This window comes from Numenius arquata, chromosome Z (genome assembly GCF_964106895.1).
Source record: "Numenius arquata chromosome Z, bNumArq3.hap1.1, whole genome shotgun sequence".
Lineage (NCBI taxonomy): Eukaryota > Metazoa > Chordata > Aves > Charadriiformes > Scolopacidae > Numenius > Numenius arquata.
The window spans coordinates 4,104,520-4,381,606 of record NC_133616.1 but is presented as its reverse complement, the minus strand read 5'-3'; the positions used below and the strand labels follow the sequence as shown (position 1 = coordinate 4,381,606).

The window sequence follows — 277,087 nt, the reverse complement described above, 5'->3', positions numbered from 1 at the left end:
GGAGGAGGCCAGACTGCCCTATAAGGATCTAGGGGAACGACAAGCTCCTCCACAGGGGCTTGGGGGTAGAGGGGGCAGGCTCACCTATAAGGATGGGCAAGGAGGCCAGGCTTCTCCACAGGGGCCTGTGGGGAGATCAGGCTCCCCTATAAGGATCTATGGGGATGTCAGCCTCTTCCACCAGGGCGTGGGAGAAGGCCACGCTCCCCTGTGAGGACCGGTGGGCAGGTTAGACTCCTTAATAGGAGCTTGGGAGGAGGTCAGGCTGCCCTGTAAGGACCTGTGGGGAGGCCAGACTGCTGCTAGAGGGAATGTGGGGTGGGAAGCCAAGCCCCCACTATTCAGATGGAGAGTGTGGGGTTTCTTCTGCCTGCACTGTAGCAGGACTTGGAAGCACCATTGGAGCAGGGTAGCCTGTCCTCCTGCACCTGAGGGTCCTCCAGCCACAGTGGGGCTGCTGGCTCAGCCTGGGGGCCAGGCACCACTGTCCCTTCTGATCCTGTCCCTGGCACCCAACTGTCCCCAGGGAACCCTGGCTGGAGCCAAGTCCAAGCCCCACTGCAAGCAGAAGTGACTTCTCCCAGTCTCCAGATGGATGAACCCTCACAGAGCTCAGGCCCACCTTGCAGAAGACATCATAGTTGAGGAGTCAAGATCTTCAGTGATCTTGAACAGGCCACGACTGCTCTACCAGACCTTGTACTTGGGGCTTGAGAAGTATGGTACCCCACAGTACCGGCCCTTACTGCACCTGCCTGACCTTGCCAATATCTGCAAATGCAGCAAGACATTCTCATGTGAACATCCTTTAGGAACAGAGCTGTCTTCTTCTAAGTAACTTATATGTTACCTCAAAGGACCAAAAAGGGAGAGCTCCATTGGATTCTACCAGAAAGTGGGGTACCCAACATCTGAAGGGATGATGATTTACTTGCTCTCTATTCCTCTTCTTATTCTGTCTTATTATAGCAGTTGTCTTATTAAGGTGTTTATTATCTCTCTCTCCCTGTGGGGCACCCTGGGAAGGGACAGCAGGGGACATCTGCATCCAGAAAAGCCTAACATCATCTGTTGTGCTCAATCAGCTGAAAAATCCTAATAAATAAACTACGCAATGTATTGTTGCAAGAGAGACCCCATCTGGAGTACTGCATCCAGCTTTGGAGTCCTCAGCACAAGCAGGACATGGACCTGTTGGAGCGGGGCCAGAGAAGGCCACAGAGATGCTGTGAGGGCTGGAGCCCCTCTGCTGTGAGGACAGGCTGAGAGAGTTGGGGGGGTTCAGCCTGGAGAAGAGAAGGTTCCAGGGAGACCTCAGAGCCCCTTCCAGTCCCTAAAAGGGGTCTACAAGAAAGCTAGAGAGGGACTTTTTACAAGGGCATGTAGTGATAGGACAAGAGGGAACAGTTTTAAACTGAGAGAGGGGAGATTGAGATGAGATCTCAGGAAGAAATTCTTTGCTGTGAGGGTGGTGAGACCGTGGCCCAGGTTGCCCAGAGAAGCTGTGGCTGCCCCATCCCTGGAGGGGTTCAAGGCCAGGTTGGCTTTGAGGAACCTGATCTGGTGGGAGGTGTCCCTGCCCATGGCAGGGGGTTGGAACTGGAAGATCTTTAAGGTCCCTTCCAACCCAAACCATTCTGTGATTCTGTGATTCTATTCTATGGTTATAGAGTAGATACTCTTCCAGGGGAAACAGTCTTGTGTGGTCTGCAGGTCATGGCTAATCACAATTCTCATGCCAGCCTTTCTTGGTGTGATCTCTCCCACAGCTGTCATGATACTGAGTAAGTACTGAGGAAGGATAAACTCTTTTAGGCTTCCTTCCAGGAGAGGCAACTCACACCACCTGAACAACCTAGAGTGCTTTGAAGGTGTACCAGCCCCAGCCCCGATGGAAAGGGAATGTGACAACCTTTAAATAAAGAAAAACAACACACGTATCCAGCACAGGAGTCTCAAAACTTATTTTTAAAATATGTATTTAAAGAACTAAGACTACAGCAGGCTCCTTCAGAAGAATATTTGTATACTTGGTCTTTCAGAAAAGAAATAGGATAACTGATTCCTTGATGTGCAGTTTGCACAGTTCATTCTAATGCAGCAGGACAGGTGTTAAAGCTCACTGTGATCTGCTCTGCACAAGGAAAAACGGTGAAAGCCCTGGGGACCAGTGAGCTTAGGTGCACACTGAAGTCATGCAGATTCAATTTGAAGAGCATCATACAACTAGCAACTTCCATTGCTGAAAAAATTAGCCACCTGGCACCACCTTTAGACAGCAAAACTGCGTCCTCATCCCCAAGTGCTGCGTCCCTGTGCCCAGTGTCATGAGGCACCCAGGAGCTGTTAAGCAGTGCTGCACCCAGGGACTTCAGAGGAACCAGCAGCCCTGAGGCACGTGAGCTTCTGAATCAAAGCCGTAATCATACATACGGTAACAAGAAGGGCATGAACTCTGAGACCTGCTCAGGAAACAAGTTTCAGGGCTCCAGGCCAACGGTAGTAGCTAAGTTTGTTTCCAGTGGTGTGTAGCCAGAATGAATCCAAGTTCAGGGATTCCCAGAAGTTAATCAAATGGGGGTCTCCAGAGCCTACCAGGGAAAAGCTATACCATGAGCCTAAAAAGCCACGAGCCCCTCGTTGGAGAGGCAGTTAGAAGAGTCGACTGACTTCTTCAGATCCCCAACAATGCTATAAGGTGCAGGACTTCCCAGCAGCTTTGTGGCAGCGCAGCCTCTCGCGCGGTAGCTGTGCTGTGGACCACGCAAGAGGCAAATCAGCTTCCAGTGTCAGCGCTTAAGCCTGGAGCACATCTACAGCTAAGCCAGACGCACAGTGTAACGGTTGGAGCCCCTCTGAGTAAGCTCCCTGAGAGATGTGACTGAAATGAAATCTAAATTACAAGTTTAATCCCCATTAATGAAAGACTTTACAAACAGGCAGAAAGTGTAACCCGAGGTGTAAGTGGGATACGTACGCCCTGAGCACAAGCTAGTGTGCCCAAAACATCGTGCAGCGCTCCCCTCGGCACATATGACGGAGGCTCCAGCCTCTCCCAGATGACTGCACTTTAGAAGAACTTCAAGTCGAAAACTTCTTCCGACACAGAAGATGGCCCTGTGCCGGGGTCCATTGCTCATATTCCTTTCCTTCCCCTGGGTGTGAAGGTGGGGTATCCATCCAAGGAGTTTGCTGATCAAAGGCACAGATTTTTAGTAGGCACTTTCTGAATGTACAAATAATTATCAGAGTTTGCAAATATTTTCTTAAAACGGAGAAGCACTTCAGCTCTGTGTGGCTGGGAATAACTGGAAACACCAACTCTGTCACGTGGGCCAGACCAACAGTGTCTTCTGCCTGGAGAACCTACGGAACAGGATTGACAATGTCTAAACCACAGCTCCAGCTCAGACAAGCGATGGGAGGGCTGGCGTGATCCTCACTCCCAGTTGGTCACCTCAAAATGTTATCCCTTAGCTAGTGGCCTTTCCTTCTCCACCCTCTGTGTAGTTGCATCTCATGTTAAAGCCTTTCTTCACCAAATGGGAGTACTTACTGTGGCTATTAGTGATGTATCAAGCTGTAGCCATCAACTGTGGCGTAATCGGGCTCGCCTGAAACACAGAGCGCAAAAAAAATTAGGTCTGCTCATGAGAAGTGCTCATTACGAGATGTTACACAGGACAGAAACACCATGCACTGGCCACCCCTATTAAAGGGATGGGAGACAGGGGTGAATGAAGCCCGAAGAGATGACTCAACTTGCCCAAAAGCCAAAGCAGGACCTCATTTTACCAAGTCCAGCTGCAGTATTTCATCACTGCCTTGGCACTGGGAAAGATAACAGCTCGTGCTGCTGAAGCAGAGGAGGGCCTGAACTGCAGAGACTGGTGGGATCCAAAGCTTAGACACCCTTAAGCTTCAGAAATGCCAACACAGAGGGCTTTGACCAGAACTTCTCCTGGCTGAAACCTTGCCTCCAAAGTCAGCATGCAGCTTCCCAGCATCTTTCAGTGGGAACTGGACTTACAGCAGGAGCCTCACCTAAAGCAGTCCCTTTAAAGAGCTAAAGATCATGACCTGATGGAGAAGAGCAAGAGCAGAATGATCCTCTGTGGGGCCAGAAGCCCCACAAAGCAACTCACTCACCTGGCGCGCTGGTTGGGGTGGGTAGAGGTCCCCTCCTGCACAGAAGAAAACATAGACCTGAGGATCTGCATGGCCACAGGACTCCTGTGACTCTGCCTCTGTGCTCCCCAGCTGCCTCCCAGAGCTGGTGGGAGTGCAAGAGGTTTAGCTTTTTGAAGACCTGGTACCAAGGCATGTCATGGTGGGCTCACCACTGACACCCTGCTAGGCGAACATGGGAATGGAAGCTGATATGGTGAGCAAGAGGAAAAAGTAACCAAGGACCACCAAGTTGGGGACACATTCACAAGTGTGCCTGAGGGCATGCCTTTTTACATGCCTCTGCCCAGAGTGAGACATCAGGAAGCCATAATTGGGCATGACTCCTCTCCCAGTGTGACAGCCAAAGCGGCACACTCATCTTTAGCAGGAGTCTTTAGCCCTGAATCCTCACCTTCCCCCCGGCAGAAGCGTCCTTCACCCTGTCCTCCCAGCCCTCTCCCGGAGGAGTGAATTCGGCTCTGCTGTTCCTCACTCCACCCACCCACACTTTTAACTGATCCATCTCTCCTCAGGTAGACAGATGACATGGAGAACCACGCAGGGAAGCCCAGAAGGTTTCATCTGGGTATCAAAGGCTGCTCTAAAAGGGAGCTCAGATTTTTCCCAGAGAGAGCAAGACATGAAGTTCAGTATTCCTCCAGGCTGTCTTGCGTTTCTGCTGTCTGAGTACTGCAGCTCCTCACCTCGATGCACAGGACTTCTTGAAGACGCTCGGTAGAAATAAAAATGAGCATACCCCCACAAGCACTTTCAGAATAATATTCCCACCCGTGAGAAGGGAGAAATGACCCCAAAAGGGGGAAGAGAAACCTCTGACTGGGCTTGAGGGAGACCTTGGAGACCTTATAATAGGCAGCACATTGGCATAACTCCTGCTGTGGAGGGCGCTGGACTGCGTAGCTTGGGAAATATTTTCCTCTAATACTCCCAAGTCAAGCCTCTAACAGATTGAAAGCAACAAAAAATGGCTTTTTTTTTGGAGAGTGTCATTTGCAATAGCAATTGCAATTGTACATGTAATATGCCTTACCTTGATATAGCTGCAGGAACTGGGCTTCTCACAGGAGCTGCATTTCTCTGTGTGTTATAGTAGTTTTCATAAGCAACAGGAGCTAGGAAAAGTTAACAGTAGTAAAGTACAGACCTTTTACAAGCATAAATCACTTGCCAAGACCCCCATTCAGCTGCTGAGTCTTTCTTCTCTCTGGGGAAATGCCTGATCGGGACATTAAAAGTTCCAGAAAGGGGGGATTATCTTCAGGATCTGGTGATCAGTGGCAGAGACTAGTGCTGCCTGCCAGTGAATGAAAGGAGGGATGTTGCGAAATCAATGTTTTTTTGCATCCAAACTGATGCTGGTCAGAGCAGTGGCTCCAGGAGGAGCACAAGGAAATCAGTGCTACTTTCTGAGACAGTACCAAGCTCTTACCTGGGGCCGAACTTCCAGTTTTGCGTAAATTGACAAAAAAATCAATATCTTTCTCGATGCTGCACATTTCTAAACTCCTGCGGATTTCCTCATATTTCTGCAAAAGGGAAATGAAAAGTATTTCAAAACAAGGTCAAAAAACAAGAGGTTTTTTTCCAGTTTTTTATTTCACTTGGGGTGGAAGCCCAGCGCTCACCCAGGATGCAAGCTTCAATGGTAGGGGGATCACAGAACCATAGAATGGCTTGGGTTGGAAGGGACCTTTAAAGGCCATCTAGTCCAACCCCCCTGCCACAAGCAGGGACATCTTCAACTAGATCAGGTTGCTCAGAGCCCCATCCAACCTGACCTGGAATGTTTCCAGGGATGGGGCATCTACCACCTCTCTGGGCAACCTGGAACAGTGTCTCAGCACCCTCAAAAAACGTGGGAATCTCAGAGGAGACCTCATCTGCAAAGAGCTCTGGCCAAAACCTTCTGCCTGCATGTTCATGCTGGTGTCTGGTGGCCCATCAAAGGCCACAGCCCAACTCAGACATAACACAGCTCAGTGCAGAGGAAAGCGAATTGGTCTCTGCTTTCCGAACAGAAAAATGAAGATTTTCATTTGACGTACCTCGTCATTCCGGACACAGTCCTGGGAGAGCTGGTTGACATGAAGCCAGAGGGCGTTGCGGAAGTAGTTGATCCGCTCGCACTCCTGAGTCTCAAAGAACTGTAATGACACAGACAAAACAGCCCTAAAGTCTTTAAAATGAGAGCAAAGTTCTTTTATCCTGAATATTTCTCATGCCCAAGTGCCACTATGAAGACAACTGTCCTCAGGGAGGAGCAGGTGGTGGTGGTCTCCTGTAGGAAATATGGAAACTATGAGCCCTCCAGCTTGTCTGGAGGAGAAATCATCCACCTATGCAACCAGGTATTTCAAAGATGAAAGTTAAACTTGGGAAGGTCTGCAGGACTGATGTGGAAGGGGTCACCTGGCAAACCAGTCCCTCTGTGGAGACCAAGCCAGCTTCCTAAATGCAGTGCACATTCCCTAGGCATCTCAAGGTCCTGGGCTTCCAGCTCACTTCCCTCTCACAGGTACAGAGCGATAAAAAAGCGCTGAGGATGCATAAAAACTGAGGTGCATCGACTGGTCTTCTCCTTCTTTCCTGCCCAGCCCTTTTCCAGCAGGTTTAAACCCAAGTCTTTTGAAATCTGGTGTGTTGTTTACCTCAATTTCATGTGCCTTAACACATTTCCATGAAAGATAACCTTTTATCCCACGGGTACATATGCACTTGTTGTCGGTTATGGCCTCTGCAACACCACAAGGGGAAAACCTCCACGTGACCCGTCTGCAGAACTCAAACTACCGCTTCCCACACTCCACCATCAGAGAGGCTTTTGGAGACCCCAGACACCAAAAGCACACCAGCACCAAGACACCAACACGCTGCAAGAAACAGCAAATTCCATTTCCAAAGGAAAAAGCAAAAAAGAGGCCTGAGGAGAAATAGCTTGGGAAGGGATTGGCATGGCTGGGGATGGGGAGACCTTCTGTAAGGTTGCAGCAGACCTGGGATGAAACCTGGACCTCTGCAGTCCCTTGTCCATCCCTCAGTCACAGATCACAGGTCGCCGCAAGACAGAGGTCAGCTGCAGAGCCACTGCATGGTCCTCTCTCCACCAGCTCCGGACTTCCCCAGCACATGCAAAAATTCTTGCTAGACCCCTTGGCTATGAACCAGCCTGCTTTAGGCCGATACAACCACTCAGAGGGGTTCCCACACTAACGTGTGGTCCGTCAGATACAAGGGGAAGGGTACAAGTTCTTTACAATGAGGGTGGTGGAACACTGGAACAGGTTGCCCAGGGAGGTGGTTGAGGCCCCTTCCCTGGAGATATTCAAGGTGAGGCTCGACGAGGCCCTGGGCAACCTTGGCTATTTGGGGGTGTCCCTGCTGACTGGGGGGAGGTCGGACTAGATGACCTTTGGAGGTCCCTTCCGGCCTGGACCATTCTATGATTCCTGCTGCATGGGGATGGCTTCACCCAGCCCACATCCCCAGCCGGCCACCAGTCTCTGCTGCAAAGTCATTTGAAGTCTTCCAGAGTCTCAGAGTCTGCTGGCTGGTGTTGCAGCTACAGCACATATTACTCTCGAGTCACCAGGTATGCAGAGGTGACCATGACTGTGACTGTTCATGATGGCCACACCAAGCGTGCAGGCAGGTAATGGGCAGAAATGTCTCTACCTAGTGCATTGACTCTGCCAATTTTCAACGGTGGTGGAAGAAAAAAATAGAAATAAAAAAATAGTGGTGAGACCTTGAGTCCAGAAGCCAAGTGTGAGACACACATAAGGTGAGTTGCAACACATCCTGCTGCTTCACTGCCAGGGGAACACAGGGCAAATCTGCGCAATCTCTGACACAGCAAGGGATGGACATCCAGAGGACCACGTTGCCACCTACAGGTGTTTCAGGGCATTTACCTCGCAAGCTTTGATGTGCTCTTTCTGCCATTCTTCCCGGATCTTCTCCAGCGTGGTAACACTCTGCTGGTAACTCCTGTCTGTGAGACAAATCACATTGCCATCTGATTAACATTAATTAAAAAAAACCTCTTTGGTAGAAGGTGATGTGTGAAGTCCCGACGTGGACGTCAGGGAGAAAGCAGCAGTAATGTGTGAGCTTGACTGTGGGTGGGCATTGCAAGGGGATGCTGAGCCACGCAGCAAGGCGGAGGGTCGTGCCATGGGGAAGTGGTGGGAGTAGTTTGGTGAGGCCATGCAGGCTTCTCCAGAGTAGGTGCCCACCTCCAATATCTTGAGGGTACGATCATAGAATGATAGTATGGTTTGGGTGGGAAAGAACCCTAAAGATCATCCAGTTCCAATGCCCCTGCCCTGGGCAGGGACACCTCCCACCAGACCAGGTTGCTCAAAGCCCCATCCAACCTGGCCTTGAACCCCTCCAGGGATGGGGCAGCCACAGCTTCTCTGGGCAACCTGGGCCAGTTGTGTCACATGCCTGACCCAAGAGCTGGATCTTGCCCAAGAGCTTCACAAAGCTTGCCATGGCTTCACAAAACCCCGCCCCAGGAAACACCCCCCTCACCCTCCAAACGCTGCATTTCCACACTCACCAGAGTCCTCCAGAGCTGATTTTGTCTGAGCCAGCTTAAGGAACAGCTGCCAAAAATGGGAGAGAAAAGAAAGGTAGGGGAGAGCCCTGGTGCATCTCCGACAGCACCGCAGCCCAAGTGGGGAATATCACCAGCCCTTCCATCTCACCCCAAAACCCAGAACTGGGAAAAGAGCCATGGGGCAAGAAGAGACACCTCTTTCACCCCTGCACCACGGCCACCCGCCCCTCATACCTTCTCCTGCTGCTTCTGCGTCACCAGGTTTGCGTTGCGGTGCACAGCCTGTTCCGCCTCGTCCTTATCCCTGCAGCGCTGCTCGTAGAGCCGCTTGGCCTAGAGAGCCACCAAACGGGACAGGAGCATGTCAGAAAGCAATCAGATGCACATAGAGCTCACAAGGGAGGCTTTGGAGGAAAGCACAGCCTACGAGTGAAGAGGTGGGTACAGGCTGCCAGCAGAACAGGGGACAGCATGCAAGGTCCCAGATCAGAGGGCTGGAGCACGTCTGCTAGGAAGACAGGCTGAGAGAGTTGGGGGTGTTCAGCCTGGAGAAGAGAGGGATCTGGGGAGACCTTAGAGCCCCTTCCAGTCCCTAAGGGGGCTCCAAGAGAGATGGGGAGGGACTCTTGATCAGGGAGAGGGGCCACAGGACTAGGGGAACGGTTTTAAACTGAAAAGAGGGGAGATTGAGATGAGATCTCAGGAGGAAATTCTTTGCTGTGAGGGTGGTGAGACCCTGGCCCAGGTGGCCCAGAGAAGCTGTGGCTGCCCCATCCCTGGAGGGGTTCAAGGCCAGGTTGGAGGGGGCTTTGAGCAACCTGGTCTGGTGGGAGGTGTCCTTGCCCATGGCAGGGGGTTGGAACTGGATGATCTTTAAGGTCCTTTCCAACCCGAACCATTCTATGATTCTGTGAGATGTCCTACTGCTTGGGCAAAACCAACCTCACAAGAGAAGCTGCTCTTCTTTTGGGATGAAAAGTTCATGGCAATCGAGTCCATGACATCTAAATCACTCGTATCCAACCTTGCAGGGCTACCACCAGCCTGGCGTACTCTTCAGATTTTCTGAGCACACCCTGTGTATCCCTCATGCAGACACAAGGTTGAGAGTTGCAGCAGAGGAGGAAGACCCTCGTGTTTAACTCTGCCCCAGCACTGTGTGTGGGTGGGTGCATTAGCAGCACAAAACCATACGGTAAGAAACAGCAGCACGGTTGCTTTACCTCCATGGTCTTCTTGTACTGCAGATTCCTGTTTTTGTGAATCGCCTCCATTACCAGCTCTATCTGTGAAGACAACAGACCCGGAGTCAGCACATCACTGACCATCGAAGCCCCAGGATGGACTATGTGGAAAGGAAGAGGTGCAGACCAGATTGAGATTTAAGGGATTAAGGACCTTCGTCCACCCAAAGCATCTTCACAAAATCCATTTTATATGCTTCTATCTTTTATCTATAACTTATATGCTTCTTCTTCTATCTATGTATCTTATATGCCTCCGCTTGTGTATGAAAAGGAGCTCTACAAATTAATTCCTAGCAATATATAGTACTGTATCAAATCCATAGGATCTGGCAAAATGGGGAAGCCCACTCCCCTCTGCTAGGTCCACACCAGCCCCTGGTTCTAGCAGTTTTCCCTCATTTTCCAGACAGAGGAATCTCAAGCCATAAGTTAATAAGTTTTAGCAGACCCTATGGAGATCATACAGCACCATATATACACTTTAAAAACATCCCTGGTTGAGGCTGGCATCCCTGGAGCTGAGCCTCTGCTTTTGCTGGCCCCAAAATGCCCCCAGAGGAGAAGACACGGCAGCAAGAAGAAGGAAGCTGGAGGTTGCCGCACAGTTCACCAACAGGATTGCAACACGTAGGAAGGAGCTGGGGACTTCCCAGCAGCAGCAGGAGGCACCAGGGGCACGGAGGGGGCTGGAGCTTGGTGGGAGACACCACCCAGGAGCAGCCCATCACCAGGGCAGGATCAACACCCTGCAGGAAAGACGCGTGTTCCTACGGCACCTGACCTTTTTCCGATGCAATTTTTGCTTTTCCCTGAAGTCCTCCATTTTCTTTGCTTCCTCCCGCAGGGTTTGCGCCAGCTGGATGTGACTTTGCCCCACATTGTCTATCTCTGCCAAGACAAAACAGTTAATTATGTATATAGAGAATCACAGAATGGTTCAGGTTGGAAGAACCATTAAAGACCATCCAGTTCCAACCCCCTGCCATGGGCAGGGACACCTCCCACCAGACCAGGTTCCTCAAAGCCAACCTGGCCTTGAACCCCTCCAGGGATGGGGCAGCCACAGCTTCTCTGGGCAACCTGGGCCAGGGTCTCACCACCCTCACAGCAAAGAATCGCTTCCTGAGATCTCGTCTCTATCTCTCCTCTTTCAGTTTAAAACCCTTCCCCCTCATCCTGTGGCTCCCCTCCCTGATCAAGAGTCCCTCCCCAGCTTTCCTGGAGCCCCCTTAGGGACTGGAAGGGGCTCTGAGGTCTCCCTGGAGCCTTCTCTTCTCCAGGCTGAACCCCCCCAACTCTCTCAGCCTGTTCTCACAGCAGAGGGGCTCCAGCCCTCACAGCATCTCTATGGCCTCCTCTGGCCCCGCTCCAACAGGTCCATGTCCTTCCTCTGCTGAAGACTCCAGAGCTGGATGCAGTACTCCAGGTGGGGTCTCACCAGAGTGGAGCAGAGTGGTAGAATCATATATATATATTTTATATGTATTTTCTTAAAAAGACTCTGTGGCTTAAGTCAACTCTTGTAGCTGACACCAAACTGACTCCACATCACACATCCCTTTGCAGAAACATACAAAAGCATCAGCTCTTTTAAAGTGTAGAAAGAAGCAGCCTCCAAGCAGCGCTTCCCTATGTAAGGATCTATTCAGAACCAGTCCTGCCAGGGCCTGCCCTTCAGGTTAAGAAAAATCCCATCAAGAGGAGTTACTCAAACGAGCACGGTCACATCTACCCCCCGTCCAGATGAATTCAGGCACGTCCCACACGTCGCACCCTGCAGCAGCCGGCTGAAGGAAGCGTTGGCCCTGGCTAGCAGGCAACCAGCTCGGGGCGCAGAAAAAAATAACACCAAAAAAAACTCATTAAAAATACACTAAAAGTGCTCATCTTGGTGAAGGCGAGCGGCCGCACGGTGAAACACCACCCCAGCAAGCGCACCACGGGAGCTAAGCCAAACTGCAGCTCACAATTCAACCCCCAGAGCTTGTTTCACACCCGCAGCTATTAATAGTCAGCTGCTGCGAGGGCTCCGGCTCGTTAGGGAGGTCCAGCAAGGGACAGGGCTGCAGACAAACCTGGCTGGGGTGGAGGGTGGACTCGGCATGGGACAGCAGAGCACTGGCCCTCGAGGTAGGGCACTGCCTGCCTGTACCCCGGCGGGCTGTGAAACATGGCAATGAAGGGACAATGTAAAGTGGCCAGAGCATCGTCTTTTAGATGTTCCGATTAGAGTCATAGAATCATTTAGATTGGAAAAGACCTCTAAGACCATCAAGTCCAACCCAACACTGACAAAAACCACCACTAACCCATGTCCCTCAGCACCACGTCTGCACGGGTTTTAAATACCTCCAGGGATGGAGACTCCACCACTGCCCTGGGCAGCCTCTTCCAAGGCTTGACAACCCTCTTTGTGTAAAAATTTTTCCCAATATCCATCCTAAACCTCCCCTGGTGCAACTGGAGGCCGTTTCCTTTTGTCCTATCGCCTGTTCCCTGGGAGAAGAGACAGAACCCCCCTGGCTACCCCCTCCTTTCAGGGAGTTGTAGAGAGCGAGAAGGTCTCCCCTCAGCCTCCTTTTCTCCAGGCTGAACACCCCCAGCTCCCTCAGCCGCTCCTCACAAGACTTGTGCTCCAGACCCCTCACCAGCTCCGTTGCCCTTCTCTGGACCTGCTCCAGCACCTTAATGTCTTTCCTGTCGTGAGGGCCCCAAACCTGGACCCAGCACTAAAGGTGCAAATTGTATGTGTGTGAAGAGGGCAAGGCAAGACAGTCCAAGAAACTCCAGATGAGCTTCCCACACACAGCTTCTGACATACAACACAAGCACGACTTCTGAGCTGCACCCAGCCCCAAAAGCCCAAGAGATCCCTAAAGGGATGACCTGTGGGTCTCTTCTCCCACCTATCCCCTGGAGCACCCCATCCCAAACTCCATGTGCTGAACTGAGCCAGGCCAGGAGGACAGCCCGTGCCTGACAGAACCCCACTGTTTTGGAGGTTTCTCTGCTATCTTCTTCCCAAGCAGTTCCCTGCAGGCTTTGGTGCTGCCAAGTGTCCAAATATAAAGAAGAGGAGTTACTTACGTTGCTTGAAAACATCCAGGGATCTCTTCAGCGTGCTGAAAAACAGGTAGAGCATTAAAAAGAGTGGGAAAGCACGGCTCAGTCGGTGCAGGCATCAGCAGAGCACCTCTCCCAAACCACACAGCAAGGCCCTCACTCAATGTTGGCCAAAGCAGCTTGAAGCAGGTTTATTTACCCTCTTGACACCTCCAGCTTTTTCCCTGTAGGCCAGCATAACACAGCTCGCTTGGTTTGAGATCTACTTTACATCTTTCTGAACACTGGATGCTATTAAAAATTCTGAGTTTCAAGACAAATGTTTCAGGCAACCTCCTAAAAGTATCGTTTGGGACATATGAACACCTCCTGCATGGTGCATTGGCCAGCGGTTGGAAGTGTAAGGGACTTTTCTCCCTATTAATATCGCACAGTAAAGATTTCAGAAACATTTTATGTGACACCTCAATATAAAACTAAATAAATGATCAGAAAATATCAGACCCGGCGTGTATAAAGTATAGACACAAAGCATGTGCTAAGGGTCTCTGGGGAAATGGAGACCCACTCATGGAGCCAACTACAGCAGCCACAGCATCCCTGCAGGGTGTTAACAGGCTGGGCTTTCAAAATTTGCTTGGTTTGAGTCAAGAAAGTACCTGCACTTCCCTCTGGCCACAAAAACAGTCAGGAGAGACTCCAAGGTCTCATGATCCTCAGCCCTCTGCTGACCCACGAGCCCACATCTCCCCTGAGCATCTACGATACTTTGGTTAGTCTATAGCTCGGCTGGTAGGAACTTGGTGGAGTCTGACTTGATTCATAGAATCACAGAATCAGAATGGTTAGAGCTGGAAGGAACTTTAAAGATCATCCAGTTCCACCCCCCCTGCCACGGGCAGGGACATCTCCCACTAGAGCACATTGCTCAAAGCCCCATCCAGCCCCATCCTATTATTGGCAAATAACCAGTTGTGCATTGTTCATTCACAAGACTGATTTCAGATCGTCTTCTAGTAGCATCCCAATCACATTTCAACACTGTCTTGTCTCTCACACCCTCCTTTCTGCTCCTCCTCCTTTGATGCCCCAGGTAAGGACAACCCATAAAAGCAAAACACACGCAGGTCTGTGAACTTACTTCAGCTCCGTCTGCCCACAGGGCTTCTTCTTCGACAAGTTAATCAGCTCTTTACCATATTTTTCTTCTATAATTGCCCTGTTGAGGAAAGAGACAAATGAGAGGAAGTTCTCACTTCAGATACTTGTTTGCAGCAAAGGCCAAGGCCCGCTCTTAACACAGGCCCTATCTTCTGGCCTGCTGCAGACCAACTGTGGATGGTTGGCTGAAGGAAGACTGTTGGTTGCCATTGCCCTTCTAGTGAAAACAATTTGTTTTGCTGTGTCTGTGGTCCCAATGTGTTGCTCTCCCCATGGCCAATGGGTGCAAGGACCACCTCGACAGGAGATCACAGAATCATAGAAAGGTTTGGGTTGGAAGGGACCTTAAAGATCATTGAGTTCCAACCCCCTGCCATGGGCAGGGACACTTCCCACCAGACCAGGTTGCTCAAAGCCCCATCCAGCCTGGCCTTGAACACCTCCAGGGATGGGGCAGCCACAGCTTCTCTGGGCAACCTGGGCCAGGGTCTCACCACCCTCACAGCAAAGAATTTCTTCCTGAGATCTCATCTCAATCTCCCCTTTTTCAGTTTAAAACTGTTCCCCCTCATCCTATGGCTCCCCTCCCTGACCAAGAGTCCCTCCCCAGCTTTCCTGGAGCCCCTTTAGGGACTGGAAGGGACTCTAAGGTCTCCCCGGAGCCTTCTCTTCTCCAGGCTGAACACCCCCAACTCTCTCAGCCTGTCCTCACAGCAGAGGCGCTCCAGCCCTTGGAGCACCTTCATGGCCTCCTCTGGCCCCGCTCCAACAGGTCCATGTCCTTCCTGTGCTAAATGGAGATGGAGGACTAAGCAGCCAGTGCAGCTGGTAGCTAGATGCAGCCAGGTGAGTCACCTGGGTAGGCTTCCTATGGGAACAAGGCTTGTGAGATCACACATTTTCGGCATCTCGGCCATCAGTGTCTGTCAGTCCATCCGCACAAAGAACTTTTGAATCTGATTTGGCCGATTTAAACCAAATGTGACAGAAGCTCCCTTCTCAGCCACCAGACATGCACCCCAAGGCTAAACTGGGCCATTTCAGCTCTTCAGGACTTTTTAAAATGAGGCAATAGGAATTGTCTTCTGCCTGCCTCTAGTTCTTAGGGAGACCACCTGAAGAAGAGGCCACATCTTGTAAGGTGACATAAATAACGCTTTTGAGAGATCGTATTGTCCTCCCCTCTTGGAAGAAAGAGCGGGGATGGAAAGAAAGTCTTTCTGTTACAGTCTAAGAAGTCTGTACAGACAACCAGGGCTGGACTTGCTTGATCAAATATAGGTATCTCCATCCGGCCGAGCTGCCCCAGCTGTCTGCAGTCAGTGGAGAAACCAATACTGCTAGACTCGTGCATTAGAAGGTCTACTGGATAAAATAAATAGCTTCCTAAAATGCCTGGATCTCTAACGCAGATGCCTATGTTGTTGATTGCTAGAGTTTGGCAACGGGGTTCACCTAACTTAACTCCTTAAAAACTCCAAAAGTTTGTCAGGAAGTGGAAAAAATTAAACTTTTTTTTTCCCCTCTAACGACATTCCCATGAACTTCCTTTGGAGATAGAGGATCAAATCCAACAGGCATGTACTCCATGGCTGTACATGGAGAACCAGGCCATGTTCAGAGCAGGGTGCCAGTAGCAAGTCCAGGTCCAGACTCTAATCTCACCATGGATAGAAATGTCAGTGGGAACCTACACCTCCTTCAACAGCAAAGAGGAACAGAGCACAGGGTTTGGAGGAAGCTTTTTGCACTCTCTCAGTTGCCACGGGTGAGTGGGACATGGTTCTCAGAGTTCAGTAGATGGTTCCTTGGGCAGCTGGAAAGCCCAGGTTTTCCTGGACATGAGATTACAGCCTAGACAGATGTAGGTTCATTAGACACTTAACTACAGGTTTTCCTCCTCTTCATCCCCATTACATTTGTTTCAGGCTGTTTTGTACCAAGTCTTATATTCAGAGGTTTGTTTTCTCCAGTTCTCAATACCGAAATCACATTAATACAGGGTTGTTCTACAGCGGTCTTCATATTTAGCCACTGCTAACCAGGTGAACCATAAATGGCCAGACCATCTCACTTGTACCTTTTTAGCCACAGAACCTCCACTGAGGTCATTTCCTCTGATTAATAAACATGCTATCTAATGCTACTGTTTCGTTCTAACATAAAATCTGTGGTCTGCCCATAATGTACAAAGACAAATTCAGGACAAAGCTGTGCCCGTCCTTTGCCAAGGTCTTCACCTGATCTTCTGCAAGCTGAACTGCAAGGTGAACTTCACGGAAGAGCATGTGGCCTGGGCAGGCCACCAACAACTGCAAACACATCAGTAAAGATGTCTGGCAGCATGTAAGGCTGAATTATTAAACTGCTCTTTATTCCTCTTTCTTCTAAGCAGATGGTACAAAATGTGAGCATCAAGCCCTGGGCAGCATCACTGCCTCACAGCTGAGGACTCCTGGGCAGGGACTTGCATACTGCAGCACCAGCCGTGCAAGGAGAGGGCAGTGTCAGAAAACAAGCTCCTCATCAGTCAAAAATCAAAGGTGTTTTAATGCAGTGGACAGTTAAATGCGACAGAAACCAAACTGGGAATACAAGGAGTAGAAGTAGAGCCACCGCCTCACTTCCCAGGCTCAACCCAACCCGTTTTCAGAGGCAGCTCCCTACCTTTCCTTCAGAAAGTCTTCAAACTCTTTGCAGTTCTTCCTACCGTCATTCAGATGTTGAATGATGCTGTCATAGCCAACTGTGCTCGTCAGATCCGTACTCTGAAAACACAAGAACAAGAGTCACATCCCCATCAGTGAAGTCCACATCCACTGCCACCTCCAGCGGTGTTTGCACAAGCGATTGCTCAGCGAGTGTGCAAGTGCTTCTTTATGAACTATGATCTTTTTCTTTCAGGGGTGGGAGAGGCTCCGGAATGAGAACAGTGGTGGCAATTTGGGACTCGGCACTTCCACAAATTTCAGAAAAACAGAAGAGCTCAGTCCTACCACATCCTATTGCTCACCCCTGGCCTAAGTACAGCTGGCCCTATGGCACACAGCACGTCCTCCTAGGACTTACCTGTCAGCTCTAACTTAATGAAATCAAACACTAAAAGTGCTCCAAGTCTCTAGATATAGCCCATCTTACTACCGCTCCTCACAGTTTCTGCAGACATGGAGACAGATCTTGGTTAGCATTGACTTGAACTATTCTGGGCATCACTCATCATTCTGGGTCTGGCTGTAGGAGACAACATTTGGGCTGGAGGTGAATTTATCAGACCTTTCTGCACAGGATCAATGAGCTCTGGGCTTGTCTCACTGCTCCCACAGTAATGTATGGATGCACCCAATGACGGACCGCTGCTGCAACAGCCTCTTCTTTGGCCTTGCAAAAAGCAACACCGTCCCACATATCGATTCAGAACACCATGGCAGAGATCATTTCCCTAAGTAGGGGTCCTCCCCTAAGGTGGGGGTCCTCCCCCACCACTGCTCTATGCCCTCCAATACATCTCACAGGGCCATCTTCTTCACTCCCACCAAAACACCGCAGCCATGGAGAGGTCCGGCCTCCACCACCCACGGGTCCAAGTCCCATCTTCCAGCCCAGCCCCACAGTGCCACTCACACTTCCCACAGACTTCTGAAGGACCAATGCTTTCCTTCAGATTACTTCTTAAAAACAGATATTGTACCGATGCTTTCTAAAAAAAAAAAAAAAAACGAAACAAAAAAGAAAGAAAAGACACATGCAGCAATGATGTAGGTGGGCTAGGACAAAAATTGACTAACTCTACCCTATTCTTTCCTCGCACCTGTGCCTGCAAGCATCTTAGGACAAAAAAATGGATTTTTGCCCTATGACTATTGAGAATTTACCACCTTGGAGACCTGGGCCAAGAGCAAGGCACCTAAGAGCTATGACAATACAAAGAGAAGCTCTGACCATGAGCTCTCCTTCTCCAGAAGAAGCCTGAAGCAGATGCAGGGACCCAAGCAGAAGGTGCTACCTACTGTCTTCTGCAAAGAGGACCAGCTGGTGTTGCATGGAACAGCACACACGGCAGCAAAAAATTATAGGGAACGAGGCTGCAGAAAGGAAGCAATGGTGGGAGCAGATACGAAACTCGGAGCAAGGAAGCAAAAGCCACAAACAGTTATTAAGAAGCCTGAAGAAGAATAATGGCAGGATGGAGAGATTCAGGACATGGCTTAGTGCCAGGATGAGAGGAGGCAGAGAACTGGTGTGAAAGGGTGGGTGGCAGAGCGGGGGGTGGATTTCACAGGAATTCGTACCAGGCGCAAGAAATGAGGAAGAGCAGGGCTGGTATTTGTGATAAACGAAGGTATTAATCATGTGGCCTTCCCTGAGCAGCCAAGGACTTGAACGAGGGCTGGCCACAAAACAAAAAGCGAAGTGGAGATACGGTGGAGCGGGACCTGCAGGAAATCCCCGGGTGTCGCAGACCAGCTTTGCTCCAGCCGGGGCAATGCACGGGCAGGGAGGACTGTGAGAAGGACCCAAGCAGAAACCAAAAGCACAAATGTGCCTCCAAAATGAGTTTATTTCTGATAACCCCACGATACCAGTTCTCGGTTTGTGTCACATCATTGCTAATCGGGCCTGGGAGAAAGGAAACACGCTTGCCCTGAAAGCAGTCTCCACGGCAGTTGCAAAACACAGGAACATCCTACTCGGCTTTCTAGCCCCCGTTTCAAGAAAATAAAATGGATTCGGAGAACGACTCTCGGTGCCTGGAAGCCCGGGCAGGACAGAGAGGGGTCAGACCCACATCACCGCATGTCAGGGAGCACCCAAAGGCTCCTCCATCCCGCTCTGCTGCCTGGGACAATGGGGCTCACTGCGCCAGGCAGAAGTGCCAGGGAAAAACTGGGAGCATCCATCAAAAATGTGCACTAAGCTCTTGTCCTGGTTTGAGCAACACAGGACTAATTTATTTTATAATGCTTGGGAAAACTGCACTTTTACAAGACTCTAGTGTCTGAATTTGTGATAATACTTGCTTTATAGCCAGCTCTGGTGTGTGGGTTTCAAGGTCTCAGTGTTTTCGAGCCTTGCCAGGTGCAGGGATGAGGAGGGGTAAGACCCAGACACTTGACCCAAGCTGCCAGCAGGACTATTTCATACCATGAACGTCATGTTCAATATAAATTAGAAAGTTTGCTGTGTAGTGTTCTCTCTCTCCCTTGATGGTGGTGGTCCAGAGAACTCCCTGCCCCGGTGATGGACCCCTGAGCCCTAACCTTGCTCCCGAAGATGGCAAGGTCCCACATTTGCTGTCCCTGCCAGGAGTGAACAGTTTCTGCTGATGGAATGGGCTGGGTGTGGTCCTTCTGTATTTTATATTGGTATCCGGATCAATAATGGTTCTTTAGTGTTATTAAAGTTAATTATTTAGTCTTATTCTAATCAACCTATTTGTACTCCAACCCTTGTGTTTCTTTGCTTTTCCCCAATTCCCCTTCCCCGGTGGGGAGGGCTCGTTGGGTGATGGAATAATTGTCTAAACGAGAATAAATTGCTGTGTGTTCCTCAAACCATAACAGCTCTTTATTTCATCACTCTTCCTCCTCTGGTAGAAGGATTTAATTCCAGCATGCGTGTGTCTCCTACGGGCCCAAGGCTGGACCAGACCTCACAGTGCAAGGTCTTGTACGAAACATGGAGGGTAACAGAGACGGTGGAGGTTTCCAAAAGACCTGCCGCCAGGCAGGAGGAGCTCCTGGCCCAGAAGGAGCTGAGCAGGGTTGTATGCCATGAAACCAGCCTTCACAGCACCCTTCTGGGCAGATGTTGGCATGGAAAAAATAAAGAGGACCAGCGTGACTGCCCTGGGAACATCCCAAAGTCAGGGCTGGCCATGAAAGAGGAAAGGCAACGCGACCAGCAGAGAGCCATGGGCAGAGAGAACAAGATTTAAAGATACAATAAACTAAGCCAAAGAGAGGTGTGGAGGATGGGAACTGGCATCAAGCTTTCCCCAACCAGAGGAATGCAGGAGGATGAGCATCTCCCTTCCCACCCTGCAGCAGGTGGCTTTTCTGGTCCTCCCTGCTGGGCAGAGCTCTGAGCCTGCCTGCTATTTGAGGACAGCCCATGGAAACTACAAACGGATGATTTCAAGCTGACAAAACAGCAGCTGATGCTTCTGGAGGCCACAGGGCTCAGCAGCATGTGCCACCCTCCCCAAGTCACTGCCTGGGTTTGCGCCATTCTCCTGAGAGACATGCTGAGGAGAAGGAATTGCCGTGCTTCTGCAGATGCTTTGGGTTTTCTTTGCACTTTTAGCCAAAATAGGGGCTAAAATGCTCTAGTGGGGATCTGAGGTCGCGTTAGGACCTTGTGTGAGTCACAGCTGAAAGAAAAGCTGCTCAGCTTGACATTTACATCTCCTACACCGCTTTACATGGAAAAGTCCCTCCAGACACACACCCTACAAAGCCCATGACATGGGAGAATCATAGAATCACTTAGGTTGGAAAAGACCTTTAAGATCATCGAGTCCAACAGTGAACCTAGCAGTGCCAAGTCCAACACTAACCCATGTCCCTCAGCGCCACGTCTACATGTCTTTAAGTACCTCCAGAGATGGCGATTCCACCACTTCTCTGGGCAGCCTCTTCCAAGGCTTGACAACCCTGTCAGGGAAGAAATTTTTCCTAATATCCATCCTAAACCTCCCCTGGTGCAACTGGAGGCCGTTTCCTCTTGTCCCATCGCCTGTTCCTTGGGAGAAGAGACCGACTCCCCCCGGCTACACCCTCCTTTCAGGGAGTTGTGGAGGGCGAGAAGGTCTCCCCTCAGCCTCCTTTTCTCCAGGCTGAACACCTCCAGCTCCCTCAGCTGTTCCTCACAAGACTTGTGCTCCAGATCCCTCACCAGCTCCGTTGCCCTTCTCTGGACATGCTCCATCCCCTCAATGTCTTTCTTGTCATGAGGGGCCCAAAACTGGACCCAGCACTCGAGGTGGGGCCTCACCAGTGCCCAGTACAGGAGGTGGTCACCTCTCGAGTCCTACATACCACACTGATACAGGCCAGGATGCTGGTGGCCTTCTTGGCCACCTGGGCACACTGCTGGCTCATGTTAAGCTGACAGTCGACCAACACCCCCAGGTCCTTTTCAGCCAGGCAGCTCCAGCCACTCTGCACCAGGCCTGGAGCATCCATGGGGTTGTTGTGACCCAAGTGCACGACCCATCACTTGTCCTTATTGAACCTCAGACCATTGATTTCGGCCCATCCATCCAGCCTGTCCAGATCCCTCTGTAGAGACCTCCTACCCTACAGCCGTCTGTCTCCAGCCTTCCCAAAAATGAAAGCTTTGAGGCACTGCACTGCTCATGCACCGTAGCTTGAAAGATCTTTATTTATACAGAGCTCTTAGTGTCTCTCCTCAGCCTTATCTGCCTAGAGATACGCAGCAGAAGCTGGATGACTATTTCAGTAGTTGGAAACACCGTGCAACAATAAATAGCTATGCTATTCTTTCTCCCAGACAGCACCACCGCAGAATTGCTCAGGGTCCTGCAGAGGTTGCTGAGACCAAGAAAAGTGCCCTCGGTGATACCTGCAGGGAGCAGGGTGAGGAGAGCAGGAGATGCTGCAAGAGGCTGCAGTTCCTCCCCATCCCATAACTTGCTGGGTACAACAGGACAGATAAAACTCATTGCAGGGAGGAAGAGGACTCCCTGCAAATTCACCCGTATAAGAACAACAGCCTGCAAAAAAACAGCTTTTTTCTTAACAGTTTCCATTTGAAGTTTCCTTCCCCCTGTGCCAATGCCACCTACCCAGCTCATCCCACATACACAGAAAGGAATCATAGAATCACAGAATAGTTAGAGTTGGAAGGGACCTTAAAGATCATCCAGTCCCACACCCTGCCATGGGCAGGGACACCTCCCACCAGACCAGGTTCCTCAAAGCCAACCTGGCCTTGAACCCCTCCAGGGATGGGGCAGCCACAGCTTCTCTGGGCAACCTGGGCCAGGGTCTCACCACCCTCACAGCAAAGAATTTCTTCCTGAGATCTCATCTCAATCTCCCCTCTTTCAGTGTCAAACCCTTCCCCCTCCTCCTATGGCTCCCCTCCCTGCTCAAGAGTCCCTCCCCATCTCTCCTGGAGCCCCTTTAGGGACTGGAAGGGGCTCTAAGGTCTCCCTGGAGCCTTCTCTTCTCCAGGCTGAACCCCCCCAACTCTCTCAGCCTGTCCTCACAGCAGAGGGGCTTCAGCCCTTGGAGCATCTCCATGGCCTCCATTGGACCCGCTCCAACAGGTCCATGTTCTTCTTATGCTGGGGGCCCCAGCAATGGACCATCCCGCCTCCATGCAACTCCTTCTGCCCAAAAACTGCGCCTCGTTGCTTTCAAACAACAACCTGAGGATTTCGTAACGCTGACGATAAACTCCATTTCGAGAAGGACAATCCGAAGTAAGGGGAAGTGAAACAGCCCGCCCAGCGTCACATCGCCAGTCAGCAGCCAAGGAAAGAACCCCAGAGCCCGGGGCTGGCGATTTCCCCTTCCCTCAACAGTGGGGACAGAGGAAAAATGGGAGTTTATCCTCAACCAGCCACAGGAGGACTGAAAAAAAAAAAAAATAAATAAAAATTAAAAAAAAAAAAATCACGGCGATGAAGAAGAAATACATCCCTTGGGAAACGCCACGGCAGCGGGTCCCTTTGCAGGCAGCGGTGCTCCCTTCCCCTGCGGAGAGAGGGGCAAAGCATTTCTCTTCCCCCACGCTTCCTTGGGGCCACTGCAAAAAGAGCTGCAATAGCTCTTTCCTATGTGTCGGGGGCGGGGTGGGGTGGAATAAGCGTTTTCAGACACTTTGCCTTCTCCTGTCTCAGAAAATTAAACACGCCAGCGCAGCTTTTCCTGCAGAGGAACGGCTGGAGCCATGGGTTGTTTCAGCAGCACCACTTTTTTTTTTTTTTTTTTTTTTTTTTTTTTTTTTAGTGTGAAAAATAAACATTGGGGAGGGCCTAAAAGATTTAGATACTTGCCTAAAAGATTTAGACACTTAAAAGTCTTAGTTTCAAAAATTGCTTGGCCGCACCAACCTTGCTGAGAGCCAGCAGGTCTCGGTCCTCAGCGTTATTCGGTTATTATTTTTTTTAATGTTTCAACAAACGCTGCCTTTTAATGCAGTCCGGGACGCGCTGCAGAGAACAGAGCATTGCTTTTGTCTCACGAAAAGCAAAATGCCCAAGAATCCACCCCCCGGGTTTGCCAGCTGTCAGCCCAGAGATCAGATTTAAGGAGTCTTCCGGCATTATCATCATTTCTGGTTTTTCCCCACATAGTATTACGGGACCAAAGTGCCCTGATGAGACCCAAAGCTTTGCTGCTGGGTTACCCCCAAATACTCTGCAAAAACAGGCCTGGGGAGAACCAGGCACGCACCAAGAAAATTATTAAAGTGAAAGGAGAGACCTCCTGTAGTGAAAGGAGAAGAGCAGGTTGCAAAAGCCAATGAAAATAAAAGCCCACACTTGCTCAACTCTCAGCAATCGCCACAGGCCACGCAAGAGGAAACAAACATGATCTTTGGTGTATTTTCATTTGTGCAGGCAGCACAGGCTGCGGGAGGGAGCGTCACACCAGTGGGGGCATTCGGGGCAACGGCTCTGCAGCTTCGGGCATCTCCAGCCTTTGACCCCTGGGGGAGAAGGAGCTGTGGTAGGATGCAAAAGAGCAACCCCTTTTATGTAAGGAAATGCAAAGAACCATGGGATGGTGGTTGGAAGGGACCTTAAAGATCATTGAGTTCCAACCCCCTGCCATGGGCAGGGACACCTCCCACCAGACCAGGTTGCTCAAAGCACCGTCCAGCCTGGCCTTGAACACCTCCAGGGATGGGGCAGCCACAGCTTCTCTGGGCAACCTGGGCCAGGGTCTCACCACCCTCACAGCAAACAATTTCTTCCTGAGATCTCATCTCAATCTCCCCTCTTTCAGTGTCAAACCCTTCCCCCTCGTCCTATGGCTCCCCTCCCTGATCCAGAGCCCCTCCCCATCTCTCCTGGAGCCCCTTTAGGGACTGGAAGGGGCTCTAAGGTCTCCCCGGAGCCTTCTCTTCTCCAGGCTGAACCCCCTCAACTCTCTCAGCCTGTCCTCACAGCAGAGGGGCTCCAGCCCTCCCAGCATCTCCATAGCCTCCTCTGGCACCGCTCCAACAGGTCCATGTCCTTCTGCTGTTGGTGGCCCCAGAGCTGGAGGCAGCCCTGCAGGGGGGTCTCCCCAGAGCAGAGCAGAGGGGCAGAATCCCCTCCACCTCGCCCTGCTGGCCACGCTGCTGGGGATGCAGCCCAGGATGCTGGGGGCTTTCTGGGCTGCCAGCGCGCATTCCCATCTCACGTTGAGCTCCTCATCCACCAACACCCCCAAGTCCTCCTCCTCAGGGCTGCTCTCCAGCCATTCATCTCAATCCATTATCTTGTTCTGAGACCTGAGAGCATGAGTAAACTCGAATGCAGAAAGCAGAGTTGCGGTGTGCTTTCCCGACACCGTGAGCATCACACCATGAGCTTCAGCAAGGACCAGGTTCCAGCGCAGGAAAAGACACCAGAGAAACCAGAACTGCCAGGGTTTAAAGCTAAATCATTGCCCAGATGAGGCTGCAGCTTATTCCCACAAAGAAATTTGGCAGTCGCCATTCATGACCAGCCGCGTTTCAAAGCTGGAAGATGCAATTCCAAAACCCACTCAGCTTTTGGGGGGAGGTTGGTTATTTTTTTTTTTTTTCACTTTGTCCCATCAATGGGAGCATCCTTCCCCTGGAACCCTCCGTAAATTCCCCCTGTCTCATCGGGCTGGCCTGACCACTACGAAATGACTTGCTTTGGCAAAGCGGAGTTCTCCTTCCCTTTTTGGCTAAAGCTAAGTAATTTAAGGGGAAAATTGCAGGAGGAAGTTTGCGCTTTCTCACACCGCTTAACAGCAAACGAGCAGCTCTCCGCACTTCATCTAAATTTGGGTTTTTTCTGCCCATCTCGCATCTCCCCCCCCCTGCCCTGGCTCCCCATCCTCCCCAGCCCTCGCAGCTGATGCACAGTCACCAGTACGTGGCGTGGTGACTTCCTGGGGTGGTACCTGCCTTTTCCACGGCCCGAACGACTGCAGCGGGGCCACCATCTCTCCACTGAGTCACGTCCATCACGCTCCCATCCAACCTCCACCCCAGCCGCCTGCCCTCGGCCGGGGCTGCGGGGGAAGAGTTGAAGGACACTGGCTTCGGAAAGGAGAAAGCCAAGCAAAATCCCTGGCAGCGCCGACATTTTTGGGCTCGGCAAGAACCGGGGATTTATTCAGTAAATAACCATGTTTGTGATGCAGGGGGTCGAGCAGGAGTGAGCGCCCCACGCAACGCCCCATCTCCTCCTCGCCATGGGGGCTTGGGGCTGCTCCTGCCCCCTGTATTTTCTCCCACGCAGCCCCCTCCTCCTTCAAAAAGCACCACGCTGCAGCGGGAGAGGAACAAACCGGGCAGCGCCAGCCCCACGGCCAGGTCACAGACTCAATCACATGGGTTGGAAGGGACCTCTGGAGATCATCTAGCCCAACCTCTTCTTCAATCCAACTTGCCACTGAAGCAGGACAAGCCGCTTCTACTCATCTCTCCCGGCATCACCGCTATTCCCCATCCCTCAGCCCCCGGGGGGGATGCTGCCACTGCCCTCCCAATCCCTCCCCTCCGGCACATTTATAAAGCGAAAAGGGAGGGCGGTGGGAATTTCTTGGTGGCAGATAGCTGGGAAACGGCCACCAGCTGCAAAACTGGCTTTATTTTTATCAAGCCAGGTTCGATTTCGAGGTGGGGATTTACATATTTAATGGCGCTGCACCAGAGACCACCCTAAGGACGCCGGGGGGAGCCCGGTGCTCGGCGTTTATCCTTCTCGTTCCACGACAAACGGGACCCCCCCCACGCACCCCACGCCTGTTCCTCCCGGGGGACCCACACACTTTCCCCCCCACCCTCCCATCCCACCCACTCCCCCCCCTGCCGCTTCCCCGCCACCAGCGGGGAGACCCCGTCCGCCATTCACAGGCGGGGATTTTCAACCCCCAAAAAGACAAAATTCTGCCATTTCTTTCCTGGCTGCCGGTACCTGGGACAAAGAGCCCGGCACGCCGAGAGGAACCCCGCAGCCGCAGCGCCCGTGCTGGGCAGCAGATAAGGGGCTGCTCAGCGCTTCTCCATTCCTAAAAGCACAGCTCGGGTTCAAAAGAATAAATTGCGGCTTTCCCCCCACCCCAAACCGCGGCTTTTTTTTCCTCCGCAGCTTGGCAGCGGCACCCCGAGGGGTCCGGCTCCTGCTCCGGGAGTAGCTCGACATCAAAGGAGCTTTTTTTGGCCGTGCTGGCTCCAAGTAAGTTCACCGGTGGTCCATTAATATTATGGAACCCTCGGCTCGACGCCGACTTCCTCGCTGCTGCCAGGGGGGTGTTTCGGCTGCACGGGGCACATCACAAAGCCCCCGCTCCCAGGACACGCGTGGACGGGCCAAGGGGATGCTCAGACCCTTCAGCGAAGGCACCCCAGGACCACCAAGGTGGCTTCCAAGCCAACTGTGGTCGGGGTGACCACCTCCACCCGCCTCCAGCTGTGAACTCCCCACCTCCAGCTGTGACCACCACCCCGAGGGTCCTACCTCGATCCTCCCCCGGTCCCCCCACCACCACCCCGGTGTCCCAGCTCACCCAGAAGTGGTCCCTGAACCTCGCCTCCCGCATGCTGCCACCGCGCCGGGCCACCGCTGGCTGCCGGTGTCACCGCTCCCGGTGCCGTCCCGTCCCGCCCCGGCCGGCCGGTCCCACCCCGCCCCGCGATGTCCCCACCCAGACCCTCCCCCAAAGAGCACGGTGACATCCAGCCCACAGGCCACCGAGCTCTCGCCGCGGGTTGGAGGGAGAAGGGGAGGTGGGTGCAGGTGGGTGGGAGAGCGGTGGGGACGCCAGCCACAGGGACAAACCCACTGGTGAGGGCCAAACCTGGGTGACCCACAGGGGTTCACGAAGGAAGCACGGGGTGAGGGTGATCAGCGTGGCCATGGGGCACCATCCCCAGAGGGCTTGAGGTTGCCGAGCATTTTGGGAAGGTTTCACCGTAAGCATTGTGTTCTGATCCTTACTGATGACGGGACACTGCCCGAGATGAGACACTGGGTGAGCGACCTCCGAGCAGTTCTTAAAAGAGGTGAAAGCAGATGACAGCCACCAAAAATGATCCAAGGGCCGGAGCCCCTCTGCTGTGAGGACAGGCTGAGAGAGTTGAGGGGGTTCAGCCTGGAGAAGAGAGGGATCTGGGGAGACCTTAGAGCCCCTTCCAGTCCCTAAGGGGGCTCCAGGAGAGATAGGGAGGGACTCTTGATCAGGGAGGGGAGCCATAGGATGAGGGGGAACAGTTTCAAGTGAAAGAAGGAATATTAGGAAGCAATTCTTTGCTGTGAGGGTGGTGAGACCCTGGCCCAGGTTGCCCAGAGAAGCTGTGGCTGCCCCATCCCTGGAGGGGTTCAAGGCCAGGCTGGATGGGGCTTTGAGCAACCTGGTCTAGTGGGAGGTGTCCCTGCCCATGGCAAGGGGTTTGGAACTGGATGGTCCTTAAGGTCCCTTCCAACTCTAACCATTCTATGGTTCCATGAGATGGGACACTGCCTGCTGGAAAGACTGAATCACACCCGTTGCCCTGAACTGCTGCCTCTGCTTTAGCACAGGGGCAGCTAAAGCAGCCCCATAATGTAAAAAAAAAGCATTTTCCACTTAATTAATGAAGTGACCTGAGGCCACTTGGCAAACACCTCCGAGGTTTATACTGAAGAAACCAGCTTCACATGGATTTTTCTTTCAGAGTCGGTGGCTGCCCCAGCAGCAGAGGCCGTGTCACAACTCTGCTTCCGATCCAAAAGGTTTCAGTCAAAGCTTTTAAGAGGTTTTTAGTGACTTCATCTGAACATCTGTCAGCTGAGATACCACCTGCCCAACAGCAAGCACAAAAAAAACTCTCAAAATGTGAATTCTGGAATAAACGTCCACGTTTTCTCCATTGGATCCGGCTGCGATGGAAGGGCCTGCTCCAGGGCAGGAAGATAAGCCCAGGTGGGGATGAGACCCACAGCAAGGAGAGAGCAGTGTGGGCAACCGTCACCAGCAGCCCAGCTGCCACAGCCTCACGTCAGCTTGGGTGTCACCTGCACAAGAGCGGGTGGTGTCACGGCGCTGGCAGCCACGTGTCACAGGACACCGCGCTAAAAACTGTGCGTTTCTGGGATTTTCTGAATCAGCTTTTCAGCTGACTTAGTGGGATGAACTGGTGGACACTCCCAGCAGAAGAGGGCACAAACGCTCACCAGGAACCCAGCACGACCCACTGGCTATTTCTCAGCTTTCCAGCACCACCCCATGGCCAGGACAGCCCATGGCATCTGTGAGGTCTTGAGACTCATCCTTCCAAACCAGCCCCACCATCCTTTTATTTGACCGGACTTACTTACCAGACTGTGCTTTCGTGAGGAAACCACCTCCTGAAGCCACAGCAGCAACAGGGCAGAAATCAGAACTTCGGAATCGTAGAATGGTTCGGGTTGGAAGGGACCTTAAGGATCATCCAGTTCCAAACCCCTGCCCTGGGCAGCGACACCTCCCACCAGACCAGGTTGCTCAAAACCCTGTCCAACCCGGCCTTGGCATGGGGCATCCACAACTTAACATACATATTTATGTTACCAGAATCAAATATGTGGCTTGATGGATGGGCCAAGGCCAACGATGTGAGGTTCACCAAGGTGAAGTGCTGGGTCTTGGGTCACAACAAGCCCATGAACACTCCAGGCCGGAGGAAGAGTGGCTGGAGCTGCTCGGCAGAAAAGAACCTGGGGGCGTTGGTCAACAGTGGCTGAGTATGAGCCAGCAGCGTGCCCAGGTGGCCAAGAAGGCCACCAGCATCCTGAACTCTATCAAGAACAGTGTGGCCAGCAGTGGGGGGCAGTGACCGTCCCCCTGTACTGGGCATTGGTGAGGCCCCACCTCGAGGGCTGGGTCCAGTTTTGGGCCCCTCACGACAAGAAGGACATTGAGGTGCTGGAGCGTGTCCAGAGAAGGGCAATGGAGCTGGTGAGGGGTCTGGGGTCTGGAGGGGTCTTGTGAGGAGCGGCTGAGGGAGCTGGGGGTGTTCAGCCTGGAGAAAAGGAGGCTGAGGGGAGACCTTCTTGCTCTCTCCAACTCCCTGAAAGCAGGGTGTAGCCAGCAGGGGGTCAGTCTCTTCTCCCAAGTCACAGGCAATGGGACAAGAGGAAACAGCTTAAAGTTGCACCAGGGGAGGTTTAGGATGGATATTAGGAAACATTTCTTCCCTGAAAGGGTTGTCAAGCCTTGGAAGAGGCTGCCCAGGGAAGTGGGGGGGGGGCAACATCCCTGGAGGTATTTAGAAGCCAGGCAGACATGGTGCTGAGGGACATGGGTTAGCCATGGTTTTTGTCAGTGTTGGGTTGATGGTTGGACTCGATGATCTGAAAGGCCCCTTCCCACCTAGAAGATTCTGTGACTCTCTAACCCTCAGCTCTTGTCAGGATGGGAATTGTCTTCTCCACAGAATCCAGCTGCCACCCCAACTTACATGTTGAGTGGATCAAACTCCCCTTACAAGCATGCCACCCATTTTTCAGAGTTCCTCTAGTGAGCGTGTGCCCAGGGGAGTTTATCTCTGTGGTTCTAAGGACAGGTGTTGCTCAAGTCATCAGCCAGAAAGGCAATCATTTACTACAGAAAATACAACTTTTTTTTTTTTTTTTACATGGAAACTTTAATTCTCACTGAGATCTGTACATTCAAGTCGCACATACTTTTGTAAGTCCTTGATGGAGCTGGAGCACGGGATCACGACAAACAGCCTGGTCTGTTGGAGCCGTTTTTAAGTTTATGCCTCGAAAGTAGCCAGGAAACTCGTGACTATTTCCTTCAACTTGGCTTCTGTCTGGTCAGAGATCTTCCCTTCGGTCCTGTTGGAAGAGCTCAGTTAAACTTCTGAGGCAGGAACAGACACACGGTCAATCCCCGACTAAGGCAAACAACTTTACAACGAACCTTCCCATTTCTAACGAATTTAGCAGAGGAATTAACACATTTCTGTTTGATGCGTGGAGCTACACCACCGAAATGAACGTTAACATCCCTTCTCCTAAAAAATTAGTCCGGTTGAAGAACTAAGGTTTTGTCAATACATACTTTCAAAGCAGCTGTACATAGTTCAACAAGGTTCCACCTTGTTCCATCATCATCACTGACCAGACGGAAGTGATTTCAAGTACCAGATTAGAGGAGAGGTGTGGAAATAGGTTGATTTTAAGCATGGGCTGGATTTTCAGAGTCAAAACCCCTGGGTTGCAGTCAAATCACAGTACCTGATCGTGGAGAGGAGGGCCTGGTGCTGGCTCAGCACGTGAGCGAGGAAAGCACTCTCGAATTTGGTGATTTTGCTGGGCTCCAGCTTGTCCAAGTGACCTCTTACACCCGCGTAGATGACGGCAACCTGCTCCTCAATGGCCATGGGAACTGCGGGAGAGACAGCGTTCACAGCATTGGTAACTCTTATGCCAGGACACATCAGACCACACAAAGACCTCCTCTGGAGATGAACCGCGCATCGACAATGTGGTTTACCTCAGTCCGCGTTTACCGCATCCGCAGGACAGACACAGTAAACGCTGCCACAAAGACTGACCTCGTTAGTAGAAGCAACTAATGGGAAAGGCAGACCTCCCGCGCCCAGGACACTCACCGTACTGTCCCTGTTTGAGGAGCTCTGTCAGGCGCACCCCACGGTTCAGCAGCTGCTGTGTGGCTGCATCCAGATCAGACCCGAACTGAGCGAAGGCAGCCACCTCACGATACTGAGCCAATTCCAGCTTCATGGTACCTGCCACCTACAACACAAGGCACGGCTCAGACCTTCTCCATCTGTCTAGTAGTCTGTAGGTGACCTTCAGTTGTCACAGATATCTTGGCCTCGCATATCAGTCAAGTGAATCTCAAGTTTCTGACAAATGATTATATAAAAATTCCATTGTCTGCTTGGCCTTTTAACATAAGATGCTATTCCTTCCCGAAACGGCGACAGTTGGTATTAAACCTCACCGATCCCATATCTGGACTAAAATCAGGGGTTAAGAGAGCATTCTCCATCTCCAGTCAGATCAATACCCAGTTCTGCATACTACACTTAAGAAGTCATATTATCTTTACGCAGACATGATTTTCCTTTCTCCCTCCCCCCTCACCCCCCGCCTCAGCAGGCAATGGAAATATCACAGAATGGGTTGAGTTGGAAGGGACTTTAAAGCTCATCTCGTTCCAACCCCCCTGCCACGGGCAGGGACACCTCCCACCAGACCAGGTTGACCAAAGCCCCCTCCAACCTGGCCTTGAACCCCTCCAGGGATGGGGCAGCCACAGTTTCTCTAAGCAACCTGGGCCAGGGTCTCACCACCCTCACAGCAAAAGATTTCTTCCCCAGATCTCACCTAAACCTCCCCTCTTTCAGTTTGAAGCCATTACCCCTCATCCTGTGGCTCCTCTCCCTGATAAAGAGTCCCTCCTCAAATATCAAAGAGATCTCCAAAACTTTTTCTTTTATAATTTCATAACGCTAAGGAATGCAAGACTTTATTCCCAACTCTTTAGGGTGAAATGGGTTGGAAAGCCTACACACTACTCATCTCCAGTAAGATGAGGAGCAGCAGTTTCATGCTTACCTGCTTCATAGCCCTGGTCTGAGCAGCAGAACCTACACGGGACACAGACAGACCAACATTGATGGCTGGACGGATACCTTTGTAGAACAACTCAGTTTCCAAGAAAATCTGCAGGAGAAAATAGTTCTTATTATCTTGGTCAGAACCCCGGAGGCCTCCTCAGAGACCTGCCAGTAAGTCACACAGGAGTACTGGCACGTGGAGAAGAAGTCCTACCTGTCCATCAGTGATGGAGATGACATTGGTTGGAATGTAAGCGGACACGTCACCAGCCTGAGTTTCAATGACAGGCAAGGCGGTGAGAGAGCCACCTCCAAAGGAATCGTTCATTTTGGCCGCTCTCTCCAGCAAGCGAGAGTGCAGGTAGAACACGTCACCTGGGTAGGCCTCACGACCGGGTGGACGACGCAGCAGCAGAGACATCTGACGATAGGCAACAGCCTGTGTGGTGTAAAGAGAGCTCTCAGACTTCAGTTGCTCCTTTAAAATGCTGAATTTCTAAACCTGAGGTGATGTTAGAGCTACAAACACCAATGCTAGACGATGAGGTCGATAAAAAAATGCTTCCTGACCTGTTTGGATAAGTCATCATAGATGATTAGTGCGTGTTTTCCATTGTCTCTGAAGTACTCCCCCATGGAGCAGCCGGAATAGGGAGCCAGGTACTGAAGGGGTGCTGCATCAGATGCTGTGGCAGACACCACAATGGTGTACTTCATGGCATCTGGAAAGAATTGGAGACACACACAGTAAGCGTGAGCACATTACCTCATCACAACTGTAATGAGCAAGTACAACACGCATGTGAAGCGCTAATTGCTGAAGCAAGCCCAGGCAGCATCACTATGTTGTTACAGGAAAGAACACTGTACTGGATTAACACATCCGTTACCTCAATTAAATTCAGAAGTTTCAAGAGCGAGTTCATGACAGCTACTGTCTAACACTTGCAGGCTTCTTTCCCATTTAAAATTAATTTTAAGCTTTCACTAAGAAACACTTTAGTTGTAGAAGTAACTCAGCCTGAAAGTCTGTGATATCCTGGCTTCTGCAAGGAGATACTACCCCTTTGTTTCATAGTCCCAAACAAATTACTGTCATTAAAATGTGTGTGGGGTGCGTCACGCTAGGTATGTCTCTGCTTTATCACCAGGCAAGAGGTAAGGTCCCTGATCTCTTGCAACCCCTGTTACCGATGCAGCCTTGGTCAAGGAGATCACTGTTTCTGAAAAGAGAGTAAAACCCATGTTTGGGCAGTAAAGTCTCCCCACTAAACCCGCAACTGCCATTTACACTGACTTGCAGACGTATGAAACAAACGCCAGGTCCATAAACATTTGTAGGACATGGCTTGTAATCAGGCTTGCCTCACTGCCGAGAGGAATATCTCTGAACTCTGCTAAAAAAAGTCATGGAAGGTGACTTTTCCATAAGCAACTGAGCAGTTTTGAGTCTTCTAGTCTTCTAATGCAATGCAGCAAGAGGTTTGTTTTTTTTTTCCCCAGATACCTAGAAAGATTTCTTGTCCAGAAAAGAAAGCAGTTCACTCATCTAGTAAGAAAATAATTCTGTCCATACTCGCATCTAGGTGAGGCCATCAGTGTTACAATAAGAACAGGATGTCACTAGGTGTCAGGCTCAGCCACCTTCAAAAATCCCTACCTGCATCAGTGAGCCTCTTCACCAGCTGAGCCACGGTAGATCTCTTCTGCCCAATTGCAACATAGATGCAGTACAGCTTCTTCTTCTCATCTGTTCCATCATTAAATCTTTTCTGGTTGATTATTGTGTCAATTGCAATCGAAGTTTTCCTGTGTAACACAGAGGCTGGTAAGTTAAGCTGCCTACGGTTCTCCCAACCTTCACGCAGTTCTGTCTTCAGCTTTGTACATTGGTGCAGGCTGTACTCAAGTCTCTGTTTTAAGGACCCATTTTTAGCTTGGTTATTGAACTTACCCTGTCTGTCTGTCACCGATGATCAGCTCACGCTGGCCACGACCAATGGGCACCAAGCTGTCCACAGCCTTAATGCCCGTCTGCATGGGTTCCCGCACAGAGATCCTGGGAATGATCCCAGGGGCCTTCAAGCCAACTCTTCTGCGTGTCTTAGACGTAACAGGACCCTTAAAAGAGAGAAAAAAAACTGTTGCAATCTGTGTCACACAGATACAAGCAGAGGTAGCCAACACCTAGTTACACTCACCTTCCCGTCGATGGGATTGCCCAGGGCATCTACAACGCGGCCCAGCAGCTCCTCCCCAACCGGAACGTCCACGATGGCACCCGTCCTCTTCACAACATCCCCTTCCTTGATCAGTCTGTCGTTACCAAACACGACAACACCAACGTTGTCGGGCTCCAAATTCAAGGACATACCCTAGGACAAAGATCACAAGATCCTGAGAAAACCCGTGGCAATGTCTGCAAAATTTTGAGAGTTTAATACCAATATTGTTCTACAGTGTAGAACATCCAACATAGTCTTATCTCAGTCTTACTTGTAGCAATAATCAACGTTCTGCTTTTATGTACACTGCCTGCACATTCTTCCATACTGGTGCGAGAACCTGCCTAAGCCTTCAGCTTACCACTTAATTAATTGTACTTGCAGCAGCCTAGGATTAGGTCACTTCTCTCTCTAGAAAGAGTAGGAAGGATTAGCAGGGCTCAAATACAACCCTTCTCTCTTGCCTAGGAATTGGACATGTGAAAAGCACCAGCTTCTTCTCTGCCTAAGGCAAGTGAGATCACTAAAAATACTGGGAGAGAAGCTGCAGTACTCTCAGAATGTCAGACAGCTTTTTAACTCTAGTCCACTCTCAGGACTATAAGAAGTCAGCAAACTGCACACTGTACTGGGGCAGCGAGGCTATTATTCAACAGTAAACATAAAAGCCACCTGAAACCAAATAAAACAAAACCCAATGATAGGAGTAGTTCTTAATAGTTCTTAGATGAAGACAAATAAAGCTCAAATATTGGCCAAGAATCAGATACTGAAAGCTTCAAAGAATATTTGCTTTTTGTAGTATTATTTCAAGTAGTTACTGTACTTTAAAGTTGCAATAAAGTCTGTATACCGGTAATTCCAAGCATAGTCTCAGATTCTCCTTTAAAAAGTCCTTTCTTCTTAAAAAAATCTTTGTATTTCTAGGCTAAACAAACCGCTTCAGTGAAAGCTTACCTTCAGTCCAGAAGAGAATTCAACCATTTCTTCTGCCTGGACATTTCTCAGCCCGTACACACGGGCAATACCATCACCAATCGAGAGCACTCGGCCAGTCTCCTCGAGTTCAGCAGAGGTGTCAGCTCCCAAAATACGTTCCTCAAGAATAGAGGATACCTCAGCAGTGCCTGGAAAGAGACGTTTCAAACCAGACTTAGCACATTAAGCCACAGTGTGAATTCAGAAGCCAAGGTAACCTTTCTCAGGTATGCCATGAGGTCTAGTGAGCAATGGTATTCCTTACATATGATGCATAAAACAAATAACAGCTTCAGTATTCACAGCCCATAAAAGCAGCTTCAACTCATCATTATGAGCCAGCTTCAAAACACTGATAGCTGTTATCACTCAGTAGGTCCTACATTATTAGCAAGCTCTGCCCCTAGAAAGCAATTAAATAGATTAGACTCAGCTCAGAAAGAATAGACATGCTAGCTACACTTGCAGATCATTTACTTAGACTGGAGGCGTCAAAACATGCTGTGTCAATTGATTTGCAATCCAAGATCCAAATATATTTAACTCAATACATCTAAGGAGCAAGTTGTTCAATATAAGCCATAAAAATGCATTCTCCATCTTCCTCCAATTTGTTTGGCAGTATACCTCCAACAACTTTTTATTTCCTCAGTGAGGGAAGAGTAAATAACACTGTGAAACTGTTGTTTCCTAACAATACCTTTAGTCACCCTAAACCACTTCAAAAATCATACAGAAACCACTATCAAAAACACGGCTATGCAGCACCACTGCCTTCTCTAAACACCAAGATGCTGACAGCAAAAGTTATACTCAAGGACACAAGGTCAAACGCAGGCAGGCCCTGGGAAAGTCATGCGTTCCTTCATACGGTTACCAACAGGAAACTGGAATTTGAGGCATTTTTTCAAATAATTCTGCAGGAGTTGAATACCGAATAGAATCCTCATGAAGTAGGTAAGCTGCATAAGCCAACGGTCATGTGACGACTCCTTTGGTTTTGGCATAATCTGAATAATTATTAAAGTGATGTCTCCTGGATTTAACTGTGTACCAAACAGTTCACTGTTAAATACTGTCACTATATAAATGTCCTTAAGGGTTTTGGCAACTGATACACACCCCCCTTACACTCCATATTCAAATTCCTTTTTGTCTGACAGAGCAAGCTTTTAAACTGCACTCTTATAATAGAAGACCTTTCTCAGACTCACCGGTTTTCTGAAAGCATGTTTTGGAGGCATGGATGTTTCTTGTAGCAACAAACGCTGCACCCAGGGTGTTTCTGGAAACCTAAAATAAGTCATGTTTCAGGAACAGTGAGATTCCCTGGATCATTCAAAAAAACGTGAAGAGATAACACACTGAAATTTCTGATCATGATCTTATGTATTTAATGTGTCTCAGCTTTGAATTGAGCTTCACAGCACTCCGTAACTGTAGTTACAGAACCAAGTCCAGCATTGCTAAGCAAGGACAGGCAGTAACGGAGACTGCTGTAAATTACTGGCTGCATTTTTCTGCATTGCACTGATGTCACCATCACGGCACTGCAGCAGCTCCCAAAGCAACACCTCCTCTCATTTGCGACCGTTGCTCTGAGCATCAAAAGCTTGGGGCATAAAAAAAATAGGTGCACTCCTCGTGGCTCTGCACAAGGGAGAAATAACACTTCATCTTCTGAAGGTTGGCCTTTCCAAGAAAAATCTAACTGCAGAATTTCTGAAGCACAGCTAAAACTTAACTGATAATGGAAACAAAAAAAAAAAAAAAACAACAAAAAAACCAACAAAACACAAAACCTGCTGTGATAACGAGTGCATCAAAACAATATAATCCTACATCCCAAACAAAGCTCCCACTGCAGTCCCATGCAATGTTAATTCTACTTCTCTGGAAGCCTGGGTAGGCCTCTCCTCCGTTCACCTTCACAAGGGACATGACCCGGGAACGGGTCCTGACAGACCTTCACACCCTCACTCTTCCCACAGACACGGGGGAAAAAAATGCCACTTGGTAAAGCCTCACAAGTCCAATCCCTAACCCTGACTGGAATCCAGCAGCCTTCAGGATATTAACCTGACCCCACCAGTGCCAACCCGCATCCCCGGGGAAGGACACGCCGCCCCCCCGGCCCTCTCCACCCCTCACCCGAAGGCACCCCCCTCCTCAGCAGGGGCTCGGACCCCGCTGCCCCCCAGCGCTGAGGTGAGCCCCCACACACGCATCCCGCCCCACACTCCCGAGGCTGAGAGGCCGCGGCCCCTCAATGTCACCGTAGCCCCCAAGATGGCGGCGGCGGCGCCCGTGTGTCCCATCCTCCCTCCTCCCTTTTCACTTCAGGAAGGAGACAGCGCGCTCACCAGGCCGGCCTGCCGCGGCAGGGAGCGGGCGAGGGCGGCAGCCACACGGGCGGAGAGCATGGCGGCGGCGGGCGGCTCCTGCGGGGAAAGCTGAAGCAGACGGCTGGCTGCTGCCGGCCCCGCGCTCCGTTCCACAAAATGGCGGCGGCGCCCTCCGCTCCTTTTGCCTGAGCCAGGCCACGCCCACGGCGCGGGGCGGGGCGAGACCCGGAAGTTCTTCCCCCGCCGCTAGAGGGTCCCTCAGGCCTCGGGGCGCCGCCCCCCCCCCCCCCCCCCCCCCCCCGCGCCCCTGGGTCGTGAGGGAATATATGTATATATTTAAAAAAAATAATTTAAAAACCCTCCAAACGGGGCTTTTAGAAAAATACCCCGCTGCGGTAGGTGTCCTTGAAGTGCCCCTCAGCGGGCGGAAGGGGCGGAGCGGGACGGGGCGGGCAGGGCCCGGTGTGGGGGGCGGGAGGGCGGCCTGTCAGGGCGGAGGGGCGGCCGGGGACACGGGCCGCGCTGGTTTTCTTACCGGAGCTTAAATTGGTTTTTTTGTTTTTTTTTTTCAGCCGGTCCGCTGATAATACGTGACACTTGAAAAGCTGAGCGGGGGGGTGCCGTCAGAGGTGGCGGTGACAGGGCAGCAGCCCCGCAGGCTGAGGAGAGGCTCCCTGCGAGAGGCGGTGGTGCTTGTGGCACGGCTTGATCCGTCTGTGTCCTGGTGTGAGAAGCACAGGAGCAACTGCTCCTCTAACGCTTGGGGAAAGGGCACTTTTAGAAGACTTTAGTGTCTGAATTTGTGAAAAGATTTACTTTATAGCTGGCGTCGGGATGTGGGTTTCAAGGTCTCAGTGTTTTCAAGCCTTGCCAGGTGCGGGGATGAGGAGGAGCGAGACCCAGGCACTTGACCCAAGCTGCCAGCAGGACTATTTCATACCATGAACGTCACGTTCATATAAATTACAAAGTTTGCTGCGTAGTGCTCTTTCTCCCTTGATGGCTGCCATCCTGAGAACTTCTCACCCCAGTGCCAGAGCCCTGAGCCCTTCCCTTCCTCCTCCTGCCTCCCTGCCCCCCGCTCCTGCTGCAGCGCTCGCAGGGTCCCACATTGGCTGCCCCTGCTGGGAGTGCACGGCTTCCTGCTGAGAGAATGGGCTGAGTATAGTCCTTGTGTATTTTACATTGGTATCGGGGTCAATAATGATTCCTTAGTATTATCAGTGTTAATTATTTAGTGTTTTCCTATTAAATGTAGTTATATTTCAGCCCTTCTTGTTTCCTCGTTTGCCCCGATTCCCCTTCTCAAGTGAGGAGGGCTCATCAGGTGAGAGACTAATCATTTAAAAGACAATAAATTGCTGTGGGTTTCTCGAACCATGCAATTCTGCCAGGACCTCGCCCCTGCAACAAATTCCATGTGTGAGAGATGCAGGATTTACTCTGCGGAAGCTAGAGCAGGGACAGCGCAACAGTGTCCCCCAGGTGACCCAGAGAGGTCACGGAGCAAAGCACGGAGCCCAGCGGATGTTCTGGGAGTTGGAAAGGTTCAGTGAAAAGTCTTTGGGCGTTTTGGCATGCCTTGTGTCCAACACAACGCTCCAGCAGCGCTTCTCCCGCTGGTTATTTCAGTAATCTCTTCAGGTTCTGTAAAACTGTGAAAAAAAAAACCAGACAAAAAACCACCAAACCCCAACATTGATTTAAATTATCCATTTTAGCCTCGTGCGTTTGTAGTTTTTCACTGAATTTCACTGAATTTTTTTAGAGTTGGAAGGGACCGTATAGATCATCTAGTCCAACTCCCCTGCTGAAGCAGGATTGCTTAGAGAATGCTACTCAGGACTGCATCCAGGCGGGTCTTGAAAATCTCCAAAGAAGGGGACTCCACAACCTCCCTGGGCAGCCTGTTCCAGGGCTCTGTCACCCTCACCGTGAAGAAAATCTTTCTCATATTCGAGTGGAACCTCCTATGTTCCAACTTGTGCCCGTTGCCCCTCGTCCTGTCACTGGGAACCACTGAAAAGAGTCTGGCTCCCTCCTCCTTCAACCCACCCTTCAGATATTTATAGGCATTAATAAGGTCTCCCCTCAGCCTTCTCTTCACCAAACTAAAGAGTCCCAGCTCTCTCAGCCTTTCCTCATCAAGGAGATGCTCCAATCCTTGAATCATCTTTGTTGCCCATCGCTGGACTCTTTCCAGTAGTTCCCTATCCCTCTTGAATTGGGGAGCCCAGAACTGGATGCAATACTCCAGTTGTGGCCTCACCAGTGCAGAGTAGAGGGGGAGAATGACTTCCCTCCACCTACTAGCCACACTCTTCCCTGCGCAGCCCAGTTTTGTTACTGTGCTATGAAAGAGAGGCCATTCCTTGGTGATTGTTTTAAGAGCGTGACTCAGCAGATGTGGTTTCGCAGTGCGTTTTCCAGCCAGGAGTACCTTTTTAATGCAAGTTTATATATATGCAGCGGTATGCAAGCCATTCAGTTTTCAATTTTTACCCCTAAACTTAAAACACGGTTAAGGGATTTATATGTCTTTATTTTTAATTAGCCTTATGATAGACACGCAACACACAATTCCATCAAACATCAAATCATTTTACAGATTCAAGGCTATTTTCTTGAAAATACTGGGCGTAGGGGGAAAGCAAATTCTTTCAAAACGTTTAGAGTATTCCGACCCACTTTGGTTAAAGCGCTCGCCGCAGCTAGTGGATGGAACTGATGGTTTTTGATTATTTTCTGTGTGTTTCAAGAATTTAAAACGAGAAGCCGGGCGGGGAGGCTTGCGCCGCTCTCCCCCCCCCCCCCCGAACTACAATTCCCATCAAGCCCCGCGGCGCGGCGGGTGCGCGCAGGGGGCGTCGGGAGGAAGGCGGGCGGTTCAAGGCGGCGGGGGCCGACATGGAGGAGAAGCTCAAGCGGGTAACGGCGGGGAGAGGTGGAGGTGGAGGTGGAGGTGGAGGTGGAGGTGGAGGTGGAGGTGGAGGTGGAGGTGGAGGTGGAGGTGGAGGTGGAGGTGGAGGTGGAGGTGGAGGTGGAGGTGGAGGTGGAGGTGGAGGTGGAGGTGGAGGTGGAGGTGGAGGTGTCCCCAGTGCGTTATTGGAGCCCTCATCCCTCTCTCCTGAGGGTGTCTCTTTCTGTCTTTGTGGGCGAGGCACCCGGGTGGTTGCCCTGGAGGTTTTGCTGGGCCATGGCCAGTTGTCGCTCTGCTTGGCTGGTGCTGGGACCTCTGTGGTTCAAGAACTGAAACGAGCCCCTGTCGTTTTCTTGCCCATTGGGGCTTTGGGGGCCAGGCAAGACGTGGCTGCTGGGTGGGTTTTGCAGCAGCACGGTCTGTGTTCACCTCTGCTGTCCATGAGCTCACTGACTTATAAACTCAGAGCTTGTTTAAAAATCTAGGTAATGAAGATCTTGTGTGCCTGAAGTTTTTGTGTTTCAAATCATTGCCCCTACAGAAATTGGCAGAAAGATTCAATTTATCTTTCGATCGTGAACTTGCCTTTTTTCTGCACATAATCACGTTGGCTTCATCTACACATAATTAGTGCCCTTTGCCTCTAAGGCCTTGATGGGGTTTCACCCCAGTGTAGTTCAGGCTGATGTTTGCTGTGTGCAGTGTGTGTAGTGGAGATGCTGAAATGGTAGAAGCATAAAGAAGGACGTGCTAGAAGGAAATGTCTTTTTAAGTTATAAGGCTGTGTCCTTTTCCATCAGGTTGCTTAGGCAGCCTTAGACAAGGATTTGTGTTACTCAGTGTTAAACTTCCATGTGTTCAATTATTACCAGTCATAATCTAATCTTTCAGCGTTGAGAGCACTGCGTTGAGCTCTCTCCCATTTCTGACCTTTTCAGGGGCAGAAATTGTGCTCTGTGGGGCTCATGCCTGCACGCCATTACTAACTCTTTCTACCCCACAAGCCCATAGAGACTGTTCCATGTGATTATGGTTTGGGCGGTTTTTTATCCCACGGTGCTTTAATGGAGTTTTCATTAATAAATACCCACTTAACATCTCCTGGACCATTAGCGTGTCTGTAGCAAACAGGTCATGTGAATAAAAAAAAAAAAAAAAAATTATCGCCTGAAGATAAGCAGGTGTCCAGAGAAATGAGGGAGATTAAAAGGGAAATTGTTTTCTAAACTGCAGAGGGTGTTTGGAAAAAGAGACAAAGGAGGCTCTCTCCCTTTTTGCACTGATGCCTTTACTGGTGTAGCAGGAGTCATTCTTCAGGAATGTAGAAGTTGCAGCACGTTTACGTTTCTCACACCTATCAGCTATTTTCTGTTGTTTCACTTGACCTCTTAATATTTTTTTTTATTATTATTATTTTTTTCCCCTTCTCTGGCAGGCTGTCGTGTGGCTAAAGAAAGTATATGGCAGTGAGCCTATCCCAGAGTTTGAAGTGAATGAAAGGACAGTTGATTTCCTGTATAACCTTGCAGAATGCCATGAAGCCAGAGAGAGTGACGCTGCTTTGCAGATAGAGAACATGAAGCAGAAGGCAGCAGAATATGAAGCAAAAGGTGAGTTCAAAAGCTCCACCTCCCAGTTCCAGCAAGGTTTTTCTTAGTGGCCCTGAAGATTGTCTTTGTTAAAATCTTTGCAAACAAACATCTTTATCAGTGACCTGGACAAGGGGATCGAGTGCACCCTCAGTAAGTTGGCAGATGATGCCAAGTTGGGTGGGAGTGTTGACCTGCTTGAGGGTAGGAGGACTCTACAGAGGGATCTGGACAGGTTGGATCAATGGGCCAAGGCCAGTGGTGTGAGGTTCAACAAGTGACGGGTCCTGCACTTGGGACACAACAGCCCCATGGATGCTTCAGGTCTGGTGCAGAATGGCTGGAGCTGCCTGGCTGAAAAGGACCTGGGGGTGTTGGTCGACTGTCAGCTTAACATGAGCCAGCAGTGTGCCCAGGTGGCCAAGAAGGCCAACAGCATCCTGGCCTGTATCAGGAACAGCATGGCGAGTAGGACTCGGGAGGTGATTGTCCCCCTGTACCGGGCACTGGTGAGGCCCCACCTCGAGGGCTGGGTCCAGTTTTGGGCCCCTTACCACAAAAAAGGCATTGAGGGGCTGGAGCATGTCCAGAGAAGGGCAACGGAGCTGGTGAGGGGTCTGGAGCACAAGTGTTGTGACGAGCAGCTGAGGGAGCTGGGGGTGTTCAGCCTGGAGAAAAGGAGGCTGAGGGGAGACCTTCTCGCTCTCTACAACTCCCTGAAAGGAGGGTGTAGCCGGGGGGAGTCGGTCTCTTCTCCCAAGGAACAGGCAATAGGACAAGAGGAAATGGCCTCAAATTGCAGCAGGGGAGGTTCAGATTTGAAAAAATTTTTACACAGAAAGGGTTATTAAGCATTGGAATGGGCTGCCCAGGGAAGTGGTTGAGGCACCATCCCTGGAGATAGTCAAAAGACGGGTAGACCTAGTGCTGAGGGACATGGTTTAGTGATGAGTTTTTTTATTAGAGTTAGGTTGATGGTTGGACTTGATGATCTTAAAGGTCCCTTCCAACCTGGACAATTCTATGATATAAATAATTATATATAAAATTGGAAAAAACTCAGCTTCTGTTCTGGTACAGTTTTTACTACAATGCATGTCAATCCTCCCTTTCAGCAAAATTTACGATGACATAAGGTTGATCAAGAGCAATTTTTTAAGCTGTCTTGAGCAGGCTGTAAATACAGAGAAGCAGATTAATTGCCAAAACCTCCTAGTCCGCTGGGCTGAGTAGCAGAGCATTGAAATACTGGCTGGATCAGCACGGAAGCAACCCTACCGCTGATTTAAGAGTCTGAGCTGGTGCTAATCCACTGTTAAGGAAAGCGCTTGAGGAATCTGAAACAACAGCGAGGTGATTAAGTTATGCTCGAGCTGCCTGGAGTGAATGTTTGATAATGTGGGCTTTTTTTTGGAGCAAGGGAGTGATTCAGGGGACCATAATACATTTTTAACACGTGTGTTGAAAGAGACAATCGCACCTTAGGCCTTAAAAGATCAGTAATATAAAAAAAAAATAAAATGCTCCTTTGGGTTGTATTTTTTTTTCAGCTAAGTACCTACAGAGCCTTCTCAGAGAAATCCTGGCTCTTTCCCCATATAGTCTGTCCAGCAAAGGCACCAGCTACCTCAATGTCCTGGTGAAGAGCGCAATGGCACTTGAAACAAAGGACACTTCTCTTGTCAGGTAATTTTTCCCACTGTACATCAGGGCTGGTGGTCTGTGCTCTTTTCCCTCTGTTTTATCCATTCAACACTTTCAAACTTGACTTTCACACCAGGAAACCTTATTTGTCGAGATTATTTTGCACCCCTTGGGCACCTTTGGAGTTCACAGGAGCTGAGCACAAAGATCTAGCTCTTGACTGTCCCAGCAAAGAAAGTCTCCAAAGCCTGAGAAGTGCCTCAGCTGGCGTTAAATCCCTCTTTTTTTGCCCCATGCTCTTGTGGTCAGTGGCCACAGAGAAATGGCAGCTGTTGGCCTGCTCTTCCTGGGCCCCTCTCCCCAGCCTGGCTTTGACCTGTAACACAGCAGGTATGTGATGAGCACTGACAATAAGAAAGGGCCAAATTCTGCTGTGGAATCCAATTTTTGTGTGACGTTCAGGAGCTTGGCTCTTACGTCTCTTCTCCCAAGAAGGAGGGGTGAGCAGCTTTGAACCATTTGGGACTGAAATACTGCTGGATATTGCCTCAGGGACATGTGTTTTCAGGGACTGAATGCAGTTTCTCTCAAAGGCAATTTGGCAATCCAGGAGAGGAGCATACGATGATTTCAAACCCAGGGGTTATATTCACCAGACTGTCAGGTCTTGTTTGCTTCCTCCTACTAAGATTGCCATGCCATTTCCCCTTCCAGATGAAATCTTCCTTAGTTAAGGGAAGCAAATACCCTTAGTGTCTGATTTTCATTTCCTCCTATCATAATGTGAGAAAAAAAACACAAGTAATTTATGTAAAGTGTGGAGAAAATAATAATAATTCTGAGTTTCAGAAGAGCTGACTCCTGAGCATTCCCACTGTATCTCTCTCTCTTCACCAGCTTCTTCTGTGCCATCAACGATATGACTTCGGAGCTGTACGCCACACAATCAAAAAACAAGGAAACGGTACTGGAATTGATGAGCATGAGGGAAAAAATAACTTCAGCGCTGTTGTTGGAACAGCAGCTAAAGGAGTGAGTAATGGATGAGAAAAGGGAAAGGTGTAAGCAGCACTGCTGATCTCCGCAATGCGGAGCGCCGGTTGTGATAACTAACGAGGACAACTGAATTGTCAGGATTTTGACGCGACTCTGACTCAAATATTTGGAAGTATCTATCAGAAACCATGTGCAATGGACACATCCAGTAATCAAAAGAGATTTGGGGTACCATCATAAAATCTGTTATTTTAAAACAAAAATGGACTACAAGCACTTATCAGACAAGGGCTGACATCTTCCACCAGTTGCCTTCAGCTGAGGTTGAAGGGAAACCTGATTTTCTTAACACATCTGGCGTGGGCTCTGTAGTCAGAGTCAAACAAAAACCATTCCCAGGTTAAGAATTCCCTTTAACCAAGATGTGGGAGACTTAAAACAGACAAACAAACAAAAAAGCGGTATCAAGTCCATTCTCTAGAGGATATAATCTGAGGTGCTTCGCCAAGCATAGCACCATCAGCCCCTGCCTTGAGTGGGGATTGGCCTAGATGATCTTCACAGCCCCGTTCCAGTCTTAATTATTTTTTGGGGTTTTTTTTGTTTGTTTTTTAAAGTAGGAATTGTGTTGCTGCTTGTAGCAGACATACCAGACCTGTGTGCTTTGTGCAGGTTTGCCGTGGCCCCTCTCAGTGAAGTTTAGCGTGGCTAACAGGTCTCTAATGGAATTAGAGAATTATGCAGAAGACTGACTGTGCTTTTATGCAGATGGTTTTCCCCTTGGCCTTATTGAGTTTTTTTCCCCTTTTCCCTAACCTTTGGGAGTCTGGATGTAACAGCTGTGGATGTTTCCACTGGGAAATCTCATAGGGAAACGCAAGTTTTTCTCCACACTCTCCCTTCTGGTGTTGGTTATATTACAGGATTTAGCTTAAGCATAGGTAATTAAGCGGTATTTGTATACTGGTATCTCTTTGAATGTAAAAGTATGCTTCTTTTTGTATTATTTTTTTTTTTAAGGGAACTTAAAAAAATGGAGGAATATTTGGAAGCAGAAAAGTTCAAAGCTCACATGCGATCCCAGAAAATGGAGTTCCTGAAAAATAAATCTAAGGATTTAGCCATCCGGATCAAGGCTGCTGAGGTAGATGGAAGGAATTTTCTAAAAAGTCATCGTAATGGGATGGCAGAGTCTTGGTTGGTCGGGCCCAAAGTTGTAGTTGCAGAGACATCCCAGGAGATTCCTAAAGTCCAGGACTGAGGACTCTTGGGCTAAACAGGACAACATGCTACTCCACTTCAGTTGTTCCTGCTATGTGCGTGGTCTCTCCTGGGGGCATCCTATGATAAATGAAAGGACATTTGGTCTTCTTTCACTGAGATCTGTATTAGTTCGGACTACCTCATGCTTGTTGTGAGGGGCTGTCGTATCGAGCATACAGACAGCTTCCAGGAAACTCACTGAGGTCAATTGTGCGTTGATTCTGCATATAGCCATTTCTTGAAACTAATGAATGATTAAACACAAGGCAGAAGTTGTACTGTCTTCTCCTTCACCTTTTCTACATGATGAAGGACACGTGAATGCTTTATTGGACAGCGTTCACGTATTAAATACCTTGGGGGAGGGGGGAGAAATGAGATGGTAAGTGTGGTATTAAAGTTGAAGACGCTTTACTGAGAAGCCTCTTCCCAGCCTTGCCATGTACTCTTCCCCTGCTAATTTTCTGTAAAGACTTGTTATTCTTGATACAAAATCAGTTGCTACTAAAATTTATATACACAGCTATAGCTGTGGTTCAAGTAGCACACACTTCTGTTGTTGACAAACTGCATTCTTGTTTGCCTCTTTAGACCAAAACCCAAGGAAATGGCAAAATCTTTCTCTTCCCTGTTATGTTTTGTGTTGGGTTATGAATGAGCTCTTCCCTGTCTGTAGGAGCAGCTTGCTGCCACAGGCTTGGACCAGTCACTGACACACGAGTCACTCATGAACCTGTCTGAGGTAGGTCTTTTGATCCAAGATGGATGCTTCTACAGTGGTGCAGACCAGGCTTGTTTGCTGGGTGCTTTCAGGAAATGTAGTTTGCTGTTTCGTTACCCGAACAAATACTAATGGTAAAAAGAAGCACAAATGAAAATCCCATAGACAGATACATCTGAGCTGGGGTATGTTGGATGGGTTTGGCTCTCCTAGAAACTGAGAAGCATCTATGGGTGCTGAAGTGGTACCTTCTCTTCAGGGTTAGATGTGGGCTTATTTTGGACTTGGGAAGAAGCTTTCCTTCTGGACTGATTGAGGGGAACAGTTGGAATCTTTATTTTTGTTGCCTGTTGGTTTTTTCCTCTCTTCTGTTTGTGCCTCTCTCTGTAACTGGGAATATAGCCTACTAGAGAATTTCCGTGGGATAAATTTCCTGATGCTGAGAGGCAGCCTGTGATCCTCTCTCCGTGATCTGTGCCATAAACAGAGTGGATATTCTGTGGGCTGCATCCTGTTACGTGGCTACCTGTGTATTGAAATTACTTCATAGAATGACCCAGGTGATTCTTTCTAGTTTGTGTGAAATAAACTTGTTTTCAAGCACTTCAGAGTAAGGGAAGGAGGTCAAGTGAAACCCAAAATCTGAACTTTTTTCTGATTTTTTTTTTCCTTGTATTTTTAAATATAACATTTTTCAGCTGTACTATAAGCCCAGTGGGAAAATTTGTTAAAGGAAAAAGCATATTTCTTGAGTTACTAGCTATAGATTCTCCAGCATATGTGTATTTGTGGTGTTCTGTCTGCACTCATCACACTTCAATATTATTTGCCATTACTGAAATGAGAACTTAGTCTTTCTCCCCATTTCTTTTGCTAGCTTTTCCTGTGTGTTTAGTTAAGTTGGAACAATGAAAGTAGGTTTCCTTATTCTTAGGTTGTTGTTCATGTGAGCCAGCGCTGGGTGGCAATGTTTACATGGCACAGTGTTTCAGAAGCGTTCAGTTCAGAGAACCCAAAATAATTTGTTGGCATTTCACATACAAAAAGTCATAGGTGATTTTCTAGACTTGTCATCTTCTAGAACCAACCAGAGCGTAAGGATAGGTTTGACTCCCTGACATTTCTATATCTGCTTTGCCAAGAGCTCAGTGAATTGGGCAGCACAAATTACTTTTATCTTCAGAGCGTGTTCGTTTTGTTTTTTTTTTTTTTAACTTTAAGATGATTATTTGAAAAGAGCTGAGGGCTGTGGAAGGCGCTCAGCCCCAAAGAGAAATTATTTCCCCTCATTAACAGAACGAGCAAAGCAGTGTAAGGGGAGTCTTTTTACTGCCCCCTGTGCAAAACTGTTTTCACACAGAAGCTATAGGCATGAGAACATGTCCCCTTCCTTGGGGCTCAGCTCTCTCTCTGGCCTAGAGTGAGGCTGAGAGCAAAAGTCCTCTGTCTGGGAATTGCAAATCCCCTCACCTTTCAGGGAGGTGGTATCAGTAAGCAAAGATGTCTGAAGATGCCTTCGGAGTGAAGAAAAATTAATTAATACCTCTGTAAAATTTGAACTGGTTTTGACTGTTTGATAACTGAATGAACAGCAGATCTTTTGTCTTCCATGGGTTTTAAGAAGGATCATGAAAGCTCTTGCCAACATCTGTGAATTCTGAAATGCTGTAGGTAACTGTCGATCTATGTCACTGATTTACATCACTTCTATGAGTAAGACTATAGAATATAATCTTCCTTGCTCTCTTCACAGGAATTGGCTAAACGGCGGGAAGAAATTGTGCCTTTGAAGAAGAAACTGGCGGCCTACCTAGATTTACCTTTTGTAATTATTTTTTTTTTTCCCACTGTTCTATTGTATTTGCCATCAGATTAATTTTAATGGACTTCAGAATGTAAAGGATATTGTTGTGGTGGTTTCAGTGGGCAAGCAGATGTCCTACGGGTCTACTGGTGGTGTAAACAGAAGGCTTTATTTAAACAGAAGGCTATCTATTTATTAATCTAGCCAAATCAAATCGAGAAATAAAGTATGCTTACCAGGCAGACTTTGTTCTAAAGAAATACACAGATTTGCTGGGTGAATTAGCTAGAAATTAGATGAAGAAATGAGGAAGAAAATGTAATTACTTAGTATATTATTTTTTTTTTGAGATTTACCAATGTATTAGCTATACATGTCATCAAGCTGTCAATATGGTGGACACAGCGCATTGCACTGAGGTTGGAGCTCTGAGCAAGATTTTAGGAATTATGAAGAAATAGCCAAATGTAGGCATTGTCCTCTAAACAAATAGTTTAGCTTGTGAGTATTGGCTGCTCCATCACTTTCTCTGAATTTTCTTGAGGGTGCTGGGTACTCAGCTCTCTGAAATCACAGGGTTCTCATTTAAGTGACTAAATTGCTGTTTTGAAAGCCCTTGTCTGTGTTCTGTTTTTCATTTTATATTTTCACTATTGTTCCCTGTGCTAGGAGTTACTATCAGACTGCCATGTGAAGGGTGTTTCATAAAAAAGATTTTCTCAAATTGGAACTCCTGTTACAAAAGGCTGTTTCAGTTAAGGGTAATTTTATGAACAACTTTATAGTGACTTAAGGAAGTCATGGGTGAATAGGACTTTAGTCCATCAAACAGAAACCCTTGGCTTTGTGTGACGTCAGTACATCACCACCTGTGGTATTCGGGACCACTAAACCCAAGTATTTCCAGTCTCCTTTGGAAGTTAACCATTGCTTTTATAGATGAGTATTAAGGACTTTTCAGGGGAGAAGTTGCAAAAACTGGAGTATGCGTAGTTGAATGGGGTTTGGGTTTGTTAAATACAATTGTAACTGTCTAGTTTTGCAGGTTTATATTTAAATTACCTGATAAGGGCCCCTGTTACCTCCTCTGAGCACCCCACAGCCTTTAATAGAGCTAACCACAGACCTTTCCATGTAAGAGGTGAAAAATATTTATTCCAGTTCTTATAAATGGGGCACAAAGGTCCAGAGAAACAGAGTTATCCAAAAATCACCTAGGAACTCTGCGATTAATTGCAACTATGAACTGGGGACTGGTCTGCTGGGCCACGCTTGTCTCTTCACCTCCTTAGCCCCTCCATCAAGTCCCTACCTCTCAACACATCTCCCTCCTCGAAGAAAAGGATGAAGGGAGAGGGTGGGACTGCTTCTCTTTTAAATCCATCTTACTCCAAGAGGCAGCTGCCTCCTTTCCTCAAGCAAAATGCATCGTTCAAATCAGATTAGGCTCTCCAGCTCCCCCCTCCTTCCCACCTTGGCGTCAAAGGAGACAGGGAGAGCCCCGATGCCTCGCTTCTGGTGCAGGCAGAAGGAGGGAGGAAGGTTTATCCTTGAAATCTTACAGTTCTTTGGAAAATTCATACACGGATATGTTCAAAATCCAGTTCCTTGATTAGTAGGTTTGGAAAATTGCTTAAAATGGGGTTGTTGGTTTTTTTTTTTTTTTTTTAGACTTTAGGCTGTACCAGACTTTTGAAAAATACATGATTGCCCAAACCAAACTGGTACCAGGCTTTTAATGTCAGTAGCTTTTGCATGTGAAGGGTGCACATAAAACTGATTTCATTATCCCTGATTTCCCCTGCAACACACCATTAGAGTCTCACAATGATGCAGGCGCTCTGTGTTTCCAGCTGAAATGCTGATTTTTCTCTCCTTAGAGTATTCCCCTTGCAAAAGTGAAGGTTGAAGAAGTAAAACGAGAACTGGTAAGAGTTTTTTATTTTTCACAGAGATCTAAATGAGTACTGTAGTTCCAAAATAAGTGCGCTCTATATATATATTAATTGGCTGTGGATTTATCTACCTCAGATTGTGGTCTTACTGATCCCTAGAGGGAAACTTTGCTCCGGTAAGGCAGAAGCCGTGTGTATTGGTAGGAGGAACTGGTGGAGGAATGATCTCTGAGCTACAAAGGCAGCTGGGGCATAATGGTATCAGCGGGGATTAGGTATCTACATCCCTCTGGATTTTGTCTGCTTCACCTGTCAGAATGTTTATTTGCTCAGCTTTTGTTGCAGCTTATTGCTCACAACCTTCCTTGCTGCTCCTGAGCTCCGAGAGGGCTCAAGGGCCCATATTTTATTTAACAGCTGCCTTGTAGGCTGCAGTGGGGACCTTCTCCTATAAAACATAATGCCCATTTCGTCCATGATTGTGTGATCTGCAGGAGTGGTTGTTGGAAAACATTCATACAAAGCTGTTTGGGAAGTCCATAGGTAGCTTTCCTGAGTGAGGTGGGCCACGTTTGAATATAAAACCCGTCTTTATTTTTCTTTGGGCTACTGTCTGCTTGCTCGTGGATAAAGCACGAGGTATTCAGTCATAAGCCTTAAAGCTGTGGTCAAAAATCACAGCTACTTGAGAGCCTTTTGTACGCTTTCAGATGGGACTGCTCAGGTTGGTAAGCCACTTAAGTTTTGATTCAGAAATACAAGCTCACCTAAACAGCCTGAGGTTTTTATCAGGTCAGAATACTCACCTCTGGAGTGTTACCCCTTCAGCTTGAGGTGTCTAATATCACAATTGGGTCACAGTGTGAAGGGCACGGAGCTTCTTTAGCCCTTCGTTTGGAGACCTGCTGCTTGCAGTAGGGACACCTTCCGGTTCAGTACTTGGGTTAATCAGTGCTAACAATATCCCAAGGCCTGATCATTGTAGGTAATGTCTGTCCAACCAGAATGTAGGAAAACCATTTCATGGTTGCCAATTCCTCTTGGTTTTCTCTCCCGCTAGAACGCCGTGGAGGAAGAGCTCTCAAAGGAGATTGAAAAGCTGACTCTTGAGATGCTACCGCCCAGAAAATACTAGTTCACCTGAAGCGGACTGCATGGAAGATGATTTCCCTTCTATTGTCTGTCTATTTGCAAAAACATTTTGGACTTCCTACTGTCCTTCTGCCACTTTCTGCCTTACTCTTCTTGCTGTTGGATGGCACAGTTGTAACCTTCCAGAAAGCATGCTCACTTTTAGGGCTTCATGTAGCTTTGCATTTGTAAAAATCACCTATTTTTCATAAAGTAACCCTCAAGTTTACTGTTTCTGTAGCAGTTCTTTTTCCATATGTGATACACAGCTGTAACTGGCCTCCGGATGACATCTTCACCAGGAGATGTCCATGTCAGGATCTGGTTGACCATTACCACTTAGAATTGAACTGATCAGGGAGGCTGGTTTTCCTCTTTTCCCTTTCTGGGCATTGGATTATGCTTTTTTCCTGCTGGATTGTGCAGCATCTTAGCGCACAAAGAGGGTTTTGTTTTGTGTAGGATTGGCTGTCTACTGTCATGGAAACAGGCTGAGCCCTGACTTGTTTTACATGGGTCACCGTACCGGCTTCACTGGCAAACTACTGCTTACAGGTAAGAGCCAAGACGAGACGTAGCAGCAACAACCTCCTCAAGTTCTGTAGTGTCCTTGTCACTGGAGAAAATGGAAGCCTGTGGCGCTAAAATGCAAGGTTTGCCCACGTTGCCGTGTTTGTCCACCATCAGCAAGTCTGCGGACGACACCAAGTTGTGTGGTCTTGTCGATACACCAGAGGGACGGGATGTCATCCAGAGGGACCTGGACAGGCTGGAGAGGTGGGCTCAAGTAAACCTCATGAGGTTCAACAAGAGCAAGTGCAGAGTTATGCACCTGGGCCGGAACAATCCTCGCTATCAATACAGACTGGGGGGTGAGGTATTAGAAAGCTGCCCTGAGGAAAGGGACTTGGGGGTGCTGATGGACGAGAAGCTGGACATGAGCAGGCAATGTGCTCTCGCAGCCCAGAAGGCCAATCACATCCTGGGCTGCACCAAGAGATGTGTTGCCAGCAGATCCAGAGAGGCGATTCTGCCACTTTACTCTGCTCTGGTGAGACCTCACCTGGAGTACTGTGTGCAGGTCTGGAGCCCTCAACATAAGAAAGACATGGACCTGATGGAGCGGGTCCAGAGGAGGGCCACCAAAACGATCAGGGGGCTGGAGCACCTCTCCTATGAGGACAGACTGAGGGAGCTGGGGTTGTTCAGCCTGGAGAAGAGGAGGCTCCGGGAAGACCTAATAGCGGCCTTCCAGTACCTGAGGGGGGCTACAGGAAGGCTGGGGAGGGTCTGTTTCCAAAGGCCGGCAATGACAGAACAAGGGGTAATGGCTTTAAACTGGAAAAAAGCAGATTTAGATTAGACATTAGGAATAAGTTCTTTACCATGAGGGTGGTGGAACACTGGAACAGGTTGCCCAGGGAGGTGGTTGAGGCCCCTTCCCTTGAGATATTCAAGACGAGGCCCTGGGCAACCTGGTCTAGTTGGGGGGTGTCCCCGCTGACTGCGGGGGGGAGTCGGACTAGATGACCTTTGGAGGTCCCTTCCGGCCCAGAGGATTCTATGATTCTATGTTCAGGGCCTTGAGAGATACCAATCTACTGTTGACTGCTTGTTGTTTCTCCATAGAGCTAAGCAAATTAAAGTAGATAAATAGCTTTATGGATACTGAAGTGATAGTTTTAAAAACAAAAGGGCTTTGTAGTAAGACCTTTCTAGGTCTGAAAATACATGGATATTTTTCAGAACCACTGTAGGATGTGACTGTTTTGAAGCTGATTGTCCTTTCTGGTTCTACCTCAAATGCCATCTTCCAAAAGGATCCCCAGAGCCCTCCTCTTATTTCCATGGCACTACCACCACACCAGCCTTAAACATCCTGGCTTTTAAAAGTTGTTTTTGTACTACAGCCGAAAATCTGAAAATCTCCTGTGGACAGGGGAAAAAAAATCAAAATCTAGGAAGAGTGGCAGCACCCGAGGACATCAAGAATGGACCAGGGTCCGTTTGTACTGGGTGGCGTCCACATGAAGAGCAGTGGTGCTCTCGGTAACAATTTGTAGTTACATCTGTCTGCAATTAGAGTTGCAGAAGATTGTGTTAATGATTTAGCATGGTGTGCCTGTTCCCAGGAGCTGTTACTTCACTGCAGAAATTGATTTTGCTGATCTGCAGGAAGAGAGAGATTCTTTGTGTTGCTTCATGTCCTCCCTTGAAGCAATAGGATCATGAGATCTCTATCTGATTATGTTTAAGGTGTAATTAAGCTCAGAATGACACTAGTGTCGGTAAAGTGCCACAGCCTCCTCACCCCGGGACCTTCTGCACCTCGTTTCTTTCGCCTTGATGGGGAAGAATGGAAGGATGTGAAGAGCACAGGAGGATCTTTGGCTTCGTCTTGCACACGCCAGAGGGAGTTGCTGTTTCGTCTCAGGCTTTTAAGTCCAGACGTTGGGAAAGGGTTAGTTCCTTTAGTTCCGTGGCTATTTATCTCCAGCTCCTTCCGGGCTAGAAATCGAGGTGGTAAAAGCGAGTGGACAAGCCATCTTCTGTACATGTGGGCTAAACTGGCTGAGGGGAAATTTGCCTCCGAGGTAACTGATGTGAAATCTCGAGCAGGCACGGTAGTGCGGGGGTGACAACAGGTACAGCTGCTGCTTACTGAAAGAAAAAACCACTGGAGGAAGGCAAGGGAGCAGCGTCTGCTTCTGCAAAGAGCAAGAAAAAATAACCTCATCTTTCCTGTTGTGGAAGGGGGAAGAAGTCCTCGCCCTGAAAGGCATCAGAACATAGCTGGGTAGATGGCAGATTTAATGATTTAACAAGAAAGCCATTGTAAGGCACTGGAGGTCATGGCCTGACAAATTAAGGAATCTTAATCACTGGAGGCTTTTAAGAGCAGCTGAGAAATGCTTTGCTTAAGTGTCTGTAATGCGAGGGAGTGCTGATCGTCCTTTGGGATAGGAAGATGGATTAGAGGAGGGCTTGAGGATGCTTTTCAATGAGAGCCTCGGGACTTACTCAGCTAAAGTTAGATGAAGGCTTTTTGTCACACGCGCGTAACCATGACTCAAGGCTTGGGAGGATTTCACGGGAGTTTGGGGCTCCCTTAGCACCACTTGTGAAACCTGGAGGGGGGGGGGGGATGTGTTCTCCCCACTGCGCCCCCAGGGCAGCTGCTTCACACCATGTGCTGTGCCCAACTCACTGTCAAAGAGCCCCGATACAGAGAGCGGAGGGGCCAGGCTCGGACTCAAAAGCTGCCCAAAGACAGCCATGTGTTGCTTCCGAAGTGTTGCAGGAGTGAGGAGAGGGAAGGAAAAAAAAAAAAAACAAACAAAAAAACCCCAAAAACAAAAAAAAAGAAACCACAACCACCCAGCAGCTGCCTCCGAGCTGTGTGCCACAGCTGAGCCATCTGCAGCACACGCGCCATCCATCAGCGGCCAGTTGTCGGGTCAGACAGCTCAGCTTTCGATGGAAACAGAGGGAAAAAAAAAAAAAAAAGTCAAATAAATGAGATTTATGCAGCCAGTTAAGGCTTCTCGCCTCTTCGGTTACGCATATGAACGGGCGTAGTGCCTTGCAGGGCAAGCAGAGACAGAGTCCTTCCTCCCTGATGGTGTTGTGGGGCATCCCAGCTTTTCCAGGGCAGGGATGGGATGGGATGCCGGTTCAGGAACTACCTGGCAGAGCTCCTGCCGAGCCAGCAACACACCGGACTGAGCCCTCGGCTGGGAAAATGTTTGATTTTTAGGCTTCACCCTCTGCTTTGGCAGCTGTTGTGTGTTTCCAGGGAGGCGACAGCGGGTGGGGAGGAGCTGCAGCCTCCCGGGCTGTTGTATATTATGAAATAATCACCCAACTGAGAATGACGGGAAGGCCTGGAGAGGCCTCCGCCGCTTCAGCCGCACTTCAGGTTACATCAGCTGCTCCCCTCTGAACTCCCAGCCTGGTTTTTGGAGACACCAGTCCATTAACACCTGCAGGCTGAGAGCAGTTGTGTGGGGCTCCGGGGCAGCTGCCTGCAGCGTGGGACGCTGTGGGGCTGGGGCTGGAGCCAGGTTGAGCTGCAGATCCCTTGGTTTTACAGAAAAAGCACAAAAGATGCGTGTGCTTTATCGCTGTCCACTCAATTCCTCCTTCGGGAAAATGTGAGGATCCAAATTCCACCTGAAAAAAAAAAAAAAAAAGAAAAAAGAAAAAAAGGAATTAAAATTATACACTAGACGTGAAAACCAGTGGTTAACCTCAATCTTGTGTACATTTTACCACGAAGTGACATATTATTTTGCGTATTGGGCTAGTAAGACCAGTAATTGTTTTTGAAAAATAATTTAAAATTCAACCCCAAACTAGCTCAGTGATAGGGATTTATTTAAAAGAAAACATTTAGGTACTAAAACCAGAATAATAAAAATGAAATGCCAGAGAAATGCAAAATACATCAGGTGAATTTAAGGCTACCGAGCTGAAATATGCATACCTGGACTTATGCAAAGCATTTGACACTGTCCCGCATGACATCCTGGTCTCAAAATCCTGGTCTCTCCCTTATGAGGAAAGGCTGAGAGAGCTGGGACTCTTTAGCCTGGAGAAGAGAAGGCTGAGGGGAGACCTTATTAATGCCTATAAGTATCTCAAGGGTGGGTTGAAGGATGATGGAGCCGGACTCTTTTCAGTGGTTGCCAGTGAGAGGACGAGGGGCAACGGGCACAAGCTGGAACATAGGAGGTTCCACTCAAATATGAGAAGAAACTTCTTCATGGTGAGGGTGCCAGAGCCTGGAACAGGCTGCCCAGGGAGGTTGTGGAGTCCCCTTCTCTGGAGATTTTCAAGACCTGCCTGGATGCAGTCCTGAGTAACATGCTCTGACATGCTCTGGGCAATCCTGCTTCAGCAGGGGAGTTGGACTAGATGATCTTTATGGTCCCTTCAAACTCTAAAAAAAATTCAGTGAAATTCAGTAAAAATTGGAAAGTCATGGGTTCAATGGATGGACCACTCGGTGGATAAGGAACTGGCTGAATGGCCGCACTCAAAGGGTTGTGGTCAATGGTTCAATGTCCAATTGGTGGCCAGTGACGAGTGGAGTTCCTCAGGGGTCGGTACTGGGACCAGTGCTGTTCAACATCTTTGTTGGAGACATGGACAGTGGGATAGAGTGCACCCTCATCAAGTTTGCTGACGACACCAAGCTCGGTGGCGCGGTCGACACGCTGGAGGGAAGGGATGCCATCCAGAGGGATCTGGACAGGCTTGAGAGATGGGCTCGTGCAAATCACATGAAGTTCAACCAGGCCAAGTGCAGGGTCCTGCACCTGGGACGTGGCAATGCCAGGCACAAATACAGGTTGGGTGGAGAATGGCTGGAGAGCAGCCCTGAGGAGAAGGACTTGGGGGTGTTGGTGGATGAGAAGCTCAACATGAGCCAGCAATGTGCGCTGGCAGCCCAGAAAGCCACCCGCATCCTGGGCTGCATCAAGAGAAGTGTGGCCAGCAGGTTGCGGGAGGTGATTCTACCCCTCTACTCTGCGCTCGTGAGACCCCACCTGGAGCACTGTGTCCAGCTTTGGAGTCCTCAACACAGGAAGGACATGGACCTGTTGGAACGGGTCCAGCGGAGGGCCACGAAGGTGATCAGAGGGCTGGAGCACCTCCCCTATGAAGACAGGCTGAGAGAGCTGGGGTTGTTCAGCCTGGAAAAGAGAAGGCTCCGGGGAGACCTCATAGCAGCCTTCCAATATCTGAAGGGAGCCTACAGGAGAGCCGGAGAGGGACTCTTTGTCAGGAAATTAATTGATTTAAACGTGCCCCATAATAGGGGGGAAGCATATTAGGTTCCAGGCATATTAGGAGGAAATTCTTTCCTGTGAGGGTAGTGAAGCACTGGAACAGGTTGCCCAGGGAAGTTGTGGATGCCCCATCCCTGAAGAGGTTCAAGGCCAGGCTGGATGGGGCTTTGAGCAACCTGGTCTGGTGGGAGGTGTCCCTGCCCATGGCAGGGGGGTTGGAACTCAATGATCTTTAAGGTCCCTTCCAACTCAAACCATTCTATGATTCTATGAAATGTAGTGACAGGACAAGGGGTGATGGTTTTAAATTGGAAGAGGGGAGATTTAGATTAGATATTAGGAAGCAATTCTTTGCTGTGAGGGTGGTGAGACCCTGGCCCAGGTTGCCCAGAGAAGCTGTGGCTGCCCCATCCCTGGAGGGGTTCAAGGCCAGGTTGGACGGGGCTTCGAGCAACCTGGTCTGGTGGGAGGTGTCCCTGCCCAGGGCAGGGGGGTTGGAACTCCATGATCTTTCAGGTCCCTTCCAACTCTAACCACCCTATGATTCTATGCACCCGTTTACTCAAAATGCACTGAATGAATCAATGTGGATGGAATCTCTTTTGGCTACTACTGTAGAAATACTCATATTCGTTGCAAACGTTGCATTGTGGTTGCTTTTCAATCTTTCTTTGAAAGTATTGAAAATTTTTTTTCACCTTGATCCTTTAAAAGGTATAGAATATTGATATGGGACTTTGCGCTTAAATACAATTTTAAAAATATTAAAATAGTTTCAGGATTTATTTATAAAGTAAGTTGGTTGCATTTTGTACCATCTCCAGTAAAACATCCAAAATATTCTTAATTCTGTTTTGGGTACTTATAAGCAAAAAAATGTGATGCGTCTAATCGTAAGTGTACTTAACACTTTTTTTTTTTTTTTTTTTTAAATTATATCTAGTACTGAATAGGTCTTACAGGTCTGGGAAAGATTTTTTTATTTCTGAACTATTCTTTGAATTTTTAAATTACAGGGTGATCGGTGAAACAATAGCAATCCTGGTCGGTGTGGCATTGCAGGCTGCAGGAAATCCTTCGCTCTGTCTCTGGGTTTGCAGCTGCTCTTAGTAACTTCAGGTGGCTTTAGAAACATTTTTTGTTTCCTTATACGCTCACTTCATTTAAAAAAAAAAAAAAAAAATCAGCACCAGGCTGGAAGTATTTCTGCTTCTCCAAATCAGAAATATTTCTTCTGGAAAAAAAAAACAACAACCAAAAAACAACCCCAAAACAAAACCCATGAGTGAGTAAGCAGTGGTTTTACCAATACGTGTGTGTTTAAAGTGAAACTTGCAGTTCCTTCTCTCCTCGCTGGGTACCACCTCCGTGGGAGGATGCAGCGCTGCCTCCCTCGCCTGGAAGCCGTTTCAGCGTTACACCGTCCTTCCTGAGCCATCTAATCTCCGCCGAAGAAATAAACAACAACCAACAACTCCAAAACTACCGCCTGAGCTAATAAACGCTTCCTCCAGCCCCTTGCTAAAGATGCCTTTAATGCTAATTAAATTTAATACAGCACGGCTGCTTAATTAGCCAGTATTGTCTGGTAAAAAGCCCAGCAGCAAGGAAAGGTTTTATCTCCGCTCCTTTCCCAGCAGAGGTGGGCTGTAGCTCGGGGTGGGCGCACCCCTCGTTGTCCCGCGGTCCCCATTCGGAGCCTGGGTGACTCGGGGGAAGGAGCGGGAGCGCAGCCAGAGGAGGGCTTGGCTGGGTTTCAGCAGCCACGCGTTGGTGATTTCAGAGGCTTGGCAGCCCCCCAGCCCAGCCTGGAACACGGGCGTTCTTTAAATGTCACTCGGAAGGTGAAGTTTCTATATATTCCTTCTGCAGAGGATGCTTAGTAACGTGCCTACGGGCGCCGCCGTGGGGCATGTGGGGACGGTCTCTTGATGCAAAAGTCATTCTTTTCCAGCCTGGAAACCCTCTGGAGCTTTCACAACCAGCTTTTACTTTGACAAGGAGAGTGTGGCTCGGGGTCGCTCCTGCCCCTCTGCTCCAGCGCTGAGCTAATTTCCTCCCATTGTCTTTGGGGAAGCGCAAGTGCCGCAGAGGGGAGGTGGTGGTGGCGGGGACGGTGTCCCTGGAAGAGCCTCCACCGCTGCTTTCCCCGGTGGTCCTTCCTAGAGATGTCCCACCGAGGGTCCCATCTCTCAACCGTGTATCCTGCTGGCGGAGGAGTTCTTACTGCTTCCGTGTGGAGGTAACTAACGCTGAAATCATTTCACTCTTGGCAGAGGCAGTCAAAGAGTGATAAAATGGAGCCAAAGGAGCCCAGAATAAGCGCTGGGCTGTCCTCCCTAAATTCCTGGAGCCAGCACCACCTCTTGCCTTTCCTCCTCCCTTCCTAATTTTTCAGCCTATCTCTCCGAAAATTCAGAATGAGTCCCCTGGTTATTTCTCCTAATCCCGCATTTAAAATCTCAGGCGATAAAGCTTTCACCACTATCCCTTAGGGAGACAATTTTCCAGCCCACAGTTCTCCATTCAGGAGCTTTCCACCCTGATTCCCGGCTTAAACACGCCCTTCCTTAATTTCACCCCATTAAAATCATTAATGTATCACCAGTCTCCTCCCTTCACGCCACTTAACTTCGTCCAAATATTTACAGATCGCTAACGTCTCCCTGCTTAGTTTAGTAATTCCATTGTACCTATGATAGTCAGAATTTCTTGGCTGTTTTTTTTTGTTGTGTTTTTTTTTTTTTTTTAATTTATTTATTTATTATTTATTTATTCCTTTTGCAATGCCTCCAGGCTGCCGATTCCTTCAGTCGTGGCTCTTGGGAGCTCCTCTCCGTTTACTGCTCTTCTTGCAAACGCCAGGCAGATGCTCGCCGCCCTCGCCTGTGTCGTTACGCTTCTCTGCATGCCGCCCAACACCGCGTTGCCTCTTCCTCGCCGCCGTGCCCTACCGTCCGTGCAGCGGCGTGCCCTCCTCCAGCTCTCCTTCAGGAGTCCTGCCTCCGAGGCACATCCTTCCCCGTAGATACAGATTTGGCATCCTCTCCCCAGAAGCATGGAAGGGTTGTGGAGGTTGATTTTAGCTGGTGGGAGGGCATGGCCCGAGCCACACGGGAAATCGGAGCTGATTCTGGGATTAAAGCCCCCCAGCAGCCCCGTGCAGGGCAGGTTTCACCTTCTCCGAGTATGGATTTCATTAGCGCCCTGCTCGTTCCCTCTTCTGCTGGCACTGCCAGTATGGGACGCACCGAGGAGGCTGGTGCTCTTGCAAAGGAGGCTTTTTACAGGTTTGATAAGAAACACCTTGCTAAGTGCTGTTTTTAAAAGAGAAATCGTGAATTCCTGAAGACGCGACTCTGCTTCTACCTGAAGCTTTCTCTTTATTCTTATTTCTCCCCAACGTGATAAATTCTTCTGAGGCAGTATGCGATGTCTGCCTTTGTTTCCCAAGCCCGTGTATGTGATATGAGGCGGGGAGAGAGAGGGAGAAAGGTGCATACGCATGTTACGTTTCTATACGATCGACCCCTATAACGAGCAGCGGCTGTGGAGGAGCGGGACCCTCCCAGGGTGCCTCTGCTGTACGATCCGTGTTTAAACACTGGATTTTCCCAGGCGTTTGCAGGCCCTGATCAATATTTAGGGACTCTACTGTAAGGATTGCTGCCCCGTGTCGTCAAATTGCAGAGCGCTACCCACACCGTGCTGTGCAGTTGCGCAGCATATGTACCCTGGGGCTGCGAAGCTCCTAAACACTCTGATTAAGAAAGATCAGAACGATGTTTAATGTGTGCATTATAATACCGCCCTAATTGCACGCCACGCCGCCCCCACCCAGCCCCTGGGTCTCTGATCCCGGAGAGCGCAGAGGCAGGATCACCGGGATTGGCGCTGGAGGGAGAATGAGCGTTGGCCAAGAGACTGGCGGGAGGCATTTGCAGTGCTGGGTTCCCACCACCTTCACCTGTGTCTCTCCCGAGCTCAGCCCCTGCACCAGGAGAAGACATTCATATAGAATCATAGAATCATTCAGGTTGGAAAAGACCCTTGGGATCATCGAGTCCAACCATCTCCCCTACTCTACAATCATAGAATACCCAGTTGGAAGGACCTCAGGGATCACCTGGTCCATCCTTTCTTGGCAAAAGCCTGGTCTAGAGAAAATGACCCAGCTCCCTGTCCAGCCAATTCTTGGACGTGCCCAATGATGAGGAATCCACCCCTTTCCTGGCGAGATTATTCCAACGGCTGATCATTTTCATTGTGAAAATTTTTCCTATTGCGTCCAATCGGAATCTCCCCAGGAGTAACTTGTACCCATTACCCCTCATCTTTTCCATGTGACTCCTTGTAAAAAGGGAGTCTCCACCTTCTTTGTAGCCACCCTTTATATACCGGAAGATGGTGAGAAGGTTTCCGCTAAGCCTTTTTTTCTCAAGGCTGAAGAAACCCAGTTCTCTCAGCCTTTCCTCATCTGGCAGGCTTCCCAGTCCTTTGATCATCCCGGTGGCCCTTCTCTGGACCCTCTCCAGCCTGTCCACAGCTTTTGTATGGTGGGGCCCAAAACTGAGCACAGCATTCCAGTTTTGGCCTGACAAGTGCTGAGTAGAGTGGGATAATGGCTTCCTTATCGCTGCTGGTGATGCCCTTGATGTAACCCAGCATCCCGTCAGCTTTCTTTGCCCCAGCAGCTCACTGCTCACTCATATCAAGCCTGTTGTCCGCCAGGACCCCCAGGCCCCTTTTCCACGGAGCTTCTCCCCAGCTGGCTAGGCCCCAGCTTGTGCTGCTTCTTTCTTCTTGTTTCCTGGTCTCCTTCCACATCCTCCTTTGCTCTTTTCCTCTGGTGAGGTGCCCCCAACCGCCATGCTGGGTTTGCACACTTCTGAGAAAGCCAAGAAATCGACGTGGTGTTCACCCGCAGACAGCTCTCCCTCCTGGCCCACTTACCAGCCACCGGCTGCCTCAGCTTGCCAGGGTGGTGGGCAACCTTACCGGCGTGACCAGCCCGGGAGGTGGCTGCTGCTGCCCAGCCCCTCAGGCGGCGTCGGGCCTCTCACACCTGCCCAGCCGCCATGGCCGCCGGCGCCTCAGCAGGCCGTGCTCCGGCGGAGGCCGGGTGCCTCCCCTCAGGCGACGGGGCCCGGCGGCGCCTCCCGCGGGTGTCGGGTTCTGTGTGCGTGTGTGTCGCGGGTGGGCAAGGTGTCGCGATATGCGTGCCGCGTGTGTCGGCCCGCCCGCCGCTCCCCTCAGCGCCGAGGAGCGGGAGGCGGCGCCGCCCTGCGCCGCTGGGTGGCGCTGTCGGGCGCGGCGGGCGCTCTGGGCGGCGCTCGGCTGCTCCGGTCGGCGGCGGCGGCGGGAGGAAGTGACGCCGCGCAGCGGAGCCCCGCGGCCTCCGGTGACATTTTCTCTGGCGTCGGGGGCTGTAGGCGGGAGGAGGGGGGGCGGCGGCGGCCACCGAGACCCAGCTCCTCCCGGCCGCCCATGCCCCAGCTGCTGCCCCCCAGGAGGGGCCCTGCGTGTCCTCCAGGTGAGCGGGGCCGGGGCTACGCCGCCGGTGGGGCCGGGCCGCCTCGCCGCAGCCGGGCGGGCGGCGGAACCGTCGCCGTTAGACCCGCTGTGGGCGGGCGAGGCGGGTATCGGGGTGCCGGCCTCATCTTCCTCCCCCCGCCATCCTTCCTCCGGGGCCGGTGGGAGCGGGCAGGCCCCCGCCGCCCCGGGTGGGCCTGGTGCTGCCGGGCATCCTCCGGTGGGTGGGGGGGGCGCGTCGGGCAAAGGTGGGTGAGCGCCTCGGTGAGGGGTGACCTCTATCCGGGTGCCCGGAGACCAGCCTGGCTGCCGCTTTATTATAATATTTTATTGTCCTAAGCTTGCCCGGGCCCGGCGGATGGAAGCCTTGCCCCGGCTCCTGGGAGCAACTTCTGGCGGCTTTGTGTCTCCCAGGACTTCTCTAATGTCCTGTGGGATGGTAGGAGCTGTGGGGAGAAGACCCCTTAGAAAACCGAGGCGTGTAACAGTGTAAAAGCTCTACTTTTATGCTTCTCTAATTTTTTTTTTTTTTTTTTTTTTTTTACTTTTTTCTTTACTTTAAGTGAAGTGGGAATATATATTGTGTGTGTGTGTGTGTGTTCAAGTTGTTCGTTGCTTATCTAGCCTGAGTTCCCCTTCAGCTCCTAACAACATCTAATGGGTTGCAGATGTGGTGGTGTGTGGCGCAGCCATCCGAGGAGAATATAAAGTTTAACTGTGCTACTTGTTCCTTTTAAAAAGGAAAAGAGGCAGCCTGAGCAGACTTGTAATGTTTTAACTATTTCCCCCTATTCCCATATTGTAACTTTCTTTGCACTGAGGTTACCAATTACTGAAAAGGGCACTTTTTGAACGACTTGGTAATTTTTTTTTTTTTAGGTTTACATTGTGTACTAGGTAGTAAGAGATTCCCCCTTTGTTAAGTAGCACCTAATTTTATTTATGTCTTGGTTTATTAGTGGTGGAACAAGGCTACTTGTATTAAAGTTTGTAGGTCCCTTTATGAATCCCTAACTGCAATAACTTAGCTAAGCAAGATCTTGGTTGTAACTAAGGTCACACTTTAAACCAGCATAAAGTACCTAACAGTATTTCGAAGCCTGAAAAGACTTGCATATAGCAATGCTACAACATATGTCAATCCTGTTTGGTATTGGGTTTTTTTCGCTGACAAGTAATTCTAGCTTTTTGAAATGAATGGGTAGTAAAACTTCAAACCCTTGAGCATCTCTTTAAGAATGTAAAATTTCTCTTAATTGCCCCCTCAATAGATTTTTTTTTTTTGGTTTCAGGTCTTCTCTGTTACTGGTCAAGCATAAGACCAAATAATAATTTCACTTGTAGGCAAGTTTATGAGTTTCTAGTTTTCCAGCTGAAATTTTAAGTACAAATAGTAATAGCTCTCTCCTTAGAACAGCAAACAAACATTACACGTGAAGTGTTTCTCTTAAAATGTCTTACGTTGCTTAAAAAACTTAATGTTTGACCTTGAGGTGGAAACGTGATGCTGCTCTTTTGAGGTGTTCATCTGGTGGTTCTCCTGTCCTAGTTAACACCTGTAATTGCTGTTTCTGTGACATAAGAGCTGGAAGTCAGGCAGTCACAACAGTACAGCTTCCCCTGTTGCCCTGGAGGAAGGAAACGTTGCCTCTGCGGAGCGAATAGGTTTGTAACAAGCTCTAGGGAGAACAGTAAGTTGCCTGTCATGTGCTTGCTAAACCCAGACATCCTCCCCTTGTGTACGTGTACGATACAAAAGCAGTGAGTTAAAGAATGGAGAACTAAGCTCTCCAACAGCAATTATTTTTAAGCATAATTTTCTGAGTCTTTCTTGTAGCTAGTGATCTAGAGCAGTCTGGTGCTGGCAAAAGAAGCTCCAAAGGGGGTGGTTTTGTGGCTACTAAAAGATAATAAAATACTGCTCTCTGTGGTTCTGGTACACCAGTAACACTGGTGTTTTGTCTAGGGGATTAGGAGGAAGGACAGTGGGAGTGATGGGAGGTAGTACGTGAGTTTGGGCAGCTGGTATTTATGCTCAAGTATGAGGATAACAGTTCTGACTCATTTTTAAACACTTGAATTTTTAATTATAATGTGTCGACTATTTCTGTTTGCTCTTCAGCCTAATTGCTAGTTGGCATCGTGAAGAGGTGCGATGAGAAATTCTTGAGAAATCAGGAAGAGGAGAGAACTGTGGTCTTACACGTCCAAGCGTGTGGTGTGTGTGTTGCAGTACATCCTAGCCATCTACGCTGGCGCTCCGATAAGCACACGAAAGGCTGCCTGCTTGGTAGAAATTAAAGTGCAGAAACAAGTTGGGAAAGGAGTGGGTAGATTAAACGGGGTGCTGGCGGCTGGAGGGGAAAAGGGAAGGAACCTGAATCCAACCACAAGGCAGTTGAGAGTGGTTGGTGCGGAGCGGTCATGACACACACAAGCCAAGGACTGCTCTAGCTGATAAAAGAGAGGTAGGAAGGATGCCTGTGTGCCTCTGACAAACGGGCAGATCGCGCTGGCAGCTGGCAGTGTGGAGGAGGTGGGGATTAATGAGGTGAGATAAGATTGGATGAACAAAGAGTAAATATAGAGATTCATGAGGGGCTTTGAACCCTAAGCATTAGGGACATAAGTTGGTGTAATTTGATAGGAGCAATGAGAAATAATTGCCTTGGTTGTCCTGACCCACCCCCACGCTCGTCTCCTTGCTGTGTATTTATCTTTAAAATGCAGCCTTTTTGCCTTGCATTGATTTTGTCCACTTTCTTCGCTATCTCTTGTATATTACCACATGAGCTCCCTGCTTTGCCAAGAATGTAGGCGCCATCTATGACCCACCTGTATATCAACATCTCACTTAAACATCTGCTAATGAGGCAGGAGTCTCTATGTACGACGCTGTGAGAGCGGCTGCAGTCTGACCATCCACAGCTATCCGATTGTCCTCTGACCGAAGGGTCACCACGAGGCGCATGAAAGCTTTGGAAACTTTGCAAATGAGTAAATTGTTTTGAGCAATCTGTATCTCATTTTCTGTAACATCTCAAAGTTAGTATGTTGATGGCATTTTTTGGCAGAATCGGGTCTATGGTCAATCTCAGCTTCTGTGTTTTATTCTGCAGTTAACTAAATGACTTACAAAACTGTAAACATTGACAGAAAGCGAGCAACAGATTTAATAACACATTTACGAGATCGGAGTGAAAGATTTAAATACCGTAGTTTCACGCGTATAACTCGCGCTTTGGAACAAGCACTCTGAAAAAGAAGTACCAGAACTTGAAAATCTTTGCTGGCTTGAGCATTATTGGTAGCGATGGGGAACCGAAAGTGAAGCAGCAGTGGGAGAGAGGAACCGGTGTAGGGCTGGGAAAGGGCTCTGGGATGAAGTTGTGTGGTGCTGTGCAGTTACAGCTCCGAGACTACCTGAGGCTTAAGTGGCAAGGAAACCAATTTTCTCTGTTTTCCAGTGAATCGAAGTTCAGCAGAGAACCAACGCTCTTGCCTTTTGACTTCAGCACGGTAACTCAGGAGCAGCTGAGGTGTCATACAGCGGGGTCTCTGGCAGCAGTTATTATTGAGGAAACTTAGTATTGATTTGCTGGTGATCTGTGTTGTCTTTCTGTCGCATCTTTGTCCCAGGTTTTTAATACGTAACGCAGCTCTGAGTCTGCGACTCGAGCTCTAGAGTGCAACGTCTGCAAATGTGCGATTCTCAGCAGAAAGAAAACCGGATGAAAGAGACCCTAAATGAAAATATGCATGCAGTGTAAATATTATCCTCTGTGGCTGGTTTATCGTAACAGAGTGTATCTCTGAGCTAGACTGGAGTGACTGATAACCTTGTCGCTTACTGGGCGTTACTGCTAAGAATGGTTCAAATTTAAATTGGTGGTTGCCCGTTCCCGCTTGTTCGTGTTCCCTCTTCGCATGTCTGATCAGCATGAATGGAGCCTGCAGAGAGCAGCCATTTCTTCGCGGAGGTGACTTGTTTTCTGCCGTTTTGGGCACACATTGATTACTCATTCAGGACTGAAAACGAGATGCGGCTCAGGCGCTGAGGTGTTGCCGTTACACCGTTTGCAGATGTATTACTGAATGCACAGGGAGGTCAAGTAACGCGCCCGTGGTCGTGTGGTGAGTCAGCTTTAGACTGAGAACGATGCAACCTAACATTCTTTTTTATTTTAAAAGGTACTTAGGGTTTTATACCCATTGGACCATGTAGTTTGTCTCTTGAATGCTCAGGAATTGATAGAAGTAGCAGTATAGGGTACAGGTTTCAGCCGTATCGCGCCTTGTGATATTTGGTCTGCAAGAAGATAGTTTAAAAGCTGTTAGGACTCGGTTTGACAGCTTTTTAATCATAATCGGAACAGGTGGTCGCTTTTTAATTAAATGCAAGTATTTAAGACTCTTTCAAGCTAGTATTTTTGTTTCAATATATATGGATTGTGGATTTGACTTTATAGTGAGACTCCTGCAGAACAGAGCTCTTCTGCTTCCATGCTTCAGAATTTCCTAGAAATGAGCAGGCAGAGCCAGACCATGATTGGATAAGTGTTCTTTGTGCTGCGTTTCTGCTGTAATGTCTTGTTTCACGGTGCTTGGTCATTAGCCTTGCAAGACTTATTTTAGAGAAGGCAGATTTCACTTCCATTCATCCAAAATGGGTACAGACCAAGTGACTCACAGTAGCAGAGCTGGGAATAACTAAGAGACAGGCTTTATAATGCCGGTTGTCTGTGTGATGATGCAGTTATTACCATTTCAGTAATTTGTTTTTCGTTGGGAATAACATGTTTCTGTGATACGAGTTTGAGGATGGTGCTGTATGCTCCAGTCGTATTGTCAAACTTTCTGGAGCAAAACCAACTCAACTTAAAATGATAGCCAGGTAAGGTTAAGATAGAACTGTTCTCTTGTGCTGTGGCTTTCTCATCAGCTGGTAATCTCCTGACTCCTCAGATCACTTTCCCAGTTCTTGCTCTCTGGGAATGTCAGCTCTTGCTAGAGAGACAGTTCGAAGTAATCTGGCAAAAGGAAAAAAATTGGGGAAAAAGGTTGGTAAAGAGTAGGTCAGGAAGCTGCGTACAAATTCCATGTGCTTGTGGTTGGAAATACAATGGAAGATAAGCGGGGTTTAGAGGCTGTCTCCTAATGAAGTAAGTTGGATGAAATGCCAGTAGCCTGAGGCCTCGTTGTGTTTAATAAGATGTCATTTGGAAATGAAGTTGTCATTGTGGGAAAGAATGGGCTTGTGGGCACCGGTGCCCATGAGCTGAATTACTGATAAATACAATATCAGTAATAAAACTGATAAATTCAGTATCATCAATATTAGTACAATAGCTATGGTTCCTCCAGAGCTGGTAATACCTTTTGATCAGCGCTATGCAGAATCTGTGAGGAATTATAAAAATAAATTTAAAAAAAAACCCAAACAAAACAACAAAACATTTCTTTGAGCATTGTTTTTAAAAAGCCTTTAAGGTGGAGTTTTATTTTCCATGGTTCCAGTTGCTGATGTTAATAAGTCATCTTAAAAGTAATTCACAGGCTTTAGATCTGCTCACTGTAATAAAGAAAATCCAGAAGTTATTGAACACCATAAAACTAAGCTAGGAAAATTTAGTATCTTGCCAGAGTTAGCTAATTATTGAGGGCTTATGAAGTTACAGACCTCATCCCAATTTAAAGTTGGTTTGATAACAGATACTTGATTTCCCATTTTCGTTTTACGAGATCAGAATGGTTTTTTTGCTTCTTACCACCTGCAGTGGATTTCAGTGTTTGTCTTGTATGGAACTGATTAAGTTCAACAATAACAAGACTGTTGAATGAACAGAACGGGGTTGAACTAATACTCCAGACTTGATGCTCTTTTTTCTTCTATCTCCCATTTTGCTGAGGAAGCTGTATATATTGTTTATGTCTCCTGTGCCAGCTGAGCCGCTTTTTCCTAAATCAAGAACAATAATGCAACAAATCATTTTTTGTGTAACTAGTGCTTTTATTTAAGGCTAAGTAAGTTTTTGGGGGAGGTTTTGTGTGGTGGGTTTTTTTTCCTCCTATCGGTACTTGCGCTTGCATGGTACTGACGAAAACGACCTTTTAATTTTCTTTTTGCTCCCTTTCCAGCTGGTAACTTGGTGTCCTCTTACATGCTGTTATTTAGTTTCTGTAGTCAAATATATGCAAAGTCCTCTGCACGTTGTGGGAAAGAAATGTCTATTTCCTGGTCCTCCTGTTATCCTCTCGGAGTAGAGGTCAAATTTCTTCACCTTTGCCAACTGGGAGTAAATACTGTAGGAAGTATTTGATAGTAAAAGCTGTGTTAGAGCCACTATTCATAGCGTACGTCTAGCTGACTTTTGACCCAGTCGGTTCTGGTTTTTTAAATACCCAAAGTAGTTTTTGTTCATTTGGAGGACCAACCTGTGTTTACTTCATGCTATTTTTAGATCTGTTGTTTGTCAAAAGCTTATGCTATATTAACCCTTTCCTGCACTGGCCTTTTTCTTCACCAGGCTTTGTCCTCCTTCTGTAGCAGATCGTGCCACGGTCACTCTAATTCTGCCAGTGTCCACAGATGTTTGTCTGTGGCTGTGATGTCCTACAGGAATTTAACTTTCTGGTTGCTTAAGTTTCTTACGAAAGCTCAACTAAGAAGGAAAGTGTTAGGATTTGTAAAGATTTAGACTCAAAGATTAGCTGTCTTGAGTTTGCCCTGCTGTTGAGTATGGTTCAGGGGCCTGGGTGAGATTTCTTGGTGAGAAGGTAGTGAGTTGTTTCTGGTGAAATTATACCTGTTGCTTTCCGAGTCCCAATTAGGTTATGACAGACCAGTGTCATGAGTGTTTTCTTCTTTAGGAGCTCTTTGGACATGCGAAAACAACGGTATCAATTGTTAGCAACCTGGTGGACACTGCAGTCAATTGTCAGGTCTTATTACTGGTTAGAAAAGGGTCAAGGGTTTGGTGTCAAGAACAGCCCAACAGCGGTTGTTGTCTTACTGTTACTAAAATATTCACAATCTGAATGCAACGTGACTTTGCTTTTAGTGTATTGATACTATTTATTTTTCAGTAATATATCTCCTGCAAATTCATGTTGCAATGTTTAGATTTTATACTATCTTAATAATTAAAGCAACAAATGAATGATCTTATTGGCTTGTGGATGAGAAAATGACTGGAGGTCAGGGTTTGGCTTACAGTTCTTTTCCAGCCTTTCTGTAGAATTTGGGCATGTTGCTTGATGTTTCTTCTTCAGCTGGCCAGACCATAAAATGGGGATGTTACAGCCGTGTGGCAGGAAGGTACTGGCTGAAGGCAAAGAGACAGCACTGGTATTGAAGCTTTAAAATACCTGAGGGTTGGTTTTGTTTGTTTCCTGTGGCAAAGACAGGTAAAAAGAAATTTTTTACTGAGAGGGTGGTGAGACCCTGGCCCAGGTTGCCCAGAGAAGCTGTGGCTGCCCCATCCCTGGAGGGGTTCAAGGCCAGGTTGGAGGGGGCTTTGAGCAACCTGGTCTGGTGGGAGGTGTCCCTGCCCATGGCAGGGGGGTTGGAACTGGATGGTCTTTTAAGGTCCCTTCCAACTCTAACCATTCTATGATTCTAAAAAGGTCTGATCATGAAATACTTATAAACTGTTGAGTTACTTAATATCGCTTACGTCATCTTTGTTAAACAGCTGTCATAAATCCACGCCGCTTCTCGTTCAGTTCGAGCTTGTAGATAGCTGTAAGAGATGAGGAGATGCCGGCGAGTCCCTACACGAGCTACGGAAGTACCCGCAAGACATCGCGGGTGGCGGTAGCAGCATGGGTTAGGTAGGCAGCGCTGCTGGTGGAAAGGAACGTTACCCAGAACTTGACAAAAGCAGCCCTCTTATCTACCGAGAGCATCTGTCCTCCTGATGTCAAGGGTTGTGCAATTTTGGTGCGGGGGTTTTGCAAGATGGGGTGAATCGTCCAATGCTCTCCCTTGCTCCAAGGACTGTTCCTGCTGTCTGTTGTGCAAGATGCTCACCTTGCTCTCCTTCTGCATCCTGGCTCTGATCTCATTCGGCCAACTAGCCCTATGGTAAGATGCAGAGCTTTCCTCTGGGAAGCTGGATTACAGGAGGAGACTTGATGGGTACTGACTGGCCCAGCAGGTAGGCAGTTCTACCTCTTTGCAGTGGCAGTGGACTGCGGGATGGACTTAAGGGCTTCTGGAACTGCAGCCTGTGTCCCACAGCTCTCACTTCTGCTTCGAGATTTCCAAATAACAGCAGTTGCGAGGTACAGAGTGTTCATGTGTGCCTGCCCGTGCTGGACTGGCCTTGATTTTCGCTGGAGACAGCACAAGCCCTTCTGGAGTGAACGCTGCACTGCTGAGATGACTTCACTGCTTCAGAGTTACACTGAAGTTGTCCTGAGCTGCCAATTGGAGCCAGTAGCGGATAATGCAATGTATGATTACTTTAAGGATATTTCATGTAAATGTTCTTAATAGAAAGAAAATCCGTACTCTGAAGATCAGGATTGATTTGTTACTGTTATTCCCAAACAATTTAAAAATGTAGGTTTTCTGTGAACATTACTTCATTGAGCACGGTAGAACAATAAGCCAACACTTCCTCAGAAGAGAAGGTCTGTTTATATAGAATGGCATGAACCAGCAGAGACAGCACAGAATACGTTTCCTTTGAGAAATAAAAATGGATAGGTAAAGGAGGAAAACTTGTTAAACTCAAAGTCTTAGAAGAAGATGGTACATCCGTATGACGAGCCTCAGTAGCGTAATCTTCTCCAAGCTAGTATATGGAAGACAGAAATAAGGAATTAGGCATGGCTATCCCGGCATTGATTTCTGCTACTAGTTCTGTTGAAAGAATAATGAAAAATCTAGAGCGAGTCACTTAAATTTTTAGGAAGAGGTAGTAATAAAAATGTGCCCCCTCTAATTTTTAGAGCAGAGGGCATTGTAGGCTTTAAATTGCTGCACACTTTAGAAAAATGATTTCACTATGAGAACAAGATGAGATTTTTAGAAGGCTAAGTGCAGCCAACCCTGTGTGCCTTTATCTCTATGCTAATGAATTTTATTTTTACAAGGAGGACTATGATCTTTTTGGGTTTTTTTGTGGGTTTCCAGTGCAGCTGGTGAATATTTCTGGAAACCTGTGTGCGGGCTTGAGAACTAACCCAAAGCTGGTAGTTACCTTTCATTTAAAAGAGGCAGAATATATGCATTAAACATTATAGTGAAAAAGCCTGTATTTAAATGTAACGTCTTGCTTCTTATTTACGATGAAAAATGTCGCTTTTCAGGGTTGCAAAGGATGCTCCGCAAACCTTTGTTTTAACACATACACTTGCCATTTTTATTCAGTCTTGGGTAATTTGTATATGCAGCCTGTTGAGCCCTCAGTGGGAGCGGCCTATTTTTACACCTTCATTTGTTTACGCAAAACCAGTTGAAACACAGCATTAGTTTTAATCTTTTCTTCTTTTGTTTCGCACCGCAGTTCTCTTACCAGGCTGCTATTCTTTCGGGTTGCTACCAGGCCTGATTTATGAATCATCTGATAAAGAGCCAGCTCCACTCCCAGAAATGTGCCTTAGGTAGAATTGTGTGCCAGTGAGTCAGCTCTAGGGCAGCATTTTCAAAGGAACACTATATAAATTACACGGTATCCGTGTGGGGGTGGCTTAGTGTTATAAAAAATCTGCTCTCGAGCATCGTGCGCACACATCCCCACAGAGCTGAGTCAACTTTCTTGAGTTAAATTGAGTGCTGGTCACGCTCCTGTTGTTTTAAGTGCATGGGTATGTGCGACACTTAAAATAAAAAAGAATAGACGGTATCTTGGGGAGGAGGTGAACAAGCCCAAAAGGCAGCGGTTGGGAAGCACAGAAATCATTGGTACTTCTGTGTTTGTCTGGATGCAGATAAGTTTTTTTTCTGATAGAGATCTAATTATTTGGATTGATTAGTTTTTAGTTACTTAAACATTTTGTTGTTGGGCATGCCTGTATGTGTTATTCGTGCAAGAATGTCACTGGTGAGTTCGCTGAATTAAGCACATTGGCTTTTAATGGAAAGGAAGGCGATTAGAGTAGAAAAAATAGCGTGACCGACACACAGATACACCTACAGAGCTTTTTGGTGAAGCTTCAGAAGTGGCCGGAGTCATTAGCACTTCTCATCTTCGGAGTCATGTGGCTCTTTTGGCAGAAAAGGACATTGGTCTTAGACAAAAGTTACTCCTGTGTTACAGAATCACAGAATCTTAGTGGTTGGAAGGGACCCTTGAGATCATCGAGTCCAACCACATTAAAAAAAAAAAAACAAAACACAAACAAACAAAAAAAACACAACACACAAAACCAAACAAACAACAACCCCCCCCCCCCCCAAAAAAAAAAAAAAAAAAGCAAAGCACCCACCAACTAAACCCCACACCCACAACCTCACACACAACACCCCACCACAAACCACAATCCCGGGCACTAGAGCATGCCCTGAAGAGCCATGTCTACACGTTTCTTAAATACCTCCAGGGATGGTGACTCCACCACCTCCCTGGGCAGGCTGTTCCAGTGCTTGACCACTCTCTCAGTAAAGTAATTCTCCCTAATATCTAATCTAAACCTCCCTTGCCGCAGCTTCATACCATTTCCTCTGGTCCTGTCGTTATTCCCTTGGGAGAAGAGGCCAACACCCACCTCTCTACAGTTTCGTTTCAGGTAGTTGTAGAGGGCAATGAGGTCTCCCCTCAGCCTCCTCTTCTCCAAACTAAACATGCCCAGTTCCCTCAGCCTCTCCTCATATGACTTGTTCTCCAGACCCCTCACCAGCTTGGTGGCTCTCCTCTGGACATGCTCCAGCAGCTCAATGTCCTTCCTGTAGTGAGGGGCCCAGAACTGAACACAGTACTCCAGGTGAGGCCTCACCAGTGCCCAGTACAGAGGCACCATCACTGCCCTGCTCCTGCTGGCCACGCTGTTCCTGATACAGGCCAGGATGCCGTTGGCCTTCTTGGCCACCTAGGCACACTGCTGGCTCATGTTCAGCCGGCTGTCCGCTAACACTCCCAGGTCCTTTTCTGCTGGGCAGCTTTCCAGCCACTCTTCCCCAAGCCTGTAGCGTTGCCTGGGGTTGTTGTGACCGAAATGCAGGACCCGGCACTTGGCCTTATTAAACCTCATCCCATTGGCCTTGGCCCATTGATCCAACCTGTCCAGGTCGCTCTGTAGAGCCTTCCGACCCTCAAGCAGATCAACACTCCCACCTAACTTGGTGTCATCCGCAAACACGAAGTGGACTTGTGCGTGGCGGTCAACTCTTGGGTACCCAGGTCGTGTGCTGCTTCTGTCCTTCCCCATCCCACCACCCTTAGACACATAGTCTGTCAAATGTTTGATTTGGAGTTCTTGATGGGCTTCTCTGAGTGTTCACATTTAAAAAATTTAGAAAAAGTCAACTTATACATAATTTTGTTAGCCTTGGTTGTATACTCTCTCACATCTCTGATTTATTGCATCTATGCTCAGTTACAGTGGGTAAATGTAATTCACTGGTGATGCAAATAATTGTTTATGTGTAAGTATGAGCCAGTATAGTCTTTAGTTCTGTATATATACAAAACCATATCCAGATTTAGATGAAAGTTCTGACTTCCATGATGCTGGAGCTGTGAGGTAGTACGTGCTGTGGAAGGTTGTCTGTAGTTAGCTGTGTATTCTAAACAAGTAACTCCTGTGCAGCGCTGCAGTTTAACTTTTAATTTATGTAGTCACAAAAGCTTAAAGAACATACTTGATGTTATTTTCTGCAAAAACATAGGTAAGGTTTCTCTTTTTTTTTTTTTTTTCAAATTACAGCTTGCAAATGAATGGCTATGGTGCGCGGAGGTAGCTTGTTCACACTGTTTTCTTTCAGTGCTGAAATGGCACTAAAAGACAATGTTCTGCTGTATAATTTTTTTCACTTAAATAATTGCTAGAACCGGCATAAGAAGGTGTTACCATTTTAAGGAGGGAAAAGTAGTGGTCTGTTGGACTCAGAATAGAAGGATATGGGTCAGTAATAAACTAAAGTGACTTCTAACAGCAAGCTGCTATGTAAAACACAGTACTTTTAAAGTAAGAATCTGTCATATCCAGACCTGCTGACAAAAAGAGTTGGTTTACTTTATATAAGCCAGGTATTCTTTATCGTGAATCAGTTCAATAACTCCTAAAATGATACCCTAACCTTAATTGTACGCTATCGTGGTGTTTATTAAGTATTTCTGGCTTTATCGTTTGTTTGGGTGAAACTCATTTCCTTCTGACATTTCAGGATATACAATTATAAAGAGCGTTTACTGAGAGCAAACTGAACAGAAATATTATGAAGGATTTATGAGTGGCCGGTTATTGATTGATAAAGGGCATGCATGCCATCTTCAATATAACTCTTTGTGCAGAAGCATATGTTACTTAATAGCATATATTCCATGATAGTTGTTCTTTAGGAAACTACTAACACATCTGTTTGAATTTGATTTAATTTTCTTTCTTTTTAATCATTTTTTATCTTCAAAAATCTTTTCTCAGAGCAAACAGTGCTGTGAAAGAAACACTGAGTACCCTCTCTTGTGTCTAGGGGGAACCTGTGAGTTTAAGGTGTGATGAGACCAAACAGCAGGTAGTTTTTCATCAGCTTTGTGTTTTTTTCCTAAAGGGATGTTTTGTTGCTAGCCCTCCTTTCCCTCCTTCCTGCCAGCTCTGGCTGAAAATTTCACTTATTTTCTGGTTTTGTTTCCTGTGTCTTAATAAAGTGGATCTATCCAAGAAAGGATGAGCCAGTTCTGCTGTGAAGAAGAGAGTCGGGCGTAAAACCCATCCCCATTAGTGGCAGCAGGCTGCTAGACTGGCTGGGCTGTCTCTGCTAATCGGACCTTCAAATCCTTCCGGATTTCTTCACTGAAGTGCACTTTTCATAGTGTGCAAATGATGTGCCTTTTCAAATGACCACATAATTTGAAAATGATTTCCCAGGTAAAGGTACAGTTAGATGTTTAATGGCTTCTGCATATTGTTGCGTTCAATGTGTGGCTGGAAAATAAAATAATTTCCGTTGGAAAAATCTAGCACAGAAGTTTTTACAGAACTGCCTTTTAAAATCATCAGTATCTGTGCATCAGAAAAAGGAGAATGACATTTCTGAGCAATGTCTAATTAAGTATCCATCTGTGTCTGTAAGCATCAGAGCTTATTTTTCAGCGCTATGTGGTTCTCATTTAATAAGTAAGAAACAGGTCTTTTTCTAGCATCACCTTGAGATTACCTTTTCTAGGACTGTAACTAGAAAAGTGAGTGGCAAGAAAGGAAGGGGAGTTTTTCACTATAGTCTCTTCCTCTATGATCTATTCATTTCTCAAGTAGAACTAAATTGGTGCATTTTTTTTCTTTGAGACAAGCCTTTCCTTGGCATAGATATTTTCCCCTGAACTGTCTGTATTCTTCCCTGCAGCAAAGTCTGTTTGAGTCACGACAGGCTTTTTTTTTTTTTTTCCACTGAGATAAATATCAAGTTCTTTTTTATATACGTACTAATACTTGAATTGTTGACTTTTTAAATAGCTAGTTCAAGAGACCTGGAGAGCACAGACCTCATCAGAGCAAATACTTTTTCCACACACACACAGAAACATGAATGATTGTCGACAAGATATACTTCTGTGAAGTTACCAGTCCCTGTGCTACCTTATTACTGAAAATATAATTCACTGATCCCTCTGCGAGGGATCAAACCAGCAGGGTTTGAGTAGTTAAAGTAAGATCCTGCTTAGTAATTAACAAAAATCTTCTTAAGTCATTGAATCAGACTGTTAGCAAGGTGGCAACATGTAGACGAAACATAATTTTTTACTGGCTGACGGGCCAGGGAGGTGGAAAGGCAAGTAGGGGTGTTTTTAGAGTCCCTTTGGGAGCTGTGAGGTAGATGATGTTCCCAAGTCGGGCGTTAGTGAAAAAAAGAGTCGCTGGTTCACTTTGGCTGCCCTTTAGCTCTGCGTCGAGCTCTGTTATTTGTGCTCCCCAGGCTAAAAGGATGAGTAGTGCAGAAGCTGTTCTGCAGTTATTAGCATGAATATTTAAATACATTTCTTTTGGCTAGGCTAATATTCTTCTGGTATGCGTTTGAGCAACCAAATTTTGTCCTTGCATATACATTTCAAAACTCTTAGAAAAGATATTTTTCTTTTCAAAGTTCATGGCCAGAGCAAAGCTGGGAATTGGACTAGCAGCTGCAATACATATCCCACCCTGTATAACTCTTGGCCAGTGATTTAATCATCAAAACTGTGTTTTACTTACATATACAATAGGAGACTTATTTGATAATGTAGATTTGCAGATGAAATATGTAGAAATACTGATTTTATTACAGTATAGGGATGTGTGTATGTCTCATCATGTGTATTCATCATTTGGATTTGTTGATGCTGTGCTGTGGCCTTAGAAATAAACTGGTCCCTATGCAATATTTATTGGCTACATTAAATTACCATCTCCGGAAATTCTTCTTTTAAGTTGCTTTCAAGAGAGTTTTACTCAGTGCAAGCATTGGCAAACATTTTTCTTTGTATATATGTTCCTATATTTTACAATATGTATTTTATTCCTTTTTTTTAAAGAAGTAAAATGCTGGTTTTACTTGTTTCTTTTTCCCTTTCATATTTAGCAGACCTAGGCTTGTCATCTCCATCTTTCTTGTGTTGCCTGATATTAACTATTCTTTCTTTCCTTAACTGGTGTTTCTCTCCCATAAATATTTTCATAATTCCCTTGCACCATCCAGCATTTCATTCATTAGCCCGAAGGAAGCATGAACTCTATTTTAGTGTTCTTTAAAAATTAAGTTTCAAAGTGGGTTAGGGCAGACAGGACAACATTGAGCTTTTCACAGCACCTTTTAGGAGCAGGGAAATAGCCTTATTTTGTGCCGCAGAGGGAGAGGGGGAAGCAGCATATAATTCACACATGGAATTACAGGCAGGAAACTGGAGAAGGATTGTCGAGGTACAGAAAAATCTCTCTGAACCATCCATGCTTTCTCTGGCTGCTCAAGTACTAATTGCCCTTGTCTGCAGAAATGCGTTTTTAAAAAAAGAGCTGATTAAATCTTAACACTGCTTTTCCTTACCTATACTTTTTTTGAAGTGCCATAAATTTATCGTTTACTATACTTCTGAACCCATAAATGATTTGTTCCGTGCCATTCATTTGGCAATTGAATGATCTTAATGTTGAATTCCAAGTGAAAATTTAGGTGAATAACAGAGGGTGAATAATGAAGATAATATGGTAAATACTGATCTCTAAAAGAAAATTTCCCTGCAGGTGCTTCGGGTACTTTTGGGTTGATAGCGCGCAAGTTATTAGTCTGATAAATCGCTTGGGTTTTTTGTGTTTGCACTGAAGTAGTGCCATTTATTAAATTATAACATGAAGTAAAACGTAGGATACTGGTTGTGGGTGGATACCGTTTCTTGCTTGCAGCCCATACTACGTGATGCTTTTTTCCTGGCAGATTTGAGAGAAACTAGGTCAGCCTGTAGGTTCTCACACAACCAGGACTTATATGGGAGACACTCAAGGAGCATTTGAATGGTATTAGATACTTCTAAGAAGTCTTTACGTGACTCACCAGCATGGTGGCTCTCCGCTGAGAGCAAATCTGTCTTACGCATAGCTCATGCTTCTAAAAACCTTGCCTGTAGATGTCGTGAACCTCGTGTCCTTGGCAATTCAGTAGCACTTCATGGCGCTTCTTGTAAATACATTGCTGTTACGTGAGATCTACTGGCAGAGCGGTTCCGCTGGAAAAAGGAGATGTCTGTAGTCATGCTCTGTACTGTTTCTGCTCAAAGTGGCTAGATTTCTCCTCTGTCATGTTGGTACTGTAAGTCTGCAAATTACCATAAAACCATTGTAGTTTTATAAGTTTGAGGTCCTGTTCGACTGAAAGCAGATTTCTCATAGATACAGAAGCTGAACTGTTTGCTGGTCTGACCAGGTAGATGACTACCAAGTCTGGGAATTTTCAGGCTGGCATGGTTCATAAGGGCTAAAATTCTCCGTTAAAATATGTTTCAAGTTCTAGGTAAAGAAGTTTAGCATATGCTGCTTATAATACATTGATTTAAATTTTATAAAGTAAGAGTTTAGAAATATTTTTATTATTTTCGGATCTGTTTTGATATTCTCCTGAGGTGAATCGCATTTAATGTGGTTTCAATACCATCTTCCATGGGTGTGTATAAGGAAGAATAGTTTGATGTAACAGGATGAGTTCACTAGGAAAAAAGTAAACAAAGAAAAGCAAGACCCTACTGAACCACACTGTCTGCAACGGAAAGCAATGAGTTGTTTAGGTAATACTGTGCAGAGCAGGATTGAGTGAGTTATTTGGGTAAAATTGTTCTTACTGTTCTGTTCTCGTGCAGGCTGCTGTCTTGCTGAAGTCCATATCTAGTCCACCCAGTCTCCCAGACTGCGTGCTCCATGCTTTGAGACCAGGAGGACCTCGGTGTTCTGAAATGAAGATGGAGGCGGTGGGAAAAGCAGAAGAACTTGTTGATTCAGAAGTTCCACCAAAGACTTCTGAAAAGCAAGAGACTGCTCCCGACGAAGATGGACCTATAGAACTCGAGACGCCAACTCCGAAGGACAACGTGGCCCCTGCAGCAGACTCTGCGGTGCTCTCTTCCATGCCTTGCTTACTGATGGAACTGAGGAGAGACTCCTCGGAGTCTCAGCTGGCATCTACAGAGAGCGACAAGCCAGCGGGCGGCCGAGTTTACGAGAGTGACTCTTCTAATCACTGCATGCTTTCCCCTTCTTCCAGCGGGCACTTGGCTGACTCAGACACGTTGTCTTCCACAGAAGAGAATGAGCCCTGTCAAGCTGAGGCTGCTGTAGAGGGAGACCCTTCTGCGGTGTCCGGGGCTGCGGTTGGGAGGAAATCCAGGCGATCCAGGTCCGAAAGTGAAACTTCCACAATGGCTGCCAAGAAAAACCGACAGTCTAGCGATAAGCAGAACGGCCGAGTTACCAAGGTAAAAGGTCACCGGAGCCAAAAGCACAAAGAAAGGATTCGGCTGTTGAGGCAGAAGCGGGAGGCGGCTGCTCGTAAGAAGTACAACCTGCTGCAGGACAGCAGTACCAGTGATAGTGACCTGACGTGTGACTCGAGCACGAGCTCATCCGATGATGACGAAGAGGTTTCAGGGAGCAGCAAGACAATCACTGCAGAGATACCAGGTAGAGGATGTTTTTTAAACTGAACTGTAAACGCGTCTGACATCGTTTCTCAGCTGTCATGCTAAATTTGATGAGTGACACTTGAGAAAAACCAGGAGAACTGCAGCTCTGTGTAAATTTGAAGACTGCAGTGTATTAACAAGACATGGGCAAATTTTAAAATCTGGTCTGAGGTTTCAGTGCACTTCTGCACACCAGCAAAGCGTAGAAATGGGCAATTGGAGGAAGGACTATCTTTGAATTCTGGAATTTTCAGATCTTTTCCTTTGTCAGCCTACATGAACTCCTAGCAGTGCTTTCAGATCCCGTTAGATGGTTATAATCTAATCAGTACATTCTTAAGATAAGTGGCCAGCTTTGCTTTAATACATTAAGACCACAGCTCGGCAGCTGTGTTAGAAATAAGGTCTCATACCTCTTGCCCGTGTTACAGAAAGACCCTCTTCACTATTGCACTTACGCTGTGCTTTCAGCTCTACGTTTCGGTGCATGACAAACCTACTTAGCCTTATTGTGAATTCTTGCAAATTGCAGCTGGTCACCTATTTTAGGACATAAATATGAGTTTGTTAACGCAGGCGCCCAAGCTATATCCACACCTAAATTTTTAAACATTTTAGACAAAGCTGTCACCCTTTTCCTGTGTTATAAGGATCTATAATTTCTATACTTCTAATTTTCTGACAAATCCGTGTTAAGATAGGAGGCAGCAAATTACAGGGGCCTTCTTATGATTTTCTTAGCAAAACAAAGAGGAATTCTTCAGGTTTGTCTGCTGAGTCTTTGCTATTTTATTAGCCCAAGTGCTGTGGACAGGATTTTGTGTGAATTATTCTAGCAGCGTATTATACCATAGAACCATCATCATATGGCAATCTTCATATGGCAATCAAAAATAAAATCACATAAAAATAAACTTTTTGGCTTGCCAATTTTTACTGGGTTACATGCCTTTTTGCCTCTTGTGCTGGAAGGTTTTTTTCTTTTTAGAGATAAATACCAGCTTATGCAGGGCAAGAACATTTAAAGGAAAACTGCAATAATTAGTCTTAAGTTGCTGAAATAATGTTTGCTAGATTAATTGTTTAAAATATTTGCAGCAGATTTTACAAATAACTGTGTTTTAACTGACTTGATTATGGTGAATGATTCTGTCACCATGAGACCTGGCGTTTTTCCCACATATTGCTAGCAAGTAGGTTGCACAAGGAAGTTAATATTTATTATTAGAAAGTCTCAGAAAGGCATAGTCCTCCTATAATTACTGTGTAGTAAACTTTTAATAGAGACCTAAAATTATTTTTACCAATTTAGTAGTTAGTTAGACTTCTAGCTTTCATAGTTTTGTGTCTTTATTTACTATATTTACACTTTGCTGGGGAATTAAAGCCTGATTTGAAGCCTGTTGAAGAAGACTATTTCATTGAGTTTTGGGACAGGTTCCTCCCCACTCTTAAAAAAACAAACAAACAAACAACAAACAGCCACACCATAAATCCCCCCAGGTTATATTCTTTTTTAAGTCATAAAAGTATACCTTGTGACCCAGAAAAGCACCACATGGTATTTTCAGATCTGCCTAGATTTCTGACTTCCATTGCAGAGACCTGAAACCACTCTGTGCTGCTTTTTCTGTGTCACCAGGCACTTCTGCATTTGAGCTCTCGGTCTTAACCGCAAGATGCTTTGCAGTGAAAAGGTCCCATTGCAGTGTACGAAATAATTTGATTATTTAGTGATGTTTACACCAAGGCCCGATTTTTACCTGCAATGCAAGATGTGGGAGTGCAAAAACCGTCCTGAGGAACAATGATGTTTATTCTTATTTCATAGCACGTATCATGTGCTCGATACTAAATTCCGTTTAAGACATTAAAACTTCTGGAATTAGGCGCAATGCATACCTGCCGCATTGTGGTTTTCCTTTAAATGGAAACGACTTTGGTTTGTGGGAAACAGTCACTAAGTACAAGAGAAATATATTGTCTTTAGAGATAAGGGCGAGGTTGGCGAAAAAATGCATCCTGTGCTACTTGTGGGTTAATGAAACGTTGTGGTCTGAACAGATGGGGTGAGCTGTGAGAGTCTGAGCAGGACTCCCAACTCTCCCTCGCAGTGGTAGGTTCACATGCCATCTGTGGTCCCTCTTCTTGGAACTGGCAAAGTGCTTAACTTAAATTTTTTCTCTCTCTCTTTTTTTTTTTTTTTTACTAGAAAGCCATTTTAGTGCACTTAGGGTTACACTGTGAATATCCTCAAAATTTAGGGATTGAACACGTAGTTAGAAAATAATACAGGGTATTAAAAAAAAAAAAAAAAGCATTAGTGGAAATTCAGGCCATGAGTGTCCTCTGCACCCAGTCAAAAGCTAAGAGAAAGCTTCAGGTTTAACTTGGTACTCAAACCTGAGTGTCGATAAACTAGAGTGCACCTGTCAGAAGGACATAAGCACGAAAAAACTTTTGCCTTCGCTTCTGAAAAAATCTGCACGCATCGATGCAGAAGAGTTTTACAGGTAGCCCGTGTTCCCCTTAGTCTGACTGTATCGGGACTCTTCAGCTGTAACCTTGGTTTGTGTAATGTCTAAACGTGGCTTATTATTGGGACTGATTTTCAAATACCTACGGGCTGAAAAATAGCTTTGCCAACAGAGATGCTCTAAAATTGTTAGTGACAGTTAATTTAAGGTGGCCGTTGTGTACAAAGGCTGTACATACTCGGCCTCTTAACCTCCTATTGATATAGGTAGCGTTCCAGAAGACAGTTCACTTGTATGTGGTCTGAAAATTAAAGGGCCACATTCGAGAACACAGTCGTCTTTCATGTTGTGTAACTAAACCTCTTCCATTTTAATAGGGCAGTTAACGTTTTTCCAAACCATCCACGTGACTGGTTCTGAAAAAAGCTTGGCTAAATTAGTAAGGTGAGGGGAGATGTTCACTGAAATACAAAATAATGCCATGAACGTGTGCGGTGTTACTAGCTTCGTTTTGTGTGCGCACCCAGTCGTGCGATAGAGAGCCAGTTCTGTCTGCTGAACGCAGAAGTAATGTGGGTTAAAATACTGGCAGGCTTGTTTTTCTCCTCAAGAGAGACTGAAGAGTAAAGAGTTGAGATCTGACTGCTGACGCTTCGGTACAAATATTTTTGAGCTCGGCAGGAGTGAAGCAGAGTAGGTGTTGTGTCATTCTGAATGCACTGCGTGGTGTTAATTTACACCTGAAAATACAGGTTCAGTCTAAGCTTCATTATGACATCAGGGAATGCCATGATTTTTGAATTATTGCAGATGAGGAGCAATTTCTTACCTTTTAATGATTGAGCCTCTCTGTTGGATGTAGGATTTTACTGTTTTTAAACGCCAGGTAGCACCCGTGGCAGAAGAGGATGGTCTTTGAGTCCTGAAATAGGTTCTGCGAGACCTGTTGCTGTTAAAAGTTTTTCCTTTAAAACAATTTCAAATTTGACCACGCAAATCATCTCTGAATGAAATTGGCATGAGAGCAAGTCTGAGAATCAGTGTTCATTTCTTTGCAAACACTTCCTTTGGGAGAAGGAAAGGGATTTTGAAAATTCAAATATAATATGGAAATACTGGCATTTCACCACCATTGTGCTTTCTACAACTCAGGAAAATATGAATTATGAATTGAAACAGGAGTGACTCATGTTTTAGGCTTCCAAAAAATCTGTTAAAAAGTTTGAGTATTGATGTTAAAAAAGGTGTTGCAGCTCACATTTTAAAAAAGAAAAGGGTTTTTAATACGTAGAAACCCAAAGAGAGGGGAACAACGTGTGTTGAGGGACTCTCAGCCAGGTTACTTCCTCCTCAGAATTGTGCTTAGACCTTGGATGAACCATCTTGTAAGGCATGGATTTGGTTGAAGTAACTCAGAATGAGAATTATAGGAGAACAGGGTAAAAAAAAAAAATCTGTTGAGTGATTTGCAGTAAGATAACCATTTGGAAATGTCGAGTAGCATAACGACACAGGGGAATCCACCATTGCTAATTACAATGAAGATGTAAATTCTTACATTGTCAGACTTCCTAAATGAAATTACTTTGGATTTGGTTGTTCTTTAGATAGTACTTAATAGATCCCATAAAGATCTAGAGACAGCATGGGGGCATTTCTTAGGTGCTGTTTTGCAGGAGGTATTGTCTTGAAAATAAGATAGGAGTCTTGGCTTCTGACCCCTTTGTAATTGCAAATCTCTTCACCTTTTAACTTAGTGTAACTTCAAAAACTATAGAGCTGTAAGTTTATAGACAGCAAAGGAACCAGTTAGATAATATAATACAATAAATATGCATTTAGTATAATAATAAAAATGGCATTTTTTGGCTTGATTTTCTTTTTAACCCTGAAGGCCACCAGGAAATAAAGGATTGAATAAGGCTTGTTATAAGAACTGCAAAGGAAGCATCTGAAGCATTGATTTCCTGCTACTGTAAATTGTAGATATACTGTGAATGATGCCTTGTGAAAATAGTATTGCAGGGTAATATATATTTCAATATCTAGTCTCTTCAGGGTACAGAACAGTTTTGTCAACTTTGACCGTGCTAGTTCATTCTTAACTTTAAAAGCCTAGCTAGATTGTCTTGCATGTCGCCATCAATAGCTTTTATTTAAATGCAATTAAAACTTCCTCAACATTACTTAAAGGTGTCTGACCATAAGCCTTTGGAAGTCAGAAAGGCTGCCATTTAGTTACTTGGTCTTAGGATAAGATCCCTGCCTAAAGACGCATAAACAGAATCATATTGGATGTTCATATGAACATAAATATTTTTTTCAGGGAGGAAAAAGACACTGAATATACAAAAGGAACCACAGTTTAGGAAAATGGTACCTTTTCACTGAATTAATTTTAGTTAGAATGTAGTCGGAGGGATGTAGATTAGTTGCTGTAAAGTAATTTATTTTTGAGCAGAGGACCTGAATGCTGAATTTCCAGCCTGTCTGACAGGTAAACGGATGGGAGAGAAGACTTAAAAAGTAGGGCTTTTAATAGAAGGGTTTTGGCCCCCGATGGGTAGCATTGCGACTGCTCAGAAATAAGAGAATAAGTCTAGGCTTCATTTAGCTGTTACTGAAGGACTTACGTATACCTCATTTAGATAGCTCCTAAAAAGAATGTGTTGTTTAAATAATACTGTAATTTAATGTACACAGTGAAATCCCAATAAGGATTTAGTGCCTTACGTTTTTATTAGTAACTATTTGCTTAGGGTTGTGCAATGATTTCTCTCGCTCTTTGGCTATTTTCTGTTATTCTTAAGCTAGAAGATCCCACAGGTTTCATGGTTACATATTAAATGGTCAGGTTCCGTAGCTGCTTTGTGTAGTTCAATGTGACGCTTGTCTTGTTTTGGAATTACTGTAGGTCATGTTTGTGTGTTGGGAGAGCATGCACACGTTGTTCGTTATTCCTCAAACAGGTACAGAGCCTCGCCGTCTTGGGGTTTTATTGCTTCCTAGAGGATTCCTGAGCGAACTCGAAAATATAGATACCACTGCCTTTTCTTATCGATTGAGTAAGATAATGAGGATGGCCTTCTCTTCTGCGAAAGTTCTTCCTGAAAATGCCAAAGCCAGTCATTTTGACCATCTTTTTGATGGATAGGAGGAAGGAGAACAATTTCCTTCTGACTTTGCCCTGTCTGTTTTTTCCCCTTGGCTAGAATTAACACTAGAAGTGCTGCCCGGCCGGTGGCTCCTGCGATGGTAATTAACGCTAGGCTGATCAACTCCCCGGTGATGTAGCTGTGTCCCTCAGACCTAAGGGAGGGCGCTTCCACCTGGTGTAGTAGCACAAGCATTCACTTACCTCCTCGTGTTTGTGTCTTCGTCTTGTGTCTTCCCTTCATTGGTATTTAGTCTGTTCCCCAAAATTAGACCACGAGCTTTGGGCTTGGCTCCTTCAGATGCTGCAAATCACTGTATCAGCCTTTACCTCTGTTACCTTGTGCGCAGTTTTGTCTGTGTTCAACAATCCATTATAAAAGGGTTCGAGTATGTAAGTAAAATACACGTAATTATTCAGGTTTATCCGTTAAACAGTAGTATTTTGGATCACAGCTTCACAGAACTGAACATGTTACTGTGTAATGTTTTTGACACCTTCAGTTGAATTCAAAATAGGAATTGCAAGGGAATTGGACTAATTCGGTTAATTTATTTTAAAGAAAAGACCTTCGTGACAGAATTATCTGAGAATTCTAGAATAAAAATTATGTTGAAGCCAAAATTCCTATTATAACCTCAGTGAGTGTAAAATGTTATTTTTGACGGTAATACTGTTGGTTAATATTTGCCAGTTCCTCCCCCGTTGCCATATCCGAGGGGTGCAATTAGAAAAGTTGTTTTTTTTTTTATTTTTTGTTGTTGCTTTCCTGAGTTTAACATGCCTTAATAAACAATACTGTGTTCTTGCTTAACGATGTCTCATCAAATGGCCTCAATGTCTTTAAAGCTGGCTTCAGTCGTGCTGGGGGATCTGGAGGAGCGACCAGGGAAATTCCAGGATTGCTTGACAGGGGCACCGTGTGGGATAGGAACTGCATAGGCAATGTCCTGGAAGAGGCCATGAACTGCTTTGCCGAGATGCAGAGGCAGACAGAGGAGAAATTTCGCATGTGGATAGAAAAGCTAACCCGTCTTGACACGGATGAAGAAAGCAAGCAACATCTGGAGCCCAGGGAACCTAAAATTCAACTAGTTGGCCAAAGAATCCCCCCTACCACCCAGTCAGGGGCTTTCATACAGATGCCTGATAGCCAAGTACTTCCACAGCAGTCGTTTAATTCTTACGTGGGCTATCAAAATGTCGATGCTACGCTAGAGTTTCCAGCGACTTTTAATAACAATTTTCCACCTATGTTTCCAGAGAACGGGAATATTGCAGAGCCTGATCTGAATCAATCATAAACTTAAAAAAAAAAAATAAAATAAATAAAAGTCCACTCTTTGCAATCTTGATGTTACTTTGGATTAATGCTAAAAACAAGGTTTGCTTTTCTCTTCCTATGTGTGTGTTTTGTTTTTTTCTCTTTTGGGTTTTATTACCATGGTATCATTTTTTTTAATTTATAGAGAATGTATATGTCGTTTAAAAAAACCCCACAGCATTCCCATGTGCATGTGCCAGCACACACATACAAACACCTGTAAAGGTGTGGGGGGGGAACCACCCTAAGCTTTCATCACTGAACTTGGGAAAATATAACTTAGAATCCTTTATTAGATGCCCCAAAATCGGTAGAGCTATGTTTGTTACAATAGGAGCATTCAGAGTATTCATCCAGATGCTCTTTTTGCATGTTAAAACATTTATATAAGGAAGTAAGTTTTATATTTAAAGATGTAAAGTACCCTAGAGAACCAGACTAGATATACGGACCCATAACATTTCCTTAACTATCGGTTTACTCCCAAGTTTTGCAGCTTGAACGTGTCACACACTAGTTTGTTTTTGGTTTTGTTTTTTTTTTTCTTCTTCCTCTTTAGGCAGAAGTAATAAATAAGCTTACCCTAAAGATTTAGCTATATATAACAAATGTACGCGACTGATTTTGTATTTTTTTTTTTTTTCTGTCTCCCATTTAGTAGTTCATTTTCTGTCCAGAGTTTTTATTAATGTCACTGCTGTGTTGCACATGGCATATTTATGGAAGCAGCTGTCTCACACTGTGTGCACAAATACGCACATGTATACATAAATATATATATATATGTGTGTGTGTGTTTGGTTTGGGTGGAAGTCATCTCCTGTAATTTTAGGTGTCTAGGGGAAGAGATAAGCACCCACAGAGGGTACCTCTTGGCAGCGCCTTTCTCTTCCATTAGCAGTCAAAACCTCCCTTGTAAACAGTTCACTTTTTTGGCTAAAGTCAGGTGGGATGAATCACACCCGTGCAGAGAAAAGCGCTGCTGCTCCCTCCTCTACGTAGGATCAAACCCCCGTCCTTCAGGCTGGAATAAAAATAGTGGTGTCAGCCCGGAGGTGAGCGGCCGCCGGCGGGTGGGTTGAGCCCCCGCAGAGGGATTGAGAGGAAGGTTTGAGGGTCGGAGGAGCAAACACCCTGGTGGTCTGAAGGTGTGGGTCCCTGGGTCAGCCAGCAAGAGCTGCTCCTCAACCATGCTCAAACGCCGCTGGCATCGTTGTTTACTTGTGACGGGGAATGCCAGAACATCAGTTTCATTTTAAATAATACAATAACCTGCTATTGTGTGGATTTTTTTTTATACTGATAGTTATCCTGAATAGGCAGGCTTGAAACTGTGATGTTTAAAGTAGGATTAATTTAAAGTATATATTAGAAATCTCTATTTAATTCTTACTATTACCGTTACAGGGATTTTTTTGGCTCTATTAAGTCCGTTCTTCATGTGAAGTAACTTCTCTGTAGCTACCAAAAATGTATATTTATCATTGGTTAGAACTTTCTAAAAGTTTCTAATTCAAATTAAAGTTCTAGTACTGGAAATTGAAAGTCTTTGCATAGGTATAGTTTAAGTAAAGAGAACACTATAGGTCTCCTTTAGCTTTGTTATTTTGCATTACAAACCAGCCACCTTTTTTTTTTTTTCCCCCTAATTATTTTAGTGTAATTCCTTTTCTTCCTGTTGGAAATAGTCACTGTCTTCTGTTGGTCTGGCTTTTTTTCATTCCTGAAGTCAGTGGGAGTTTTTTCTATCACTTTATATGGAGGTTTGGATCAAACCTGTAACAGGAACTCAAGAAATGCTTTTTGTTATCAGTATAACGCTTAACACTGGTGTTTTAACATTATACCTGGCTCAGACTTACTTTTTTTTTAAAGAATGTGATGCCTTCATTAAAAAAAAAAAAAAAGGGGTGGTGGTGGTTAGAGAGCTGTGTTATTTTCAGAGTAATTGTTTGAAAGACTATGCAGGAGATAATTTTTAACTACTGGAATAAATTATTTACAGATCACCTTCATGCATAATTTTGATACAAAGATTTTGATATGAACTTGTAAGAAAACTTGCTCGTCTGACATTGTATGCATTTTTAATTTAACTATAAGTAAAAGTTAAATGAGTTATGTTTAATTGCAATTTAATAAACTTGTCTTCGTCTGTTTAAAATTTAGGATCCTTCAGGGAAGATTATTTGCTGATATAAAAAGAAAAAATCAGATCCTTCTGGTGTTCATAGATTTGAGAGATATATATATTAATATACCTTTACGATGATAAGAGCAGCATATTTTAAAAGCATGACAAGTCTTCCCATGCATGCAGAAACAGCTTTTTGCAGTTACTTTTCTTTTAATGTGTACAAGTCACTTAACTCAGTATGTCTGTAAGCATGCCCTTAACTTTTTTTATAAAACAGTATATATATACATATATATATGAAGCAATTAGGTATTTTGAAACAAATTGTGTAAGGAGGTCAGTTGAACTTACTTATCTCTCAGACTGAAACAGACTTTTACGTACTGATCTCATAAATGGATGAAAACTTCGTTAGGGATGTAGCCAGTGAAATCTTCGCCAGCTTTCAATGTCTTCGTTAGGTAATCTCTTAAAAAATGAAATTATTCTCTGTATTAATAGATTAAAAAAATGGATCTGGTTGCTATAGGCAAAACTGAAAAACTGTCAAACATGTTTATCCATTTATGTTAACTGTGGGTTTTTTTTCAATGCAAGTAGCTGTGAATGTGAAAGAACAAGCAGAGGACTATAGCAGTTGAGCATACAGATGTTAAAGCTGTACTCTTTCCAGGATAAAATTATTCTGAGGCACCCAGAAGGCTGAGAGAATAGTTCATATTAGATACAATTTTAACTTACTTTCCCTACCAAAGCCACCTAGTGATTAGAACACCTGTGCAAGACCAATGGTTGTAAATGATTTCGTAAATGGGAAATAATAAATTTTGTTGGGTCGCTCTTTTCACTCAGGTCAAAACCGGAGCCAGATCTTCAGCCGTCGTAAATCAGCTCCTTTGAAATGAATTGATTTACACAGTTGAATACCTGGTCCATGAGCTTGCTTTTCCTTCTGGGAGCTGAGAGGGGAACCCTACCTTTCTGTTGTTCAGGTGTAGTCTGTGTACCCTTCCCGATGAAGGGCAGTTAAACAGGAGCATCTCTCTTCTTGCTTTGTATTGTGAATTTGTACGATGCAGAGCACCGAAGAAACCAACCCTCAGATACCAATACTAGTGCTGAGTCCGTATTTTAAATGTGTGCGCCACAGCCTCTGGCATCTCTTTGAGAAAACAGATTCCTAAGACAGAATTTCAGATTTTTTTATTATTTTTTTTTTTCTCCTGGAAATACTTTTGCTGTATTACATGGCTGCCGTGAAGTTTGTCATGATTTCCGTTGTAAGCTCTTATTTTTCAAAGGGCTTTGACTAGAAACTTTCAGGGAGTTAAAATTTCTTCAGCTGAAATTTTAACATAGATTTTAATCTCTTCCATTCTGTATTTCATTTGGCCTTGTTTAAGATTATTTTAAGGTTATCAGAAGGAAACTCTTCTACTTTCCAACCCAGAGTTACATTTTGAATGTTTTTTTTTTTGCTCACATCTCCACAAATTACTTCAAACCCACCAAATTCAACGGGTAGAGGAGGAACCAGTAGGAGTTTTGCACAGACGTGGAGAATAAGAGATGATAAAATTTTAGAGTCACTGCCCTAGGTTTTATACTTCAGAGTGGAGTAAGGAAACATTTTGGTTTCTTTAAAGAATTTTACTTACCTTATGGTTTGAAAGAATAAGTGCATTGAGTCAGATCAGCTGGAGTAAAACTGGTCTAATTCCAGGGAAGATGGTGCCGGTTTAAACCCAGCTGGCTTATTCAAGTTCCTATATTGCCATTTTTAATATCAAATTATATGTTTTCAGTGTGGCAGCTGCTTGGGTAATTGAACACCCGTGGGACTGCAGAGCCGGGATTTAGTAGCAGGTGAAACACAGCTATTTATTTGTTAGCGTTTTTTGCCCAAGTGCAAAAGAAATAAGTCTTTATATAAAAGCTCAATTTAAATGTCACTAAATGTCAAACTGACAATTCAATAAATTAAAAATTAAAGGATACGCTCCTAGAATTGGACCCTCTGTGGGAGTCCCTGGAAGTCCAGGGGCTTTATTTAGTGTGCAGTGTTTAGTTTTGCAGTCTTGGCTGCAGGTTCTTCCCCAGGCGTTTGTGCTGCTTCCCTCCCTCAAGTGGGGTTTGTTAAGGAAAGTCTATAGGAAATTCCACCCTTCACACGTCCCTTTTTCTGAGGGTTTGGGGTTTTCCTTTACATGCTTCTAAAAAAAAACCAATCTGAATTGTCAGGCTTTATCTAGGGAAAGAAAATTTTTAAATAATTAAAAATTATTTTTAAAAAAATATTTACAACATAAATTCAAGTAAAGGCAGTGAAACTTTATTCAGTGTTTCTTTTCCAAAAAGTAACTGAGCAGAGGGGGTCAAAAAAGAGCAAAATCATAAACCTTTCAGATATACTGCTCTTCAGTGTTATTTTTAACAATATTAGGACAAAATAATTCAGGCAGAAGTATACATCTCTATTTTTTTAAGTTCACATTGTCTTTTAGTGTTTTTGCAGGACTGTTAGGTTATTTTATCTGAGCTGCTAGAGTTAAGACTGAAGGACCAATCTTAACTTCAATGAAATGGGATTATATTTGGCAGTTATTTTACAAATCGAAACGTATTTATTATCACTGATTTCTCTTGTTAATATATTTTGTCTCTTCCTGTATCCACATACTGTAAATCTCTCTTTTTTTAAAAGTAATGTTTCAAGGGCATTAAAAAATTAAATCCTAGCCCTATTAAAACCAGTAAAAAATGGCTAGTGATTTCAATGGGGCTAGCGTTTCGCCTCCTTAGAAATTGAACTTATTCTGCAGTTTTTTGGTCAGCGAATCCTTCCGCTGACTTTAAGGGGAGTCCTTGCCTGACAAGCGTGTGTAAATCAGGCCAGTTGAGTAGATGTTTTTTAAAATAATCGAGCTGTTTTTTAAAACCATCGGGGTCTGCACTGTGACCACGGCAGTTCCATTCGGAAGCATTAGAACAAATCCGCTGTGTAATTTGTGCTGCAGAAGCTGAAATGTTCAGGCTGATTGATGGAGATGGACAGTACCTTGCAAAGCAGTGCAAGCTGAAAAACGGGTCTTTCTCACCAGTTTTATTAGTCTCATCGTGTTAGATCAGCAGAATGAAGGCGCATGGAAAAAAGGCTTATTAAGTTAGAAGCAATTTCGGGATCTCGCAGAGTGATGGAGCAGGGGTTTAGTCTGGGCCAGCAAAAGTTTCATGTCAAGGCTGTACCAGTCCTTCCATGGGAAAACGCGTTTTTTACTTGCAAAAATGTGATATTTTCTGCAGCGGTGCTTATGGGGTGTGTGTTTGCCTGCCTTTTCCTAATGTACGTTGTATTTACATAGGGATTTTTTGCTGGGTTTTTTTTGTTGTTGTTTTTAAACTGTCATATGTTAAGAGTGGGGTGTGATGGTTTCCAAAACCCTCCTGATCCGCTTTTGCAAGTAAAACTGGGGAAGAGATCTGGCTAATATATCTGCTTCCATAATTAATAAATCATGAGTTGACGTCAGGGAAAATAAATCCTATCATGAGATATAAAGTGCACGCCACTTCCTGGTGTCTTCAATACACAGCCATGTCCCATGTGCCTTTGCTTAACGCACAATGAAAAAAGACTTTATTATATATTTATATACAATTTGGTAAAACAAATCCAAGGTATTTTCCATCTAGTCATCAAAAAGCCTGAAAGAATGAATGTTGATCAGCAAGACTTGAATTTTTGAGATCTCTTTTGATGTGTGTGATAGATTAAAAATTATCCAGTCTGAGAACACGTACTCATTTGGTCATGTTGTTTTGATTTTATTATTTTATTATTATGGTTTTAAAAAAAAACAAAACAAAAGCTTTACTGTGTGAAATGAAGGAAAATGTGAGGAAAGTGGATTCATCAATAACTTTTTGTTCACTTTATGATTTTAGAGAGAATGTTGTTACACTACTATTGTTTTTTATTGTATTTACAATGTATTCTTTGCCTAACCCTGTAAATTTTGAAATGTAACTACTGTAATCTGGAATAAATAAATAAATATAAATAGTAATGAAGTGTTCCATGTCGATAAACAACATAAAAAAGCACAGATCTCCTGCCCCCCTTCGGGAATTTTTTTAGGGTTTCAGCTAGTTTTTGCCATTTGAACTGCACACGCTTTACGAAACTGCAGCTCCGAATCAGGTTTTAAATAATACCAGGTTTAGCATTATTGATCTAAAACCAAGTGTCTGTGGCTTCTGCCCCTAGTCTTGTGTATGAAGCCTTTCTGCTTGGATCAAAGTTACTGATGTAAAACTATTTTGGCAAGTCACTTAGGTTGAATCCTCTAGTTTTTGGCGCACAAAATATGATTACTTTGATTAGTGTACTGATCATCTGATCTTAATATAGGTATTAAAGTCCATTCTAAGTTTTGCTTAATCTTGAAGTAAATGGAGTTCTCTCTTAAGTTCGTGTCAAGTGTAAACGAGGGCAGTCTTAGAACTTTTATTATTTTAAAATGTCTCAGCATTCTCTTTTGTTACGTAAAAATAAACACGCTTTAGCTTAGAGTGCTGAGGTGGAGACAAGGCGGTGCCTGTATTCACAGTGAGGGGCAGCGGTGGGGCTGGACGAAGACCCGTCTCCTTGGGCTTGGACCTTCCTGCGCCACCTCTGTGTTGCCTTTTTAGCTTCTGCGGGTTTCACGAAAGCATTCCCAAACACTATTTTTGAACTCCTCAATAATTTACCAGTTAAAAATAGCTCAGTAATTTGAGGGGAGGGTTGTTTTCAGCGAAGCGGGGCTCCTCTGCTCGTTAGCCTTCAGCAAATCTCCGCTTGCCTCAGTTTCCCCAGTAGGCGTAAGGAGGTTAATAACCACCTCAGAGCTCTTCAACATCCATTAATGGAAAGCTTTGTGTAAGAATTAAGTGCTGTAATTATTATTGCTATTATTATTGTACCTGCTTGGTATGTTTTAAAGCTTAGGGTGGTGTTTGCACCTAAATAAGGCTCCACGTCTCCTCGTCACAAAGATGCTGATAACTCCAGAGGGCGATTCAGCCCACCAAAATTAGGCTTTTAATTCGGAAGTTATTTCAATCGGGATAGTCCTCTGGAGATTTCAGTCTTTTTCCACTAACTTGTAGAAGGAAAAAAAAAAAACAGCAAAGCTTAAACCCCCTCCATCCTTAAGGCTGGAGTTCATTTTGGTGATTTTCAGCAGGGTAAAAGTTAGGTGCCTTCTCTACGGGGGTTGTCTCAGCTCTTGTCTGTTGGCTGGGGAAGAAGGGGAGATGGTGATGCTCCAGGCTGCAATTTCCAGGCTGAGATTACTCGACCCTGAGGTTCCTCTCTCTGGCTACAGTGGGGAGTGAGTTTAGGTGATAATCTTGGCCCTGCACGCCCAAATTTAAGAAAGCTAAAGAGAAATAATGACTTAAAGGACTAAACTCCCCATCCGGGTTCTGCTAGCTAATATCTTTTGTTTCCTACGATGAAGCCCTGCTGTGCAGTGATACCCAGCTGCTGCAGCGCAAAGGTATGGTGCTTCTTACAGGATCCCTGCTTCTGACCTCCCGCCGAAACTTTAAGGTTGATTTCTCCCTTTTTGCTCGTGCTGCCATTATAATGAATTAAGGGATAAGAGGAGCGTGGATCTTACTGTTTAGATAGCTGAATGTTGAGATGTGGCCCTGTGAAAAGCATGGGAGTGGCTAGCAGATAAGAAATTATTGAATTTTCTCTGTTGCAAGCTTAAAATGAAAGTTGATGTGTGTAGACCTGGATTTCTGTGCATCTGGCTTCCAGTTCGGTTGTCCTGAACGGAATTAGTTTTGATGAGCTGTGTAAATTAAGGGAGAATTGAACACTTGGAAATGCTGTCCCCGTGATGACCTCTGCCTCTGAATTCTTTAAAAAAAAAAAAAAATAAATGCAGTCTTTCCCTCCCCCTGTTAACATTAAATGTCAACAGCTGTATTTTGCTGCTGGTACTTATTAACTTTCAGCCTTGTCTTTTTTCAAGCATTTATTGCTTTAGAAATGAATTAAAGCTTATCACCAGGGAAATGTAAGTCTTCCAGTTACCTTGGCTTCTCAAAAGATGTGATTTTTTTCATAAATAGATTGTTTAAATTACTGGCCAGGGAACCTCCTAATTGCGCTACATTAAATTTTGACTCTGGCATGGTTCATTTTGGTGTCTGTTTTTTCTGTCTGTTGAAATCCTGTTACAGTCGGTAATTCCGAGGAGTGGCTCTGTTGTAAAGACGATAAGTTACAGCTATGGTTGTGGTTGATCCTTTTACCTTTTCAACCTGAAAGCATTTTTTCAGTCCTTATTTTGTAGCTGAAGCCAGTTGTCCTTATTTCTTGGTACCACGCATTCACTTTGCATCACATCATCGCATGATCACGTAGTTGGCCGGGGAAGTATTATTTATTTCCACATTTAACCCCTCCTGTCCCATCCTTGTAGCGCTGAAAAGGAAACAGGCTTTAGGGAATGGAGAATTTTTTAGAGGATTTTTTTTATATGCCTTCACTGCAACTTTGATCTAGTTGTAGGTGTCTACAGCTTTATGTATAGGGGGGTTGTGTTGGTTTTGTTGTTTTTATTTAAACACACATAGGCATTTATTACTTATTTCTCCTTTGGTACATGCTGGGAATCCTGGGATTTGTTGCAGCATCTTGGCCATTCTCTTGGCCTTGGTGGTCATTTACTGGTGATAGGCACAGAGAACCCCGCTGTTGGGGGCTTTTCATTTCCAAATCTGATCCTGACAGGCAAGGCTGAGAAAAGAAAAATAAATCTCTGCTGTGATTGCTTTGTAAATAGGCAGCTTGTTTTTTCCAGATTGTTAAAGTGGTGGCTGTTGCACTGACAAATGTAATTACGGTGTGTGAATTATTTTGAAAATATTTTTGTCTGTTTGATGTATACTAAATTTAAGCTAAGTTATAAGGTGTGCTGTTTGGAAGTGTGGAAGATACAAGAGTGGAGCTACAGATAACAAGTTTATGCTTGTATTTCCTACTGATGAAGACTTTCACACAAGTTATTTCTATGGGTAGGTGATGAGAATATCACTCTGCATGTATATACATTTATTATACATTTTTGCATGATTATACATGTAGGAGTGGTACAATTTTGACTTGAGACTATTGGTGCCTTTTGTCCAAATATAATTTTACTTGTGTAGACACGTCTATCTAAAATCAAATTTCGCTTCTCCTTTTGGAGGCCTTAGTAAGAAGTGAGAGAAACAAAAACCTGAAGGAACAGTGCATAGCTCCTGAAATTTTAGATAACCTACTGAAAAAAAGGTCAAATAGTCAATATTGTACTTGACCCTCGTATCTTCTGCACTCAACTGTTTATTTTTACAGTTCACATTATATATGTTCACGCTGAACTCTGATGATAAGACTGAAGGAAAACATGCCTCTCGTGATTCAGTCCAATTGTAACTTCTGCATGTAATTTAATCATCGGCTTTCACAAATAATTAACTGAGCATCAGCTAGCTTAATTTTGAGCTTGGTATGCCATTATTTTCGTAATTGCCTTTTAAAAAGACAAAGTCTGCCTTTCAGTTAATTTTCAGGACTTCTTTTCCAGTCATAATCATCAGCGTTTCATGTTGCGAACAGTTTGGTCTTTAATACATTGGCATTTAACTACCCATTTTTTTTTTTGTCGGGTCTGTTTTAAGTTTGTAATATAACATTGTTTTATGAAATTGTTGTTTTGGAGGCAGGTCTGATCAGAAATATATTGTGAATTTCTTCATACCTTGTTGCAAAACTGATCTTTAGTACGACAAGCAATATGGTCACTCTTTAATGAAGTGGTTGCTAATCACAAAATAGGTGTTTCTTTAAATAGTGGGTTGAATTATATTTCAGGGACCAAGTTACAAACAAAAAAAAAAAAAAACCACCCCAAAACAAAAAGCACCACCTTAAAAACCTCAGTAGAAACAGGTTTTCAGAGAACTAGATTTGAAACTTTTAGTTCATCATGTTCTTTATGTCTTCAACAGCCAATTAACACTCCTAAAAGAAGCCAGTCTTTCCTGAAAAGTCTTTTCATTTTGTTCTTTGTGACTTCTAAAGATTTCTTTAGTCATTTGGTAATTCTGAAGGTCTTATCTTCCTAAACACATTATTAGTTTATGATTATTTTATATTATCCCAGAGAAAGGATAACCTCTCTGTACCATACCCGTGACAAAAAAGGTCCTGCAGACACTCAGCTGCCAGAACTTCCTTGGAGTTAAACAACCACAGCTGAGCTTTAGTCCCACCTGTTTTTCCATTTCATACTCGTTTTTATGGATGAAGCCTTGGCCCAAAGTAAGTTTTGGTTCTGCCATTTGGGAGCTCCAGCCGCTTTCATCCGCCCCGAGTCGATAAGCTACAGCCGAGACGAGGCATTTGAGTTAAAAGGCGCATCCTTTCAGGATTACAATATTTATCCGTGCTCTCTTTGTTTCTGCATTAATCCTTGCCTTGAATATGACTTTTTTTTTCCTGAACCTCTTCTGTTTGTAGCGTGCATTCCAATTATAAATTATTTTTCATTCCTCACAAAGAAAATAGTCTGTCCTAACAAAATAGACCACAAATAGCGCTTTGTTATTCCTCAAGGATAGATTTCAGAATCACATAATCAATTTTCTCTCTTTCTTTCCCCCCCTCACTTTGGTGGCCGAAAATGCATATGGCAATCATAGTGAATTAAAAGCATGTTTATCAGTGCACATGATAGTTTTCTTTCTTGTTATTCTTGATTTTAAAAAAACAACAGCAAAAAACATTGCCATTTTGAAACATTCCCCTGTCCTTGATGAGTAAATGTTATGTAAGGAAAGTTGCCTAATGTTAGATTTATTGTCATTGGATCAGTTACATCAGAAAGTTAGTTTTTTTCAATCAACTCTAAAGTAATGTAAGCTGTCACTTGAGTTTTGTGAAATTCTCTAGTTAAATGTCTTGCCAAATTTAATGTCCTGTAACTTGCTATTTTTTATATTAAACTGAAGGTTTTATCCTTTTACCATTGTAAAAGTAACGCTGTCAGATACGGAGATGTTTGTGTGTTAATGTAAAAGATAATACACAAGTAACTGATACATCGATAAACGTGCTTTTCTTACATTTGTGTTTTCTGTGTATGCAAAGGCTAAAATGTCTCTGTAATCTCAGCCAATGTTCATTAACTCAAGTGTAATAATTCATATAATTCATAGTCCTTCAAGAGCTTTGTGTAGGAGATTGCGTTAATCCTTAAACAAGTTATTTGTGCTTCTGAAGGTGTCTTTGACCGTGTGCCGTCTTCTAACCACGCGTTGCTTTTCTCTCCTCCTGCAGATGGACCCCCAGTTGTAGCTCATTACGATATATCGGACACAAACTCAGACCCAGAAGTGGTAAATGTGGACAATCTGTTGGCGGCCGCAGTAGTTCAAGAGCACAATAATTCTTTAGGAAATCAAGACTCGGCGTCTGCCTGGAGAACCAGGGGGCTACTAAATGAGCTGAGCGCTGAGACAGGTTTGTTTAAATTCACTTCCCCTGATATTCGCTCCAGCCCATCCCAGTTGGTGTCTCTCCCTTTCTTGCTTTTGGTGGTTTTGTAGTTCATACAGCTTTAAAAGCTCCCTGTGTGGATTTTGCACTAAAACAGTACAGATGCTTATTAAAAAGGTCTGACGTTTATTCCAAAATACAACTGATAAAAATTGACAAAGATTCCTGCAGTGTATTTTTGACACTAATTTTCTTAATTATTTTTTCTCCTTCTTTTCCCTCTAATTACTTCTTGGAACTTAGGTCTGGGGTTTTGTTGTTGGTTTTGTTTTTTTTAAAGTGAGAGTGAGCTAAGCCTGTTACCGAATGGTTGATTACGACAACCTATGCCACCAGCTAGTAAACTGGTCATAATCTCATTTTAAGTATTGTCATTTTCTGTGTATCCGTGTATCTGTGTATTTTTTTGTTTATCTCTCTATTTCTTTAAAATACAAGCATTAACTCACCTGGATTTCTAACATGCCTTATAACACTGGGCAGAGCAGCCGCAGATAGAGATGAAGGGTGAAAAGGTGCTGGTGAGTGGGCTTGGCGTCAGGAGACGGCAAAGACATTTCCCTCAAGAAAGCAAGAGCAGGAACACTGTGGAAGAATTCAGAGAAGTTCGTGTAGCTCATAAAAAAATTGCTCAGCTTCACCAAACGCTTGCAACTCTTGTTTAACAAAAGAGTTAAACAACGTGAAATGCGACCGTTTTGGATGTAGAGAGATGAACGGGGAATATCTCTTACCGACTTCATCCCGTAGCCTTGTATGCCAACATATTGCCTTCCTTTCTGTCATTTTTTTTTTTAATACTCAGTACTAAAAATCTTAATTTTTAGCTGCATAAGACACGGAATCTTGCCTGCAGCGGTGAGGCACAGCAGGTTTTTTGTTTCATGCTGTATTTTTCCAAACGTAAGCCTGCCGCCACTTCTCAATGTCTAGAAGGCTTAAAGAAATACAAGGATGTGGCAGATTTTGGAAGAAATGTTCCACTAGAATAGTGGAGTGTATTATATAGTGGACAAGTTGAATATGAGACTATCTATCATCTGTTGCGTTCTTTTCACTGTGGTCTGTGGCTGGATGTTGTTCCAGCCTCTTTGAAGCTCGGCGGTGTTTTCCAAGCTCACAGGATAGCGGCTGACTGGTATTAGCTATTTGACCCCTGACAAGCACGCTCCTTTATAAAGTCATTTATTAGACGATTGGAAGAGCTGAAATTAACCTTATTGTATGGCACTAATGGGTTGGTACTTCAAAGGAGACTAAGGAAATAAAAAGTAGTGTTTCTTACCAAGCTTTCTTCCGCTTTCCGCTTAGGAGTACACAGCTGTGGTGCAGGTAGAAATCTCTCGTCCTTCTTCTGCCTGTATCCAAGGGAAATTGCAAGGAAGGGGTTACCAGGTAAAAGAAACCTAGAAAACTTCAAGAAGCTTCCTCCCTGACCCTGTGGGAACGTGTCCAGACAAATTTGCTTCTGGTTCTTCGGCCGTTTCAGCGTCCGAAGGGCTGAATCTCCTTCTCTTCCCGCGCACGCCTTGCCCCACAGCCCTGTAGGCTCCGTGCGCCTCTGACTGCATGTTTGTGGGTACTGGCCTTTTCTAACCGTGCCTGGGGTCACATGTTTGGAAAAGCAGAGCGTTCAAATCTCTACATCTTGGGCCCAAATTTAATCTTCGGCCAGTATCTAGTTTAACAGGCCATTAAATGATGTGTTCCCATGGGAAAATAACACCATCAGCTTTTATCTGGGAGAAAAATCTTATTAGGACACCCTATCACATCTTTGTGCCTGGGGAAATATTTGGGGCTGTTTTCCAAGCCCTGATGTTGTAGGGCAAACAAAACATCTCCTTTGGGCGTCATCCTAATGCTCGTGCAAAGAAATTAACAGCGTAGGCATGTGATTAGGCATGAAATTTGTATGGCCAGAGGCTGTAAATCTCTCCATCTGCTATGATCCTGATTTATACTCAATTACTGTTGCAATATTTACACTGCTAATCATGGTTTCTCTGCAGCTAATTACCTCTTTGTTGTCTGAACTTAAAGCTATGGTAATGTAGCTTTTGGAGCTCTCACTTATGCACCTGGGAATTCATTTTGGGGCTGAGGGGAGACCTTGTCACTCTCCACAACTCCCTGAAAGGAGGGTGTAGCCGGGGGGGGTCGGTCTCTTCTCCCAAGGAACAGGCGATGGGACAAGAGGAAACGGCCTCAAGTTGCACCAGGGGAGGTTTAGGATGGATATCAGGAAAAATGTCTTCACTGAAAGGGTTGTCAAACATTGGAACAGGCTGCCCAGAGAAGTGGGGCAGGGAAGTGGGGCAGGGAAGTGGGGCACCATCCCCGGAGGTATTTAGAAGCCGTGCAGACGTGGTGCTGAGGGACACGGGTTAGTGGTGGTTTTGTCCGTGTTGGGTTGATGGTTGGACTCGATGATCTGAAAGGTCCCTTCCGATGAAAACAGTTCTATGAACCAAGGGGGAAGACTGATGCTGAGAAATACAAGGTAAAGTACAAGTAAAAATACCTATATACATACAAATATATATATATGTGTATATATTTGTAAACTACATAATTAATACAACATATTAAGGCGCGTTGATATCCATACCAGTTCGTGTCCATCAGTGACCAAGCGTGTGCTGTAGCAGCGGTGAGGTTCAAGAGTGGGGCGATGCCAATCACTGGGGTGGTGGTCACCTAAAGGCTCCCTTTTGGCATGGCCAGCGCATGGACCAAAGCCTTGGAGATCTTCCATTTCATGTTTCACAGCATGCCTGGATGCTTCTATTAAAGAAATATCCATGACCTATTCAGGGACTTCCTGGCAGTCAGTGATATTTGCCAAGAAACGTTCGGCTGAACCGTAGTGTCAGGAAAAGTCTGCCTGGGCTATTGATTTAAGTCCAGCTGACAAATCTTCTTTGCCTTTTGAGGTGGAAACTCCTCCTTCAGATACGTGGCAGCACGCGGGTTTCCTTCCTGTGATAACCCTCACCAGATGTCGCACCAAGGGTCTTCGTTTTCCAAAATCTGAGCATCCAGTATGGTCTCTGCCCCTCTATTTGCTTGCACCTTTTCTGAGTACTTTATTGGTCTTTAGAAGGTTTCCCTGGCACTTGTTTTAATTTCTTCCTCTCTGTCCTCCTGATCTACCTGGGGGTATAATCAGTTCTGCATGTTCGCACGCCTTTGAAATGCGGTGGATTGTTACTGCGTCCTCCTCCTCTTGTCTTTGAAGAGGTGTCCAGTCAAACTAGATATATACATAATATATTCATCTGATCTCATATTCCCTGCTCGACAAGTGATTCTTCCTCTCTGTAATGCAGCTGAGTGAGTGGTTTCTGAGAAGCAGGTAGTCTCATCTGCTTCAGGGCTGCCCAGCATCCACCAGGTTACTGCTAGAGACAGTAAAAGTAATCTTCTTTTTTTTTTTTTAGGTAGGGGAAAAAAAAACAAATGTAGAAGTTACCCTTTCTTATTGATTTTTTTTTAAATTGCATTTTTTATATTTTTTTTTCTGTGAAAAAAATCATAATCTTGGCTGTTTTGTATTTTCTGTGCAAACATTATTTAATACGTCACAGCACAGCTTCACTAATTGTGGTGAAGGACCTTCTTGGCAAAACCTGCCACCCTTGGTGTGACTATTTAGAGAGGACTTGTTTGACAGACCAATGAACTGAGGAACTGTAACAAAAAAACAACACCGCTGTACACAGAACTTATGAAAAACAGATATTTTTTTTCCAAGTGTTTGTAATAATGTTAGAACAGATGTGTGAAGCAGTGTGACCAGAAACTGACGAGCGTGTTGGGTTTTTTCACTGACCTGCTTCTGCTATTTAAAAAAAAATAAAAAAAAATAAAATAAATTAGTTTTCTTTGGTGTGTGTAATATTTCTGTCAAGCCCGTAGGCTTTGTTTGCCACAGTATCACTGAGTTTGATTTACTGACAATAGCTTGTCTTGTTTCTTTTTTTTTAGAGAGGTTTAGGCACAGTCTAGCTCTTAGCGTTGTCATAAAATAACAGCTGGAAAGCCTATTTACATCAAGGGTTCCCCATGCAATAGTCAGGCTTTGTTCACGTTTGTGTGATAACACCTTCACTAGAGCTGCTGAGACTGGATAAATCCAGTGATTTCATCCCGTATCGGGTGATGAACTGAAAGTTGGATGACTTGGTTGAATAAGATTTTCCAATCTCAGTGTTTCAGTCCCTTTGTGTTAGCTTGGGAAGTGCCTTTTCCAGCTGATTTCCGAGTTGTGTAAGCTGTTAATCATTGCCTGCGTCTGCATTTTCTCCACCTGTAGGTCATTTGGATCCAGGCTTCCTTGCAAGCGGCAAAACCTCTCCTGGCAATGCGCAGATCAATGAAGAAATTAATATCGCCTCTTCCGATAGCGAAGTAGAGATTGTTGGAGTTCAGGAACATGCCAGGTAGGAATGCCTTTTTCTTGCTCTAATATTTCTTTCACCTTACCAGAATATCTGTGTTGCCAAAATTAGCAAAGCAAAAAAACCTGCTGACTTCCACTTCTGTAGTTACCCATCCACAGCTGGCAGCAAACGTCGCACTTGTTTTTTCTAGTCTGCTGGTCACAATGATGCCAGAATGTGTTTTTCTTTAGAACATCATCAACTTGATAATTGCTCAGATTAAGCTTGTGATTCCATATCAAACATTAACAGGCTAAATGTATGTGGTATTAAAATACCAAATATTGAGATACCAAATTTATATACGACGGGAACCATTGTTAAGAATTCGGATTTTAGGGCATAGTGTGAATATGCAAATACGTAAACAAAAATACTTACGTGGGTTCCTGTTTCCTTTCAAAATATTCACTTACTTTAAGCATTTAATCAGCTTCCAGTTTATTTAATTAATCAGCAGTTGTAAAAATACTATCAGTTTTTCAGTGGCTGATGTCATAAGATAACCCCCTTAGATTAAACATCAGATCCTTGTGAATCTTGCTTTTATTTCAAGACAGAAGAGAGTTCAGCCCCCCAGAGAGGATGAGGGTGAGGAAGCTGGAGGTTTCTCTCGAGCTCAGGGAGAAAGCTCTTGTGCTTCCGCTGTTATTCTTGACAGGCATTTTTTGATGTTACTTTTCATGTTTAGTCTATGATCTCTCCATGGCTTAAGGTACTACAAAGCAGTTGAACAGGACTGGCGTTTTCATCTAGTGTACAGGGCTAATTTGTTGGGATAAAACCAAGTTAAAACAAGTACACAGACAAGCTCTTTTTTAAGACTTGTCTGCAGCCTGGAGGATGCTTGCAGGCAGAAGAGGGGCATCAGGGACAAGGAACAAGAGCTGTTGCTTGTTGTCCCTTCACTGCATGCTTGTTTTCCCAAAGCGGGGTCGTTTCCCCATGTTGCAGATGCCAATATACACGCAGAGCAGAGGAATCATCTATTTATTTCATTTCTGCAGGGATGTGTGCTGGGTGGTGATCCACAGTGCCAGCCCTTCAGCCTAAAAACTTTTAGGAATATTTATACAGTTCGAAGCTGTACAGAAATACGCACACTTAATTATATAATTATTGGTTAATACCTTATCTTAACAATTTCTATTGGTTAGTACAGTCTCCTGCTTTCATTTAACGTTACAAGGTCCTTTAATTGATGTGCGCATGTTCCAGGAGAGTGGAGGGGGGTGTCAGTCCGATTCGCTCTCCGGCTGAGTTGGTGGTCACCATCTCCCAATGCCAGCTTTACCTTTCCCCCAGCTGCCGCAAGTTTTTGTTGACTTCATGCCTTATCCAGCAGCTGTCTGGTTTTCAGGCAGTTTCGGTGCCTCCTGTGGTGGGGTGTTCCTTGTTATCAGCCTTCTGCTCTTATCCAAGGATATATTCCTCAGCGAGGCATGTATTGTTTATACCAAGTGTCTGGTTTCACAGGGCTTTGTGACCTTTTTTACGGCTCTTTATTCTTACCTGGTGCGAGATTCTACCTTCTAAGACATATTTTACCCTTTTAAAAGTACTACTCTACATTCTTAAAGTACATCATTAATTAATGGAGTAATTAATGGAGCAGGGTCAAGTCGGAGGCCTGTAACCAGCAGTGTCCCCCAGGGGTCAATACTCGGCCCAGTCCCGTTCAACGTATTCATCAATGACCTGGACAAGGGGACAGAGTGTATCCTCAGCAAGTTCACTGATGATACCAAACTGGGAGGGCTGGCCGACACTCCAGAGGGCTGTGCTGCCATCCAGCGTGACCTGAACAGGCTGGAGAGCTGGGTAGAGAAGAACCTAATGAGGTTCAACAAGGGCAAGTGCAGGGTCCTGCACCTGGGGAAGAAGAACCCCCCAGGCACCAATATAGGTTAGGGGTGGATCTTCTGGAAAGCGCTACTAGGAGAAGGATCTGGGAGTCCGGGTGGACAGCAAACTTTCCATGAGCCAGCAATGTGCCCTTGTTGCCAAGAGGGCCAATGGGATCCTGGGCTGCGTAGGGAAGAGTGTGGCCAGTAGGTCAAAGGATGTCATTCTCCCCCTCTACTCTGCACTGGTGAGGCCACAACTGGAATACTGCATCCAGTTCTGGGCTCCCCAGTTCAAGAGAGACAGGGAACTGCTGGAGAGAGTCCAGCGTAGGGCAACTAAGGTGATTAAGGGACTGGAGCATCTCCCTTATGAGGAAAGGCTGAGAGAGCTGGGGCTCTATAGCTTGGAGAAGAGAAGGCTGAGGGGAGACCTTATCTATGTTTACCGGTACCTAAAGGGTGGGTTGAAGGATGATGGAGGCGGACTCTTTTCAGTGGTTTCCAGCAGTAGGACAAGGGGCAACGGGCACAAGCTGGAACATAGGAAGTTTAAATATGAGGAGAAACTTCTTTCCGGTGAGGGTGACAGAGCCTGGAACAGGCTGCCCAGGGAGGTCGTGGAGTCCCCTTCTCTGGAGATTTTCAAGACCCGCTTTGGTGCAGTCCTGAGTGATGTGCTCTGGGCAACCCTGCTTCAGCAGGGGAGTTGGACTAGATGATCTCTAGAGGTCCCTTCCAACTCTGACAATTCCGTGATTCTGTGATTCTGTGATCATCTTCCTTGAGGAAGAGGAAGGCTATGTGGGCCCCAATTTCCCATGAAAGGAACCTGTGTAGATAGTGTGGGCGCAGTCCAGTGCGGTTGGATGGGAAAGAAGGAAATTTTGGAAGAGAGATTTGATCTTCACTTTTAGAACAGTGAAAGTCCTTGCGTGGCTCATTCCTGAGGCAGTATCTCTCCTGGCCGTTCACTCAGCAGAGCCAGGGCTTGGAGGATCTTTGTCCCAGTAATAAGCAGCCTGGACTTGTCCTCCAGTACTAGTTGGTGTAAATCTGCCCATCGCTATCTACACACAGCCCTGCTGCTCAAGGTCCCCTCTTCGCAGGCTTTCGGTGCTGCTTGACTCGATGGAAATGTTCAGTAAAGGCAGAGCTGCTGTTTAATATCAGTTTTAGTAGATAAGGACCAAAATAGTTTCAGCAAAGACGGACAGAAAGCACATTTTTATGCTTTCCTGGTTCCTTTTGGCTCCGTTGAACACTCGCACATTTCAGTTGTTCGAATCCTACAGAGAATTCTATTTCTCCTGCAGGTCTGGGCTTGCAGTTACAAAGTATTGATGGGCTTCTGTCAGGGTTTGGAAAAGGTTTAGGTTTTTTATGGATATTTTTTTGCATGCTTAGTTAGCGTGGTGGTTGGATTCAGTTCTTTTGCTCCCTCTGTTTTTTATCCTGCTGTGTATCCCATGTCGTTGTCTGCCTGGCGTGAGTCATGAAACCCTAGGGTTTGTCCATTGTCTGGAGTTTTCCAGATGGCTGGTGAATTCCTGGTGCTGCTCATCAATGGAATATTACTTGGCATCTACTTAGGACACCAAGTCACTTTTTCCAGTTTGTTTAATTTTTGTCCAATAGATTTTATATTTTTTTGTATCATGCATGTGCATAAAACAGTCTTCCTCTGTTTTTTCCTAGAGTTCTGTTGTGTTTCTTTTTTTTCCTCCCTCCTTTTTTTGGTTGCCTTTACTTGGTATCTTCCCTTAGCTGCGGATTGGAAAGCGTGTTCCCCAAGTTGACGTTGGATGGAACATTTTGCCATTGGCTGCTTGTGTGACTTGTTTGAGGATAAACACTTTTATTTTTGCAAGGTATCATTTCTATGAGGTAATTTACAGCTTTTGGTCATCCTTAGGGAGAAAGGGGAGTATCAGCTTTGCCCGAGCATTGAGGACTGTTCCGTATCAGAGCGATGGAGCGTAAGCCCTGAGACCGAACATCGTATTTAGTTTGCTTTGGCTACGATCTGTTCTTGTCAGCTCTGCTTAAAAATATTTCTTCTTTAAAGAAAGGCTTCTTTAAAAAAAAAATCCTCTATTTTTGTTAGAGTTCCAGTCTCTTATTATTTGTAGATACGTACTTTAAGTATGTGTTTTTAAGACCGAAGAAGTAATAAAAAAGTCATTCTGAACATCACATCCAAAACCAAGTAGCTTACCAGGGAGGGAAATGAGATGCTTATATTCAGAGGAGGCAAAGATCGGAGGGTGAGATTTTTCATTCTATTTCATGAAACCCTGTCTCTGGCCAGAGCCAAGAGAGATGAGCAATAACCGAAGTAGTTCTGGGGGAAACAAATTGCACTACCTTGAATTAAAACTATAAATACTGTGTAAATGTCGGGGATACTTGACCAGCTCCCGAAACGCGGTACACGTGGCTTCACAAGGAAACGGGGAAAGGTTATTTCAGCAGCCAAACGTCAGCACCCCTGCTTCCCAGAGCAAAACAGCTTCTGGAGCACGAGGTGTAAAGTTTTACCGTCACTCGTTTTAAGATTTACAGCTGGGAATGGAGCTATCACCTGAAAGACTCCAGTAAGTTCCTGTCCTCACTTCATGGTTTAACAGAATTAATCTTTCTTTTTGTGGTGTGGTGTTGTTTGTTTGGTTTTTTTTTTTCCTAGTTATTATTAGCTTGTACTTCAATTGTCATGTATCTGTTACAAATATAACAGGTTAAAAAACTCTGCAAATAAGCAGACACGAACCTCGCTTCAGCAGGGCAGGTGAGCGAGTGCTCCTTTCTACATACGTGACGTCGTCTCAGCGAGTGTCATCACCGAAAGCTCCAGCGTTTTGCTGAAGTGGGGCTGTGTTGCTGTCGGCGAGTATTTCCCAGCGTTAAGATGGGAAAGTTCCATCTCAGTTCCATCTCAGTTAAGATGACCAAAGGAAAACCCAAGTGTATCGGCTGCGGTAGTGCAGTTACAAGCCGCCTCCTGTAATTATTGTAATGGAAGTATCATTATGTCCCTATTTTAACATGGTTTTGGTTTCAGATAGAAAGATAGCTTTTCTGGGTGTCCCATCAAGCCTCACTTAATTTTTCTTCTCTTTTTGAAAGCTCAGTGGGTAAGAACCACGTAGCAGGAAGCTGTGGTCCCGAAATCACGCGTGGTACCACACACGTGGTGGGGCAGACTCCTGGGATCCTGGGATCTGCGGGATCCGCGCGCCTATTTTCTGAGGAACCTCACTTTTCACCCACTGACAGAATTCAGTTCTTAAAAGTTTAAATTTAATTTTAGTCTCAGCTTTGTTTACTGGGTGTTTAAGATGTCGTGGGCTCCACAAACGGAAAATCCAGGAGGATGTTCTGGAGAAGGAGGTGCTAACGCAACGCCTAAGTGATAAACCCACCGCAGCCGGGAACCTCGTGCCCGAATTCAAGTAGCTTTAATCCTTTTTGGTTGTTGTTTTTTTTTTTCGCCTCGCTTACAGGTGCGTGCATCCCAGGGGAGGTGTGATTCAGAGCGTGTCCTCCTGGAAGCACGGCTCAGGCTCGCAGTACGTCAGCCCTCAGCCGCCGCCGTCATGGACAGCTGTCACCCCCCAGCAGAACTGGTCCTCGCCCCCAGAAGTAGTGGACCTCACTTTGGATGAGGACACCAGGCGCAAATATCTACTGTAACGCAGTGTCACTGTGTTTTCTGTCCCCCACCCCACTTCCTCCCCCGCCTTTTGTGGCACAGGAGTTCGTTGTTAAAAAGCTTCAGCTTCAGGAGCCCCGTTCCTGGCATTACGGAATTCAGACTCACCACCTTCCTCAATTCCATGAGAATGTAGTATCGTTTCAATATCATTTAAAAATGGTTTTGCCTTCTCAAAGGAGGATTCCTCCCAGAATTAAAAGCCAATAGCTCCAAATCTTTTAAAACACATCTGCGGTTACTAACTTGTGCGTGCGTCCATCTGAAGAAATAACAACTTGTGTGCAAACCCATGTCCTCCCGCCCTTTCCCACCTCCCACCTCAGACCGTTTTTAATTTATCGGCATATTGAGTTTGTTCGTAGGAGTTAGCCTTTTGCTGTGTGAGCATCAGTGATTTTGAGAAATGCTGTGTCCTCATTGATTTCAGTGGAAGCTGGGGGTTATTCAACACTTCCAAAAACCGGGCCGGGCGTTAATTTACCCCCCGGAGTTGACGTGGTTGCGTTGCCGGCAGGAGGGACTGTCCTGAATACAAACGGCCCGTGACATATGCACTGAACGGCTTTTAATTAAAGGATTTTTATTTTCAACGTAATTTAATAGTTTACACTCTCTTCAGTGCTGAGTCTTCTGTCTACTTGACTACTGTCTTTCACTGAGCGTTTCCCACAGCTTGTTGCGGTTTAAAGTAGTAGTAGTAGTAGTCGTAGTAGTAGTGGCTTACTCGCAGCTGATTATTGCAAAAGCACAAGGAAAAGTAATAAAGAGGCCCGACATCCCTCTCCTTTTTAAATATAGCTGAACTTTTTTTTTTTTTTTTTTTTTTTTACTCATATCCGAGTCTTGCCTGGAGTAGGAGAAGGAGAGAGAGGAAACGTTTGGCTCCTAGTCCTCATTTCTGCTGTTGCTTAATTTGCTTCATTGACCATTTCGAAAAATAAAAAATAAATAAAAAAAAAAAAAACAAAAACCCACCTTGCCAAGCCCCAACCCGGCAAAGCACTTTAGCAGCTGTGCAGCGTTGGCTGAAACTCGTGGGGCCATTCGAGTGCTTAAAACTCTGTCCTAAAAAGACGTTGCAGGATCAGGACTTAAGGCTGTGATTTTATTTTTATTTTTTAATTTTTAAATTATTTTTTTCTTAAACTAGATCTCTGCACCATTTTCCTGGCTTGAGGTCATGTCTCGTCCTTGTTTTGCAATTGTTCTTAGGGTATTATGATCCAGGAAATGCTTTCTACCAGAATATTTACCCAAATCGGTGGAACCACTTACTTGAGCAGGCTGTAGTTCCTGTAGTGGATATGGAAATTCCTGCCCCTCATCTGTCATTTTGAACCTTTCTCAAGGCAAAAACCAAAGATTAGACTTTAACGAGATGATATTCACTTTAAATGTCTATTGTGCAATTAAAATGTTCCTTTGTATTCAAAGTATTTCTAGTGGGAATTTTGTACAGATCTCTCATCAGATTTTTTTTTTTTTTTTTTTTTTTTTTTGCCATTTAAGGCTGAGCAGGGGGTTGTCAGGACACGGGAAGTTCTGTTTCGTTTTTTGTGTTGGCCGGTTTCTAAATTTATTTGGCTTCCACTCATATTATCTGTGGGGGGAAAAAAAAAAAAAAAAAAAAAAAAATTTACCTACGTTGTCACATAACTCAAAGGAAAAAAAACAACCAACCTACCACCCAGCAGCGGTGGTATAGCTAGTAACAAACAGCTTTTTATTTAATTAGCAGAAGGGTTACGGCTGGACTTTACAGAACAAATAGGCCGAGGGATTGATAGTCCAATTTCCAGCTTTTTGAAACATTGAAAATCAGGTGTCTCGCACGGCCAGAAAAACGCGTGCGGTGCTTCTAGTGAGCGATCTCCTTCTCCGGGGGCAGGCGGGCGGGAGCGTGGCAGCAGGGGGAAGCCCCCGTCCTCCTCCCTCTCTCCGTGGCGGCTGTGGATCTTTATCTCCTGGTATTTTAGATGACGCAGCTCAGTCGCGGTTCCAGTGGGCTGGCAACGCGGGCTGCAAAGGTAACTTCGGGACAAGCGATCTAGCGTGGCTGCTTTTCTTTTAAAAGATCGGTTTTGAAGAAAGCTGCAGGGACCCATTTTGTAGTCCTTCCATGAAAAATGCAAACTAACTCTCTTGTTTTTCAGTTTGTATATGATGTGACTTCCATGTATGTATATATAAAAACGACTGCGTCCTCACCAAACTTCCTCCAATTGTGCACTGTGTTTGTTTAAACGATTCATGTTATTGTAGTCTGATGCAGGTTTTCTTTTCTTTTATTTAAAACACTACATATTTTCTCTTATTCTTAACAAATTTGAAAGGGTAGTGATCTGAAAACTGCAATCACTGGATAGCTAAGAGATGTTTTTGTTTTGTCTTTTTTTTTTTTCCTGTTTTTTTTTTTTGTTAGGTTTTTATTTTTTTCCTTTTTTTTTTTTTTTTAAAGAGAGCAAAAGGTGCCTGGATGGTTTTGCTCTCTTCTCAGCAGGAAAGAGAAACATTAGCCATTGTATGGCTAAGAACGAACCCATGCACTTGGGGCCCGATCCAGAACCCGCTGGAGTTTGACGGGGGTGGCTTTTCCATCGACTTCAGTGCGCGTTGGCTCGAGCCCTTTCCACGGTTTAGCAGTTCCCGAATTGCTGGAGTGTGAACTTGGAATCTTCTGTAGTGAAGACAAATCATTGCTTTAGGATATAAATGTCTAAAAACGTGCGACTCGAGTTAAAAAAAAAAAACAAACAACAAAAAAACCCAACAAACTTTGATTCTTCTCAACACTCATTATTTAGTTCTCATTTTCCATCTAGTATTTAATGGTCTTTGGAGAAAAAAATAATAATAAAACAGAGTGTTATATATATATAAAAATATATATATTTTTGGTGCAAGATGAGACCTTCTGTTTTTTGAAACAAGTCTGTAGCATAAAGGTTAAACTATTTTAAGACAAAATAAAATAGAGTGTATTATTTAAACAATATCAGCTTGTTTGGGATTTATTTCCCCACACGCTTTCATTCATGTAGCTTTTGTTTGTCATGTAAATAAAGCCTTAAACTCTGGGAATGCGTTACAGCTGCCCAAATTCAGCGCCGTTCCCTGCGATTAATTTTGAATGTAAATGGGATGGAAATGTGATTTCCTGACCCCAAAAGCTTGCTTTTATCTCCCAGAGCAGGGCAGGAACAGTGCCTTCTCCCTGCAGCGCTGCTGGGGGACGGGCAGGTGGCAGCAACGAGTGTTCCAGGGACGCGGTTTCTGCATGGCCTCCATCTCCTGGACATCCCAGTCCTTCAGGTCCCCGAGCAACCTCCGTGCTGGTGTTTCTCCAAGTGTGTCCCCTGTGTCCCATCCTCACAGCTGTCTTCTGCTGGTCAGGAAGAGCACTGGAGTAGGAGACCACTGTTACACTTGGATTTTCTCACCTGGCCAGGTAGTGCCGAGAAGCTCAGACCTTCTGTGGAGCTCCGGGCAGGTCCTTGCCGACAATGAGAGGTGGTGGACATCATTCGGAGAACCACTAAATGACAGCAGGGACTTTACAGCTACAAGTAAAGGGAAGGACCGTAAGTATAACTGCATTGTGATAAACGGGGTCCCGCATAGCCAATATAGAAATAGTAGTAGTATTAGTAATAATAATAATAATAATGATAATCAACATCATCATCCATTACACTTCCAGTGAAAAAAGGGGAATTTTCTTTAGTTCTGATGTTCTCACCACATGAGAAGGCTCTTGGTGCTGCGAATACGGAGAGGCCATTTATTTTAAACGTCAAGATGGATAAACGAGAGTTGGAGGGAGTTGGCTTTTCAGCCCCACGGAGTTCTTGGCTTTTTGGTGAAGCTCGAAAATACAAACTCTGGGACGGATGGTGGCTGTGGAGGTGGACGTCAGGCTGGGATTTTATGTCATGTGTGTCACCAGCTGAGGGAGAAGAGTGGACTTTGGCACAGATGTGGGAAGCTGACCTATCTCCTGAATCTTTTCTTTTCTCAATCACCAAGAGATACCCAGAGTCTTTAGACTTCAGGATACACCAAGTGGAATGCTTTAAATTCTTCTTGCGGCGCTCAGCGCGTCCCTCGTGGCTCAGGCTGCTTTATTTTTATGTAGGAGCCACTTGGCTTTGTGGGAGTTGTCATTTCTGGGGCGATTCAAGAACGGGCCAGAACTGCCCAGACAGGTTAGATATTTGTGTTGCTTTCCCGGCGAATTTGTTGCGATGCAGGTTAATTCGGTGGCTGAAAATTTAGTTGGTCTGCCCTGAAATGCCGACTGAAAGGCGTTTACTAATTGGATTAGTTCCCCGGTTCCCTGGAGAATCTGTAAATGTGTCCTTCGCTGAGTCCATAGCGCTTCCATTTACTGAAATACTACTTTTTTTTTTTTTTTTTTTTCTCCCCTCTCCTTTTCAGGGTCATCGTCTGCGGCTTTCTCTCCAGAGCATCCCAGGGATGCAGTTTCCTCTCTGGCTGCAGAGGAAAGGAGCAGCACGCCTGCAAAACGCAAACTTGCGGTGGACAAACCCTGCGTTTACCTTCCCCTTCAGTGTAAATAAGGTGAACGCTTTCCTTTTATTGAAACCAAACAGAGACTGAGGATCCAGCCCACCCCCCAATTCATAAATGCCCCTTGGAAGTTTTCTCTTGGAGCTGGTGAGTCATCTGGGTTGGTAATTTAGTTTAAAATTAGAATTGAGTGCCAGCTGCTGGGAAGGAAGGATCTTTCAGACGGTAAATCTCAGGGCAAAGCTGGAGTGGGCAAGGAAAACTGTCTGACAGTTTAATTTCAGATAATTTTCTACGTTTATTAGCTGCACAGGCAGCTTTAGGTGAATCCAGGAAAACCACATCAGAGCTGGGAAAAGAAAGGAGTCCCCTGTCAAATTCATTTCTCATTACTGGAGGTGATGCAGATCAAATGCAGCAGAACTGCTGGAGTCTTGACCAGACCGGAGCCTTTACCAGGGCCTTTCCCATGGGTGGCTCTGACAAAACGCCACCTCGTACGGCCGAGGGTTCCGTTCGCTTTGCCGTGGCCTCACAGCTCTGACAGCTTCTGGCTGACCCATGGCAGAACAGAATCACAGAATCCCCTAGGTGGGAAGGGGCCTTTCAGATCATCAAGTCCAACCATCAACCCAACACTGCCAAGGCCACCACTAACCCATGTCCCTCAGCACCACGTCTGCACAGGTTTTAAATACCTCCAGGGATGGAGACTCCACCACTGCCCTGGGCAGCCTCTTCCAAGGCTTGACAACCCTTTCAGTGAAGACATTTTTCCTAATATCCATCCTAAACCTCCCTTGGTGCAACTTGAGGCCATTTCCTCTTGTCCCATCGCCTGTTCCTTGGGAGAAGAGACCGACCCCCCCTGGCTACCCCCTCCTTTCAGGGAGTTGTGGAGAGCGAGAAGGTCTCCCCTCAGCCTCCTTTTCTCCAGGCTGAACACCCCCAGCTCCCTCAGCTGCTCCTCACAAGACTTGTGCTCCAGACCCCTCACCAGCTCCGTTGCCCTTCTCTGGACATGCGCCAGCACCTCAATGTCTTTCTTGTCGTGAGGGCCCAAAACTGGACCCAGCACTCAAGGTGGGGCCTCTCCAGTGCCCGGTACAGGGGGACGGTCACTGCCCCAGCCCTGCTGGCCACACTGTTCCTGATACAGGCCAGGATGCTGGTGGCCTGATTGCTACCTGGGCACACTGCTGGCTCATGTTCAGCCGCTGTCGACCAACACCCCCAGGTCCTTTTCCACTGGGAAGCTCCAGTCACTCTGCCCCAGGCCTGGAGCGTTCATGGGGTTGTTGTGACCCAAGTGCAGGATCCATCACTTGGTCTTGTTGACCCTCATCCCACTGGCCTTGGCCCATCGATGCAGCCTGTCCAGATCCCTCTGCAGAGCCTTTCTACCATCCAGCAGACCAAGGGCACCCGAATCTTTACGTTTCTTTTGTATCAGGTGCTTCTGTGTCTACCTTAAACTTGATGTGATCAAACTCCTGCATCACATCCGTCACTCCACCTCATCCAACTTCATCCACGTCATCTGGTATTGACAGTGCTGCTGCACAACTCTCTGTGATCAGCAGTTTTTAGTAGAAATCCCCAACTTTATATACCAAAGTCACTGATAAAAATAGCAACTTCCCATCGCTTCCCTGGAAGTGCACCTCTCCTGATGTTACCACCCACAATCATAGAATCAATCAGGTCAGGAAAGACCTTTAAGATCATCAAGCCCAACCAATCTAATTATCTGCATCCTAAAATACACTTAATTTCCCCCCGTTGTTACAACTGTAGTCCTCTGGATGCCCCAGCGTTCAGCAGCACTGACGTCCAGGGGAGGCTGCTGCTTGGAAGCAGGACACATTCAGATGCCTCTTCTGGGGTTGTAGGTAGGTAGGAGAAGTTTGTCCATGGTGTTACGAGCCAGCAGTGGTCCTCTAAACCCAAAGAGGAGCTTTCAAGGCGGAGGTGGTTGAGCTGGAGTGACACTTACAAGATCCTAATGGGAAACGTGTCACTTGTGTTATGTGTTGTCACTCAAGGCCCGTCTTACCTGGCACGGGATACGACAGAGATCCATGAAAGGGTGATGTTATTGCTTTTCCGCATGATTACACTTCCCACTTGGGTCCATTTATTCACACTCTTCCTGGGCCACCTGTGACAAAGCCACCAGATGAAAATACCCCTCGCAGGAGCTCTGACAGTTACAAATCGCCCGCTGAGGGCCTCGGATCTGTTTTCCGACATCTCACTCGCACTTCCCTTCTCCCAACGTTTTACAGCTCCCATGGGATCCGTCGTCTGCACCAAGAGCCACAGTGAAGCTCTCTGCGATGCAGCAATGGGCTAGAAACAACCTTGGCTGGGCTTTCCTTCTTCTCTGGGTCAGCAGCACATCCCTGAGAGGAGGATGCCCCCACCTTGTCTTGCAGCAAGAGGGAAGGGCACCCCAAGAAACCCACTTTTTTCACTTAAATAAGTGGCGATATGGGTTAATGAATAGATTTGGGCAAAGCAGTGGTTCTTCTGAGCATTCAGGGTCGGTTCTTGAAGGTGAGGGACTGCACTTGCTCAGCTTCACATATCATTGCATGGGAGTGGGGAAGGATGGAGGCATCTTCACAGTGTGGGGTACAAGTGGGGACAGTGGGACCCACGGGAGTGGGATGTCATGGAGGGCAGCTGGTGGGTGACTCCTTAACTGTTCCTCCAGCTTTGCTTCTGGAGGAGATTCCCAGCCCCTGGCAGAAGGAACATCTCAGCCAAAACCTTGGCTTGTAAACACATCCCTGGTGGGGATGGTCTCCGATTAGGATCTCTTCCTCAGCGAAAGTGGGAGACAGGCCCTGCCCATCTTTGAGATGCATCCTAAGGAGGGAAAAACTGCAGGTTTGGATATTTTGGCAAACCATTTCCATTTCTGATGGTTATTTACATGTGCTGGGTCTTTTCTTCGACTGTTGGTGTCACTTTTCCAATCCCATGCTGAACATAAGGCTGGACAGGCAGTGACAGGAGGTCACCCTTGGTCTGTGGAAGGACCAAAGCTCTTCAGAGAACCGTTTTCAGCTCCAGACAGGTAAGAAATGGAGATTATTTGGACAAAATCCTGGCGGACAATCAGACATGGGATGACCAGCTTGTACAAATACTGACCAGTTTTGACCAACCTCCCAAATACCTCTCATTAAAAAAAGTCCCTGAAACGATGAAAATCCCATCATTGGGAGTCACTAGGTGTCCACAAGCCATGTCTGGCCCGGGAAACGCCAGACGTGGGAGCCAGGAGCGTGGAGGGGAAGCAGTGTATGTACGGTACAACCTTCCCAGGTGCTCGGGGCTGGGTGGAGGTTTGCTTCACCCAGGAGGTACTAAACCACCAGACACTCAACCCACCCCTGGACACCTGACACAACCTGGTGGCTTTTTGGTGTCTGATGGCTCCTGGAGAGGTGTGGAGCTGCTCGAATGATCACACGTTACTTGGGCTGGAGCAAGTAAGCAGATGCCTTCCCTTGAATAATTGGACGGTGCATTTACCTGTGCTGATGCCCTCACTTGCCGTGGGCGTGGTGTAGATGTAGTCTTGATGACAAGCATCAGACAGCCCCAGTACAGCCCTTGACGCTCCTCTTACGCAGGCAAGCCCGTGCCACCACCTCAGGCCCTGTTGCAGGAGATACAAAACTGTTCTCAATGATAGAATCATGGAACGGTTCAGGTTGGAAGGAACCTTAAAGACCATCCAGTTCCAACCCCCTGGCCACGGGCAGGGACACCTCCCACCAGACCAGGTTGCTCAAAGCCCCCTCCAACCTGGCCTTGAACCCCTCCAGGGATGGGGCAGCCACAGCTTCTCTGGGCAACCTGGGCCAGGGTCTCACCACCCTCACAGCAAAGAAGTTCTTCCCCACATCTCATCTCAATCTCCCCTCTTTCAGTTTAAAACCCTTCCCCCTTGTCCTATGGCTCCCCTCCCTGATCAAGAGTCCCTCCCCAGCTTTCCTGGAGCCCCTTTAGGGACTGGAAGGGGCTCTAAGGTCTCCCCGGAGCCTTCTCTTCTCCAGGCTGAACCCCCCCAACTCTCTCAGCCTGTCCTCACAGCAGAGGGGCTCCAGCCCTTTGTGCATCTTTGTGGCCTGCTCTGGCCCACTCCAATAGGTCCATGTCCTTCCTCTGCTGAGGACTCCAGAGCTGGATGCAGTACTCCAGGTGGGATCTCACCAGAGCGAAGCAGAGGGATAAAATTGTTCAGTCAATATTGTTCTTCATTCATTTGGGTTTGTTTTTTCCATTTTACTTCCATCAGTCCGGACAGATTCCCCCATGGGTTCCCCCTAGGTTTGACAACCACTGTACCCCCGCAGAGGTGGGGAGATGGGTGCAGGTCACCTCTGGGGTCACCCAGGGCAGACTCAAGCCATTAGGAGACAATGGTGGGAAGGTGAGGAGCAGGCTGCAGGTTGAAGACACCCAGAGCAGAAGACAAAACATGGTGAGTACATGCCAATGAAGAGAGGAATTATTTCAAAAGGCAGCTCATAGCGTGTCTGGGACAAGACCTGGCGAGTTGAACACACTCTTTGGTTTATCTCCTCCACTGCAAACAGAGGATGAACTTCTGGTGCACACCAGACCATCCTCCACACCTCCTGAGGACCTTTCCTGCAGCCAAGCTGCTGCTTAAAATCCCCATCCCACTTGGAGCTGCGGAACCACTTGCACAATCTCTCCTGCCTCCAGCTGCTCGTTAAGAGGAAGAACTGGGGCGATTTTTAAAGCAGTCCCACAAGGGACTGGCACAAGGCAAGGAACGTGCCTTCCAGGAGGTGCCAAGCTCCCTGCCAGCTCAAAAAAAGTGTTATTATAATGTTTTATACCCTGATAAGGAGCAGCACCGCATGCTACAGCCAGGTTTTTGGAGGGGTGATGCTGAGCTTTCCCCCGTCCTTCAGTGGCCAGTGTGAGGTCTTGTCCTGGACCAGCACTCCCAGCTTGCGCGAGGATACAGCAAAACTCAAAAATGCTCAGAAAAGTTCTCAAAAACGCTTCAAAAACAGCTTTACGCCTGCATCCTCCCCTTCCCTAGTCCCCAGGGGGGAATCCCCCTAGTTTCTGGTCCTCCAGGTTCAGCCCAACTGGCTCCCACCCCACGGAAGGGGGTTGAGGTGAGGGGTCTCAGCAGCACCAGGTCTGCGAAGGAGGTCATTTGGCATGAAATATTCATGATTTTTAACGCAATTTGGCCACTGACATTTTTAGCTCAGAAAGCCCAGGCTGGGAACAACCCGTGGGAAGGCACTAGATGGCACCAAAGCCGGAGGATACGGGCTCTGGGCTGCCATCGCACCCTCTATCCCTCAGAATGGGGGAAAATGCCCCCCAAACCAGGAAAAGACCTAATTTTTTTTTTTCCTTACCATGGTGGACTCCGTCGCCTTGGCTGGACCCTGCCCGGGCACCCAGCATCCATCCCGCAGTGGGGAAACGGAGATGCAAAAGAAATCAAATCATCCATATGTAAAGCCAAAATTAAATCACCCAGCTGTGATTTTGAGGTGATTAATCACCGACAGGGTCTGATGGAGGGTCGCTTCTCCAGATTTCCAGCCTGGGATCTGGGAATGCGGACAGCAGTGGTTGACTTTGCCTTATATTTTGCTTAGCACAAAGCCACCTTGAAAGCCAGGGGAGGATTTCAAGGATAAAATACCACAAATTCTCCTCAATTACTGGCAGAAATGGCAGGGAGAGGGTTTTCCTTTTGCCCCAACTCTCGCAATGGCTGCGGTTGCCTCCCGAAGCCACTGATGGGATGCTGGGATGGGGAGAGCATTGGCAGTGGGACAGCCAGCAAGGAAAACACACCAAAACCTCGTCTCCCCAAAAATACGGGCAGGATGGAGGGGAAAGGATGAGTTCTGGGTCATTCTTCTCAAAAAACGGCAATGTGAAATATCCTGAAGCTCAATCCGTGCCCGATCCATAAGGAGGCACAGAGTCGCCACCCAGGGTGTCCGGTTAAAAGTGTAATTCGAAGGAAGCGCTTAATCAGTCCCCACATCCCGCTCCCAACTCGATGCAGTGAAACATTCTGCTCCCGTTTTCCAACAATTACCGCGTGTCGGAAAGATGACTTTATACTGTAGGCTGCCGTACCCGCGCAAACGGAGAATTAAGCTCCTCGGAGCAAAATAATACCGTTTTAGCAAAATGATGAGGCATAAATGGGGGCATCGCAGCCAACTCTCCCCCTCTGCTGCAATAAATTGTGATTCCTCCTAAACCAAAATCCCCGCGCTTGGGGAAAGAGGGAAAAACCACCTCCCGCTTTCCTCCAGAGAAAGTCCCGGGCTGCATATTTGGAATCTGCTCTGGCAAAACGTGGACACAGTGGTTTCCTTCTCATCTCCCAAGTGGTTGCTCTTCGGATGTGAGGTTTTCGCCCATTTTATTGTTTTCTCCCCATAAAGCTGGAAAATTGCCGTGCTGAGGTATTTCATTTTAAGAGAATGCGTAATGATTTTCTCCACCTCGCCTATTTTTTTTTTTTTGGAGAAAAGAAGAAAAAAAGTGGGGTAAAAGGCAGAAGAGAAAAAAATTACAGGGAGGCAGGGAAAAAAAAAGGATCCAAATAAGCATTAAACTTTGGTGTAAATAAATCTCAAATAAAGCCCTGTCGTGAACATGGAGTGCCCCCACCTTCTGGCTCCCCACCTGGGTTTGGGTGGCTGTTGCTCCCAGGCTCGGTATGATGCCGGAGACATTTCTCCTCCCTCTTCACCCCTTCTCTATACATTCTTCATTTTGCCTTTAATTTTTCCACCCTGGCTTTTCCCTGAAGGTTCTCCGCTTCAGTGCTGGTCTTCCCAAGCCCAAGAGGCTTTTTGTCTCCCCCCATCTAAGACCTGAGACCTTCAAACCCCCAGACCTGTTCTTCTGAATGAGGTTTGTAAGGCCCACCGCTCTTTGCCCTAGAAGCACCATCAAAGATCCAGCCGTGGCCATACTGTGGTTGTGTCACCATTGACATCAAGACGTGCACCCAAGGAAATCGCTATCTAAAATGTAGCTGAAGATCAGAAAATAATCAAAGATTCAGACCATCATCTAGCAAAGGGATCATGCCATCCATATGCTTCATCCCCACCAGCAGCGAGGCATCGGATCTTTTCATGCCCATCCTGCCTTAAAACAGCGTCTGGGGGTATGAGATGTGATAGAATCACAGAATGGTTTGGGTTGGAAGGAACCTTAAAGACTATCCAGTTCCAACCCCCTGCCACGGACAGGGACACCTCCCACCAGACCAGGTTGCTCAAAGCACCGTCCAGCCTGGCCTTGAACCCCTCCAGGGATGGGGCAGCCACAGCTTCTCTGGGCAACCTGGGCCAGGGTCTCACCACCCTCACAGCAAAGAATTTCTTCCCCAGATCTCATCTCAATCTCCCCTCTTCCAGTGTAAAACCCTTCCCCCTCATCCTATGGCTCCCCTCCCTAATCCAGAGTCCCTCCCCAGCTTTCCTGGAGCCCCTTCAGGGACTGGAAGTGGCTCTAAGGTCTCCCTGGAGCCTTCTCTTCTCCAGGCTGAACACCCCTAACTCTCTCAGCCTGTCCTCACAGCAGAGGGGCTCCAGCCCTCACAGCATCTCTGTGGCCTTCTCTGGCCCCGCTCCAACAGGTCCATGTCCTTCTGCTGTTGGTGGCCCCAGAGGTGGAGGCAGCCCTGCAGGGGGGGTCTCCCCGGAGCAGAGCAGAGGGGCAGAATCCCCTCCCTCACCCTGCTGGCCACGCTGCTGGGGATGCAGCCCAGGATGCAAGGGGTTTCTGGGCTGCCAGCGTGCATTCTGGGCTGCAAGCGCACATGCCCATCTTGAGCAAACCATGGCTTTGACACTTCCAGAAAAAGTCCTTCTCTGGGGTTTCTCTGCTGTCCTGCCAGAGGTCCACCACTTAAAAACCCTAAGTTTTTAGGATGCTGGCTCACCAGTTTTTGTGCCAGCTGATCCCATCCTGATTTCCCAAAGGATTTCAGCCAGCCTGGTTTTGCAGAGAAGGTGATAAATCCTGTATCGCATCGAAATTACCGAGGGCTTTGAGGTGGGCGGAGGGTGAGCGCCAGGTCTGGAAATGAGCTGAGAGTTATGGTTACGCCTAGACCAGCCCGAGGATGGTGGCTGACGTCCCATACGTGCCCCAAAACTTCTCACCTGCTCTATATCACATTTATGTTTGCTGAATATCCTCCGTGCATGCCTGGCGAAGGGGAGAAACCCTCCCTGTGGGACCGAGGGGTGAGACATCCCCAGCACCCTGATGCCTGCAGCATCTTCCAGACATCTACTCCATAGGTACACTGGTGGCACGTGACATCCATGAGGCTGGAGACCACCACACTGAAGAAGAATTCAATGGCATTAATTTTTAAAGAGAACTTGGGCCAAAAATGGGAGGATGCCCCAAACTGGGGGTGCTGGGACCCCAAAAGCTGCATTGGGGGACACCAACGGGCACCAGCCATGTGGGTGGGAGGAAGCCAAGGGCTAATTTTAACGTCAACCTGTGCCAGTGGCATCTGCGTGACATACAGGGCCCCAGAGATGGATCAGGTGTCCCAGGGAGGGGGGGCGGAATGTGAGTGGATGAAAAGCCACAGCGGTGGGGGCTGAGCCCTGTGAAATACCGGAGACAACTGCCATGGTGGGGACGGGGGCTGTGGGAGCAGCTGCCTGAGGCAACTGGAGCCGGCAGCTGGGCTGCAGGCCCCGGCCCGGAGCCAGCGGTGGCCTTAGAGGACCATTGAAGGGACATGCACCTCCTGGAATCCCCCATCTTGCAGCCATGGCGGGGATGGGTGAGCGGAGCCATGGTGGAAACATCTCCTTGGTTGATTCACATGTGGGTTTGGCTACGTTGTCCCCTCTGGGCTTTTTAAAGCTTAAAGATGTGTCTCATCGTAGGGTGTGTTTAATACAGATCAAGCAGATAGCACCTTGGTGCTGGAAACGAATGCTTGCCACTGGAATAAATGGGTGGAAAGTGGTATTTTCCATGCTGCACCGCAGATGGGAAGCATTATGTTAAGGGATAAGAATAGGCAGAAAAAAAAAACCACCCAAGTTTGCTCCTTCATAGAATCATAGAATGGTTTGGATTGGAAGAGACCTTAAAGACCATCCAGTTCCAACCCCCGTGCCATGGGCAGGGACACCTCCCACCAGACCAGGTTGCTCAAAGCACCGTCCAGCCTGGCCTTGAACCCGTCCAGGGATGGGGCAGCCACAGCTTCTCTGGGCAACCTGGGCCAGGGTCTCACCACCCTCACAGCAAAGAAGTTCTTCCCCAGATCTCATCTCAATCTCCCCTCTTTCAGTGTCAAACCCTTCCCCCTCATCCTATGGCTCCCCTCCCTGATCAAGAGTCCCTCCCCAGCTTTCCTGGAGCCCCTTGAGGGACTGGAAGGGGCTCTAAGGTCTCCCCAGAGCCTTCTCTTCTCCAGGCTGAACCCCCCCAACTCTCTCAGCCTGTCCTCACAGCAGAGGGGCTCTAGCCCTCGCAGCATCTCCGTGGTCTCCTCTGGCCCATTCCAACAGGTCCATGTCCTTCTGCTGTTGGTGGCCCCAGAGCTGGAGGCAGCCCTGCAGGGGGGTCTCCCCAAAGCAGAACAGAGGGGCAGAATCCCCCCCCCACCCTGCGCTGGCCACGCTGCTGGGGATGCAGCCCAGGATGCGGGGGGCTTTCTGGGCTGGAAGAACCCTTATTTAGAGACAACAGCAAAAACTTACCCAAAAAAGGGCCCTTTTGGGTGGAGGTCACAGCTCTGAAGAAGGCCACAAGGGTGCCCACATCAGGTCAGTCCTTCCCACCCTACCGGCCTGTGGGGCTGGGAGGGAAAGGGTTAAACAGCACTTCTTTTAATTCGCTCAGAAGAAAAATAAGTTAAAAAAAAAAAACCACTCCAACAAAATAAACCCAAAGCCAATAATCCCAACGAACAAACCCACGGCAGATATAGGTTAGGAGGCTGCCGAGCTCTCCAGCCTGCCAGACACAGGGGGGGATGAAGCTGAGCGGGGATTAAGGGGCTCGCCGGGGCCGGGGGAGGGGGGGGCGGCAAAACCGTCCCCCGGCATGGCCGGCGGGGAACAGCCACCCAAAAATCCCTTTGCAGCCGGGTAGAACGCTCCCCCGGGGCCCTATGCCGTGGGAGAACCCGGGGCCCGGCACCGTGACAGGGCTTGGGACAGTGACAGAGCCCGGGACCGTGACAAGAGCCCGGGTCCCCTCAGGACGCGGCGCCATGACAGAACGCGGGGCCCTGACAGGGACACCGGGCCCCCCCCGCCCTGACAGAACTCCCCCGCTCCCGCACACCGCCCCCTCCCCGCTTCATTAAAACACATTTAAATAAACGGGGGGCGAGCTTCCGGATGGGTATTTCTGGGGGGAGAAGGGGGGTATTGTCCTTCTTTAAGGTCTCCGCCCCAAGAGGGGGCGGCGCTGAGGCCGGCGCGGTCCCCAGAGGCTCCAAGAGCCATCTTGGGGCAAGGGTGCTCCGGCGGGGGGGGGGGAGGTGTGTGGGGGTGGGTGGGGGGTGGGGGGGGGGGGCGTGTGGGGGGGGTGTGGGGTGGGGTGCGGGGGGGGTGTGTGTGGGGGTGTGTGTGGGGGTGTGTGTGGGTGTAGGTGTGGGTGTGGGGGGGTGTGGGGGGGTGTGTCTGTCGAGGGGGGGACACACACGGGGTGCGTGCACACGTGTGTACATGCGTGTCCGAGCACACCTGTCAGCGCACATGTATGTACACGCATGCACATGGTGTGCACCCGTATGTACACGCATGCACACGCGTGTCCACACATCCACACATCCACACATCCAAGTCCACACACTTGGATGCTATGTGCGCAAACAACTGTACACACGTCCGCGTGTGTATGCTGTGTGCGCACACGTATGTACATGCATGCACACGTGTACTTGTTTGCGCACATGTGTGTACAAGCATGCGCACGTGCACACTATATGCATACATGTATCTCGGCGCACGTGTACCTCTACGCGCAAACTTTTGTGCACACATGTGCACGTGTGTCCTGTGTGTGCAGATGAATGTACACACATGCATATGTATGTACACGTGCGCACACATGTATGTGCATGCGCACACACATATGTACATACATGCACGTGCAGACCTGTGTGTGCACATACATGTACACACACACGCACTTATGTTCATGCATGCACACATATGTACATGCACACATTTGCACATGCACATACACATGTATGCATGTACATGTATGTACATGTATGCACACACATATGCACACTCATGCACACAAATGTACATGAATGCACATGTGTGCATATGTCTGCACACATTTGCACATGCACACACAGGTATGCACACATATGCACATGCACACACACCCACAGACACATGGACACAACACGTGTGCATATGCATGGACATGCATTTTCATGCACACAAAAGTATGCATATGCACATATGTATGCACATGCACACGTATGCACGCACACATATGTACATGCACACATTTGCATACACACGTATGCATGCACATGCACAAACACACACACGTGTACATGTATGGACATGCATGCACTCGCATGCTCATGCACATATATACTTGCATGCACATGTATGTATGCACACACACATATGTACATGTATATATACACATGCACATGCACACACATGCTCACGCATGCACATGTATGCATGCTCATGCACATATATACTCGCATGCACATGTACATATGCACACGCACACAGGTATGCACACTTACGCACACATATGTATGCACAAGCATGCACACGTATGCACATGCATATACTCACATGCAATCGTATGTATAGACATGCACGCACATGTATGTACACACATGCACACGTATGTATATGCATGCACACACGTATGCACATGCACGCACACACTTGTGTACATTTATGTACCACACACACGTATGCATATGCACACATGTATGCACATGTATGCACACACATATGTACACACATGCACACGTATGTACATGTATGTCCACACAGACATGCACATATGGACACACACATTTGCACGCAGGTTTATGTACATATACGTACCACACGCACACACGTATGAACACGCACGCACATGTATGTACCCATATGTACACACTTGCACACCTGTATGCACACACACATGCACACGTATGTACATGTACACATTTGCACACACCTATGCACATGCATACACGAATGCACACACATACACAGATGCATATGCACATACACATGTATGCAGACGCATGTATGTACATGTATGCACATGCACACATGTATGCACACACATGCACATGTATGCACATGCTCACATACATGTATGCACACACGCATATGTACATGTATGTCCACGTTTGCACACATGTACGCACACGCACACACGCATGTACACGCTCGCACCCATGTATGCACACATATATGCACACACGCACATGTATGTATGTCCACGTTTGCACACACGTATGCACACGCACACACATGTATGTACACGCACGCGCACGCACGCGCCTGTGCCGCTCCGCAGGCTGCGCGCGCCCCCGCCGCCGTCCCGCGGCCGCCCCGCCCCCTGGCCCTCCCCTCGCCTCTCCCATTGGCCGGGGGGCGTGTCCCTCCGCGGGCGGCGCCCCGCCATTGGCGGCCGCCGCCTTTGTGTGCCGGCGGAGCGGGCGGCCGCCACTCGCCGCCGCGTCGGAGGGGCCGGCGGGACCGGGCCGGGCCGCGCCGCCGCTCCGCGCCACAAAGGCCGCAGCATGGTCCTGGTGCACGTCGGCTACCTGGTGCTGCCCGTCTTCGGCTCCGTGCGCAACAGAGGTACCGCGCGGGGCCGCGGGTTCGCGTCCCGGGTGGGGAGAGTCCGTGTGTGGGATGTGGCGGGGTGGGAGGGATGGCGGCCGCCCGGCGGGCTCGGCCCGGGCTTCCCTCAGGTCGGCGGTTGGGGCGAGCCCGCCTCGCTGCCCCTCAGCCCCCTCCCCAGCACTGTCCGTTCGGCGGGAGGGTGTGTTTCCCGACCACCCTCCCCCAGCCCCCCCGGGGCCGCCCCGCCGCTTGCCCCTTTCCCGCCTCCAGCCTGTGCTTCGGTAGATCCATTTTCTTCTCTTTATTTATTTTGATTTTTAAATTATTCTTTTTGGTTTTATATTTTATTTTTTTTAATTTACAAATCCCCGTGTCCCCCCCCCCCGTCCCCGTCCCCCTCCCCTTTCCCGTCTCGCCGTGTAGCCTAGCCAGCAGGCCCATCTCAGCCTAGCCGTAGACGATAACAGCCATTTTTGTACCTTCATCCTGTTTAGCTGAGTACATTGCACTGTAAATTCCTGTTAAGTGGATTCATTTTGCTGTGGTCGTGGGGCCCAGAGTCTCTCTTTGGGAGGGGGGGGGGGGGGGGGGAAGGGGGCGGAGGAGGGGGGGGGGGGAAGAACTCCCTAAATTGCGGCCAAACCCCACCCTCACCCCACCCCCCCAAAAAAAAAAAAAACCAAAAAAACCCCAAAAAAACCCACAACCCAAAAAACAAACCCAATAAAATTAAGGGAGGGGAAATCCAACAAGGAATTGGCCTTAATGCCGAATAATAAAATCGGGAAGGAGTGATAACAAGGATGGGGTTTAAATAGCCCCACCACCCACACGCGGCCAGCAGAAGGGTGCAGCCTCCTCCCGGGTCGCCCCTTCACCCCACCCCCCCCACCCCCCCTCGCCAACCCCCCCATCCGCTCGCCACGGTGGTGGCCCCCAGGCTCCATCACCCTCCGCCACCACCGGTGTCCCCGTCCCGATCCCAAACCTCCGGCGTGGCCAACATCTTCCACCCCCCTATCCCACCCTCCAATAAAACAAACCTCATTTAAAAACGAAACAAAACAAAAAAAAAAAAAAAAACAAAAACAACAACGCAACAACCAAAAATACGTGATTGCGAAAAGAGACGACTGGCAAAATGGGTTTCCATTAAACAGGGATAACATTTTTTTCTGCTGTGCTAAATTACTTCCTGTTCTTATTTTGTGGGTAATTTTCTGTATCGGATATCCTTTGGTTGTGTATCTCCACCTTTTTTCTTGTACTAAAACTAAAGCATGGTCTGTATTTTTTTACATTACCTAGTTCCTGATGTAAATCTCTTCTGTAGAGAACATACCCTGCTGAAATGTAATGTGCTGTAGCCTATACATCTGCTCAGTGTACGCTGCTTTTGTTCTGTTGCCCTTCCATGGCATGGTGGGCCTTGCCTTTTTTTGTATTGTGTGCATGATGACATTGTTACACACGATTCCACTAATACTAATATACGATCTCTCAATAAAGAAACTAGTTTTCCTATATTAACCTAGTGTGCTTTTTCTATTGCTGTTTTCCCATTTATTGTCGTATCCTGCTGTTTTAGATTTTTTTCCCTTGCTTCCCACCCACCCCCCTACCTCCCCACCTCCCCCCCCCCCATCGTGAGGTTTGAGTGAGTGGATTTTCCTCCCCCCACACGCCCCGTAGTGCAGATATGGGGGCTTTTTTAATACATATTTTTGTTTTATTATTATTTCTCCTCTCCCATATCTACCCTCAGCATTAGTCTGTGTGTACATACTCCCTTAGACGCGCAGTCTCTATTACCGTTGTGCCGATGCAGAGTTCTGTTTTACCGCAGAATAGCCAAAAAAAAAAAAAAAAAAAAAAAAAAGTGAATAAACCCAAGCCCTCGTTATGAATCAACAAAAGAGAAAATTATTTGATAAAGGGTCTGCCGCTTACTTCATTCCAGTTTGCAACATTTTACACATTCCTTACCAGACTGGTACCAAAACGAGAGGGACGACCTCCAGATGGATGGGGGGGGGAATTATTATTTTATGTCTTTTTTTTTTTTTTTTTTTTTTTAAAGCTGATTAAAAAGAGATAAATGAACCTGGGGAGGGGAAAAAAAAAAAATCCCTTTAATCTACTAGCTGGATATTTAAATCTCTACATATATATGCGAGTGCCCTGCCCACCATCTGCTCGGGGAGAAGTTGCTGTGCCTGGGTCCCGCGGCAACTGGCTAGCTATAAGTATCTTCGCTAGCCCTCTGTGCAAGCCAGGGCTCCTAAAACCCTCCCCGCTGCTAATGTTTATAACTACATTTTTTTTTTTTAATATTTTTTTTTTTTTTAAGCCTCCAGGCCCACCATCTTCCGAATAACCCCATTTGGTTAAAAGAGCAAACTCCGGGGTTTGGGAGAAAGTCACAGGGAACCTTAAAAAAATTAAAATATATATATATATATTGGAAGCAGGGAAGGGTTGGACAACCTAATTGCGGGTGATTTTTTTTTTTTTTTTTTTTTCTGCAGCTGCAGAGCGATAATAATCCCCCGTCCCCTCTCCTTGTTCCTGCGCCAGACCTCCTCTCCCAGGTCTGTAAAATGGTCCTGTAAACCCACCCCACCGCCCCTCACCTCCCCCTACTCCCCCAAATTTTTTTTTGGCTGGGAAACTGCCGTGGGGAAAGTCAGGGCTCCCAAAAGCAGGAGATGGGGCTGGGGTTGGGGGAGATGGAGGAGGAGAAGGTGGTGATGGGGGGGGTGGAGAGCATCTTGTCTTAATTGCATTTCCACAGAAGGTGGGGAGACACAGGACTGGCGATTTGTCTTTAATGAGAGGAAGACAAATTCAGCAGGTTCCCCCTCTCCAGACCCCAACTTTTCCCGACTTAAAATTTCACCAGGAGCCTCTCGCCACCAAAACCAAAAAGCCAGTGGCTCCAGCAGCCCCCCCAAACCCCACACCCCTCCGAGAGACGCATCATTTTGCAAGGCCGTGCCTTTCCGCCTCCCCTCCTCGCTTCACCCACACTTTGATTGGTTTTTTTATTATTTTTTTTTTCAAACACTTTTTTTTTTTTTTTTTTTAATTTCCTCCATAGTTCCTTTTCTGTTTTTTTCCGTCTATCTCGATGACTGTTTGGCCATCCTCTCTCCCCACCTTCTCAGCCACCACCACCACCACCCCCCCTGGATGTAAGTGTATGCTGTGGCCCTTTGTTCTCGCTCCATCCTTGTGTCCCCCCCTTCCCGGGGGGGCCAGTGCTGAGCTCCGATGCCTGACACATGTTCCCCCCCCTCCTCCGAACGCCGTGTCCCCAGGAGGGAGGCTGTGCTTCTCGCTTGCATGAAGGGAGACGTGCATGCCTGGTGGGGCTGATCATTTTCCAATGTGGGGTTTTTTTTATTATTTTTTTCTTCTCCCTTTTATTTTAATTTTTTATTTTATTTTGGTTTTGGGTTTTTGTTGTTTTTTTTTTTTTTTTAACTCAACCCCCCCCCACAATGAGATTTTTTGACTTACGGTGTGGAAAAAAAAAAATAATTAAAAAATAAATAAAAAAATTAATCCCTACCCCACCCTGAAACCCCCCGACAGGGATAAACCCTTCCGAATTGTGCAGCTGCCCCTTTGTTAGGAGCGGCGGATTCACCGCAGCCAGTGCAATAACCTCCCCCCACCCCTTTCAATCCCCCCCACCAGATCTGCAAATTAACTCTAGTACACAGCAAAAACCGTTTGGTCAATACACTCTTGAGGATGGCTCTGTAATCTAATAAAATAATAATAATGCAGAAAAACTGCTGGGTTAACGGCAACTCGTGCTAAGCGATTTATCGTCCCCATCGTATTCTGACCTGTCTTGTTAGAAACACCTTCTTACCAGAGGAAACATTTCTTCTCCCCCTTCAGCACCCCCCCCCCCCAAGCCCTTTCACCTCCCAGCCTTATTAGTTAGTAGCCACCAGGCTTCCATAGCTTGTAGTCCATCAAACGCATCCACAAAGTTAATGACTTCATTCCTTTTGACGCTCTCCCGAGTCTTGAAAAGCCACGTGGCACAAAGAAAATAATCTTTTTATCTTTTTTTTTTTTCTTTTTTTTTGATTTTTAGCATCCGGGGCGGGGGTGGGGGGGGAGCTGAGGAGAAACCCCAAAGGGGCGTCACGTGCTGGGGGTGTGGAGGCACAGGCAGTGATTTCTGCAAAGCACCCCCATCTCTCCAGCACCCACCCCGCCGGTGTTCCCCAGGATTCTCTCCATCACGGGAGGGGGGACACACGGATAATCCCAAATTACGGCCCAAACGGGCTCCGGGATCCGTTTATCTCGGGGTCGCGTGAAGTTTTTTACGCACACCCGCGTGTGTTTAAAGGATGCCTTAAGGGGAGCTGGACCCATCTCTCTCTCTCTCTCACACGCGGTTTGGGGGGGGTGACACGATTTCCATCGGGTTTTGGTGTTTTGTTTTTTTTTTCTTAAAAAGATAAGACAAGTAGCGGTCACATTTTGCTCATACTGGGAATAATCAGCAAAGTCTCATGAAAGCTGGTCTGGATTATTTTACCTTGCTGCGTGCGGATCCCTGGAAATGGGTTATTTAAGAACCCAGCGAGTTTTGGTGCCCGAGAGATGCGAGAAAGCTGCGAAATAAACACGAAAAAGATGCGAAACGCAGCTGCGGAGCTCGGGGGGGGGGAAGGAATCGGGGAGGGTGTTCTCCACAAAACCCAGGAGCTGCTCTGGCTGGGAGGGGGGACACGGTGGGGGGACACTCTGGATTCACTCGGGGTGTCCCGGACAGAGTGTGGGGTCCCAAACCAGGGGTGGGACAAGAGCCGTAGGCGCCAGGACACTGCCATAACCACCCCGGTCCTCGCCGAGTCCTCCTCCGTGAACCTCCTGGAAGGACTGTAAGTCTGAGCTTCCTTTTTTTGATGATGTTCCAGACCCTGATGGTAATTTGGGGAGCACCTCGTTAGCTGGAAGGGGAGGATGGAGCCCCATGCTCCCAAACCTGTCCCCTGTGCCACGGGGACATCCAAGACCGACTCATCCTGCTCCACCCACCAGGCGGAGGATGGTCGCAACCGCTGGAGGTGGAGGGGTGGAAGGAGAAGGGAGGACGGCTCTTTTGGGGTGCTCTGTGGGGCACGGGCACCCCCTCCAGCCTGTTTACCTGCTTGTTTGAACCCAGACCGTGCTCTGGGGCTGCCTCGCGTCAAAACTGGAAGGTCCTTATCTCTAGAGGTGTTCAAAAGGTGACACGAGCTGCAGCAGAGAAAAGCCTTTTCCCGTCCCTTAACCTGGGAACGCTTGTTGGGAAATGTTAAATAACTGTGCCAGAAATGCCAGGGGGGACCTTTGCAAAAGGTCTTCTCCTACATCTAGATCATCTTCCATATCCGTAACCTCCAAGACCAGAGCTGGTTTGGCGGATGGGAGAGAGGTGGCACCGCCAAATGTCCTGTGACACTGGGGCACCTCACGGTGTCTGGACCCACAGCTCCTGCAGTGGGTCTGTAACGCAAGGCTTTTCCACTAAAGGGCAGCGCATAAAGTAGAGCTTCAAATTGCTGCTTATGGCAAATTTGATGCTCAAAACTCAGAATTCGGCTGTAGCGCTCTGGAGGTTGGTGGTTTGGGAAGGAGAAGGGTGGTATGTGGCTGCGGTGGGGCCAGGGCAGGGACCTGTGGGTGGGCAGCGAGAGTGGGGCTATGCCCCAGCGGGGAAAATGATAATTTTCTCCCTTTTTGGGGTTCAATTTGGGGAGACGGAGCGGGTCGCTCTGCACTCAGGGTCGGCAGAGGGGTTGCGCTTTCCCGAGTGGCCCCACACCGGACCCCATGGGGACACTCCCCAATTTAATCCTTGCAAGGTCTTGTCTTACTCCTGAACCTTCCTAAGGAGAAACTCAGGTCTTTGGGGAGGGGCTAAGTTCTCCCTCTAAAATAAAATAAAAAACAGACCACTTTTCAGCCAGAGCAGGAGGTCCTGGTGGTGGCAGGGACCAGGCTCCTCTGCTGGAGAACTGAAGGTGGGCAGCAGCCAGGAGGAAGGGAAAGCAAACCCACATCTTCTCCATGGCCCCCCGCCCGCCACCTTTGCTTAACCCTTCCTGCTCCTCCTTCTGCTCGGTTTTGCAGTCTCCCAGGACCTTTTCTCACCCATTTTCCTGCCTGCTGGTCCTTTACATTGCCCAGCCCCAGCTGGGTTGGGCTGGTTGGCACGTGCTATGGTGGATCCCTCTTGGTAAGTCTCCTTAACCTTAACCACTCTTGTTTTCTCTCCCTCCCTCCAAAGGCGGTAAAATGTGCCTGCAGGAGAAGTTGCACGTGTATGGTTTGTAGATCTTTAATGAAGAGTCAGGAGCAAAGCAGGTACTGGAAGCAGTGAAGATGCAGGTTATGGGGAGAGGCAATAAGGGGCAGCTTGGTACCCGTGGGCTGTCCTCATGTCAATGTGAGGACATACCTGCGGGGAAATGTTTGGATGAGGATTTTGGTGTCTTGGAGAAGGACCTGGCTGTCTCCATCTCTCACACCACATCCCTGTGCTCCTGGCCGCTCACAGTGGCTGTCCTGCCTGGAGGTGACACCTGGGGGTGTGGGTGACCATCAGCTTAGCTGGAGCCACTGGCCATCACTGTTTTACCCTGGGTGGCTCAAGTGATGTTGTGGAGCTGTTACCCTGTGTTGCTCCTCCACCTCCTTCCCCAAATGATACAAGGAGCAGCTGTTTCCCTAAACGAGGAGAAAGCTGTGCCATGGGTACCTTCTGGGACTTCTCTGAAGGGACCTTGAGCAGGACTCTGATGGATCTGGACACCCCATATGTCCAGGCACATGACGTTGGGGCTGAGTTAGGAGCTGCCCTGAAAACCTGCTCTTGTCTTTTTCTCCAGGCTTGAGAAGGTCTCTAAAAGACATTCAGAAACACAGTCCTTTGGGCATCTGTCGTGCTGCAGCTGCTCCCCGCGTTGGGCTCCTCCAGTGGAGGGTGGGATTGGGAAACCTCCCCATAGCAAATGTGTCCTCCCCAGTGGTGTTTTGTGTTGTGTCTCCGGGTTTTCTTGTTTTCCTGGTGGCATCTGGCTCTTCCTTCAGCCACTCTGCTAGCTCAAGGTACTAATGTAACCAAAGGGATCTTGGGTTTTTTGGAAGTTGAGGGTGCGTGAGGACGCACCACTCATGAGCACTTGCCCAACCAACCTGTTTCCATGATACGTCTCCTTAAAAACTGGGCATCTACAGACAAAAGGAAGCTTTCTCCTCTCTTTTTTTGGTAGCAAAAGAGGTGCCCATTCTCCTGCAGCATTGGGTAGGACCTCATTTGTGCTTCGTGGGGCAGTGGAGAATGTTTGTCTGGTCCATTCAGGGCTGGTCATCATCAGCTGGTGGGAGCTGAGAATTAAATAGACTCTTCTGTGAGCCCCAAAGTTCAGTGAGGAGCAGCTGGAGGCAGAAATGAGCTGTGGGTTCATGGTGAAGCTGCCTGGACGTGGGATCGGACATCAAGCTGGAGAGGTCTCAGCTTGTTTATACATGTATACATCCAAAATAAGTCCTCAGATTTTAAGAATTGCATGGCTTTTATACTAGGATGAGTAAGGTGGGAATGTGGTTTGATCTGGTTTGTTTGTCGTGGTGTTTTTTGAAAAAAAAAAACAACACAAAAAACCCCCCAAAACCAACAAAACCCCACCATAATTAGCAGGGAATTGACCATAGTCTACAGGTATGTCGTTTGCGTGAGGGTTTGGTGATGCAATTATCTTCGCGAGACCGTCAGCGTGTTTCCCGCCCCAAGGTGGCATTTGCTGGCAAACTCGAGCAGCAGCTTTTTAAATCCGAAGGTAAACGGGGGTGCTGATGCTTCGGGAGAGAGGTGTCTGCCAAGCCTGGCGCTTTCCACACCCTCCGGGTGGAAAATAATACCACGTGTCTCCAATCCGCCCGGCGGGGAACGGAGCCGTAAGTCTCGTGCAGATTGCCGCGCCTGTTGTTGTGGCTCGCTAAAATCCACGCCTCTCTGTCTTGTAGCCTGGCCTTTAATATTAATATCTTCAATTTCATTTATAAATTCACTTATCAGCTTTCATTAGTCACCCCGTTAATGATCCCAGGCAAGAAATTTGTCATTTGACGTCAAAAGGCGGATTAAGGGACTTCCAGAGCCTTGGGCTTCGTGCCGCACCGGAATTACAGCGCCTGGCGTATGAGGCTGATGCTATGTATAATTTGCATCTGCTGCTCAGGGGATGAGCGATTATTTTATATATTTAGCAGAAAACAAGAGCGTTTCTTGATCGTGAGTGGTGTTAACGTTGCCTGCAGACTCTGCAGTGTTATGAATCACGGGGCTATAGACATCTCGTCTGCCGGCGTGCCTGGTCTCGCATCACCACGGTGGTAGACTCTGGAGGGTGGGATCCTCCTCCTCGGGGAGGTGGGGGGGCTTAACGCACGAGCGGTTAATTGAAATTAAGAAGTTCCCTCAAGGCTGGGAGCTGGAAGGGACCGGGAGTGGATTAAGCTTTGCTTGGCCAAGGTTGAGCGTCTCTGGTCTCCTTGGTGGGAGGTGGGGTTGGAGATGGGCGTCTAAGGCATGGAAATGGGGAAAAAAATCTCAAAATATTTGCTCAAAACATCTGGAAAAGAGCAGGATTGGAGTGAAAACAGATGAGATGTAGCATCCCCAGGCACAGGTCCATCACGATGAGGCTTTATAGATGTTAAGAGCAGCCAGCATGTTGGAAGAAGCCTTATCTTGTCCGGCCGTTATTTGTGATATCCCACAAATCTCCGGGGGCTGAGATAAGGAAGGAGGAGGCGTTCTGCACAGAGATAGCGTGACATGTGCGGGCTTGGGGTTACAAGGCTTTTTTTTTTTTTTTTTTTTTTTTTTTTAATAGTGAATGTCTCAGTTGCATCCAACCCTATGAAAAAGAGGTCCCCTCCAGCGCTGGCCACCTCCAAAGCCTGTCAGCAGCCTCAAATTCCCTCCTCTCTGCAGGGCTTCCTTTGAGATGGATGGGCTGCAGGCAGGTCTCCATGAGGCTGAATGGAGAAAATTTTACCCATCGTGTACCAAAAGCACTTACTGAGCTGGTTTTGCTCAGTCCTCGTTGGCCTGAGTGGGAAACGTCTGTATGAACCTGAGATAATGGTTGTATCGTGTGTCAAGTGCAGCTCTGGGAGGGTCTGGAGGTAAGCAACAAACCTGGCCAGGGGCTGCAGACTGACCTACGCTGTCTGGAATTTTGATTATGGGTGTGTGAATCTGGCCTGGGTGGGAAATAATGGCACGGGTGAATCTAGGTGGGCCCCTCAAGACAAGAAAGATATTGAGGTTCTGGAGTGTGTCCAGAGAAGGGCAACGGAGCTGGTGAGGGGTCTGGAGCACAAGTCTTGTGAGGAGCAGCTGAGGGAGCTGGGGGTGTTCAGCCTGGAGAAAAGGAGGCTGAGGGGAGACCTTCTCGCTCTCTACAACTCCCTGAAAGGAGGGTGTAGCCAGGGGGTGTTGGTCTCTTCTCCCAAGGAACAGGCGATGGGACAAGAGGAAATGGCCTCCAGTTGCGCCAGGGGAGGTTTAGGATGGATATTAGGAAAAACTTCTTCACGGAAAGGGTTATCAAGCCTTGGAAGAGGCTGCCTAGGGCAGTGGTGGAGTCTCCATCCCTGGAGGTATTTAAAACAAGCGTGTAGATGTGATGCTTGGGGACGTGGTTTAGTGGCGGCTTTTGTCAGTGTTAGGTTGATGGTTGGACTCCATGATTTTAAAGACCCCTTCCAACCTGGACAAGTCTATTCTAGAAGGCTGCCAAAGGTTGTGGGGATGTGGGGAGATGGAGCCCCTTAACCTCCCGTCTGCAAGGATGAAAGGTGACAGAGAGTGAAATACCTTCCTGCTCTTACCAAAGCAGCAGCAAAACCTACCATCCATCCTTAATTTGTTGCTGGACTCTCTGCCTGACTCCTTCGTGCCTTAAATTAACCAACGTTAGCCAGACTCTTGTCTCTGAGGTTTCTCTTTGAAGATATGAGCTGAGAAAGCGGCAATTTGACTGCAATGTGGAGAATATTGCACAGGAACTGGGCCCCAGAGCAAGGGTCTAGTGGCAGTGGGGGAAAGCATGGGTGAGCGGTGGGTGGTGGACCAGATCAGTTGATGGCACTTCTATTGACCTGAGTTGCTGGGGACTAGAGCTACATGAAAACAGAGATATCTGCTTTTGATTATGATGGTTATTTTTCCGGTTCACTGGCTGAAAACTTATTTTCTTGGTTTTATACTGTCTTTGAGATTTTTCAGCAAAGCTGGGGGAGGGAAGGCTTTTAAATGGCTTATTTGAAGTGAGATGAAATAGGCCACAACCCCAGAAGTGAAATGCTATCTTATGGCAGAAAATGAAACAGAGTCAACTGGATGCAGGGAATAAAACCAATTCATCATAATCTTTCAGTTGGGTTTTTTTGTACAGAAACATTTCACTTAGGCATAATTTTTTTATTTTCCTATCCAAGAGAGAGATTTAGTGCTTTTTACTGGCTTTGAAAGAATGCAAGAGTCAGGAATAGACTGCCTCGGTCCTCCGTGTTGAAACCACGTTGTGACTTAAGTGTGTACAGGAATTGGGTTTATTTAATCAACTTAAAGTGCTTTAATGCCTGAGATGAGCCTTGGAGAAGTGAAGGCTGTGTCTCCAGTGCGGGAGATGGCAAAATGTTAGCCCCTGCCTTTCCTTCCTTCTTGCCTCTCTTGGCAACGAGGACGGGTTCCCAGGCTTGCAAGGACCAGACATGCTTTCCAAAATTAAAATGAGAGCTGAGGTGTCGTATGGGATGTGCAACCACTGCTTTGCTCCTCACCGGGCTCATCTACCCGAGTTACTTCAGCCTGTAGAGACAATTAGCAACTTCTCCATGGACATGCCTGGTTCGAGGAGCAAAATCTGTCTCGCACGCATGATTACAAACTTTCCAGTGGAAATCCTGGGTGTTTTGCCAAAGGAGACCAAGTACCGTGGAGATAAGGACATATCATCCTGCCCTGGGTCATCTGCAAGGAGAGTCCTGTATTGCCAGATCCAGATGGGACATGATGCCATCCAGGTGCTGCTTCTGTAGGATGCAGGGGTGTCCTGAGGAAGGAAAATATTACCAGGAGGTAGTTACAAGCCTAGAAAAATAGGACGTGGACCAAGGGGAAGGGAGGCAGGGTAAATCCTTCATCCCTCAGACAGAAAGCAGCTCCTCCTGAAGGGAGTTGGGGTGCTGCTGGGGAAGCCAGAGGATGTTTGTTAGGTGTCCGGTGTGACTCTGTTCTTCCTGTTACAAGCAATTTTGAACCCTATTAACACAATCAAGGGGCAGACCTCAACAACATCCAGGAAGCTTATAGAAGTTTGGGGGATACGTTACACTGGCTCATGCGTTCATCCAGACTGCGTGGGACCAGCTGTGCTGAACCCTGTCCTTGTCTTAGGATCCCTTATCCACAGCCCAGCATCTCTCATTGCTCAGTTTCCTATAGAAAAAGGTCCAAAGTTTCCTGCAGGAAAAGGACCTCAATGCTGGCAGACCCAGGCTTAGACCCATCCTCTGGCTCTCTGCAGAGACACAACATTCGCTGCTCTTCAGCAAATGCATTACAAGGCTGGTTTTAATGCCGCTTGAGAAGTCCTCCTGGCCAGCACTGCTGATGGCATTACCTTCACTTGATTCCTTCACCTCTACGTCTCTCTTTGCCATGTTTTTCCCCATGGACGTGACGGGTTTGTCTGAGTTGCTCCATCTTCACATTCATTCTCCAGGCACCAAAATCTTCTTCTGGTACTGTCTCTGGGGCTCAAACCTGCTGGAAACACTTGAGATGCTCAAGTACGCTGGTCTGCTGTATGTTGGTGGAGGGGAGGGTAAGGCACTGCTGCCCATGGGATAGAGTGTCCAGAGGATGGAGGACCTCCTTGGGACCTCTGTGGGCTGAAGGGATGAGGAGGCTGAAGAACAAGTGCTGTCCTTGGCTGCTGCGTCAGGAGATGGCTGTGACTGATGCTGTAATAACTGGTGTTGGGAACGTAGTGATGGGGAGGTCTATCTCCTAACCAGAGTGCTAGTTTCAAAGCATGGTTGCATCGGTCACATGCCCGGTGGAAAGGAGCGTCAACAGTGCGGTGCTGAGTGGGCTTTAGGTACACATCCCTCATCCAGCTTCACTTCTAGAAAACATTGCTTTTAGAGAGGGGGTGGTTTTGATGGATGCTTTGCAGAAAATACCTGTGCAAAATACCTGCTGCCCTTTCTCGACCTTGAACAGGGAGCACTGATGCCTCTCCTCTCCCTCCACCTCCTGGGTTTGGTGCTCCAGCAAAACTGGTCGCAGCTTTCTGGCTTTCCCACGCTGAGAATTGGTCCCTTACCAATTACCCTGCAATTCAAATGGGAAACAAGGGGATGGACATGCTTTGCAGAAACCCAACTCACTGGCAGCAACCCTTGGTGGAAGGTGACATCCAGGCCAGCGCGAGAGCCAAAGGGCATCTAAGAGGTGCTGGGACCCTCCTGCAAGCCAGGGCTGGGCAGGCAGATGGTGGCAGGGGAGGAGGGATGGACCAGGGCACCCAACATCTAACCCCGCTTGGAGATGCCGCCTCTGCAGAGGACTTTGAGGAGTCCTCTTTGAAAGCGGCCTATTGGAGGTAAGTTTGACGGAGCGAGTGGGTGTGCGGAGTTGGCACCCTGACCCAAAACGCTCCTCTCCAGCCCATGAACAGACCCAGCTCCTGGTCGCTTTTCTTTTTTTTTTTTTCAGCATAAAAAACAAGTCCGTTTCTAGTGGTGCCGTGACACATGCACTTTCGCATCACGCCAGGGAGCTGCAGCCATGAGAAAGCCAACAAATATAATATGAGACTTTGTGATTTAAAAAAATGAAAAAATAGAAAAGAAAAAAAAGGGATAAAAGCCCAGAACACAACAGTAACATGAAAATGCAAAGCGTTGGCCAAGGTTCAGACACCAAAAAGCTAATGAAAAGGTGCTTTTGTTCTTACCGATGCCTGCCATGAGGGGTCTGTGCCCCGCATCTCCTGGGGTTTTGGGGTTGGCTGTGGCGCGGTCCTTAAGCTGTAGGAGTTTCTTTCTCTGGTGTCCACGTGCACACCGCCTTCCACGGTGAGAAAGGTGGCTTTCACCTCTGGTGTCCGGCTCTCTCCAAAGAGCAGGGCTTAGAATTCCTGGTAAATTTGCCTCTGTGGGAGAGGTTTTAACTGAGTTCTGCTGTGGAAGTGCTCGGTGACGGTGGAGGAGGGAGGGCAAGACACAGCGGGAGGCTCTCAGGACAGCAGGTGGTGGACCAGAAAGTCAAGGAAAAACAGCAACGTAGAGAGATAAATCCCACACCATGGGCTGGGGATGCTTGTTGGTGCGGCTTGGTAATGGCCAGGAGAACTGTGTGGTTTTTTTCCAAGCTGGGCAGGGGTTGGGGGTGGCCGTTGCCTGGTTTCCACCGTATTTAGAGAAAAAGAGACCTTTGTCAAGCAAGCTGAGCTGCTCTGAAGGGCTGGGTGCTTTGGCTGAATGAGCCACCACTTGTCAGAGAGAAAATAGGGCATTCAGGAGGGTGACAACTCTGCCCAAGCTACACCTGTAATACCAGGGCATCTCTGCCCTTAAAACTACAAACAGGATCGTGCTTGTGGGGCTTCACACTGCTGTGCTGCTACCCCGAAACACCGAGAAAAGAAATCCATATACTCCATTAGAGCAGAAAAGCGAATGACCTGAACCTAGGGGTCCCAGGAGGACACTTGCCATCCATACCGGTTTTGATGTTCTTCTAAAAAAATAAGAAAGATTCCACTGTAAAATCTCAGAAATCAAGATTTCCCCATCCAGCTTTCTGTGTGAGGGCAGTCAGGGTTTGGGGACTGCCTGTGGATGTCTCTTTGGGGCTAGATGTTAGCAGATCTGCCAAATCTTGGACTGCTTCTGAGCCAGCCAGCACCTCCTAAAGGGGCTCGGTTTGAACTGCTTGGTCAAAATGCTCTGTCTGAACGGAGGAACAGGATTAGATGTTTTGCAGTTTCTGTTTCTCAAAAACATGGGAGAAATTTTAGAAAAGCAGTGTGCGGCTCGTCTGGTGTTCTGGAGGCGCCAGGCTCTAATTAACATCACTGAGAAGTTCAGCTCCCAACTTTAATTCCTTTTTGTTTGTAACTGGGAGCTCTGAAGAGTCAACAGATTTTGTGGCTTGAACAGATGATTATTTCTTCCCCCCTCTCCCCCCGAGCTGGGTTGAGTCTGAAATACACCTTTGTAACTACAGCTTTTCTCTCTTCTACTTGATACCTGCCAGAACCACCACCCAACGGACTTTACATGGGTTAGTGCTATTCACGTGGTATTATTTCAACTCGGGCAGAAGTCTTCTCCTGGATTCAGCAGTTAGCGCTGTGAAAAATCTTGTAATCTTTTTTTTTTTTTTTTTTCTGCTCTCTCTAAAGGTTCAGTTACGCTGTGAACTGACAATATAGATGGAAAATGCACATCGAGGGTTATTTTCATTCCAGTCTTTGTGCGAAGCCTGCACTCCTCGTGATGCAGAAGTGCTGTGCGCATCCCTTGCCAGGACAGAGGAGAGTTTTACGTGCCGTTGGCACTTTCAGAGTTGTAACGTGGAGGCACGTACCCTGCTGCACCAGGAGATGTTCTGTTTTTCAAAGAGCATCTTCCACTGGTTGATAGAGTTTCAGAATAATTCAGCTGGGAAGGGAGCTCTGAAGGTCTCCAGCCAAGCCTCCTGCTCAGGTAATAGAATCATAGAATGGTTTGGTTTGGAAGGGACCTTAGAGATCATCCAGTTCCATCCGTGGGCAGGGACACCTCCCACTAGACCAGGTTGCTCAGGTCAGGGATGTCTTCACAGTTATTGAGTATCTCAGGGTCTTGACCATTCAAGGGTGGAGATGACAGCACCTCAGTGGTGCCTGCTTTCTGGTCAGCAGTCCCTGGGGGCTCTCCCACTCTGGATGGGCAGTCAGATGGCATGGGCACGGGTGTAGATGTACTCTCCCCTGCCATAAAATTCATCATTGGGTGCTTCCCTTCCATTCTGCACTGGAGTCATCCCCTCCAATCATTGGGACTTTCTATGGGCAGGGGAATCCACTTCCATGGCTGCATCTGCATGGGGAAGATCCCAAACCAGCATAGGGTCTGGTCCAAGGCTGAGCAGCTGGGCTGTGTCCAACACCCGGAGCAGAAACAGGCTCTCCTGAAAGTGCTGGACATGCTCCTGCTTACCTAAATGGCACATGTGGTTCCAGGTAGGCAGCAGGCATGACATGCTGACCCCCAGCTCCATAGATTCCCTCTTGGACCTTCTGGTCTTCCCCAAGGTTGAGTACATGCTTTTGGTCTCCCGCCTTCGTTTCTTCATCCACACAGTGCACCAGTGCCCATCTCACAGGCCACTGGGTGTAAAATTCAGGAAACAAGGAAAATGTGGATGATTCTTCCCCTCTGTAGGTACAATTCCTGGGGAAAATGTAAATGTGGCTGGGGAAAAGTGGGTTTCTGGTTTTCATCCTCCTTCCTGTGGTCACTATTGAGAAAGTGATGTCTGAAGAGTTGTACTTAGCCACAAAAACTTGGCCAGATGTCTCTGCTTTCTTCAAGAAATAGATTTAGAAATTAAACAGAAAGCTGACAAAGCTGAGACTTTTGGATTAAAAAAACAAACAAGCCAACCTCAATTCCTTCTTAGTGTCATATATGTATATATTTAAGAACGGGTTTAACATTATTTTGTTTTAATCCCGGGCAGGGGGAGGGGGGCATTTTCCCAAGGTAGTAGTAGGAAGAGAAGTGACTCAGGCCCCATCTCCTCTATGAAGTCTGCTTAAAAATAAAGATCTGGGGGAAAAAAACTGGTGCTGACACTAGCTGTGTGACTTCCTTGTCTAGCTGCTCTGATCAATAGGTTTGCTTTCCCCCTGTAGCTGATAGATCTTGACTTTTCGAGTCCGACAGTTGCTTTTTGCAGTGCCAGCTGCTTCGAGGCTGTGGAGACTTGTGGCCACTTCTCAATAGCAGGGGATTTGTCGAAGTAAATCAGATCTGGAGTCGCTGAGAGGGAATTAGTGTGAAACGCCGTGATGTTAGTTTTACAGTCGCTTTGATAGGCATAACCACACTATTAAACTGATCTGCCTGTATTTAACTCTTATTTGTGCTCGAGTGGAATAAATGTTTTTCTTTAGGAAGGATGAATTTTACAAAGTAAAAGAGCCATTATAAAACTCCCAAATGCCTCAGCAATAACAACATTACAACCTACAGCCTGAAACCCAGACTCCTTATAGTGCCTTCAAGTCCTATTTCATCCCCTTCCCCACCTCCTCTTCTCCCTCACCCCAATTACACTTCCAAAATATCTCTGAAATGATGGTGTTGTGGACACAGCTGGTGAGACCTTGCCTGGTCACACACAGCTAAATTTGTCATCTGGCTTCAGCAGAGCAGCTCCTGACTTCAGTCTGAGCCAGCTGCTTCTCCATGTTGTGTTACGCGGTGGAGAACATCCTCACCTTGATACCCGGATGGGACTCTGATAAATTAAGGCTTTCTAAGAAGTTGCAGCTTGTACCGGGCTGGTATAGACATGAGCTGGTTGCACCCTCAGATTTGGGTTAATAGTACTCAAGTAGGAAAAAGTGAAGTGTGTTGGGTTTTTTTAGTGATAGGTCCTCCTTTGGCCATGAGTGACACCAGCTATAGCAGCTTGTTGTAGAAGCAGGGAGAGAAACTGGAGTGAGGTGGGCCACCAGCCATGGGGCCATGCCAGGAGGGTATGGGCAGGTAACGGGTGGACACCTGCGTTGCTGACCTCCCTGCTGTGTTGACCACCAGCTCCTCAAAGCTGCTTCCCAGCTGGGCACAGAGACCAAGCAGAGGGACCAGCGATGGTGGCTGTTGGGCTGTGAAAAGCAGACGGAGGGACAGACCCAACAGACGGGGTTGAGCTTATCCAGATCCAATATCCCTGAGTCCAGTAACATCTCTAAATCCTCCGTACCATCGTTGTGGCAGGCAGTGGGGTGAAAAACCTGTAATCTTGCTCATAAAGCAAGGGGTAGAAATTCATGGCTGGGAGTGAGGGCTGGAAACTGAGACAGAATCCTGTTGAAACGTGTTACTTGCTTTTAGCAAATTTTTGTGTAGATTTTTTTTCTTTCCTTTTTTCTGCCCCTCCCTCTCCCCCCTTCCCCCCCTCCCCATTGCCTCTACCTTTCAAGGCAAGCTCGTGCAGATTTGTCACAGGTCAGAAAAACTTAAAGCCATGATTTGTAGAAGATGAACGGACTTTTAAAATCAATTTTGTGGTCCCGGGTGTCAGCGGGGTGCCAATCACCCTGTGCTGGTGCTGCCTGGTTCCTCTGCCGGTATCATTAGGAGGCGCGGGCAGCATTCATTACAGGGAGGCTGAGTCTCGCCGCCTGTTAATGGAATTGAGCTGGCTGACCTTAATGTGGGGCTGATACTTAATTTGGAGTTTCTCTGGACACCAGCAGGCTGTAACGGAAGCAATACAGGCCCAGCAACACAAAGCCTTAGCCCCCGAGAAGAGAGCAAAATAAATTAAATTTACTAATTAGTAAAAAACCTTGAGGCCTTGAGGTCACACGTGGAGTGAGAAAAAGGGTATTATTTTTCCGCTTTGCAACTGTACGGGTCCCTGGTAGTGTCTCGTGTGCTGTGGGGAGAAGCATGGCACAGACTATCTGCCCTGGACTGGTGGGAAATTTTGGTGCACCCACTCCGATGTGTGTATCTCCAGCCCCATAGCCATCTCCATCACCCTCCTCGTCTCCTTTGGTCTCCTGGTCTCCTTTGCTTCACTGAGATGCACAGGAGAGAGACCCTATACCCCTGAGACCCTCCATGGGGGTCTCTCCTGATGCACCACCCATGGCCCCATGGGGTCCTTCCTTGCTGGTGTGTTACCTGCAGCAATTGGTCTCCATGCTGTCTCCACCTGGGCTCAGGGATGGTCACCTGCTAAAAATCTGTGGGTAACCAGAGTGGAGGTGGTCATCCCCCATCCCTGGTGCTCAGTTGCAGTCCTTGCTATGGTGGGAAGTGCAGGCAGCAGGTTGATTTGATATAATGTACCAGGGGACTGGGGAGCTTGCAGTGATTTTTGGATGCTCCCTTGGTGAGGTTGTGCACTGCTGAGAACATCTGTGCATCTGGGTCAGAAGCTGAGCTAGTGGGGGCTGTTTTCCTCCCTTCCCATGAGATTTTCAAGACTGTGGGAAGAAGTACAAACCTCTGCCTGTGGCTCAGGGCTTTGGGCTCTGCCTGGGACGCAGCACTGGCCAGTTCCTGCCCTGCGAGTGCCAAAGATAAAAGGTGTGAGTAAATGTACAGGAACGGACCATCAGCAAGGTTTATTGGCCATGCCCCTCTCCTCATGAGCCCCACTTGCCCCTTGGTGCAGTAGATACAGGAAGGGGGTTCCCAGCATGGGATTCTTGCAGGAAAAAGTAAAATTGGAGAATGAGCCCACCATCCCAGCTGTTTGGCAGGGAAAAGCATGGTCCCTCCACAGTCTGGAGCTGATGAAGATGTCTCTCTGGAGCCAGGAGGAAGCTCTGGGCCAGCGTGGTGCCAGGAAAAAGATTGAATTATATAATTTCCTAAATGCCTCCTGAACATCTAGGGCCATGATGTTGTAAAAGGTGCTCTGTCATCCTCACGGAAGGAAAGGTCTCCACTCCCTAAGATGCAGGAGTGATATAAGCAGACAAAGCTGACCGATTCTATGGTCTGTAAATCTGCTGCCCACCTCCCTGGGGATGACCTAGTGCCCTCTGATGTGAGTCTTCCTGCTCCTGGTCATGTGTGTCCATGATTTGCAGGTCAGAAAGCACACAAAAACCTGCTGTTGGGAAAAACGGTTCATGTAAGGCAAAAAAGGGGTATCTAGGCTGCTACTGGTAGAAACTCAGCCCTGTTGGTCTTCCTTGGTTCACCTTGCTAGCAATGGTAACATGCTAATGGGTGTGGGAGCCCTGGGGGGTGGTATCTGTAAATGCCCTGCAAGCATGGGGTGATGTGGGAGAACTTGGCTGGTGGTAGGGGAAATGGCTTCAGTCCCTGGAGCATCGCCAAGAGGTAGTGGGGAAGGGAACGGCGCATCAGTGACCTGCGGTTGTACAAATGCCTTTTCATGGGAGATATGCAGAGGAGAAGGTCTGGTCTGGGGTCCACCATCCACCACTTCTCCTGCCCAGGACAGCGTTGTCCTCTGCCCAGCTCCCATCTCCTCCTCTATAAAACAGGGTGCATTGACCAGCCTGGTTCTCACTGCACTGGGTAAGTGTCCCTCCATGCCACTTAAGGACAGAAACAACTAATGTGGGTGTGCCGTGATTCACCAAGGCACAAAAAGTCTACTTGAAGGGCCCTGCAGAGGAATCGAAATCAAACAGATTTCGGATGGCCTCACAAACGAAGCTGAAAGGTCATAACAATATCAAGCAGGAGGTCGTGTGCGGCACCACAAGCCTCTGCTAAATATCAGCCAAAGATTAGTCCATCCTCTCCGAAAGGCCAAGAGCTATAAAGGCTCCGAGTTCCTTCTGCTGCACGTTCAAACTCAGGGCGTCTAAAAATGGCACAAGCCCCCCGTGAAAGAGAGCTGCAACTTCAGGAACAGCAAATTCAAGGGAAAATGTCAGGCTGGTGAGGTATGATAGAATGAATTTGAAAAATTCTTAGATATTTTATTTTTTAAAGCCAAGAGGGACATGTAGATCATGTGGCTAGTGCTAATTAATTTGGCGTTTTGCCAAGCATCGTCATCCCGGTTTAATCAGCAGCTGTGAAACAGAGCATTGTCCATCTGCCAGCCTCCTGTCCTGGCTTCTGGGGGTGGCCTCAATGGGTGGACAACCATTTTGAAAGATGAGTTTCTGGGGGTGGAGGAAAGCTTGAGCCAGTCTGAGATTGATTATCTGCTTGTTTAGGCCCCCCAACGAGATGGGAACAGCCAGTCCTGTCAGGCTATGGTCTGCTGTGTGGTTGCATCTGCTTGGCCGTGTCTGGATGTCCATTAGGTACATAACCACATGCTGTATTTGTTTGAAAATCTGGTCTTTTAAAGGCTTCATCTGACATAAAAGTTGTCTGTGCAGGGCCAGTACTGGAGATTAATTTGATCTGGGAAAAACAGAGTCAAAGCATCAGTTTAATCAGGGGATAGACTCGTGGAAAGAGCTCAACAAGGCTGCAGGCTGGTCCACAAGGCCACCAACATTCTCCTAATAGTATTGTGCTAATTAGCTGCCAAATTCCTCGCCTCTTGTGCTGACACGGATGGCTGGTCTAAGTGGGTTCAGTAATTCTCCCTAGACCGATGTCTGGTGTCTGACACTGGGTCTCCCACCGCCTCCAGAGGTCCAAGAGCAGGAGTTTGGAGGAGCCCGGCTGAACCTCACACCCATTAAAACCACTAAAAGCCCACAGGAGACACCCTGCAAACATGAAATAACCCATCAGCTTGCGAGAAATCTCACCTCATACATGGCGGGCAGTGACTGATCCTGAAAACCCGTGGGTGGATGCATCAGTTAAGTTAAAAAGTGCCTGGTGTGCAGAAAGCCCTGGGGATGGGCGCTTTCCCTACCACAGCATCCCTCCTTCCTCCCACTCCGGGTGACACCTCACCTAACTCCAGTCGTTGCCTGATATTTGTGTTTATGGGGCACTTGACCAGCCCTATAAACAACAATTTACAGGCGATTCTGCAACCTGTAACCAAAAACCTCTTTATTTTGTTGTCTCTGTTATGAGCAGCCCCGGGAGCCAGTTTTGTTTCTCAACAGCCAGGCTGGCTTTGGAAAGCAAGGTGATGGTGGCAACCTGGTGCCGCTAATGGGCTTCTCCAAGGGGGTTTGCTGGTCCAGCAGGGCTGAGGGCTGCCCGTACCTGCTGTGCTTGCTGGCTACGCTGAACGGCAGCGTGTGGGTTTCCAAGGTGGACGTAATGAAAACAACATCCACGTGAGAGGGGAGAAATGTTTCTGTCTGAGCGAGCTCGGCAAAGCCACTGTCAGGAATGGTAAAAATCATAACGGGAGGTCAGCTCGGGTCCCAGCCCAGCGGTTTGCTCCTGCGCGCGGTGGGAGGAGGCAATTCTTTGAAAGAAAACGGGTGAAGGGAGATAAACTCAACTGCCTCAGTAACCCCCCTCCTCTTTGGGTGTCTTAAGGCCCTTGTCCTCTGCTGAGAAGCACTTTCTTCTCCCAGCAAGTCCCTTGGGTCCCTGATGCTCTCCATCCCATGAGGTGCCCACCAAGGGGTCGATGTGTCGTGAGGACTCTGGACCCAGCCCTGTTTCCCACCCTGCAATGCCCAGTTTAGCTCTGCCCGAACTGGTTTGATGGGGAGCAGACTGCTGGGGGCTGTGTTTTGCTTGAAGGACAGAGCAGACTTTGCTGCTGGGGTCCCTCTCCTCCTCCCCTGCATCCTTCTCCCCTGCTTGAGCCCCCCATTGCTCCCACGGCATCTGGAGAAGACATGAAACCATAGGTTGCAGGTTTACATATGGGCGTCCCTCATCATCTGGCTTGGCTCCTTCTGGATTTGTTGGTAGTTTCTGGGTCTTTAATATTTGCATGGATTAACCTTTTGGCTCTGCAACAGCTTTCCTGTTTTAGTTGGGTTTCCTCACGGAAGTTTTAGTTGGGTTTCCTCCCGGAAGCAGGAGGATGCTTCTTCCTTGGGTGCAGTTGCTATTTCATGTCAGAGTAGTTTCACATGAGTGACTTCTTGCTGTGACATCTCCTGTGTGCTTTGTAATGTGGCTTGTGTTGTTCAAGGACAGGTGGCCCAAAGTGTACCTGTATATTTGGGAGTTTTCCTTCTGATTCACCACCCCCTCATTCAGTAAGTCACCTGGATCCTGTGCAAATCCATAGCATATGTGGGCTGTCCCACCTGTCCTGGAGACTACACGTACACAAGGGCTGGTGGCAGGCTGGGACCTTCTGGGACACAGGGTGGGCTCTGCCACCTGCCTTGCTTCCAGCCAGCAAATTCCCCATACTTCTCTTGCAAGTAATTCTCTTGGGTCTGTTCTGATATGGGGAGGCTGAGACATGGGACAAGTGCATGGGGAGGCTCTGTGCATGCTGTTGGGTTGCCAACCAGGTGTTGAGATGGAGAACGTGGTGGGAGGCTGTTTTGGGGAAAAAATTGCAACCCTGTAGGGTTGCCTTCAATCATCCCTCCCAGAAAATGCGGATGTGGCTCAGAGGGGACAATGTGTGGATCCCTACCCCAGGGAAAGAACAGGGGCCCAGAGCACCTCTCCTATGAAGACAGGCTGAAAGAATTGGGGTTGTTCAGCCTGGAGAAGAGAAGGCTCCAGGGAGACCTTAGAGCCCCTTCCAGTCCCTAAAGGGGCTCCAGAAAAGCTGGGGAGGGACTCTTGATCAGGGAGGGGAGCCATAGGAGGAGGGGGAAGGGTTTGACACTGAGAGAGGGGAGACTTAGATGAGATCCGGGGAAGAAATTCTTTGCTGTGAGGGTGGTGAGACCCTGGCTCAGGTTGCCCAGAGAAGCTGTGGCTGCCCCATCCCTGGAGTTGTTCAAGACCAGGTTGGACAGGGCTTTGATCAACCTGGTCTGGTGGGAGGTGTCCCTGCCCATGGCAGGGGGGTCATCTCTGGATGGTCCCTTCCAACTTGAACCATTCTATGATTCTCTGACATTTTCCTGAAGTAACATCTGCAGAGTCCTCCTTGGACCACATTGCACGACCCTGACCCAACATCAGACCAGTTCCCCATATCAGTGCAACGTTCCCATGCCTGGCAGCTTCCTGATGCCTCCTGCAAAAAATCCCAGCCCTGGTGATAACAAAGCATTTGGATACTGGCACCAGCTGGACAATAGCCCAGCGTCCCACTGGGGACCCTCCGGTGTCTGGAACTGAACATATGAGCAAAATCACTGCTATTTCTCTCTGCTCCAGCTGAGGTGGACTTTTGAAGGGCAGCCAAGCCCTTGGGCTGGGGGCTTGGGGTGTTTCCTTGGCTTTTGACCACTGGAAAGTAGCTGGCCTCGGCAGAGCAAAGTCTGAATTTGGGGTCAATCTGAAAGTGCTAAAATCCTGGCGGATAGCTGAAGAAAACCAATATTCACCCAGGGGCTCCTTAGATAGTGCTGGGCTGCAATAACTGCCTGAACTCTAGACAAGTGGGATGTCACAGGGGCGCAATTAAAATAGCAATCCATCCTCAAAACATTACCGACATTGATTAAAGGGCTTGGGGAATTTTGCCATCTTTTAACTCTTCCCGGACATCAAGCTTAATGTGCCAAAGATCGAATAATCCGGGGTAGCGAGTTCACCCCCGGAAATCTCGGGCTGCACTGCTGGCATTGTGCTGGGCGAAGGACGTTGATCCTGTTAAAGAGCGGATATTAAAAAGGCAAGATGTTTGAGAAATGGCATTGTAGACCGTGTGTGTCTGAAAAAAACCCTGTCGTTATTCAGCATAAGTTTCTGTTCCAAAATTATCAGAAGGTAGGAAAAAAAAAATCCCACATATTTCTCTTTTCCCATTTTACGTTTAACCCAAAAAACCCCAAAACAAAACAAAACAAAAAACTCTTATGAGATTTAAGCTATTTATTACCAAATAAAACTACATCTGGGCCGCGTGCTTCTGTGCCAAGTTTTGGCCTCCTGAGAGCCCAAACATCGAGAGATATGAGCCCCTCGAAAATGAGGCTGATGACGGAAACATTGACTTAGTCTTAACTCTCTTGGGGATGCCAGATGCTCGTCAGGATATTTCAGAAGCTGGTTGCAGGGAAATGAGATGCTGCCTGTGACGGGGAGCCGTACCTGCAGCATCCCACCTGGTTGCTGGCAGGCTACCTGCAGCCCTGCAGGATATTCTTGATGGAATAGGCAGGAACCTGATTTCCTATTCCCATCGTGATGGAAAAGCGAGTCCCTTGCAATCAGCCTCCTTTGACTTCAGCAGGAGGGGAAAATACCCTCAAAACGGGTGGATTTTCATGCCGGAAGGGACAGCTGTTGTCACCTTCTCCATCTCACATGCCAAAATTCTTGCCCAAGTGAGGGGATGTCCTTTAGGAAACCCGCCAGCCTGGGCTTTATCTTTCTGATGTGGAGACACGGGTCTCCTTCAGTGCCTCTCTCCAGGGTGTGTGCATGGTTCCCTTGGGCTCCTGTCTAAGCCTCCTTCCTGGCTTTGGCATCAGTATAAGGGGTTGTATATTGCTTCCAAGCAAGTATATTGCTTCCAAGGGACTCCACCTCCTGCTTCTTATATAGCAAATACTTGTGCCTTCAGACGCTGCTGGGGCTCTGGGAGCTCATGGTTTGCTGATCACCAAAAATCACTTGCCCTCAGATAGCCTGCCACCTGCAAATAGGACCTGCATGGTTTTTCTTAGATGGATGACTTTACATTTAGCCCTATAAAATACATATTTCTTTCTGTCTGGGTAGAGTTTTCCTTTATATGTTATTACAGCAGGGCTTAGCAGCACTAACTCATGCCAGGACCTCATGCAGAAATTTAAAGTAAGAGCTATTTCCGCATCAAGAAACTGATGTTTTACTTTTATTTTAAACGCAGCTCACTCTCTCCTGGAGTGACACATACCTATAAAGTTCAGGATATTAAGTTTAATAGGGAACAGGCTTCCAGTATCTTTGATTTTTTTTTATTTTTTTTTTTAAGTTACAGACTTCTTATTCATGGAGCATAAAAGGAGAATTGCCAGGACGTGGTGCGGCAGGGCTTGCAGTAGCTGGGGTTTTCCCAAACCTGAGTTAAAGTCAGTTTAGCATAAAGAGCCACTGAGCTGCCCTGACCCATGCCAGTATCTCATGCAGCTTCTCTTCAGCCTTGGTCCTTGGGATGGACCATGGTCCCAGCTGCTGCTGCAGTGCTCGAAGTGCAAACAGGTCCCTGCATGGCACCTCCAACCAGTGCACAGTGATGGTCTAACCTCCAAAGTCCTTTTAAGTTAATTAAATGAAGAGGTCCTGTGGGGATTGGGAACTTGCAGGAGCTCCACAGGTGCATACCTCCATGCTGAGGGCTGCTCTTGGACCAGCCGTGGTGAGCATGTGGGCTCAGGATAGGACCTTATGGTGTTGTACAGGGGATTTGCTAACCTTGTTGCATTCACTGTGTCCCATGGACCCATCTGCCAGGACTGTTTCTTCTCTCAAGAGATAATCTTTATTTTTGGTACCCTGGCATTTGTGAGATGTTACTCTATTCTGTATATTGTCACTTGGCAGAAGTGCCAGAAGCTGAATAGTTCTTGCCCTCTGCCTTGCAGGGTTAGAAGGGGCATTTTTTTGGTGTGTTTTTTGGGTCATGTCTAAAAAAATTGAGGGGGACCATACAGTATATTGGCTTCCCTGGGCAGCAGGTACTACAGATGTTGCAGTGTTGCCCTCCTGGCCCTGCTGAGTGTCTTCTGCAGCCTGGTAAATGCTGTGCACCCCACCTGCTATGTCTCTGCAAGGTTTAAGATGAAATCCAGAAGGTGACCTTCAACATGAGATCAACCAATCCATTTTCAAGCAGATATCCCGTGTCCTGCCTCTCATGGCTTCAAACTCTATTGGACCTCAGCATTAACAGCAGCACTAATGACATACCCAGTACTTGCCACCTCCTTTTTTTTGATAGCCAGCCTGACTTCTTGCTGTTCCCCAGGGCTGCACTCCCTCCATGAAGTCAGAGAGGTGGTTTTGTTGGCACATTTCTGCAGAGGCTAGGAGAAACAAAACTTGGAGCTGCTCTCCGCTGTCAAATAGTTCTGGCTTTGGGGCTGATTTGCCAGAGAGCCAGCAAAGAAGAAAGGCTAGACTGCAAAACCTCCCCTATCCAGCCTGACGGACTATTCCCAGAAATGGTGAAACAATCCACCGATTTCCCAAACCCACCCCTGAAATCACTGCCACTCACTCTGGAGCTGTGCGGATGTATTGGGTGGCATTTCCCACCTCTGGGCTTAAGCTGCAGATAAATAAATCCAGCAGGAAAACCCAGCTGGTTATTGCAGTCCCATTTAAAACATGGGGTGGGGGGAAAAAATCAAGGCATGCAAAATGGAGATGGAAGGGACTGATGCAAGTAAATGCTCCCCCCCCAAAAAAACCCCAAACAACCAAAACCAGCCTCCACTATGTCTCTAAGACAGGTTTCAAAAGCTGCTCTGATGTCTCCTTAGCAGGAAGGTTTAAAGCAGGTCAGGCAAACTGTGCCCCAAAAAGTGCCTCCCCCCTCTTTGATGATAAGGGGAGAGCGGGATGCAAATCTTTGCTGGAAATCCCTACGGAGGAGGGAGGCAAGGTATGTGGAGAGGAGAGGGCTGGTACCAACATCGCTGGTCCTCACCCAAAAGCTGCTGAGGAGGGAGGGGATGCTGGGACACAGGATTGGGGTGCTGCCACAGCGTCCCCACAGCACTGTGGGGCAAACCAGTCCCATCCCCTGGGCTGCGTCAGGACTGGGGATAAGCCCTGCTGCCCAAGGGGTACTGAAGGACTTTGTTCCTCTCTGACATGGGTTGATACTGAACAGATGCAAGTTTGAGATCAGGTGGGATCACGAAGCCTTTTGCTTAAGCAGGGACAAGAGACAGCTGAGAGCGTCAGCTCTTCCCATTTAATGCCTTTCTGGAGAAGGGTTAAAGTTGCATTTGGATTTTAGACCCACTAAGTCTGGCAGCATTTGGGTGGAGGGTTTTGGCTTGGGCTGTCACAGAATTAAGAAGCTCTGTGAGCGATGCAGCACAACACTTGAGATCCTTCCAGCTCCTTGCAATATCTAGCTGGGGTTTTTCCCCCATGGTTTTGGCTTTTTGCCTGTTTCTGGATGTTCTGCATATCGTTACTGGTAGGAGGGAGCTGCTGCAAGCCCCTCCGGGCCAGTCGTTAGGAGCAGTTAAGAGTGTTTTGAGGCAGGTGTTGAGCACTTCCAAATGTCTGGGGAGGGCTTTGGAGGCTGTGAAAGCAAGGAAACATTGGAAACCCAAGTATTGAATTTCCCTTTCCAAACAACTGGCTGCAGCATATCGCTGCCTGTCAAAGTCCAAGGCTCCTGCGCGCACAAGTCAGCACGTTTTTACATTCCCAAGGGCAGGAATAGGGCTGGCTCCAAGTGCTTCCCCGTTGCTCTCTGCAGGCAGAGCCAAGTAATAGACCGCTGTCTCGTCAGGATCTTTTATTTTTTCATTTCTTTTTAAATTGAGGATGAATTCCTTCCCCTGGTTAATTTTCTCATTTCCAAGTTGGGAACTAATTCATGTGTACATAAAACCCAGCTAGTAATGTATAACCACAAAATGGTGAGCTTTCTTACCTCCTTTGACCAAAGGGGCCCCTGGCCCTGTGCAACTCCTTTTTCAACTCTTTTTTTTTTTTTTGAACTGGGCTGACAGTCCAAACCCTGGTGAAGAGCCCAGACCCAGGTTTATTTTCCCAATAAACTGGGAAAAGCTCCTGTGCTGTTTGCCCTACTCGCTCTACGGCACATAAAATGGGCTGGGGTTACACATAGGAGCTGACTGGGATGATGGTGGGAGAGAAGGGATGGGTGAGCATGTTGGGATGCATGGCTGATGGGCAAAGCCCCAGTAATTGCCTAGAAGTTCAGGTACTGACCAAACCCTCTCAGCAGCGCTGGGGTTTTGCTCGGGCACAAGCCCTGCAAATGGCCAAGCAGCCCAAAAATCTTGGTGAGCCCTGAGATGTGACCCCTGCTTTTAGTGTGGGATTTGAGGGTAGGCAATTCCTGTTGACCGTTCATTCTCCATCCTTTCGAATGCCTTCAGACAAAATAGAGATAAAAAAAAAATTGCGGGGTGGGGCGGGGGGGGGTTGCAACATCTCCAAAGCTGGGTTTCCTCCAGTGCCCTTTCCTGGCATGCACGCAGAGCTGGGCCTAAAACCATGAGAAATGGGACAGTTTGGGGAGGAAGAGCTGGGTTGGGTGGGAAACATCTTGCCAGCCTGCTGGGGCCACCCATCCCTCCAGGCATGCGAGAGCCTGCGAGAGGAGGAGTGAAACCGGGACCATTAAATCTCAGAAAACATTTTATGTCAGCATGATTTTGTGTGTGTGTGTGTGTGTGATATCCAAAAATCATAAATACACCCTCGAATGTCGTACATGAGAATAAAGCTATAATTAAAACAGAGTGCAAAGTATAAAACCAAAAAGACAGATTTAAGTGTAGCAACGCTGCCGAAGTGTTTCTCCTTCTTCTTCGGAAAATATTGCTGAATTCAACACATTCCTGTGAAACATCATCTTCAACAAAACTTCTTTTTTTTCCCCTGAGAAAAAGGGTTGCAGGAAAAAAAAACCCTCAGCCAGTGCTGTATAAACAGCCATCTCTCTCCTGTGATGGGTCCAGTCTGACTGGCCATATCTCATCACTCGCTCTTGCTGCTCCTCATCCCCACCGCTCAGCATCCCTTCAACCCTGATGTAAATATGCTGATAAACCCTGGGTATTTCCAGTTGTAAGTGGTCTTTTTTGTTGCTGAATGCTGAGTCTAGGCTCTGGAAGGAGTCCCACCTCAGCTTTTTTAGGGTGCATCAGGGCTGCACATGGTTTCACCCCCACGGTGTGCAGAAGAGGAGATGCTCCCCTCAGTGTTAGGGACCACGGGTGTGTGTATGAGCCTGTGCTCCAGCCCCAATAGCTCATGTCATGCAGCAATTAATAAGAGGCTTCATTAGGGTGAGAGGATGTTGAATGAGCAATGTACAAGCAGGTAGGGGCAACCTGCAGTCTCTGAGATCTGTGTTTATGTGTTTTTCAGGATGAGCTGAGCTGTGTTTTGCTGACTGTAGAGGCAGTGTGCAATAGGGGCTTTTGGGTGGCAGTGACCATTTAATAGTGATGAGGGAGCCCACCTCAGCCCCGTTCCCCTGGTTTAGGGGAGCCCTTTGCAGACCTTTTCCATCAAATGGACAAGATTCTGAGCAGGAGACTGAAAAACCTCCAAAACCTCATGTTTCCACCTAGGACCCAACCATGCCCCACCAACCACCATGGACCAGCCCTTTCCCCATCGCCAGGACTCCATCCTGACTCAGTCCCTGGAGCTACAAAGCTTGGCCAAGCAAATAAGGCAAATGAAAGTGCTCTTTATTCATCACTAACATGTGCTGGGACTGCTCATTGCCCATCCACGGGCTGCTGCTGGGGTCTGCTACCCATTGCAGGGCACTAGAAGTGTGGGACAGCAGGCTGCACCCTGGGCTGGATTAGAGCTGGCTGCCTATTATTTTTCATAGAATCATAGGATCGCTAGAGTTGGAAGGGACCTTAAAGATCATCGAGTTCCAACCCCCCTGCCATGGCATTTTTGGCACAGTTCTTCCCATTTGCTAAATGAAATGAGAAAGCTGTTGGCGAAGGTGCTGAAAGTGAGGCAGATTCCTTCCCGTCTGACAAATTTTTCTCAAATACTTTCCTCCTCCTCTTCTGTCCTCCCTGCCCCGATCTCCTCACCCTGCAGTTTGCCATCCTATGATGGGAGCGAGGCAGCACGATATCTCCCTCTGTGCAAGACTGCTGTGGCTTTATGCAGCTGAATATGCCATGGGTTTGGTCTGGGGATTTATTTGTTCAATTTTTTTTTTTTATTTTTCCAGGTGCGTTGTCACCCCTCATTTCCTATTAGCAAGCCAATTTAACTCATTTAGTAAGGGTATATTCATAAATAATTCACAAAGGGTTAGGACGGGGCTGACAGAGCCAGGCAATTAGTAGCTCGTTTGTAACCAGAGTGTGCCACGGGAAGCCGGAGCTGCTCCCACAATTTTAGCCTTTCCTCGCTGTATACTGTTGGGATGGATGCTAACTTCCCATCGTGTTCCTGTCCCCAAAGGGGAATTTTAATGCACGTCCAGGGAAACAAAGTGCAGGCGCCTGGGCTATTAAAAGCCTGGCGGCGGGCTCTGGTTTAGGGGGTTTATCTGCCATCCCAGGGCAGGAGGAGGGGTTGTGGGGGCTCTAATCAGGGAAGAAACGGCCTGAGGCGACGCGGCTGCAGCCCCCGGCTCGACCGATTGCAAGGGGCGCATCTTCCAGGGGCAGATCTTCCGTGGCTACAAAACCTGTCAGGGAGCGAAGCCAGGGCTCTCCCGGGAGCTGCCATCTCCCCATCCGCCACGATAGGACCGAGATGTATAAATAAATAGCCCCCCGCCTCCCTTCTCTCCCCCCTCGGCTCGCACGCCGACCGTGAATGCCTCGGCAAGCTGGCCAGGTTGCCTTACCCAGGGGAAAAATTCACATGCGTCGCGGGCAGCTTAACAGCGTCAGACAGATTTTGTTTGCTTTTCGGAGGCGGCTGCGCTCCCTGTCTGCTGGAGATACCCATCCCCAGCGCTGGGCCTGATATTCTGTCCCTTCCCAGTAGCCCAATCGCTTCAAAAATATTGCTGCCTCGAGGAAAGGAGGTGGAAACGAATTGTTCTGCTTTCTGGGTTTTTCTTTTCATAAAGCCCATAGCATCCCCTGCCCCTCTGCAGGGTTTACCCGGGGGCTTTGCATCTCCGATATGGGTCAGTATTTAATGAGCAGATGGATCCCCTGAGCCTTTCTGGGTGAAATAGTGGTGGATGGATAAATTTGCATGTGCATATGCATAGCCAAATCCTGACTGATGCTGCAGGAGAATCCCCAGTGACAGAAATACTCAGTACGTTTCTGTGATTCGGTCACATACCAACCTGCAAAAATGTATGAGCTTGTCATTGACGGGGTTCACCTGGAGGCGCGAAGGAATTGGGAGCATTTCTTTTAATGAAAAAAAGTCCAGGTCTCTTGTGATAATGTATAGAAACAATAAATATAACTGCAGGACTGAAAAAAAAAAAAAAACCAACAAAAAAAAAATAACCAAAAAAAGAAAACGCCATGGAAGTGAGAAAGCAGAGGCGAGGAGGACGTGACGAGTTTCCCCGCGGGTTTCCACCGCTTTGGGAGCCTGCGTGAGCGAAGGGTGGAAACGGCACAGCGGTGTTGAGCAGCCAAACAGGTTCAGCTATCCAAGTGCCTGCATCATCTGTGGGCTTTCTAAAAATGAATTTATACCTCCTGGGTTTGAGACTGCAGCCCATAACGCCACCTTCCAGTGAAGTGGCTTGGGTGCTTCATAAATGGCTGTTAAGTGATCTTGCCCATGGACTTTTTAGCTGAAGATCATCTTCATGGTGCAGGTAGGGAGATGGGACCATGGCATCGTAAAGGTGTGTAGCTGTGGGGAATAGAGCAGACCTAGCTCCATGGGGTGGGTGTCCTCAGCATCACGGTGTGAAGCTGCAACATCTTTCGTGGCAGCAGAGGTGAGACAGACCAGTTGGGGCTGCTGCTGATATCAAACCATCATATGAGGCAGGGAGGTGTTATTGGTGCTCAGCCGAAGGCACAAGGCACATGGGGCATCCGTGACCCATGGTCCTATACTACCATGCCATGTCACAGCCTCTTTTGGGCCAGGCTTGGCCCCACATATGGCAGAGGACCACGTAACTCCTCTTTCCCACCTTATCATAGAATCACAGAATCATACAATGATTCAGGTTGGAAGGGACCTCTAAGATCATCCAGTTCCAACCCCCTGCCATGGGCAGGGACACCTCCCACCAGACCAGCTTGCTCAAAGCCCCATCCAGCCTGGCCTTGAACCCCTCCAGGGATGAGGCAGCCACAGCTTCTCTGGGCAACCTGGGCCAGGCTCTCACCACCCTCACAGCAAAGATCTCATCTTCCCCAGATCTCATCTCAATCTCCCCTCTTTCAGTGTCAAGCCCTTCCCCCTCGTCCTATGGCTCCCCTCCCTGATCAAGAGTCCCTCCCCAGCTTTCCTGGAGCCCCTTTAGGGACTCGAAGGGGCTCTAAGGTCTCCCTGGAGCCTTCTCTTCTCCAGGCTGAACAACCCCAACCCTCTCAGCCTGTCCTTGCAGCAGAGGGGCTCCAGCCCTCGGAGCATCTTTGTGGCCTCCTCTGGACTCATTCCAACAGGTCCATGTCCTTAGCCCAAACAGCTTGCCCAAGACCTGTTTCACATCTCCACCGGATTCCACCTTTGCATCTACATGTTGGGCATTTTTTAGAGCTGTAATAGCCAGGCTCAGGCATTAGCTGCTTTTGTGGCTTAGCAGAGGCCAGCAGGGGGGTGGAGGGTGAGGCAACAAGGGTTGTCCAAGCTGGGAGCATGGGTGTGTGACAGGCTGAGAAAGACAGGAGACCTTGCAAGTGCGTATGGTCAACAGAAAAGCACGGAGAGGGAGAGGGAAGGCAAAGAGGGGGTGGAAATACTTCCCTGTTCTGCCAAGAAATAACTCAGTTTAGGTGCTTGCATTGAGGTAGAAGTCTGTGATCAAAATGCAATTTGTCCTCAACCAGTTAATGGGAGACTACACAAAACTGAAGCAAGTTGTCTGCTTTGCTGACACAGAAGTGACACATTGCTCATCTCAGAGCTGCTGATCTGATGTTGCTCTGAGCTGTCATCATCTGCCACAGCAACAGCATTTAAATGAAAGGAAGAAGCAACAGGACCAGGAAAGAAGGATTTCTGGCTGGTGGGCAGCCTGACAGTGAGCCCAGAGAAATCAGCCTTCCACAGCTCCAGAGAAGAGAAACTGGAATTACTGATGTTGCCAGGAGGAGCACATCAATGAGCCCCAGGCAGTGGGATGGACCCTGTGCTCCTGACCATCAGGCTGGACATGGGGACATGTGTTTTCAGGTTGGCCTGAGGTCAGTAACCTCTCAGGGATGTTGAGGACTGCATTGCCTCTGCAGCAAGGACACTGGGCTTCCCTCTCCCTCTTTAGCTGGAGGAGACAAGTGTTTGCTGCAAAGGTCACTGAAGCTGATGAACCTGTTAGGTGCCTTTTGGGTAGGTCATTAAAAAAACATCCAAGATCTGGCTGACTTCTTCCTACAAAATTGCAGTATCCCAATGGAGAAGGATAATCCTGCTGTAGGATGAGGACGAAAACTCTGGAGGCCATTGAGTGGGGAGAGTGTCTCTGCCTTGCCAGAGCATCATTGTCTTCCTGCAGCCACCACTGGGGCAGGCAGTGGGGAACATGGCTCATGAAGGATGCAATTAGTGTCTCTGGAGCTTGATAAACACAGTTTCTAATCTCATCATCTTTGCTGCAGAAATTTTCTCAAAGCTTAGCTAATGAAAGTGTCAGCCCTGCCCTTGTAAAAACAAAAGCTGGAGTGGGGTATCTGGACTGGCTCTTAGTCATGGATAGCTCTCTGCTGTGGCAGACATTGCTGCCTGGGCAAAAAGCAGATTAAATCCATGAATCAAATTTTCCTGAAGCATTTTATGGGCAGCACTTGTCGGTTCCAAAGCAAATGTGATCTAGGACCCAGAAAGAGAAGGAAGAAGTGCTAGTGGAGTAATCATTGATAGACACTGCCGACGTGAGATCCTGTGTTATGCTCACCTGAGCCCAATTCTGGTCTTGCTCATGGTGAGTGGATCTACCTGGTGTACACAAAGTCAACAAGTGGACTTGAAAAGCAGTTCCACCAAGGCTAGATACAATGAACAGAAGAGGGTAAACCTGAAAATGGATAACTCAGAGATGAAATGTTGTGTTGTGCTCCGTTGTTTGTTTGCCAGGGCTTTCTGGGGTCCACCAGTACCGTGCTTGGCAAGGACTGGCTCTTTGTCACGCCAGCTGGTTTGGTATGCCAGCTGTACGGTTTGATGCCTGCTAATAAGCATAGATTTGCTCAAGTAGATTTGCCAAAGTCTTTGCTTTGCTGTCAAAATCCTCACAAGCAATTGGATTAGTTGTAAGGAACAAACAGTTACAAGACAGGATAGTGAATTATGTTAAGACAAATTGATGGTGTTTGTTTAATATCATATGGTCCCGGTCACATCTTGATAGTATTCTTCCTATGGAGGGAAACACATCATTGCACCAGTGGGTACCGAGAAGAGTACTAAAAAATGCTTGTTTTAATTGACTAGTGCCTAAAATAAGGCCAAATAACTCTCTGTCCTAAACCAAAATGTGTTGGGCTTTTACTTTAGGTTATGTTGGCTCTGCTCAGGCCCTTCATGCCTTCCTGCCCAGACATCTGAGACAACGTTTGCACTTTCTGGACCACAGGGAAGTGTATGACCAAGTTCCTTGCAAGGACTCTCTTGGTGTGGGAGGAAAAATGCAAGTCAAAAGCTCTGAAAAGACTATATCTGCTCACCCTGTGCTCTCTAGTTCATCATGGCTCTGATATCAATGGTCCTGCAAATGTTTTGCTAGGTCAGACTAAGGCCTCCCAAAATACAGAAAAAGGCTGGAAATCCTTGGCTAAGGTTGCGCCAGGCATCAAGAGATGAGAGAGACGCAGAGGATGGGAGGCTGGCTTTTTCTGCTTTACTTATGTGCTACAAAATTTGTCCCAGTAAATATGGGGGAATGTCACTAAGCTTCATTGTTCTGTGTCCTCCTAAGCCGGTTTTGTCTGAAATGCGACCCAACTGCTGCCTGGTGGCACAGGCTGGTGTGTTTGGGTGTGCAGAAGGACTAGCACTTTAACCTGCTCTAGAACCTTGTCTTCAGGTGCTGTGAGGACCTGGAGGTGTAAAATAGCTCATCTGTGACTTGCCACAGCTGTTTTCCATTGCCATTAAGGGTTGAGCAATTCACCATGAGTTGCCCAGCAAACACCGCAGTCAGGAGGCATCTCCCCATGATTGTGGGAGATCAGCTTGAGCAACGGGCCAGGGCAGCACAGGGTCCCCATTTCATTACTCAGCCCTTACCTCTCGGTGGGGTACGGTGAACTGGGACCAAGCCAACGGCAGCAAATATAACTTGCAGTACTGGGGACGCGGTAGACGGATGGCTCATGGGTCTGGGTTTGCAGCTCCATTGTTAGGGAACAGTGGGTCTGAGCCCACCTCCTCCTGGTTTTAATTAATAGGGTAGCAAAATAATGCTGTTATCTGGCAAGCATGAGAAATTAGCACCTTAAGTTCTGCTCCTGGTGGTGTTTGTTACCCACTGCCTCTCTCAGAGGGGCTCTACAGAGGATTAGATTGTATTTAAGAGATGTTGTGTGTAACTATTTATGCACAGTTCTGCAAGCCATTCCTTTCTGTTAGGTCTTCTCCTGTTGTTTCTCTTGCTGGCATCTAGCTTGCTTTATGCATCTCCCATTACCATATGGACGTGAACAGAAAGCGGTCGGGGCTCCTTTGAGCTGCTGTGATGGACCGGCCCTACCTGCTGGCAGAACAGAGATGTGAGCAGAAGGGGTCTGGGTGAAGAAGGCATCATGGACATGTCTGGCTTGTGTCTTGGGATGACACCCAGGGTCTCTTGATGTTCCTGGATAAAAAGAAAAAAGGGTTTTTTTTTAGGGAGATGAGATGCTCAAAAGACTCCGTAAAAGGGTAGGTGTCCCATCCTGGGGCTTATCCTCAACAAAGAGGATATCTCTGATAGCCTCACTCAAGTCTCATCCTTCACATCTGAGCTGCCTCTCTCGCTAGCTTAAGAGCCAAAAGTTTTGCCGTGATGCCTGTAAATGCTCCTGGAATGTGGGAATTAATGTGCCGGATTGGGCCAAGGGACCATCCAAGCAAGGATCTTGAAGGAGGTGCAAGCCAGTCCCAGATGTTTTGCAAAAATCCTCCCCCACAGATACCTTTCACACCTCATTTCTTCCTCCTTCCCACCAGTTCCATGGCTGGTCTCATAGCAGCCTGTGCTGTGTTTCCCGCAGCCGCTCTCTCCCTGCATGCAGCTCACCAGGACAGGCTATTGAAGGGTCTCAGCAAAGACCCACAGTCTTAATCCCAGCTCTCAGAGGTGGAAGGTGTCTCATCCACATCCTGCAGTCAGCAAGAGACACTTTCTTAGAGATTATTTCCTTGCCTATGGGACATTTTTTAGACAGGCAAAGAAATAAGTTGAATTACACAGAAAGTTAGCAAGCTTTGAAAACTTTGGTGAGCTCATTAAAACATGTTTTAGAAAACATATTTTTTTTTTCCTTTTTTAAAATGTCAAGGGTTTTTCATTGAATTGCAGAATGGTTTAGGTTGGAAGGGACCTTTCCCACCCCCCTGCCGTGAACAGGGATGTCTTCGACTAGATCAGGTTGCTTAAAGCCCCATCCAACCTGACCTTGAATGTTTCCAGGGATGGGGCATCTACCACCTCTCTGGGCAACCTGGGCCAGTGTCTCGCCACCCTTATCATAAGACATTTCTTCCTTCTATCTAGTCTGAATTTTTGTTTAGAACCAATACCCCTTGTCCTGTCGCAACAGGCCCTACTAAAATTATTGTCCTTTTTCTCTTTAAGACAGGCAAACCCAAAACAAGCTGAAGCAGTTTGCATCACTATACATTTCATTTTGGAGCCAAAAAGCCACCAGTGTTTTTTGGAGGAGAAAAACTATTAATCAAAATCATCATTTTTTCATGTAATTCACGTTAACTGACCTTTCTCTTTTTTTTGGCAGAGGAGAGAAAGCTGTTTGCCCAATTCTTGCCCTGGATGGGAAGTCACCAGGCTGGGTGCCCTGGCCACCTCTGGCCCCCATGACGGCCGTGCTCTTCTCTTCCAGGTGCTCCTTTTCAAAGGTCTCAGCATCCCCATGCTACCTCCTGCCGGCACTTCCACCTGGGTCCCCAGCCTCAGCTCTCCGCCGACTTCACCCTGCCTCACGCGGTGCAGCCCCAGCCGGGGCTGACCCCCCACATGGCCCCCGCACACCAGCACAGTGGTCCCCTGCACCAGCCCCTGGCACCGGTGCCAGCCCTGCCCTTCCAGGACGTGGCCGGACCCTCCTTCCTACCTCAGGCGCTTCACCAGCAATACCTCCTCCAGCAGCAGCTCCTCGAGGCACAGCACCGCCGGCTCATGCCCCATCCCAGGTAAGGGGGTCTTACTCTTCCTGTAGGACACTGAGAAGCTACATCAACCTCGCTTCAGTAAAGTGGTTTCTGCAAAGCCCCGGCAGTAGGTGCTGGTAATGTTGGGTTTTCTTCACAAGTTCCTCTGTGTACCCCTAAGATGCATCGACCAGAAGGTGGTGCAGGGCAGGTTGCACCTGCAGGTGTACCTTTCCCATGGGTATCCATACCGTTCTCATCTAGTATGTCCCAAGATCACCTTTTATGAGTAGGGTTAGGGCAGTGACTGTCCCCCTGTACTGGGCACTGCTGAAGTCCCACCTCAAGGGCTGTGTCCAGTTTTGGGCCCTTCACAACAGGAAAGACATTGAGGGGCTGGAGCATGTCCAGAGAAGGACAATGAAGCTGGTGAGGGGTCTGGAGCACAAGTCTTATGAGGAGCAGCTGAGGGAGCTGGGGGTGTTCAGCCTGGAGAAAAGGAGGCTGAGGGGAGACCTTCTCACTCTCTACAACTCCCTGAAAGGAGGGTGTAGCCAGGGGGGGTCGGTCTCTTCTCCCAAGGAACAGGCAATAGGACAAGGGGAAATGTCCTCAAGTTGTACCAGGGGAGGTTTAGGATGGATATTAGGAAAAACTGCTTCATGGAAAGGATTATCAAACATTGGAAGAGGCTGCCCAGGGCAGTGGTGGAGTCACCATCCCTGGAGGTATTTAAAACAAGTGTGTAGGTGTGATGCTTGGGGATGTGGTTTAGTGGTGTTTTTTTTCAGTGTTAGGTTGATGGTTGGACTCCATGATCTGAAAGGTCCCTTCCAACCTGGACAATTCTATGATTCTATTATTGTAGGAGAATCATGGTAGTAACACCTTGATGTTGAAGTGAAGCTGTCCTGCACAGCAGAGAGAGCAATAGACTACAGGCGCAAGCTACCTCCTTGTAGCTGCTGTTTTAAAACCGTGTAAGAGACGGGATCCACCTGTCCCACAAGGCTTTGTGCATGAAGAACTTGCTCCTCTGGGTCTAGGTAGGCTTCCCAGACCTATGAGGGAATGATGCCGTTGACCTGCAGCGCATTCAGTCTTGGAAAGCAGCCTAAATTCAGACTGGGCTGATGACTGCAGAGAGAATTACTGTAATTCAGCAGAGGTGGAAATGGATGCCTGGCCTTGTCCTGATCGTGTTTTTTGAGAGAGGGGTTTAGATATCACGTAGGAGAGGAGAGCTTTATTTGGAAACGCATGGAAGCTATTTGTGGGTTGTACCCATGGATCAAGAATCAGAGGATGGGTCTTTGTGATAATGCTTCAGTTGGAAAGAATGCTGCAGACGGAAAACACTTTCTTTCCATACCCTTTCTGTCTGAAAATTGTGTGTTCTCATCCTTGTTTTGTTTTGCATAAGCTGGATTTTAGGTGGATTTAATGATTAGTTAATAATTGGGTAGCAAATATGTGCGAGGCTGAGGCACTGATGGTACAAGTGTTTATCTCTTAGTCATAAGCTGAATTTAAATAAAAGCAGGGAGCACGATTCCACGCAGAAGCTGCTTTGGTAAATGCTGTCAGCGTTCCATTTGCAGGTGGGTTGTGGTGTGGAAATGGGCAGGCACACCTTGCTTGGTCTCTGAAGGCACAGCTGCATCGGAGGAGGGTATCAGAGACCTTACAGGTGTGGGGCACAAGGTCACAGTAATGAGATTCTGGGTCATGCCTTTAAAGGTGAAGCCTCTGAGCTGTGGCGGCATGAAAAATTCTTTATCTAGCAGTTCCCTGCTCTGCTCACTCTAGTGTTTTCCCTCAGATTTACTTTGCCGTGGTTCCACTGGTACAGAGGGACTCGGCAGGGAGCAAGGGGTATGAGCCTGTTCGTGATGTAAACTCTGCTTGGGCATCCACCTCATCTCTCTCCAGATGTGAACTCCGATCAAGCAGCCCAGGGTCTTCCCCCCAGTAGTGCAAATGGGCAATAATAACGAGAAAAAGCTCAAATCCCTAGAAAAACCTTGCTATAATTTCTACTGCTTTCCTTTCCCTGCCTGCAAAGGCAGCAGAGCTGGGGGAGAAGGAGCTGGATCCCAGCCTGGCCTGTCCATCATCCAGAGAAATGTTGGCAAAGGCCAGCAAGAGTAAATTCTGCTTTCAGTTACTCCTGAGTAATCCTGTTATGAATGAGGTTCCCCAGGAGTTTATGAACTGCACGGGGAGGTGAGACAACCTGCAGCTTCTTTATGATGATGGATAACGGTTGAACGTATGAGGGACACGTTTTATCTCATGTGTTGTTTATGGGGCCGACAGCGGAGAAAAAGCAAATAGTGCAAATGGCACAAAGCTGCTAAGGAAGAAGTGGTTTGGTTTCCTCTTTTTCTCTCTGTGCTGCCACCAGAGAGCATCTCCTGTAACTTGTGGGTGCTGCAAGGGGTGAGTGGAAGCCTGTCTTATGTCCATGGTGACCACGACTAAATGACACAGCTCTGGGTTCCTCTTCCCCTTGTTCCTGACACCTTTCTGGACTCTTCTCTCTTGGATACATACTCACAAGCCCAACCATTAGGGTTTTCCCCTGGTGTATTGACACAGGCTCGGAGCAGGAGCCATAGGTATCAGTGCCCCCTCCATGGCTAACTCTCCCACTGGTCTTCTCCTCCCTGCAGGCGGGCTCAAGAGCGCATGTCTGTTCAGCCTCACCGGCTACACCCCAGCTTTGACTTCAGCCACCAACTGCAAACTCCACAACCCATGGGGCCCCAGCCCAGGTACTTAGCCGAAGGCACAGACTGGTAAGTCTCCCACGTTTCCCTTGTGCATTGAATGAGGTGGTTAGAAAGTCCTGGGGGAGCTGCAAGGGTTGGTGAACGTCATCACAGGTCAATGCTTTCATGAAAGCTAGTGGTGCAGCTCAACAGATACAACGTGGGAAGTGTGCAATAGGAAGACTCATCTCTGGGTGGGCCATGGGTGTTTCTAAAGCCTGACAGGCTGAATTGGGATTGTTCAGCCTGGAAAAGAGAAGGCTCCAGGGAGACCTTAGAGCCCCTTCCAGTACCTACAGGAGAGATGGAGAGGGACTCTTGATCAGGGAGGGGAGCCATAGGATGAGGGGGAAGGGTTTTAAGCTGAAGGTGGGGAGATTTAGATTAGATATTAGGAATAAATTCTTTACTATGAGGGTGGTGAGACCCTGGCCGAGGTTGCCCAGAGAAGCTGCGGCTGCCCCATCCCTGGAGGTGTTCAAGGCCAAGTTGGAGGGGGCTTTGAGCAACCTGGTCTGGTGGGAGGTGTCCCTGTCTGTGGCAGGGGGTTGGAACTGGGTGGTCTTTAAGGTCCCTTCCAACCCAAACCATTCTATGATTCTATGATTCTTTATGCATGTATATGATAACATTGAGGCATCGATATTGCCCATAACTCTCCATCCATGGATGTAGAGTGCTGACATTAATCTTCCTCCAGGGACTTTCCCTGCTGCAGGGCACAGACAGGGTCTTTTTCCTGTAGACCAACATCTCTGCCTGAACTAGATCTTCTGCTGTCCACCAGGCATTCAAAAAAAAGTAGCCACAACTTTTTCTGTGGTCTAAATTTGGGAGCACGGTGCAGCCCTGCCCTGCAGGGTGTCATGAATGAATTGATAGTGGTTAATCATTCTCCCACTGTAGAGTTCGATACCTTGGAAAAGCTGAGCAGAGAATTGATCGTTTCATTTTCGGAGCCAGTTTTGAGCTCTTGGCGTAGAAAACAAGGTACTGGGCCCTACTCGGAAGAATAAGAAAATAAAAGCATACTTCAGAGTAGCTGCCTTTTAGCTGAGCAAAGTCCATTCTGTGCACTGAATGGAAAAAATAGCATGTGAACATGTAATTAGAGACAATCACAATGTGTATGCACAAGGGGACCGAAATAAAATGTCACAGGAAATCTTAATTATGGCATTTCCTAACATCTGAGCGCTCCGCTCTGCAAATGGAGAGCCCTTTTAACACAGGGGGAATGTGTTCCCCCTCCGGGGTAATAACATGCAACCTAAGACATGGCCAGATCCTTCTTCCATTTTCTTCTCAGGTGTTCCCATTACTGGCACCACCGTGAGCTGAATTTGGCCAGGATGACATTGTTCAGATTGGTTTGCGAAGCGGTTCACGTACCATCTGGAAAGAGCCATTCTTTCTGCCTCTCTTTCAGTGCAGAGTGTTTAATTATAATAATTAGAAGGATCTAATAAAACATCGCTTTGTGTTCCCCTCCTCCTTCCTCCTTTCCCCCCCCAGTGTTGCTCCATCACCTTATAAAAACCGAAGGAGTGAGGATGACAGAAATCATATACTGTGTGTATATATTTGGGTGACTCACTTCCCCTTGGGGCAGACGTACAGTTTTGCCCAGTGACAGATATAAAAACTTTCCTCTAATGTGTTACTACCCCATGAGAAGCAGTGGTGCTGGCTCGGAGGTGGGTAGGTGGTGGGCACTGTCGTGGGAAACAGGGGTGGAAGGAAGTTCTGAAGGTGCTCAGTCATCACGGACAACCCAACCTCAAGTAAAATCTTCTGGTGAAGAAGGAATAAACTCCCCTTTGGCTCCTTAAATCATCTTCTGCACATGCGCTTAGTGACCATCATCCAACCTGTTATCTGGGTCCTTACTTGTCACTTTTTGGTTGCTGGTGGCCCATGTACGATAGGCCTCATAGCTCTTGAACCTCACATCTGAGCATCAAGGTGCTGTACAGTTGTCCATGTAGCACAGGCTGGAAGGTGATGGTTGGTTTTGGTTTTCTGCAGCTAATGTGCTCTGCTTATTCACCCCTAAACCCTGAGTAAACACTGTTCCGTGCAGTGTTCTGCTTTGTGTCCTTCTGTAGGCCCACAGCATTGCCTCAGGAGCCTCAATATCTGATTTTCAGGCTCTAGATGCACTGGTGCACAAACAGTTCTGCAGTGTTGTTATTGCAATTACTCATGCAAGTTAGCAATGGCCTTTCGTCTTTGCGAGATCTCTTTGGTCCTTGATCTCAAAGCACTTTATGGATCATTACCTCTGTTTCGTAGACAGGGAATAAGGGAAGGCAGGGATGAAACGGTCAAGGTCATGCATCAGACCAGTGGCAGGGCTGGGAATGGACCCAAAGCCTCCTGATTTCCTGTCGAGCCTTCCATCCACCTGGGATCAGTCTGCAGCAATTGGATAAATATGCAAAACTGTGACATGGGACCTGGAAAATGCCCAGTCCTGTGGATTCTCACCCTGGTTGTGTTCCTGCCAGTTGCCTGCTGGGTTTTATCCTCTGCCAGGTTTTGTCCGTCTAGCACATGGCTAGCACTGGACCAGCAAAGACAGTCCCTCCCTTTGCTTCAACAGGGTGTCCTATAAGGGGGTTCTAGAGCACTGGAGCTGCTGCCTGGGTCACCGGCTGTTCTGGGTAAAGGATTCCTGCATTTATTGTCCCCTCACGTCCGTTCTCTGCTGTTGGGACAAAGCAGTTTCACAGCTGCTGGAGGACACGTCTGGGTTGCTCCCAACCAGCCGTGGCGCTGGCTGCTGCTGTCCCCCGCACAGGGGAAGAAGGGAACTTCAAGGCTGGAATGGGAAGCCACCCCTTGTGCTCTAATTAGCTTAGCTTTGGCAAATGTGAAGACAAGGGTTATTAGAGCGCCAGCTTTTGTAATTATGATAAAGTGAGCGACGTTCAAAGCACTTGTTTGCTGAGAGACTCTTTGGCTGGAGAGACGAGGGATCAGCTAAATGGATTATAGATGGAGATGCTGCCTCAGGTCTCCTCTGGTCCCCTCCACACGGCGTGGGAATGGGGTTGCAGTTTGTCTCTGAGTGCTGGATTGGGCAGGGCTGTGGCGTTTGCCAGGATCGTGGTGACGCCAAGTCCTGGGATTGAGCTGGATTGTTTTTCTGGAGGGACAAAGTGCCCAAACGCACCAGCTCTGTTCACCTGGGTCAGGTTGCCTGTGGGCAAGTGGGACCAGCAGGGACGTCCTGCTTCATTGACATTGGCCCGCTGGCCATGTGACACCATTTCCTACAGCAGTCCCATCCAGAAATGTCTTAAAACCTTTACGTTTTCTGCACAAATGGCAGTTCTGGAGTTACCTAAGGCTGGGTTCAAGCGAAGTGCAGTCTCCCTTGTCACCCCAAGTCCTACCATGACCTGGGCTGGGAGACCTCCAGGGAGAGCACAAGCATTTCAAGAACCCCCAGATGGTGCCTAGCTGGCTCCTAGCAACTACCCAGAGTCGTTTGTCAGTGTGTCCCCTGAGTAATTTGTTGTATTCCTGCAAAATATTCAAGGCCAAATGTAATTGTTTTGTGCAGTGATGGCAGCACAGGGAGGACCTGGTCTGGCTGGGTGGAGTTATCAAGCCTGGGGATCAATTGGAGCCACCCAAATCCTCTTGCTCTGAAGTCTGCAGGTTGTGTCTCTGCAGCTTTTGACCCTGGCTCACACAAATGCTAACTGGCATAGAAACAACCCTTCTGTCCTTCGTGCTGGCTGGGTGGGAGATTGTCCACATTGGAGAAAACTCCCTTCCAAGAAGCAGCATCACCCCAGGTTGAGGGATGGGGGCTGAGGGACCCACATCAGCCTGGAGCCCACCAGTGGAAGTTGCCCTGTGAGCATGATCTGACTTACTGTAAGCCATGCAATAAAAACCCTGCAGTCAACACCATACATATCTTCATCCTCATGCCCGCAGGGACCTCAGTGTGGATGCGGGACTGACTCATGCCCAGTTCCAGGTCCGGCCGGTCCCTCAGCCCTATCAGCATTACTTAGCTACACCTCGGATGCACCATTTCCCCAGAAGCACATCCTCGACACAGATGGTAAGTGAAACACTTTTACCGAGAAATGTTTTATGCATTGTCTGCCAGAAGGCAGTCAAAATAAAGGCTGCTATCTTTCTATCACCTGTCTTCTGCGAATCCCACTTATCTCCGGCCGTGGGAGGGAGTGTCTGAAAGGATAATGTTGCATCATTGCACTCTGGATTAGAGAAAGGAAAAGAAAAGCTCAGCTGCTCTGGAAGGATTCGGTCCACCGCTTGCAGCACCACACTCACAAGCTTGTCTGCAAAACCTGGACAGAATGTGAGAGACTCAGCAGTCATTGCTAATAATATTATTAATACCTGAACAAATTGTGGGGTCCCTGCGTGAAGAAGTGTTGGCAGGAAGTGACTCAGCCCTGAGGACCATCCCTCATCACATCATTGTGCTCTACATCAGCCTTGATGCCATCCGTAAAGGTTTTTCATGACCTTTTGCAGAGGTGGAGATGGGGTTTGAGGAGAAGACAGGCTGACTGGGGTCATTCACCAGCCCTTCCCCAAGCAGGGCACTGTGTTTGGAGCACAGCCATGCAGAGCACTGCTAATGCCTAAAGCATCCTCAGAAACCTCACCAGGGCGTTTTTGTCTTGTGCCCATAGCCAGACCCTGACACCAGCGTACTACAGTGAGGCTTAAAGCAATCAAAGCTTGGATGAAGAGAAATCCACCCACTTAAAAATAAATAAAATCTCTTTTTAAGCCAATCCATGTTGGGATTTTGGAACTGTGATGTTATAGCAACAGGAATTATTATAACAGATAGTTTATTCAGAAGAAGTGCGTGTTTTTAGTTATCATTTATAGAAGATCTATTTAATAAAATCTTTTTGTTGTTGTTGTTGTTATTATTAGAAGTCTTCCATGGGGGAAGGTGTGAGTGTGCTCTTTCATTTTGTATTTTTAAAGCACTAAATTTAAATAGGGGTACACGAGGGATTTCTATATGCAAGTACGTGTGGCTTTATTTCTCTCCCTCACTTCTTGCAGGTTGTTCACGAAATCAGAAATTACCCTTATCCTCAGCTTCAGCTACTTGCTCTTCAGGGACTGAACCCAAGCAGGCACACGTCCGCCGTGCGGGAGAGCTATGAAGTACGTCTCTCGGGGACGGGAATTATTATTAAATTTTTAAGTGCTGGGAATCTGTGAAAGCTCTAGCATAAACTTTTAAGACTGTTGGGTGGCATGGCAGTTGCACTGAGTCTTTCAGAAATTTTAATAATAACTGGGAGGCGAAGGGATTGAGGGGGTTTGGTAAAGGATGGTTTGCTCCAGGGTGCCTGCGTCTGGATCGGGTTGACTCTGGCTCCCTTCGTGTCTGTGAACAAAGTGCTCCAGTTCTACGGGGTTTTGTTTCCTGGCCTGTCAAACGGAGCTCAAATTTCACTCTGATTTCTGAACTATTGGATATACAGCTCTCTGCTCTCTGCTTTGAACCCTTAGTTATTGGTCCAAGAGCCCGGGCTTAGGTCCATCATCAAAGCATGACTGATTTGATGATGTGATGAGGCACTGGCCCAGGTTGACCAGAGAAGCTGTGGCTGCCCCATCCCTGGAGGTGTTCAAGGCCAGGTTGGAGGGGGCTTTGAGCAACCTGGTCTGGTGGGAGGTGTCCCTGCCCATGGCAGGGGGGTTGGAACTGGATGGTCTTTAAGGTCCCTTCCAACCCAAACCTTCCTATGATTTATGACTTGGTTTTGATGAACATTTCCACTGAGGAAAGAGCAGGAGGGAGCCTTAGTCCCCAGCAGGTAGGGTGGGCTGGTCAGACGTTGTGCCCCAGGAACAGTGTTGATGGTGCTTTGCCATAGGAGCTGCTGCAGCTGGAAGACAGGCTGGGCAGCGTGAGCCGGGGTGCCGTCCAGAACACCATCGAGAGGTTCACCTTCCCCCACAAGTACAAGAAGGTGAGCACTGCAAAACTGCGGCATGGCTGTCAGCCCATCTCAGTTGGCCAAGGGTTGTGGGCACAGAGCGGACAGAAGGAAGGAGTTTGGTGGGTCGTAATCCTCAGGGCTGTCAAACCAGCACCATCAATATTCCCCAAAAGAGGGGAGGAATGTAAAATCCAGAATTGGTGCTGTAATATCTTGTGGGGCTCCTGGGATGAAGCGGTGGTGTAGCTCAGCTGGCTGTTTCTCACTTCTAGGCTAGGAAGCTGCGGGCCAAATTTTCAAAAGGGTCTCAGCCTTCTCCCACCCAGCGGGTGCAATTTCCCCCCTGTCCGCACCTGGTAAGAAAGTGCACACAACAAGGGGGCTTCGTGCATGCAAACCCACCCCATTCTGCATGGAAGCGGTGCTGCCCGCGTGCCCTGCCGTGAGGGCACTGGCTCCGTGGCTTGGGGGAGCTTGTCCTCCCCTCGTTTTGCAAGAGGTGTCTGCTCTGTTGGAGTTCATCTCCTGCCTGTAAGAAAATGGGTGCCACTTTTTGGGGTCTTGCTAAATAGAAAATGGGAAAAGTGCTTGTTTGCACTGTAATTTCACACGTTGGTTGTTCCCAGCTGGGCAGTAACAAGCAGGGACATGGGGCATTGCCCAAGTTGGAAGTGAGTCAACTCCTGCTGTGCATCTCCTTTGACCGCATCTGCAGTGGACCCAGAAAAATGATATCAACAGGAACAGATGTGAGAGGAGGAGAGAAAATAGGAGAGCTGACAGACTAAGCACTGCCCCATGGAGCAGTGTGGGTCTGGGCCAGTAGCCAAGATACCATAGGGCACAGTGGTTGCCCTTCCTGGCTGTGCTGGCCCCACGTTCTTTGGGGTCTCTAGGAGAAGCCTCCAGAAAAGGAGACAATCCCCACTGCAAGGAGGATGAAGGAGGTGGTGGGGGGCTGTGTCAGGGCAGCAGAGGATAGACTGTTCCTTGAGGCACTACCACCAGCCCTAGGAGGAGATGGGCCAACCAGCAACATGTTGGTGGCTACTTTGGCTGGGCTGGTTTCCTCAAGCTGGAGGATCTGGCTGATAGATGAAGCTCTTATTATTTACCTTCTCGCAACTACCCAGGTTTGGGAGAGCACTAGAAAGTCAAGTCCTAACCAAATTATCTCTGTAACCTTGCTGCAGAGAAGACCGCAGGAGGGCAAAGCTGAGCAAGAGGATGGAGAGGAGTCGGACACCGACGAGAAATGCACAATCTGTCTGTCCATGCTTGAAGATGGAGAAGATGTGAGGTATGATCTTTCCATCTCCTCTTCTGCCTCTTGATGCCATCTGAGTTGTGTTTATTGGAATTAATGCCACCATCTGCTGGTGGGTTTGTCCCTGTTCTTGTCCTGACAAACGCACTTGGGCTGTTGCAGGGTCTGGGAAATCAAACGCTGTTTAGATGGATATTGGTATTGGCTGTGGGTGGGAAGAGCTCTGCAGCAGCAGGAGAGCCAGGTTTTTATAGTATCTCCTGGGTTTATATCACCTGCTTCAAGGCCGTGCCAACGGGCCAGGTGGCAAGTGTCAGAGAAGAATGGGTCCCAGGCCTCAGACAGCCATCTGGAGCTCGGGGACATCAATGTCTGAACTTGACAGATGACCAAAGTATGATAAAATGAGCTTGGATGTGAAGACCAGGGGAGTTTGGCTTATGGCCAGGACGGAGCTGCTTTGTTGCAGAATAAGTGAGATTACTCCACCAGCATGGTCACAGGGAGCCATCCTGAGCCAACAACAAAGCCCCAGTTATCCCTCACAGACGGCCTCAGGCTCTTGGCTGGGTCAAATCTGTGCTTGTGACAGAGGATGGGGACAAGCAATTGCAAGGGGCTAAGCTACCAGGGCTGAAGGAGCTGCAGGTGCGCAGTGCAGTTGCACTTGGTCCACTCCTCACCCTTTAATTGCCTTAAACCATCAAAAAACCCCTTTGATCCTCTTGCTGTAGGTCTTTGTGGTTCAGGGTCCCTCTGGCTCACAAGGGTGAATGAAGAGATGACAAAGGTGATGTAGTTGAAAAGCAACCACATTCCCTGGGGCACACCAGACACCCCACCATGGGCACACCATGGGAACGGTGGGGACCCACCTGACTGTTAATGAGCTGCAATGATGAAGAACCAAGAGGCTTTAGAGTATAACCTAATAATCCTGAAAGGTTAAAAAGCAACAGCCAGGGTGATAAATAACTGGAACAACTCAAGTTAGGAGGGTGTGGGTTTTTTTAAAATGCTTTTAGCCAAGAAGGACACTGTCTCTGACCTGCTGCCCTATGTGAGCTGGTGTGGCTGGGGAAGGCTGTAGGACCTAGGCAGCACTGGTGTCACTACATTGGTGCTTTTTCACGTTTGAAGAAACCCTGGCTGCTGCTTTCTGGTTCTTCTTGGTCCCCTGGACCTCCTCCATCCTAACAGGGCGGTGCTTCTCTCTCTGCAGGCGGTTGCCCTGTATGCATCTCTTCCACCAAGTGTGCGTGGACCAGTGGCTGGCCACCAGCAAGAAGTGCCCAATCTGCAGGGTGGACATTGAAACACAGCTTGGCTCGGACAGCTGAAAGGACTGGCTGGACACACCATTTTCCTTACCAGGTCGTATGGCCATAAACCCTTGCAGCAAAATTTTTGCCTTCTGAGCCATTTGATTGAGAGGAAAAGTCTGCAGGCACGTTAGTGAGGAGGAGGAGGAGAAGGATGAGTTGGTGGTACAATATCTAGCAGTAGGAGATATTGCACATACGCAGGATACGGGCCCGGTGAAAGGGAGCTGGCATTCCCGGAGCTCAGAGACCCCGTGCTGCAGAAGATTTAGTGTTGAACATGAAGGAACTAGTTGTGGTAGTCTGGCCTGTCAATCCTGCATCTCATGAGGATTGTATATATACCTCTCGAATATGTAGAAACATGTTAGGGGTCCTTTAGCTATTTCTATGGATGGCAGCTGGAGCATGTTAGCTTAAGAAATGTTGTGTTTGATGCCCTACTCATCTTGTGGTGGACATGTTGCTGTTACCTAATTTGCACCAAATATTTTTTCATGGATTCCTTATTTTGGTGCCTGATTAATACATTACAGAAGGGGAATAAAGACGTCAAGCTTTCCCACCCTTGCGGGGGAGAGGGGAAGAGGCGAAAAAAGCAAAATCCTGTTTACAGTCAGAAGGGTTGCGCTCTTTGCCTCAGCCGCGTGTGCTTCCTTTCCTTGCGTTTACAGTGTGTTGCAAATCTAGAGAAGCTTAAAAACAAAACAAAACAAACAAACAAAAAAAAAAACCCAAAAAAATAAAAATGGGGAATGGAATGAATGAAGCAATAGGGAGAAGCTTCGTTCCTGCTTATCTGCTGGTGCTGGACGCTTTCTGTAGGGGCACAATATTGGAATAGATGCTGTTTCTTTGCTTTCTGTACCTTAACGAAGTCGCTTGGCGTATTGAAATCTAAGGAAGGGCTGTCTTCATGATTGCCACTGTCCGTGACGCTTTCTCCTGTGAGCCGTGAGGCTGGTTGGCATCAGCATCCGCTGCCAGCGCTGGTCTAAAATGATGGTGAGCAGAGTCGGCGCCCATAGCTGTGTTTTGGGGTATAATAACGCCCGGAGAGGTGCGGAGAAATGCACGCCGCCAACTCCTCTCCTGTGCAAAACCATCTCTGATGAACAGGAGGGGAGAAAACTCAATGCTCTCAAGGCATTGCTGAGGCCACAAGCATTTTGGCTTGTGGGGGGAAGGCAGGTTGGAAGGGGGGTTTGCTTCTCTCTGGGTTGTGGCCCTGCCTCAAAGCATGGGCACCTGCACTCCCCCATGTGTGTGTGGATGCACGTTTCAGGCCGTATCCGTGCGGAGAATGGTGTGGTTGTTGGGAGGAAACCTAATTGCATTAACCCTCAAAATGGAATTAGGAGATAGTCCCCGAAGGAGAGAGCAGTTGCCATCCAAGCTCCCCCTGAAATAAAGACCTCAGCACACCAACCGTAGGGACCGAGCTGAAGACCCTCTGGAGAACCGGCATTCACAACCAAAAACCTTTGTTTTCTTTCTTTTTTCTTTTTTTAAATACTTTTTTTTTTTTTTTTTTTGGATACTAGGAAAGCAAAAGAAAGATGCCGAGGAGCAAGAGCAATTAGTCAGGAACTTTATATATTGAAAATGTTGGTGTGGCGGGCATGATTTCTGGCTCCCCTGAGCATCTGTTTTGCTGGAGCCAAGCGATGCTCCTCAAGTAAGAACAATCATAAATTACCATTGGAGCGATCATGGGATTCCCATGAGCTGTAATTGGAAAACATCAACTTCAGAGGCACCCCAGAGGTTTTTTTATTCCTAGCTGGAGAGGGGAGAGAAAGAGGGGAGCCCTGTTGGGTACAAGGGTGCGGGAGCCCCTCTCTCACTGTGCCCATGCAGGTAGGAGGGAATTGAGGAGGACACACGGTGGCATATAAGGAAGATAAAAGGAGGAAATCTTTTACAATGAGGTTGGTAAGACACTGGCCCAGGTTACCCAGAGAGGTGGTAGATGCCCCATCCCTGGAAACATTCAAGGTCAGGTTGGACAGGGCTTTGAGCAACCTCTCCTAGTTGAAGATGTCACTGCTCATGACAGGTGGTTTGGACTAGATGACCTTTAAAGGTCCCTTCCAACCCAAACTATTCTATGATTTGATGATTCTATGATATATTTGCCACCCAGTGCAAGTGATGGCTTCTTGGGGGACATGGTGATCCCAGCCCTGATGTCCATGAGTCAAGGAGTGGTCCATCAATACCTATGGGGCTTGCTCCAGCAGCAGCAGATTGAAGCAGCATTAAAAATAATACTAATAATACTAATAATATGGACAAGCAAAGCAAGGCTTTGCTGGTAAAATACACTGTAAGCTGGTCTGGTCTGTCCAGGCGTGAGCTGGGGATGAAATGGGGAGGAACGGGGCAATTGGGACCCTGGCCCGGCAGGGAGGGATGGAGGAGCGCTTCCAAACCGCGTGTTTTCTTAAAGCCTATGCGAAAGTATTACTATTTGCCTAATGAACAAGCACAGTTTTTAAAAAAAAAAAAAAAAAAAAAGCAAAACAAAACAAAAAAACCTTGGTGAAGAAAAGCACCAAACTCCCGTGGTCTCGTGTGAATGATTGATCCCGAGGTGCGTGCGAATTTACAGCGTCTGGAGTTGCATCGGTGTGTCAGGTTCCTTTGCGTTTAAATAATTTGTACGAGTAGGTTGCGATAATAGGGTGAGTCTAAAAAAAAAAAACAAACCCGAAACAAACAACGAAAAATCTCTAGGAACAAAACATTGATAGTTTACAGGGTTTTGTGAGTTTAAATGCCTTATATTTAACAATCATAATTTATGACTAACTTGTAGATATTGTGGGTTCTTATTTAATTATTTTTATAGTTGTTTTTTGCATTTTTAATTATAATTTATTTATTTAGAAATTAATACTAATTTTTTTTATTACTCCTATTACCTCATTTTTGCATTGTTTCTGGGAATGGAATGCTTTGCATGCATCGGTACTTTAAAAAAAAAAATTAAACATGGGATGTGGGGGGTAATGCTTATCTTGTCAAAAAAAAAAAAAAAAGAGAAAAAAATCAGGGTGTGTGATTACAAACTGTATTACTGTGGTGCTGTTACCTTGGATACATTCCATAAAAATGCAAACCTTTGATTCTGTATGCTGTGACATAGTGGAAAAACTGCAATATAGTGACTGTGTTTAGCACATATATATATGAATATTATTTGCACTCATAATCAAACTCTGGTGATCCTTTCACCTGCGTCCTGGCGCATTGAAGGCGGTTAACGGCCCTCTGCCAAACCAAAACGTTTCAGTCGATTCCTGCCCTGTCCCCGTTGCTGCTGGTGATGCTCCTGCTCTTGCTGCACGTTACCCTGCAATAACACCCGACGGGCCCCTGCTACAAGGCTGTGCTTGGGGACAGTGCATGTATTCATCACAAGACTCTGCAAATTTGCTTCAAAAGCCGAGGAAGGAAGCCCCAGGTGTGGTGGTTCTGTCCAATTTTTGGTGCCTGTCGGTGCTCAGTCTGGCTCTTTTCACCACCCTCTGTGGGGAGGATGAAGGGACCGATCGAGCCTGAGCTTGAAGGCAACAAAACGGAGGGATTTGATGCAATTTTTAAGGGTTGAGCTCTGGTCTAGATGAGAAACGCTGGGATGGACGCCGCAGCGATTCAGCATTCCTTTGTAACGCCTGGCCATGAGCATTTTCATAACCCAGCTGTGAATCATGCCTGGAGCAGAAGACCTCAACGCTGATCTTCTTGATCAGTGGGTTTCATTCCCCCTCTGTTAAGGGGGAAACCTCAACTTGGAGTTTTTTAATCCACTGTAGAACTGGGACCTGCACTGGAGCCCTCCTGTCCCCAAGGAGGGGACCAGCCCTGAGCTGGCGTCCTGCTCCTGCAGCGGTGACCAAGCATCTCCATCCCCATCCCCATCCCCAGCTGCGCCACTCTCGCAATGCGCTGCCCTTCCCCAAAAGGCTCCTGAATATCAAGTGCTCGAGCCTCGCAAGAGGGTTAGAGCACCCTTGATAATACTTTAAGCTTTAAGCCATAACCACTCTTGGTCAGCGCAGATGCTCGGCCGTGGATGGACAGAAGTGGGGTTTGATGCACGTGCTCAGCCAGTCTTTCCTCCGTCCCCCCCCCGCCCCAAAAAGGCTTTGGATGCAAGTCTCTTTTGGGTTAGAAAGGCACAAAATGGCTGTATCTTACTATTTTTCTCTCTGTCCCTTCAGGGTGCTGCTCTGCTTTGTTGACTTTGCCTTACCCTAGGTTGAAAACCTGTCTGTGATGTTTTCTTTTTTTTTTTATCCCTTTGCTGTTCCATAACACTCCTCCCCTGTAGCCTGGAGCTGCTGTTTTAAGCCATGCAGGGACAGGGGTCGGTTGTTTCCCTCCCCAGCAAAGACACTGCAAAAGGGATGAGTAGAACAAGGGGTGAGCGAGAAAAAAAACCCTCTCCTTTAATGACTCGGGCTGGTGAAAGGATCACCCACATTTTTGTACTCCTACTGCTGTTCTGTTGTGCTGTGCAACATTTTGCTACATAGACTATTTTATAGAAGAAAGCTAGAAAAATATTTATTATTAATATTAAAGCAATAGTGCATTGAAGAAATGAAAAGACATTAGAAATTGTGTAAATGCTTAGATTCACTTTTGGTGGATTTTTTGTACTTTATTTATAACTAATAAAAAAACCTGCATTGCTAACTATAAACCTGTGCCACACAGAAGTCACCTGGCAGGGCAATCTCCTGGTCTTTATTTACCGCTCGTTCCTTGTTTCTTTGGGTTGGAGTCAATTCTTCTTTCGCTGCTTATACGTGTGCAGTTCGATGTGCAAAAGAGAGGCTGCTGGGGTGTAAAATCCTCTGCCCAGCTGGTTTGCAGGGGCTGTTGGTGCTCGAGCTCCACGGCAGCAGCGAGGTGAGGCTCTCCACACCGGGCACACCACCGTGCGGGATGTCCTGTGGCACTAGTTGTGTGATTAGGTATCAAAATCTCTTTCTGGAACCAGGCTGGAAACTGTTAAAGAGAGATTTCTCCTCTAAACACAGCCCCCAGTGCCTATAGAATATCTCTAGCAAGTCCTGCAGAGATACCAAGAGATCCTCTATCCTCCTAGTGGAGAAGCATCTTCCTCTCAGTAGGTGTCCTGTTTAGTAGCTAAAGAAGGAGAAACATATTAAAAGAAAAAAAAAAAAAATCTTCCAAACTAATACAGATTTCAAGGTATTTTCAATCCTTTTGTTACCTGTTGGAGAATCAAATGGGCCATATACCCAACTTTGCACCCTGCACAGCTCATTTCGTAGGTTCTCCTGCACTTTTATTTTTTTCCCACATTTTTGAATGGTGCCAGTCTCTCCTCCTACCCACTCCTGATGTGGCTGTTCCTCCTCACACGTTCCATGTTGAAAGGCTGAGACCAGTCCCCAGCTTTGACTGTGTGATGAGACTAAATAAGCCCTGGAGACAGGCGTCTGCTGATCGTAGAGATTTGTTTCCCGTGGCTGAGGGGAACTGCCGGCTCCTCCAGCATCCAGCAAAGGCTGCGTAAGGGATGCACCACATTCAGGCAACACGAAGTTCCCATTTTAGGAAGCTTTAACAAATTAAAAAAACAGGTTAAAAACAACCCGCTGGTCCAGCTAGGGAAAATCCTCGGTTGCTCGCCGAGATCTTGCTGATGTCCTTCAAGAGGACATGAGATGTCCTTTGAGAAGAGTTGCTTTGAGATGGCAATCGGTTTCGCTTCAAAAGCTGCCGCAGCAAACACGCCACCGCGATCTGATAACAGCCCTGCCGAGAGAATGGCGAGCGGTAACCGGTGGCTGCGCTGGGGAGGGAGAGGGGTGTTGTGGCCATTAAGGTATCACAGCACCAGCCAACATGTCTTTATTCAAGTCTTTATTCACTGCGAGCATCTGCTCTCGCAGCAGCTGCCCCGGGGTCGGAAAGCTTAGCCCTTATTTGTGTTCCATGGTATCTAAATCCTCAGCTGGCCCACAGGTTGCCACTCAGAGCTGTAAAACCCCATCAGTAAACATCTTGTGGTGGTGGTGGTGGTTTTAAATAGAGCTTTTTTCTATGTCAAAATGGACCTCTACACATAGCGAAGGGGCGGGGGAGATCATAAGAGGGATACTTCACAGCCCTCAGTTATTCTGCCTCCGTGCACATAAGGTAAGGGTAGGTAGATGATGCTATCAAAAACATTTCAAAACAATTTCATAGAGTGTTCTGCAGCAAGAGACAACCAGTCCCTCTTAGCATCTGATGTCGCAAAGGACTCCTTGGTTAGACTTGTTTTTACTGGCAGCGCCCAAGTGCTTTTTTGTAAACACAGCACTTCCATCAGGCTCCCAAAATGATGGGGAAACGATAGGATAGCCTGGTTTTGCAGCCTCCTGCTGAGTGCCACCCATCCCTGTCCTTTGCTCCTGCTTCTCATCTACATTAATGTTTATTGAACAAAGGTATGTGCATTAAAACCCCACCAGTTAAGAGCAAAAAAAGAAGGTAGAGGGTGGTCGGGGGAGCAGCAGCTGTGCATCCACCACCTTTAGGAAGGTGATTGTGCCCCTGTACTCAGCACTGGTGAGGCCACACCTCGAGTATTGTGTCCAGTTTTGGGCACCTCAATCCAAGAGAGATATGGAGGTGCTGGAGCGAGTGCAGAGGAGGGCAACGAAGCTGGTGAAGGGCCTGGAAAACAAATCCTATGAAGAGCGGTTGAAGGAGCTGGGACTGTTTAGTATGAGGAAGAGGAGGCTGAGGGGAGACCTCATCACTCTCTACAACTACTTGAAAGGACACTGTAGAGAGGTTGGTGCTGGTCTCTTCGCACAGGTAATTAATGACAGAACGAGAGAGAATGGCTTCAAGCTCCAACAGGGTAGGTTTAGACTGAACATTAGGAAAGCATTTTTCACAGAAAGGGTGGTCGGGCATTGGAACAGGCTGCCCAGGGAGGTGGTTGAGTCACCATCCTTGGATGTGTTTAGATGTGGTGTTGGGGGATATGGTATAGAGGAGAACTTTGTAGTGTAGGGTAGATGGTTGGACTCGATGATCCCAAGGGTCTCTTCCAACCTGGATTATTCTATGATTCTATGATTCTATGATCTGCCCAACATACAACTTTGGGATACTCTGCTCCATTGCCTGACCCCTGCAAGAGGCACAGCACCAGGACAATCTTGGCTTTTCTCCTCCCCAGTTCTCCACTTGGCCAAGAATATCTTGGTTTCAGCAGCTTAATGCAAATCCAGCCCTTGGAAAAACTCCACTCTTGCCTTATTACTTCTGTAGCATTAGTTGTTGTAGCAACAGAAGGACTCCCCAGAGCCAGGGTGGAGTTGAGTTTTGCACAAACAAGGGGCATTTTTGAAGTCTTCAGAAGAAAAAAACAGAGTTTTTTTCATGCTTTGCCAAAGTTGCCTTCCTGGGAAGCAGTGAGGCTGTTGACCCCATATTGGAAAACTCCCTCTCAGGTCTTTTTAGGGCAGCATTGCCTGGTGTTCAGCAGAGCTCTTGGGTTGAACATGCCCACCCAGGGATGGCAGGTGGACTTGACAGCAACCCAGCTATCTGCAATCCCATCTCTCACCTACGCAGTCATTTGGTGACTCTGAAGATGTTCACTCTTGCCTCAGCAGGACCTCAGTCCATGGCTGCAGGTACTTGCTACATGTGATTACTCCCAGATGCGAGCACATAGAACCATAGGATGAGGGGTAAGGGTCTTAAACTGAAGGAGGAGAGATTGAGATGAGATCTCAGAAAGAAATGCTTCACTGTGAGGGTGGTGAGACCCTGGCCCAGGTTGCCCAGAGAAGCTGTGGCTGCCCCATCCCTGGAGGTGTTCAAGGCCAGGTTGGAGGGGGCTTTGAGCAACCTGGTCTGGTGGGAGGTGTCCCTGTCCGTGGCAGGGGGGTTGGAACATGATGATCTTTAAGGTCTCTTCCAACTCAAACCACTCTACGATTCTATGATCTCATCAAGGAAGCTAAGGATTTCTCTTTCCTCTTTGTCCCACACAGAGATTGGGTGGGGATTGGGAGATGCCCTGCTGCTCCCAAGGGCTGGAAGCATGGAGCAGTACAGGTTCCACATGCATCACAGTCAATTTTCTCAGGGGCTTGAAGGGGTTAAACTGTAAACCCAGCATCTCTGGCATCTCCACACCAAGTGGGCGCTGACTGGAGCCAACTAGAAATGCTGGGACTATGTTATTTTAATGGGAAAAACTCCTATTTCACTGCATCACACATTTGCCTAAAAATGGGACAACTCTATTGACAGGGAGGTCTTTTCATAGCTCTGGCACACCAGGGTAGGAAGGAAAGCGGAGAGATCAAAAGCCTGATCTTTTTTTTTTTGTTTGTTTCAAAGCACCCGCTGGGGAACCGCTGCTGTGCGATGTCACTGTATAAGCGCAGCAAAAGCAAATGCTCCAGACTCTGCTTGTGGGAACCCCTTGGCTGTCCAGGGAGCCAGAGCATCCTCCCAGAAGGGTCCCAGGAATGCAATATGCCTGCTGACCCCAGCACCCACCTTCAGCCCTCCTGAGGTCTGTTCTGCTCCTCCTGTTAGCTCCCAGCCCTGGCTTGGTCCTTGCTGAGGGGTTGGTAGCACCAGCCTGCAGCAAGGAGGGAGAATGCAGCCAGTAAAGGCTGCTATTATTATTCCTATCAGTGAGTACTTGATCATTTATGAGGTTTATTACTGGGCTCATTTAAGCAACTTTCACTGCTCCAAAACCATAAAGGTTTCTGAAATTAATTAGTCTGAGCTATTATTTGTGAGCTGGGACAGACAGCCCTGAATAAGCTCAAGTCACTTTGGTGGTGCTTGCTGTGGAAAATGAAGATGCAGTACTTCCCTGATGGGGCTTTGGTGGGATGCAGTAGCTTTCAGATATCCAGGAGCAATCAACAGCACCTGCTATACATCCCTAACTCCTGTCTCAGCATCACTAGCCTTTGCTGGGGCCTCCTTTGCCCATGACCAGGCAGGGGTTCAGCAGTGGGACAGTCCTGTCTTATGGCCAGGTGCATCCAGGTCATGGAACCATAGAACAGTTTGGGTTGGAAGGAACCTTAAAGATCATCATGTTCTAATCCCAATGACATGGGCAGGGACATCTCCCACCAGACCAGGTTACTCAAAGCCCCATCCAATCTGGTCTTGTCATGTCCCAGCAGAAGGATCTGAAGCATTATCCCCTACCCAGGGACTGCTGGGCTGGGTGGGCTAGGTGGGTTTAACCCAGTCTTGACCCCTGTTCACACAAAGTGCTTGTTTAAAACCAGCTTCTGGGAGGAGGAACAACCTCTCTTAGGACACAAGTGAGCCAGGAGGAAGGTTGTCTTCTCACAGGGACTCAGACACCCCCCTTCCTCCTCCAAAGGATGTGTCCTGCTGCTTTGCTTCCTGGGGAGGGAGATGGGACTCCAGAAGTAGTGATTTGTAAACAGCCTTTCTTGTTGGTACCTTTAGAGATGTGAGTAGCTGGGAAGAGCTCATCTACAGGAGCACTGGTCCTTGTTGCGGCTGGGAAATCCCTTCTCCACCACAGAAAAAAAAAAACCAAAACAAAACAGAGCAGCAATCCTTACTAAAAGAAGAAAAAATAAAATTAATGGCAGCTGTTCTGAAACAGAGTTGGTTTTCAGGCCATATAGGGCAAGATTATCCTGAGACAGCTTTGAATATCATTAGCACAGCTTCCTTCCACTGGAATTATCTGGTAGGTCTTTTGTTCCAGCTGTCGCAACTGTAGATCTCAGCTCCGGGCAGACCTAGAGGAATTCAGCCCGAGAGCTCGGTCCGGCCTGGGTGGGAATACACACAAGTGGCAAACAGCCCCCAGATCCCACCCCATGAAACCTGGCTGGGTGGATAACGGGTCCTTCCCAACCTCCCCATAGAAAGCCCTGCTGTGCCCACAGCTTTCAGCGTGGTGCCTTCTGGAGGCGGAATGTGTGTGTACGGACATGCAGCGTTCACAGTTGGCAGAAGTGGGAAAAACTGGGATCTCCAAGCTCAATTTTCTTAAATATATTGGCTCAATTCCTTTGTCCTCTTTACTCATCTAAAACAGGGAGGAGCCCATCAGTGGTGGAGGCCAGGGGGTTTTCCCAGCCCTGGCAAGGAAAGGTGCTGAAAGCAGAAGCTGTTAAAGGCCAGTTTGTGAATCTGCTGCTTGTGGCTTTTAATCACAAATAAGCGAGAAAGGTATTTATTTCATTCACAATTTTATATGTGCTTTAAAAAAAGCTGTATTACTTGTACAAAATGTTAACCCAGGGAACACATCTTGCTACTAAAAATCTCTCCATACAAAAGGCAGTGTTTTAAAATGTAAAATGCAATATAAAACAGCATAATGAGAAAAATGCCCATGCAGAAGGGACGGGAACCCTCCTGCAGCCCTGCCTTCCTCAGTACCTAGGAAAAAGCTCCCTCCAGATTAACCCATCGCCCCGGTTTTCATCCAACCACTTCCCACAGGGAAATATGGTGGTCACACCAGTCGCCGAGTTGGTGATCTCCACCCGCTCCACCAGCCAGCCTGGCGCCAGACCACTGTTGTCGTGCTCAATCCGGACTTTTTTCAGCTCCCCCATGTCCAGCGTTTCCAGGTAAAACCTGTTGGTTTTGCCCCGCTCAAAGAGGTTCCTGAACTTCTGCTTCAACGCCCGCTTTCCTGAGTCCCCATTCAAGCCGAAGATGGTGATGAACACGTTGGCGTCGGTCCCTGCGCCCTTTTCAAAGCCTGTGACCACGATGGTCTCATATTTGACTGGCACCAAGCTCCGGGCTTTGCTGGCAAAGCTCTCGGTGACCTTGGCACACTCGAAGACTTTGTAGTCCCGTCTCTTGTAACGCAGAGGGATTTTCACGTTGCACCTGAAATAATATCTGCCAAAGGGAAAATTAGCAGCGTGTTAATGGTGTGGATGGCCACTTTATTGGCTCCCATTTCCTGGAAGTGTTCAAGGCCAGACTGGATGGGGCTTTGAGCAACCTGCTCTAGTGGGAGGTGTCCCTGCCCATGGCAGGGGAGTAGAACTAGATGATCTTTAAGGTCCCTTCCAACTCAAACCATTGTATGATTCTAAGTGTTATGGACATTGCTACTAAATTGCCCAATATTAATGCTGTTTCAGTACTTTTCCATGTATGTATTAGCACTACAGTTTCTCTCTAGAAAGGTGGCCGTGACTGAACATTGCAACTGCAACGGAACACCACAAAGTCTCCCTAGACAGCCCCAGACACCCTGCTCATGGGAGGGTTGTTGTGGGGCACTTGTCACCTCTTTTGCCTGGGACATGGCATGTCCATTTACAGACCCACCAAAGCAGGACCAGCAATCAGTCCTGCAGCCCAGAGCTGCTGAGTTTAGCTGGTCTGTGATCAGGATCTCACCCTTTAAGGGAGCCCAGCAATTGTACTCGCTGCTGGTATAGTAGAGGTTGGGCTAGGATATAGAGAACAGGAAAGACGGGAGGAGGAGGTTTAAATTCCCCCCCTTTCCTCATCTGGATCACTCAGTGCATCCTTAGCAGGCAACAAAAAAATAAAAAATAATTGAGCACAGAACTGATAGACACCAGATGCTGAAAGCCCTTGGCTCGGCAGTGCTGCCTGTGGGGATGTGCAGGGAGCACATCCATAAATTACCGCCTACCTGGCAGCTGGCCCGAGGCTGGAGCACTCTGCTTTTAATGATGTATTTCATTTCCAATGATGCAGATCATTTCCAAATGAGGGTTTTTTTTCCCCCTCTCCCTCCTTCCCTCCCCCTTCACCAAACTGCAGCAGGTCTTCCTGGAGGGAGTGTAGCCGGATTGCAGTGCGTGCGCGTAAAATAAACACCTGGAGGAAGGCTTTGCTGCGATTCCAGCAGCGCTTCCAGCACTTTTGACATTTTTCTGCAGCCAAAGTAAAGCACTGCTCTCTCTGGAAAAAAGCCTTGTAAATGAGAAATTCTGGTGGGACCAAAATTTTAGGCTCAGGGACAGAAAAAAACTGCATAAGGGTAGGGTGGAGGGGTTGCCCAATTCTGCAGTTTTATTTCCTGGGCTACGTAATATCTCATGGTATGGAGTTATAATGAGCATGCCAGCCTTCAAGAGGGTCAAGAAGAAAAAAAAAGATGACCTTTCTAGCCCTGGGATTTCAACAAAAAGCTTCTAAATACAGCCCTTTCACATACTAAGATATACTATTAAAAGGCAAAAATCCCAGTATAATTCAAAACTATTGCTGCAGCAATCTCATAAATCTTTTAATTTGGTTTTTGCCTTGACTGGGTGAGGTTTTTTGGATGTCTGGGATGGGGAATACCTGAAGTGAGAGCTTGCTCTCAGGGTGTAGTCTGCTCCAGTTGATGGGTTGCAGAGCAAACACCGCCATGAAGCGTTGCATCTGCAGAGCCGGAGCCCTGCTTCAGTGCAACAACAGGCCTCAGGCTTTACTGGTATCTCCTGGCTGCCCTCTTTAATTTAATTCACCTTTAAAAAATCTGGGGCTTTATGAGAAGATCTCTGGCCCCTTCAAAACATACCACTTCAGCAGTTTCAGCACGCTCCCGATGAGTTTAGTGCATGGATTTGATTGCACAGCTGGACTTTAAGGGTTCCAGGTTTTTCCCCACCAGGGGAAAAAGAGCATGTTTTAGTATGTAATTGACTGAGTTTTCATTCAGCAAATATTATTGTGGCTCTTCTGCTGGCTGATTAATTTGCTAGGAGAGACTCTTAGCTTCTAAAAAAACCAACCACTTCAAGGATTTCTTCTTAAACACTCAATTGTCTCAGTTGGAACAAACTCCTTATAGTTAAATCCTTTAACAGCAATGGAAATATCATGGAGAAAAAAAAGAAATCCACAATTAAGTTGTAGATATTTTCTCTGAAGAGCAGTTTGTTCCGCAAATGGATGATCTTCTCCAGTTCCTGCCTAGTCCCTGTGCTATCTGCTCGCTGAGTCGTGAAGGTCACCCCTTCCAAAGATGGGGCTCAGACCCAAGCCTGTAGGACCTGATGTGCTCAGGTTTTCATTTTGGCCACGGCTGATTTCAATCACATTCAAACCAGAGCAGCTGAGCTGCATGACTGCAACCATTCCGTTGGCCTTTTGGACCACACCAGAAGGATCTCTCATCCAAACTGGTCTGAATCAGAGGTTCAGGTTTTGTCTTACTCTCAACTTGTTTCTGGGAGCTCTTTTTACAAGACTTAGCTGCAGAGCATCCTACAAAACCCTTAAATTTCAGTCAGTCTAAGTATTTTCCATAAGCGGAGGCATTTATTTGTCATAGCTGCAAGATTCACACAAACCAATTTGTTTATAAACTTATCAGAACGTGCAAATTCCCTCTCTAACAACTCAAAAATTGCACAGGCGAGGCAGGCAGGGACATTCTGTACCCCACACACCAAACAGCTTGTCCTTAGCTTTCAGAAAGGGATTGAGATTTGGTAAGCTTACTTCTGAAGCCCAAAATGCTTCAGGAGGACACATGTGGAGCTGCTCAGCTTCCCTGTGCCCTCCTGGAGTGTATCCTTGCAGGTGTGAAGGCACTTACTTGTTGCAAAGCTCCATCTCCGTCACGATAATCTCTTGGACGTGCCAGAAGACATCAGCTTTCGCAGATGACTTCTTCCCATCTTTTGGGCAGTGACCAACGCAGATGGCTGCGATATCCCCAACATTCTTTGAAGAAAACTGAAACGTGTCTGTTGCTCCCCTATGGGAAACAGGGAGCAGTTTCAGTGAGCATCTTGAAGGCTGGCAGTGACTTGTCTCATACGGACATTAAGTAATTTGCACATGGCTACAGAAGATAGAAGATAAGCCTTCATTTAAAGTCATTTGACTTAACCTACAATAATTCATCACAAAGTAGAATTTCCATATTTAAATTTAGTATTTTCTCTGATTAAGGATGACACTAAATTGTTGACACTAGGACTTTCCAGGATAAACTTGAGCTGTTCCACACACAAAATCAATTTGCCTCATTATAGATAAAGCTAAAGAATGACTAATTTCCCCTCTGGCACTTACTCATTCATCCCTGACATATACTGTATCTGTTACCCATCTAGCCATCATAGCTGTTTTAAATTTGCTAGTTCAGCCACCCTTCCTGAAGCTCGGCTTGGAAACAGTTTAGAGAAACAATAGGTCTCTGTCAAACCCTTGGCTGGCTCCCTGTCATGTCTTCTGCATATCTGTTAGGTTTTTCTCCTTGGATTGGTCCTTTTTCCAACCTGCCTCCAAGGAGTGTCCCTGCCCAGGGCAGGGGGGTTGGAACTCAGTGATCTTTAAGGTCCCTTTCAACTATAACCATTCTATGATTCTGTGATTTTATGATGGACTAATGCTCTGGAGAATGATGTCTTTAACTCCACTGTAGGCACCATCAGTTGAAGGTCAGGAGGGAGCTCCTCCCAATCTTTCACGTTTCATACATCTCAGCTATTCATACTAGAGTCCACATGAGCTGTCATTTCACCTTCCTTTACAGAGCCACAAGAAAAACCTTTCCCCTCTACAAAGCAACAGAGCATCAGCAGCATCCATGACTTTGAAGAGGTTCCCATCTCCTAAGGACGTGCTGTGTCCTTAAACAAAGTGGAAAACTTATCTCACATCTTGGAGGACTTTGGTCCCAACATGGGAGAAGGAATCTGCCCCACGATACATAGATGCGCCTCCAGCCTGTCTGTGCATGAGACTGATGTTCAGCTTTCCTCACGCAAGAGTGATCTTTCAGCCTTACCTCCCCGTCCCCCCCCCAGATTCATCTGGAAAGTCAAATCTGAGCAGCTCTGACAACATTTAGCCTCCAACTATTTTTACTTTCTCTCTGATTCCCACTGCCAGTGAGATGCTGTAAAAGGAACTAAAAACACCTCCAGCTTCCTTCTGTTCCTCCCAGCTCAAAAATACATAGCCTCCCCCGGGGCTCACCCGAAGCCCATTTGTATGTACTAACACAAAAGAACACACACATGTGTATCATCTACATTTCCTTTTACCAAATGGATTTTTCTTATAATTTTTTAAACCTGTCTGCTCATCAGAAACTAATTTTACATCTTCCTTTTACTCCCAATGAGGAGCCATTAGGCCTTTTGGAAGGGGGATGAGAAACAACATGGCACAAACACAACTCTGTAGACTGTCCTGAAGAAGAGGTGAAGACACACAGCTGGTGGGGAGTCCCTCTAGCCCACCATCCAGTCCCACTACCTTTCAAATCTCCTTTTCTTGGAGGAGTTTTCCATAAGAAATTCTTTCGAGCGGCCCATCTTTCCTTCTAAGATGATCCAGATGTTTTCCTTTGTTTCTGCATCCTCTCTGTCGCTTGTTACTGTGACAATCTCATAGGCTTTAGAGCATAATTAACACACGTGTTAAACAGAAAAGGAAGAGCAGATGGCCAGAAAAATCTCTTCATTTGGCTGTCACTTTGCTTAAAAGCTCTCTTCCTAATATTTATCACAGCACACAAGAAAGCATTTGCAAAATAAGGACAGAAACACACTGAAATCTGTAGGACTTTTGACTTCTGTGTGCTTTGGATTTCACGCAGGGATATAGAGTGCGTGAAAAATATGAGTGCTGCTCGATCAGCTAGCAAGAGGAGAGGGAGCTGCTCTTGAACAAGCTGCGTCCACCTCCCTGCTGTGCTAAGCACTCCCTTTTTAACACAGCTCAAATCCTACAGTTTTTGTGCCACCGTTCCTAACAGGGATATTGAGGGTATCCATGTAGCCCACAGGATGTACTCAGATGCTACAGTGGCATGAAAGTACCCAAAATGTCAACCACAAAACTGGTTTTTTTTTTTGCAGGGGCAGAGTGAAATCACACAGAAAAAACGTGATTGTTGACTCTCCAGGACTCTCTTGAAGAAGAGCACTGCGATGCAGGAGTTCTTGAGGCGCACTTTGCATATCATCAGTGCAGTTAAACAACCCTTGCTCACCGCATTAGACACTGGTGTAATTACCTTGGACTCGGTGGAATTACCCAGAGCAGACCTGGGGCTACGGCGTGTTAAGCTCAGCCATCATGTGCAGCTGGGATACTGGAGCTAGTAGCCCAGAACATGTTAAGGAGGAAGCTGGAGCAATGTTACTTACAAAGCTTTAAGGATTGAACTTATTTTCCACCTCAAAGACTCAAGCCCATTATTTCTAATGAGACCATAACCGTGTGTCCTTATGGCTTACTGCTGGATTGAACCGCTGCAGATGGGCTCTTCTTAAGTTTTTACCCAGAATGAGATCTTTTTCTTCCTCATAAATCCTGATTTGTTGCTTTCTTATCACAGCATTGCACTTTTGAACTAAAAAGTGCCTTAAGTAATTTAACCCTTAAAGGCTGCAAATACAAGCACCTATTACATGGGAACCCTTAGTGGAGTAGTGTATAGGAGATGTGGCCCTATGGCCTCTGAGGTCCCTCAGCAAATGCCACAAGTCAACTCTAAACTTACAGGTCCTTTCCTTCAGTTCCAGGATGTCATTATTGGCACAAGCCAGTTCCCTTATGAGCTGCCCATCTTCTTCACCTTTAGCCAGCCAGCGATCACACTGGAAGCGAAATGTCTTGTCCATGGCGGAGTCCGTAACGTCAATATATTCCAAGTGCCAACCTGGTGCGATTCCTAGCAAAACAATAAAATAAAAAAGGTTTTTATATTTTCACATAGCTTGGGTAAGAAGGTGAGATACCTCTCCTCAGGAGTACCTTGCTGATACTAGAAATTATCTATATTTTCTTCAGATAATGTCACCAGTGAACACGACATTGTTCTGATACCAAAATCAATGATGACTTGCTCTAGACCATAATCTGACCCCTTTTCTAGAGTCAGGCCATGCTTTTGAGGGAGTCTAGATTTTGACCAGATATAAGGATGTTGGAGGGTGGTCCAAGATAAGCCAGATTTCAAGCTCTCTGGGCAAGGGGCCATCTCTTGTCCTTGCCCAACACTTCACACAAGATGGGGCTTCTGCAATACCAGTAGCAGCAACAGTGAGTAGGGAGAACCGGGGCTGGAGTGTCCTTCCCAGCACGCCAACACTGGAACTGTCTCACGGAGAGGAACTACTGTGTCTTAGGGACAACAAACCCTTGCTATTAAACAATCTCTAGCTATTAAAAAAGACACAGCAGTTTGTGCATGGTTTGTGGGGGTCCCTTCACATCTCGGGAGTGCTAGTTGACCACAAGCTGTAGGGTGTAGTGCCTTTCTCTGAGGCCCCCAAACCCTTCATATTTGGATTTGAAGGTCAGAAGGTAGATTGCAACTTTTTCCTTTGACCCTGCCAGCAAGGAAATTACCCATGTCATCCTGATCTTGCCAAGCAAACACGATGAATTCACTAATGTTGTAACTGGACATGAACATAGGACAGACTAAAGGATGGATGCTGTGGCAGAGACCACCAAATCACCTAACATGCCTTTGGGCCTTCTGAGGAGTCATAGCTTCATAGCTTCCTTTTAGTTTTCTACTTCTTTTTTTTTGTTTGTTTTTTGGTTTTTTTTTTTGTTTTTTTTTGTTTTTTTTTTGTTTTCCCCAGTGGAAAAGTAACTTGAAAATGAAGAAAAGGGCATTTGGGAACATTTTCTTGACTTCTTTGTTGAAATAGAAGAAACCTTTGTTCAGCTTGGGTGGACAGAAAGTTCTGACAGTTCTACTTACAAGTCCTGTTATTAGTCAGACAGAGAAAGGTTATGTTCATCATGAAAGATCTCTGCTGACTTATTATTTACATCCCAGAGACACTAAACAGCTCTTACGATTCCAAGAGCTCGCTACCATATGCCTACTTCCATAGTTTGCAAATATTAATCTTCTGTAGCCCTGAAAAGGAAACGATGGCACCTTTTCAAGTTATGTCAACATGTCACCCTCTCCTGTGGACTGCGATCCCTCCACACCATGTGTTGGCAGTTGTCTACCAGCCTCATAGCCCTTCCTGTGTTGTACTTTGGCTTCCTGAACCTTCTTCAGGCTAGGAAATCACCTCAACCAAAGACACCACTTGCACCTTAAATTCCAATTTACAGGGCACAAAACTGCAAAATCATTGTGGCTGGAAGACACCTCTGGAGACCCTCTAGTCCAATCCCCTGCTTAGAACAAGGTTAACTAAAGCACGTTGCTCAGGGCTGTGTCCAGTCAGGCTTTGATTAACTCCAAGGATGCAGACTCTAGAACCTCTCTGGGCAACCTGTGCAGGTGTTTGATTACCTCTGCAAAGAAAAAAGCTTTTTTCTTATATTTAGATAGAATTTCCTCTATTTCAATTTGTGCCTGTTGTCTCTTGTCCTGTCACTGGACATTGCTGAGAAGAGTTCATCTTCTTTACTTCACCCATCAGATACCCGTACACATCAAGAAAATCCCCCTGATCTTTGTCTTCTCCAAGTTGAACAGTCCCAGCTCCCTCAGCTGCTCCTCATACAACAGATGCTCTAACTCCTTAATCATCTTTGTGGCCCTTCTGCAGTACCTTCATGTCTCTCCTGAACTGGGAGGACAGAACCATGTGCCAGTGACAAGACCTGTGCAAATACCATGAGTGCAGGACAGAGACAGGGGAGTTGGATCACCGAATCACAGGATCACAGAACAATAGGGGGTTGGAAGGGGCCTCTGGAGATCATCTAGTCCAACTCCCCTGCCAGAACAGGGTCACCCAGAGAAGGTTGCACAGGAACGTGTCCAGGCGGGGTTTGAATGTCTCCAGAGAAGGAGACACCACCACCTCTCTGGGCAGCCTCTTCCAGGGCTCTGCCACCCTCACAGGAAAAAAGTTCCACCTTGTGTTTAGATGGAACTTCCTGTGTTCAAGTTTGTGTCCGTTACCTCTTGTCCCGTCACTGGGCATCACTGAAAAAAGACTGGTCCCATCCTCCTGACACCCACCCTTTAAGTATTTATAGGTGTTGATCAGATCCCCCCTCAGTCTTGTCTTCTCCAGACTAAAAAGACCCAAGTTCCTCAGCCTTTCCTCATCAGAGAGGTGTTCTAGTCCCCTCATCATCTTTGTAGCCCTTGCACCATCCAAACATGAAAGACCTCCTCCAGGCTCCAGCAGCAGAAGAAGGGTATTGAAGGGGTTTTGGGGGTGAGCTGGCATGTGATACCCTCACAGATCCTCACCAGTTTACTGCCTCCTGGGCAGATCTTACCAAGTTCTCCTGGGCTCCCACCGCTCTTTCACTGGAGCAACTTGCTCTTTGGTGCTGTCTGGAAAATTATTCTAAACATGTTGGCAGTGTCAGCCGTTAATCTTTTTGGCAGACTCATTTCCATTTAAGTTCAATGAACATCTCTGCAGCATATTCAGGAGGCTGCTCCGCTTCCATCAAAACTTTAGTTAAAATAGTACAGGATGAAAGAAAGAAAACATCCCACCCTTCTCCAGTGGGAGACATCAATGACTTCAGACCAGGAGAGAATAAATTGGTGATCTTAGACCTGTTGCCAGCAGTGAACAGCATGACTGGGGCAGGATCAGAGCTAAGCAGTGGTATGAGAAGAGAGACTGAATGAGATGCACATTCCTTCCTTCCTCTTCTCTGGCCTGGTCCCAGCAGCTGCTCACAGGAAAGCTGCTGCAAAAAACCCGCTTTTTTATCACAGGGAGAGATGGGACAGAGCTGACTTTCCAGCACATGTTGGAGTTGAGGGCAAAACAAGCACAAATTGCAGCTTTTTCTGTTGTTCCCTGCAAAAGCTGCATTTATCAGCTCTGGGCTATTAGAAGAGCATGTTCTGGGCTCTGTCAGGGGCTCAACACTAAAAAGCAAATACCAACAGGGTGTCCCTTTACAACACAAGGGTACCTTGAGTCAGGGAGCTGGCTGGTCATTCTTAGAAAAGCAGTGTTACTGCCTCAAAACATCCTCCTGCCTGCTTTAGGGAAAAAATAGTTCTCTTCCCTCTCACTCGAATCAGTCTTTCCTTTTTCCTGCTTTTCTTCCTGATGATTAGCAATTTAAATTAAACTGGGAGACCTGGAAACTGTAGAAGTATCCTGTACTGCCTTTCATTTCTCGAGATAACTGATTCACCCCAAGTGAATGCTATACTGGTTATGTGCAGAGGAGCACATCTTCCTGCCCTGCCCACGTCCCCCGGTGCCAGGAGGGCTGCCACATCGAGGCAGTCACCACCACAGCATTAAACTCTACTTAAAAGCTGATATGGAAATGAAAGGATTGGTTAGGGGCTGAAGAAAGATAAAGTATTGGTTTTCTCTTGTTTCAGACGGGGAATAGATATATTTAATTTCTTTTTGTATTGTTCTAGAAAAAAACACAAAGTCTAGTTATGTACAGAGTCTAAATGTGAGACTTTCCCTCCACTGAGCTGGCTCTGTGTGCCAGGGGGCACATCAGTGGAAGGAGAAAGAAGAAACTGTGTTTGTAGAATCCCTTTTCAGGTCATGAAATCCTGGTTTCAGGATGTTACCCTGTTTCCACCACCTGTTCCTGTGCGGTTTTTGCAGAGCAATGGGCTCAGAGGTGTTACAGCACCTAGGAAACAACAGCAAAGGAAACTACATCCCATACAGATATAACCCCAGAGGCATCAAATCTTCACCTAACCATAAAGCTGGTTTATGGAGTGGGCATCAGTGAAGGAAGAGGAACCAGAAAAGTGATGTGAACGTAGCAGGGTGGAAGGGCTTTCCTAGGTCCTGTCTACTGCTCTCACAGCCTGGCCATGCTGGAGGATCTCTGAAGTGATGCCTCCTCAACCCTTTCCCCAGATGCTGTTGGGTGCTGGCTCCTGATCCACTGTGAAAGCCACAGTTGCTCCATCACTTAACTTTCAGTGCTTGCAGAAGAGCCAGACCTGTTCATATCCCTTTGGCACCTTGACTAACAGCACCAGGAGAACAAGGGTTTAGGCACAAATCAGCTGCGCAGATGCCTTGGAGGGCATCGTGGGTTTTTCTGCAGTGACCCCAGTACAAACCAGGACCACTATATTTGTCTCCGTTACTGCTTTGGGGCAGAAGGGAAGAAATAGCACGTATCTGAGCAGTCCCTGCCTGATTATGCGGGTCTCGGTCTTTAAAAAGGTTTGGCCAGCACTGTGCCTTTGTGGAAGATCCCCTATCACCATAACAAGTGTTCAGTGTTTGTAACAAAAGACACCTCACGCCAGGCCTGGTTTGCTGCCATCGAAATCCCCAGCAGCTAACCTGCCCTCATGAAACCTGTGGCTGTGCCATGTAGGCCCCTTAATGGTCCGCAGCTGGAAGTGACATTTTCAATAGCGTGCAAAACATTTCAAATGTAATTAGAGGAGGAGAAGAGCTTTGGGGAAAGCAGAATCACTTTGACTGCTTGACTCTAGCAGTTGTATAATTTAGTGTCATGTAGGGAAATGTATTCTCTTCCCCAAGTGTCCTTATCCAAAAGAGCAGTTGTTTGTCCCATTTATCCTCCTTTCCAAAAGCTGACAACCAGGTGATGTTGGGCACGGACCCTCTGAGTCTGTCTGCAAGGTCTTCGCAGGATCGTTTTGCCTTTTTCCCAGGCTATGTTAAAAGCCCATGCTTTCCTGATGCTGCACAGACAGGTTGGAGTGCAAGCTCCTTGTTGTGTATTTCTGCAGTGATTAGCAGAATGGAGTCTGACTTTATAAGTAGTAGATGTAACACAGATAATGAAGTTACTGCTTCATTTAACTAAAACCCAAATCTGCAGCACCAGAAGTTCCCTTAGCCCCTCTTGGGAACAGACACCGCTTGCCCCAGCCTATATTCACCCCTAAAATATTAAGCTGTTCTGACACATGCGGAAATGTGGGAGGATGGGAGAAAAAGTGTGAGAATTAACTGAGTCTGGTGGTTTCACCACTCACTCACCAGGTACCTGGTCCCTGGTACCTTGCTTTAGTGAGTGTTAACCATTCCTTGCAAAGCAAGAGCTGGTGGGATCAAATGCCCGCTGGAGAACCACATCCAGGCTTGGATACACACATGGCCATGGAAGTTTAAACTGTCTCCACTTTTTGCACCCATACCAATTGATTTTCCTTTCTATCCCTTGTCTGTCTGTAGCAGATCTTATAGAATCATAGAATCATAGAATAGTTTGGGTTGGAAGGGATCTTAAAGATCATACCGTCTCCCCCCCTGCCCTGGGCAGGGACACCTCCCACCAGACCAGGTTGCTCAAAGCCCCGTCCAACTTGGCCTTGAACACCTCCAGGAATGGGGCAGCCACAGCTTCTCTGGGCAACCTGGGCCAGGGTCTCACCACCCTCACAGCAAAAAATTTCTCCCTGAGATCTCATCTCAATCTCCCCTCTTTCAGTTTAAAACCATTACCCCCTGTCCTATTGCTACACTCCCTGATAAAGAGTCCCTCCCCATCTCTCCTGCAGGCACCCTTCAGGTACTGGAAGGCCATTATAAGGTCGACCCAAAGCCTTCTCCAGGCTGAACAACCCCAACTCTCTCAGTCTGTCTTCATAGGAGAGGTGCTCCAGCCCTCTAATAATTTTCGTGGCCCTCTGCTGGACCCATTCCAACAGGTCCATGTCCTTCTTGCGTTGAGGACTCCACAATTGTAGACTGGAGACACAGTACTCCAGGTAGGGTGTCCCCAGAGTGGGGAGAGAATCACCTCCCCTGACCTGCTGGCCATGCTTCTTTTAATGCCCAGTCAAGGATAAAACTTGTCATTACTGGTGCTTATATTCCTCTAGGAGTAAAAGAAAAATCCTGCTTGGGACATTGACTGCTGAGGGGCCAGTGAAGAATTGCTGCTGGCCAGCCATTCACAACCATCATCCAGTGCTGCTCGGCACCCTAATTGCATTTTCTTTTCCTTTTCACTTTTTCTGAACCATAAAGTAATGACCATTGCAAGGACAGTTCATCAGCCTTGTGTCTTCTGACCTTTTTTATCCCCTACCTGGTTAGATGATCATCCATCCCTAAACCCCACCACAGGAGACATCACCCAGAAAGTGGTGGGAGTTTTGATAGCAGCTTAGATAACACTAGAAATGGAGCGCTAATTGTGAGGTGTTAAAATCATAGCATCTAGCTTTGCATCAGTACATCTCAAAACACTTTAAGAAGGTGAATAATTTTTATCCCTAATTTACATAATTGAAAATGAGGCACGGGGATGTGATTTATGCAAGGTCATTCAGCAAGCCAGTGGCGGAGTAAAAATAGATCCTTTTTGTATATCTCTCCTTTAGGATCGTGTTAATTCACACAGCAACATTTCTCATCGGAGCAGACAGGCAATGCAAAACCTCTCACAACCTTTGACAAAGGAAAAGCTTAACTCTTGGGACAGTTTCAGAAAATAGGTCTCCTCTCCCCTCTCCTCTGTTGTCTATGCAACTTAGAACCATAGAATCATAGAATCATCCAGGTTGGAAGAGACCCTTGGGATCATCGAGTCCAACCATCTACCCTACACTACAAAGTTCTCCTCTATACCATATCCCCTAACATCACATCTAAACGGCTCTTAAACACGCCCAGGGATGGTGACTCAACCACCTCCCTGGGCAGCCTGTTCCAATGCCCGACCACTCTTTCTCTGAAAAATTCTTTCCTAATGTTCAGTCTAAACCTACCCTGTTAGAGCTTGAAGCCATTCCCTCTCGTTCTGTCATTAGTTACCTGTGCGAAGAGACCAGCACCAACCTCTCTACCGTGTCCTTTCAAGTAGTTATAGAGAGTGATGAGGTCTCCCCTCAGCCTCCTCTTCCTCATACTAAACAGTCCCAGCTCCTTCAACCGCTCTTCATATGATTTGTTTTCCAGGCCCTTCACCAGCTTCATTGCCCTCCTCTGCACTCGCTCCAGCACCTCGATATCTCTCTTGTATTGAGGTGCCCAAAACTGGACACAATACTCGAGGTGTGGCCTCACCAGTGCTGAGTACAGGGGGACAATCACCTCCCTAACTTGCTCAGTCCAGGGTTTGACTCAGGTCAAAACCACCCATAAATTACTCTCAGACAAAAAAACCCCAAACCCTCACATCTTACAGATAAACTACTCCTGTGCAAAAACACTTAACGGCTCAGATAGATAGAACAGTGAAGTGAAGATATAACAGTTTCTCACATGGTATTCTTGCAATTGAAGCATATTTTTTTCTTTCATTGAGGCACACTTGATGCAAAAGCATTTAACAAGGGTGCAAGATAATTTGTCCCCAAGAGGAGCAAAGGAGCCTTGTAAAAGAGAGAAGTTTTCATAGAATCAATAATTCTACAGCTACATCTGGCCTTTTGGGCTCTTTCCACTCTGTAGTGAAGGGTTCTGCAGTTACAGGACGTTGTGAAGAAATGACTGGCCTGTGCAAGGTCAACACTGAAGTCTTCATCTTCTCTCCAAGTCTGATGTTTTGTTTCCTTACATTTTTCTTTTTTTTTCTATTTTATGTCAACTCTGGACTGTGAGATCTTTGTTGTGTCTTCTGCTTGTGCTGTAGTGCCTGTAGCTCATCTTTGTGGTAGGACGTGTAAGACGGAAGGTATCAAGGAAGATACCATGGATGCTAATTTTTTTTTTTAATCATGAGTCTGTGAAGACAGAGTAAGTGTTTCTTCTTAGCTCTTCTACTATTCTGATTATGGAGACATTTTCCAAAACCAATAGTTGGCTTCTTTTGCTCATCCTAGAGAGTTGTTACCACGTTGGCTCTTTAATGCTGTATTCAGTGCTTTATATAAAGTGAAAATTCTTAGAATTTCAGTGCTTATTTCCTGCAACAGACCCTGTAAGTCAACTTTGTCCCCCTGTACTCAGCACTGGTGAGGCCACACCTCGAGTATTGTGTCCAGTTTTGGGCACCTCAATACAAGAGAGATAACGAGGTGCTGGAGCGGGTACAGAGGAGGGCAACGAAGCTGGTGAAGAAATTGTACAAAGAACGATTGAGGGAGATGGGACTATTTAGTTTGAGGAAGAGGAGCCTGAGGGGAGACCTCATCACTCTCTATAACTACTTGAAAGGACTTTGTAGAGAGGTTGGTGCTGGTCTCTTCTCACAAGCAAATAATGATAGAACAAGAGGGAATGGATTCAAGCTCCAAGAGGGTAGGTTTAGACTGGACATTAGGAAGAAATTCTTCACAGTGAGAGTGATCAGACACTGGAACGGGCTGCCCAGGGAGGTGGTTGAGTCACCATCCTTGGATGAGTTTAAGAGTCGCTTAGATGTGGTGTTGGGGGATATGGTGTAGGAAAGAACTTTGTAGAGTAGGGTAGATGGTTGGGCTCGATGATCCCAAGGGTCTTTTCCAACCTAGATGATTCTATGATTCTATGATTCAACTGTTCAGACTGAGGTGACCTGGTTTATTCAGTTTAGAGAAGAGAAGGTGCCCGCATCACAGTCTGCAACTTCCTCATGGGGGACAGCGGAGGGGAAGGTCCTAATCTCCTCTCCCTGGTGACCAGCAATAGGACACGAAGAAATGGAATGAAGCTGCATTAGGGGAAGTTCTGACTGGACATTAGGAAAAGGTTCTTCTCCACTGAGAGGGTGGTTGGTCACTGCAACAGGCTCACCAAGGAAGCAGTCACGGCACCATGCCTGTCAGAGTTCAAAGAGTGTCTGGACAATGCTCTTAGTCATATGGTTTAGTTTTATGTGGTCCTGAGAGTTGCAGGGAGTTGGAGTCAATGAACCTTATGGGTCCCTTCCAACTCAAGGTATTCCATGATTCTATGACTGCTGAGCATAAGGAAGAAACCTGCCACTGAAGAGTAGACGAAGGTGCATGGCATGTGAGGAGGGCTCTGCAGCTCGGTGCTGGTGTCTCCTGAGAAGCTGAAGCCAGATTTTGGCAATCTGAAAGACTAAGGAACCACGGCACAGCTGCTGGCGTGCTACACAGGTCTGCAACTTGCACGCCCATTTGTGACTTATCCGAGGTGTGGACTTCAGTCCATCCAGAAACGTGCAGGAGTTGACGTTGTATTCCTCTGTACTGAGCCACCAACAAAACAGGGAAGATGATGGACTCTCCTGTCCTTGAGCAGTTTTACACATATATTTCTCATCCTCTCACTTTTCATTTAAAGCAGAAACTGCTCAACAAATCTGCCCCATGGATCAACAGAATTTATGAGGCAACAGTCAAGTGCAGAGAAGAGGGCTTAGAAAGGCCCATCTCAAGTCTGATAGTTGAGCAAATCCTTACAAAGGGCTGAAAAGGCAGATTGTTAGGCTTTTTTAAATAATTTATAACCTACAAGTGCCCAAAAGGCTGGAATCATGCCCATGACTTGCAGAAACATACCTCTGGAAGAGCCATTTGCTGTGAATTCAAGGCTTGTGCAATTTAAGATCTGATACAAGATGCTGCTCCTTAAAAATGTAGTTCCTTAAGAGAAAAGAAAGGAAAAGCAAGTGTATTCTAATTTTTTCCACTTGAATCCAGATCAAGAAAGGGGAATAAGATACTTTCTTCATTGGAAAAGCCACCCAAAAGGGGTCACTGGGGCAGTTAGCCCAGTTGAGTTAAAACTCAACTAGACAATGTCATAGCAGCTGGTGTAATTGAGAGAAGGGCCCTGTTGAGGCAAAGAAGAAGTTGGGCTGCATAACCTTGTTATTTACTTCTGTCTTTGCTCCTATAATAACACAGAGAAGTCTGGTTTATCCGTAATTAGACTCTTCCTGGCTCCCCTTGGCTGGTGGAAAGAGAGATAATCAAGAATCTGAAATTAGTGACTTTAGAAAGACTGCTTATCACTGGGGTTCAAATCTACTCAGGCAGATGAGGGAGCTAAATCCAGATTTCCCATATCTTCTTGTTGCAAGGAGAAAAAGGCAAGGAGAAAAAAAAAAAAAAAGAAAAAAAATCCTTTTTCTAGGTAAATAATTCCATTACTGAGATACTGAGAAACTTTAAGCTGTTCTTCCAGAATGGTGATTTAGTCCTTAAACCAGAGAAAAAATTGAGGCCTATATTTAGAAAGCCAGCATTTCTACAGACCTACAGATACTGATCTTGCATAAATGTAGAAGTAAATGAACTGAGATATGAGAAAATACATAGTGCCTATCTCAGATCAGGACTTGGGGAGTCTGGAAACGATTAAATTTGCTCAGGGAGTCTAAATATATTAGGTCGAACATCAGTATTTCAAAGTAAACAGGGGCAAGATAAAAAGACATGGACCAAAACTTGAAACTAAATTTCATTCACAGCAATTCAGTGTGACCAGAATCTTGCTGGTGGGCTCTAAACATCTAAAAAATCAGGAACCAGTTCCTTGAAATTGCAGTAGCAAAGTCTCTAAACTGCCTGTTTTCAAATGAGCGCCAACTTCCTCCCTAATCAATTTTACTGAAGTCAGAGGAATTAAATGGGGGCTTCATTCCTCCTTTATACCTCATGCAGAGATGCCACTCCGCAGTTTTTGTGGGGAAAAAGGCATTTAAAAGCTTTAAAGTGGGACTATAAAACTGACATGATTTTCCAGAGGAAGCAAACACCGTGTTTGCAATTTAAAGACCTTCTGACAGTCTTTGCCATTGCAATTACTGCCTCTTCAACTCTGAACACCCCACTGCAGTCAAGCTCCAGTGAAAGGATAAACAAAAGTGGGATGTGAACTGGGAGCGAAGCCACTGCAGCAAAACTTCGCTGGTGGGGACGGATGTTGAGCTGGACATCGTGGCAAAGTAGCCACCTTGGGCAAGCCGTTTAAATGTACTTTATCCTGAAATGGAGGCAGGTCAGTTGATTTCTTGCTGGGACCAGGTGATGCCTGAAAGAAAAAGAAGCTTTGCGATGTTTAGTAGTTCCCTTAACTAGCCCAGAGGTTCTAAAGCCACCTAATGTAAGTCAAAATAAGCTAATGCCATCATTGAGGCTGATTATTAAGAAAGTTAGGAAAAGAACATCAACCATGTTCCAAGAATTCAAGTGAGGAGCAATGGGGTAGACCAGCGTGAGGCTGAGTCTTCCACAGACCATAGGCGTTAGACATTTAGTCCAAAAAAGAAAAAAAAAAAACCTAAGGAAAGAACGATCAACATCTGATGCCTCAAAGTAATGGTAAATACAAGCACATTTTTATTTAATACCCAAAGTCCCCCAAGCATCTGACAAAAACCATACACAACCCTCGACCCTTGACCCAACTACTCCTTTCCAAAAAATAGAGCCAGGAATTTCTAACCAGTGGCACAGCCAATTTATATAAATTATATAGAGAGGGCAGGGATATATGCAAAGGATAGCTGTAGCTTGGGATCCCAGCAGTAATAAATACTCTACCCACCCAACAAACTGTCATGTTGCATTTTGTGAGGTTTGAGATAGGATGTGCCTTTCACATGACTAATGCAAGAACAATGAAGACAACATATGTTATGATTTAAGCTACAGTTGTCATGCTTTCTGGGGGGAAAAACAAGTACATTTTTGCTGTACAAAACCTGAGCGTGTTGCTTGTCCAAGGCTTAACCCTGCAGTCAGCTAGGTCTGGTAAAAGCCATAGCAACAATTATTTATAAATGGAAAGCAGTGATATTTGGGAAATAAGGAAAGAGAATATGAGGTTGCAATGTGTATTTATATTCACAATATGAAGCGGGTTTTTTTCAGGTTCTGGACACATGGTTTACTATTTTAGCTGACTTGTGGTGGCTATCTGGGTACGTGCTCTTAGCCCACAGCAATTTTAAACTAATTGAGCCTTCTTACTGCTTAGCCTAAAGCTAAGCTCTGTTACTTCCTTTTGCCACTAACCAAGAGCCTGCAGACAGCAATTACCATAGCTCAGCTGCAATGTGGTAACTCCCCAACCTGTATCAACAACATCGTCGGTGGCACAGAGACGGCGAACCGGCATCGCTTGTGCAAGAAGGAAAAGGCAGCAAAACAGCCTAGATTAACAGGGTTTGCTTGTCACGCAGCAGCGAGTAGACGCATGGGACTCATTGCCACAGGATGCTGTGGGTGATAAACCTCTCCTGGAGAGTTTGGACCAGCACTTGATTGAGGAAATTCACTGAAAATTACTTAGCAGACAAAAATGATGCCCGGTTCAGGTGATGCCCTGAGCTATGCATAGCAAGATGCAGAGGACTGGGGAAGGACTACACACTCAATTCCTCCTCTTCCTGGGGCACCCAACGATGCTTCTGTTGGAAACACTGCTGGGCTCAACCGGCCCGTGGTCTGACCCAGTTCTCATCTTCCTACATCCCATCTCATTCTTGTGCCTGAGCCCTAAGGATCAGCTCTGATCTGGTGGGTAGATTCCATTCTGTTTGCACGACCAGTCACCGGGGAGCCACCTTGCCTCTTGAGGAACACGTTCTTTTTTGTAGACATTTTAGCTGTTAATGTATTTGAAAACAAATCTGCAAGTCCATGTTGATTTATTGCTGCTCTCAGAAGGATATCCAAACCAGCCTTGCGACTGCACAGACGCCTGTTTGCTGAGCTAAAACTCCAGTGGGTATTTTGATAGCCCTTTCCATTTCTGCATCCACCCTGCAGATTCAAATAATAAGTGTTTTGGCAACAAAAATCAGGCAAAAGCAGCTCCCTTACTGCATTCAGCACCGGCTATATAACATAATATTACAGAGGTTAATCAATTAAATAGCCCTGTGTTGTGGGAGTAATAAATATGAGCCCAAAGCTTGCAGTGGCTGGGAATAAACAATGATTGGCAGGTCGATGGTTGTATTTCCCATATTTCATAGCAGACAGAGGCTACAATAAGATTTCTATTTTTTTTTTTCAATAAAAATAAGGAGGCAAGCTTCCAGTGGGAGAGTCTGATCCAGAGGTAGCGTCTTTATATAGATATTGCATGAGATACCGCCTTCCCCATCTGCCACAACTGGGAGAAGTCACGATGATGATGGCCAGCACGTGTCCATACTGACACATAACCCCAGCCCAGCCATAAACCCTCCGCCTCAGTACAACCAGGTGACCACTGGATGGTCCTGCTGCCATTCCTCCCTACCAGGGACTTCAATAAATACTGCTGCCCAAACCACCTTGTTTGGTGGGCCTACAGGAGCCACCAAGCTTCACCTTCAGGCTGCAGCAAGGGCCTGCCATTAGCGACCAAGTCATCATTAATGCAAGATCCTCTCTTTCAGAGGAAGATGGGATGGGATGAGATTTCATGACAGCAGTGTGAGTGATGCATTTGTTACAAGACGCTGCTTGGGGCCTGAATAACAACACAAATGACTACGACGGTGGTACTGAGTGCTGCTCTGCTGTTTGTGAAACCGGTCAGGGTGTCCAACAGCAGGAAACTGTCACAATCTCGTTCAGCAGGGCACTGCGTAGTCACTGGCTGATGTAGTGATTTTAATAAAGACAGACACAGATCTTTATTTCTATCTTCTGAAGCTCACTGTGTTATGCCAGGCTGCATTACCCCGTGTGTCAGTGTCAGGCTGACAGCATTAAAGTGCTCAGAAAGCACCATACTGGCCCGGGAAAAAGGTACCACGTTAATAGAGTCAGTGTGTTGGGATGACAGGCGGGATGGCTTTGCTTTGGAGGAGCTGTCATTATCCATGCTGCAGTGGTGGCTGTAAGCGTAGGCTGAAGCTGGGGACCCATTAGAGAAGATATTACACCAGCATGGGGGGAAAAATGGTCTCCTGAGTGAAGAGGTTACGTCTAGACAGGCAAGAAGACCGCCTTTCCTTAAGTAAAAACATCGTCCCAGCCTCTCCCACCCCCTCAAGTCACCACCCTGACCTTTGTTGTCATGCCAGATCCGCACTTTGCAGAGATCTCCCAGGCTCAGCATGTCTGAGAAGCTGAATTCGTCCATCTGGTTCCTCTCAAACTTGTTAGACTTGTTGGACTCCTTCAGAGCCAGGGTCCCGCTGTCCCCGTACTCCCCAAACAGGATCAAGGACACGTTGGCGTCAGTGCCTGCTCCTGGAAGGAGAGAGCAAGGCACATCACCACGAGTTGACACCCAGCCCCCAGTTGCATGGAAATGGAGGCAGCAAAGACAGGCTGGAAGAGGCTGCAGTGAAGCTCAGGGTTATCTGAGCACAGACAAGGCATTTCAGTGAATTTGTGCAGAATCCTGCAAGGAGGACACCTTGCAGGCTAACAAGCCACCCTTCCAGCCCGTCCCCCAAATACAGCTGGAATGCTTCGCCCTTGTGTTCAAGGTATGGTGACCATGATGACAGCAGTACTAATGGGCAGTAGGAGTATCTGCTCATGATGACTTTCTTCTCCCAAGTCACAGGCAATAGGACACGAGGAAACAGTCTCAAGTTGCACCAGGGGAGGTTCAGATTGGATATCAGGAACAATTTTTACATGGAAAGGGTTACTAAGCCTTGGAATGGGCTGGCCGGGGAAGTGGTTGAGGCACCATCCCCGGAGGTATTCAAAAGATGGTTTGACATAGAGCTTAGTGACATGATTTAGTGATGGGTTGTGGGGTTTTTTTGGTTTGTTTGGTTTTGGTTTTTTTTTTTTAATCACAGTTAGGCTGATGGTTGGACTAGATAATCTTAAAGGTCCCTTCCAACCTGGAAAATTCTATGATTCTATGATTCTATGGACCACTGGGCATCACTTCGCTTTGCAGAGAGTGTCCATGCCATGACTCCTATTTTTCCAAGGTGGCTTCGGAAGCAAGGTGACGTACCCAGCAACATCCAGCAATTTATGAAAGAGCATTAAAGAACATATTTTAACTTTTCTAGCTATAAAGTGATAGTACTCATTGTCCTGGGCTGCCCACTGGGCCACAGTCCCTCTTCCACGCCGTGGGCTCCTTCTGCAGTCCCACAGCCTCCTCCAAGCTGTCCTGTAGCACCCAGGGCACTTCAGCTGGGGTCTGTCTCGCACTGCTCTCCCTGTGTCTTATGGCACAGAGATTTGAAAGCAAAGTGCAGATCATCCACCAGACCACTACAGCATCTTGTGGCCCACTTTCCCTTCCCTTCTTTCTCTATTCCTGTTTCTCAAAATACTGTCCATGCTGCATTTAATGGAAAAAGTCGCAGTTTCTCACACACCAGTTTGCCCCACCAACTCCCACCTCTTCTTATGTATATGTTAGGAAAAGAATAATTTCTAAGATTATAGATTATCTAAGATATATATATAGATTATTAATAATTTCTAAATTATTACCTGATATTGAATTTCATATGCCCATTACTGTTCCTATTTTGCCACGGAAAACAGCCATGCTGTCAATTTTCCTGACTTTTGGAGAGTTCAAGGCCAAACCATCACCTGTAGTGACCTTACGAACATTTTAGCTTAAAGTGTTACAACATTTTTACCTGGCACTACTTATAATTTGACCCAAATTATTGGTTTTATATGATTGATGCCATAATAAAAAAGCAGATTCATAGAAAGAAGTTTGATTCCACATGGGCAGACATTCATTGCTGTGTCAGATAAAAAGCCCTTGAATTTTGGAAAATGAAAATGAGATCATCAAACCCAAATCTGTCTTACAAAAACTCAGCATCTGCTGCCCTCAGTTAGATAGCCCAGCTTGGAAAACTCTAACCCCCTGCCAAGCCATTTCTTACACAAGAGTATCGTAAATCCACTTTGGGCCACAGGGACAGTATTTCCCACAACTCCATTCACAACACAACGCAGAGACAAAGCTGGGGAGAATGAAAACTTTTTGAGAAAGCTACCACTTCTTTGGGATAATTATTTGAATACAGAAATTAGGAAGAAATCACAACTTTTCTTATAGAAGGACTGAAAAAAATGCTGTAAGAAAAAAATTAACAAGAGGAGAAAAAGAGTCATACAGAGAAAAAGCAAAGCAAAATTTGGTGTCCACGTGAAAAAATTGCCTATGTTAAATTAGGGCTAATTTTCAGCAGTTCCCTGGGAAGGACTTAAGAAGGAAGAGAAAGCATCAGGGATTCAGGCAGTTCATCTGGCAGTACCTTTTATGACCCCAAAGCTTGCTGAGGTGAGGAACAAAGCAAACTGAAGTCCATTTCCTTACAAGGAGCAGGCTCCCAATTAATGCAAGGTCTCAAAAAGCACAGAGCCAACTGTTTCTTAGCAAAACCTTCCCTGCAGGAAGAAGCTTATGGAGGCCTCATGACGTGACATTTCTCTCACTAGCAATTAGCAGGAGATGGGAAAGAAAAGCACAGAAATTGCTGAATCAATATACATTTCACCTATTTGGGTCTCTGATTTTTTTTTGTTGTTGTTGTTAATTCCAGGAATCTGTCAGGCACATTTAGGAGCCGTAACCAATCCAACAAATGAAGAGGTGAAGGTTCTGTGGTTGCACAAGCCTTAACTGGCAATGAGTGCAGTAGCTCACGGGTCGATACTGGGGTCTGCAGCACTGAGCTTTGTCATCAACACCCTAAACAATGCCAGAGTGCATCCTCAGCAGATTGTCGGATAACATCAAGTTTGGGGGAGTAAACTGACATGCTGAATGGCAGAATTCCAACCCAGATGGACGTTGAGAAACTTGAGGACTGGGCAAGCAGAAATCCCATGAAGTTCAGCAAGGAGAAACGCAAAGTTCTGCATCTGGGATGGAATAAGCCCTGCACGTGTTCGTGCTGGGGAGTTGATGAAGACCCAGAGGTTATAGCAATAACATTCATATTCAGGTTGAATGTGAGCTAACAGCAAGTTCTCAGTGTTCAACCACGCAAAACGTGTATTTGGCTACATCTGGAGCAGTGTGGCCAGCAGCTGAAGGAAGGCTCCTATTCCCTTTGCTCAGCACTGAGGAGCTCATACTTTCATCACATTGGCAGTTTGGGTCCCTGGGTCATGTCAGGACACTGGGAATGGCTCAGCAGATGGTTGCCAAGATGGATGGGAGCTAGGGCATGCAACTGTGAGAAGAGGCCAAGGGAGATGAGTTGGGTCAGCTGAACAAGGGCCCCTTGACCACATGGAGGGACAGTGATAACGATGACAGGATTGTGTGCTGTGGAGAAGTCAGACCATGCCTCAAGGAGCCACAACCACAAATTCCTGGGGAGGTTCAGACTGGGCATCAGGAAAACAATCCATTTCTTAGGAACATGGTACAAGTTTGGATCAGGTGCCTGGGGAGGTGGTGGCATCACCATCCCTGGAGGTGTCCAAGGCTTGGCTGGGCAGAGTCTTAGCCAGTGCTGGCAATAGTCCTTTGAGCGCGAAGATGGATGGAATGACTTCCAGAGGCCCCTTCCAACAAAAGTGACTATGACTTTATGATCCTTTTTGAGCAGCTGCATCATTTTTAAACAAACTGTAGGCTTGAGTCACAGCTTTCTGAGGCCAAAGAATGTCCTTCTTTTGACTTAACAGAGCCTTGGATAAGGCACTGGGAACTGACATCAACCATCCTAAATTATGTAATTTGTAGGCTGTAACTGAGCTGACAGCATATTAATTAATCTTACAACAGCAGAGATAAAAGCCTCCTGCTTCGTTAATGCTTGAAAAATGAGAAAGCAGTATTTATTCTTTCTCCATCTTTATTGCATTACCATGTATATGATGCCTGCGTATAGAATAGAGAAAGTCTCCATAAATCAAAATAAATGGCAAGGGCATTTTTGTGCTGCAGAAAGAGCCGTGAGGTGGTCCGGCTCTATTGCAGCTGTGTCTGTGGGTCACACCTTGAAGAAAATGAGATTGTGAGTTTCTTCTCTTACAAGATCAAAAGTAAACCAAGATCTTGGTTTTAACCGGCGATTACCCATCTGACTTGGCATGTGCCTGCCATAGCAACCTCTCCTCCCCTTATCTGTGTGTGTCTGAGGTACTTTTGGTGGCCTCTGGATTTGATCTTTGAAAGAGAGAAGATTTGAGCTTTGCAAGAGGGGAGTCTTTCCCTGACACAGCCTCTGTATGTTACATGGTCATCCAACTTGAATGACTTCTGGAAAGCCAAACTTAAAGGTAAATTAAAGGTTTCCTTGAGGAACAAGTAAAACAGGACTGTTGTTAAATATGTGTGTATGGTGAGGAGGAAACTACTGATGCTTCCTCGTTCACTGCAGGACAATTTTTGTGCGGTTCATTTTCCTCAACTTTTACTGTCTAACCTAACCGTGCTGGCTCTGTCTGAATCTGACAGAGTGACAGAGACCCTCCAGAGGATGATCCAGACCACCGATTGAGACTCCTCTCCCAGATGAATTGACCAGAGACAGTCTAGACTAGAAGGAGTTAAGACCACAAGTATAATTTTTGGGGAGTGACAAATAGATGAGACGAATCCTACCCTACATTTTCTTTTTTTGTTTGTTTCAAAGCCTCTGGTGCACTGGGAAGCTGAAAGCCATTGCAAAGAAAAACTTCATACTTAGAAATAAACACGTCTGATTCTATGCACTGTGGAGTATTGCTGTCCCTAAACAACGTCAGTGTGGCAGGAGATGATACAACATGTTTAAACTAACCATCAAGTATAAGACGTCTCTTTTCCTGAATTGGACCAACCAGAAATAATCATGGAATACATAATGATCAAAGAGGGGAGATGGCTCATTACTTGTAACCTCTTTAGATAAGCTGGATAAAGTTCACAATTATGTCAGTGTGCTGTGTGATCTAATCACAAACAGACTCTCTGAAACCCCTCTGCTCTTTCCTACTGGTTGTCTCTCCTCATAATGAAATAAAATGTTTCATCATTAATACCCGTCATCCTTCATTCAATGGGAAGGGCAGATCTGTCTGCTGTTGCTGTCATCTTCTATTCTCCTCTCGTTTCTGTTTCCGTCGCCTTTGTGAGTTAGGGCTGGATTTCACAAAAAGGTCACAGAAAGATCTACTGTTATACTCGATGGATTGCCAGATACATAAACAAATCTTCCTCTCTCTCCTTTGTTTTTCGTATTTCACTACATGTTTTTCCGACAAGCAGCAGGCAGAGCAGAAAGATAGATAAAAAATGGTGAGGTGGCATGAAGACACTCTGCCAGGAGAATTTTGATATTCTCATATCAAGACTCACAAACTGCATAAATTACTGCTGGTAAATGGAAAGGAAAGGAAAGGAAAGGAAAGGAAAGGAAAGGAAAGGAAAGGAAAGGAAAGGAAAGGAAAGGAAAGGAAAGGAAAGGAAAGGAAAGGAAAGGAAAGGAAAGGAAAGGAAAGGAAAGGAAAGGAAAGGAAAGGAAAGGAAAGGAAAGGAAAGGAAAGGAAAGGAAAGGAAAGGAAAGGAAAGGAAAGGAAAGGAAAGGAAAGGAAAGGAAAGGAAAGGAAAGGAAAGGAAAGGAAAGGAAAGGAAAGGAAAGGAAAGGAAAGGAAAGGAAAGGAAAAGGAAAGGAAAGGAAAGGAAAGGAAAGGAAAGGAAAGGAAAGGAAAGGAAAGGAAAGGAAAGGAAAGGAAAGGAAAGGAAAGGAAAGGAAAGGAAAGGAAAGGAAAGGAAAGGAAAGGAAAGGAAAGGAAAGGAAAGGGAGATAGAGATCAGGAGGTGATTATGTGCACTGGTGTTGCAGAATCCCCATTGAGGGCCAAGCTTCCAACAAAGGTGTCTGCAAGAAAATGTCTAACTTGCCCCATTTTGGCATGAGGAGGCCTGTATGTGATTGCAGCTTTCATTCAGCAGCCTGACAGAAGGTCTCATGAAAAGAGGAAGTGATCCCAGGAAATGACATAGAAATCCCATTTCTTGGCTCTTGAAGCGCTGCAGCTTTCTTTATACTCTGTTCCACCTCTTCTATCTGGTGTGCATTTAGGGTTGGTTTTTCACGTCCTGAGATAAACGGTGTCAAAACACTTTGAAACGGAGGTGAACTATTGCTTGGGCAAAAGCAGATAGTGCTGACTGAAAAGCTGGACCCCACCAGCTTTCAACGTAGCCTTTTTTCTGCCCTATGTGGATGGCCCTGACCTGACCAAAAAGAAAAAGGGAGCTCCTGACCATTGCAATATGGTCTAGCAATAACTTCTGTTAACATGGCTTCAGAGGGAGAAGCAAGCAACCAAATCTAGGCTTTGTGTCTAAATATTTTAAGCCCAGTGCTCAGATGAGGATGAATTCTGCAGCATAAGAGTCATGATGAACAGCCAGCCAAAACCGAGGTGTTCCAGCACAGTAGGGCTAAATTATGCTTTTTTAAAAAAAATATTTTCAAATTATGCAGATGTTTTCCACTGTTAAAAGTCAAACTTCATACTAGAAAAGTCATAAAACATCCACCATGGACTTGCCTCCAACATCACTGGTTTTAACCTGAAGACTGTATGTCGTGTCCTCCATCATCTGCTCATCACTTATCACAGCTGGCATCTCACACACAAGACTTCCCTTGGCGTTTTTCAGCTTTGACAGCCATTCACCATAGGTAAATGTGGCCACTTCTTGATTAGTCAGGTTCTTCAGGATGATCTGTGAAGAATCGAAACAAGGGAAAAAACTTCAGTTGAAATTCAACTACCATTTGAACCGTTCTGCCCCACTACTCTGCTCTCATCTGGAGTCCTGTGTCCAGCTCTGGAGTCCTCAACACAGGAAGGTCCTCCAACACATGGACCTGTTGGAATGGGTCCAGTGGACAGCCACGAAAATGATTAGAGGGCTGGAGAACCTCTCCTATGAAGACAGACTGAGAGAGTTGGGGTTGTTCAGCCTGGAGAAGAGAAGGCTCCGGGGAGACCTCATAGTGGCCTTCCAGTACCTGAAGGGGGGCTACAGGAGAGATGGGGAGGGACTCTTTGTCAGGAAGTGTAGCAATAGGATGAGGCGTAATGATTTTGAATTGAAAGAAGGGAGATTTAGATTAGATACCAGAAAAAAATTCTTTGCTATGAGGGTGGTAAGACCCTGGCCCAGGTTGCCCAGAGAAGCTGTGGCTGCCCCATCCCTGGAGTTGTTCAAGACCAGGTTGGACAGGGCTTTGAGCAACCTGGTCTGGTGGGAGGTGTCCCTGCCCATGGCAGGGGAGTTGGAACTGGATGATCTTTAAGGTCCCTTCCAACTCAAATCATTCTATGATTCTATGATTTGAACGAGGGTAAAGATCAAACCTATAAAGTGCGCAGTGTGGTACGACACAGATAGATCTTAGTCATAGCTCCAAAACCTATACTGAGCTCTTCTGGGCTAGATGGAGCTCTCTGCTATGGACAGTATTTGCTGTGGTGACTTATTTTGAGAAATGGGCTTCATAATATTGGACCTTTTCACGCTTGGGGTGAAGCATAGGAATAAATTTGCTCCTCTGACACAAGTTACAGGCAAAACTCATCTCTAAGAGAGTCAGACCTTTCCTGGAAGGCAGTATGGAATTCAGTCTAAAGAAGAAGTAGCAGAGAATTATTGCAAACCACACTACTTCTCCTTGTACACAGCATCTTTCTTTTGCCTGCCTCCTGTGTGCAGACACGCAGCGATCATTGTAGAGATATGCAAACCAGCTCCAAACAAGTTAAAGCAAGGCACAAGATAAAATTAGGCCAGAAAAACTTAATGCTTCACACTCTTCTCTGTCTGGGAAAAGGTGGCAGAACAAACAGTATGCAACAGATATTAGTCACACTGTCTAATGTGTCACGGGAAGGAGCTCGGATGCTGTGGTGATAAGAACAGGATAGGAACCTACTTAAAACAAGTCAGTGAGTTACTCCAACAAACACCTAATAAAACACCCACCTTTACGTGTCCTGTTGAATGTGGGCTCAGTGGAGCATCAGTCTTCTGGGAGAAAGGTGTTACACTTGCCTACAGCAAAAACCTAGCAGTAAATTCTCACCAAATTCAAGGAGTTGGAAGGAAAGGAGGAGACAGGGCTGCAAATTACCATTTTTGTTACCATCTAACAGAAACAGAGACCATACTTGAGTGAAGGAAGCAGTGCATCAAGAAGCAGTGTCTTGGGAGGCACATCTCTGCAAAGGCCATGGGGATGTGAGCCCAGGCGCATCAGAGAAGTGCGACAGGATATTAGGAAGAAATGAATCATGGAGTCATGGAAACATGTTAAGTTAAAAGGGACACCTAGAGGTGCCTAGTCCCACCTCCTGCTTCAAGAAGAGCTAACTGCAAGGCCATGCCCAACTAAGTTTTGAAAATCTTTAAGGGTGGGGATTCCCGCAACACTGTGGGCCTCCCTCCTTGGCCTGCATCATTCTCATTGGGAAGACTTTTTCCTCATATCCAATCAGGATTTTCCTTGTTGCAACTTGTGTCCATTGCCTCATGCCCTTTCACTGTTCACCTCTGAGAAGAGACTGGATCGATAGTCCCTGTAACCTCACTTTAAGCAGCAGAAGGTTGCAATTAGATTCCCCCTTGCTCTTCTCTTCTCAAGGCTTAAAAGCTCCACTTATTTTAGACTTTTCTAGTGTGCCATATGCTTCAGCCCCTTGACTATCTTGGTGACCTTCCGCTGCACTCTCGTATATCAGCCTAAGAAACTTATAAAACTTATCTTGAGATAAAATGTGCTCAAATTCTGTCCTCAAACCTGCATGTGTCCCAGTCCATGCACTTCTGTTGACCCCAACCAAGCTTTGCTGGAGCCTTTAGCAGTTCAAAAGAAGAACATTGCTCCAGGTTATAAAAAATGATTTTTAAAGAGGGCGATAGCTACACTGAAGCTGAAGCAGTGGCCATGCTATTTGTGCATTGTACTGTTCCTTGGGTAGGACGCTCATCCGGGGTTTTCTCTCTGCCTGATGCTAAACAGGGATCTGTAACACAGCACCTTCATCCCAGAGGTACAGGACATTTTGGGCTGTTGAAGCTGCCCCACTTTTCTAAAAAGCTGCTTATTCGCAGCCGGTGACACTATTACTTTGTGGTCAGAAAACTTCCCTGTGAGCCAAGAGATGGTGAATCAAGTCCTTGCGTTGAACGAAGCAGAAATCAGGTCTCCACCACCCCAGCTGGTGCCCTCTCTGCTGGGACACAGACTAGAGGGAAGTGTCCTTGCCCAAGGATGCATGAACGATGTTCTACATCCTCACAGGACTCAAACCTAGAAACTTTTCTTTGGCCAAAATTTGCAAATTTGAATTGTAAATAGTCTCAGGTTGACTGAAAATGCCCTTTTTTTCCCTTTGGTGCATAAACTATTTGCTGGAAAAGGTTCAGCCAGTCCTAACTCTGCCCTGCTTGGGAACGACAGCGATGCTGTTAGCAGCAAAATGTCCTGAGTGAAGCTTGCAGGGAAATGTCAGGAAAGCAGCAGGGGGTAGAAGCAGATTAGAGCTGCCAGCTGGAGTGCACCCGCAGACAGAGAGATCAGACCTCGCACAAATAGCCAGCCCTTGCCCAACGCCCCAGATGCTGTCTGGGAAAAACCGTCTGGATACTACAACCGCCGGAGCAAAATGAGTCCCCCCCTCTCTTTCCACCCCCAGCCCTTCACCCAGGTTGGGTGATTTCATCCGTATGCAGCTTTGTGTAAGCGGTTAACACAGACAGAACGAGCAGCCTCTGCCTTCTCATGCTGGGGTGATGCTCCGAAGAGGAGCAGGCAGGAGCAAGCTCTTGATTTTATGAGCTTTGTTTGCTCAGAGCAGACCACAGCAAGGGGTGTGGAGGCAGCAGGGAACCTCTGGCAAACACAAGGTGGGTATGTTGCCTACCTTACCTAGCCTGAACCACTGAAACGCTGGGCATCCAGGCCCAGCACATCATGTTGGCCCTCCCTATGGTTGGTAGTCAGAGCTGGGTACCACCAGAGAAGCAATGCATCCCACCCAAGCTGGGGGCCATTCGAGGCATCGTTCCCTCTCTCAGATCTATCTCTCTGCTGACTACAGAGGATTTCTAAAGAGTTTGGTAGAAGAGGTGAAAGTTGAACATAGCTTTTTCAACGACTAAGATAGCACAAAATGAATCCCATCCTACAAGGAGATGTTTGTGGGTGTTGCGCACACACACAGGATGATGCAGGATTTTGATTTGGATCATGAGGGTCAGGAAAGTCATCTCAGGGAGCTGAGGATATTTTTATTTTCTCTCTGTTCCTCCCAGGAAAATTAGCTACCGCTTGGCAATGAGGCTGCTGCTTTACATTGCATCTAAACTATTTATTTAGGATACCTAGAACTTGCTGTGGACATCCTGTGTGCTTTTAAGCTCAAATGTTATCACTAATTACACGTAAGTTTTAACTTTCATTTCATTTCATATAGAAATTAAAAGGAAGCAGGATCGGTACATAAGAACAAAATGTTGATAATTTGCTTTGTATCTGAGCAAATATCGTAGCTGACAGGAACTTCAAACCAGCAACTTGAAATTAATTGTGTGCTGTTTGCTGTAACAGAAAGGATTTGACACGTCCGATCATTTGATTTACCTCAACCCAGCCTTCTCCCAGCAGTGGAGTAAAACACGCTCTGCAGAGTCTCGCACACCACTAACACCAAAATACATGGGTCCTGGATTGCATCTTTAAAGACTCAACTGCAGGTCTTTAGGATTCTGTCGCCTGTCATTAGTCTTCACTTAAAAACAGGGGCCTCTGTTTGTAAAAAAAAAAGACTTTTCTCTGTTGCAAAGAAAAACAGCCCGCTTCAGCCGTAATGAATTGTCTCAAATTCTCTTAATCTCCTTTATATAAAAGAAAAAGAACTGAATAAAGACCAAGTCCCACATTCAGGATTATTTGTGACGTTTGAATGCAATGCAATTAGTGCTTCATTAAGACAGCTTCTTATCTGCCTGGCTTTGACAGCACAAAGTAACATTAAAATTCTGAGGGAAGCAACTCTGCAGAATTCAACAGCCTTACAACTCCTGTTATTTCACTCAGAGAGCTCTCACCCCTTCTTATTTCTAACTTTTCAACTTCATGTCTAAGACACTGGGCAGCAGGTGAAATCATCATGTGGACTGAGGAACTGGCCATCCCAGGAGGAGGCTTCCAAATCATGCATTTAGATAAGTTTCCTAATTAGAAGTCACTTTTTTTTTTTTTTTTACAATGAGGGTGGTGAGACACTGTCCCAGGTTTCCCAGAGAAGTGGTAGGTGCCCAGTCCCTGGAAACATTCAAAGTCAGGTTGGACGGGGCAACCTGATTAAGTTGAAGATTTCCGTTGGATTAGATGGTCTTTAAAGGTACCTTCCAACCCAAACCATTCTGTGAGTCTATGATTCTGTGATGCTATTCTCCAGTTTTTCAGAAACACCGAGCAGTGTCGTGGTAGCTCGATGTGGAACATGAGACCCAGCATTAGGTCAGAGGAAAATATCCAAACTCTGTGTGTCTCCCAGCAGTGGTGAGATCAGAAAGTGCTCAGCTTTAGAGAGCTTTTGGTATGTCTTTCTGTGCACAGCAATAATCAATAACGTTCATTCTGGCTCAACTCATCACTAATCAAATTTTGTTCCCTCTAGAGGATTAAGTATCAACGTTTAAAACTTATTGCCACTTTTGGTGCAGTATGAATCTTTGGCACCAGGTTCGTTACTTCACTGAGATTCTGAATGAAATTTCAATGCATTACATCTAGTCAGAAAAAAAAATAATAAAATAAAAGACTACTTCCCTGCTTGTAAATTGAATCTTTTGGCTGTGTATAACATAATTGATAATTCATGCATTTAATTGGTATTTATGCACTTCTATTTCTGGTAAACTAAAAGCAGTGTAGGTTATGACCAGCAACATTTTACAAAAAAACTAAAGAGAATTAAAAAGATCATTTATTGTTATTTTAATTGAACAAGAAAACTGAGAATATCCTGTAGATAAATGGAGCAACAAATGGTTAATTATGGGGTTGATGGCTTAATCTGGCTTCTCATTTCACTGTGCTAGTTAGTACTAACTGTGAACCATCTGTCTGAGAGTTTAGCACTACCCCCACAAGTATTTCATTATGCAGTTTTAATATGCACTTTTGACAGAAATGGAAATAGGCTCAGATCAGTTTTCATGTCACACCAGGCTACATAAGTTTTCAAGGCTGGAATACAAATCAGAGAACACAAATCCTTCCTCCCCTCTTGCAGAGCACTCCTGTCCTCACTCTCTGCCTGGGAATGCAAATGCGATGTTTACCTTTGCAGGGAAGGTGGGAAAGAAAACTAATAAATAAAGTTCTCCGCGTGTCACTGGAGCTAGAACATCCTCCATACTCTGTTTTCCTAAGAAAAATAGAAGCTGCAGGTCAAATTTTCAAAAGCTTCTAGACTCCTGGTCTCAGAGTTGAGTGCATGGTCTGCCTGTTGCATCTGTAGAGCCATGAAAGGGCTATAAGGTCATCAGATGGGTCCACACGAGAGTCCTTTTTGTCTCCTTCTCTGGGAAAGCCTTGCTTCGGGTGGGACAGGCCACCGGGCTGGACTGGATCAGAGCTGGCAACAGGAACATGGGAGGGGGCTACCCGCCACTGGAGATGCCGCTGTCTCTCACCTTTGAGCTGTTGCTAATTCACAGCCGCAAGGTCTGGAACGTCTTTCGATGAATAAGCTTTATTTGATTTCATTTTATATGAATGTTATTTATAAAACTTGGGGAGGTAGCGAGTAGTGAGGCAAAGGGAGTTTGACCAAGATAACTGAATTGAATCAGAGATCAGATCGAGTTATTCCTTAGGCACAGAGGGAAAAACTGTGTGTCTGTGGCATATACTCAGAAGATATATGCTGGAAGTCTAATGCTTTGGAAAGCTGCACAGGAGTTATTGAGGAAAAACTTAGAAATGACAATGGACAAGTACAAAATGGTGTTGCACCAGAGAAACATTTTTCAGACTGTGCTAATAGAGGTGAAAAGTGGTTCATCACTTCGCTGGAAACTGATGGCCATGTAGAACCAGTGTTTAGAAATACATTATTTATGGGAAAATGAAGGACAGCTTCAGACTAGTCAAAAAGGATGAAGGACCCAATAAAAAAATCCTGCACTATTCTTTCTGACCATGGGTTAACTACTGGGTCTTAACCTATTCTTACAAAAATGTCAAGATACAGAAATCCAGCAGGATATCTACTCCAGAAAAAGCATGCTAAATAAACACGGCAGAGATGTATTCCTCCCTTCATGACATCTGCTGGTGTGGAATCAGCACATCATTCCATCTCTATCTTAGAAATAGAGTCATAGGGACCCATACCAAACAAACTACATTTTACTGCCCAACTACAAGTGATGTTTACATGGGGCTGGTGGTTTGGTAGGAAAGATAAAAGGAAGCACTGTGCTTTTTTTGAGATAGGACCCCAGGGAAAAATACAATCAACAGAAACAGTGGGAGTCATTCTACATGCAGTGTTCACATGGAAGAAAAACCCAACACCTTACTTGTATGAAGAAGAAGAGAAAGAAATCTGCATGTGTGCTAGAGGGAGAAGGGGAGGGGGGAGATGGGATGCTTCACCTGAAAGGATGGATTATTTGGAAATGTCACACCCAGCCCAGGCCCACACTAGCTGTCCCTGCCTGGCAGAGGGGGGTCCACTCTCCCACGGGTCAGAGCATGGCAGGGGTCTGCAGGAGCTGAGGCTACATCCCAGGGGCCAGAAAATACTGCAGGTGCCCTGGGTGGCAAGCCAAGGCTCTTTTGCAGGAAAGGAGAGTGACATCTAACAACAGAGACTGCGGTAAAGCTTTACAGCACAGCTTTTGCCCTTACTTTCTTCTTTTTTGACTCAATTCCTGCTGGAAAAAAAAAAAAAAAAAAAAACACATGAAGAAACCCAACGGAAAGAGGCAGGAAATGAATAAAAATGAATCATAGAAACATAGAATAGTTTGAGTTGGAAAGGACCTTTAAAGCTATCTGCAATGAGCAAGGACACCTTCAACTAGATCAGGTTGCTCAGAGACCCGTCCAACCTGACCTGGAATGTTTCCAGGGATGGGGCATCTTCCACCTCTCTGGGCAACCTGGGCCAGTGTTTCACCACCCTCAGCATAAAATAATTTCTTCCTTATATCCAGTCTAAACCTACCCTCTTTCAGTTTAAAGCCATTCCCTCTTGTCCTATTGCAACAGGTCCTTCTAGCTCCCTTTGTCCTCTTTCTCAAGGGCTGAGAGGCTTCAACACAAGCAGATTGTAGAGAGACATGCAATGTGAAGTGCGTTACCCTTTCCATGAACCAGTGCGGGCGAGTCCCCTTCCCATCCGTCCGGATCCTCATCTTCCTGAGGGGTGCAATATCGGCGATCTCCATTATGAAACTGTCCTCCTGGCCTCGCTCAAACCTGGAGGGATTGAAAGACCGAAGAGGTTTCCCTCTGCTTTACAGCATCGTTGCGTCTTGATCCCCTGCCCATGCTGCAACTCTCGCACCTTGCCAACAGCCTCAAACGAAAAGTTTACGAGTGCACGTCATTGGACTTGAGCTTTTGTGTCCTGCAATCACTAGATACTGTGTTTTTGGCAAGACACCTCAGTGCAGGTTTGACAGGGATTCCTCCTCCCTTGGAAAATCAAGCCCATACGAGTCACCTGGAGTCCTTCCAGGCAGCCTGTAGCATCCATTATCTCTCTGTTTGTAACCAGAACAATGGAGACTCACAGTCAGGTTTCTGCACATTGCCTTCCTCCTGGCATCTGTCCACCTGCCTGCCCTTAGCCCCTCCCAACTAAAAGGCAAAGCAATTTTGCTTAATCTTCTTGCACTAAGAGGCAGCACATAACTTTACATTTGCCGGGGTGACAGACAGCTGCTGCAGCTCGGCTAAATATGACAACCTGACTGCAAGTCGGAGCCCAACGCGTGAGTTTAATAAGACCAGGCAAATTGTCTTAGAAAGGGGCCAAAACCAACCATCCCGCACTCCCCTCCTGAATTTGGGGAACTAGGATTTGCTCCATTATTTGTAAGAACCAGGACAGGTTTGTGAAACGTTGCATGGCAGATCTCACCCTGCGCTTGGCGGCTGTATATTGGCACAAGGATGTGTCGGAACTGCTCATCCATAGCAATCAGCAGAAAGCAGGAAAAGGGGAAAAACTAACATATGCTTATCATAGAATCATAGATTGTTTTATATTGGAAGATCATTGAGTTCCAACCCCCCTGCCATGGGCAGTGACACCTCCCACTAGACCAGGTTGCTCAAAGCCCCATCCAATCTGGCCTTGAAGAAGACATTACACTGCCTAGGACCACAGCTACCTTGCCTCCCTCTTAGCATCAATGTTTCTAGGAAGAAAGCCTTACTACAGTGCAAGTGCTGCCTTGGGCTCAATATTACTCTGTTTAGAGCAAGCTTATCTTATAGGTTCATCCCCAAAATACTCTGGTATATCTGCTGCGGGCTTGGAGATGGAAATCCAGCCCTTGCTAATTCGAAGGGCAGCCAAATCCACAGGGTCTACCAAGCACCACCATGACCACTGTGCTGCTGACACTACTCCTTCGTACAAACTTCTCCTTGCGAGTTACCCTGGTCTGCTGAGAGAGTTGGAGAGAACTCTGCAAACTCCGGGCACCACCATAACATAGACAACCCATAAGGATGATATCTCATTCCTGGCAATGTACTTATCCTCCTACAGCTGTGCAGTGCCAGGATCTGGAGAAAAAAAAAAAGCCATTTCTTTACCAACCTATGTTCAGATTACACCCTGCAGCATGAATGTGATTATCCTCACACCATTATCTAAGCCTGCATAGCTGCAGATGTTAGCAATAGGGGTTGGCTCCAGCCTCTCAGTTTTCGTCCAGGCATTGCTTTTCCTGCACTCCCAGAGGTTTTTGGATGGGACATTTTGGTCCCAGTCCATTTCTAGTTATTAAGGGTTATGTTTGCTCTTTGAAAAACTCCCCCCTCTTGTTATTTGTCTTTCTGTGGTGCCGGATACCAAGACAGCCTGTCTCACTGTGAGAAAGAGAATGTGCTTTTGTGCCTCGACTGGATTGCTTTCCATTTCTATTTAACAAAAAGGTATGACCCTTCCAGCTTGAATTATCCCATGATCCTATGATCAGTTTTCATTACAATCACTATTACTTACAAAGCTTCGTAGCAATCTCTCATTCTGCTCCTTTCCAGGCCAAGCAAATCTAAGCTAAACAGTCAGCCAGCAAAATAAACCATTATTTATCTTCAGTAAATGCCCTGTTTACAGTTTGTAAGGCTGATACTCACCTGCTACTTCCCAGTAGTCATTCTACTAAAGGGAAACAATTGCTAAAGTGACAAACTGGGTCACCCAAGAGCTCTTCTATATCCCTAATGTATATGAACATGAACATAAGCCTGAAAAAAAAAAAAAATTGAGAAGGGAAGAAGGACCCAGACAAGCTGGCTGCTGCTCTTCCTTTTCCAGGACACTGAAGCATTTATCTAAGGGATTTCATTAAGCTTTCCTACCCATGCCTGCACTTAGAAATATTTCTATCGCCCAGAGGTCTTGGCAATAACAATAATGTAGCTAAAATTGTCCTAAATCAGCAGCAGGTTAGACAGACGGTTCTTTGTAATGCACTAAGCTGCTGTGAGTGAATTGGCACTGGATGGCCCCAATAAAGATGAAGCACCTTTTACCATTCGGTTGCGGTGGCTCTCACTCTTCCCTTGCTGCTGGCCCAAAGGCTGACGAGATTTCCATGCCAAACAAGAGCCTGGGGCAACCTGTGTTGTTAAGAGCTGGATGAAGACTGGTGGGAGTAGTGTGGAAAGAGGCCCTGTGTGTATCTGGGGACATGCACGTCCTCTGCAGAAGGTGCTAATGAGATGATGGGAGCTCTGTACAGTTGGAGGTCTGATGCAGAGCATCTCCAGCTAGCAGAGATGTGCCAGTACATCCCCAAAGAATAGCACAGCATCCTAGGGATATTAACACACTAATAGCTGTTCCTTCTTTAACATGTCTTTCTTCTTTATACAGCCCCAATGGGTTTTCATCACCTTTTGCAGCTTTTCTTCTGGCAGAAGACAGCCCAAGCAACTAATACCATACAAACTGTGTGGCTGTCCTTTATTGAGTTTTCATATCCTTGTAGCAGAGGTTATCCATCCCGCCCATATAGAGAAATGTGATGTTTTTTTATAAAAAAAACCCTGCATGGTTTAGGGATATCGCACGCCTGGCCAGCTGGAGAAAAACTGCAATCCCTCTCTTGAGGGGATGGAGATGTCTTGGTCCCCTTGAGAGACTTTTGGTTGATGTACCCTCATGTGACTTTTGCTTTAATTTTAAATACAAACAGTAAACGGTCATGGTTCATTTTCCCATCTACTTGAATTGACTGTTGAGCTTAAAACAGTGGAAGACAGATCAGTTCAGGATTGTTTGGGGGTCTTGGAAGGAGGACGTCACCGACAGCCAGACACGGTGGTAACCCAGGGACGTTGTCCCACACACTGGATGTCTCTCTGTGATGGGGAGCAGGGCCAAGAGCTACGTCTTTCTGCGTGACTCAGCGGTGCTTCTCATGGAGACTTTAGTCAGCAGGACCTCTGTTAACATTTTGCTTTCCAGAGCAAACAAGGCTTGTGCTTGTTACTAACCAAACACATGAAGGTTTCAAGCTTAGCTGAACACGCTTGCCCAGCCACCCCCTCTGCTACGACAGCTGCAAGTAAAACATCCCCTGAGCAAACATCTCTGTGCAGGGAGCCTTATCTTAAATTATCCAGCCCACACGTGATATATAAAGCTGCATGGAGGAACTGCACAGCCAGGAGGCTGGGGGAAGAGCCCAGCATCACCTCAGCAAGCTGAGCTCAAACCGTGTGGCCAAGTGCTCCAGCCCTCCCGACATTCTGTAGATGCTTTGCTGAATAAGATCAGAGGTAGTCAATTAATTAAATTTAAGGCTGATGAAGCCCATCTCTAAAAGCTGGTTAGTGCCATGTTCATTCTTGACAAAGCTTTCGGAACTGAGGGAGGTGCAAGAAAGGAACAGGAAAGCTTGAGGAAATGGATCAGTGTCGTGTGATTTTGGCTTTACAGAAGTGCTGGCGTCAGACTAGGATTACAGTGTTTGTCAGCTGTCTCTGCTGAAGAAAACATGAGATTTCACCTTTTTAGTAAAATCAGAGCACACACTGCAGCACTCCCAGCAGCTCACAGCCCATTTCCATCTCTCTGCATGGTAAGGCCACATCTGGGCAGACTGATGTCACCACATGTCCCTTTTGTGCCAGCTCCAGATAGAAAACCACATTCGTTACATTAACGTGGCACAGAGCTTGAGCTAAGAAGCCCACTTCTCAGCAGGGCCCTCAGATACCAGCTCAGGCCCTGCCATCCCTCATGTGGCTTCTGGACCAAGCTGGCTGACATCTGGCCAGCAAAGCAAACTGGAGGAACAGATGGAGGAGAGTCAGCACCTTCCCATCACAGGCACTTCCCAAGGCACGTGTGTGCATGGTTACTCTGTCTTTCATTATGCATTGCCATCAAATAATGTTCAAATTAAATTACTTATTTTTCCACAAAATTTGCATTTTGCAGAAATTGCACCCGTGGCTTCGTGCAATGTCCATAGTTCCTCTTAGAGCCAATGCAGGACATTGCAATTGATGTTTTTGTTCACAACGCTTATCTCTAAAGCCACTGAGGAACGGGTTAAACAAAACTTCTACAAATGATAACGGATGGTTTCCCTGGCTACACAGTGCTCTCCTGTCCTCTGCTCTGCTAAATACATTATAATGACACTTGCAAGGGCCCTAGTTCTGAATCTATAAACTCAGTGGGAGTTTATCTTTGTGTTTCAGTGGGAGCATGATCAAAGCCCCAAGTGCTTCTTGACTTGATGCTAGAATCTGTCATCACTCCACTTCTAACCAACAAAAATGACAAAGTTAATGTACCTGTCTCCGTTTTTCTCCAGCTGCATCTCCTCAGTGTTCCCATTGGATCCAAAGACAGTCATGAAAATACTGGCATCGGTACCACCACCTTCGATGTCTCCAGTCACGACCGTGACTTCATACAGGATCTGGTGAGGATTTGAAACAATCACAAGGTCCCATAAGATGTACTTAACCCACACAAAGACCTGGGCAAAAGGCTAGACAGGCTTTGCAGGAAATCTACTTCTTTTCCAGAAATGGTTACAAAACAGTTTCTTGGTTTCTCACCACACTTGGTTCTCAGAGTCAAAGTTAGAGATTGAAACTTGCTAGCGGACCTTCCTCTTTCCATCATCTATGACCTTTTCTGTGGATTTTTCTCAGCCTAGATACACTCAGAGTGAGACACATTCATTTTGACAACCATATGCTTGGGGAGGGATGAAGACCTGTTAAACTCCTTCTCCACCAAGTCACAACCCTCACGTCAACGTGTGGGTCGCCAACCTTCTGCTGCTGCCATCTCTTCCCAGCCACCTCCCAGTGCTCCAGACCTCTGTAGTGCACCAAACTTTTGCCTTTTTTAAAAAACACCTCCCGAAGACACAATTTTTATTTTCCCTTGACCGCAAAATATTTTCCCATGTTGGGGAATGTTGGGTGTCCATCTGGACAACATGTAGTCCTACAACTCTACTAGTTTTAAATTCTATCCATCCTAATCCTCTCTACAGCAGAAGATTGCAGCCATCCTGTTTCCCACTGGGACGCACACTGCTGTATCGAGTGCAGAGCATTCCCGGATCTCGTACATTAAAGGCACGCCAATTTGTGAAAAGACATTTTGCATCATTTTCACCTTATTAGCCTAACTTTGTTCTTTCCTCCTGACATGTGAATAATAAGATTCAGAATAAAACATTTCAAAAGCACACAACTCCCAGCGGCTGTCAGTGGCATTAAGACTTTTAGGCTACCGAGATGCTTTCGAGATCGTACCTATGGTAACAAGACCTCTGGATTTAAGAGGTGGAAGAACATCGAGAAACAGCCCCAACAAAATAAATTCCAAATAGTGCACTGCTAGGCAAGTTTTATTGGCCTGAATTCTGATTGCCACAGAAATAAACAGTGCAAAGGAATAAAGTCATAGAAAAATTATTTTTCATGTTTGTTCAATCCTGAGTTACCTGTTCCACACATATTCATCCATATACATTCTGAATCATAACAAACAAATGTATTTGCTATAGCTAGGAGAAGAAAAACTCTTTTACCAATGCGTTAAAGGTTTTTTAATGGCTACGGTGGACATTAACTAATTTTTTTTTATTTATGAGGAGGCAAATATTCAATTTAAAGCACAAAGAGGGAATATCAATCCAAGAAGAAAATTAAATTGAAATGGGTATGTATGGCTGTGCAAGAGTCAAGCAAAAGCAAAATAAAAACTATTACATTTCCCAAATACATTAAACTTCGTAGTCTTCTTTGAACTCTAAAAAAAAAAAAAAAATTAAACTCAGTTTCTAAATACAGCTATTTGCAAGGGAACAGTCCCAAATTCCCTCAACAAGGAGACTGATCAGAAAGTCAAATGCACACTTCTGATTTCATGTCTCAAGCATCCCCCCTGATTTCCTTCAAATCTTTCAGCAAGTTTCTGGCCCAACATCATAGAAAAGAATTTAGTTAGATGTGTCTATTTTTGGCATGCTTATGAAAATAAATATTCAGGATTGGGCTTTTAAGGGAAGACTGAACATAAGTCTTCATTAACATCCACTTCAATCTACGGGCAAGCCATCAGCTCACCGATGGCAGTTTGGAAACCTTATCCAGGAGGTTAAATAGCTGATGGGAAGTTTTTAAGAGATTAGGTTTTAACCTTGGTGTTCAATCTGAGAGAGGTTTTTTTCCCCTCTTAGGCCAATTCTACCACTGAAACCTGTGCTGAGTTGTTGAAGCCTTCACAGATGCTAAAGATGTTGTCACGTTTTTGTGTGTCTGGGGAACAAGAAAGATTTCAGCAGAATATCTTTAGCTTGGGAATCAAGAGCAGCATAAAGGAAAATTAATGTACTATGAAAGTGTAACCTCACTGTAAATAGAAACACATCTATAGAGATTTAAAATTGCCATACAGGTATTAAATGCAGCATTATTGTCCCATTCATCCAGACGGTTATTTCTGTTATAAATCTTACATCCAAAATCAGCATAGCTCAGCTTTCCAATTTGTACTTGGTTGAAATATGGCACAGCACACATTACTTCAAATTTCATATATATGGATGAAAAGACTATATAGTTTTTGCTTATTCAACTTTAATCAGTTACTCATTTCAAAGAGCAAGCTTACAGATGTCTCCATGTTTCAACAACTTTCAATTATTATTAGTTTCTAACTGAATTCAGTTTCCCTTTCCCATATTAGAAAAACTGATGTGTAGTCTCACTATGCAGAGATAAAAATATCTTCACTACTCTAATGAGTTAGAAGTATCTCCTCAAACAAAACACAATGGAGTTAGAACGCACCAAGCTGTTCACCCTGCAGCTGCTCCCACTCCATGGGGTGATGCAGTGAGTGCTCATGGGGTGGTGACAACATGAGGACAAGCTGCTGAACTGTGTCCTACCTGCTCTGCCCTACCTTGTCCTTCATCCTGTGCCATGGCTGCATCCAACCAGGGCTCTACATGGCAATAAGGCTAAACCAATTCCTAAAGATTTTGCTAAAGAAATAGCAAACAAACCCTCTGCAATAAAAGGCTCAAACCACATGCAGAAGTCAAAGTAGGAGAACTGCTGACACACAAACTATATCAGCACAGGTCAGCGTGACAGCTAGGGATACAGGAGGAGCCCAGAGCCCACCTTGAGGCCAATGTTAACACAGTCAGCATCCAGGATGTTGAGGATTCGTGAGGTGAGTCCATCACCTTTGTCTCTGGCCAGCCAGCACTTACAGACAAAGTTATACATGACACCTTTAGTGGGCACAACGATGGTGAGCTCTTCCAACAGCCAGCAGCTCTCAGGGGTAGCGCCGTCGTGCCCCACCTGTCAAAGTCAGCAAGAAAACACCTGCTGGTGAAAGAGGATTTCTTTGGAGGAGAGACCCCAGTTGGGGGTTTTAACTAGTGATGAAGGACTAAGGGCAAGACATCAGTGCACATGGCAGCTGATGTGGGCAGGAAGCTGCTGAGCATGAGGGAAGGCAGGACACTGCCAGTCCCAAATGTAAGTAAGGTAGACTGGACTGACCTACATGAAAACACGTCCAGTCTTTTACCACTCTACAGCTCCTCCATTGACTTCTATCTTCTTGTCTTCTGATCTCTACAGACCCGTTTCTCCATCTTTCCAACCCCTTCCACTGCTGCTGCAGGACTTAGAGGTGACTATCCAAAGCTTCATAGCCAAAATGAAAGATGCAGCTGGACAAACACCCACATGTTATTCAAGCACTCCTTCCTTCACAAATCCACACCTAAGTCAACTGTATGTATCAGACTGTTTCTCTGTTTCCCATCTCCTGAAACTGCAAAAGCTCCAGGGTTGTATAGGAGCCAAAAGATGGAGCTTACATCTGTAGCTGGTTGATTTTCAAGGACCACCTCCTCCAAGCTCAAGAATGGTCCATCCTGGAAAGCAGAAAGTCACACAGGAGTGGCGGGAAGCCTGCATGGATGAACAAGGAGCTCCTGACAAAACTTTAATGGAAAAAGGAAGAATAGTAGAGGTGGCAGCAAGGAGAGGGGACCTGGAGAAATACAGAGACACTGACCAAGTGTGCAGAGGTGAGGTTAGGAAAGCCAAAGCCCACCTAGAGCTGAACCTGGCAAGGACCACAGAGAACAAAAAGCAATGTTCCTACAGATATATCAGCAGCAAAAGGATGCCAATGGTGCAAACTTCTGCAAGAAAGTACATGTATCCCTCTTAAAGAACGTGGGTAATTCATCCTGGGGGAGACTTATAAGCGTAATCATGTATCCCAGCTGCTCAACAAAACTCAGTCAGTCAGTAATGCCAATGAGCTATCCGTACATAAAAGGTTGAATAAAAGAGCTACCTACAGTTCATTATTTTCAGAGCAAGTGTTGTTTGTGTCATCACTAGGAAAATTTGGTCCTTAGCTCTCACTGCTTTTGTTTTTGAATTATTAGAATATTTAGGGTTGCTCAGAAAATAATTTTTAATAGCAGGTTCATCTAGGGTGATATATCTGTGACATCTTTTTTTTTTTTTTTTCCAAAGAAACAAGTGATCTTTTTTATCTGACTGTCTCAGCCATCACTGCTATTAGGAGTATTATTACTATACTAACGTCTGTGCAGCTGCAGAAAATTAGAGTTAACCACTAGGGAAATTCAAGTCTACAATGGATGCATTAATTCTCAGATTCCTGGGGTGTGAGGTGATGGGGAATATAATGCTTGCCTTCCCATTCCCTCTCTGCCAGTTTGCCTACCCTTCTCCAAACCCAAAGTCCCTCAGAGAGTCTGCACACAGTCTCCTGAGACCTGTGGTAGGATGCTGCAGACAAGACAGTGGGGAAAGTTGGTTCTGCAGTGAAGCAGGGACTGAGCAGCTGGAGGAGAAATCCTGGTGACCCCATTAAAGTCTGCTGCTCTTTTGGTTTAGTTACAGTCACCTCTTAAAGTGTCCTTCCAAGACATTTCTAGGTAACAGATTTTCACAGCAACCTTTAACTCCTTGGGTATCACTGACTGGCCAGGAGAAAGCATCCTGCACATCCAGTTGCCTTGAAGAACCTGCATGCAAGCAGATTTCCAAGGGCTCAGAGAACAATGTTGTGAAGTCTGGGATAAACTCACCAACGTTGAGTCTTCCTTATGGCTGGTCTTTTAGAGCAGAGCACTGGGATTTCTTTTACAATCCCACGCAAATCTTTAGATAGACGATGCCAATAGAGTGAATGATCCAAAGCTGTGGCCACACCAACAGTGTAGACTGGACATTCATACCACTATCACAAGAAGTTGTTTGGGCTGAGATCACGGAATCACGGAATCGTCAGAGTTGGAAGGGACCTCTAGAGATCATCTAGTCCAACTCCGCTGCCAAAGCAGGGTTGCCCAGAGCACATCACTCAGGACTGCATCAAGGCGGGTCTTGAAAATCTCCAGAAAAGGGGACTCCACAACCTCCCTGGGCAGCCTGTTCCAGGGCTCTGTCACCCTCACCGGAAAGAAGTTTCTCCTTGTATTTAAATGGAACCTCCTATGTTCCAGCTTGTGCCCGTTGCCCCTCGTCCTATCGCGGGAAACCACTGAAAAGAGTCCGGCTCCATCATCCTTCAACCCACCCTTTAGGTACTTGTAAACATAAATAAGATAGAGATAAAACATAGCTAAGGTTAGTTCAAACATCTCTATTCAAACATAGAGATGTTTGAACTAAGTTAGAATGAAAAAATTTCAAAGGCAGTTAGATTCTTGGGCTGTTTGAAAATCTTTATAACTCATTTCCACTACTCTTTAGGGACTGTTGAGTACTTCACATCACCAAGACTAAGATGTACAATTTGCAGTAGGAAGCTCACAATCACTTTGAAACTGAATGCAACAACAGGGGAAAATGGGAGAGAATTTTAGTGGTAGGTATATGGAAAAGATGCCAAAAAAAAAAAGGGGGTTCTTGCTTATTCTGGAAGGTACAAAGATTATTAGAGAAAACCCTGGGTCTTCTAGGATCAGGTCCCCAGTCAGTGAGGGACTGGACTTGCAGCACTTTACATTCGATCACACTCTACTCTGTGCTTGTGAAAGGCTCTGAACCAGAAGTGGTTTAGAAATGCAGACCAGTACGGGACTCTCCTGATCATACCTATATCTCTCTGCAGCAACAGCAGTCTGGGAACAGAGACACTTTCATTCATTAGGAGAAGAAATATTAAAACTTGTTTTAAGAACACAGTATGAAGTGCCTATACCAAATAACTTGTATTATTTATTTTCATGTCAGCATGTCTATTAAAGAACACCAGTATTAAATATTATGTCTGTAGACTTACAAGACAGCTACAAATGGGGCCCTTTCAATTTACTTCATGTTCCACTGTTTCTGCTTTCACCTGTATTTGCAGCAGGAGAATAACACCAAACTAAAAGTGTCATCAAGCCGCAAATCTTACGATCTTACTAAATCGAACAGTCTGCTGCCTGGGTTATACAGAGGGCTTCTGGAAACTTAGTCCCCATCCTATGCTATTTTCACATGGTAACTCATATTCAGAACTTCTTGCCTTCTTCCAGAAGCAGCCAAATGCCAAATCCGAGCACGAAATGTTCCTCACTTCTCCCAAGCAGACAACTAGCAATTTTCTGCAATGTCCCTGAACACTGCAATTTTCTACAGGGAAAATATGGACTGATTCCATGGCAACCACGGCAGACTGGCACATCGATGTGGTCGCTGGGACGTGGATCATCAAGAAGACACCTTCCAAGTAGAGGGCACTGCATGAGGGAAGGCAGAAGGCCAGGAGCAGATGGCTCCTCCAACCACGAGCTGGGGGGACTACAAACAAAAGAGGAAAGATGAGCAAGAGGTGAGGTAGCAGACTAGTGAGATCACTGAGGACAGGGGTGAAACAGTGCAGAAGAACATCACCCATCTTGAAAGCTATATGTTATTTCTTTTTCTAACTCTCTGCATTTAATTTGTAACCTTTTCTCTTCTTCTCCATTTGTAATACTTTTCAAATTATTTCCTTTCCTTGCTCCTCTCTATTTCCAAGCATTTTCTTCTGTTTTCTCCTGTTCTCTGCCCATTCCTCACCCCACTCACTGTCTCTTCTCCATTTTGTTGTATTTTGTTCTTCATCCAGCACCTTCTGTCTCTCTGACACTGAGGGGTTATAATGGCTTTTTACTCCTTCTCTATCCCAGCCCATGGCTGTTCCCAAGCACACACGGTCTGGAAGAGAAGGATTTATGTACTTGATTCACTTTCAAAATTTGACCTAGAGATGGCTAGGTAGAATGTGCCACTCATAATATCCAGGCACTTGGAGTGCATTAAGAAAATGGTTTGATAATAAACTCAAATCTGGTATGGGGACTTCTCAAGGTGTCAGAATCCATTGCTTTGAATGAAAGCTAATGGGAGTTATTCTGTGATTCTGTGATTCTGAGTGCTACAATTTATCAGCTGCTACAACAGGAGAAACAACTGCAATGACTTTTTTTAATTAGAATTTCTCTCTTTATATTTCTTTGACTCATCTCCCTCTGAATACACAAGTATATGTATCAACAGGTAGTTTTACTGCAACACAAGGCATGGGGAAAAAAAGAATTAGATAGACTCTTGAAGTCCTTAGATGCTGTGGGTTTCAGGTCTTGGGGGCTGGAGCCAGCTTTTAGGAGATGGAACTGCTGTATGAAATGATGTACACAAATGCACTGGAAGATTCAGGGGCAGTTTAAGCTCAGTGATGGAAAATCTGTGCAAATTCTGTCTCCCTGAACCACAGCAGGAAAAATGGCCTCTGTACCGAAATCTATTTGAGTATGTTACTTCTGAACGATGATTAACTTTCTTCTTTAAGCCTGGGTCCTCCAAGCTGTATAAACAATTTTCATGTTTAGCTGGAAAATTATACAAGATGTGTTTCTCACTGCAGGCACAATTTATGAAACCCAACTGGAAGCAGTATAAGAATCAACCAGGAAGAAGACTGAGAAAGGATTGCATCCTGGGATTCTTCAGTGCGTCTGTCAATAACAGGGCTTCACCAAGAAAAAGCAGTGCCAGAGACGGGACAAAACTGGGATATGTTAAAACTTCCTTATAATTCAAAATTATCTCCTGCCTCCCAAGGGTTTTGTGAGCTGTAAATTGTACTTATTTTCAGGTTCAGACACATGTGAAATCTCATCAGCACATCCCTGATTACATTCCTTTTAGACCCAAATGCCTTTCCTTCACTGCTAAGAATAATGGGAACACGTTTGGCTTTCTTTGGCCACGTATTTTATATGATTCCAGTGCTTGCACTGCATTCACGAAGTACCTCCACTTTTTTGATCTCTCCAACATCTAGGCCCCAAACAGAGAATTTCTCTACGGAGCCATCTGCAAACTCATCTTTCCATTCTGGGAGATCCAGCCACAGCCTCTCCGTCTGCACTTTCTGAGGTCCCATGATAATGATGAACACTCGGCTGTCAGTGCTGGAGTCAAATTCTGTGCCCGTGGTGACGGTGATGTGGTACGGGATCACTGCAACAAACAGAGGTTTTTTTAATCATCAGAAAAAAACCCCACACTTCCGCATTTGCATGAGACTTCAGAAAACCGGGGAGCCATCCCGTCATAGGGAGAAGTTGTGTGTGCTAAACGGACTCACATCCCATTGAACTCAACTGGAGAAGGGATAACACCATGCTGCATTGGGCTACAAATGTGCGTGGGGGACTACTTTCCCATACACACTTGGAATTGAATTCTGCAAGGGTTAACTTCCACAGACACCCCTACCGGCTGCAAGTCCAGATTTGTCCCCAAGAGATGACAGAACAGCAAAGGGCTTGAAACCTTATTTACACCAAGAGACCTCCCTGAACATGAGATTGAGCACCTAAATCTTAAATAGGCTATTAGACCAAAGTGATCTCATGCTCGCCGTTCAATAAAGGCAAATAAATCTGTGCTGACTCCAAGGTGAACCATCACTGGGTGAATCTCCCAGTACAACTGCAAATGTTCTTCGTTCAGGGATTGCTGTGATCTATGGGGCTGCTCAGAGTTTCAGCATCCCTTCGCAAACCCAGGCAAACCAGGAATAATCCTTGTATTAAAGGTAGGTCACATAATACTTTTAAATACTGCATAGTAACATCAATTAGGAGAAAAACCTTCAGGCCAAGGCTTGGGGACTTAGCAGGTTTTTCTGTGGTTTTCAGAAATTTCAGTTCAGCTGTTAAAAGGGAGGAAGTGCCAGACTGCTTTTCAAGTGCCTTCCAAAAGCTCATTTGGGTAAGCCGAGCGGGTGGTGCAGAATTAGACGCTGAATACTCGTTTGATTTCTCAGAACATTTGTGCAGGGCTGTTCAAACCTCTCTGACAAGACTCGGAGCTCTGAAACTTGCCTCATCACAGACTTGAAACTCAGCCTGGCTTCATCATCGCTTTTTTGATTTAAAAAAAGAAAAAAAAAGTTTATAAACCTTGAGAAAAAACTTGATTGGCTTTCAAATAATCCAAGATTGACATCTGATTTTGGTTTATGGTAACTAACAACATTTTTGAGGTGGGGGTTCTACTAGAAATTCAAATCAAGCTCAGAATATGTGTGCAATATCAGGGAAGGCATGAATTCGTGCTGACCAAACCCATTCTTACCTCTGGACAGAGCAGAACCCAAAGAGATTCATTCAGCCCCAGTTTGAGGATTTTGTGTACCAGCAAAAAATGAACTGATGATTAGGTAAGACTTATTCTTCCCTTTATGGTATCATTTACATTTCAGTGTGCACATCACCATAATGATATGCAGTGCATTCTTCACAAAATAACCACTGGAGCTGCTGGTATTAGGGCTTAGCTGTAAGCAAGACAGATTTTATAAGAATACGTTAAGGGGTCATGTTTAGACCCTCTGCAGATTCCTCTTTTAAATAAATTATATTTTGAATAGGGACAAAATTTTCTTTTATACCATTTTTATGCTGTTCTCCTGTGACAGATTAAGTTCACAGAAGTACCAGCATTTCCAACTGATGTTGCCTCCTCAAGCCAAAGTACTTGAGACACCTATGTCAAAAATGAGAACTATGAGAAACTGTTATCGTTTCTCACTTTAAATAATGGATACAGAGACATAGAGCAGCTTGCTGGCAGACAGCAAGAAAGACTGTTTGTTGTTCTTTCCTTTAAAAACTAGAAAAGCGACCCTTTAGTATGTTTATCTTCCCTCTCTGTTGTATCCTTCTTTCTCTGGAACTCCATAGCTCTACTTCTTCAAACACGGGAGAATGCAAAATCTGAGGTAGGTGGCCACACCAGGACACCACAGGTCTTTCATCCCGCCTCCCTTTGTCCCCTGTTTCCTGGAGTCTTTGCACAGATTTCAGGCTGTTTGAGGGCATGTGTCCCCCTCACAGGAGTGGTGGGTTTCATTAGGGATGTAGACCACACCATCTCCAGCACTGCCTTCCAGCACGGAGCAGGGTCCCCGGTTCAGACCCAAGCAGGTACCTAGTCAACAGGACCTTTCTCTGTGCTCCATCCTCACATCACCTCCTGCCTCTCAAAGGAATTCACCATCTGAGCACGGCAGAATCAGAACTGGGCTGCTCAAACTGTAACTCCCTTTCCCAGGCACCTCCCAATACCACTTCCCCTAATCAACTAATTAACAGCTGGTTTTTTTTATCCATCTCAGGAGATGGCTGTCTGGCTCACACAGTCCATCTTATCTGACATTCCGTCAAGAGGCAGTTTCCTTAATGAGGCCATGTCACTGCAACAGAGATAGTGGTGATGACAAGCTCCAGGACTCAGACAAGAAAGACCACCCTGGCACAATGGAGCTGATGGGAACTATCCTAGCTCTGCTGGAGAGGGGTTCTCATGGGAGATGCTGAAGTTCTACCCATTATTTGTGAAACTACATGGAATGCCAATATGGCAGATGTTATCCATTGTCTCACCACAGAAGTAATATCAGAAGGAACATGGGAATCACTTATTATTTGTTCGAGGACAATATGGGATTACAAAAGAAGGGCTGCCCCAAGACACATGGGTTGCAGACCAGGTTAAGCAATGTATAGCCTTATGTCTGCTTCACAACTTAAAGACATGGGACACGCAACCCAGGTATCACATCACAACAAGCTGCTGGGCATCAGCTGAGCTGCAGGAATCATTTATATGAGTTCCCTTGGACCATGTCAGTGAAAGCTATCCTAAACTCCTAAGCCAAATTACATCATTTTACACTTGGCTTACCGTGGAGGTTTAAGATAAGTTCAATTATTTTGCACTTGCTGTGGACTAAGAGCGCATACAGACAGTCACTGTGACCCAGCTGCTGCCGAGTTACTTGTTACAACACAGTATCTTAACCATACATCTAAAATATTAATCTAAAGTTAAAAGACCCTGTGTAGGATGACAACAAACTGGAGGTGTAATTTAGATGATAAGCCGTTGTCCTGGAACACAGGGGTGGTTAATCAAAAGGTACATAAATGCAGAGAAAAAAGCCTGTGTGGTAATGGAATTATAAGGAAATATTGATGGACTGAGGATATTTTCCACAGAGATTACTTCAGCTGATGGACACTGATTTTCCAGGCTTCCTTCATGCCCAGGACAGAAACAAAACCTGAGCAACTTTCTCACTTTGTATCGGCGACAGCGGAGCAAGACAAGCTTCCCTGCACAAAAGCTGGCCTTTCAGACACAGGCTGGCATACTTCATTTTTTATAAGATGCAATCCAGAAACAGATTTTCCTTTTACATTCAGCTGTCTCAGGAACCAGAGCCTGAAGATGAAACTCTATACTGGAACCACCAACTGTTTCCATCGGTTGTTTGAGCAGAAAGCTCAGTCCAGAGTTCCATGGACTCCCTGTCTTTCAGCAACAGCACTCGCAGACCCTCCTCCTCCACCCGGTTATAAGACAGACCACTTTCTGGAAAAGAACAAACTCACCTGAGCACTCTCAGTCAAAGCTTGTTTTCTGAGAGCCAAGAGACCTACCAGTGCTCTTGCTCATCTCCCCGTGTCCCACTCCTCTCCCAACCCAAAGGTTGCTGTGGTGCAGCTACATGTTGTAAGGATGAAACCCCAAAGAGTTCTAAAATAAATAATTTAAATTCATATTAAACAAATATCCCTGGTGATGAGGCACTAGTAGCCTGATCCTGAAAAAGGGAGATGGCTTAAGCGTGACAAATAAGGCCTCAGGAAATTCTAAGCCTTCTTTGGTAATTCAGATCTCATATGCTACATGAAACATCATCTTGAGCCGGTCAAAGAGATATAGCAGAAAGAACCCAACTGATATCAGCAACAAAAGCTACTTCAAGGAATCATGTGGAAAAGAGCCTCTGATAATCCAAGGAAGGCTTTTTTGGCGATGGCATGTCCGCTTACAGTCCCTCTCATTGCAAAGAATTTTGGATCCTTTGAAGGACACTTCAGACAGATTATTCAAAACATGAATAAATTCTTCCCTGAACTCTATCAGACCCCGCTGTTCAGAGGGTAGTGTCACTTCTCCCCACTCTGAATTGCTGTCTGCAATGAACTTGGTGAAGGATGGGGAAGGAAGAGGGAGCACGATTCTTCAGGTCAGTGGGTTTCTTTCTGAGGCAGCCCTATGGATGATGATGACCAGCTCCTTTTCCACATTTGGTGCTGTGGGTGTACTCACCTAACTTTACATGACACGATTTGGGATAGTAGCTGCCAGTAGAGAACTCTGTGCCTTTTACCTCAGCACAACAGAAAACAGTGTACCCTTGAATAACCGCCTACCTAACAATATTGTCACGTTGTCCAAGGCACCACATTGCCTGGAGAACCTACATCTGCTGGCAATGGAGAAGTTAATTCTGACATGCTACAGCAATTACCCCAGGAGAGAAAAAAGAGGGTTGGAAACACTGAAGTTGCTGTGAACTTCATGGGTTAGAGAACATGGGTTCACTGTTAGGGTCAGAGAACTACAGGAAAAGCAACCCAGAAACACAACTGTCGGTCCAGCCTGTCTCAAAATGGTCACAACACAAGGTGAGGAGAAGCAATTTGCTGTTCTGCCTCTTCTTGAGAACCTCACCAGGACGAACATAACGTCTCTTGCACTGAAAGCCAAGAACACATGCGTGCATGCAACCAAACAGGGGGTTCGCTCACGTGATCCTTCTTCTGCTGCCTTGACCAAGCTGGATTTTTTCGTCTCCTTCAGGTTGGCATTGCTGTCCTGACTTGACAGGCTGAGAGATGAGTCATCCAGGCTGTTTCGCTCACCATCATAGCTCTGGTTGGAAGGCAGGGATGGGAAGGTAATGAGGTGGGGCGCTCAAGCGTTGTCAGCTGTTCCCATGTGCCTCCAAGAACAACATGAGAAGAAATCCCTGTAGTTCCCCAGGTAGCTTGTTTGCTCAGTGTAGCTCAAATAAATGTGTCGTGTGATTTACTGCAGGTCATTCACTTCCTTCGTTGGTAACCCTGACAGGCCATTCTGGGTGCATGTTATAATAAAAGAAAATATAATGGACCCAAGGGACTTTAATGGTGTGTTGTAGCTTTTCTCCGCTGCCTGTGTGAGCAATAGCCACAGAAAGTGCCAACGGATGGGACGGTGCCAGATTTGCTTCTCCAGGCACACACTGTGGTGTCAGGCTAATTGACCTGGTACAGGTCAAAGGGCACAAGAGGGAGAGTACTGCAAAGCTGAACGATACGGGACATCTATTATATTTGAGGAGTTAGTGCAGATGCGTTCAGTGTCATTGTCTAATAAATGTGAGGTTCTTACCACACAGTCACGTAATTAAAAAAAAAAAAAAAAAAGAAAAGAAAAAAAAGGTGATTAGCTTTTTCCTCCTTATGAATTAAAATGAGCAATGGCGTAAGACTGACCACAAGAATTCATAGCATTGTCTGCTGCGATTTTATGAGGGAGCGTATGGAAATACTCATCCATGGTCTAACTCTTCTCACATCCATTCTGTTGTGTTCAGGATGAGTCTGGCCCAAGTTCATTGATGACAATTTTAGTGGTAACTGTCAATTAAAATGTCACTGTCTTTTGCAAAGTGGACTCCTTAAATACAATGGACTTATAATCAGCTCCTTTATTATGCCTCACTGTATAGAAGCAAGAGAGGTCTATTAATCTTGTTTGCTAATTTTAATTAGTGCATGTACCTTGAATTCCAATTAGCTATGTTAGCCTGATAAAGCAACAGAGAATGTGCAAGTAGAAAGTGCATTTCACTAAAAACCATCTAGTGCTTTGAGTGGTAGCAAACAAGCTAGATTTTTTTTTCTGCTTGGTATTGGTGGAAGACGTTGCTGAAAAGATAAACCCATCCACCCCAGTGAGGATGCAAAGGACCCAATATTTTGGCTTGAGGGCTTTGAATAGTGAGACCCATAACCAACCTACGTTGTGGGCACAGCAAGGAGAGCAGCAGGGAAATAAACGTTACCATGCCCTCAACTGGAGAGTTTCACTTAGATTCCTAGATTTTCCTGCCCAAATTGCAAATTAGGGAGCTAGTGATACTGGGCTGAGAGTGGCCATACTTTCAACACTTGTCTGAAAAACACAAATTCATTTCGGACAAGTGAAAAAATGTAAGTCCCTAATGACGTGTCTCGGACTTCAAGCAGATATTTAATAATTTTATATTTATTAGTAGCAGCGGGTTGGGGTCCCAGCTTTGAGCCGTAACCGTACCTGTTCGTAAAGCGTACGCTCTATCTTTTTGTCCTCTTTCTTTTTAGAGAGCCAGCGCTCACACAGGAAAACGAACGACTCCTCTGTGGTCTCGTCCAGGATCTCTACTTTTTCCAGGAACCAGTCGGGACTGATCATGCTATTGTCATGACGAATCTTGATCTTGTACAAAATGCCAAGGTCCACAGCCTGTATAGTAAACGTATCCTCCTGCGGAGTGTGCAACAGCAGTTGCTTCTGTTAATGAGCTCTCAACAGGTCATCTACCGGACAAAAGCAAACGGAGACTACAGAGCACAATAAGTGTTTAAATTCCGTCTCACACAAGGGTGTTCGGCTAAAAGCTTTGCAGCAGTCTATAGGGGCATCACTGCACTCTAAAACTGTTCTGCGGGGAAGTGTTTTGAAGCCTGGTTCTGCTATGAGGGGAGCTGCACAAAATGTCACTCTTACAACCAATTAGAATACTGAATTTCTGAAAATTTTACATACTGATTTTTAAGTCTAAGTAAGATTTCTCTTACTAATTGTGCTGGTTTTGGCTGGGGTAGAATGAATTTTCTTCATAGTAGCTGGTATGGGGCTATATTTTGGATTTGTGCTGGAAATACCATAATAGATAACAGCACAAAGTAGATAATACAGGGATGTTTCAGCCATGGCTGAGCAGTGCTTACACGGCATCAAAGCCTTTCCTGCTCCTCACCCCACCCCACCAGTGAGTGGGCTGGGGGTGCACAAGGAGCAGAGAGGGGACACAGCCGGGACAGACGATCCCAACTGACCAAAGGGATATTCCATACCATGTGACATGCTCAGTATACAAAGCTGGGGGAAGAAGAAGGAAAAGGGGGAAGTTCAGAGTGATGGCATTTTGCTTTCCCAAGTAACCATTACACGTGATGGAGCCCTGCTTTCCTGGAGATGCCTGTACACCTGCCTGACGATGGGAAGCAGGGAGTGAATTCCTTGTTTTGCTTTGCTTGTGTACACGGCTACTGCTATACTTATTAAACTGTCTTTATCGCAGCCCATGAGTTTTCTCACTCTTACTCTCCTGATTCTCTCCCCCATCCCACCTAGAGGGAAGTGAGTGAGAAGCTGTGTGGGTCTTAGTTGCTGGATGGGGTTAACCCATGACACTAACCCAGTTAGATTTGTATGGACAATCCAGATAAAACAATCTTTGCCATCATTACATGAGGCTGTGAAAATGACTCATGGACTGACCACAGAGTACCACTTCTGGAGTTATTTTTTTTAAACATAGCTGCAGTTTAGGTCCCATGAGTTTATCATGCTCTGCAATGAATTACAATACGTACTATGTGGGTGCAAATCAGTTGCACAGAGGCTCTGGGAATGAGAGACCTCAGGTTTTGTGCGCTCTCAAATCTGCAGCTAACATTTCAAGCCAGTTTACCCGGACCAAGCTCATAATTCATGTATGAGTGACTTCACAGAAACATCTACCCATTTGCTGCAGTGCCTGTTGGTTGTAGTACCCAGCTGACAATCCATATGAAGCACTTTAGGAGGTAATGAACATGGTAAATGGAATCAATAAATTCATCCCTTGTAGGAAAACTCAGCCTATAAAGACAGTCATGGACGTGTTAGGTTAAGGACTTTGAAATGGAAAGTGCTATTAACCCGTTGCATTTGTACCTGTCCTCTTTCAAACTTGTTGAAGTTTGTTTCAGATTTGCTGAGTTTTCTCTCTCCTGTGTCCCCCAGGTCTCCGTAGATATTTAGGAAAACATTAGCATCTGTCCCAGCACCGTAGATATCGCCAGTGAACACGCTGATCTTGTACGTGTGAACTGCAGAAAGAAATGGAGATGTGATTTCTGGTCAGGAGAATTATCAAGGTCTATCTTAGATACTGAATTTACCTAAGAAAATGGTCCCCAAACTTTCTGCTTATCACTCAGTTCTTGTAGGTTTTAAATCCCATATGCTTTATCCTTTCAGGCTTCTGGTAATGATCCAAAGACTGGAGAATCACTGAGCTGGAATGTGCTGACTGTCCTTTTCTCCATCTAATCGATGCCTGTGTATTGCTTTGATCGCATAGTTTACAGTTAAAAATGCAAAGTATCATTATGGTGATTACTGTATGCGAAGTCGATAGAGGTGGGGGAACTCTGCACCTCTTCATACCGAGGCTCAAGGGACCTACATCTGAGAACAAGTGATTCGGTGTTGTGAATTGTTAATACTCCATCTTCCATAAACAAACTCCAGGGATTCAGATGTGCAATTACTACCAGAGTTAATGGCATGGATGTCTATAAATTCCCCAAACAGAAAGAGAACAGGTTGTTGAGTCCTTTAGCTGAGACATTATTTAATTAAGGAAGTGTTGGAGCTGCACTGTTTATGTACCCTTTCTCTTTAGCTTGCTCCATGATGATCCAATAAAACCTCATCAAATCTTTAGTAATGCGTTTTACTAAACCTGTTAAATACTCCTGTTTTTATTTTGCTTGTTGCTCTTTTCCCAATTACACAGGGAAAACAGTTACCGAAAGCATTCTCGCCAGGAAAACAAATAAGGACTGTGAGAGCCTCTGATTACCCTGGTGGCATACGAGCCTTGGAGAATGCCTCCCTGAAAATCCCAGGGCAATGCAAATGAGAAATAGGCACAAGGTCTTAGTTAGGATTCTTCTTTGTACGCTGACAGCATCAAAGAAAATATCTTTATTGTCTTTTTCTTCTGTACCTAGCTTTCCCAGTAAAACAGGGCCTATTCTGCTCCACCATCCATGAAAGATTTCCATTTATTTAATATATAAATATATGGAAAGATTTCCATATATTCCATTCTATCTAAGAAATGGATCAAGATCATCACCTGAGACCATTCATGAGGCTAGGTGCAATGCCAGGTTTTCTGGTTTGTTTCTTCACATTATGTCCTACAGAGTTACATCTTTGTATTTGAGAGACAACCGTTACATTAGTAATGAAGGGCGCAATGCATACCGTCTAATTAGTCAATGCATCCCTCTCTGGTATTTGCTTGCCAGTTCTAGAGACCTCCAAGACTGAAATGCAGTCTACTATATAAAAGATGATCCTCAGAACACTTCGAGCTGATTTGCCTTTGCTGTCATTTACACTGTGTCACTGCCCAAGATGTATGAGGACTCATAGAGATGCAGAAGATAAAAATTCCTGCCCCAGATATTTTGTAACTAAAGCAGAAGTTCCCAAACTCCGGCCCTAGCTCCCAGACAAAAGAAACCTTCAGTTATCCAAAAATCCTATTTCACAGAATGTAAAACTTGTTTTAAGGCTGTTCCTTAAAAAATTAGTCACCCAGGTTAGTTAACTCACGGTAACTAATGTAAGGTAAAGCAACAGAAGTTGATAAGTTAACGAAAATGTCATGCAGGTGTCAAGCAGCCATGCCACTAACTGATATTAAAACTGTCTTTGCCTCTGCAGGAAAAAAATCTCCCATGAGCTGCCATGTAGTTCCTAACAGGAGGAAAGAGCACACCTCTCTCTTCTGAGGGCACAGTGCAAAGGCAAATTGTCTACATTGGCAATGGAAAACACTCACTATCCATATAAATTCCACCCTGACAATGGTGTACTGTAAATGCAAATCAGACTCTGAGAGGAAAGACACAGGGAGAGAAATCATTTTCTCTGTTGAATCATCTTGTTGCCAGATGTAAGAATCAAGAATGAAAATGGCAGCTGAATTCAGTTTGTTCTGCTCAGGATGTTGGAAGGTTCACGACTTCTCTCAAGGGCAGAAGGAGCTTGGGGTGGGAAAATGGGGTTCTACAGGAAAAAGAGTTAGAAACATCTGGACATACAAAGAAACAATGAGTTTAGGATGAAACTTCAGTTCTTAGAACCATAGAATCATAGAATTGTTGAAGTTGGAAGTGATCTTTAAGATCATCGAGTCCAACCATCAACCTAGCACTGGCAAAACCACCACTAACCCATGTCCCTCAGCACCACATCTGCACGGTTTTTAAATACCTCTAGGGATGTTGACTCCACCACTGCCCTGGGCAGCCTGTCCCAATGCTTGACAACCCTTTCCGTGGAGAAATTTTTCCTGATATCCATCCTAAACCTCCCCTGGTGCAACTTGAGGCCATTTCCTCTTGTCCTATCGCCTGTTCCTTGGGAGAAGAGACCAACCCCCCCTGGCTACACCCTCCTTTCAGGGAGTCGTAGAGAGCGAGAAGGTCTCCCCTCAGCCTCCTTTTCTCCAGGTTCTCATTCAGTTGCTTCAGTTACCAGAAGGGCCAAACACTGAATGTGAACATTTTAATAAGATGGGCTCAGAGCTGCATAAGCATTTATTCTCCTCTCCAGAGGCACTTTAGTGAGGTGACAGTGGCTGCCTAGAGCCAAATTTTTAGAGGATGTCCCTATGTACCTGAAGAGCAGCAGAAAAAACATCTTTGACAGGAAAGAGGAGCATAACTCAGACTGGTAGGGTATAAAAGGAAGGTGAAGTTGGGTAAAGATGTAAAGGTGTTTGCAGAGCCTGGAAGACAACATGGAAGAATTTTATTAGGCATCAGAGGAGACGTGCAAACCATATCTGTGTGAAAGGTTGTCTGTGACAGTTTTATAAATGCCCTACATGAAAATAATGGCATTATTGCACAAAAGTGCTTCAGGTACAAGAGAGGCCAGAGAACAGGAAGGAAAAGAAAATGTGAACAGTCGTACCAGCATTGCATTTGCCTGAACCACACATCCAAATGTTTTGTTCCAAAAATTAGATGACTAGGTCCCAACCTACTCCTACGATTTTATTACCTTCTAATGGGTCTTCAACTTCTTCCTCTATCTGCTTCAGTGTCCCGTCCTTCATGAGTTTTTCAGTAAAAATATCAGACGGTACCAGTTCTCTGATAGTCTCGCCGTCGTCTTCAGACTTTGCAAGCCATCTTTCACATGGAAATGTGATGGTTTCCGAGCCCTGAAGTAAACATGACAGAGATAATCTCTTCAGAACAACATGATCAAATGTTAGCATTTCCCCTGTGAAAATGCTCTGACATGCAGGCGAGGATTTTCAGCTCATGTTTGTATGCATGTGGATGTAGATGCAGAGCTGAAATAGTATACAGAAACATATTTCCTCCAGAAAGAGGACATCTGAGGACTCTGAGAAGAAGCCCTGAATGTGCAGCAGAGAACAGTATTCCCAATGGCTGTGCGAGAGTGGCTGTAAGATCCAGTAGATCTCTGCCTTTCCCAGTTTTTGATCTTGCAAATGCCTAGTCAGAACTGCACCATTCCTGCCGAAGCTGTGTTTTACTGAGACTCTGCAATCCCTCTGCAATCCTTATTCAGGCAGCATTCCCTTTGAAGTCAGTAGGGTTTTTTTTTTTTTCTGAGTCAATACTTCAGAGTCAAGTCAAGATTTTGTCCTATAATTCTGTGAGTCAGGCTGTTTTCCAGGCAATTCCCATACGTACATTAGGAGGAGAAAAACAGTGATTTGATTTTTGATCTTTTGTTTTGACTTCACTTTGGTGGAAGCAAATATGATTTCCATCATCAAACAAACAAAAACAATAGAACATGTGTTTTCCACTTGGTAAACAAAATCAATCCCAGACTACTCATTAAGAACAGACTCCTGTAAGGCCTCCAAGACGGTAAGAGGCAGGCAGCTTTCTGTGTGCTGGGCACCCCAGGCTATGTCTCCATAAAGGAAGGGGCATGAGCCATCATGCAACTTGCAGAGCCCACAAGTCTGAACAGAAAAAGAAGAAAAAAGTTAGTTCTGATCTCACAGTAACTAAATAAATAAAGAAAAAATGGCCCTTTCCTTAATGACAACTACATCATTTCTTTCCGAAGTACCACAGGGGCTGTTTCCAGTACTCTCTGTGCCACCACTTTTATGTGTAACATAGGTAGGAACACTGTCCACCTTAATTACTCTCATGTAATTATTTATCAAAGAAATACAATGTCCTTTCTTCACTGCTTTTGCTGTTTAAATAGTAAAATATCAATACATAATGAAAGAAGGGAATAGCTCTCACTGTAGCAATACTGAATATAGTTATCGCTGTGTCCTGCCCTCCCTGACATGGTCACCAGGGAGGAATTGGTTGTACGCCTAACATCAGAGGTGCACTCTGGTCTCTGCTAAGCCAGAATGAACAGGTCATCGTCCCACCACACACAGAGTCCAGACAAACTGATCCGCAAGAACCGAACCACTCCAAGGGATTTGTGTGATCGAGTGTCTTGAGTACACAGCAGAACCATCCTTTGAACCTGCACAGCCCAAAGCTTCTGCTGTCAATAAAACACCACTTCTCCTCCTCTCTGCTGCTCTCTGCAGTGCTGCTGCTTCACCCAAGGCTTTCAATGTTTAGCTCCAGAAGGCGATTTGGAGCATGACTTGTATAACATGGTGTCAAACAAAACTAGCAGCACTTTAGATCATTGATTCATAGAATCATAGAATGGTTTGGGTTGGAAGGGACCTTAAAGACCATCCAGTTCCAACCCCCTGCCATGGGCAGGGACGCCTCCCACCAGACCAGATTGCTCAAAGCCCCCTCCAACCTGGCCTTGAACCCCTCCAGGGATGGGGCAGCCACAGCTTCTCTGGGCAACCTGGGCCAGGATCTCACCACCCTCACAGCAAAGAATTTCTTCCTAATATCTAGTCTAAATCTCCTGTCTTTCAGTTTTAAGCCATTAACCCTCATCTTATCACTACATGCCCCTGTAAAATGTCCCTCTCCAGATGATTTCAAGCATTATTTGTGCTGTACAAGCAAAACACTGCACCTAATGACTGGCTATACCACTACTTCTGCCTCCTCACTTCTGACCATATAACCTGTATTATCTCACCGTATGCTGAGCTGAACAGTGCTTATCAACCCCACCTTCAGTATGGGAAGAGAGGGCTCTCCAGAACGATGCTTCAGTGCTCAAACTCTCTCCTCCCCGTAGAGATCCCACTTCAATCATGTCTCTCGCTGAAGCTTTTAACTGCTCCTAAACATTCATAATGTTGGCTGTACGTGCCATTGATATGAACACTGTTTATTTGGTAATAGGATGTCTAGGGACTTGAGTGCCTGCACAGTGGGGCATAATATGCAGTTACCGTAAGAGTTAATTGTATCATTATTGTTAATCACCGTGTCATTGCCACAGTTTTTATTGGAGTTTCCTTGTTAGTGATTGCATTAATATTTAAGTGACGTAAAGTGCACTGTTTTATGTTACCCACGGTAAAATCCTCTTGCAGCTCCAAACAGAATTTGTTTCATTAGCGTCTGAGTCTGGCCCTAAGCTAGAAGCGGGCTACAATAGTGTGCTAAAAGTCAGTGCTTTGCCCTTCTCCAAGCTGTAACAAATGAAATATAATTATCAGATATAATTGGCATGCCAAGACAGAGCTTTATTGGCATGCAACAATCCCAGTTTCTTACCCGAGTGCTTTCAATTTAATCGGAAAAGTTACTGACCTCATTTTTCTTTTGCAGCATTACAGATACATCTAGACACATCTTAGCAGTCTAATCAGGTAGCACAGCTTTTAGAAGCGTTGGCAGCATATTGCTATCCTGTGGCAGGTCATAATATCCTGTGGCTGATCAGCGGCATCACGCAGTGCTCTGCTTTCTTCTTTTTTTCCCATGCCATAATCAAAAGATCAGCAGAATTGTAAGTCTCCCCATTTTTAAGTTGTTCAGGGTTTTCTTCCCTTCCTCCACCTTCCCAGGTTTCTCGCCGCCTGTCCTTCAAAGCTGCTGTAATGACTGCAGAGCCATGCAGCCCTGAGACCCTTTCTGGGCTAATGGAAGAGCACCCAACACGGAGCTCTCAGGAGCTTCCTAAAGTGCTCCCAAAGTTAGGGGTAGGTGTAGAAAGAGGCAGCCCAGGAATCTCCTTTCCCTTGGTTTCCATACCTTTGCACATCCCCCTCTTCATCTTCCCTAGTCTGTGACCAATAACAATATCTCCCAAAACAATGTCACCTCGCTCATTAACCTAATGAAGCTGTAACAAGGCAAGGGTTAGTCAATACACAGCTAGAGCGTCTGATAATAACAGACTGGCAAAAGGGTGATCATGAGAAACCTGTGAAGAAGCTCATACAGGAAGATACAGGCTTAAGCCTGATGGGGAAGGTTCAAGGCAGACCTTCAAGTTGATTGTCAGTCTGAGAGTAAAATATATCCTGTAAATTTTGAAGGAGGAAGCAAGATGAGAAGAAGGTTCACCATGACTGAACAAGGCGTGTTTACACCAACACATGATATTAGAAGTCACTTCAGGAGGAGGCAGACCAGAGCATTGAGGTGGAGATGAAAGTTGACATCCCTTCAAAATAAGGGGAGAAAGGACAAAACAGAGGAGAGCGCCCAGGTGTTCCCAGACACAGCTACTGCTCCAATTCTGAACTGGTCCTGAAGAGGTGGTCTTCTTCTGAACTTCCCTGCAGCCGGACTCATTCCTGTTCCTACAGCCAGCATCTGAAAGCAGAGCTGAGGAACAGTTTCTTATGTGGACAAGATCAAGGCAACCGATCTGGCTGCATTGCTTTAATCCTGTTGACACGAGCAACCAAAAGTCCTAGGACCCAACTTGATGGGTTTTACACAAGTGATTCAGGGACTTGCACTGAGAGGCATTTTGCTTGTATTAATTGTACTGGCTCCCTGCATTTATTCTTCCAGAATTAAGGGACGGATGAAGTTGTTTCTTGCCCATGTTTAGCAACAATCCTTTTTATTTTAAAATGGTACACCCACTTCCTTCCCTGTGATTGTTTAAAACAAAACTACACGTGAAAATACGAAGCTTTGGCCTCTCATGTCACCCAAACCCACCATTATCTAAGTTAGCCTTGGGCATTCCAGGATGTCCAGCGACAGCGATGTAGTGCAGCACAGGGACATCTGCTCAGCCCTGTAATTCTTTACCAGAAATGGGTACAAACTCAGGAATCTCCCCTCTCAGTCCAGCAAACAAGTCATGACAACGTTGCCTCCAAACCCAGCAGGCAGATCACTCCTTCACACGAAAGATAAAGCATCATGAAGACCTCCAAAAGGTTGAGGAGCAACATCACTGCTTCTCTCCTGCCCACTGCCAGGAGGAAATAACGTTATTCTAGTCAAAAGGTATGACAAGAACAGCATTTTTTAAAAAGTAATGATTGCAGAGTCTTATCATCAACATTTGAAGAGTAAAACATGGTAATACATGTTCATTGTCCCCAGATCCCCAAGCTCTAGCCAGTTCATTAGTGTGTATTGTTCTTTGGGGATTCATTTTTCACTGTTAACCACGCTTCGTATACAGAGGATACGCTCTGGGAAATGGAAGCAGCTGCTGATGGAAAGTCAGAGTGCTGGGATTCATAGCGTACCTTTCCATTTGGCAACAGCCTCCGAATCGCCACACGGTCCAGATGCCATCCCGAGTTCAGTCCTCCACCCTTGTGTCCTATGCGAATCTTTTCAATAATGTCACCAACATCCTCCAGCTACAGGAAAAAAAAAAAAAAAGAAAACAAGAAAACAAAAAAAGAGAAAGATTATGGCATGAACAACAGGTGGCTTTTGAGACACTACCTCTTCAGCTTACTTCCTATTTTTCCAGTCTGTATGAAGTCCCAGAGGAGCAAATATTAGTGTTGATGCCAATTATGCCCTAACTTGCATTTTAGCTAAAGGGTTTCCCCAAACTTCTGTTCCAAAAATGGAGTGCATCTTGCTCTACACAAATTACCCACTGTATGAGATAGATTTGGTTACACAGGAGCAACCCTGCAACTCAGGCTTCTCCGTATGAGTGGGAATGAAGGTAATTTTTTAGAAATTGCAATGCTGCCACAGCCTAACTTGTTCTTTTGATACCCCTTTCCTTTTTAAACACTTATGTGCACTTTTATAACACTGGAAGAATAGCTTTGAAGTCACAATACAGTATTAACTGCCTGGCTTTTTATATGGCTTCTCTCCTGATCCACCACAGAATCCCAATGCCGTTCTGAGCAAGTCAATGGGATCACTATCTTATGAAGCGGCTACTGGCCTTTTAAGCCTCACTTTACTACTTGAGTAATTTGTTACTAGTTCATTGCTCTCAAGTCACCTCCCTTCCAAAAGCTTGGACAGGAAAAATGATGTTTTCTCCTAAGTAATAGCTTTTGGTTGTTTCAGTGCAAGCTTTTGCATAGTCGGCCTTCAAAAAAAATCCAGTGCACGCAGGAGAAGCACACTGAGCTGTCTTTCTGTCCATAGGGACTTGGAGTCTTTTTTTTTCTTGGAAATATGAGAAAACCAAACATCTCAGTTTGCACCACTGGAGACTACTCCCTTCCTCTCTTCCCAGCTGACAGGATTGCCCCATACTGAAGCAAAGACATCGGCAATTTCGGAAGGCTCCTTGACTCAGTAAGGTTGACTGGGCTATTCAAGGAGTTTACGCTCTGAACAAATGAGGTTTGACTTCACCCACCCTGCCCTGACTTTAGACAGCATAAGTATCATTGCAAAATAATTAAAATAATCCAAACTCGTTTCTAAAACTCATCCATGCACACAAGCACGCACTAGGAGAAAATTATTTTCTTCTCTTTTGTCATGCCCAAATACTCATCTTTCAATGAGACTTTTAATCAATACATAGCAATAAAGTGTCGCTGCACCAGTAAAGGCCCATGTTAAAGAAAAAGTGGTCTTTACCCTGCTGTAGGTGTCTCCAGCAAATCATCACTTGGGAGCATAGCTGAGACCAGTCTCTAATCTTTTTTGCCTCTTTTGTAAAATACAAAATGTTAGGGGCAGGTAAAAACATGAAAACAAATGGGTAATTCTCAGTTGGTGTTTTTAAGGTCTGTTGAACTCCAAATGAAGTTTCGGGACAGGTTAATATGATGTTGTAAATCTAGAGAACAAACTGCATTTTCACTTACTTCCTCTAGGAAAAACACTGATGTTTCAGATTCTACCAAACCTAAAATAAATCTTATGGAATAGAGAAATAACAATAACACTCAGTTTAAGATTTATACCTATGGATTAATACAATCTGTGTTATGAAAAACTGTGTGGAAATTCCACCAAAATGAATCTTATTCTTTGTTTTTAAGGAATCATGCTGGGGATTAATTTTATGATTCATGCCATATAACAACAATGCGGGCTGGGAGCATTTTTATTTTTAACTTGTTAAAAAGTTTGGTTTTAAGATTTGCCTTCAATTGTTTTACAAAAACAAACCAAGCTCAAAACACAGAGAGGTTCTGCAGTCACAGAATCACAGAATCACAGAATCACCTAGGTTGGAAGGGACCCTTTAAGATCATCTAGTCCAACCAATGAAAAAAAAAAAAAACCAAAAAAAAAACCCCCCCACACACCACACACAACCCACACACACACCACCACACCACCCAACACTAATCCATATCCCCGAACACCATGTCAACTCCTCTCTTGAATACCTCCAGGGATGGTGCCTCAACCACCTCCCTGGGCAGCCCATTCCAATGCCTGATAACCCTTTCAGTAAAGAAATATTTCCTAATATCTAACCTGAACTTCCCCTGGCGTAACTTGAGGCCATTACCCCTTGTCCTATCATCTGTAACTCGGGAGAAGAGACCGACCCCCGCCTCTCTACAGCCTCCTTTCAGGTACTTGTAGAGAGCGATAAGGTCTCCCCTCAGTCTCCTCATCCCCAGACTGAACAACCCCAGCTCCCTCAGCCTCTCCTCGTAATACTTGTGCTCCAGACCCCTCACCAGCTTCGTTGCCCTTCTCTGGACCTGCTCCAGCACCTCAATGTCTTTCCTGTGGTAGGGGGCCCAAAACTGGACACAGTACTCAAGGCGGGGTCTCACCAGTGCCGAGTACAGGGGGACGATCACCTCTCGGGTCCTACTCACCACACTGTTCTTGATACAGGCCAGAATGCTGTTGGCCTTTTTGGCCACCTGGGCACACTGCTGGCTCAGTCCTCTACAAAGTCAGCATTGCTGTTGTATCCAGGGAGGGAAGCTGAGGACATGAAGTAGTACCAAAAGGTACTGCCTATATATTTCTGCCTCTCAGAAATTCTCAGCAATAAGAATATATTCTGAATAGGAATTGCTGAATACTGCAGATGTAAATGAGCTCACTCACTGATGTGCACTGGTTTACTATTTGCATACAGTTGTGCAAAGGCTTCAGCAAATACTTGACAAGATCTTTTAAAAAGCCTCGGTTATTCAAAAATCACGGAGTCTGCAGCAAAGTAATGGCCTTTGTCTGAGGATACAGAGAAAGAGAGCATGATGCTTAGGTTGCCATAGAGTTAGAATAAATGAACACTTTCCGCCCCAAATGAAGTGCTACTTAAGTAGTGAGCACCACGGACCAGCCCCTTCATCATGATCTGCTGAAATAAGAACATGAAATGATGTAAAGGGACCTTAAACACAAGGCAACTAGTTTCAGCGATACTGCAAGCCTTTGGTTCCCGTTACCTTTCAAAGTATTGCAAACTGCAAGAGAAAGCAAATATGCAAGCAAATAAGAATGATAAGGAGAGGTGCACATGTTAGATCTGGCATGCATGGAGACTCACAGCTTCTCATTACCAAGTATGGCCTAGAACTGGAAGATGTAAAGACCTTCCAGAGTGGCTCTCAACTTTATCTGGAAGGGCAAGGCTCCATATCCATGTATTGGCACATCTCAGCTCCATGATAAAATTGCACCAGCCTTCCCAAGGCTTAACATGGGCCACAGGGACACTGCTTGTGGTTACCTTTGAGTTGCTATTAAATGGAGGTCGGTAAGAAAAGATTTGATCCAGCACACAGTAAATCTGTTGCAGAATAGAGTTTTGAGCCCACATTCTTCGAGTAAAAGAGCTGAATAGCTTTCCCTAAAAGAGGAAAAGTTCCCACTTCACTCCATTTTCTCTTCTTAATCCCTTCAGGGCAACCTAAGGTGACAGCGAGTGTCTTTGATCTTACCTCCACAATGAACTGATTCACCGAGTTCCTTTCAAAATACATCCTTTGCTCTCTCTTGTTGAGACACAGGGATTTCTGCTGAGTGCAGATCCCATCACTTCCATAGAGAACAATGAAGACATTTGCATCCGTGCCAGCTCCAAAGATATCGCTGGTGTAGACTGTGATCTCGTAAGGAACAACTGATTCGGGAAATGGCAGAAAATTAAAACAAACCAACAGAAGTTACTAAGCAGCATTAGTAACCAATGCTCCTAAGAAAATTTTAATGAAGCAAAATCTGGCTTACAAGACTCAACAATTAAAGAAGACAGGGTAGGAGTCACACACTTGTGGTCATTTAGTTATCTACCTGGTCAGTACTATGAGAATCCAGAGGAATTTCCTTTAACCCTATCATGCCAACTGACCTTGATGCATGTTCATTTACCGAGATTTTGGAGTTAATCACATGATCAGAAAGCACTCAGTATATTTATACCTGCCATTCAAAGTTATTGAAACAGGATTTACTTCAACAGCTCACGTCTTAAAGGAAAACATGAATTCACAATTTTTTGAGCAACTAGGCAGATGGATGACATTAAACCAACTGGAGGCAGTATATTAATATTCAAGATAGCTTAATTGATAAAAAAAATCTATTATTTTCATTACTAAACAAATGACAAAAATCAATAGTAAGGAAAAGAAATAAACCCCTCTGTTGTCCACTCCGATCTAGTTTTCTCTTAGAACTACCTTCTCCGTAACAGCAAGGCAAACGTGATAATTACTACCAGATCAACAGTGAATGCGGAACAGTAAGGATCACACCCCTAAATACTTCCTTATTCTGTTCCTTTGGTTTCTGCAGAATGTCCCATGACCCCAAAATCTGATGCCTCCTTTTGTTCTCTTCTATCTTCACAGCTTCTCTGTCCTGAGTCCTGCTGGAGCATGAATCAGACTTGCTCAGGAATAGGACTGATCCAGGAATAAGACTGGGGCTCTGTTCCTGGCTTTTCTACAAATTTTCTGAATATTCTCAGTTTCCAAGGTGAGATGGTGTTTAACACGCAGAGTAAGAAACCTGTGTTCAGATGTCTGTACATCAAACAGGTGTGCACGTCTCTGGTTGCAATCACTACAGTCAATGCAGCCTGAAGAGAGTCAGACAAGCGAATGCAGACATTTTCCTTGGGCTCAGCTGAATCGTTCTCCAAATCCACCCTCTGTGAATGGCCAAATCTTTATGGATGATCATAGAACCATAGTATCAAGGCCAGGCTGGATGGGGCTTTGAACAATCTGGTCCAGTGGGACTTGTCCCTACCCATGACAGGGGGATTGAAACTAGATGGTCTTTAAGGTCCCTTCCAGGCCAAACAATTCTATTATTCTGTGATAATGGGAATTCAGACAATTGATGCCACTGTCAATGCCACAATGTCAATTCAATGCCACTGTCATGAGAACATGTAAATTCAGGTGGGGCCATTTGGCAAACTGAATCCTGTCCCCATGTCCTTTAAATCCTTTCTGAAATCTATAAGTGAAAAATACTGGGTAAGGCTTGGGCACCCCTGATTGTCTGCAGGGACTTCTCCTGCCGCAAGCAGATGTGAACCCTGTGGTCCGTGTCGCTATCCATAAGCACAGCCTTCGGCACCCAGCGCTGTCGCCAGGATCCGCTCCTGGCCATCCCTCTCCCACACACCACCCTCCCAGCTTCCACTGTTTCCCATCCCTCGCCACAATCTTCTCAGCCGCTTGGCATCTGCATCCTCCTACACTTCAGTCATCTTTGCTATTTACGTTACAGCGCTTTGTGCTGTATTTCAGATTCAGCGTCTCTGCTAGGGGAGAGAGAAGGTTTCTGGCACTGTATCTGGAGTAACTCTGATTATGCGTATCGGAGACTAATCATTCATTAAAAACCCAGGCTCTCTAAATATGGTTCTCCGGAGAACAGAGATGAAGAAGTTTCCTTCTACAGAGAGTCAGCCTGGAGGTACTTAATATTCTTTCTGCCCAGCCCAATGAAATCTGCTCTGCCGTGCTGCAGGTAAACTGGAATAGTTTCTCCAGTATGTAAGAAGCCGGGGCGGGGGTGGAAATCCTGGAGACCAAAACTCACATGCTACGCATTATGAATTAAAAATTATCTTCTCTGCTGAGGTCCACGGCGCTTGCTCTTGTTGCCTGAATATTAACGTCGGCTTAGAACTGAATCAGCAAAGCAGGACGGTCGCAAGGTCACCAGCAGCCCAGCTTTCAGCTGCCAGACGCCCATTTCATGTACACGGCCCTTTTAAAGCTGTATCCCCACGGGGAGGATTTTAATTGAACTGCTAATGATATGTTATCGTTTGCTCAGCCTGAAACAATTCTGGCGTGAGTCATCATAACACAAATCACACCATTCTAGTTACCTCTGGCAAACTGAAACCCCCAGGCTAGTAGAGGGGAAGCCACAAGGCGGTAAATAGCATGGTGGGAACAGTTTAAATGGTGAAACAGCCTACGCTGACACCGAGCCTGGCGCAACCTTTGTGCCAGGGAGGTCTGACTACTTTCTAAGGGTGAAGGTGGACTGCCTACAAAAATCAGGTTTACACAAACTATGTACTCAAGGGCACGGTATGCCAGCAACTCTTACCTCATTCTAATATACAGGGATATTAATAAATTATATAGTCAACATCTGCATCAAAATATATATCGACTGGGAAAAAAACACGGAAAAACCTGAAGAGAAGCACGTACAAGGTCTCTGGGTTATATTCACTCCTGTGAATGTATTCACTATATCTATCTACCAATTTATTTCTTCTGACACAGACTATTATGTCTTCCATTTGACTGACAAATGTGAGAAAGGGAGCAAAGAGTATCCATTCTTCTGCTCTGGACAGTTTATGTAAAGAAAGAAAGATATGAGAGAGAAAAAATAGCATGGTCAAAGTATGGGGGAGGCACAAAGACATGACCTTGGTGGATCCTCAGAGGAGAAAGATGATTTTGGCTTACAGACTGCAGAGTAGGAGGATCTGGACCTTGGAGGGTCAACCAGCCAGTGTGAAGGAGACCTTCAACAGGAACCACAGTGTTTACAGTAAAAAAGAAGGAGCCAAAGCAGCTGATAGTCTTCTGTGTGGTTATTCTCACAAGTATTTACGAAGCAGGAAACTGAGGCAGAAGAGGAAAGACTGGGCAGCTCTAACTTTTGATGTCTAAATAAGGAACTGCCGGAGGAAAGGCTTTTGATCCCACCAATGTATACAATGAAGGATGCAATGAGCTTTGGTGTGACCAACTTATCACTTGTTCAGAGTGACCTAGGAAGCACTTGGCAGGGCATGGGCTGGAAATCAACTCGCAGGTTCCAGACCTCATCCCTGATCATTGTGGCATCGAACCAAATGAAGGGAAAAAGCAATTTGGATAGTCTCCTGAAGGTGGGCCAGGAAATATTTGTTGACAACTCGAAATGAAGCTGATCAGGGAGGGACAAGCCACATAAAGACCAAGGGCTGTCAGTCCCCTGGTCACAGTCAAGGACGCACATGTGAAAAGGAAAACAGGGGGCTACAAGATAAGCAAAATAATGTTTCCGGTCATCTATTTCAAGAAAGTCATGTTATCTGATTCTCAATATTCTGGAGACAGGAAAAGAAGTTTCCTGAATAGAAAAGTGTGAGGTGTCATAGCAGACTTGAAAATTATAAGCTTAGTACTCAGCAGGAGCTCCCAAAAGACACTGGGTTTACCCCAAACATTTATTTAGAGGGTGTGAAGTGAAGAGGAAGAAAAAATTGGAGAATAGTAAAAGAGGCAGATTGGTGCAACACCAGCAGAAAAGCACCACACTGAAGAAAGTCTGGAAGAGGGTCTTTCAGCAAAAGAGGGCTGTGCAGTGCCCAAGGCAGTGGGGGAACCAAGACCAAAGTGTCTGCTTTGACAACAGAAACAGCAATATTTGAATGGAGCAAGATCAAAGGGAAACTGGAGACAAGGAAGACAGCTTGGAATGGGCTGAGGACTTGGAGATGACAGGGCAGAGGCAGCAAAAAGACAATCATACACAGCTACATGGCTTCTAGTGGCTCTTTGATTCGGCAAATATAAGAAACGTTAGTCTAGAGCACCCAGAGGAACCTTCTTGCAGTAATTAGAATAGCTGGCATGTGATGATTTATAAATTTTCCCAAGCCAGTTCAAGGGAGAGGCCAAGCCTATAAAGCTGCATGAGCTAGTGAGATTTTATCTTCTGCAATGATGGGTGTATCCTGGGGAAATGGCATTCTGCTCACATGGGATATACTCTGTTGTCTGCAGTTCTGCAGGGAAGATAATTCTCTCAATGGCTCCATCATCCTCTGATTTATCCAGCCAACGGCCACAAGGGAACTTGAGACACTGTCCCAGCGATGGGGCATCAATTTCTACCCATTCCAGAAACCAGCCAGTTGAATTACCTGCGGTTGGAGAGATAACAATGAATAACCCATGAAGCCTTTACAGCAGATGAATCATTGCATTCCAGACCTCTGAGAAATAAATCATCCTCTCTTTTGCCAATGGAAAAACAGAGTAGATACCATAAAGATGATTGCAAGCGATTATCCAGGTTTGAGCTAATGTGCTTTACATTTCTATATGTGTCAGGTTAAAGATGTGCACATGGAAGTGCTAATTACTCCATTACTTGGATAAATTTGCCTTTGTAATAAGATAGAGGAGCTATCGACAACTATGGCTCTTGATGCCCCATAGGGAAGGAGTCCATATGTCTTTCCACTGCTTCCCCTGTTTGTAGTAGAGACACAGCCATGTCTAAAGAGACTTGATGATGAAAACAACAAAAATATTGATAGAGAAATGAGACAAGTCTATAGGTCCCATGTGTGACAATAAAAAATACAAGGTTTAGTGGTGTATGAGAAACTTCTCTAAAGGGGTGGCTGCAAAACTAAATTCTCCCTTACAGAGAGAGAGGTTGCAAAGCTACCTGCAAGTTGCCACCACTGTGCTCTTATTGTCACAGCCATGGGAAAGGTATTAGCAGCAAAGACAGAAGCAGCAACAGCCAAAGTGACAGCAAGGATCTGTCACCAAAAGGTAAATTACGTTTGGGGTCTTGGTGGCAGGTTATTTTATACAGCAACATGCCTAATGCCCTAGAAATACTACATTACAAAGCCGATCATCTTACCTTTATTGTCATGGCCTATCTTGATTTTTTTCAGGTCTCCAATGTCCACAGACTCCACTGTAAACTCATCTACCTTCCCACGCTCAAATTTGTTCTTGTTAATCTTTGAGGCCTTTAGGCTGACTACTCCTGTTGTGGTAATGCAAAAGGACATTGTTCAGCATGTGAAACAAATCCTGTGGGAATGTCAACAGGGGAACAGGGGAAGTGGCTAAAACGTAAAAAATGGCGTTTCATCTCAAGATCTGAGCTTTTGTCCCTCCCTCCCCCCTGCACCCAAACCTGTATCAAGACCCAAAATAAACAGAATTCCTTTCTTGAGGGATCCTCTGGCAGTGCCACAGGGATGATGCTGTTGTGCTGTGTTCACAGCTGAAGAAATTGGTCCTACCCATCACTTCCCTGTTCACTCTCACAGGCATCCGAGTCACGGCACACACAGCTCGGCTGCTTCCAAGAGGATTTGCTCATCAGCTGATTAAATACTTCTGGGCCACTCAAAGAGGCAGAGGAGAGCTGGGTTTCAGGAGCATGCTGATTCATTGCTGAGGAAAGCAAATAATTCACCGCATTCACTACCCGCTAATGTAGTCCCAGTCAACTGTGCTGTTTCTATAATTGAAATTAAAGCCTTTGGATCGGCAGCTGGTGCAAATCAGCATCGCAAAGTTTGGCAGTGATTTACAGCAGCTGGTGGTATGCTCCCAGCTATCATGATGTGTGCCGAGACAGGGAGAACGTTGAAGTTGTACTGAAAAGGAGCGAGGAATGGGTATTAGGGAAACAAAAGGAAACCGTGAGCTGTCTTTTCAGGTGTCCAGCAGTGAGGTGCTACCGTGTTCCATCACATGAAACCATACCTGTATCGTCTTTACTTCCATAGAGAGTGATGAAGACGTTGGCATCTGTCCCAGCATTCTTCTTGTCCCCGGTTTTCACTTTCACGGTATATGTTGTTGATTTAGCTGTCAGATAAAATATCTTCATTTAAGAGCATGAAGTCTGAGTAGGAATTAACTCTACTTTTCATTGCATATGTGTGTTTGGTTTGGGTTTTATTTTGACTGATTACAGCCATGGTGTAATCTCTAATTCCTGCTGCATGCTGTGGTAGCTCCTGGGGTGAGCTGGGCTATCTGGTTGCAGAGTCTTCTACCGCTCCAGTCATTCAGTACATTCTCTGCATATCTACAGATAAGAAATGTGCTCAAGCCTTCCCATTTGCTTCCTGGGAATCTGTAAGGCTCTTCAAATCTGCTTCTGCCTATAATGTTTTTTCATTTTAAAAAACCCCACCACACTCCCTCCCCCTCTTTATTCTAATAACACGAAATAACATATGTGCATATAACACATACCAGAAAGTATGTGCACGTTGCCATATACTGCTCATATTCATGAACACACCCTTCACAATAGTGCCATTAGGGAGGTTTCTATCACACCACGATTTAGCAAGCACAGTAAACTCACAAAAATTGGGGAAAAGTCTAATGTAGTCTTCACTGCGCTGCAAAAAACCTACTCAAGATTCCAAAACCAGCACCTTTCTCCCATAGTTAGACACGTGTTTCCAAGATGCTGCTCAGCCAGAAGGTCCTTCTGAACCAAAGGGCTATCCAATTTGTGGAAATTTGTTTGCTACACAATTTGTGGAAATTATTCAGGTATCTAAAAACATTTGAGGGGGGAGTTTAAGACCTTTCACTGGAAGTGAAGCCAATGCTGGGCACTCAGCACCTTCAGCATCAGACCCTGGAGTCTGTCATTGCTCTATGGTTACCATGCAAAATTATCTACAAGGCAGTCAAAGTTATTTCGGAGGACAATGGACATGAGCAGCAAGATGGAAAGTGAGACAAATTTAGGTCCCTTCCCTTTCTGTGGTCATGTTTGCTCTCTGTTTGGTTTCACATTGAAATGTTCAACCACTGCAGCCCATGATGTGAAATGGCTGGGATTTATGCCTTAGATATTAGCAACGAATGTGCATTTCAGTCGAGAGATGATGATGGAACATGTTATCCATCTTCCTAGCTTTCTCACTTTGGGTCCAATCTTGCAAGATGATTAAACCACCTAAAAATGAGGAGCGTCCACTCCTCGTTGGCTGACGCTCACTTCACACTTCAGTCACACCTGAAAACTTCATGTTTGGGGCAGAATTCCAACCCGGTTAATGCTAACTGCTAATGTCTTCAGCAATGCTATAACTTGGTTCCTTTTCAACCCCACACTGGAAGAAATACAAGGCTAACATAAACCTTTCTGTTCCAGGCCCAGCGTTGCAAGAGACTGGCCATCATTTTCCGAATCTTTCTTTACAAATGCTTCATCCACTGGGACCAGCTCCCTGACAATCTGCCCGTCATCTTCCTCAACTGCTAACCACCGCTGGCATGGAAAATAATACCTACAAGAATGACAGCAGCACCCAGCACTTACACAGGACTTCACAGGCTTTAGTAACACAAACAAGCACAGATTAGAGGCTACTTAAAAAAAAAAAACAACACGAAATTACTCAAAGCTGAACAGTACATCTGTTTTCATCCTTGAGCCCTGGTATTGTTTGTGGGAACTAAATTCATAGATATGTGAGTGAGCACCTACTGAAAAGCACTATTTCTGAGCTGTCAACCCCATATGACTGATTGCTTTTAGTTTTAACTCCCAGCAAAAATTAAATAACTCGAGGGAACCTCCAGTCTAACAGGCATTTTATGTTTATGAAGAGTGGACCTATCTCGGGGTCCTTATGAGCAGTCCCACCCACCAGAGCATTGTGCAACTTTTAAAGCACCTGACTTCAGGCACGTAACAGCCCAAAGGCGAGCCTGTATTTCAGGTTTCTAACAGCCTAGGCTTTGCTCATCTGGCTGTCTGTGAAAATCACGGGAGTTTGCTTAGAACAGGACTTGCTTTTGGCCCAGATCTTTGCATTAGGTGCAAAAGACAAAGGAAATGTGAGGTTAAGGGCTTCCAGAGTGGAGCCTTGCAAGGAAACACAGAAGTGCAGGCTCTGCATGGAGACCTCTTCAGGAGGGAGAGTCCCTCTCTGGAGAAACAGAGAAAAGCTGAGTTTTCTTTCCAAACACCATTGGTTCCCAAACTGCAGAGATGCTGGGACAGCAAAACCCCCCACAGAGGTACCCCACAATGGCCCCACACTCAGTACAACAGCACAATCATCACAAGCCTCCCAAAGGATGCCTCTGAATTGGTGAGGAGCTACGATGATGCATCTCCTCTGCATCTCCTCTGCATCTCCTCTGCCTTCCCATGTTTCTGCAGGCTCCTGAGAACATGCCCCCTTTTCTGTCCACGTGAAAAGGGTGCGACAGGCTGCTCACGTGGTACTCTCCTTGAGGTCAACAATCTCTACCCTCTCCAGGAACCAGCTTGGGCTAGCACCAGAGTTATCGTGGCGGATCCGCAGCTTCTTCAGCTCACCCAGGTCAATGGCTTTGATGGTGAACACATCCACCTGCACAGGAGGCAAGAGGCAAATGACTGTGTTTCCCACAAAGGGAGAAGGGCAGGCAGTAAATGGCCAAGGGTAATCTTTTTTCCCATTAAAACAAAAGGCATTTGTAAGTCCCCCTTGTATTCTTTGGCTAGATGTACTAAAATAACGACAGAGCTTTGAGCTCTCCCATTAACACTCATGCTTGACTCTCACAAGGCAGTAACAGCCACAGAGCTGCACAACCCTTCACTCCTTTCTTTACCTCATCCTCATGTCAGCTTCCTCCAGGTTTAACTCATCTGTCCTAAATCTCAATCCTTGCAGGCTTAGCATTTTCCCCCACACTGAATCTGGAACAAACATATTGATTCCACTCTCCACAGGAAACTCTCCTGTGCACCTCCATGTGCTTTATTTCAAACCACAGAATTTTTTTCCTGTTGTCATTTAGTACAACCATGAGGTTCATTTATTAGCTGTATTAGTGTGACAGGACAGACCTTGTTATCATAATACTTTAAACATCTTAATGTGATTAACTTGTTGGTAGACTTTGGGTTTCTACTCCCAAGAGCAGAGACTGTTACATTTGCAGCTTGGAGCTCTTCCCACTGAACAAAGAACCATGTGCAGGTTGCAGCTTCACTGATGCCAAGCTCATAAATCACAGCTAACAGCTTATTTAACAACCTGAGGCTCTTTTTTATGATTGCAAGTTTTCCACGGCTGCTTATTGTTTCCGTAATTTTTTGTTATTCAAAATTATTCCTTGAACAATTCCTGGCTGTAATAGTAGCTTGTTAATTGTTCATAAACATTTTTATGGCAAATATTCAATCTACTTGATTGAATATCTCTACAAGAGATGCTGTTTAATTGGATTGGATTATAATGTAATTATAGCACACTGTGTAATATTACTTTTATTCCCTGCCTGGCTCAGTAGAACATTTGGAATTGTATTTGCAATCTAGATGCTTCAGCTGCCTCACAAATACTCTCCAATATTAATTTAAAGTTTGTGGTTTTCAAGTATTCCTGGCAGGAAACATTATTACCAGAATGCTTACAGGAAGCAGATGCAAGAGGTGGCTCTGATGTAGAATTGGTGTTCAGCTTATTATTCAAATGACTTTCCCCTGGAAAATGTTTTGAGGCATTTTGCTTCAAATAATATATTTAAGAAATTAAATACATTTGAGCTTTAAGCTGAAAGAAGCAGCCAAGCCTTGCAGAGAAGAGACTGTAATGAATGGCCAGCGTGATAACTGTGAGAGCTCTGCCAGCCTTCCACTCACGTGAATGAGTCGAGTTCATGCATTACCTGGCCCTTTTCAAACTTGTTGAGGTTATTCGACCTTTTCAGCTGGCGCTCACCCGTGTCTCCTCTTTCTACGCCATAGATGCTCAAGAAGACATTAGCATCTGTCCCAGCCCCCCACACAGTACCAGTGAGAACATGGACTTCGTACGTGTTCTCTGCAAGTAGAATTGCAAAGGCAGATCAGGAGGAGCCCAGAAATAACCATATTTTATCAGATCTATGGCTCACCATGAAAGCACGTAGCCCAAAAGTGTCAGCACAGTCAGCTTTAAGAAAGATTTTGTCTGCAGTTTTGTTGGCATCTATCTTAAAACATGAGCAGCTCATTCTTTCTCCAGATCTTCTCATTAACCATATATGTAGTTACAGTTTGCTAAACTTCCAGCCATGGTGGTAACCTGTGGGACTTGTGACCCAAGTGCCCCAGACGAGCCTTGGAGAATCCTACGGAAGTCCTTTAGGATACTCCCATTTCAGGCTATCATCTCCTCCATCCTCTGCCTGACTTTAACCACTGTCCATTTCTGCCCCAGAGCCGATCAACCAAACCACAGTGTAAGCTACACTTCAGGCCTGGGGCAATGGGATGGCTGGGGGGCTGTAAATGGTCCCACAAAGCACCACAGCATGGTTATTGTCCTTCATGTAACTGCTGTATCCACACACACACACACACACACACCTTCCCTCTGATATTTACCCTCCAGGGCAGATTCTCCTTCAGGCACCAGCTCCACCACAATCTCCTTATCACCTTCGTCTTTAGCCAACCAGCGGTGTGCCACAAACGTATAGACATCCATTCCTTCTTCCACCTTGGTCTCCTCTTCTTCCTCCTCATCAGACTTCTTCTTTTTCTTCTTCTTCTTTTTATCAGAATCCTTCATCTTTGAGGCAAGCCGCTTCAGTGTGACGCTTTCCAAGAACCAGCCGTCCCCAATGCCTGTCCCATCATGGCCTATACGAATCTTATAAATCTTGCCAACATCCGCAGCCTCTCTCTGCGACCAAGGGAAAGTCAGCACCCAGGAGGATATAAAATATCTTAACTTCATAAAGTACATTCTTAAAAATGAGGAACATCGCCTCTATCACCCAAAACCATCTAAGCAAGGATAAGATCATTTTTTTAATGCATGCTTACCCTTACTTTTTCCCTCCTGTTTTATTCTTTCGTAATTCCCGTGGCCAAATCTCATCTGAACAGACTGAGCTGAAGACATTCAAAACCACCATGGCAAGGATAGCTGAATTCATATTTACTAGGCTCCCTATGTCTCCATTGCTCTCCTTACTGGTATTGTCTCTATGTTGGCATTAAAGGTGAATATGCCAAAATATCATACTAGTTTGTCAGATCCTTAGTGCCTGAGTTCTTTTTTAAATGAGGACTACAATGATGTTGCCAGGTTATGTGGGAAAAAAATTAGAAGGACCAAAGACCAACTAGAATTTAATCTGGTTACTGCCATAAGAAACAATAAAAAAATATTTCTATAAAAATATTGGCAACAGAAGGAGGGCTAATGAGAATATCCATCCTCTATTGGATGATGGGGAAACATAGTGAAAAAGGATGAGGAGAAGGCTGAGGTACTTTATGCCATCTTTGCCTCAGTCTTTAATAGTAAGACCAGTTGTTCTCTGCGTACTGAGCCCCCTGAGCTGTATGACATGGACAGGGAGCAGAATGAAGCCTCCATAATCCAAGGGGAAATGATTAGCGACCTGCTACACCACTTAGACACACACAAGTCTATGTGGCTGGATGAGATCCACCGGGTACCCACCACCAAGGGTACTGAGGGAGCTGATGGAAGCACTCACCGAGCCACTTTCCATCATTTATCAGCAGTCCTGGCTAAGGGACCAGACCAAGGGAGGTCCCAGTTGACTGGCATCTAGCAAATGTGATGGCTTTCCACAAGAAGTGCCAGAAGGAGGATTCAGGGAACTACAGGTCTGTCAGTCTGACCTTGGTGCCTGGGAAGGTTATGGAGCAAATCATCTTGAGTGCCATCATGCAGCACTTACAGGACAACAAGGTGATCAGGCCCAGTCAACATGGACTTAGGAAAGGCAAGTCCTGCTTCACTAACCTGATCTCCTTCTATGACAAGGTGACCCACTTAGTGGATGAGCTAAAGGCTGTTGATGTTGTCTACCTAGACTTTAGTAAAGCCCTTGGCACCATTTCCAAAAGCATTCTCCTGGAGAAACTGGCTGATCATGGCTTGGATGGTGGTACTCTTCACTGGGTAAAAAACTGGTTGGAGGACTGTGCCCAGAGAGTGGTGATGAATGGCGTTAAATACAGTTGGTGGCTGGTGACAAATGGTGTTCCCTGGGGCTCCATACTGGGGCCAGTTCTGTTTAATGTCTTTATCAATGATCTGGACAAGGGCATCAAAGGCACCCTCAATAAGTTTGCAGACGACAACAAGTTGGGTGGGAGTGTTGACCTGCTGGAGGGCAGGAAGGCTCTACAGAGGGATTTGGACAGGCTGGATTGATGGGCCAAGGCCAGTGGGATGAAGGTCAACAAGACCAAGTGACAGGTCCTGCACTTGGGTCACGACAATCCCATGAATGCTACAGGCTTGGGGCAGGGTGGCTGGAACTGCCCGGTGGAAAGGGACCTGGGAGTGTTGGTTGACAGCGGCTGAATATGATCCAACAGTGTGCCCAGGTGGCCAAGAAGGCCACCAGCATCCTGGCCTGCATCAGGAATAGTGTGGCCAGCAGGACTGGAGCAGTGACTGGGCACTGGTGAAGCCCCACCTCAAGTGTTGTGTCCAGTTTTGGGGCCCTCAAGACAAGAAGGACATTGAGGTGATGGAACGTGTCCAGAGAAAGGCAACAGAGCTGGTGAGGGGCCTGGAGCACAAGTCTTGTGAGGAGCAGCTGAGGGAGCTGGGGTTGTTCAGCCTGGAGAAAAGGAGGCTGAGGGGAGATCTTCTGGCTCTCTCCAACTCCCTGAAAGGAGGGTGTAGAGAGGTGGGGGTCGGTCTCTTCTCCCACGGAACAGGCAATGGGACAAGAGGAAACAGCCTCAAGTTGCACCAGGGGAGATTCAGGTTGGATATTAGGAAAAATTTCTTCACTGAAGGGGTCGTCAAACATTGGAACAGGCTGCCCAGGGAAGTGGCGGAGTCACTATCCAAGGAGTGGTAGTGACTGATAAAAGACGGGCAGACGTGGTGCTGAGGGACATGGTTTAGTGATAATTTGTTAATGCTAAGTTGATGGTTGGACTCAATGATCTTAAAGGTCTCTTCCAACCATAACGATTCTATGATTCTAAATGAATAATAAGATATGTTTAACGCTTAGCACAAGACATGAACCAACCGAGAATCAATAATGGTATAGCAAAAAGGCAGTAAACTTGGACTCAGACAACCTGATCTCTGACATGGACCATGGGCTTGGACTGCCCTTCTCCTTACTTCTCATCTGGAAAACTAGAAGAGTGTCTCCTCACTTTGCTAGAGAGGACACAATCATTAGTGATTACAATGCATCAGTGGCAGAAGGCTGTATCAGTAAGAAGATTTCCATCTCTCTAGTCAATACAGCAGATAGAAAACCTTGCTGGTTTAGACTATTTGTCCGGATTACTACCTAATGAAGTAGGATAGAAGGTTTTACTCCACGCAATCCTTCAACAGCCAATGACTTGTTTCTGATGATTGCTTATGCTATTAGGCAGTGTTTATGTTATAAAACTTGCAAATATTTGCTTCAGGCTGAAATCTGGCATCTTAGCATATAAGGTTTCAGTCTAGAAGAATTTTTTTCCTAGAGTAGATTAAAGCCAAATCAATTGCACACAAGATGCTTATCAGAAAACTAAAATTGATCCAGCTGCCCTGGCATAAAGAATGTGTCTTTCCTTACACTGCTTTATCCTTAGTTTTGCTATAATCATCCTGCACGCCCTGTCTATATCTGATGGCATTTTCTATTAGTATGTAGCTCACAGAATCCTATTCTTGCCTATATCTTTCTGTAAATATTTATAACATGAAAGAGATAGAGGATCTGTCTATCCATGCTTCACAGCTTTGGCCTTCTGTGCTTATAAAAAAAAAATCACAGAAAATGGGCAGAACTTTAAAGCCCAGCAACAAACATCAGAGAGAGGATATAAACATGGCTATGTAAACAGAACACTGTACATATGGCTGTACCATAAATCTGATATTGGCTAATAGCTTTTACTCATAAATTTTGGAAAACCTGTTTCCTTTAAAATCAGAGAAATCTAATCTTAAAATTATAGAGTCATAAAAAAGTAAACATTTATAAAGTGCTATTCATCTTAAATCCCAAGGAACTCATTAAAAATAGATAAACATCATTAAATCCATTCTATAATGCAAGAAACTGAGGCAGGAGGATGTGAATTCATCTTAAAAATACACATTACAAAACTGCAGTAAAGCTATGGATAAAGGCACCTCCATTTAGACAGTGACAAAGGGAAGGATTCCCCAGTCTTGAAGATTCAGGGGAGCTTCCACAACTAGTTCCAAGTAGGTGCTGAACTATGCTGAGGGAGTGGAGCGATGGGATGAGTGGGAACAGTTTTAAACTGAAAAGGGGGAGATTTAAATGAGATATTAGGAAGAAATTCTTTGCTGTGAAGGTGGTGAGACCCCGGCCCAGGTTGCCCAGAGAAGCTGTGGTTGCCCCATCCCTGGAGGGGTTCAAGGCCACGCTGGATGGGGCTTTGAGCAACCTGGTCTGGTGGGAGGTGTCCCTGCCCATGGTAGGGGGATTGGAACTGGATGGTCTTTACGGTGCCTTGTAACCCAAACCATTCTATGACTCTGTGAGATGGATCCCACCTCTCTGGGACTGCAAATTCACAAGGAGATGTAGGCACCACTGTGCTGAGCCTTGTGCTGTGAGCACATGTGACAGATGTGCCTTAAATCCTGCTTCCATCTGAACTCTGTGCTTTACTGTCCAGATGTTGGTGTCTTCTAAGGTTACTTCTGTACAGAAGGATGTGGCTCTGGCATGCACCGTGACTGAGCAGTGCTCGACAGGCTAGTGCTGCAGGCAGTAAAAAATCCATGGGGCACTCACACGTCCACAGAAATCACAGCAGCAAACCTCTGCAGGGTTGGGCTGACAACATGTACCAGTGGCATAAGGCATGTGTGACTGCAGGCAAAGCCAGGATCCCTTATATTCTCTATGGGGTTTGTTTTTCCCCCAAGTAGATAAAGAAAAGGGACAATAACGTGGTCAGGCCCAAAATTTAAGATCTTTTGAGATCTAACATAAGCAACTCCTTTTGAAAGTGAAGGAAAATAAATGCTGCTGTTAGACTATATTCTTCTATGACACCTTTGCTACCAGTCCCTCAGAAGATGAAAGTCACTCCACGAAACACAAAACCTCCCAAAAGAAACACAAAACCTCCAAAAATGTGGAGAGGGTACGACAGATGCCAACAGACCTGGCAATTTTGTTAAAAATTCAATTGTTTTGTATGATCAGGCCAATTAACCTGTTGATGTCTCAGTTTCGACTGGTCATTTCTTTCCCTTCATAGAAGCAGCAACGACTGCTGTCATCATACCTTGAAGACTTCTGTGGCTCCCCGTTCAAAGTTGTTGGATCTGTTTTCCAAGATCATCAATTCAGTTTTGCCAGACTCACCATAAATCTGCATGAAGACTTTGGCATTGGTGCCTGCGGCCCGCACGTCTCCAGTAACTACAGACACCTCGTAGTTTATCACTAGTCCAAAAATAAAGCAATTAAATCAGCAGAGAAGCTGAGATAACAACAATCCTGAGGGCTCAAGTCTAAAATTAGATTACCTTGTCTTAACAAATGACCACGCAGCCGACCATTTGCTCTTATCCAAACCAAATGTGAGATAACACATCTCTTCACTGAGGACTTAACTTAATAGTTTTCCCTTTTACAAGTATTAAGCCAGCATCAGAGGGGTGCAAAATAGAGCCTTAAAAGGGAATTTTGTTTCAGGGTCAACTATAGAGTGGTTAAATGATCTCCTTAATAAAATACAAGGGAACACAGAGCACCAAGTTACACAGAGCAGAGGAAAACCACAGGCTCCTTTCTCAGGATCCCAAGGCAAATTTTAACCATAGCCTTAAAAAATCCAGAATCTACTGATAAAAGTCAAATAGACAGTAGGGATTTGGTTGTTATTTGTCTAATGGCCTCTCCCTTCCAGACAATGGGATAATACAAGTAGAATGGGACGTGCTTGTGCAGGACTGGGGCAGGTAAATGTGGAAAAAGCAGAACCCATACAATCTCAGGAAACTAAGATGGAAAACTCAGTAGTGGTTTTCCAACTGTTTTAGAAAAAAAAATATATCCCAAACAGCAGAATAATTTGCTGTCCTCACAAGCATAAGCTCCTTGGGACAGGGAATTTTTTAGTTTTATTGTCTAACACAGTGGTGTCCTGGTCCTTTAAGAATGCCAGTAATAAAAATTTAGTCCTAGCTATATAAAAAAAAAAAAAAAAAGGCACAAATTTCTCAATGTGTTTTATCTCACATTTCTCAATAGGCAAAATTTCACTTGGGTAGACCTCCACCTCCACCCTGCCATCAGCCTCATCTTTGTCGAGCCACCGGTTGCAGGGGAACATGTACTGCCTTCCCTGGACTGGAACTGTGATCTGCACACTGGCCAGGAACCAGCCAGACCGGAGACCCACGTTATCGTGTCCAATCAGTATTCGGTTGATCTTTAAAAAAGCAAACAAAAATGAAGACAGCAGAAAAAAAACCCAACAGAACAGAATTTACTTAATATATAAAAATCTCCTTCCCCTGACACCCTGTTCTTACACCATGTTCAAGTAAATAATTTATATAATATATTTATATATGTATTTAATTATTTACTTAAAACACATTCTTCACATGCCAGCATGTACACTAGACTGCCAATGTAATAGCCCATACAAAATGTATTTCTTAATCTCCAATGCAAAGGTCAGAGGTTCTTACATCCCATTCAATCCTTAGCTATACATTGATTCTGAATTCAGCCACTTGCACGAAGCACAGAGTCACTTGCAATTAATTCTTACCTTCCCAATATCCATCGTGTCTAGGGTAAACTCATCCACTCGGCCACGTTCAAAATAATTGCCTAGATCGTTATCAGACACCAAGAGAGTCTCTTTGCTGGAGTCTGCTTTTTCGCCGTAGAGTTTGATGAAAACTTTGGAGTCTGAGCTGGCACCTGGGATATCTCCCGTCTTCACGCTGATGTGATAGCTGACATCTAGAGTGAGATCAATGTATAAAATACAGATACGTGAGTGACATCTCCAGTGCTCAGCCAGGCTATTGCCTTCAAACAAATTGGGGGGGAGGGATGGACGACGACTCCAGCTACAGACACAGAAAGGACTTTGTGCCTCTGTTAATGCATCCAGAATCTTAGGACCACACTGGATGAGGTGTCACACCTTGGAATTATTCACCTAATTGTAAGAGATGCAACAGTTACACTAATAAGCAGAAAATATCCTGTACTCCTCCCTCTCACCATAAAAATGTGCTTAAGCAAGCGAGGTGATTCCACATTTTTTTATACTCACAATTTAATTCAATAGCTTCTGCTTTTTTTTCTAAAACAAAATAAAAAAACATCTCAACCTGAGCTCTGTAAGTGCTGTTTTTTAAAGAAAATTGCAGTATTGGAGCCCTGGTTTTCCAGAAAAGGACAGTAATCTTTTTGGTGATTTTCTTCAGGCAACACAATGTTATTCAGTGGGATCTACTCTATTAAAGTAGTGGCAATTCAAGATGCTTCAGAGAAACCTATACAAGAAAGCAATTCTTAAACAAATCATGACACTAAAAATCAAGGTTTCTTTCTACATATGTAATGCTGCAATCATTCTCTTTCATGCAAATTAATCCCTTTCATAAACTAGGATTTAAAGGTCAGAGGCATTTCTCCCCCAATGCAGACCTACTGCAGCTTCTTGCATAAGAATGGCAAAAAAAAGCCCAGTAGATTTACTGTGAACTGACATGAATTATTAAGTACAAGAAAATGCACCTACATACACAGCTCAAACCCAGACCTTCTCTTTTTCCAAGCTAAACTCACTTTTTAGCATTGGTGACTCCCCAGCAGGTACTAATTCTCGGACAATCTGACCATCATCCTCATTTTTGTCAAGCCATCTGGTTTACAAAGAGAAGCAAGTTATCTTTGCATAATTAGGACCTATTAGACCTTTCAAAATCTAGGCTGGCTCCACACACAGTGATAATTCCCACCACAGCCAAAAAGATATTTTTACATGGCTCTGTGTCTCTGTTACATTCGCAGGGGCTTGACCAGACCCTACTGCAGTCACACTTTAAACCTCCAGTTTTCCAAGAAGAGAGATCACGAGATCCTTGCTTGTAGCACAGTAGATAACCATCGGCTGTGATGTCCATCTGTCTGGAAAGCACAAACTCTGTAGCCACAAGTTATTCCTGTAAATGGGCGGTCTCAGTCTCAGAAAGCATTGACCTTCATTGACCAGGAATACTTGCAGCCTTTATTACTAGCCACCTTGATTACAAACTTCAGGACACTGAAGTTACTAAAACTCCCTTTTTTTGTGTGCAGTTGCTTACACTGGTTTATCATCTCTTTTCTTCTCTTTACAAATAAATATATAACTTTTTTTCCTCCACCAAGGAAGGGCTGAATGATGCTGTTCCCACTTCCAGGGCTGAGTATACTTGGAGGCAGCTCGCACCAACAAAAGGAAGGATCTCCATTGTTTCTCGGCATCAATCTAATGATCCATCTACACTAATTTGCCAGTCACAAAGCAAAATGTAGCATGATCTCAAGAGAAAAAAAATCTGAATGGAAAACGGAGGGGAACCAATTGCTCCTTGAGCCTCAGGGATGAAGGAATTACAGCCCCAAACCATCATATGCCATATAGCAATTGTCGTACGATGACAGCAAGGACCCTGACAGAAGTTTCTCACTTTTCAGTCCCCCAACATCGCGTTGTGAGAGCAGGCATGGTTCCCAGAAAGTCCCTTGTTCCCAGGTACACAGCTACCTGCAGCATCGTCTTTTGCAGTTAAAAATACTACTTGAAACCAGCAGGGCTGAACGAAGGGCAATTGAGCAAGCTCTGGCAGGTTATGCAGGGTATTTAAATTGCTAGAATTATTCCCAGAACTAGGAAGAGAAAACCAAATCCCCAGAAACTGTTGCTTCTTAAAGAAGGCCACACAGCTATGTGAATGACACCAGACTGCAGAAGACCTGCTTCTCCACAAACACACGCAGCACAGAGGTATGGCAGGCTTCCTGCAACGTCGCCATGCCACGTGTGTCCTCCTTGGCCATCCCTCACACCCAAAAAAGGAGAAGAGCCCACTTCCCACTTAAGCTTCCACCTTTGGTTTTGCTGATGAGCCAGCACACGTGGAAACCAGCAAACAACCCTCATAACAGGGACTTTGGGACACCAACAATTGCCCACTCACATATGGTGTCTCGCTGGTAATAAACCAGCACTGCTTACAGTCATGAACAGTTGGACTTGCCATGGTGACCAAGAGGTAACCATGCATTTTGGAACACTGAGGAGGACAACAGGTCCTCCATTTCATCCATCAGAAGGAACGTTATCTTCTTAGTATCCTCCTCTCCCTTCCCACCCAGATCAAAGAAACCATGCAAAAAAACAGCATCAGAAAACAAATCCAAACACGAGCTAGAGCCAGCCCGTCCCAGAAGCACTAGCAGCGAAGCGCCCATGCAAAAGAGGTGCATACAGCCCCACCACACAGCCACACATCTTCACTCCTAGTTCCCCTCTAAATTTGGCAGGTTGTTGGGTACACAGTCTACCCTGTATTCTTCCCTTTCACTCTGTAAAGCGGGTGGCCATGTGCAGGTGGCTTGAGAAGGGCTAGAAGTTAAGGGGGTCAGCATGAAATCTGTGAACATGTGATGATCACACAAACACCATGTGAGGGCATCAGATGCAGTGTTGGGCCTCAGTGGAGGCTGAGAGATGTAGCGGGGATAGAAGAGCAGAAAAATCTGTGGAGAAGACTATGAAATTGATGTTAAGAACTGAGCAAGGGGGGAGTGTAACAAGGGCAGAAGAGGACCATGCCAAGACAACGCGTTGTCTTAAGAAAGGAAACCTTTATTGATGGTTTGGGGTTGGGAGATTTTTTTTTTTTACCTGTTAGAACTGGTCCTTAATACCTTTGTATCTTGTAGTTCTTGATGCTGGCTCAGGATTCACGTCCTTGGACAGGTATCCAATGGCTAGGGGATCACACCATCCCAGAAGTCAAGATGCTTCTGCATACATGGATGTTAACTGGGAGGACCCACACAATTCCAGCCTGAACTCCACCGCCCCAGGACCACTGAATGCAGGAAGGCAGAAGCCCACAAGGTAGATATGCTTCTGCTCTGGCTTTTTTTGGGGTGCCTGCTGCTTCTGTTGCCAGTGGACATGCTGTTGTTTTCTGTCCCCTTCACCATTACTGATGGTTTAGAGAAATGTGGGATTAATCTGGATGAAACACTTCTGCTTCCAGGTGGCAGGATGAAAATACCTCCCACAAGAAACAGATCTCTGTGTGCGGCATGGCAAATGCTTACTGCTTCGGCAGTGAGGATGAACAAGAAAAATTAATCCAAGAAGGAGTACACACCCCTAGACAAAGAAATTCCCTCTACCAATGTTGGTAGCTACTGATGGCAAAGGAAGGAGTATGTCTTGGACTGGAAGAGGAAGAGGAAGAGGGAGGTTTGTCAGCAGAAGTGGCTTAAGGCTTGCTCCCTACTTTACTTCAGCCAAGAAAATAGCTAGAAGCGGCAGAACCACTATTTTCTCAAGAAGATGACTTTACCTAGTGGCAGAGGAAGTCTTTGGATGAGCGATGCCATTGCATTCCATCCCTTCTGCACCTATGCTGCAATATCCTAATTTTACTTTAATGCAATTCCAATAGTGTATCGCTGAGCAGCAGATTGCGACCAGGGGTTTACAGTCTGACACTGAACACAAGTGGATCGACGCATTATAAACACACCAGGCTGCGGAAAACAGAAATTTTCAGTATAGTGCCATCATATGCCTAGCAAAAAAGACCTGTCAAAATCTTTTATTTTACCAGAGCTTCCATACAATTGCAATGTAATCTGCTCATTTCACATGTAATGTGTGCAATTCACATGCAATCTGTGCAATTCACATGCCACTGTGGGGTCTGCAAGGGTGTAATCATGTCCTGTATCACATGCTTAGTTCTAAAGAGACATTGTGTCTCCAACAATCCAAAGCAGACATAAATATGACATGAAAGCCACTTCAGAGAGAATTTCTAGAGGAATAGAGAGTCAGGGAAGCACTGGAAAAAAATATGGGATGACATCATATTAAGCATTTGAAATCCAGCAGATGATAGCCTGTGTGCAATTAGAATGATTAGCACATCCATTCAATTCAGATACATATGTATTTGCTTGTGTCTTTAAATATAGCCTATATATATATAAATATGCGTAAAATAGACAGACATTTCAGTCTATTTTTAGGCAACAAAAGGAGGTTTCTCTGGATCCTTTGCATAATGAACACTTCTGGCATTTGTTTGAATAAATGTTCTTTCACAGGAGCCTCCTGGTGCATCATCCCGTTCATGTTCTGTCTGTTGTTCTTCAGAGAATTAACGATATTCCCTTATGCTTGTGCTGGAGAAAAATTAGGATGGTGCAGTCCATATGCTTAGAAAAAAGTGTAATGAAGAACCATTGAAGATTTCAGTGGAGTTATAATGATTTATAGCATATGAAATTCTATCCTATCACGAACTCACGACTTCGAAAATTCATTTCTGTCTGGGATATAAATATTATGAAAAATAGGCTATTTCAGAGAATGTCAGCTAGTCCACTCCTGGACTTCCACTGAGCCTTGATGAGAAAATTGAAGCTGAAGAATTCAGTTCTGAGCTTCAAAAAGGTTCAGCTCTAGTTCTGGGGCGAAAGGTGGACTCCTTCACTTTGAACTTTCTAGCAGTATTCATAGTCACAATAGCTAAACCACATCAGGCATTATAAAGTATCAATTGTTCAGTCGTGCCACTGAATGACTCGGTGCTCAGTCCCTAAAAGCACAGATATTATAATGTCGTGTGGCCATAAGGGAGGAATAACACTGCAATGCACCCAAGTGAGGTACTAGCAATTCTGCAAACAACACTTGGAGAATTTACTCACATTTACTTCTTGCAAGCACAGATCAAATGACCGCTTTAAAAATCACCGTCTCTTGGAAAAGCTACAAGCCATTCCCTTTATAGCCAACTGCTTTAAGAGTTGAAAGCATGGGCCTGGGAGTCATTATTCCTCGATGCTCTTCCTGAATCTGACGCAAAGTCACAATTAATCCACTTAGCTTCTCTTTATCTCTGCTGGCTCCCTTGCACAACAAAGACAGTCCTTCTCATCGAGCTTTTGTGACTATTAGGTAATAGATGTTCCTGTAGAGTCATAAAAAAGCTTTCAAATTAAAAGACAAAACAGAGCCGTGTATATGAGTATGTAAATAACAAGAACAGAGGCTGCAATTTACATGCAATGAAGATCTATAAAGATATCCTACAGGCCTTAGTTACAGTGGGAGCTGCTTAGCCAGCTCTTTGCTATAATATCTGCCCTCCACGTGGTGGAACAGCCTGGTTTTTTACAGAGGTAAGAAGGCTGTGAAGCTTTCTGCACAGGTGAGACGTGTTTCTGTGGGAAGACATTTTGTCTTCTAGCTGTCTCACAGTAACAGTGCCCAAAGTCAACGGAGTCACTTTCAGTAAGGACACGGCAGCAGAAGGTGTTTTCTCCAGACCATGCAATTGTGCTGTGTAGAGGAGAGGAAGTTAATCAGGTCTGGGAGATGAAGGCAATGAGAACATCAGCATATCCACTGGCTGGCCACGGATTGGGCAAGTAGAAACAGAAGTTTCCCTGGTGTCCCCCAGGTGGAGTTTCTAACTTTGCTTACATTGGCTCACTGAAAAAAGGCCTCTCTTCTTGGCCAACTCTTCTTCAATATCTTGGCTGTGAAGAAGCAGGTGAAGCAGGCCTCTATGAGCGCCTGCCCAAGCAGAGAGGACTTAAGCTGTCCTTGGCCTACAGGACTGGAGGGGAACATCCAAATGCTGCAGGTCATGGAGATGTTTATCCCTCACATGGAGGATGCAGTGGGTGAGCACCTTCGCCCTCAGATATCTCCAGACTCCATGACGACACCCGTATACTGCGATGATGCCCCCATCTCTCAAGAGACATGGGCACCAAAGATAGTGAGAGGGAGCAGCTGTCCCTGTGTTTGGAGGTGATCAGTCATGTTACCTTCTCAATCTGAGAGGACGAGATAATGCTGGCACAAGGACAGCAAACAAAGCTGCACAAGAAACACTGGTATTGCTTGGAAAAAGAGATATTAAGAAAGGCAAGAAGAGTGGAATTCCATCACTTGTGACTTGAAGCCTGAATGCACCCCATTAGTATTTTGGGGATAAGGTCTTGGGTTTTTTTTTTCCTCCTTCCTTTTTCAGACCCTGGCCTGAGGAGAATGCCCTGTGGACTCTGATGTTTCTGATGGACTTTTGATGGACTCTGCCCTGTGGACTCTGATGACCCAGAGATGTAAATCTCAGGGGAAAGGATCATCACTCCCAGCTGAGGGAAGACACCCAGTTACACGTGTGGTCAACCAAGGAGACGATTCAAAGGGAAATCTTTTCCATGAGCCAGCTGCACAGTGCAGTTAGACACAGAAACGTCTCTGAGGAGCCTGAGCAAAACAGCTCTTCACGTGGACACTCCATGTCCAAGTAAAAAACCCGTCCTGCTTGCCTGCCTAACTCAGTAAAACATATGGTTGTTAAATATGCATTAAAAAGCAGCAGTGACAACGCGGTGGTTTGTTCTTTGAGAAGGGAGAGGCTGGCTTGCTCCTCACAGCCAGGATGGCATTGCATCTGCCGCTCTGAACTGTCTCCCTGGTGGGTTTGCTCTCTGATGTGACGGGGATTTAACAGCACAGAGAGGTTGGGGCTGTCTCCTGGTGTGTATTTGGCTGACTCCCCTCATTACAGTGGAGTTCTTTCCGATTTACAGGGACAAGTAACCAGCTTAGTGCTTTTACCTCTGTTTGCAATTTAAAAATAATTGTGTCTGTGTTTTACAATTCCACTAGTCCCCCAGCAGATGACTTTTTAGAACAGGTACTTGATGTTAAATGGAGCTCAATGGACTTCCCTCTTACAGGGTGGGCATCCTGAGAGGGCAAGCAGGACTTTACGGGCCACTGAGCTACGTTGAAGTTTGTCTCTCATTTTTTTGCCCAGTTCCCTCTATTTTGTGCTGTGATGTTGAGGCAGACCCTAGTTGATGCCAGGAGAGATGGGGCATCTCATTCCCCATGGGTAGCCTCAGCCCAGCACATTTCTTTTGGCCACTTGGTTGTCTAGGAAAGAGAAGAATATAACTCGCTCACAGGGAAAAGTTACAGCCTACCCTGCTCTACCGCTATCTCCGTCTGCATGATGTGTATTTCCCTTCATGCAAGGAGCTCTCAAGATGGCAACGTAGCAATTTGGCATTCTCCCAACACAAAGAGAGCATCCCATTGCTCCTGGAAAGATGGGATGTGCATGTGAGGGACCAGAACCTCGTCTCACCCATGCAGTAAGACCAGCAGACTGAGCAGAGCGTGTTTCTGCAGCAGGCAACTGCAATGGCACTGGATGTGGTACTGGAAGGTTGCATTTTTGCCTTTTGGAAATTCTCTGTATTACTCAGCTAATTGCTGGGAAGTTCACAATTCAAATTGCTGTTGGTTTTTTAAGGGGAGTTTAAAAGAAGAAAATAAATCTTAAACCTCCCAATCCACACTCTTTGCTTTCAGGCTTAGCAAAAATAAATGGATGAATAAATGAAAAGGATTAAGCTGCGCTCAGAAAATTCCAATCCTGGAGCAACAGCTAGGCTCTTCAGTCTGGCAAATGCATAGATGGAGGCGTGATTTGCAAGCATTGTTTCCAGTACCTGTAGCAGGGGAATTCCACAGCCTCACTTTCTGGCTGTCCTTCTTCCCTCACTATCACTTTGGCAAGGTACCAGCCACTGCTTCCTCCTTTGCCATCATGCCCTATTCTCACCCTCCTCACCTGCTTCAGCGTTACTGCTTCAACGAAGAATTCATCAGCCTTTGAGAAGGAAAAGAAAAAGGGTAAGGCAATATTTCTCCCTAAAAACAAACCAA

At 46.3% G+C, this 277,087-nt stretch overlaps 6 protein-coding genes across 7 annotated transcripts; 3 read left to right on the top strand and 3 right to left on the bottom strand.

Annotated features, from left to right (window-relative positions):
• Positions 1–1,970: 1,970 nt before the first annotated feature.
• On the bottom strand, positions 1,971–27,052 carry PSTPIP2 (proline-serine-threonine phosphatase interacting protein 2). Its single transcript, XM_074166426.1, has 15 exons — positions 26,952–27,052; positions 16,894–16,994; positions 14,207–14,284; positions 13,090–13,124; positions 10,784–10,890; positions 9,979–10,041; positions 8,990–9,088; positions 8,756–8,801; positions 8,103–8,182; positions 6,237–6,335; positions 5,621–5,717; positions 5,222–5,303; positions 4,150–4,184; positions 3,557–3,614; positions 1,971–3,366 (listed from the first exon to the last, which is right to left on the bottom strand). Exons 1-14 carry the CDS (start codon positions 26,982–26,984, stop codon positions 3,565–3,567), a joined length of 1,005 nt encoding a protein of 334 aa, XP_074022527.1. The 5' UTR covers positions 26,985–27,052; the 3' UTR covers positions 1,971–3,366; positions 3,557–3,564.
• Positions 27,053–29,980: 2,928 nt separating this feature from the next.
• Positions 29,981–37,739, bottom strand: ATP5F1A (ATP synthase F1 subunit alpha). 2 transcript variants are annotated; one of them, XM_074166860.1, is made up of 12 exons: positions 37,565–37,739; positions 36,416–36,494; positions 35,181–35,350; positions 34,200–34,373; positions 33,953–34,119; positions 33,659–33,807; positions 32,569–32,720; positions 32,213–32,437; positions 31,997–32,104; positions 31,024–31,168; positions 30,647–30,797; positions 29,981–30,244 (listed from the first exon to the last, which is right to left on the bottom strand). In XM_074166860.1, exons 1-12 carry the CDS (start codon positions 37,622–37,624, stop codon positions 30,163–30,165), a joined length of 1,662 nt encoding a protein of 553 aa, XP_074022961.1. In that variant the 5' UTR covers positions 37,625–37,739; the 3' UTR covers positions 29,981–30,162. The 2 variants fall into 2 exon arrangements, with proteins under 2 accessions (XP_074022961.1, XP_074022962.1); XM_074166861.1 differs by having other exon boundaries at positions 30,005–30,244; positions 34,266–34,373; positions 37,565–37,727.
• A 2,686-nt stretch (positions 37,740–40,425) lies between these two features.
• HAUS1 (HAUS augmin like complex subunit 1) lies at positions 40,426–51,737 on the top strand. The gene is made up of 9 exons (XM_074166695.1): positions 40,426–40,474; positions 41,902–42,076; positions 43,606–43,741; positions 44,597–44,731; positions 45,716–45,839; positions 46,635–46,700; positions 48,433–48,504; positions 50,364–50,411; positions 51,439–51,737. The coding sequence occupies exons 1-9, from the start codon at positions 40,454–40,456 to the stop codon at positions 51,511–51,513; spliced, it is 852 nt and encodes a 283-aa protein (XP_074022796.1). The 5' UTR covers positions 40,426–40,453; the 3' UTR covers positions 51,514–51,737.
• Positions 51,738–62,725: 10,988 nt separating this feature from the next.
• On the top strand, positions 62,726–109,769 carry ARK2N (arkadia (RNF111) N-terminal like PKA signaling regulator 2N). The gene is made up of 5 exons (XM_074166534.1): positions 62,726–62,837; positions 79,324–80,140; positions 98,620–98,802; positions 103,157–103,283; positions 108,631–109,769. Exons 2-5 carry the CDS (start codon positions 79,417–79,419, stop codon positions 108,818–108,820), a joined length of 1,224 nt encoding a protein of 407 aa, XP_074022635.1. The 5' UTR covers positions 62,726–62,837; positions 79,324–79,416; the 3' UTR covers positions 108,821–109,769.
• Positions 109,770–126,192: 16,423 nt separating this feature from the next.
• Positions 126,193–175,246, top strand: ARK2C (arkadia (RNF111) C-terminal like ring finger ubiquitin ligase 2C). Its single transcript, XM_074166691.1, has 8 exons — positions 126,193–126,253; positions 162,952–163,261; positions 165,895–166,020; positions 169,948–170,077; positions 171,070–171,174; positions 171,894–171,989; positions 173,153–173,259; positions 174,449–175,246. The coding sequence occupies exons 1-8, from the start codon at positions 126,193–126,195 to the stop codon at positions 174,564–174,566; spliced, it is 1,053 nt and encodes a 350-aa protein (XP_074022792.1). The 3' UTR covers positions 174,567–175,246.
• A 9,747-nt stretch (positions 175,247–184,993) lies between these two features.
• On the bottom strand, positions 184,994–270,187 carry LOXHD1 (lipoxygenase homology PLAT domains 1). Its single transcript, XM_074165997.1, has 26 exons — positions 269,884–270,187; positions 268,850–269,046; positions 268,309–268,501; positions 267,350–267,510; positions 262,454–262,754; positions 261,754–261,908; positions 260,314–260,447; positions 259,225–259,373; positions 257,821–257,925; positions 256,961–257,089; positions 251,764–251,945; positions 248,161–248,277; positions 243,561–243,723; positions 240,426–240,580; positions 238,758–238,967; positions 237,206–237,329; positions 232,348–232,556; positions 227,178–227,363; positions 224,316–224,443; positions 219,626–219,743; positions 211,786–211,963; positions 205,348–205,533; positions 191,074–191,244; positions 189,822–189,960; positions 188,149–188,310; positions 184,994–185,474 (listed from the first exon to the last, which is right to left on the bottom strand). Exons 1-26 carry the CDS (start codon positions 269,891–269,893, stop codon positions 184,994–184,996), a joined length of 4,443 nt encoding a protein of 1,480 aa, XP_074022098.1. The 5' UTR covers positions 269,894–270,187.
• Positions 270,188–277,087: the final 6,900 nt, after the last annotated feature.

Bases quoted from the DNA above. Each gene is read 5' to 3' on its own strand.
- PSTPIP2 (XM_074166426.1), bottom strand. From the start codon at position 26,984: ATGCGGGAGGCGAGGTTCAGGGACCACTTCTGG. The intron at 10,891-13,089 runs GTAAGTAACTCC...TTGTCTTGGCAG, and splicing joins CCTGGATGTTTTCAAGCAAC to AGATAGACAATGTGGGGCAA. The intron at 4,185-5,221 runs GTAAGGCATATT...TCTTCTGTGCAG, and splicing joins GTTCCTGCAGCTATATCAAG to GAGGGGACCTCTACCCACCC.
- ATP5F1A (XM_074166860.1), bottom strand. From the start codon at position 37,624: ATGCTCTCCGCCCGTGTGGCTGCCGCCCTCGCCCGCTCCCTGCCGCGG. The intron at 35,351-36,415 runs GTGAGTCTGAGA...GTCTCTTTCCAG, and splicing joins AACATGCTTTCAGAAAACCG to GCACTGCTGAGGTATCCTCT. The intron at 30,798-31,023 runs GTGAGTGTCCTG...TCTCTCCCGCAG, and splicing joins CCTCAAACAGGGACAGTACG to TTCCCATGGCCATTGAGGAG.
- HAUS1 (XM_074166695.1), top strand. From the start codon at position 40,454: ATGGAGGAGAAGCTCAAGCGG. The intron at 42,077-43,605 runs GTGAGTTCAAAA...TTTTTTTTTCAG, and splicing joins AGCAGAATATGAAGCAAAAG to CTAAGTACCTACAGAGCCTT. The intron at 45,840-46,634 runs GTAGATGGAAGG...CCCTGTCTGTAG, and splicing joins TCCGGATCAAGGCTGCTGAG to GAGCAGCTTGCTGCCACAGG.
- ARK2N (XM_074166534.1), top strand. From the start codon at position 79,417: ATGAAGATGGAGGCGGTGGGAAAAGCAGAAGAACTTGTTGATTCAGAA. The intron at 80,141-98,619 runs GTAGAGGATGTT...CTCCTCCTGCAG, and splicing joins AATCACTGCAGAGATACCAG to ATGGACCCCCAGTTGTAGCT. The intron at 98,803-103,156 runs GTTTGTTTAAAT...CTCCACCTGTAG, and splicing joins TGAGCTGAGCGCTGAGACAG to GTCATTTGGATCCAGGCTTC.
- ARK2C (XM_074166691.1), top strand. From the start codon at position 126,193: ATGGTCCTGGTGCACGTCGGCTACCTGGTGCTGCCCGTCTTCGGCTCC. The intron at 171,175-171,893 runs GTACGTCTCTCG...GCTTTGCCATAG, and splicing joins CCGTGCGGGAGAGCTATGAA to GAGCTGCTGCAGCTGGAAGA. The intron at 171,990-173,152 runs GTGAGCACTGCA...ACCTTGCTGCAG, and splicing joins TCCCCCACAAGTACAAGAAG to AGAAGACCGCAGGAGGGCAA.
- LOXHD1 (XM_074165997.1), bottom strand. The intron at 268,502-268,849 runs GTAAGAATTAAT...GCTTTTTTAAAG, and splicing joins ACACGATGGATATTGGGAAG to ATCAACCGAATACTGATTGG. The intron at 232,557-237,205 runs GTGAGCGAACCC...TGTTTGTTGCAG, and splicing joins GGCAGCAGAAGAAGGATCAC to TGATCCCGTACCACATCACC.